Source organism: Carcharodon carcharias, chromosome 4, assembly GCF_017639515.1.
Source record: "Carcharodon carcharias isolate sCarCar2 chromosome 4, sCarCar2.pri, whole genome shotgun sequence".
Lineage (NCBI taxonomy): Eukaryota > Metazoa > Chordata > Chondrichthyes > Lamniformes > Lamnidae > Carcharodon > Carcharodon carcharias.
The window spans coordinates 66320509-66608866 of record NC_054470.1 but is presented as its reverse complement, the minus strand read 5'-3'; the positions used below and the strand labels follow the sequence as shown (position 1 = coordinate 66608866).

Below are 288358 nucleotides of genomic sequence, written 5' to 3'. Positions count from 1 at the left end.
TGAAGGGATTAAATGTAAAATAGCTAAATTTGCCAATGATACCAAGATAGGTAGAAAAGTAAGTTGTAAAGAGGAAGCAGAGAGTCTGCAAAGGGAGATATGCTAGATCCAGTGACACTATTTTTCGAAGGAGATGGGGAATTATGCCTGGTGTCCTGATCAATATTTACCCCTCAATCAACATCCCAATACAGATTATTTGGTCATTATCACATTGCTGTTTGTGGGAGTTTGCTGTGTGTAAATTGGTTGCTGCATATCCTACATTGCAACAGTAACTATACTGCAAATGTACTTAATCAGCTGTAATGCACCTTAGGACATCTGGTGGTCAAAAAGGCACTACATAAACGTAAATCTTTTTTGTTTTGTTGCCCTTGCCCTTACCTATTTCTTCCAGCCCTACAACCTTCCAAGGTATCTGCACTTGTTCACTTATGGCCTCCTGAGGATCCCAAATTTTAATCATTTGGTGGCTATGCTTTCAGCTGCAAAGGACTAGAATTACCTTCTTAAAATTCTCCACCTCTTTCCCTCTTTAAAACACTTCTTAATCAAGTCTTTTGTCATTTTCCTGACTATCCCCTTGTATGACTCAGTGTCAAATTTTGTTTGATAACATTTCTGTGAAGTGCCTTCGGACATTTTGCTACATTCAAAGTACTATATAAAGACAAGTTGTTGGTGTTTTTAGTTTCTGTCAAGCTGGGTCTTTCTCTTGCCAGTAACTTTCCTAGATTGCTCTCTCCTGTTTGACCTAGCTTTACTTATTGCGCCTAAGATTCTCTGGGGTAGAAATTCACTAAGGGCTATTTTCAGGTGCATAACTGACAGTGTATTTGAACCAGGATGCCCAAAGCTTGTGATAAATTTGGTCTCGGGCCTTTTACAATAGGGGGAAAGGTGAAGGCACCTCCAGAGGCAGCTAGCTAATTGCACCAACCAATTTGGGCTTCCTCATCTGCAACACTCCTCGGGTAAATTCCAGAGTGGATGGGAGAGGAGGATAGCAGGTGGGAGATTACGCCTTGGCAGTGGCCCTCAAGAGCATCTTAGGGTTGGGGACCTGGCTTGGGCTTCCATTTAGGTCCTTCCAAGGAATTCTGCAACAAGCATTAGACCCCTCATTTACCTGTGCATGGGGCCTAAAACCTGTTTCAGACAGGCGCCGTGGTTATCAAAGATAACTGCCAATACCAATCCAGCGGTGCCTGTATCCCTGGAGCAGTTTACGGGTGCGACTTTGTGCCCTGAAATTAGCATTCCCAATTTCTACCCCACTGCATTTGAGGTTTTCTCACACTAGTCTTATCACTCTTACTGCTATATGCCATGCACCTCTCAAGATCCTGACTTGCATTTAAATCCTGCTTTTGTAGCTTTTCCTATTTCTGTCCACATTATTTCAAAATAATAAGTTACCCATGATTAGCAGACTCTCCTGAGAAATCCTCTTAATCTAGTCAAACAATTTCACGTTGACTTAATAAAATTTGGAATGCCTTGGTATTAATTTCGTACACTTCCTGTCACTGATTCTGTGTATATTGACTCAGAAAGCTTCCTCCTTGAGGATATATTTGGCCTTTGACGAAGTGTCAGGCTTTTTTAGGACTCCTCCCCAACTTGTTTCATTCACTCTACATTCTATGCACTCTGTTGCCACTCCATAGCAAGTTAGGTAAAACTCATATACCTATTCCCAATTTCCCGATATGCACTTCCAATTTGGGAAGCTATCCTCCTGTGTCTCTGTTCATGGTTTCATTCTGCTATTAGTTTTGAAGCTTATTCCACCTCGGTGACAGATGGATTAAAGTGTAGATAAATACAAGGTAATGCCCATCAAATTAGGAAGCAGTATAGATGTGCACAATGAAGTGCATTTATCAGTAAAGTGCGATTATTAATCATTCACTGAATGCTTTGGGCAATGTGAAGCTGTTATCAATAATGCTAATTAAATATGAGGACGCGCCTTGAAGCATTTGGATTTCAGTTGAAACAGGTTATTCTAATCTTCTATGGATCACTTTTTAGGCCAAGTATACAAAAAATTGGGTGCAGTTTTGGGAACCCTATCTGTCAAGTGACATTGACATATTACAGGGCTCTGAGTTGAAAATAGAGATGATTTTGCAACTCTAAGTTACAAGAAGGGATTCACAGAACTCAACTTGTTTGTACAGGGGTGGAGAAGGCATGATCTAGATTTTAAAATATGCAGAGCCACCGGCTATGTTGATTTGGTTTGTGAGGACTGCACCAGCGCAGATGGCCTCAAGCGAGACCAAGGGTAAAAAGAATAATTTTCCCCATGGGCAAATGGAAATGTGAACCAATTCCCAGCAAAAGCGCTAATGTGTCAAGAGATTAAAGTGGTAGATACATCCTGAGAAAATCAAATGTTTCTTAAGACACAATGAGGGTGAAATTGATCTGAAGTAGTATGAAAATGGCCAATAGTGAGCCCCATAGGTAAAATAAAACTGTGATACACTATTGCTGATTTTATCCTACTGCCAAGGACCAGTTTCGACCTCCTTAGTTCCTGTGTTGTTGGGGCAGGTTGCTTTGGAGCCAGCAAGCCAAATGGAGATGTGCAAATGGAGGGACGGTCTGATAAGTGTCAAGCACTTATGCAGAACTTACCCTGAAGCGATGAAGTAGGTGAGATATAGTTCATGATCAGGTGGAATGCGCAAGACCTATGAATGAATTGAACTTCATGGGTCAAGTAACTATTTCTTTGAACCTTGTTCAAGGGCTTTGGGGGTGAAATTAGTCTTACTGGTCAGTAGCAGAAAACAACAGCCTGTTTTACACCTCATCTGATTTCCATTTGCATTGAGGTCAAAGGAATAGAAGATTGGGTGGGACTTCTACCACAGACTTGACACTAATACCAAAAATATATCTCACCTGCTTAAGTTTTTGGCATTGTAATGAGTACTGTCACCCCTGTAAAGCACACTGGCCTCCGAAAACCATATAGAACTAGCTGTGCATAATAATACAATGCTTCTTTACTGATGCAGGAGGATACGAGAGATTTTCTTCCGAGTATCCTGAGTTTTGCATTAAGGCAAAAAGCCCATCTGGAATCCTGCCACCATCCAACATTGAGTCACCTGGAACAAGTCTGAGTGCCTGCGGGACTCCACTCCATGACCAGGTAGCTATTGGCCTCTCTGTACCAATTGTCTTTCATTTCATTCCTCTCTTTCCAGTTTGCAGTGGTAAAATGGGGGTGAACTCTCATAATATCAGATTTTCTAACTTATTCATATCTTGAAATAAAACAAAAAATGCTGGAAATCTCAGCAGGTCTGGCAGCATATGTGGAGAGAGAAATGATTCAGGTCTGTGAACTTACATCAGAATTTTTTTATCCAGTTTGTGATTTTGCCTCCCTAACTGAGAAGAAGAAATTGCAATTACAGTCAACTCCCGACGTTCACAGGGGTTCCACTCCCACGAAATCTCATGAAGGGTGAAATCACAAACACTGAACTTGTGCATGCGCAGAGATGGCACATGTGCAGTGTGTGCTTTCTATGTGGGATAGACGTGGGAAAGGAGAGAGCTTAACATTCTAAATCACGAATGACCGAAGTTTTGGGGCCATGAATTGGTGTACATACACATATACAGGAGACGAACTGTATATAGCACCTTTCTGAACCTCAGGGCATCCCAAAGTTCCTCATGGCCATCCAAATACTTTAGCATTGTGGTCACTGCTGTGATGTACAGAAACAGCAGAGTCAAAATTGTGCACAGCAAGGCCCCATAAATAACAACATGTAACAATCAAGGATCTGCTTTAGTGATGATGGCTGAGAGATAGACATTGGCCAGGACACCAGGGAAAACTCCCCTGTCCTTCTTTTCAAATAGTGCCATAGGATATTTAATGCCACCCTGAGAGGGTAGAGAGAACTTTGGTTTATAATCAGAATGAAGGCAGCTAGAACAGTGCAGCACTTAAATGTCAACATAGATAAAGTGTTAAAAACAAAAAGATAAAAACAAAAAGATAAAAACAAAAAAACTGCGGATGCTGGAAATCCAAAACAAAAACAGAATTACCTGGAAAAACTCAGCAGGTCTGGCAGCATCGGCGGAGAAGAAAAGAGTTGACGTTTCGAGTCCTCATGACCCTTCAACAGAACTGAGTAAACCCCTATCCTAAGATTTACTCAGTTCTGTTGAAGGGTCATGAGGACTCGAAACGTCAACTTTTTTCTTCTCCGCCGGTGCTGCCAGACCTGCTGAGTTTTTCCAGGTAATTCTGTTTTTGTTTTAGATAAAGTGTTAAAGTCTCCAGAGTGACTTGCACCCACAACCTTCTGATTCAGAAGTGAGTGTGCTATCACTGAGCCTAACCTGATGCCTGGGTTATGGGCTGGGCAGTTTTAATCTAGCTGTAAATGCATTCCAGTATACTATGTAAAAAAGATAACCAAAGGTATTCTTCCCTACTGATTTTGAAAGGCGTTTTGTAGAAATAGTAATGTAAATATGAACAGAGATTCCTGCTAAGTGATAGTGAGGGAAAGGCTTTGCCCTGCTCTCCCTCAATCCTTTGTAGTGGTGGCCCCAGGTGCAGTAAGTGTTCAAATTTTTTTTTGACTTAAGTTCTGATAAACTAATATGATGTAAAGAATGCACAAGCAGCCAGGTGGAATTTAAGAGGTGCTGAGCAGAGCCTTGTCTCAGAGAATGTAGCCAGAATTGTCCATTAATGTGAAGCATTTAATATGATATGAACCGGGGTTAATGTAGGCGTGAGAGGACATGGAGGAATGTGGCTTTACCAGGTCCACTGTTCTCTTCCAGTTTAATGCCTTTACCTGAAACAAACTCCTTTTCCTTAAACCTTTTGACAAACTGTAAGAGCCAACCAGGACCTGAGCTAGATAATATTTCCAAAACTGATGTTGCCATAATCCCTGGTATCATAGGGAAGTGATACTATAGAAATGTAATGCCATCAACTACTGTTATCATAGCCTCATAGAATACCAGTGTCAAAAAGTTTTTGTTGTGCAGTGCCACTACATTTCTTCATATACCTGGCAGGGTAAAGGAACAGGATGAAGGCACAACCTGAAAACCAGTCCCTTTGTTACCTCCTCCCACTTGCTATTTGCTTGCAGTACACAGTCCTCCAGAGATCAGGCAGCCCAAATTCACTCTGTATATATTTCACAGTTTCCAATATAGCACATGACTCAGATTGAATGGTTAACATTGAAGAGCTTCACATCCGCCCCTATCTACCAACTGACCCCTGAGCAAGGTACATATCTGACCAGGTGTGATCAATAATGCCAACGTTCTTAAATTTTCTTTTTAAAAGAAGTGTTAGTTGCGCTCTTCAGTTTTTCATTATACCATCGAGGATCTGGATTCTTTTCTGCAGTCTCCCCTCCCTCTGAGACCTCATCTCATTGATCATCTAGAGGAGTAAGTTACCAAACTGCAATCAAAGGAATATCAGAGAGAGTCAAGAGTCAGATGAGACAAAACCATTTCTATTTTCAGGAAAGCATGGGTAAAGAAACTGAACAGGGTTTCTAAGAGTCTACTGGGACCTGGAATGAAGAGAGCATTAGAACATAGGAAGAGGCATAGGTCATTCAGGTCCTGGAGCTTGTTCCACTATTCAATTAGATTGTGTCCGACTGTACCTCAATTCCACCTTTGCCACATATCCCTTGACAGCCTTACCCAACTAAAATCTGTCAATCCTAGTCTTGAAAGTTTCAAGTCAACACCCAGTATTCTGGGGGACAAGAATTCAAGATAAGATGGTTTAGAAATGATCTAGGTAATGGGGCATAATTTCAGTACTGTAGTTCTATAGACAGGGCCTTATATCGTGTCAGAAGAACATTTGGTGATGAAGTGTCACATACAGAAACATTCTGCTGATCACCTCATTAACTAGGTCTGTTTGAGGCCCATGGATTATGAAGTCAGGCCAATCTGGATCTTTCTTTCTTATACACGGAACGACTGCTGCCCATGTTGTTCCATGGGTGTTATATTAGTGTTATCTATTGTGATAAGATATGGTAACACCTCATTTACATGCTATTTACATTGGGAGCATTGTTTGTTAATAGTGCATAAAAAGGAATTGAGGCCCACAGCAGAAAGTCAATGCTATAGGCAGCTCTGAAGAAGAGTCATACGGATTCGAAACATTGGGCAGAATTTTATGGATGACGTGCGGCTGGTGTGCCCCGTACGTCAGCGCTTAAAATGTCCTGTGCTGACTTCAGGCAAGCATGCCAACGTCACCGCGCGCCATCGTGATATTTAGCTGGGCACGCGCGCGATGAAGCGTGATGCATGCCCGCCATTAATTAAAGGCCTGTAAAGGCCCTTAACTCGGCAGTTGAAGCCAATTTTGAGGAGCCCGTGCGATCTTCGCCTCGGCGCATGGGCCCAAAGGGCAGGCAGTTAACTGATTTTTTTAACAAACCCCATCCAGAGGTGGGATATGTGGACTCAGAGGGGTTCTTAATGTTTTATCTGAAGTATTTAATGCAGAAAGTATTTTAAACTTGCCTGTGTGATTGTTACCAGTTCAGATCGATTTCCAATAGCTTTCTCTGTACTTTGAAGCTTCAGCTCAGCACTCTGCAGACAGTAATCATTATTGGGCCTGCAGCTTTCCGGAGGTTTCCATTTAGCCTGGGTATGGATTCTAACATCTCCACTGGAGGCAGCTCCTCTGAGGAGGAAGGGAGGGATAGAATAAGGAGGAGGCCAGGAGTGGACAATCAGCCTCCAGGGGAGCCACCTTTGGGAGGCCAGGTGCAGGGCCAAGAGGTTGTCCAAGGTGGAAGGGGCCGCAGAAGACGCCACTATCCTGCTCCCAGGGTATACAGGCGGCAAAGCAGCTGCCTCAATATGACTGAGATGCAGTGCCGAAGGAGGCTCCATCTCTCAAGGGAGACAGTCAACTATATCTGTCAGATGGTTGGCCCTGAGATCTCCCCTAACTGTGTGGGTGGACACCCCATGCCAGCGGCTCTGAAGCTCACAGTTGCCCTCGACTTTTACGTATTTGGCTCCTTCCAGGGCTTGGTGGGTGATCTTTGTGGGTGTGTCCCAATCAGCTGTCCACACTTGTGTCAAGCAGGTTATAGATGCTCTGTTCAGATGGGCATTGACCTTCATCCATTTCCGCTGCAACCGGGCAAGTCAGACATAGTGAGCCAGGGGCTTCGCAGCCATTTCTGGCTTCCCCCGCGTCCGGGGTGCAATTGACGGTACACATGTGGCCATCAAGGTGCCAGCAGGTGAGCCCAGTGTCTTTGACAACAGGAAGGGCTTCCACTCCATTGACTTGCAGATAGTGTGTGATCACAGGATGCAAATTCTGCAAGACTGTGCCAGGTACCCAGGCAGCTCCCACGATGCCTACATCCTCAGACACTCCCAGGTGCCAGGGCTCTTCAGTGCTCTGGCTCGCCATGATGGATGGCTGGTGGGTGACAAGGGCTATCCCCTCAGAAGGTGGCTCATGATGCCTCTCTGCCATCCAAGAACAGAAGCTGAGCAGCGCTACAATAGGAGCCACGGCTCCATAAGGGCTGTGGTGGAGAGAGTCATCGGTCTTCTCAAGATGCGCTTCCGATGCCTGGACTGCACTCCAGTACACCCCAGATCACGTCTCTGTGATAGTGGTAGCATGCTGCGCTCTGCACAATCTTGCGCTGGAAAGGGGGGATGCAGTTGATGATGAAGACCTTGACACAGTGGATGAGGCTGCACATGATGTATCCAGCAGTGGCTCAGAGGATGAGGAAGCACAGGGCAATGATGAGGGGCAGCACGCCGACCCACTACTACACCAAGGAGGAAGGGACACCCGGGACACTTTAATCCAGTGAACCTCCAGCTAGCTCCACACACATGGATCTGCAGGACCAGCATTGCCTGGCGCTTCCACATGTGGCATTTAGATGCTACATCCTCCACCTCATCAGCTGCAGCTAAGGGCTTAGTACATAAACATCAATGTCCACTCAAACACTCATGAAACATACAAATGCAGCACAAAGGAAACACCCTCAGCCATGGTCAGAAAAGTGGACTTTATTGCCACCAAAATAAACAACAAACATCGCTCTGACACACATAATGAAATATTCCCTAATCTAGGGGCAACACAAAGTCACCAGTGACAAACCCGTGAAGTGCCTAACGTGCCTTATGTTTATGTTTGCGGGTGTTACATCTAGATGCCACTCCATCGCTTGGAGTGGCTTGTGAGACAGTCTGCTCACTCTGCTGTTCTGTTGGCCTCGATAACCTTGGCAGATGTCCTCTGGCCCGTGGAGCCTGTGTTGACCCCGCCTGGGAGGGAATGGCCAGTTCCAGAACTGGCACCTCCCCAGTTGTTGCAGCCTCAACGGATGCAACGGTCACTGGCAGAGAAGCGGAGGAGCTGCTGCCCTCATCCAGAGTGCCCTGAGAGGAGCCCGCAGAGACGACAGGCAGCTGCTGCACTGACATGAGGTCACATTGGTCCTCCCTGCATACCACAGATGGATGGACATTGAGCTGCGACACTTGGTGTCCATAACATCTCCCACATTGCGAATGACCACCTGTGGCCATTAGCGTTGTGAGGGCTTGCAGGTCAGAGCGTAACCCAGTCAGAGGATTCTCAATCTACTGGAAGCCCCTCTCCATGAGAGTCACCAATCTCTCAGTGGAGGTTCATGCCATCACTGACACTCTGCCTGGACTCCTCCATCACAGAGACCAAGTGAAGCACACCCTCATGCAACGCTGCCAGATGCTCCTGCGCACCCGGCTGTTTGTCCTGCAGGAGCATCTGGCAGCGTTGCATGAGGGTGTGCTTCACTTGGTCTCTGTGATGGAGGAGTCCAGGCAGAGTGTCAGTGATGGCATGAACCTCCACTGAGAGATTGGTGACTCTCATGGAGAGGGGCTTCCAGTAGATTGAGAATCCTCTGACAAACAAGGTATGGGAATACATGAGTAATGGTAGGACCGTGGGAAGTCACGATGATTACAGGGACCTTGCTGGGCAGACCCGTTAAGGTAGCAGAACAGGAACATAAGGCATTTAACAAGGTCAAAGCCAAACTTGCCTTTATTAGCCGAGGAATAAAATGTAGGAAAAGGGAGGTGATGCTGCAAGTGCAGAAAACGCTGTCGAGGCCACAGCTACACTTCTGCATTCACTTGTGACCTGCGCTCCATTGGAGGGATGGCATTGGAATGGGGAGAGTGCAAAGGTTCGTGACCTGGATGCATGCTGACCTGGAGAGTTGGAGTTATAAGGAAACATTGCATACACTGGTGACATTTACCATGGAACACAGGAGATTGACAGGTCACATTATTAACCTTCATATCGTTATGAGGGGCATTGACCGGGTGGACAGAAGGCAACATTTCCCCTTGGCGCAGGGATGACTAACATGGTGCCATTTATTTAAGTTGAGTGCCATGAAGTTGACAGGTGAGGTGCTGAGGACCTTTTGGACAGAGTAATGTAGGACCCACTGGCTGAAAGGGTGCTGGAGGAACAAACCCTCCTAAGATGCAATAAGTCTTTGGATGTGCAGCAGTGATGCCATGGCATGTTAGGCCATGGGGATAGGGTCACAAATGGGATAAGGCGACTTTGGAAGGTGCTAGAGACGCGCATCCTCAAGAGGCCAAGGGTCCTTTGTGTATGACCCACACGTCTGACTATATCAGTCTAGGAATGAGCAGTGTTGCTGCATTAACGATTGCCGCAACCATCAGTGCTTTGGATGATGGGGAGACAGACTGGATGGGACTGTGGCCCTCAAATACCTGGCCACTGTACCCCAGCCTCGCTGACACCTGCCGCCCTGGCCGCCTGCCTCCTCCCCAGCTCCATGGCCTGCTCCTCGTAGGTGGTGAGGTGCTGCAGCATGGCGTGCCCACCTCCAGTCCTCTGATACTCCCGGATATCGCTCTCAGTTTTTGCCTGCTGAACAGAGAAGATCATTTATTGGGGCTGTTCGCTCATGTACTCTGCACACGCACGCCGCACCCCAACCACAGTGGCCCATCTGAGGCCTCCAGTGGCTCCTGTCCTGGTGATCAGTCCCCAGAAGATAGTACGGCTGGTCCCAACCCCCTCCCCCAATGGCCACCTTGGACACATTCGGCGTCCATCACTTTGAATAACACACAGATCTTAGCGCTCATGGCAAGGAGGCGCAACCAGGTGCGGCGCTGAGGCCAGCAGATGGCTCTTGGCCACGACACCTTGAGGCTCCCCTTCCACCATCTCATCATCATCAATATGACAGGTGTTGGAGTTCTGAGTATGTGTCTAGCTGCTTCCCCTGAAGGTTGCCCCAGACTATTCAAATGCAACAAACACCAACATATGCTGCGAGGAGAATCCATCTTCTCCTCAACCACTAAGGCTGATGTAAGCATGGTCACTATCTGTTTACCCACCCAGCGTGCGCCAAATGCCCAATGCAGTAACGACAGTAAACGTGGGGGTGGGGGGGCCTCAAAGGCTAAGGCTACCTGCTGGGTAAAATGGCAAAGGCTGGCATGGTGCTCACCCTTCCAGAGCGCAACAAATCATTGAAGTGCTTGCGGCACTGGGTTCCTGTGCGCCGCACAGCATCTTGAGAGCTTACAGCCTCTGCCGCCTCCTGCCACACCTGCCTGGTCACGTAGGGGGCCATCCTCCTCCCATCCTCCGGAAACAACACCTCCCAATGGTTTGACACCTCTTCCAGGAGGGCAGCAAGGCAGGCATCAGAGAACCGAGGGGCACATTGGCCCCCCCGCTGGCCTACCCTGCAACCTGCGCCCCCTTCCCCTTTCCTCCTCTGCCCTCACCGCTTCTGGAGCCCAGTCACTGGCCATGGTGAACAGCCTAAAGGAGGCTGCCTGGCCTTTCTTTATAGAGACTACTGGTTCCCCATTGGAACCTGCGGTCTGAACACGGCCGCTGCAGATTTGAATTTCCCGCTGAACACGGGAGTCTGAAACGCGCTGGGTGGGCCGTAATTGGTCCGCCCATGCAAAATGGCGGCGCGGCCCATTTTGCCAGCGGCGATCGGCTCCACGCCCGCCGTTGATTGGGTCAGGCCCATCCGCCGGAGAAACGCAAAATTCAGCCCATTAACTGTTTCTCCCTCTACAGATGCTGCCAGACCTGCTGAGTTTTTTTGGCATGTTCTGTTTTTAGTTCCGATTTCCAGCATCCGCAGTATTTTGCTTTTATATTTATGTATAAACAGTGTGCTTGTCACCGCTGCAGTTTTTGTTATGGCAGCTACTGTTATATATCGTAATCTGTGTATTTGATTATAGGGCGGCCCAGTGGAAATTCTCCCTTTTCTCTACCTTGGAAGTGCGTATCATGCATCTAAAAAGGACACACTCGATGCCATGGGGATTACGGCTCTCCTGAACGTCTCCTCCAATTGTCCGAACCACTTTGAGGACCATTATCAATATAAATGTATTCCAGTGGAGGACAATCAGAAAACAGACATCAGTTTCTGGTTCATGGAAGCAATAGAGTACATTGGTAGGACATTTATTTCTAATTTCATATTCCTCACTGTTTATCATCTGGCTTCTTTGTTGCTTTTCCATTTGATTTCACTCAATCGTTAGTGATTAGGTGTTTGGGGGATTATTTCTGTATTAGCCTTTTGTTCCTCTACAATATATGGAAGGTTGCATTTTTAAACATTCTGGATGCAGACCTCTGGCATGCCACCTGGAAAATTAAAGGAAAACCACATGGAGCACATTGTCATCCTCACCCAAATTTATTAACAAGTACTCTCAGTATATAAACTGCTGAGTCATAAGCAGTAATTAATATTTACTGTGGCTCAATCTTCTATGGAATTCCTGGGGGAGGAGCTTTTCCTGTCCTTAATGTTCCATTTACATCTCAAAACAGGGCTGTGTTGGGACTAAAATCATGAGAGACTCAGAACTATTGACTTACCCCCAACCTTAATCCAATGACCTGAGCTTAAGGATATGCTAACTGGGGATCAACTGGATGCCATTTTCATCACTACCTGGCACATTGCTGCCAGTTCTTGGTTCCACCCACCATAAATAGACAGTACAAGTTGGGTGGTGACCATTTTCGACAGTCGTTTTTTAAGTGTCAGCTAAGGCGATCCTCAATGGCAATAAGGAATAGTGGATGCCAATTTGGCATTTTTTATGCCAGTTATATGTAGGCTTTAAGGTTTAAAAGCTTCCACATTTAAAGTTCCCCCTGCTGTGGGTGTTGCAAAAATGTTGGCAACTACTCCAAAGTGCTGCTTCCCTTCAATTGAGGCTTATACATAACCTCCCTCTTAAACTGCTGCCCTTCAAATTCAGAGACACCACTGTTTTTCACACTCACCAGACTGTCGAGCTGCCAACCATCCTTTGGGAGAGGCACAATGCACAATCTGTCCACCGCCCACCTGATATGCACCCCAATTCAAAATCGCACCCCTATTAATCTAGGTTCTACATGTGGATGGCAAGGGTTAAAGATTGAGGCACTCTCTGAATTGAGGAGATTGTATAATTTAAACCAATGTTATATTTCCTGATCACACTATTGGTCACAATAATTATTCTGTGATGTATTTAAAGCTTTGAGAATTTATTTCTTGCCAACAATGAATGTGAAGCATCATGAGGGAATTGGGAGTGAATGGGATCAAACTGCTGCACAATATGTTGGTTGGTTACCCACTGTGGCGGCAGAGGCCCTGTTGATTCTGAGGCTCTGGCTTCATTTAAATCAGACAAGCAAGCTGCAGACTGCTAAACAAGCGACTAGATTGAGACATCGTAATTAGTCTGGAGCAGTGGCTAGAAAAGTGGGCTGGAGAGGGATCATGATCATGGGTGGTGGCAGTCCCCAAGTGACAGCAGCCCAGATCAATTTTATGAGCCTTGGAGGACAATAATTCAACATTATTTTTAGAGAGCACCTTTGGTCCTATTGTCCATGCATTTTGGACACCCATTGTTAGGCCTCTCGCAAAAAGGAGCCAGACATATTACCAAATTACCAGTTTTAGGACAAGTGACCAAAAGCTTGGTCAGAGTCTTTCAGAACTGCTTTAAAGGGGGAGAGGGAGCTAAATAGACAGAGATTTAGGGAGGGAATTTCAGCGTTTATGGCCTTTGGCAGCTGAGGTTACAGAGTTGGAGGTGCTGAGGCTATGGAGGGATTTAAAGACAAGGATAAGAATTTTAAAATTGAGCCATTGCCAGACTGAGTGTCAACATGGGCCAGTGAGCAAGGGTGATGACTGAATGAGATTTAGTGTGGATAAGAGCAATAGTTTTGGATGAACTCAAGTTTACAGAGTATGCAAGATGGGAGGACGGCCATGAGAGCATTTCAATATTTGAGTCTAGATGTAACAAAGGCATGGATGGGATTTTCAGTAGCAGATGAACTGAGGCAGTGGCAGAAACAGGCAACATTGTGGAGATGGAAATAGGCACTCTTGATAATGGATAGGATGTGGGTCAGATGCTTAGGTTAGGGTTAAATAGGATGCCATGGTTGTAAACAGCCTCAGATACTGGCAAGGGAGGGTGAGAGAGTGATGAGTCAGTGGATAGAGAAGAGACCTTGTGGAGAGACCATAGACAAAATGGCTTTGGTCTTCACAGTATTCTGGAGTGATTTGAATTTAAATCCAATCAGCTACTGACTGAGCACATCACTGGCAATATTTTGCAGCAGCTCTCTTATTTATTTCCTCTGGGTTTTCAAGTTGGCCTTTCATATCCATACTGCATTAGTGTTGTGATATCTCACCTGAAAACCATTCAACTACTTCATGTTCCTTTTAATAGGAACAATTTGCTGATCAGTTTTTTTAAAACGTTGGCCAATCAGTGTTTATGTTTAAATTGTGAAACATTAATGTGAAGCAGAAAAATTAGCATTAAGGACAAAAATAGACGATTCAGCCCCTTGGACCTGCTCTGCCATTAAATTCGATCTTGGACCTCCACTCCATTTACTCACATTTGCTCCCTATCCCTTAATACCTTTACCCAACAAAAATCTTATTTCAAAGGTCTACAAACTTCTGGAAAGAGAAATCTCCTTCATGCATAACCTTACATCTATGTTTAAGTAACTTAAGCTCAGAGTTCCTGAAGTTGCTATCACATAGCCTAAAACTACGAAAGTTAACTGCTCTGTGCGATACTCACTCTACAGATAATCATTAACAACATTTCTTATAATTCCCATGTGTGTTTTCTCCATTAGGCTAACTAATTAGTAATCATCAGCTTGTTGCTTTTATTATTATTTGGATAATTGGAATTGTGTACAGTACACTCCTCCATGAATATTTGAATACTATTCCAGTAACCATGAGATCCTAAAATATCTTCCAGACTAATTTCCGTTAACACCTCCCAGAGACTGCTAGATGTAACCCATCTGGCTCAGGCAGTTTGTCAAGCTTTAATCCTTCATGATTTTGCACGACACCAGCCATGGAACAGAAATGATTAAAAGAGGGAAGGATTCCTTGCTGCTACATGCAATATAAAGATTGTGTCATTTCATCACCATCCATTGCAGAGCTTGAGGCCCCGGGAAGAATTATGAAATGAACTGTGTGAAGAAGTGAGGTTTATTATGGTCCTGACTGCAGATCTGACAGACTGTGAAGGATGGGGGTAAAAAGTGACCCCTGTACAAAACTGTGAATGATTGGGAGATATTTTACATCTGACATACTTTTGAAAGTGGATTGCTTAGTTTTTTTTTAGATAAAGAAAGGTAAAATCAAATTGTTGAAGGGACTGATTACTTGAGGTGTGTGTGTGCATGTGTGCGGTGTGTGTGGAGTGGGGGTGGGGGGGGAGTGTGGTTTGGCTGTGGAGAGGGGATACATCTGCTAAGAGTGGAAATGTAGATGATGAGTTCAATTTAGGGTGGAGGTGGGTTTGTTTGGGAGCATGGGTAGGGAATGGGTTTGTGCTGGGAGGTGGGTTTGTGTGGGAGCATGGGCGGGGAGTGGGTTTGTGCTGGGAGGTGGGTTTGTGTGGGAGCGTGGGCGGGGAGTGGGTTTGTGCTGGGTGGTGGGTTTGTGTGGGAGCATGGGCAGGGAGTGGGTTTGTGCTGGGAGCATGAGTAGGGAGTGAGTTTGTGTTGGGATGGTTTTGTGCTGTGGGTGGGAGATTGTTTGTGCTGGAGTAACGTGTGTTGATTACATTAACGTATAATAAATTGGAATGTGAATTCATTAGGCTCCTGGCTCAATTTGCACCACTGCTTGTTTTAAATCTTCTTTTCCTCACCGTCTGCTGTTCTTTCTCTTTTCAGATTCTGTCAAAAAAGTTGATGGCCGAATACTAGTTCATTGCCAAGCTGGCATCTCACGATCCGCCACCATCTGCCTTGCTTATTTAATGATGACTAAACGCGTGCGGCTGGAGGAGGCCTTCGAGTTTGTCAAGCAGAGACGGAGCATAATCTCTCCCAACTTCAGCTTCATGGGACAGTTGTTGCAGTTTGAAACTCAGATCCTGGCGCCTTCATGCTCTGTAAAAGCTGCCAGTCCTTCAGGGGCCCTCAGGGAGCAGAGTAAACCTTCATCGACCCCATCATCTCAGTTTGTCTTCAGCTTCCCCGTGTCTGTTGGTGTTCATTCAACCCCAAAAGGTCTCAGTTACTTACCCAACCCCATCACAACATCACCAACTTACTAATGGATGACAGTTTAAAAACTCAACCAAATGTCCATAACTTCTGTCTAATAGAGCATCCAGTCAAGTAGTTTGTTAAATGGTCTGAACCTCTTATTTTAAAGAGGCAGGAAAAGGTTGGCATTCAATTTTGACAATAATTAACTTAGAAAAAACTGGCTACTTTTACACCTCATTCTTCAGTGTCAAGACTAGGAAATTTCTTTTGCAATAAGTCACTTTTGAATAAACATGAAGTTTTGTTTTGACTTTCTAATTAAATGCATTTGTCTCAGTATTTATATTGCAACCACCAATTCATGCAAGCTTCCTCTCTATGAGCAAGCTTCTGTGTGCACCCCCCTCCCCCCCCAATGTTAAACCTCTAGTAGGCACCAAGTTAATATCTCTGCACCTGTGTGTAAATCACATCTGGACCTTCTTCTGGTGTTACCATCAGTGCCAGACTCTAAAATGGACAAAATGAATAACAATGGTCACACTTGGAGTGAAGAGTGACCTGACTTTCTTCACTGGTGGCAGGCCCATCAATGAAGTGTTCCAATCTCCCTGTCACATAGGTGGCCGGTTGGGCCACTGGATGAGACATTCAGGAAATCTCCATCTTCCTCTTTCTCGCTGCATCTTAACTTGGGACTTTTGGAGATTTTACCCAAAGAAAGAGTTTGGGGCTTGTTTTCGGCTTTCTGAACAGGAGGGGTGAGGGGGTGTGGGGTGGGGAGGGTGTTGGAACGGAGCAGGCATAAATGGGGTAGAAAACATCCAAATACAAATGGCAAAACACTTCAGTACTTGATGATCTGTTTGTGGAAAAAATATTTCCCGACAACATAGTAATATCGTATAAGACTGGAAAACTCTCCTTTCTAGTGCTGAGACAAACAGCCGACACATGCTGTGAAAACTCAAAGTTTAAGAACAGCTCAGATTTCCCACTTACACAGAAAATAAATTCTCATCTGCAAGCCAGGTTATCCTTATTGATGGAAGGCATGGACGGGTCATTTTGGGGTGTGGGACATTTCATGAATGGATCCACAGTGCTGTGGTATCTGCAAATAATCCTGTGCTCTTTGGAGGAGCTAGACTGCTTCCTTGTCATTTGATTGGATTTCACATCCAAAATACTGCAGCTGGAAATAGTAGCAGACAATAGCAACTCACTTGAAAGATGAAATCTAATTGGCTGAGGGGTGTTGCCCAGAGCGAAGCCAGCTCTCTTATAGATTCCCGTGTTGGCATTTGACCTTACACAATCATTCACAGGTAGGGTGAGGTGTCGGGGGCCAGCACAGTACCACATCAGAGAAACACTGTACCTTTTAAAATGCAAAAACAACATAGAGTTGAAAGCAAAATTTAAAAAAAAAAAATGTGTGGTTCAAGAGTATGACTGAAACCTATTGCACTGTACAGCTACGATGAAGGCAGGCTGGACAGTGACTGACTGACCTTCAATTTCCAACACTGTGCTTTGCTATTATTGTTTCATTCTGTACTGACCACAGATCTGTTTTAATCTGTAATCTGCTTTTAATTGAGCTCTCTACCAAAACTCTGGACCTTTTTGGAAACTGTTTCTGGTGGGCTGGCTGGAAGATCAGAAATGAACCTAAACTTCACTGAACAACACCCTGCAGATTCTTTGATGCTCAGTGATCTTATTATCTTTGAAAACCTCTTTTTCGAAGTCAGTTATTCCTGCGGTCCTTACACAGTATAGACTGGCTGGTACAGGATCCTTTAAAAGCACAACCTTGGCCTTATATTTTTGACTACAGTCTTATTTGAATCATCGGGAGGAGTGTTGTGATTAGCTTTTGAGTGTGCAATATTGAAATTTTGATGACTGGCCAGCCATGCTGGGGGGCAAGGCTCCCCAGCTGTGGCACAATGCTCAGAAAACTAACCGAGTGTCTCAGGTGCACCCATTCAAGTTCTGTGTTTTTTTTCCCCACTTGTCAATAGCATGCCCCAGAATCTGATGGGGAAAGTAACAGCAAGTTTAATGTGCCCATCATTATTAATGCAGCAATTTGTGGTGAGGAAGAGACACACCACGAATTGTGAATCACCACAAGTTGCTGGACAATTTGTGCCATTCTGCTGTCAGAGAGCTCGCCCTCAAACTCCTTGTGAGCATTCAGGACTTGTTGGATTAATGCTGTCAATATGAATTAAACTCACCGCAGACGGTTCGGGGTGCTACTTCAAAGTAAAAGGACACTGCTAATAATTTGATTTGTGCTCCTGATAGGCCATTTAACCTTGGAGACCCAGAAAGGGAATAATTGAAACCATGGAAACGCACTCCTCTAGGTTAGTAAATAGTTCTTAGAGGATGCTTCATTTTCCTTTTATCCTTAGTGCCCCTTCCATTCCCTTTTATTTCTCTCTCATCCAATCATTCTTTGTCTCTTTATTTATTTCTGTATTTAATTTCACTCCAGTTTACCCTATTCCCTTCATTTTGTTTGTTCTGTTTATCTCTTTATCCTTAAATTTCACCCCATAGTTCACCAAGGCCCCACATGCCCTTTTGAGCATTATCAATTCATTTGCAAGATGCTCCACTCCAGCAAGTTCTGGGCCAATAAGAATTATTGTTCATTTAGAGTTTTCAGAAACATTGATGATATTGTTTAAGAATTTGGTGGCTGACCGTCCAGGATTGGAGCCTCACCTGAATGGAGATCATGGCACAGAATTGATGTTCTACTGCTAGAGCCCTATCTGTGACCCACAGTCCCACCCAGTGAGGTTTCACACTGATTCAGAGCATCAGAAAAATACCCTTAATGCAACATACCCAAACGAACGTTTTGATATTTGCACATGTTTTGTCCTATCTATTTATGAATAAGGAGCAGTAAATGTATTTCAAAAATTGCTTGAGAAAAATGTACAACAAGCAGCATATGAATGTGTTGTGGTATTTTATACTTTATATATAATTCATTTCATTTGTCACTCTGAAGGTCAGAACCTCTTTCTGATTTATTTATTGCTCAAGCAGCTGTTTGTAAAATAAAAAAAATAAAATGAAACCTTTTCAACTTTTATTTGCTGCTATAGGGTGTGTTAATACTTTTTTCACTGCATTTCCGTCAATATTGTCAGCTCAGAGTAGATCACCATCAGGGACTGCAGGGACTGTTCATTGGTATCCCTGGATCTGGAGTGCAGTTTCTGTTGTTTGCTGCAGCATAGACATGACTCGCATTTATATAGCACTGTTCACAACAAGCAGACATGTCAAAGTGCTTTACAACCAATGAAGTACATTTGAAGTGTAGTCACTGTTGTAATGTGGGAAATATGGCAGCCAATATGTGCACAGCAAACTCCCACAAACAGCACTGCAATAATGACCAGGTAACCTTTTTTTTAGTGTGATGTTGGTTGAGGAATAAATCCTGGTCAGGACACCAGGGCTAATTCTCCTGCTTTTCTTCAAAATAGTGCCATGCATTCTTCTACATCCACCTGAGCAGGCATTTAGGGCCTCAGTTTGACATCTCATCTGAAAGACAGCACTTCTGACAATGCAGCACCCCCTCAGTACTGCACTGGAGTGTCAGCCTTCATTTTTGTGCTCAAGCCCTGGAGAGGTACTTGAACCATTGCTGTAATACTGTAAATTTACTGCTGCGTATATGATTTGACTCACCAGAGGTAAAAGTATTCCACATCTAACTGACACCAAAACAAACCTCAATCTAACTGTTTATTTATCTATTCTTAAATGTGGAATCCATAGTTGCTGTGAGAAGTCATGCAGCCCCCTTCAAATGGCAATAAAAATCAAGAACATGTTGTGGGTCCAGGGTCATGTGTGAGCCAAACCAGGTAAAGTTTGACAAGTTTCTTCCTGCAAAGTACAAAAGTGAACCAATCTGTAGTCATTTTACTTCCAGGCGCTACTCCACAGAGTAGTAGATTTATTGAAATAATCTTCATAGCTTTCACATGATTTGTACTCACAGAATCTGGGTTGCTGATCCTGTACTAAAGCCATTAGACTACTCTGCTGCATTTACCAACTGTTATCCGAAACTTGCTTAAGGTGCAATTAACTTTGTTCTTTACTCCTCAAACCTCTTGTTCTCAGTTATTTATATTTGCCCTACATCCCACAGTGGATTTACAGGTGGTAAATTTCCAGGGAGGGAAGAGGTTTCTTTCCCTCTATATACTGTAGCTACATCAAAATGGCCACTGAAATCCCTAATAATTGACATAAAGCACTGAAGTAAGAGGATGCGAGTGGGAGACCCCCTCTAGAAATGTCCCTCCACAGTGTCCCCTTAGGGTACAAGTACTTCCTTTGTTTTATTTTCGTTTTGCATATTCTAACTTCCTCAAATTCTTTTCTCTAGTTACAGTTGTAATTTCTCTACTTGACTTGTCCTTGCTGGAGCTGTTGTCAACTGGCACCACACAGGGAGATTTGCCTCACTGTCCAGACTCCACTGACTAAATCCTGGACAAGTTAACATTCATCATGGTCAGGCTAATCAGCTGATGCTGAGCACAATGTCTGAAAAGCACCTTATGGCCATCCCTCATTGTGACCCGCAGAAATATCAGTCCACTCAATAACGAAAGTAACTCACCCTAAACAGCCCAATGCTCAGCAGCTGTTCTCCCATCAGTCTGTGCTCACTGACATAACCCAACAATGCCTTGAATTTAAAATTTGCATCCTTCTGTTCAAATCCCTTGATGGTCTAACCCGTCCTTATCTCTTATCTCCTCCAGTCCTACAAACCTTCAAGATATCCATACTCCAATTCTGGCCTCTTGAGGATTCCAAACTTCATCACCCAATGGTGCCTTCAACACCAAGGCACCCCCCCCCCCCACTCCCACCATTTTTCTCCCTTTCTAGATCTCTCCTCCTTTAAGACGTTCCTTAAAACCTACCTCTTGGTCACCTGTTCTAATATCTCCTAGTGTAGTTTGGTGTTAATCTTGGTCAATAATGCTCCAGTGAAATCCCTTGGGACATTTTATTACATTGTTATATAAATCCAATGTGTTGTTTGTTGACTTATGGCAGATAGTCTCACAGTTTTTTTGTGCTGACCTCCCATCAGACATTCACGTCCCATGTACAACACCCTCTTTCTAAGAAAGAACAGCCTAGAAATTCACTCAAACCTGAAAATAGGCACATAATGGATCGGCGCCTGCTGCAAGCACCTGATCACGTCGTCCGAGGCGCCATGTGAAATTGGTGCTGGTACCTCATTATCATGAGCCAGATATGCAACCAGCACTACTCGTGCTATTTATTGGATGCATGCCTGTTTGGGGCAGTTGGCTGTAAACTGGGCATTTTTGATGCCATTTAAACAAGTCAGCATATTTTAAAGGGGGGTTCACTCTAGCAGACAGAAAACCCTCCAGGCAACACTGTTGTCTCCAGTGGGAAAAGGAGATCAATGTCAGCAACTTAGCTTCAAGGACATAGTTGCAATGTAGAAAACAAGTTCAATGATCTTAGAGTTGTCACGGTAAGAGTACTAGTCTTTCAGTCGCTGCTCACACTTCCACCCTCACTTCTCAATCCTCCACTCCCCTGCTTCCCCTCACTCTTCATAATTACTGCACCACATTTAATCCATCTCTTGATCCCCTTGCTCCATGATTGCAACTTTTTCTTCCACGCACCTCACATCTTACACAATACATTCTAACTCATTCTCTAAATGTCTCACAAGACTGCCACTAACAGATTCCCTTTTTTCTTGCTTTAAAGAGTCAGCCACAACTCCCAACTGGAGGACGCTGAAGCCACCTGCTCACCCTCTCCCCCATGGAAGAAGGTTTGAGTGTCATCATGGCCAGGAGCAGAACCATGATCATGGCACGTGGCAATGCTGGAGGAGACATTGTGCAGGATTTCTTTGCTCTGTTTCCTCTCTGTTTCATGCTTCTATCTTGCCCCAAGGCATGCTTCATGACAAACTGCAACTGCTTTCATCTCCTTTGTTCTTTGAAGGCAGATAGAGCCTTGGTTTAATGTCTCATTGGGGAAACAACATTTCTGACAGTTCAGTGCTCCATCAGTATTGCACTGAAGAGTTACCTAGAATATGGGCTATGATTCAGAGATGAGTACGACTGATGCAAGTCTGGTACCATTAAGATAGAAGGTCAGTATCGAGGCTGCAGTATAACTCAGACTCATTACACTTTGTTCAACAATGTTTGCTTTTAAGACATAAATTGAACTTGTATAAGATATTACTTAGGTCTCACCTGGTGTATTGCATCCAGTTCTGGGTGCCACACATGAGGAAGGTTGTGAAGGCATTGGAGAGGGTACAGAGAAGATTCACAAGGATGATTCCAAGGATGAAGAAATGTAGCTATGGTGATAGTTTGGAGAGGTTGGGACTCATTTCCTTGCAGAAAAGAAGGCTGAGAGGAGACTTGATTCAAGATCCTGAGGGGTATGGACAGAGTAAATAGTGATAAACTGTTCCCACTCAAGAGAACATCAAGAACTAGAGGGCACAGATTCAAAATAATTGGCAAAAAGATCAAATGTGATGTGAGGAAAAATGTTTTCATCCAGAGGGTGGTTGGAGTCTGGAACAAACTTCCTGAGAAGGTGGTGAAGGCAGATTCAGTTGAGGTATTCAAAGGGGAATTGGATTGCTACTTGAAAAGAGAGAATGTGCAAGGTTACAGGGATAAGGCAGGGAAGTGGATTTAGGTGGAATGATCTTTCAGAGAGCCAGTGCAGACTCGATGGGCTAAATAGCCTCCTTCTGCACTGTAAGGATACTGAGATACTGTGAAATTTATAATCAGGTAAGACAATCAGTGAGATACTCTTCTTTCTGACGAAAGGATCAGCCTTCAAACAAACCATATTTGGGATCAGTTCTTGGAAACTGAGTGTTAGAGGAAAATTAAAAATGCTAAAAGAGAACACTAAGAATTTAAGGATAAACTGGAGAAGTTGGAATTGTTCTGCTAAGAGGAGAAAAAGCTAAGAGGAGGTTAGGTGGAGGCATTCAAAAGAATGAGGGGTCTAGACAGAATGGATAGAGAGAAACCAGTGACTGAAGGGTTGGTAACTAGGCTGAAAAGATTTGAAGCAATCGCCCAAAGAAATCGTGAGGAGGAAACTTTTTTATGCAACAGGTGATTACAAAAGAGGACAGCCATCCAGTGCCAAAAAAGGATAAATGATCGTCTCCTTTCCACCAGGGAAGTCACTCTTGTCATCATTCTCAACTCACACTCACAAACCCATCACACATCCACAGGGATCTCACTGACTGCCGTCCATGGTACCACTCAACACCCACACATACCAGGCATACTTATCATCTGGCCTGGAAGGTGTCCTATTTACACTCTCTCCATCTCTATTCATGCAGGCCAAGCTTGCACACAACAAAAGGGTTAGGTCACAGACTGGCGGAGGAATACCTGAAATCAAGATCCCCATGGACTTTGAAAACAGAGCCATCCAGCTGTGCTGATGGTGAGGTCAGCAGTGCTCTACCAAGTGAGGATCCAGCGGTGCAACATCCATCAGACACCATGCTGTGAGTGATGTGTCCTGTTTCACAGGTCACTAACATGCACGAATTATCTCTCCTTGCTTTCGCAGGCACATCTGGGAAACAGTTGCTGGAGTCCATGACCCAGGGCCTCCAATCAAGCCCTGAAGAAACCTCTGAAGAGGAATCTGAAGGCACCTTCATTGAAGACCCGTCACAGCGCACACCCACACCCTCCACCAATGCAGAGACACACACCTCGATGGCTTTAGAGTAGCCTCGGTGTCACAATCTGGTGAGCACATTGCATTGTCTGATCCACAGCAGGCAGCGGCAGGGACTTCCCAGGTGTCCGGCACTCAGAGGACTGCTGGAGGCCAGAGATTTATTGAGTCTGAGTTAGATGACAAGTCTCTGGACTTGATCATACTTCAGTTGCTGGAGCTGCAAAGGCAAGCTCGGGAACATCAGGAAGGGGTGTCCGCTGCACTCCTCAGATTGCAAAGCACAATGGATGAGTCTGTCCACCTTCGGTCTGAGGTGATAGCACCAGTATGCCAACATATCGAGATCAACACGGGTAGGATGGCGGCCACCATGGAGACCTTGGTCCAGGACTTCGCTCCTGCACTGCTGCATGGGCTAAACTCCATCACTAAAGCCATGGTTGGCCTCCAACAGTGTGTATGAGAGAGGGGTGGGGGGCGGGGGGCAGCTCGATATCACTCCAGCTACTCCTGCTCCTCAGGGAGTCAGCCAGGGGCCCTCAGGTACCCATAGGGAGGAAGATCAGCAGGTGTAGCCCCCTTGGGCCATTCACCTAGGTGACTCTGGGAGTGTCTGGCCCATCCAAATGCCCTCTTACTGTGACCTCAGCAGCTCCAGCTCCACAGGCCGAGGAGGATGCCACTGCCACACAGCAGGATCCCAAAAGCAGTCCGGGGCCCTCCAGGTCCCAGCCCTCCAGGTCCAAGCCCTCCAGATGATGCCTGCCAAGGTCATCACAGACAGGGCATAGCAGTCAGCAGGCTGCCTCCACCTCCACTGTGGATGCCCGGGAAGCACCAAGAAATAGCGGCAGGATTAGGAACGTTAAGAAGATGTAGTTTCACATTCTGGCCATGGGTGTTGATCACTTGTACATAATGTTCACTATTGTAAATAAACTCCCAAGAATGTTTCCCTGCCTATGGTTCCTTGTTCTGATGAGCAGTGTTCATGTCATTCAGATGTGAAACCTTTCTGCATAAGATAAAGGAAGGTATCTCAGTCCAGGGCTACTTCCCTAAGCTTTGTGCAGCCTTCAGACCAAAGTGATGGTCCAGCCTCCCACTCTATGGACACATTAGTGATGCCTGCACCTCGATGGTGCTTGTCATTACTGCCTCAATGTCGTGGGCAAGCACTTCAGAGTTCCGTCATTCTCTCTGTGTGCTCTCAGCTCCTTTAACGTGTGGCTGGCCCCCATCTCTTCAGCACCTGTGACCAGTGACGCTGTGCTCCTGAAGGGTGCTGAAGGCGGACAAAGGATCAGATGCTTCTTAAGTTTCATGGCTGCGTCTCTATGATATGACCCTGATCACAGAGCACAAGTGAGCTGCCCTCGGCCAGACAGGAGTCAGATATTCTCAGGGGCTATGTGAAGATCTATGGAGTGTCCTCACTGCATGTTGTCATCATCCTCCATGAATCTAGCAGCTATGAGGGCCTCCCGAGCGTGTCTGCCTTGTCTGGCCAGTGTGATGCCTCATCACAGGCATCCTCGCCTTCGAGGACCTCCTCACTCTCATCCCCTTTGACATCCTACTCATCGTAGGAGATGTCTGGCTCCTCCATCTCCTCCTCAGCCAGCTCCTCTCCCCATTGCAGCGCCAGGTTGTAAAGGACGCAGCAGACGATGATAATGTGTGACACCCTTTGTGGACTGTATTGCAGGGCTCTCCCAGACCGGTCCACTCACCGGAACATCATCTTCAGCATCCCAATGGTCTGCTCCACCAAGTTGAGAGCTGCTGCAGGAGCCACATTATGCCGTTGCTCTGTTGCAGTCTGAGGCCGTCGCGCGGGTGTCATCAGCAACATCATCTGCTGGTAGCCCTTGTCCCTGGGGAACCAACCCTGCAGCCTCTGTGGACCCTAGAAGATGTCAGGGACCTGTGACTGACTGAGAATGTAGGAGTTGTGGACATTCCCTGGAAACTGCAGGATGTGTTTGTGGTGGTTGCACACCAGCTGCACATTCCGCAAGTAGAAGCCCTTGCAGTTGACATACTTGATCGCTTGTTGTGATGGAGATCTAAGAAGCACGTGAGTGCAGTAGATGGCACCCTGCACCTGTGGGAAACCTGAGATCTGGGCAAATCCAACTGCTCTTGCATCAAGGCTCTCCTGGCCCCACACAAAGTTGTTTTGCCCTCATGAAGATGGCATCCGTGACCTCATGGATGCATTTGTAGGTGGAGGCTTGTGATATCCCACAGAGGTCACCTGTGGAGCCATGGAAGGAGCCACTAGTGTAAAAATGGAGTGTTGTGGTCACTTTCACAGCCAGTGGATACCCTCCATGTCTCCATGGCACCAAATCCTGCAGCAGCTGGCAGATGTGATTGGCCAGTTCCCCAGACATGCGCAGTCTTCAGCAACACTGGTTCTTGGTCATCTGCAGGAATGAGAGGTGGCATTTATAGACCTTGTGTCTAGCTAGATGCCAAATAGCAACGGCTCGCTCTGACTCTTCAGGGGCATGAGCGGGAGCCCCAACTGTCCCTTCTTCCTGTGGGTGCTGCTCCTCTCTCTGCCCAGCCAGGCACCTTCATTGCTCTCTTCTCCTTCTCCACTCTCTGTATGCCACGAGGTACACAGCTGGGTCACCAGGCTCATGCTCCTGATGTACTTCTCCTGCAGGATAAATGAGAGAGACACATGGGTTTGCATGGGAGTACTAAGAACCACTCTTGGTTAAGTCTTAACACTTCCTGAAGAGCGCTGGCCACCACTTGGATGGCCAGAGTTTAATGCGCTGTATGGCTGCCCGAAACCCCACCCACCTCTGCCTCACTCCACCTGACCGATTGGTGGCAGCTTTGCTCATTGGACTGCATGCTGTACTCTCAGCTCAGGTGCAGGCATTCTCCTAATCTGCACTGACAGGCTGCACTGTTCCCTTGAACCATGGGGGAGACTGGCCCAAACCTGAATGCTGACATTGCAAATGGGCTGTGAGCACCTCCACTAGTGACTGCTCCATGGCCAGCTTTAGCAAGAGATTGTACAACATGCCCAGTCGTCCAACTGTTCTGCAGTCCACTCAAACGCTCATTAGTTTGCAGTCTGTGCCTGAGTGATAAGAGGTTCAGGAGCACTTTCATGCCTCTGCCTTGCTCAAGTGAGCAGATAAGCTAGAGGCCCGACTCCAATCCTGTCACTGTGGCTGTGCCTGAACTGTCTCAGCTGCAGAGGAATGGTCACTTTATACAAAGTGTCCCTAATGCGTGGCTGCTTCCCTCCCCCACCGCCCCGCACTTTGTGCACTACCATTAATTGGACTGCAGTCCTTGCCACCTCCAACTTGCCCCCACCGCAGTGTAGAACCTTGACCCCCTCCCCAAACCCACCTCAACTGCAGTGCAACCCTTGTCCCAGCACCGTACTGTCTGCCAGTTGGGAAAAAGCGACTTGCCTGTGCCCTTGCCTGAATGCGCAGTGCCTCAACTTTGAAGTCCAATAGGCAACCTTGGTGAACGCTGCGCAGTGTTATTGTGCAGTCATCTCCAAGTTCCCATCCAAATGCAGCTCGCCAAGTGCACATCTTATAAATGCTGTTGTGAAAGGCGCCGGCATGCAATCACACCAATGTGCTGGGATGATCCAGCGTGGGCAGGATGATTCCAGCGAGCTGGGCTTATAATGATACGCAGACGTATTACAATGAGTTCCTGACATCTGACAGCGGGAAATGCGGCCCGCCATTGATGGGCAGAATGGATGGTTGCAAAATGGTTCCACCAACGGCGTGAAACCAATTTTTGGCCTTCTCGCCATATTTTCTGCTCACTCCGCCAAACACATCTGATGGCAGCATGCACGGAAAATTCCACCCATTGTGTCCCAGGAGGTATGCACAGGTCATATCATACTTGTCTGTAACTTGTCTTCAAGCGCTCAGTTTAACAGGGCAATGAGTCTAATCACACCCACTCTGGTGCAATGTGATGAAGTAAACATTCCCATATAACAATAGAATAAACAAAAAAGAAATGTCTTACAATTTACTTAGATGAGAGCGAGTGTGTAACTAAGGCAAGTAGAAATGAATAAAACCAATGAGCCATGGTTCTCTGCTAACTTGGGTCACCAACCTTCCTGGATTGCCTTGGAGGCTCCAGGAATGAAGGATTCATCTCCAGGACACAGCTGTGAGTGGCTCAGGAGGAAAATCAAAGACGGAATAAGAGCACTGCATTCTTCATTTTTGTTTGATGTAGAAATACTGGAAAAGGATTAAAGGTTAAAGAAGGAAAGCTTTAAATTGGGGTGGAGGGGTGGGGGCAGCGCAAGGGCGGGCGGGGTTTGGTGATAGCTGGAGATGCCAGTTATTGTGTTAAAACCTCCAGGAATATGAGCAACCAGAGTTGGCATTGCAAGTGCTGACTTGATGCTATTATGCTTCATTTGTTTATATTTAATGTTAGGGAACTGTTAGACTGGCTCAGATTGTTCTGCTGGATTTGCTTTACATGACTGCAATGGTGACAAATGAACCATAATCAAGTTAGATAGATACGGAGGCCAATTATCTCAGAGTATTTTAGCAAGGATTTTTTTCAAAGCTCCCTCCTTGACCATCTCTCTCCCTCCCCCAAATTGTTGAACTCTTGGTACACTGTCCTGTGGGAATGCATCCTCAGTCCCTTGCACAATCATATATCACAACACTTCACCAAACTGCACCATATTTCAAGAGAAATGCAGCAGTCCTACAGGCATTTGAAGGCAACAGTACAGCTTAAAACCCATGACATAAACACAAGAGGTGGGGACTAGAAAGAGTGTGGGAGATCCAAAAGTGCATGGATCCAACAACATGCGCGATTTCTTCAGCGCTGTCAAGATGATCTATGGCCCAAGCACTCAAGGGCCCACCCCACTGAGAACCAAGCATAGTCGGGAGCTCAAAGACAGGGCAGCAGTCAATGCTCACTGGGGAGAGCATTCTGAAGAACTCCTCAACTAAGACTTTGGGCGGAATCATATCAGGTTTGCACTAAGTGCGGTAGCGGGCGAGAGAAGGATGTTTTTTCCTGCTGGCTGCAATGGCTGCTCTCTATGCCGTAATGTCCCAATCCCGCCTCATTAATCATGCATTCCCGGAAAACACGCTGTGGCGGGTGGCCTCCAATTCATCCGCCACGCTGTCACCTCACTGCTTCCTCACACTGGGCGCCATATTTTAAGTGCAGCTGTGTACACACTTCTCAGTGCTTCCAGCCTAGAGCTGCTGCACAGAAGACATGGCCCCAAGAGGCAAGAAGACTGCAGCCCCCTGATTCAGTGATGCATCCCTGGGACACCTTCTGGACACCTTTGGAGCCCGCCGTGATGTCCTCTACGCCCACTCTGGCCACATGGGGCCCATCATCCTCACCACTCCGGCTTGGGAGGCGACGGCAGAGATCGTCAGTGCCAACACTGCACAGAAGAGGTTGGCCATCCAATGCAATCAACGTAGTTCTCTGCCTCACGGATGCACAACAGTGGCTCCAACCACAACTCAAGTTTCTGCAGCTGGTGACACTTCCTGCAGATGTGCTCATCTCAGACACATGGTGCATCCATGACTTCCCACATACCACAGGATGTACACTCCACTCGGCTGAGCTGAGCTGCCAAACTGTAACTTTAAAAACTATTTATTATAATTAAAATAAATAGAATAACATACCAGTTACTCACCAATCAGCTTTTTCCCCGGTACCAAAGTAAGAGCCAACTACTGGAGGCTGAAAAATGTAGAGAAAGAAAGGAGCATCTCCCTCACTGACCAACTTCTCACTTTACACTCTGTACACTCAAAGCATCACTCAGTGAAAACAAAACAGCCCTGAAGAAGGCCTGTTTTTATACTTTCTGATAAACAACTGATTCAAGCTTCTAAAAACCAGTTTAAGATAGCTACCTAGTTAACTAGCTGCAGCTGCCCTCAGAGAGCTTGTATACTACAGTTTTAAAGCTGGAATAAAATTAACTTCCCTTAACTTAAGGGGTAATTTTTTGTTTATTGCTAAATTAAAGAAAAAACTAGACTTTATACAGAAATTAACCCTTAAAACTCCCCCGCTCACCAGAATCAACAGCTCTCAGTGTAGAGTTGGAAAAGCCATTCAACAGCTATAAAGCAACAATGCCACTAGAGTAAATGGAATCCCTGCCAAAATTCTGAAACACGGTTGAGATATAGGCCTAGAACAGCTGCACAGTCTTGTCTCCCTCATCTCGGCAGAGAAGTGCATGCCAGGGGATCTCAGGGATATTGTGATTGTAATTATATTCAAGAAGGGAAAGAAGTTTGATTGCAGCAATGACCGAGGAGTCTCCCTGCTGCCTGTAACAGGGAAGATCAATGCAAGAATCCTTCTCAATTGCCTCCTCTCAGTGGCTGAAGAGCTCCTTCCAGGTTTGCAGTTCAATTTTCGTTCATCAAGACGCACCATAGACACAATCTTCACTGTGTGCCAAGTCCAAGAAAATTGCAAAGAATTGCACCAACTGCTGTACATGGCCTTTCTCGACCTCATGAAAGTCTTTGACTCTGTCAATTGAGAAGGCTTATCAAGTATCCTTCTCAAATTTAGCTGCCCTCGGAAATTTGTCCCCATCCCCTGTCTACTCCATGATGACATGCAAGCCATGATCCTCACCAAGGGAACCACCACAGATGCTATTGCATGAAGACTGGGGTTAAACAAGGCTATGCCATCACACAAACACCCTTCTCCATCTTCCTCGCTGCAACGCTGCACCTCACCTCCAGGAAATTACCCACAGGCATGGACATGTGGGAAACTGTTTGACCTCTAATGCCTTCAATCCAAAACTAAAATCACTCTGACCTCAGTCATAGAGCTTCAGTATGCAGATGACGCTTGTGTGTGTGCTCACTCAGAAACTGAACTCCAGGTCATTGTTGACTGCTTCTCTCAAGCATATGAGCACATGGGCCTTTCACTAAATACCCAGAAAACTAAGGTCCCCATCCAACCATTCCCACGGCAAAACACCTCCCTACATTCGATTAAAATCAATGGCGAAAGCCTGGAAATATGGACCATTTTCTGTATTGTGGGAGCATCCTCTCGATGAAGGACCTCTCAATGAAGGCAGATATAGATGGCAAAATTCATCATTGCCCCTAATGTGCCAACTCAGCCTTCGGCTGACTAAGGAAAAGAATATTTGAGAACCAATAGTCTCCAGCCCGAGTCTAAGTCTAACCGAGTCATGGTTTACTGGGTAGCTGTGATCCCCGCACTCCTGTATGCTTTGGAGACTTGGACAACCTAAAGCAGGCACTTCATAGCATTGGAGAAGTACATCAGCAATGCCTTCACAAGATCTTCCAAATCCCGTGGCAAGAGGGCCACTCCAGCAGCTTTGGCCTCTCCCAAGACAACATGCCCAGCATCGAGGCACTAATCACTCAAAACCAGCTCCACTGGGCAGGACATATTGCTTGTATGCCTGACACCAGACTCCTGAAGCAACGGCTCTACTTGGAACTCCGTCACAGCAGGAGACTTCTGGGAGGATAGTGGAAGCACTTTAGGAATGTCCTCAAAACATCCCTGATCAGATTAAACATCCTTGCCAACTCACAGAAGTAATAAGCAGGCAAGAGGAGAACCCTGAGTTAGGTAGTTGTCAGCAACTGGAGCGGATGAGAGGTGAACCCCAAGACCAGCAGTCAGCATTGTCTGGAGGGGAAAAAGGAGGACCCCAGACAGGCAGTCAGCAACACCCCGAGGAGCCAACAAGAGGAGGATCCTAAGGCAGACAATCAGCAGCACCTAGAGGAGTGGGTAAGCGGAGGATCCTAAGGCAGTCAGCAGCACCTCGAGGAGTGGACAAGAGGAGGACCCCAAGACAGGCAGTCAGTCCAGTCCAGTCTGTGGCTCCAGAGCAGACCACCTGTGTCCTGAGAAACATTTCGTGTGATGTCACGATAAAACAGATGATTGCTTCAAACCTCTTGTGGCCTGAACAAATGAAAGTGGGGACTGGGAGTTGGAGAGGTGATGGGCCTGCATGAACCAGTCTGGAATGGAAGCATATAAATTGGGGCCAAAGTTCAAGGCCTACACTTATTGGGGGCAGAATTTTGCCATCAGTGAGCAGGATGATGAGTGACTTGGAGGGAAACTTCTAGGTGGTGGTGTTCCCATCTATCTGCTGCCCTTGTCCTTCTACATGGTAGTTGTCGTGGGTTTGGAAGGTGCTGTCGAGGGAGTCTTGGTGAATTCCTGTAGATGGTACACACTGCTGCTACTGTGCGTCAATGGTGGAGGGAGTGAATGTTTGTGGATGTGGTGCCAATCAAGCGGGCTGCTTTGTCCTGGACGGTGTCAAGCTTCTTGAGTGTTGTGGGATCTGCACTCATCCAGGCAAGTGGGGAGTATTCCATCATACTCCTGACTTGAGCCTTGCAGATGGTGGACAGGCTTTGGGGAGTCAGGAGGTGGGTTACCCATCACACTATTCCTAGCCTCTGACCTGCTCTTGTAGCCACAGTATTTAAATGGCTAGTCCAGTTCAGTTTCTAGTCAATGGTAACCCCCAGGATGTTGATAGTGGGGGATTCAGTGATGATAATGCCATTAAACATCAAGGGGCAATGGTTGGATTCTCTCTAGTTGGAGATGGTCATTACCTGACACTTGTGTGGTGCAAATGTAACTTGCCATTTGTCAGCCCAAAACTGGATATTATCCAGATTTTGCTGCTTTTGGATATGGACTGCTTCAGTATCTGAGGAGTCGCGAATGGTGCTGAGCATTGTGCAATCATCAGTGAACATCCCCACTTCTGACCTTATGTTGGAAGGAAGGTCATTGATGGAGCAGCTGAGGACACTACCCTGAGGAACTCCTGCAGTGATGTACTGGAGCTGAGATGACTGACCTCCAACAACCACAACCATCTTCCTTTGTGCTAGGTATGGCTCCAACTAGGGGAGAGTTTTCCCCCTGATTCCCATTGACTCTGGTTTTGATCGGGCTCCTTGATGCCACACTTTGTAAATGCTGCCTTGATGTCAAGGGCAAGCACTCTCACTTCACATCTGGAGGTCAGCTGTTTTGTCCATGTTTGAACCAAAACTGTAATGAGGTCAGGAGCTGAGTGGCTCTGGCAGAACCGAAACTGGGCATCATTGCTAAACATGTGCCGCTTGATAGCACTGTTGATGACCCCTTCCATTACTTTACAGATGATGGAGAGTAAACCTATGGGGTGGTAATTGGCCAGGTTGAGCTTGGTCTGCTTTTTGTGTACAGAACATACCTGGGCAATTTTCAACATAGCTGGGTAGATACCAGTGTTGTAGCTGTACTGGGACAGCTTGGCTAGGGGCTTGGCAAGCTCAGGAGCACAAGTCTTTTGATGAGTAAGGGGGAGTAATTCTACTTTCTAATCTCCAGTTTATAGTAAATATTCCAAAAGTAAGCATAAAGTATGGCAGGACAGCTCAGCACTGTGGGAGGTGCATCCTGTGGCATGTGGGGAGCCATGGATGCTTCACGTGGCTTAGGCAAACTCATGTGCAGGAAGTCACTGGCTGCAGAAACTTGAGATCCGGGTTTTGGAACTCAGGCAATGGCTGGAGTCACTTCAGTGTATCGGCTATGCTGAGAACTACATGGATGGCACATCATAGTGGTCACTCTGCAGGTTAGGAGCTTAGGCAGAGAGGGAATGGGTGACTGCCAAGCAGTCTAGGAGTACAAGGCAGCGAGTGCAGGAATCCCCTGAGTCTATTTCATTCACTAACCAGTTTTCTATTTTGGAGACTGGTGAGAGTGATGGTTACTCAGCGGGGGAGGGGGGGGTGGTGGGGGGAGCAACAGTCAAATCCACGGCACCATGGGTAACTCATCAGCACAATTGGGGAGGAAGAAGAGTAGAAAAGCAATACTGGTAGGAGATTCGATAGTTAGGGGAACAGACAGGCATTTCTGCAGCCATAGATGTGATCCTAGAATGGTTTGTTGCCTCCTTGGTGCCAGGGCCAAGGATGTCACAGTGTGGCTGCAGGACATTCTTTTGTGGGAGGATGAGCAACTAGAAGTCATGGTCCACATTGGTGCCATTAATATAGGTAGAAAAAGGGATGAGGTCCTGAAAGCAGATTTTAGGGAGCTAGGAAAAGGATTGAAAGGAAAAATCTCGAAGGCAGCAATCTCAGGATTACTCCCAGTGCACATGCTAGTAGGTATAGAAATAGGAGGATTAAATGAATGAATGCATGGCTGGAGAAAGGGTGTGGGAGGGAGGACTTTAGATTTCTGGGGCATTTGGACCGGTTCTGGGGTAGGTGGGGCCTGTACAAGGAGGATGGGTTACACAATCTGGATGCATGCAGCATTCATAACAAGGTGGATGAACTGATGGTACGAATAGAAGTAAATGGGTATGATCTAATTGCCATTATGGTGATGTGGCTGCTGGGTAACCTAGGCTGGGAGCTGAATATTCATGGATATTTGATATTTAGGAAGTATAGGTAATAAGGAAAAGGAGGTGGTGTTGCACTGACAATAAGGGATGAGATCAGTACATTAGCGAGAGAGGATCTTAGATCAGAAGAACAAGATATAGAACCTGTATGGGTGGAGGTAAGAAACGGCTAGGGAAAGCAAACATTAGTAAGAATTGTTTATAGACCACCAAACAATAGTGGTGATGTAGGGCATGGCATAAATCAGGAAATTAGAGGTCCATGTAACAAGGGTAACGTGGTAATCATGTATGACTTCAATGTACATATAGAGTGGGTAAATCTAATTAGCTCTAATGCTGAGGAGAACACATTCCTAGAATGTGTACAAGATGGTTTTCCAGAGCAATATATTGAGCAAACAACCAGGGACCAGATTATTTTAGATCCAGTATTATGGATCTAGAAAGAACTAATCAATGGTCTTGTAGTAAAAGAATCTTTAAGGAAGAGTAACCATAAAATTTGAAAATTTTGCATTAAGTTTGAAAATGATGTAGTTCAATCTAAAACTAGGATCTTAAATCTAAACAAAAGAAACTATGAAGGTATGAGGAACAAGTTGGCTGTAGTGGATTGGAAAAATACATTGAAAGGTATGATAGTAGACAAGTAGATAGGCAATGGCTAATATTTAAAAAAATGCATGGCTTATAACAAATATACATGCCTTTAAGGCACAAAAACCCCAACAGGAAAATTGAGTCAACCATGGCTAACAAAGGAAGTTAAAGATTGTATTACATCAAAGAATGGGGCTTATAAAGCTGCCAAAAAAAATATTATGCCTGAGGATTGGGAGCATTTTAGAATTCAGCAAAGGAGGGCCAAGAAACTGATAAACAAACAGAGAATAGAAAATGAATGTAAACTAGCAAGAAACATAAAAATGGACTGTAAAAGCTTCTATAGGAATGTAAAAAGGAAAAGATTAGTAAAGGCAAATGTGAGTCCATTACAGTGTAAGATCGTTATCAGAATTAAATCACTTTACAGGCCTGGAATCATGACTGCTCACAACCTACCACAGGTACAAGTATTTCTCTTTAATGATTGTATGATTATCACTTAATAAATTTACTCAGACAGTCAAAATGATTGTGCTTAATGTAGGCAACAGGATCTAAATGGTTCAGTCGAGCCCCAGACTGTAGAAGCCCAGTTACTCTGGCTCTGGTTCTTGAGGTTTTCTTTTCTGTGAGTTGCTTGCCGAGGGTCTCAAGGTTCTCCTTTTTAATGCCCTTTGGCCTTATCCTATATAAGGAGATTGATTACTTTACCCTTGAGTGGGGAAAAAGCCTCATTTTTAGCCATCCTGATTAGACTACTGTAGCTCATTGATCAGTTATGGGCTTGATTAATTTATTATTGTCATAAGGTCTTTGTTCATTGAGCAGGATACATGGTCAACATTATTTATTATATTACACCGCATGTCTGTGACTAAAGGCACATTCCATTCAATCAGCAATTAATACTAAGCACACAGCCTTGCGTCTCATGGCTGAAAATTTAAAGGATTACAAAAGACATTATTAAAAGGAATTAATTCATAGGATACTAATTCTTACAACAGGCAGAGTCAGGAGAATTTATAATGGGGAATGGCAGAGAAGCTAAATAATCATTTTGTGCCTGTCTTCACATAGAAGATACAAAAAACCTTCCAGAACCAAGGGACTAGCAGGAATGAGGAACTGAAAGAAATTAGTATTGGTAAAAAAAGTAATGCTGCAAAAATTAGTGGGACTGAGAGTTGATAAAACCCCAGGATATGATGATCTGCATCCCAAATTGTTGAAAGAAGTGGCTGTAGAAATAGTAGATGCATTAGTGGTCATCTTTCAAAGTCCTGTAGATTCTGGAATGGTGCCTGCAGTTTGGAAGGTTGGGAATGTAACTCCACTGTTTAAGAAACGAGGGAGAGAGAAAATGGTAAACTACAGACTTATGTCCTTATGTCAGTAATAAGGGAAAATACTAGAGTCTATTATAAAGGATGTGATAACTGAACACTTAGGGCAGAATTTTTACCTCAGCATGCGCCCGACCCGCTTGAGCGTAAAATGACGCGTGTTGACATTGGAATACTCGCCTGATGTTAACACGCAGTTGTGCAATATTTTGGTCAGCGGGCACACACGGAAATCAGCAGCATGCCCGCCGACAGTTAAAAGACCTATTAAGGCTATTAAGAAGATTATTAACTTAAGTTTTGCATTGCCCATCCACCCTTATGGTTGGTCGGCAGGCAAAAAGGCCAAGCGGCCTTTGCACTTCTTATGAAACCTCATCCATGGGCGGGATGAGTTTTCCAACAGCAAACAAAAATAAAATAAAACATTTTACATTTCATTTATAACACGCCCCTGCTCATGTGACAGACTCACATGTGGGGACATGCTTTATAACATTTTTAAAATCTTTATTACTATTTTTAAAAACTTTTCATCTCCCTGAGGCAGGCATGTGCCTCAGGGAGGTTTTCAATCCTGCACTCGCGCACATGTGTGAAGTTCGCACTCACCCTCCTCACCCACCCGCACAGGCAGCATTGAGTGCTGTCACTCATGTTTCACAATGGACGAGCCTTAATTGGCCCGCCAGCATGAAATTGCAGTCCGGGGGAGGCAGTCGGCTTCCCAAATGACCCTGCCCGTTCCCTGCCGAGCCCGCCGACCAGGGCAAAACTCTGCCCTTAGAAAATTATGATCTGATTCACTATTTCTCCTGCCAATGCAAGATGGCCACCGTCAGCTGTCGGCACAAGCACACATGTCAGTGCAAGCACAGAATCCAATGACACCATTTTCAGGAGACACAAATCCACCTTCATGAACAGCGACAGCTTCTTTTCAGCAGTCTTCAAACTTATAATAAAGAATCTTATTTCATTGCCCATGTATCCACGGAATGATTTATACCACAGGAAAAAACACAGCCAGGTGACCATCCCTCTGACCTAATTAAATGGCTGGTCTGAAATTTCAAGCATTTCCTCGCTTCCTGAGCCCATGCCAGGTGGGCACTTGGGCGCAGCCATTTCCCCGCCTCTCCAGCTTTCCCTCTCTCACCCAGCCATTTCGTTTGATATTTCATCTTTTAATAAATTTCTAAAAAGGCACTAATGTGATCTGCCGTTTTAATTGGGGGTTGGGGGTGAGGATGGGTGGACAGAGTGGGTCCCATTTGCCAACTTGTGATTTCCAGCCCTGCCTGTGAGGTTTGGGGTGAGCTATGGATGGAGGGGACTGTTACAAGTGCTAACTTGATGCTACCGGCTCTGTAATATTTGCAATTCCAGGGCCACTGATGACCATGCATGCACCCTGCTACACATTGCCCCCTTTAAGAATGGCAGCTGCACACACATCTGTGCATGCGCAGCATTGGCAGCAAACACAGCTGATCTGATTGGACAGAGTCAACATGGATTTATGAATGGGAAACCTGTTGGGAGTTTTTTGAGGGTTTTACCAGCAGAATAGATATTTGGATCTTCAGAAAGCTTTCGCTATGGTCCCACACAGGAAGTTGGTTATCAAAAATAGAGCACATGGTAATGTGGGTAATATACTGGCATGGATTGAAGATTGGCTAAAGAACAAAAAACAGAGAGTGGAATAAACAGGTCATTTTCACGTTGGCAGGCTGTAATTAGTGAGGTAGTACAAGGATCAGTACATGGGCTCCAGCCGTTCAAAATCTATATCAACAACTTGGATGTGGGGACTAAATGTAATATTTCCAATTTTTGCGGAAGACACAAAAATATGTGGGAGTTTGAATTGTAAGGAGGACGCAAGGAGGCTTCAAGGGGATTCAGACAGGCTTAGTGAGTGGGCAAGGCCATGACAGATGAAATATAATGTGGATAATTGTGAGGTTATCAGCTTTGGAGGGAGGAACAGAGGTACAGAGTATTTCTTAAATAGTGAGAGATTCTGAGGTGTTGATGTTCAAAGGGACCACGGTGACCATGTTCACAATTCACTAAAAGCTAAACGCAGGTGCAGCAAGCAAGTAAGAAGGCAAATAGCACGTTGGTCTTTATCTCAAGAGAATTTGAGTGCAGGAGTGAAGATGTCTTGCTGCAATTGTATAAAACCTTCGTGAGACTGCACGTGGAGTATTGTGTACAGCTTTGGTCCTCTTACCTTAGGAAAGATATTCTTGCCATAGATGGAGTGCAGTGGATGTACACCGGACTGATTCCTGTGATGGCAGGACTGCCTTATGAGGAGAGATTGAGCAGACTGGGCCTGAATTCTCTAGAGTTTAGAAGGATATGAGGTGATCTCTTTGAAACTTACAAAATTCTTAAGGGATAGACAAGGTAATTGAAGAAAGGATATTTCCCCTGGCTGGGGGGATTTAGAACCAGGGCACACAGTTTCAGAATAAGAGGCAAGGCAGATGAGCAGGAATTTCTTCACTCAGAGGGTAGTGAATCTTTGGAATTCTCTACCCCAGAGAGCTATGAAAGGTCAGATTTTGAGTATATTTAAGACAGAGAGCAATAGATTTCTAGATACTAATAAGATCAAGGATATGGGGATAGTGTGGGAAAATGGCAGGCTTGAGGAGCTGAATGGCCTACTCCTGCTCCTATATTCCAATGTCCCTGGCTTGTGCCTGGCCAAAACGGAGAAAGTTCAATTGAGAAGGTACCAAACACAAAGAGGCTTCATTTGGAACATGCAGAGGCAAAATCAAGGTGTCGGAGAGAACGCACAAGCCTCCAAACAACTGATTCACCTGGCCCTCTAAGTATCACCTGCTCCACATTTGGCAGCGTTTGCAGACCACACATTGGACATTATCAGCCATCTCAGAGCGCATCAAGCTGGAGTGGAAGCAAGTCATCCTCGATCCTGAGGGACTGCCTAAGAAGAGACTTATCTTGCCAGTGAACCGTGACAGGCCATTCATCTATAAAAAGCTTCATAGCCAAAGCTAATCCTGCCCTCTACTGACGCAATCTTCTTCAGATGCACCCGTACGGATACACAGACATAAATATACCCTTCTACACACACACACTTACACACACACACACACGATAGCAATCAGGAGAGGAATACTTTGTTTCCTTCCTAACATATCTAGTGAAGCAGCCCTAAAAATGAATGCCCCAGCTGCGCCCTGGATAAACTCATTGAGTCATATGAACAACTGAACGTGTAGTTATTAAATTAGTTTAAACATTAATTGTTATTCCCTCTTTTATTAATCCTGTAATTGCCAAACTGCATAAAGCCATCTCCTGACAGCAACCTAATTTCAGCCTGTATCCTCAGGGAATTACCTAGTCACATAATAAAGCTAGGAAGAAGAACAAGCTCTGCTTCTATCACTGCTTGTTTGTCCCTACAACCACACCCCCGCCCCTCCACCTCTCTGTCTCTCTATCTCTCCGCCCCCCACACACACACCTTAAACCAGCTTATATTTCAACTCTTTCTTGGACTCGAACTCAAGTTCTGTCGAAGGGTCATGAGGACTCGAAACGTCAACTCTTTTCTTCTCTGCCGATGCTGCCAGACCTGCTAAGTTTTTCCAGGTAATTCTGTTTTTGTTTTGAGAAGAACAAGCCATTGAGTAATCATCCCCTGACCTCCGCCCCAGATATATCCCTTTGTACCTGGGCTAGAAAGATCATTAGCCTTTAATGTAAATTGGAGTAAATGTGATCTCAAAATAGAGGCACCTGTTTGTCCACTGGGCAATGACAGTCCAGGTAATTATGGGGATGGTGGGGGGAGGGTCAAAAAGAACTGAAGAATCCAGCAAGTCAGGATCCAGATGTTCTGCTGAGCTTAACTGCAGGACCTCATTGTCACTTGTTGTTCAGCTAGCCAATTTGACAGCTTGGGTGGTAACCGGGAGGGAAAACCAGTGGCAGAAGTTGGCTCACGAGGATCCTTGAGGGTAGTCCCTGGCAGTCAGTGCAGTGGGGGGGAAGGAAGATTGATGTTGGGTCTAGGATGGGGGAGACAGGATACAGACAGGAGAAGGTCAGCCATAATGGTAGAGGGAAGGGAGCGGCCATGTTCAATGGGGGGGAGGTCAAATGCCCCCCTGGAAAGGCTGGGGGGAAGCATTCCTATTGAATAAAGGGACTTGCCTTGTGGAGCCAACAGCTCCTGCCTCCCTTTCACTCCCAGGTTTCTCGACCACTGAGAAACAAGCACAGGGCAGTGAATTTTAAATTCGGTTCCCAATTTCATGATAGGAAACTCATTGCCTGAAAGGGTATTCGAAGCAAAAATCCTCAATGCATTTAAAAAACACCTGAATGTGCACTTGAAGTGATATATTCTACTTGGTTACAGATCAAGGACAGGCAAATAATAGTCTAGGCTGGATAGCTCTTCTTGAGACAATGGGCCGAACGGTCTCCTTTTCTGCCTTAAAGTTTATGCTTCTATGTTTAAGTTTCGTGCATCTTTAGTGTGGGACATTCTTGACACCTTGATATCATCCTTAGTACCTTGATATCTGTTGTTGTAAAAAGGGCGATGTGTGCATTCACGTTGGGGATGTACATCCCATATTTAAGCTCCTGACCCTCTCCCGCTTGGCACTGGGGGAGACCATAATATCAAGGCCCATGTGTTTATCGCAGCTGACAAGTAGATGGTGTGGGGTCAAAACTCTAGTGGTGGAACGCTCCTCACAAAAGAGAAGATGAGGTAAAGTCTGGAAGTCTGAAGGCTCACAGTTGAGAGAAAGAATGATCTGAAGCAGGAGGTAGATTGGCATCTTGGGTTCAACCCAATGAATATGTGGAGACGAGGACCACCAATGTAATAATAAGACAAAACAGAAATCAAAGGCTTTGTTAGAAAGGGATTGGAGGCAAGAGATGAAAGGGTAATTATCTATCATATATATACAAAGCACAACAGAACAGTAAGAGAGGTGTACCTGTGTTACAAATAATCGAGAGAGTCTTACATAAGTAATCAGATGGTTTGGCTTCAAAAGTAACTAAATTTTACTGGTCTTGTAGCTGTAATTCAACTTCCTGGAAGCTGACCTGGATGTGACAAACACATGTAGGCTGATGCATTTCTTCACTAAAGAACAACTCATGTTTTCAAATGTTACATCAGAAAATTCTGCAAATACTCAGCAGGTCTAGCCGCATCTGTGGAGAGAGAAAAACCGAGTTAGAATTTCAGGTCACTGATACTTAAATGAGGCAAAAAGCCTTCCTGTCCCTCCTCTCCTCCCTTCTCTAGCTTAAAAACTGTTACATCTCTAAGTACTCTCAGTTCTGACAAAGGGTGGCCAACCTGAAATGTTAACTCTGTTTCTCTCTGTTTATTTCTAGCATTTTCTGATGCATTTTCAGATTTCTAGCTGTGGTACTTTGCTTGTGTAACTCTAGTTTCTTAGATTACCTCAGAACTGGTTTTAAACCTAGGCTGAGCAATTAAGGGGGTGACTAGAATGTGAAGCAGGCACATTGAAATTCTATTCCTTTACTGTGTGAGGTTCTGCAAAATAATAGCAAGTCTACAGCATTGTTGAAAAGACTAAGGGGATTAACTCAATGAGTTCATATCACATTTCCTGTGTTTTGTGTCTCCTTGGTATGTTTGCTTTGTCATATTGTGAAATACTAGAACATTGGGTTCAACTGGTTTTGGCTGTCAAAATCTGCAAAGCAATCCTGTGAAGTCATTTACCTAAGATTCCTCACTACAAATTCTAAATTATATGCTCATAAAGATCTCAGTCTTCCAAAAATAAACTGAATTCTCCTGTCCAGTTGTTCCATGCAGCAGAATGTCCTCTTTCATTGATGGTTTCACCTTTGGTTGCGAGCTCACTGATTGATAGGACTGCAGAATACACTATTTCCTTAGTTACCTTGCTGGATGAAGGGAGTTGCATGCAAGAAAGAGTTAACGAAGAGGAAAAAGAGGAATGTGACGGTAAGAGTAGGCAGTTATGTCTCTTTGTCCTCTGCAGCGTTTAGTGTGATTGTAAATTTCATTTCCTTCAATTCCTGTCCTCCATCATCCAGCTCCTTGGGACTGTCCTTTTTTGGTTCCAACCCCAAGACAGATTGCACTTCCTCGAATGGTTCCTTTTCATTCCCCAACACTGACACTTGCAGGATCCTATAAGAATGCAATCTTTGCGCCTCCCTTCATTCTTATCGACAGGCTGTGCCTTTGTGACTTCATCCAAAGACACAGGGTCAACCTCTACACCTGCACTGCTGATACATGTCTCTAACCCTCCACCACTTCTCATGACCCCTCAACTGTCTCCTTACAGTCAAACTTCTGACCTGATACCAAATCTTGGATGAGTAACAAGCACCTTCAGCTCATCATCAGAAAACCGAATCCATTGCCTTTGGCCCTGTTATAAATTCTGATTCCTTGGCTCTGGCTGCAATCGATCCCGGGAAGAAAGAGACCATTCACAGTCTGTGTCCTGTTCAACTTGGAGCTGACCTTAAATGCAGCATCCTATTCATCTTGAAAACTGCTTACTTCAGCCTGCTCAGCAGTAACTACCTCAGCTAACCCCCTCCAACAACCAAAGCTGCTGAAATCCTTATTCACCTTGAGACTCAACTACTCTATTTTATCGCTCCCACCCTCCACCCTTCTGCACCCTACCTGAGATGCTCAGCCCAATCCTCCTCAAATGCATTCATTCATTCCTTCATTTATGGGGAGGTGGTGGTATAGTGGTATTGTCACTGGACTGGTATTCTAGAGACCTAGGGTAATTCTCTGGGGATCTGGGTTCAAATCCCACCAGGGCAGATGGTGATATTTGAATTCAATAAAAATCTAGGATGACCATGAAGTGATTGTTGTAAAAATCCATCTGGTGCACTAATGTCCTTTAGGGAAGGAAATCTGTTGTCCCTATATGTGACTCCAGACCCACAGCAATGTGGTTGACTCTTAAAAAATGCCCTCTGAACAAAGACAATTAGGGATGAGCAATAACTGCTGGTCCAGCAGTGATACCCACATCCCATGAGTAAAAAATTCAAAATCCTTGTCTAGGAATCACTTTTTGGTCTACCTCACCCTTTCCCTGAATTCCTCTCCAATCCTAAGTTCCTTCATCAATGCTCCATTTATCTTCTTCTGGTCTCTTGGGCTTTCCACCCTTTCTTTACCCCATCATTGGTGGTGGAAAATTCCACCAACTTGTTCCTACTCTTTGGAACTCTCTCCCATCCAGCTCAGCACCTATTGAATTATGTTATATGAGGTTTACATTGGGATATTATTTTAGGTTGTGCTATACAAGTGCAAATTGTTGCTCTTATTGAGTAAAATGGGGGATTTACAGGGTGTAAAAGGGAAGAAATAAACTGGGTGATGACATTCCATTTCTCTCAGGTCACATTGTCCACGAAATTCCTTCAACCTGTTCCCAGTCTCCCGCAGGCTGCTGCTGTACTCTTGGACCAGCACCAGCTCCGAGGAATTTGCTGCCAATGTAGCAGACTTTTCTGTGCCTTTGCCCAGTGTATTAGGGTGACTGGATACAGTGCAAGGAGGAAAATTCAAGCAGGGTCCCTTACCTGAAGTTGGCCCTTTTATGTCCCAGCCAATGATTTTTCACCAAGTTCTGTGCATGTGATCCAATACACCCATGTAACCCAGGTGCAGGTACAGGAAGGCCTGCTCCTTTCAGTTGAGAAGAAACAACCAGAAACAATTTTGGGTTTGGCTTCATTTTCACAACAGGGATCACTGAGCCACATTTTATTTCTGCACTTAAATGTCATCAGTGGGAGTATTGCCACAGACCTCTCCCAGTTATTCTTCTCCTATATCTCTTAGAAGGGGATTAAGGGATTTTTAAAAAAAGGATAGCGTAAATCAAACTGTTACAGAAAGATGGGATCTTGCCCCTGCATGGACATCTGAAGATGTCTGGATTCATAAATCAGGCTCAGGGGCAAGAAACTAATTACTGGCCTGGATTCTGTGGTCTCTAGCGACTAGCCATTCATCGCACCACAAGCTTCGGAGCTTCCTGGCCACCTGTTTCTATTTGCTGTTGAAAGTTTTCCTTGAGGATCTGGCCCCATGAGGAAATATGGCCTCGGTCACCCAGTTGACCTCCATCACTAAGGCCTCCAGCACCATATCCATGAACCTCGGAGCCCTTTCTCTTCACGTACAGCTTCCACTTGTAGCTACTTGCACTATAGGCAGTCAGTGACATCTTCCATCTAGTGACTGCAGCCCACCAAATGAGGTACAAGCTGCCTTTAAGAGCTGCAGGAACATGTGCCTTATAGACCTGTCCTACTGTAAGCCCCGTGTTGAGCGTTCAGCCAGCCAATAGTACAGGATGTGCTTGACTGAACACTAATCATTGAAATGAGGAGACAGCCCAAGGCTTGTATGACCCCAAGCCCGAAAATGGGCGCTAACAAAGTCTAACTCAGGAATTGTAAGTTAGAATGTTTTTAATTCTTTGCCAAATCAAGTACAGGGAATGAAATAAAGAGAGGGAAAGAAATATGGGATCTAGAAATAGAGATGAGATGCAGAAAGAAAAAATGAGAAAATTGTTTTTAGTTTTTAATTTTTTACATCTCCAACAATAATTAAAATCTAAAGGAATGAGAAGCACATTTTCAAAAAAAAATTTCAATGCCAGAGGGGTTGATTAAGACTTATCACACTGTTAAAAAATCTAAAACAAAAACAGAATTACCTGGAAAAACTCAGCAGGTCTGGCAGCATCGGCGGAGAAGAAAAGAGTTGACGTTTCGAGTCCTCATGACCCTTCGACAGAACTTGAGGATAGCTCAAGTTCTGTCGAAGGGTCATGAGGACTCAAAACGTCAACTCTTTTCTTCTCCGCCAATGCTGCCAGACCTGCTGAGTTTTTCCAGGTAATTCTGTTTTTGTTTTGGATTTCCAGCATCCGCAGTTTTTTTGTTTTTATCTCTGTGTTAAAAAATCTATTCTACTTAAATGGATAAGCCCTAATTTTTTGTGGTGAGTTCAGTGCATACCTAATGGATAAGTAGGCAACTTTATGCCCTTCATATATTTTAATGGCAATTATCTTGGTGAGATACTGTTAGAGGAAAGTTGCTGGAAGAGTAGATAACTCGTACAGCAACTTGCTGCTTTCCAAACAGTCGATCACCACTTATCATTGCTTTGTTAAATGTTGTTCAGCTTCAATGTCAAGTCTACAGTTGAACGAATGAAAGCACTGACTGTTGGGACTTTCATCATGAAGTCAGTTGTGCATTGCAGAGATTTGCTTTCCGTGATCTTGGCAGAGGATCATGTGAGAGGAGCCTTGAGGTAAGATCGCTTTTGTTTCTGCAACAGCCTTTTGGGAGAAAAGCACTGCACAGTGCAGTATGTAATTGCTTGCAGTGGGAAAGGTGAATTGTGGTACTCAGCCTAGACTGGTCATTGCTGTACTAAGTCTGCAATCTTCTGTTGATTTTGTTAGCATCAGGTGTGGCTCTTATGAGAATTTGCAGAGTGGAGCCAGAGTTACCATTTTGAAATTGTTTGAGGTCGTTTGAAGCTTTTGATTTAAGTGCGTGAGTAATTTACTGTTTCAATTCTTTAGAACTTAAACTTGAGTCAAAAATCCCGAGTGGTTGATGGTAGTGAGCCTGGTGCTACTAAGAAGAAAAGAAAAATTATGACTTTTAAAAACATATTAGAGGTTTTAAAGCATTTTTAGACCGGAGAACGAACAGTTGATATCGGGAGACTGCTTGGGCTATCTCCCCCCACGATAATAAGAACAATTCATGGTCGTGCAGACTAATGCAAACAAAGTGTGCAAAGTGTTACACCTTTAAGTGCTACCAGAAGCAACATCATGGAAAGTATGGAAAGACTCTTGGCAGCCTGGATGGAAGACCAAAGCCAATGCAATGTGGCTCTTCGTACGATGGCCATCCAAGCAAAAGATAAAAGCTTGCATGACAACTTAAGAATGAGCAGGATGAGAGTTCACAAGTAAGAAAGCTTTAGTCATGGTTGATCTGAGCATTTTAAGAGGCATTGCTATTTGCACAACAAATTAACTGGCAAAGTGACTAGTGCCAGTACAGGGTGGCTGATGAATTCCCTGTCTACTTGAAGAAAATTATCAAACAAGGTCACTACTCGACAAAACAGTGTTTAATGTCAATGAGACTGGGCTTTATTGGAAGTGTATGCCACAAATCACGTACATTTCTAAGGAAGAGAAGACTGCGCCAGGATTTAGGGCTGCCAAAGATCACTTAACTCCTCTGCTTGGTAGAAATGCTGCGGGAGATTTCAAGCTTAAGCCCTTAGTGGTGTACCAGTCAGAGACACCAAGAGCTTTGAAGGGCTATTCCATCTGCATGTCATTTGGCATTCAAATAAGAAAGCCTGGTTGACAGGGGCACTTTTTAAAGAATGGTTCTGTCTCCATGCCATCCCTGCTTGGAAGGAATATTGTGGCATAGAAAATATCGACTTCAAGATATTGCTTCTTCTAGATAATGCCTCAGGTCATGCTATCAACCCTAATGACTTATCAGAAAATGTTAAGGTGGTTTTCCAGCCACCCAACACAATTTCATTGCTACAGCCCATGGATCAGGGGCAAAAGTGAGGTTCAAGGCTTATTATTTGTGTTGTACCTATTCCTAGCTCATCAAGAAAACAGACGCTGAGAATAAGCCAAATCTGGGAATTCTGGCAAGCCTATAATATCCTCAAGGATATCAAAAATATTGCTGATTCATGGGATGAAGTTACGTCACCATGTATGAATGGTATGTGGCGAAACGTATGGCCCGAACATGTCAACAATCTCAGAGGATTTGACAATGTTGTCCCTGAAGTTCAGTGGGAGATCATTACCTTAGCAAAGGAAGTTGGCTTTGAAGTGGTGGAGGAGACTGACGTAGTGGAATTGCTTGAGTCCCTCAGAAAAGAGTTGTCAAATGAGGATTTAATGCAGCTTGAAAAACAACGAGCTGATGAAGAAAATCCCACTGTCGAAACACCATCCCCTTGAATTTTAACAACAAAATGGTTGTCAAGAGCTTTCCAACTTATTGAAGCAGTGGAAATCCTCACCGAGGATGATCCAGACAAAAGACGTAGCACCAAAGTCAACAGGGCAATCAATGATGACATTGACTTCTACAAGGAGATCTACCAAGATGAAAAAAAAGCTGACCAATGAGTTTTTGGATAAATTTTTCAAGGTCATTGATGAACCCTTTGTCTCATTAACTCCACCAGGACCTGGCTGTTCAATCAATGCTGCCTTTAATTCAAAACCAAAAGTTCTCCAACTTCATTAATTCGGCTTCTGTATGCTGAAGATGCTTGTGAAGGTGAAGGAAACAATGGGAACTCACCCAAGATCTCCTGCTCTAGCCATGACCTTGCATCTCTTTCTAGCTTCTCTCCTAATTTCCTGTGTGCTCTCTAAGTTTATCTTGTCGATGAGGCCTACCACCTGCTCCCTTGATCCCATTCCAATCAAACTGCTGACTACCCAAAGATAAACGCAAAATATTGCGGATGCTGGAAATCTGAAATAAAAACAGAAAATGCTGGAAAGACTCAACAGGCCTGGCAGTATCTGTGGAGAGAGAGTGATACGAACTTGAAATGTTACCTCTGTTGCTCTCTTCACAGATACTGCCAGACCTGCTGAGCTTGTCCAGTATTTCCTATTTTTATTGCTGACCACCCAGCTTCATTTCTAGGGCCCCATTCTAGCTAATAATTTAAATGGTTCCCCTCCCTGTCAGAACCAGTGTCATCACTCCTTTCTCAAAACGCCCAGCCTCAACCACTCTGTCTTTGCAAATTATCACCCCATCTCTAACTTCACGTTCTTTTCCAAAGTCTTTAAATGTATTGTTACCTCCAAAATCTGTGCCCATCTTTCCCACAAAATTCTTTTTGAGATATTGAAGGAAATATTTCATAAAAGTCAGCAAAGATACATTCCAGTGAGAAAGAAAGGATGCACCTTTCTAGGAAAAGGACGCACCACCCGTGGCTGATGAAGTTAAAGATAGTATCAAATTGAAAGAAAAACCATACAGTCCTGCAAAAATCAGTGATAGGTCAGAAGATTGGATAGAGTTTAAAAACCAGCAAAGAATGATTTTAAAAAAGGAAGGAGAGATTAGAGTATGAGGAAAAGCTAGCTAGAAATATAAAAACAGGCACAATGCTGACAACCAGCATAACGCTAACGACCAATTTAATATTGTCAGTCGGGCTCATTGTATGGCACATTTGCATGTATTGGAAGCTACATATATTAATACACAGGGCACCGTTCTTTGCATCGTACCTGTTGCAGCTAAACAAAATAAGTGACAGCCATGCGCTGACTCATTCCTCAGGACAATGCCTTGACCAATCAGGGTCAAGCTGCCTGGTTTAAATTTCAAACAATGCTTGGCAGTCACCTTCACTGGGGCATTCTCCATGGCAACAACTCTATCAATCAGAGTCCACCTGCCAACCAATCAGCACTCTCTTTGCATACAGTATAAATTGTTGTTTCCCCCTTATATTGGCATTCTTGCGAAGTCTCTTGATGAGTGCAAGACGAAAAGATTTGACATCTCTTTTTTCAGCAATACTCTTAGAACAAAAGGCTGTGTCAGGAAGATATAATAATGTTATCGGAATTTATTGTAAAATAGTGGTATCCGTGTGTGCGTGTGTGTGCATGTTTGAGATTTAACTGGATTAAAGGCAGCTGGTCTGAAGGCTTTGATGTTTTAGAAGATGAGCTAGGTTTGAAATGTTAAGTAGGTAAACGTGGAGGGAAGTTTAGAATGTAAGGTGTAAAAGGACATTTGCATTTTTAAATAAACTAGACTAGATTGCTTTCAAAGGAGGAGTGAAATGTATCACCTATCCAGATGAAGTTCAGAAACAGTGTGTTTATTTTTCCCAAAGATTACTGGTAAAATTAGTACTGTGAAAGATTTTTATGGTTGGGGAAGTAAAGTTCAAAGACATAGTGAAACAATGGGAATTTGGATTCAAAGGGGAAAAAGGAGTGGGGACTGTGTGTAAGGGTAGGCATTCTAAGATCTAACAAGTGTTAAACGCCTTCAGCATCTAAGCCTCAAGCTGCTTTTTACAAAGAATTGAAGTTGAGGAAACTCACTTTGAATTGGATTGTTCAGGATATCATTTACTTTGCCTGGGTCTTTTAGAATCTGTGTTTTATTGTTGCCTTAACGATAGTGTAATTGGGAAGTGGATTAATTAGAAGATTTAGAAGTTATCATCGTAGTAATTTGTAGATCTATATATGTATTTAAAATAATTTCTTTTATTAATAAAGGTTTAATTTAGTTTGGTAAGAAGTCTATAAGACTTCGTAGTCTTATTACTACTGAACTCAAGTCACGCACCTCGAAATTTATACAAATTGCAAAACAAGTTATGGCAGTTGTCTCAAGTTTCCCTCTGGGATTTGAACAACTCAGCATTTACCATTGGCTGTGCCATAACAGCTGACAAGTCCCCAGAACCTGATGGACATCAGCACACGGTCTTAAAAAAGATGGATACTGAGATAGTAGATGCATTGTTTGTAGTTTTCCAAAATACCCTAGATTCTGGAAAGGTCCCATCAGATTGGGAAATAGTGAATGTAACTCCTCTATCCAAAGAAGGAGGGAGGCAGAGAGCAGTAAACTACAGGCCAGTTAGCTTAACATCTGTCTTAAGGAAAATACTAAAATCTATTGTTAAGGAAATTATAGCGGGGCACTTAGAAAATCTCAATGTAACCAGGCAGAGTCAACATGGTTTCGTGAAAGGGAAATTGTGTTTCAGGAAATAACAAGCAACGTGGATAAAGGGGGACTGGTAGATGTGGTGTACTTGGATTTCCAAAAGGCATTTGATAAGGTGTTACATCAAAGGTTACTATGCAAATCAGAGTTCATGGTATAGGGGGTAATGTACTAACATGGATTGAGGATTTGTTAGCTAACAGGAAGCAAATTAGGGCTAGTTGGGTCATTTAGAGGTTGGCAAGTTGCAACTAATGGAGAGCCACAGGTTTCAGTGTTCGGCCACAACTATTTACAATTTGTATCAATGATTTGGATGAAGGGGCCAAATGTATGGTTACTAAGTTTGCTGATGGCACAAAGATAGGGAGAGTAAGTTGTGAAGAGGACATAACCTACCTATATCCCTTTTTAGATTCCTTAAGTGAGTGGCTAAAATTTGGCATATGGAGTGAAATGTATGAAAATGTGAATGTCTCCGCTTGGGCAGGAACAACAGAAAATCAGTATACTATTTAAATGGAAAGAGATTTCAGAACTCTCCAGTACAGAGGTACCTGGGTGTCCTGGTTACATGAATCACAAAAAATTAGAATGCAGGTACAGCAAGTGATTAGGAAGGCAAATGGAATGTTGTTGTTTATTGCAAGCGGAATGGAATATAAATGTTTTGATACAGTTGTAAAGGGCTTTGGTGGGACCACACTTGGAGTACTGTGTATAGTTTTGGTTTCCTTACTTAAAGATATAATTGCATCAGAAACGGTTCAGAGAAGGTCCACTTGACTAATTCCTGGGGTGAAGGGATTATTTTATGAGGAAAGGTTGAACAGGTTGGGCCTGTATCCATTGGATTTTAGAAGAATGAGGGATGGTCTTGTGGAAATTTAAGATCCTGAGGGGACTTAACAGCTTGGATGCGGAGAGGATGTTTCCCCTAGAACTAGGGGATACAGTTTAAAAATAAGGGGTCTCCCATTTAAGACAGAGACGAGGAGAAACGTTTTCTCTGAGGGTCATAAATCTGTGGAATTCTCTTCCCCAGAGGTCAGTGGATGCAGAGTCACTGAATATTTTGAAGGGTGAGTTAGATAGATTCTTGAATGACAAGGCAGTCAAAGGTTATAGGGAGCTGACAGGAAAATAGAGTTGAAAGTATAGGCCACAATCAGGACAGCCATGATCTTATCAAATGGTGGAGCAGTCTCGAGGGGCCAAATGGCCTACTCCTGCTTCTTATTTGTGTGTTCTAATTATGTTTCTGTCCCTGACACACCACAGAAGTGATTCTAATCAAAGCCACAAATGACTTCCTTTATGCATGTGATAATGGTGCATTTTCTTTCGTAGAAAATATAACAGGCTCAGGGGGCTGAATGACCTATTCCTGTTTCTATCTCCATTAGATCTTTGTTAGGTAAGGGGATCAAGGGATATGGAGAAAAGTTGAGAATCAGCCATGGTCTAATGGAATAGAGGAACTTACTTAAAGAGCTAAATGGTCCTCATCTTATTTTCAGTCTTTGGCACAGTTGACCTCACCATCTTTTTCCAGTGTCTCTTCGTCATTGGCCTGCTCAGGGACTGCCTTGCTTTATTCCACTTTTACTCATCAGGTCATAGTTTGAGCAGCTTCAGCAAAGACTTCTCTTCTTGCTCAAACATTTTTACTTTTGGAGTCTCCAAGGATGTATGCTTCGCGGCTCCTCTGCCTAATCTACCTGTTGTCCTCATGTATAGCCAAGTGGACATATTCCACATATATGCTGACAACACCCTGCTTGACCTTTCTACTGCCTCTGGGTTTATAGGAACATCTTTAGGTTTGCTGTCATTCTTCTCCAAGGATCTGAAAAGCAGTAGAATATGTTGTGCTGTAAGTACCACAAGCTCTAACGAGGGTGAGATCAGTGATAAAACAATTTTCTGCACCTTACTCATTATTCTCTCAAATGCTGCAATGTCCCCTGAATCTGGTCTCTTCTTCCAGTACAGCATCTAATGACACCCCTCAGGCTACCTCACAAACAATGGATTATTGTTGCAGTGCTGCCTATCATTATGCAGGATAAAGCAGCAGTTAATTGTTGTGTTATTATAATGATGTAAAGGCATCAATCACATAAGAAATTGGGCAAACACATTGTGGGTTCATTTATTAAAACTGGGCACATGAGAACAGATAGATGTACATGGACAGAGAGCTTGAAGACATCAACAGCAGAGCTGCATATGCATGCTTAGTTTCACTTTTGCCTTTGAACAAAGACTGGATGACATGACACACTTCCCTTTTAGTGATTTCATGCTGCTATCCCTTAAAGGCATATTACAACAGCCACTATCATTGTGCAAGATAAAGCAGAAGTTAATCTGTTCTTTTGGCAGTGCTGGTTGAGCAAGACACTGGGGGCAGAGGTGCAAGGTGAGGAAACACTGCTGTTCCTCAAATAATGCCATGCAATAATTAATGCCACCAGGCAAAAATAGTTTCCGTTTAATGCCTTGTCAGAGTGATGGCATTTCTAACATTGAGTGCAATCTAGATTCATATTCAAGTCCTGGAATGGGGCTTGAATCCATGATCCATCTGCCTCAGGCTGCCACCAACTAATTCAGTCTGGCATTTCCTGACAATGAGTATTGCAGTTTAAGTGTAGCTGACCCATTTATAATGGTCCTTTTGCCACATCAGCTCGGTAGATGTAGAGATATATCTGCCAAAGGTTGTTGTGGTGGTGCATGTGGTTATGAATCACTTGATTGTATCCAGTCTATTGCAATCCTAGGGTCTCCAGTGTACTAACTTTGTAATCATTAATTATCAATTGCAAATCTTTCTGATCCCAACTCCTCCTTCTACAACTCACGATAGCAGTGTAGACGCGCTCATCTCATCCCATATGTTGTAATGTTACTGTACACTTAGTACATGTAACAATGCCCCTACCAATAGCAGTGCAGAACTCACAGTAATTGCTGCAAATCCAGTTTGTTTTTAACACTGAACTAGATAAAATCAGAATGTGTTGGCAGGCAGTGACCAACTTAATCCTGTAATTCAGGGCAAATCTGACTCAGAAGCCAAATTATATTTTTTGGGGTCATATGTGGGCATAGAAATGATGTATTTGCATTTCTATAACACCTCACATGTACTCACAATGCACTGTACAACCAATGAATGAAGTGTTTCTCCACTCCCCCAAATGCTATTTGCTAGTGTTATGCATATAAACACATAACCGATTTGCAAGCTGTGAGGGCCTGACAAACAGCAAACAAATAAATCATTGGCTAATCTGTTAACGTGCTGTTAGTTGAGAGGAATGTTGGCTAAAACACTGGGAATATGCTGGAATGTTTTATGACCAACTCAATAGGTTAGATGGGGTCTTGGTTTAATATTTCATCCAAAAGGCAGCATGTCTTGATTATTTGAATTACATTTACCCATCCTGTCCTCATATTCCTTCATCTGCCTCCCCAATTTAGTCTTGAATGCTGACATTTCCTGCCCCAATGACTAATCCTGGAAGTGAATTCCATAGCCTCACAACTCTCTGTAAATATGTAAAGAAGTCCCTCTTGCGCTGTTTTAAATCTCTTGCACCTAATCTTTACCTATGGTTCTTCATTCTTGACCCATCAACAACTGAAAACAGTTCCCATCTACCTTCTCCCAATTGTTTCATAATTTATACCTCAAAATCTGTTCTAATTATAACTCAATTTTTAAAGTCTGTCTCCATATTTTTATTGACTAGTGCCAATGTGAAGAAGATTGGGAAGAAAGTGAGAAATAGCAGCAGACCATTTGGCCCCTCGAGCCTACTTCGCCTTTCAATATGATCACTGCTGATCTTCTGCCTCCTCCTGTCTGCTCTCCATATCCTCTGATCCCTTGAGATCAAAAATCTTTCAGTCTTGAATATATTCAATGATGGAGCATCCACAACCCTCTGGAGTAGACAATTTCAAAGATTCACAACAGAGTGAAGAAATTTCTCATGTCAGTCTTAAATGATTGACTGCTGGTTATCCAGATGGCTGTTATGATCCTGTTGGTGACTGTTAATATTTAAAGAGAAATCTGAATACTTGGTTTTAACCAATAGAACTATGCCACAAGATTTCATGTTTAGAAACTAAAACAAGCTTTATTGCATAAAAAATTAAACAAAACAAGCTTTAAAAAATTGTTTATAACTAATTGTGTTGTGCACTCGATTTTACTTCTTACTTCGCACTGCAGCAACTCTCAAAGGCTCCATATACAGCGCCTTCCAAACCTGCGACCTATACCACCTCAAAGGACAAGGACAACAGATACATGGGAATATCATCACCTGCCTTTTCCTCAAGTCACTTCAATCTGAATGTTATTTATATTTGAAGGGACACAAAAGTATTCCACAGTCCTCAGGGAAATATTTTAATTCTTCTCAGTTCCAGCTATTCTCAGAGGCAAGATTTTCATTTACTGCCTTTTGACTATGGATTCCTCAGCCCCTTGTTCTGGTTACTTTCTCAATACTTCCAAGCTAATCTGCTGGGTGTTTTTGCCACAAGACTCTGACGACCACTAGATTTTTCCTTCAGTTTCAAACTAGACAATCTTCCAGCTTCTGTGCCCATCCCTGAATGCACTTGAGGCGATGGTGGTGAACCACCTTTCTTAACTGCTGCTGTCCATGTGGTGTAGGTATACTCACAGTGCTGTTAGGAGTTGTTCCAGGGTTTTGATCCAGTGATAGTGAGGGAACGGCGATATAGTTCCAAGACAGGATGTTGTGTAGCTTGGAGGGGAACTTGCAGGTGATGATATTTCCATGTTTCTGTTGCCCTTGTCCTTCGACAAGGTATAGGTCGCAGGTTTGGAAGGTGCTGTATATGGAGCCTTTGAGAGTTGCTGCAGTGTACCCTGCAGATTGTACACTGTTGCCACTGTGCGTCAGTGGTGGAGGGATTGAATGTTTAAGGTGGTAGTTGAGGCGCTTAATAAGCGGGCTGCGTTGTCCTGGATGGTGTCAAGCTTCTCGAATGGTGTTGGAGCTGCACTCATTCAGGCAAGTGGACGTATTCCGTCAAACTCCTGATTTGAACCTTCTAGTTGGTGGACAGGCTTTTGGGGAGTCAGGTGGTGAGTAACTCATTGCAGATTTCCTAGCCTCTGACCTGCTCTTGTGCCCACAGTATTTATATGGCTACTCCAGTTGTTTCTGGTCAATGGTACCAACATCCTGGACGTTAAGTGGGGGTTTCAGCAATGTCATAGGGAGATAGTTAGGTAATCTCTTGGCCTTCTCCCCATAATTCAGCACATTCTTCCTTCCCCATATTATACTCCACCTTGTTGCCCACTCAGTCTGTCCATATCCCTTTGAGCTCTCCTCACAGCTTACATTCCCACCTTGCTTTGTATAGTCAGCAAACCTGGATATATTACTCTTGGTTTTTTCGTCGAAGTTAATATAGATTGTAAATAGCTGTGGCCCCAGCACTGATCCTTGCAGCACTCCACCAGTCACAGCCTGACAACTTGAAAATGCATTTTTCCTCACTCTCTGTTTCCTGTTCATTAACCAATCCTCCATCCAATATATTAGCCCAAACTCCATGAACTCCTATTTTACGTAGTAATCTTTCATATGGCACCTTATTGCGCGCCTTTTGGAAATTCAAATATATCTAATTTCCCTTCATCTACACTCCTAATTACATCCTCAAAGAACTTAAGATTTGTCGAAACACAATTACATTTTTGTAAAACCATGATGACTTTGATCATATTATAATCCTTATAAGGTGCATTAAGACTTCCTTAATAGATTCCAGCATTTTCCTGACAGCCAATGTCAGGTTAACTGGCCCATGATTCTGTTTTATCTCTCCATTCTGTCTTCAATAGCAGAGTTATATTTGTTAATTTCCAATCTGCTGGGACCATTCTAGAATGTAATGAAATTTTGGAAAATCATAACCAGTGCATCTACTATCTTTGTATTTATCTTTTAGAATCCTAAGATGTAATCAGGCCCCGGGGATTTGTTGGCTTTTATTTCCTCAAGTTTAGCCAATACTTTTTCTCTGCTGACATAAGTTCAGTACTTGAAATAAAAACAGAAAATTATGGAAAAACTCAACAGATCTGGCAGCATCTGTTGAGTGAGAAACAGGGTTAAAGTTTTGAGTCCGTATGAATGGGTGCTTGATCTCATCACAACTGTCAGAAACAAATTTCAGACAGCAACAAGTTTCATTAAGTTGGCATCACTGCAGTTTATTAACAGTTACTTCAGTACCACACACATCACAACTCAGCACATCTTTACAAGTCAAACCTTCCACACAGCTGTACACTTTGAAATTTAGGAATAATCAGAGACTTAAATGAAAGGATAGGGGGAAAAAACAAGATTATAATTAAAATAAAAACAGCTATTTATACCAATCAGGTTTACATCTCTCCCTTCCTTCTTGTTGGTGTAAACATATTCACATTTCCAACATTATTTTCATTGATATTACTACCAATACATTTACAAACTAAAATACATATGTACAATCTCCATTGTTTATACGTACAATTTCAAGCCACTGGAAAAGTAAATGGCATCTATATTAAATTACTCAACACCCATTTCAAGTGTTCTCCTGCAAAAACATTAGCACCTTGTATTGACAAAATGTGCATATTAAAAATACCATAATTACAAAGTAAAATACAAAACAGAAGGTCACTTGATTTATCAAGTACAATACATAATACATTCCAATAACATATACTGTAAATGGTAATCTAGGGTGTAATAAAAGAAAAAAATACAGCTCAATCTGACGGAGGAGGAAGCTTACATAACCTAATGAAGAAGGCAGTTAGTCTGGTGAATTCACTTAAGGACTGAAAAGATTTTCTTTCCTTAAATTCTGCTGCATATATTATTTAAATGACAAATACACCCATTTACCAAAGGGAGCTGATTTGTTAAGAACTGTGGTATGTATTTGGGGTGAATCCTATTCGGATATCATCCGCAGTCTATGCATGGAACTGTCAGCCACATTTTACAGACTGCACAGAAACACATCTATTCAAAGAGTATAAATAACTCTTATGCCAACAGTTTGGGAAGTGTGGTTGCATTTGATAGTAGGCCAGTGGCCAGCATAAGTGTGTCACGGACAAACTACTGAAAAAGCTTAAACTGTCTGCTTTAAGGGGGATTTGTAAAGTGAAAGAAACATTACTTTTCTCCTTCAAAAATTTATTTAGCTCAAAACAGGGGTTTTTTGTTGATGTATACCTGCGTCTCAGCTGGTAGATGGTAAAACTGTATTACCAATAACAATCTGCGCAATCGTCTTGCATATAATACCATCTGCTGTCCACTCATTGCCAGTTCCTTACAGGCAAGACAAAATTGTAGCTCGACTTGCAATCTCAATATCCCAAAGCACTAAAATATGCTAAAATAACTCAAATTGTTCTAAAATGTGATTATCTGTGCAAAATATAAAATTAATGGATACATGAATGCAGCATTAATGTGAATTGTTAAATACAACAGTAAAACAAATGTGCAAACCAGGTCATCATATCAAAGCTTTACTGCAGTGATGTTGGCTGTAAAACAAACCATGAGGCAATTATCATTCTCTGGGGATTTATGTAGACTCTGTTTAAAAAAATAAGCTTATACACACCTTCAGTCATGCAGCAAGCAAGCTTTTCTAAATGATTACACCTTCTGATACGGTTTAGCGATGAGGGTTTGAAATACCATTAGTGTAGGTTGCTGTCCAATAATTAAGCTACACTGTGGAACCAAAGGTGAACGCTTACATAATCTGAGAAAATAAAATATTTAGGAAACCGCTGGAAAAATTCAAGTACAGATTAAAAATGTAGCATTTGTATGGAACTTTGCATTTACTTGCAAGCTATAGTTAAGGTCACAATTTTCAAAATGCTTTTAGTTTTAACCCCAATCAACCGGTGCATTCACAAATTGACCGCTGAATATAGCTACTCAGCTGTGAAATGGGCAGAGGTGCAACTAATTGCATTAAACATCAAGTGTTATGTGAACTTTATTGCAAGGTACATTTAAAAAAAAAGTCCAGGTTAAGGGGTGAAGTTTCTCATAAGTAAAAGAAAAAAATCAAGACCCCCTTTCAGGATTGCATTGCTTCAATGTCACATATGCTTACAGATCATCACATCTATTTTTGCAACACTTTAGTACAATGAAGTTTTAACTTAGTCACTATTCAGAGATGAATCATTCCAAAATATCGACATGACCTTGCAGTGTGATGGTACATTAACACTTACAATTCTAATTCCTGAAGCAAATGCAGACCAACCATATCAGTATAATGTGAAAATTCTCACAGTAAGAATGTTTCCAACTAACATTAGTGATATACCAACACATTAGAGCACTGGTCAGTATATACTACTAGAAAGTTGATTTTCAGAAATCAACTAGCCAACAATTAGTTTTGTGATCATCAGTGTCTTCTAACACTTCATGTGACTCAAAAGATAAATTTGCTACAAGTTTGCATTGAACAATAAATATGCAAGATTCTTGAATTTAACATTTTTCAAATGCATTTCACTTCAGGTCAAACCACTCTATCCCTGTCCACCGGGCCCCCTACAGAAACTCAAGAACAGCTTTTAAACAACATTCCAATTTTACAGAGCCACAGGTCATCAATGATACTACTGTTACTTAGGTATGGATTATATGTTACCAGCACGCACAACTAAACACAAAAGGAGGGTGATGCCATTTACAGATACAAGGAATTGTCAACAGAGTGTGATGAAGACAGTTAATTATTTACTCAAGGTTTTGAATATTAAAGGTAACAGATTTCAAAAGAAAATCCATTTCATCTGCAATATGACACCACTGTGCATCACATCAGATACAAGTAATTCAACCTGATCAACAGTTCACACTAGTTGGAGTCGGCGATGAGTATGAACAGCAAAATACAAGAGACCAGGCGATGATAGTCTCAAGAGCAAAACACACTAAAAGGAGCAGAGGTCGAAAGCCTAAACAGCAAAACATGGTAACAACGTACAAACCACCCAAAACAGTAAAGGGCAAGGTTCCTTATATACTACAAATAGCTAACATGGATAGTTAGACATGTACGTGGACTCACATCAACTCTGGCACATGTGGAAGGGCAGAGCTATGGCTGGATATACAAACCTGACTGAATGGGACCATCACACTCTTCTCTCCCCTCCCAAAAGAAACATCTAATTCATCTTATCTCCTTTTGAACAAAACATCCATCAGACTCTCATTTCCCACAATGCATTGGGATACCAGATCTATTTGAGTGCACAAGCAAGCAGCCAGTCAGGATCAAACATTAAGCACACATGATGACTGGATCAGCTACATAATGCATACTTGACATCAGGGATATTCTGCACACGCCAAAAAAAATCATACTGTAATAATTTTCAGAAAACTATATCCTGCACTTTCAATTACCTTTTAGTTTGGCTTCAGAACTAAAATTCCATTAAGCCTACTGAAAAATTGCATCATTATTCTGCAGTGATGACTTTATAAGAGCCTCAGCTTTAATGTACTCCAGCATTGTTTTAAGACACTAGCATGACTTCATTTTGAGATTATTCTCAAAAATGATAGAATTTGAAGACACACGAAAATGCAATTTAATCTCAGGGCTCTAAAGACATCCATAAAGTACTCTGGTTTCATTCTTGTGGTTTTTGTCATCTGAATCATGCTCCAAGAGTAAATTACAGTCTTGCTGCACACAATCGTCTAAAATTTTATTCACAAAGCTAACAGAATCTCATGGTTCAGAAAGCTTTATAAAGTGAGTTGTGTTTTTTGTTATTTATAGATATCCAACACTGCTCAATCAGGTTGCGCTAGAAAACTTCAAGCTAACTTTTGTTCCACATCACCATTTTGAATAGTATAATCAACCAGTACGCAATGCAACTGTCCATATTTGTTTGAGGCTTATTCCATTTTGTCTATGCTGCACATTAGTCAATGTTGGGATTATTGTTAGCAGTGTCAGGATGGCATCAGTTTTCTGAAGAATCTTAATCCATACTTTACACATATAGCCATTACCCACATTTTTTAAGACTACAGACAAACATTTAAGTTTTCATTCATGTGAACTATACACAAATGTCAAAGATTAAACTTAGGTCATGTGAAAGTGCAAAACTTCAGTGGATACTCAAAACTATCAGAACAGATGGAACAATCTTCAAAGTTGGGAAAACCAAACTGTTATTGTAGATGCCATACCCATGCAAATTACCTGCCCTATAAGAACATGTGATTTAGATGTTCATTTGCATGTTGATTATGAACTTTTGTGAGCTATTGACTTTTGCATCACTGATCTTGGTTGAAGCAGCATCGCTGGTTTACATAATTTTTATTCACTGCCCCACATTAAGCAACTTAAGTCTCTTCACAAACAGACCATCTCTTTGCCTTTTGTGTGGGGGTGTTATGGTTCAAACACCTCAGTTTTTATTAGATAAACTGGCTGGCTAAAAAGAGACAGCTCAATGCCAAAGCTGGTTATAACAGATCACCTCTTCCAGGACTTGAATTTACCATGGACGTAACTATGGTGATCAAGGTTAGAAGCCACGTGAGGTACTTTTTTTAACTGTCCTACAAGGTTCCCAACCAACAGCACTTCAAAAGCTCCAGTACGTTTGAAAAATGAAGTGTGAGGGAGAACAAGTAAAAATAGTAAATCCAATGTAGCTCAAAGCTAATAGTAATAAGCTTTCTTTGAGAGGGAAGGACAATTTACAATACACAGCATTTGGATCTGGCGGTGAAATCAATATTTCTTTCTTGAGGGGGAAGTAAAGAATCATAAACTGAAACACCAGTTTTATTGTTAAAGTTTCTCTCAAATAAATATTGTAACAGTCACATGGAAAGGCATTCATCACACAGAGCCTTAGGTGCAAGTTCACTTTGGTGCAAAGATTTCGCTTGGACTATGACTTCTGTTCACTTGTCGTTATCTGCTGTGACGGACTTTCTGGTTTCAAGATCTGATATGTGATGAGGTATTCTGGATATGCCTGGGTAAAGATGTGCAAGAGTTAAGATGGCTAAAATGCAAAGGACAATGAGACAGAATACTATTCAAACAGCAACTTGAAACCCAACATTTGATTAGTGAAATCTAGAGCTGCATTTTCCAAAGAATGCTTTTAAGTCTGCCAGATAACCATAATAATAATAAATACATGCCTTTTAAGATAAGGAACTTTTTTTGAGACTGAGTTACATTCCTCAAAAGTCATATTATCCCAGGTCACCTATCTACTGCAACAAAGGGAATGGGCAGGTACAATTATCCTGCTTGGCCTAAATAGCCAAGTGGTTATGGTACTGGGTTTGTTAACCCCAAGATCAAGAGTTCAAATCTCACAATGGCAAACTATGAAACAACGTAACTTCATCTGAAACAGATGGAAATGTGTTTGTACTCGAAAGAGTTACAATTATCCTAGCTGTTGATTTGTGCACCTCTGGAGCTGGCCAAATGGTGGCGCCATTTTTCACACTTCAAAGTCCCGCAACAACAATAAGATCAGAGTACCTAGTCTGATTTCTATTAACTGGGGGAAGAGATGTTGGTCAGGCCACCAGAATTCCCAGCTTTTCTTTAATTACTGTATAGCAATGAAGTCTTTAACATCCATCACATCATTTATTTCATCCAGTATTGACAATGCAGTACTGAAATGTCAGCCCTGTGTTTACAAGTCTTAGAGTGAACCTACAATCTTCTGTCACAGAAGTGAGTACTGCTAATGGGGCCATGCTGACATTTAGTATTTGCAGGGTAGGATCAAAGGTTATTAAACTGTGGTATCACACAGGGATTTGTCTTGGTATCCCACAACAGCCAACTAATTTGAGAATTTTTTTTTTAAATAATTGTTTAATTGAATATTTGGCCAAGTTGGCTACTCCATAACATCCAACTCAAAGGGGTAGCATCCCTAGAGAATTCACCCTTCAATTTGTAGGCAGAATATTCATGTGTAATTGTAGGCTTAAATAACCAACTGGATTACTCTTTAGTTCAGCTGAGATACAACTTGATTAATCAGAAAATATTCTGTAATGTACAGCTTTTTTTTTTACAGAAAATCCTCAAAGAAACTGAAGTTTAATTCCAACTTCAGTGTCACTGTACAATAATATCTGGTAGATCGTGTGATAATTTAAACATCAATGTTGATAACAACCGGCTAAGGTCTGTGAACTATGAATATTTCAGTCTACCAAAGCCTGGTTGAATCACAGTTAAAGCACAAAATATTACACTAAAACTCAAGCAACAGGCAGAGTTCACAAAAAACTACCCCATATGGGTTAGTCATATTACACTCATTCACAAGATAGACAATGGTCACTTTAAATTAACCAGGTAAATGATTAATATGAGATTTAACATGAGAAGCTTTCATGTTTACACGATTATACTGACTCAATCTTCATTATCTCCTAGTAACTGACTCTCAACATTGCTCGTTTCTCATTCATTTCTATAGTTAAGGATAAACAATCCCCAGAAAGTTCAGTACCTGTTCTCCTCTATAGATGACATATTCTGCATAAGCAAGTCCATTGACACTAGGTCTCCCAATCACAGAATGATGCCCTGGTGGGGCATGAGCCATCTTCATTGCACTGAACTGTAGGAATGACTTCCCGAGTGTAACTCTACAGAAGAGCATTTGTCTGCAATCAAAATAAACATAGTGCCTTGTGAACCAAATATATGACCTAAGTTTTATATTATCCTTCAGACATAGGAAAACATGAGGCGGAACAAGCTTACTTACTACATCACTTAAGCGTTGATGATCGATTCAGACATTATATTGCATAGATTATATTCATAATGATTAAAAATATACATATCTAGATTTGATGCCGACAGAAGTTTGGGAGTTTATACTATACAGGATAAAATGAACCCATATTAAAAGCACAGTACAATGTAAACCAAAACACTGGAACTGAAGCATTTTCTTCATCCAGGTCTGCAGTTGCGGGGAGGTAGATGGAGTGGATGCAGTGGAGGGAAAGACAGTTAGCAGCAGGAACACAAACTGATGTTTTCCTTTCTCTTTAGATAACACCATGCAGATCAGGGATTGAGCTCTTGATCTTGCTAGTTTGTCACAAGACAGAATGCAGTTATCCATGATGTCAATGGAAGAATTTGCAAAATAAATTTGCAGAATGTGAATTAGAACTTCAAGTCAACTAGAATTTAGCAAATAACAACAGAAATTGTTGGAAATAGGCAACATGTCCTTCAACATCTGAAAAGTGAAAGAATAGGCTAGGGTTTTGGGTATCCACAGGTGAGTTCCTTAAAGGACCCTCAGTGGGTTCAAAGATACTCTCCAAAGCCATGGGCAGAGCACAGAGTACAGATACTGGGACTTCAATTATGTAACAAGGCCAGAGATCCTGGGTTTGTTCACCTTAAAGAAGAGAATGTCAAGAGGAGGTTAACATAATAGTGGTCTTAAAATTATGAGGGATTTTGATAAGATGGTGAGAAACTGTTTCCACTAGCAGGGGAAATTGGTAACCAGAGTGCACAGATTTAAGATTAGCAAAATAACTGGGAAGAGATGGGGAATTTTTGTTTTTGCATTGACTTGTGTTGATCTAGAATGCAGTGCTTTCAAGGGTGGTGGAAAAAAAAGTATTCATAACTTTCAGAAGGGAATTGGATATATACTTGTAAAGGAAAAAGATTGTAGCGCTATAGGGAAAAAGCAGAGACAGAGATTAATTGAATGGGCTCTTTAAAACAGCCAGCACAGGCATTATGAGGACAAGAGGGATTGTTGTGAAAAGAGGCAGTGTGTGTGTGTGAGCGAAAGCACAGTCAGGAGGCTTCGTTGACCAGATGAGGGAAAACCTATGCAGAACCAAAAGAAGAATGTACTAGGAGAGATAAAAAAATACACTGCTCAAAAGTACAAGTGAGATGGTGGAAGTAGTCACAAGCAGCATTTAATTTATCTATATCTTATTCTGCACATGCACACTTTAAAGGAAACCCTAAAACCTAAACCAGCTCAGATATTCCTTTAAAAACTGAAACATGGCAAAGGGTAGGGCCATTGATACAGTATCACATACAATGGTACATTGGCATAGGAGATGAATTGGCTAATCTTGCCTGTATGGTTCTATTCAAAAAAAGCATTAAAAACTACTAGCCTTTAATAAACATAATAAATTGTAGCATACATAGGAATAAAGTAATTAAAGTAAATTAACTAAATAACATAAGTTAGAGTGGCAAAACAGGCATTATGTTGCAGCTGTGAGAAGTGGGAGCTTTTGGACGTCAAGGCGATCCATGTCTGCAGCAAGTGTAAGCAGTTTGAGGAATTCTGGATCAGGATTATTGACCTGGAAGCTGAAATGCAGACACTGCACAACATAAGGGAGGGGGAGAAATACCTGGATACCTTGTTCCAGAAGACAGTCACACTCTTAGAAGAGGGTCATCTGTTTTGGTCAGTGATGAGGGACAGGAGAATGTGACTGTCAGTGAGGCAGATAATGGGACTGAGCAGGTAGTACAGGAGGAGACTCAAGCTTTGCAATTGTCAAACAGGTTTGAGGTGTTCATAACCTGTGCGGTAGAAAGTGAAGTCTGCAAGGTAGATGAGCTGGCTGACCATGGCACTGTGGTACAGGAAGCCATTCAAGCTGGGGGGGGAGCAAAAAGGAATGTAGTGGTAGTAGGGGAAAATATAGTGAAGGGGATTGATGCTGTTCTCTGCAGCAATAAGCGAGAGTCCAGGCGGTTATGTTGCCTGCCTGGTGCCAGGGTTCGAGACATCTGCTCAGGGCTGGGGTGGGGGGGGGCACGGAAACTTGCAGTGGGAGGGGGAGGATCCAGTTGTCATGGAACATGTAGGTACCAATGAGATGGGCAGAACTAGGAAATAGGTTCTGCAAAGTCAGTCAGAGGAGCTTGGCACCAAATTACGAAGCAGAATCTTAAAGGTAATAATACCTGAGCCATGTGTAAATTAGCATAGGGCAAATAGGATTAGAGAGGCAAATGCATGGCTCAAAGACTGGTGTGTGAGAAGTGGTTCCAGTTTGTAGAGCACTGGCATCAGTACTGGGGAAAGTGGGGGCTGTATTGTTGGGACGTTTCACACCTGAACCATGCTGGGACGAGTGTCCTTGCAAATCACATAATTAGGGAGGTAGAGAGGGCTTTATACTAAACAAGAGGGGTGACAGATCAAGCTTGGGTAGAGGTAGCAATTCAAAGTGTAGAGTCATGACAGGAAAGTAAAATAGTAATGTGAGAAATGAGGTACAGAGAATGGCAGGAAGAAAAACCCTAAGAGTACATCAACAGACAAGCCTAGATATTACAAAAGGTAACAAAAAGACAAAACTGAAGCTCTCTATCTGAATGCACACAGTATTCATAAAGCAAATGAATTGATGGCCCACATTGAAGTAAATAAGTATGATCTGATAGCAATTATGGAGATGTGGCTGCGGGATGGTAACGACTGGGTCCTTAATATTGAAGGCTACATAACATATTGCGGGTGAGGGGGCAGGCGGGTCAGGAGTGATTGTCAGGTCAGGGGCTAGTCAGGCGGTGGGGTTGGGTTGGGAAATTGGGTGGTCGGGGTGGGGCAGTCGGGTGTTGAGGGCTACTCATGACTCATGTTGGGACAGGTAGAGTTTGTGCGGGGTGGGGGGGGGGGGGGGGGGGGGGTGGGGGGAAGAGGGCGGGGGGGTGGTAACAGTGGTGGTGTCGTGTGAGGGGCAGTAGTTGGTGGGGGATTGAGGGGGTCAGTGCAAGTGACTGGCGGGTCTGTTCTGGTTACCCTGGAGTTATTATGTCTGTTCTCTGACTACCTGGAGACTGGAAGATCTAGGCCAATATTGTATCTATTTTGATAATGTTGATGGAGGATTAAATATACATAAAGTAACAAGTTTGAATATTTTCTTTTCCCAAATTGAATACTGTACTGAATTATCAGTCACACTTCTCCATTTCATTGCAAAATAAGCCTGAAATATTTTCCACAGAGGAAGCATGACCCTTACCTGTGACATATGTAACATGACCTATCCTTATGGGTTGGGCATCCAGTACCTCCACCTATGCCATAGACATACTGATTACTTTTAGAGGAATTTTCTGCAAAGTAAATCCCTGCACCAAACATCCCACCAATGTATGCATGTCTTTCATCAAACCCTTTGTAAATGATCGCATTGATGAATGGAGAACCTAGAATGAAAGTATACAATTCACATTAGCATAACATACATGGATTAACAGGACAATTCTCCCACTCTTAAATATTGCTTCAGCCATTACAAAGCATAAATCTTTGAAGAATTAAAGTGTAGCTTGCTAAAGTAAATCATTTGTGGCCTGTCCAGTTAAATAATAGAAGCTGCACTGGAAAGCCAAACTGAAAGGTTGGTCACTGAAACTTGATGAATTCAAGCGCTTTAGCAGGGTGCTAAATGAAGTGAAATGCTTTAGGACCATTAGTAAGCAGGAGGAAGAATTAAATGCAAAACTTATCTTCACTTTGTCTTTTTGCCATTGAAGTTAACATGGTCGGCTTTTACATTAGTGTCAATGGGGCCTTAGTGTCACTGGTTCCCAGGTGACAAATTTGCAACCTCATTCTAAACCTGCCAGGTTTATAGACTCCAGCTGGCATTTATAGAGAGAAAATGAACTACTGCCACTAACATTCATGTGCAGGGCTGGTCCAAACAAGGCCCTTCCCTTATGGATTTTGTATATTAGGGGTTCCTATTTGTATAAAATCTTGTTCTGAAACTCAGCTTAACATCCTTGAAAGAAGAAAGTTAGAGTTGGAAGGTGCCAAAATAAAACTGTGATTGTGAGCAGATCAGTGTGGGTGCGTGGGATGGTGACTTTGCTTTATAATGAGCATGCAAGTTATATTTCACTTTGAAGCCTCTAATGACTTACCATGAAAGAGCATCCGTTCGTTATGATGATTATGATTTTCCTCTGCTACCTCCTTTTGTCTGTGAATGAACCTTTCCCGTAGTTTCTTGTTCACAACCTTCTGAATCTGAAAAGAATTTTATACATATTTTTGCCAACACACCAACACCTAATTAAACCAAGTGAGCTTCCTCTATCCCTCAACATACAAAATACAGCCTAATTCTAAGCCACGCTTTCAGTTTTGTTCCTGATGTAACAGCATGTGGGCCAAAACATAATAAAAGGCTCAGAAATAATTGTTATAAAGGAAGCTACCTGCTCAGTCATATGGCTTTTATTTATTCATTCACGAGATATGGGTGTTGCTGGCAAGGCCAGCATTGATTGTGAATTGCTAGTTGCCCTGAGGTGGGGAGGTGCTTTATAGTTTTTGAACCAAATGAATTTGATACAACAAAGTGGCTTGTTAGGCATCTTTAGATGGCAGTTAAGAAACAATGTTGGTGTGGAATTGGGGTCATATATAGGTCAGACCAGACAAGAATGGCAGATTTCCTCCCTTAAAGAACATTATTGAATCAGTAAGGCTTTTACAACAATCTGACAACTTCACTCTCTTTTACTGAAGCCAGTTCCTCAGTTCAAGATTTTATCTTTAAATTGAATTCAAATTTTGAAAGTGCTATGGTATGAAGGAAAGCGAGTCGTTTTAAAAGGGGCTTTGCTTGTGCAGCTTGAGCTTCAGATAACAAGATTAAATAATGTATTGGCCCAACAGTCTCTGGTCAGCAGTGAAGCAAAAGTGCAATTACAGCCTTACCATTCTTCACTGGAGCAGCAGGGACTCTCTGTCCCGGAAGATGCAGCCAACGTTGGAGAGAGTCATGATGGCTAGAGGGCGAAGCGCAGAATGTGGGGCTACACCACCTTTGATGACAGTAGTGGAAGGAATGCACCTGGAGGTCCAGCAGCCTTACAGCATTGAGTGTTTTTAAAGCTCTTAAGCATTCTTTAAAACAACGTTTAATCTTTCAAAGGCTTTTAATTGATTTATGAGTTTGTATACCTTTAATGTAATGTAGGAAACATGGAATAGTTTTGAAAGGAATTCTAAAAGTACTTAAAATGAAGTAAATGGCAATGCGCATTTTACAGTAAGTGCAGTCTAGTAAAATAAGGAAAAATTTAAAACTTTTTAAACACTTTCAATTGCGTTCATCTGTTGTCTTTTAATTGTTTACAAATGGTTTAAAGTGTTTTCAAGTGCATTGAATTGTTTATACTGTGGTTTATGGGCTTTTGGATTCATTCTAGTTTTTAAATGTGTTTATACTACCAAATTCAATGCTGGGGTGCGGGTGGGTTGGTAAGTGGGAGGTTGGAATCGTTCAACAGGTTTGCTTTTAAATACACTGCATAGAAGTGTTTTGTAAGATATTTTGGTTGCTTTATTTCGTCAATGCGCAAGTATCTTTTTTTAATTTAATGTATTAATTGCCTGTTAATTTAATGTTTCCTCAATGTTGATTCTACAGTACAAGTCTTAAGAAGTGAAATCTCGTCCAGCAGTTTATTTCCGTTGGTTGCTTGGGGAATTCATTTCTTTTAAAAAGCTATCAGCTTCTACGTGGATTGTAACACAAGTGCCAGGTAATGACTATCTCCAACAAGAGAGAATCTAACCAACTCCCTTGATACTCAGGGGTTTTGTTGGTGGTGGTGGTTGTCCATTGACCAGAACTTAACTGGGCTAACTATAGAAATACTATGGCTATAAGAGCAGGTCAGAGTCTGGGAATTCTGTGGTGAGTAATTCACTTCCTAATTTCCCAAAGCCTATCTACCATCTATAAAATGTAAGTTAGGAATGTGATGGAATACTCTCCATTTGCTCGGATGAGTCCAGCTCAAACAATACTCAAGAAGCTCGACACCTTACAGGAAAAGGCAGCCCATCTGATTGGCACCCCATCAATCTTAAATATTCACTCCCTTCACCACTGACATAGTGTGGTAGCAGTGTGCACTATTTACACAATATACTGCAGCAACTTGCCAAGGTTCCTTCAAAAGTACCTTCCAAACCTGAGACCTCCATCTAGAAAGGACAAGAGCATAAAAGAGCAGGACCACCAACTGCAAGTTCTTCTCCAAGCCATTCACCATCCTGACTTGGAACTACATCATCTCTCCTTCACTGCTGTTGGGTCAAAAACATAGAAGTTCCTCCATAACAGCACCTTAGGTGTACCTACAACACATGGACTGTAGCAGTTCCAAAAGGTGGCTCAACACCAGTTTTTCAAGGACAATTACGGATGGGCAAGAAATGCTGGTCTTGCCAGCAACACTCATCTGATGAAACGATAAAAAAAGATGTCAGAGGTGATTGTGTGGGAGTGGGAAGAAAAACCATTGCAGGAAATGAATAATGGAAAATAAGGAGATGGCAGATGAATTGAACAGGTATTTTGCATTGATCTACACTATAAGGATACAAGTAACATCCCAGAAATAGCTCTAAATCAGGAAATGGAAGGAAAGGAGGAACCCAAGAATATTACAATCAGCAGGGAAGTGATACTCAGCAAACTGTTGGGCCTGTGGGTTGATAAGTCCCCGGGTCCTCATGGACCCCATCCTAGGGTCTTAAAAGAAGGGGTTAGAGAGATAGTTTGTTTTAATTTTCCAAAATTCCCTAGATTTGGGGAATGTTCCATTAGATTATAAAATAGCAAATGTAACTCTTTTATTCAATAAATGAGGGAGAAAGAAAGCAGGAAACTAAAGCCAGTTAGCTTAATATATGTCATAGGGAAAATGTTAGAAGTTATTACCAAAGACATTATAGCAGGCCACTTAGAAAATTCAGGCAGAGTCAACAAGGTTTTGTGAAAGGGAAATCATCTTTCACCAATTTATTGGAGTTCTTTGAAGTAACATTTGCTGTGGATAAAGGGGAACTGGTGGATGTACTGTACTTCCAGAAGCATTTGATAAGGTGCCACATCAAAGGTTGTTGCGGAAAATAAAATCTCACGGTGTAGGTGATAACATATTGGTATGGATAGAAGATTGGCTAGCTAACAGGAAGCAGAATGGCATAAATGGGTCATTTTCTGGTTGGCAAAATGTAATGGAGTGACACAGGGATAAAAGCAAAATACTGCAGATGTTGGAAATCTGAATTAAAAATGGAAAATGCTGGAAAAACTCAGCAGGTCTGACAGCATCTATGGAGAGAGAAACAGAGTTAACATTTCGAACCCATATGACTTCTTCAGAGCTTCACTTTAGCTCTGAAAAGTCATACAGACTCGAAATGTTAACTCTGTCTCTCCCTCCACAGATGCTGTCAGACCTGCTGAGTTTTTCCTGCATTTTGTTTTATTACGTGTGACACAGAGATCAGTGCTGGGGCCTCAGCTTTCTACAATTTATATAAATGGCTTGGATGAAGGGATCGAAGGTATGGTTGCTAAATTTGCTGATGACACCAAGATAGGTAGGAAAGTAAGTTGTGAAGAGAACATATGGAGGCTACAAAGGTATATAGATAGGCTAAGTGAGTGGGCAAAGACCTAGTAAGTGGAGTATAATGTGGGAAAATGTGCAATTGTCCATTTTAGCAGGAAGAATAAAAAAGCATAGAAAAGATGCAGAGGGTTCTGGGTGTCCTAATGCATGGATTGCAAAAGGCTAATATGCTGGTACAGTAAGTAAGTCGGAAAGCTCATGGAATGTCATTGTTTATTGTGAGGGAAATTGAATACAAAAGTAGGGAGATAAAGGCAAAATACTGCAGATGCTGGAAATCTGAAACAAAAAACCAAAAATGCTAGGAAAGCTCAGCAGGTCTAACAGCATCTGTGGAGAGAAAGACAGAGTTAATGTTTCGAGTCCATAGAGCTCTTTTTCAGAGCTAAAGAGAAGTAAAAAAAAACTTCTCTTTAGCTCTGAAGAAGAGTCATACAGACTCGAGATGTTAACTCTGTCTTTCACGTCACAGATGCTGTTAGACACACAGAAGTGGGGAGGTTATGCTTCAGTTCTACAGGGCATTGTTGAGACCACATCTGCAATACTGGGTCCAGTATTGGTCTCCTTATTTAAGGAAGGATGTAAATGTATTGGAAGCATTGGAAAGGTTGAGCAGGCTAGGGGCTTATATCTGCTGGAATTTAGAAGAGTAAGAGGCGACTTGATTGAAACATATAAGATCCTGAGGGTCTTGACAGGGTGGATGTGGAAAGGATGTTTCCCCTTGTGGGAGAATCCAAAACTGGGAGGGTCACTGCTTAAAAATAAGAGATTATCCATTTAAAACAGAGATGAGGAGGAATTATTTCTTTCAGAGGGTTGTGAGCCTTTGAAACTCTCTTCTTCAAATGGCAGTGGGAGCAGTGTCTTTGAAAATTTTTAAGGCAGAGGTAGATAGATTCTTGATAAGCAAGAGGGGTGAAAGGTTAACGGGAGTAGGTGGGAATGTGGAGTTGAGTTATAATCAGATCAGCCATGATCTTATTGAATGGCGGAGCAAGTTTGAGGGACCAAGTGGCCTACTCTTGCTCCTAATTCGTATGTTCAATGTAGGTGATTCTCTGGTTACAGTTATATAGATAAGATTGGAACCAGGCAAATGCACTCCCACCTAGCTGGATGTTGGTGATGATGTGTTGGAGGAAGATGTAATCAACCGTGTCAAAAGTTGCAGACAGGTGAAGGATGACAGGGAGGGATAGTTTACCTTTGTCATTTAGGGTATCATTTGTGACTTTGATAAGAGCCGTTTCAGTACTTTGGCAGGGGCAGAAACTGGATTGGAGGGATTCAAACATGGAGCTCCTGGAAAGAGACACAAATTTGGGAGGCAGCAAGACATTCAAGGGCTTGCAGGAAAGGGAGATTAGAGATAGGGTTGTAGTTTGCAAGGGGAGAGGGGCGTCAAGCATTAGTTTTTTGCGGAGTGGGCTGATGATGTCTGATTTGAAAGATATGGAGCAGTACCTGAGGAAAGGGAATCGTTAACAACATCAGCTAACATGAAAGCCAGAAAGGGAAGTTTCTGCTGTCCACGTGGTGTAGGTACACCCACAGTGCTGTTAGGAAGGGAGTTCCAGGATTCTGACCCAATGACAGTGAAGGAATGGCGATATAGTTACAAGTCAGGATGGTGAGTGACTTGGAGGGGAACTTGCAGATGGTGGTGTTCCCATGTATCTGCTGTCCATGTCCTTCTAGATGGCAGCAGTTGTGGGTTTGGAAAGTGCTGCCTAAGGAGCTTTGCTGAGTTTCTCCAGTGCATCTTGCAGATGGTACACACTACAGATAGTCTCAATCTTCGTGACAAAGAAATACATGGGGCAGAATTTTACGGCCCCATTTCGGTGGGGACAGGTCCGTAAAATGCGACGGGCCATTATAAATGATGACAGTGGGAACGTAAAATCCCGCTGTTGTAAATTTCTGCCCATGAGCTCTTTGCACTTGATGGAGGTGAGGCTGTGGAAAACAGCGAAGAGGGTTTTAGGAGATGGTTTTCAGTACAGAAAAGCAGCAGGGGTTACCTTTGCATTCCAGAATGATACACACGAACTAGAAGCAGGAGTAGGCCATATGGCCCCTCAAGCCTGCTCCACCATTCAATAAGGTCATGGCTGATCTGATTGTGACCTCAACTCCACATTCCGCCTGTCCCTGATAACCTTTGACTGCCTTATTAGTCAAGAATCTATACACCTCTGCCTTAAAAATATTTATTGACCCTGCCTCCACCAGTCTCTGGGGAAGAGTGTTCAAAAGATTCACGACCATCCGAGAAAAATTTCTTCTCATCTCCATCTTAAATGGGAGACCCCATATTTTTAAACTGTGTGCCCTAGTTCTAGTCTCTCCCACAAGGGGAAACATCCTTTCTGCATCCACCCTGCCAAATCCCCTCAGAATCTTATGTTTCAATAAGATCACTTCTCATTCTTCTAAATTCCAATGGATACAGGCCCAGTCTGTCCAACCTTTCTTCATAAGAAACTCTCCCAACTCAGGTATCAGTTGAGTGAACCTTTTCTGAACTGCTTCTCACGCAGTTATATACTTTTCTAAATAAGAAAATCAAAATTGTCCACAGTACTCCAGATGTGGTCTCACCAATGCCTGGTTTTGCTACAACTGTAGCAAAACATCCCTGCTTTTATATTCCATTCCCCTTGAAATAAACAACAACATTCCATTTGCCTTCCTAATAACTTGCTGTACCTGCATATTAACATTTCTTAATTCATGTAACGGGACACCCAGAGTTCCTGAGTTCTGCAATCTCTCTCCATTTAAATGCTGCTTTTTTGATCCTGGAATAGTGAATCATTTTCACAGACAACAGGAGGACACGATAATGATTTATGTGGTTCAGCCATATCTGGTGGTGAATGGCTAAACCAGTTGTCCACGATATCTGTTCAATTCTGCATCCCCTGGGCTTATGGCAACAAAGATATGGGCAATACCAAGAGGAGCACAACTAGAGAGAGAAGTGGTTTTAATGGGGACAAGAACATCGAAAGTGGAGGTGAGAGTGTAGTTGGGCAGATTGGTGGCTGCAGAAATGTTGTGATAAATGACGGCCAAAAGACTAGACAATTGGAATTTTGGAAATGGGGCTTTAAATGAACTGGCTAAGTGTTGTTTCTGGGGATACAGAAGAAAGTAGGGTTTGGAGAGGGAAGCGGGATGAGGGTGGAGAGAAACACAAGGAAGTAATCAGAGGTGGCCTTATGTATAATTGTTATTGGGAAATTATGCTGATGATGGGATAAAAAGGACAGGCGCTGAACCTCAAAAGTTGGAGAGAGTGTCGTGAAATCTTAAGCAGGCAGCACCTTGAGGTACTTTCCCTATAAAATGCAAACAAAGCTCTTTATGTCTAAAGTCTGAAAAAGTGAGGAACAGCGGGTGTTAACAGAGGTGAGTGTTGACATTTGAACACAGAAGACATTTTGCTTTCTCAAGGGATCATTCCACAAATATTAAACATTAAGCAGGATCCAAAGAAAACTGTTTTACTTATACTAAAATCACAGGAATGTTGGCCAGATCTAAAATCAGGGGAAAAAGGTGGTAGTCAGCAGGAATGAGTTTTTGTGAGGGACAGAGCAACATCCACTGCCACCAACATGATGCACTATTGCATCCAATTTTCTTTCAGTAATTAGTTCAAAAGTAGCAATTATCTTCATTTTCCACAGAAGTTCTGAAAATGACTTGTTTGAATTTCAAATAGGCATTTTTTCTGAACATTTAACAAAAATAACCACTAAATTATTAAGCATTAATAGTATGAAAATACTGTAACTTCTTACCTTAATGATGTTGTATCTATTAAAAACTCCGCCTGCTGTCCCACCATCTCTGTGTTCACGGATTGTGCTTTGCATCTGAATAACAACATCTTTGTCAATGTTTATTCCTCCATAACAGGAAAAGACTTTGAAAGCTGAATACAATGTTTTAGGATGTCTTGAGGACAGGAGAGGGCATATATAAATAAGCTGTTTCTTATAATAGTTAATCAAATATTTGAAGGAGAAGGCTGGGGTTGGCGAGGGCTGGGGGGCACAAGGGCCAGTGGGCATAAGGGCCAGAGTGTAAAGGCTAGAGCAAACTTGCAATTTATAGAGCACATATAGATATATACGCTATATATAGCAAACACAATCATACTTGGAACAATAAGGCAAGGAAAAGGTAGCAATATGTGCATCCATTTTTTTGGCAGAATGAACACATGCATATCTAAGAATACAGAGCTATTTTGAGCTACATTATGTTTACAAAATATACAATTAAAATTATGGTTGCACTCATTTCCTTTCTTATGCTAAGATGATCCTTCAGTCAGAACAGATAAAATGAACCTGTTCACCACTGCTTGTAACAGACAGTGGCAACAGAGAGCAATTACATTTACTGCTGCTTAAACTTTTATCTTTTTTCCAGGGACAAACAATCTTTCAGTGTGAAGCAAACATTTCTTCTATAAGTGCTCAATACAAGACTACGGAATAGAAACACTGGAGCAAACAATTAGTGTTCAGAGAGTTATGTCAAATTAATCTGCATTCACCTTCACCATTTCTGTCAATATCCTTGAATGTTTAATCATTGTTCACCCCTTTGATTACAGTTTGTTCATCAGATAACAAATACAACCCATAGCAGTACTAACCTATTAAAATAACAGCAGCATACAGATAAATTGACGAGTTTACATGTTTCCTCACTCCTATTCACCTCCACCTTATTTCTATTTACATTCCTTTTCTGATGTCTACTAAGCCCAGCATCAATTTTGGAATTGGGTTCCTTATCGGAAAAATTTACCTCAGCTTGACTGAAACTGGCCGTCAAGCTCACTTTTCCAGCTTAATGAAAACTAGAACTACGAAAATTGACATTGTCTGCTTAAGTTTTGATTTAATTTTCCAACACCTAATGCAGGCGTGTAAATATAAAAAACGTGCATGGCACTCAGTGTTAACTATTCAAAGTTATTTGATCAAAGTTGATTTGCAAAGGCAAGCGACTGCAAGGGCATATGCACACTTGGATAGGGGATTATAATACACAGCATTGCACACTAGGTATGAACTTGAAATAGCCTTGTTCAGTTACTGTTTAAAGGGACAAATGCAGTGAACTACAGAACTATAGTAAATCAACTTACAAATATAAAATAACTTGATATAGGCAAAGGCCCAAAAGCACTCAAACATAATGAAAAAATGGACATTCGGCCAAAGGAAATATTAGGGGGGTTGACTAAAAGATTGGTCAAAGAGATTGGTTTTAATCTGAGTCTTAAAAGAGTTGAGTGAGGTAGAGGGGTAAAGTATATAGAGGGAAATCCAGAGCATGAATTATTGAACTTTGAAGAAAACCCAACAGATATCAAGTTAATAGTACCTCCTCTTCCACAGACTGGTACTCTTTGTCATCTGGTGCGAGATCAATAAGAATGGTTCCTTGGCTAGCACAATGGAAAGTCAGATAAGGATTTGCACCTGGGAAGATGGCAATCAATATTAGCTGATTAAAATTCAGCCAGCAATCTTATGGAGCACAGAAACAGGCATCAGAGGCACAGGTGGTCTCACAATAGTGAGCAGACATGTCAGGGAGGTGTTTATAATGACAATCAGGTTTATAATGACAATCAGGACAGATAAAACATGGCATATCCCAGAACCAACCAAGGCTAGACAAACTCTGTAAAGGGTGTCCTGAAAGTCAAATAAGTTCTGGTATATGGAGCAGATTCAATGATCAAAACGGAAAAAAATCATTTAATAAGAGCATAAGATCAAAGGAAACAGGAGTAACAGCACATCATTTGACCCCTCAAGCTTGCTCTGCCATTCAATAAGGGCATGGCTGATCCGACTGTGGTCTTAACTCCACTTTCCTACCTGCCCCCATGACCCTCGTCTCCCTTGTCGATCAAAAATCTATCTAATTCAGCCTTGAATATATTCAATGACCAAGCCTTCACTGCTCACTAGGAAGAGAATTCCGAAGACTAATCACCCTCAGAAGAAATTCCTCCTCTCGTACATCGATGATTACTTCGGTGCTGCTTCATGCTCTTGTCGGGACCTGGAAAAATTTATTAATTTTGCTTCCAATCTCCATCCCTCCATCATTTTCACATGGTCCATCTCTGACACTTCCCTTCCCTTCCTTGACCTCTCTGTCTCAATTTCTGGTGATAGACTGTCCACCAATATCCATTACAAGCCTACCGACTCCCACAGCTACCTCAACTACAGCTCCTCACACCCGCTTCCTGTAAGGACTCCATCCCATTCTCTCAGTTCCTTCGTCTCCGTCGCATCTGTTCTGATGATGCTACCTTCAAAAACAGTTCCTCTGACATGTCCTCCTTCTTCCTTAACCGAGGTTTTCCACCCACGGTCGTTGACAGGGCCCTCAACCGTGTCCAGCGCATCTCCTGCGCATCCGCCCTCATGTCTTCTCCTCCCTCCCAGAAACATGATAGGCTCCCCCTTGTCCTCACTTATCACCCCACCAGCCTCCGCATTCAAAGGATCATCCTCCGCCGTTTCCGCCAACTCCAGCATGATGCCACCACCAAACACATCTTCCCTTCACCCCCCCGGCGGCATTCCGTAGGAATTGTTCCCTCCGTGACACCCTGGTCCACTCCTCCATCACCCCCTACTCCTCAACCCCCACCTACGGCACCTACCCATGCATACGCAAAATATGCAACACCTGCCCCTTCACTTCCTCTCTCCTCACCGTCCAAGGGCCCAAACACTCCTTTCAAGTGAAGCAGCATTTCACTTGCACTTCCCTCAACTTAGTTCCCAATGCGGTTTCCTCTACATTGGAGAGACCAAACGCAGACTGGGCAACCGCTTTGCAGAACACCTTCAGTCTGTCTGCAAGCATGACCCAGACCTCCCTGTCGCTTGCCATTTTAACACTCCACCCTGCTCTCTTGTCCACATGTCTGTCCTTGGCTTGCTGCATTGTTCCAGTGAAGCTCAACGCAAACTGGAGGAACAGCACCTCATCTTCCGACTAGGCACTATACAGCCTTCCGGGCTGAATATTGAGTTCAACAACTTTAGATCTTGAACTCCCTCCTCCATCCCCACCCCCTTTCCGTTTCTTCCCCCTCCCTTTTGTTTTTTCCAAAAATTTATATAGATTTTTCTTTTCCCACCTATTTCCATTATTTTTAAATCTATACCTTTTGTGCCCCTTTACTCTTAGTTCACCCCACCCCCATTAGAACTATCTGTACCTTGTGTGTCTTGCCATCCATTCTTAATTAGCACATTCTTTTAGATAATATCACTACCTTCAACACCTTTGTTCTTTTGTCTGTGACATCTTTTGGTTATCTGCTCCTATCACTGCTTGCTTGTCCCTAAAACCTCCCCCCACCAGCCCCCCCCACCTTAAACCAGCTTATATTTCACCCCTCTCCTATTTTTGCTTAGTTCTGTTGAAGGGTCAAGAGGACCCGAAATGTCAACTTTGTTCTTCTCCGCTGATGCTGCCAGACCTGCTGAGTTTTTCCAGGTATTTGTTTTTGTTTTAGAAATTCCTCCTCATCTGTCTTAAATGGGAGGCCCCTTATTAAGAAACTGTGATCCTTAGTTCTAAATTCCCCATGAGGGGGAAACATCCTTTTAGCATCTACCCAGTCAAGCGCCCTCAGAATCTTATATGTTTCAATAAGATCACTTGTTATTCTTCTAAACTTCAATGAGTATAGGCCCAACCTGTTCAACTATTCCTCACAGGATAATCCCATCATCCCAGGAATCAGCCTGGTGAACCTTTGAACTGTTTCCATCTTCAGCTGTTTCATTAATGACCTTCCTTCCATCATAAGGTCAGAAGTGGGGATGTCCGCTGATGATTGCACAATGTTCAGCACCATTCACGACTTCTCAGATAATAAAGCAGTTCATGTCCAAATGCAGCAAGACCTGGACAATATCCAGGCTTGGGCTGACAAGTGTCAGGCAATGACCATCTCCAACAAGAGAGAATTTAACCATTGCCCCTTGATGTTGAATGGCATTATCATCACCGAATCCCCCACTATCAACATTCTGGGGGTTACCATCGACCAGAAACTGAAATGGACTAGCCATATAAATAGTGTGGCTACAAGAGCAGGTCAGAGGCTAGGAATCTTGCAGCAAGTAACTCACCTACTGACTCTCCAAAGCCTGTCCACCATCCACAGGGCACAAGTCAGGAGTGTGATGGAATACTCCCCAATTGCCTGGATGAGTGCAGCTCCAACAATACTCAAGAAGCTCAACACCATCCAGGACAAAGAAGCCCGCTTGATTGGCACCAAATCCACAAACATTCACTCCCTCCACCACTGATACACAATGGCAGCAGTGTGTACCATCTACAAGATGCACTGCAGGAATTCACCAAGGCTCCTTAGACAGCACCTTCCAAACCCAGACAACTACCATCTAGGAGGACAAGGGGAGTAGATACATGGGAACACCACCACGTGGAAGTTCCCCTCCAAATCACTCAACGTCCTGACTTGGAAATATATCACCGTTCCTTCACTGTCGCTGGGTCAAAATCCTGGAACTCCCTTCCTAGCAGCACTGTGGGAGTACCTACACCACGTGGACTGCAGTGGTTCAACAAGGTAGATCACCACCACCTTCTCAAGGGCAACTAGGGATGAGCAATAAAGGCTGGCCCAGCTAGCGAAGCGCACATCTCGTGAATGAATAAAAGAAATATATGTTTCTCCTTAACTAAGGTGGCCAAAACTGTACACAGGGCTTAGGTCTGGTCTCAACAATGCCTTGTACTACGAATGCAATGTTCTATATGCTGGTAATAGTGAGACCTGATTTTACTTTACACACATGATGCTAAAACGTAACCAACTCTTTGCAAAAAGACAAATCAAAACATAAAAAAAACTTGATAGGAATAGGCTTAACTCATAAGATTAAATTTTGGAAGACTTCAAATTTCTAAAAAGGGTTTAAATAATTCTTACTCACCAAGGCATTCCACAATTAATGAGGCGAAGGCTTTCAGGCCTACACACTTCAGTTTCCTGAGTCATAAAGTTTAGCCATGTAGTGGCTACAGTAGCTACATGAAAATACTGTAGTTTCCAACTTAAAATAAGCCAACATACAATAATTCAGTTTACCTTGCTGTCCCCCGAGAAGCCGTTCAACACCCTTGATTAATTTATGACGGTGCCCGTAGGCATTAATTCCAATTTCTTTCAGCTCCTCATGTCCCATGTCTGCCAGCACATCCAAAGTGATCTAAAAATTTCAGCATAGCATCAAATTCTGGAGCTGAGCAAACAGCTATTCAAATTTTTAAACATCACTCCCAAGCTAAAAAAACTTGTGACATTGTCATTCACCCCTCACTTTCCCCAACAACCCTTCCTCTTCCCACAGAGCCATCCCGTGCAAGTGCAGGAGATAAAACATCTGCGTTTTTTCCTCCTCCTTTCCCACTTTCCAGGGCCCCACACACCATTTCCAGGTGATTTACCTGTACTTCTTTTAATTTGGTATACCAAATACACTGCTTGTGATATAGTCTCCTTTACGTTGAGGAGACCAAAAGCAGATTGAGTGATTGCTTTGCAGAACAACCCGTTCAGTGCATGTGACCCCAAACTTGCCTCTCTTTTGAATTCTCTGCCCCACTCCCACTCTAACCTCTCTGTCCTCAGCCTCCTGCGCAGTTTTAATGAAGCTCAATGTAAGCTTGAAAATCAACACCTCATCTTTCAATTCGGCACTTTGTAGACTCAACAAGGAGTTCAGCAATTTCAGGTTATAAGCTCTGCCCCCATTTTTTTTGGATGGCAGCTGTTGGTGAGGTGTCTGCTATTCCAATTAAACCTCCCCTTCTCTTTCTTTATTTGTCCCAATACCATCTCCTTTTGTGTTGCACCGCCATCCCTTTTGTCATTTAATCTCTCCTGCCTTCCAGCCTATCAGACCTTACCGCTTTTGTTCTACTGCCCCACCAACTTTTCCTGCCTCTGTACTTGCTTAAAACTTGTTACATCTCTTAACTTTTCCCTGTTCTGCTGAAAGATCATCGACCCGAAAAATTATGTTTCTCATGCCGCAGATGCTGCCTGACCTGTTGAGTATTTCCAGCTTGAATTTCACTTACCTGTTCCCTTTCAAAAATATCCCGCAGGTGTTCCAAGCCTAGACTTTTAAGGAATTGGTTTATGTTCATGTCAAGTACAGTAACTGAAAAGAAAATACAACTGTTCATATTTTTCAATATCAAATTAAATACATGAATGTTAAATGCATAAGGAAAATATAATGCGCATTATATTGGCCATAGCATCAGGACTCCCTGCTTCGCTTCCTAATTGTGCCTGGGATCTTCCACAAACACCTCAGTAGATAGCCAGGGCTTCACATTAATGGGCAGATAAGTGGCAGATGGAATTTAACCCTGAAAAGTGTGAGGTGATACACTTTGGAAGGAGTAATTTGACAAGGAAATAATCAATGAACGGCATGACACTAGGAAGTTCTGAGGATCAAAGGGACCTTGGTATGTGTGTCCATAGATCTCTGAAAGCAGAGGGGCATGTTAGTGGGGTGGTGAAAAAGGCATATGGGATACTTACTTACCTTTATCAATCGAGGCATAGATTACAAAAGCAGGGAGGTCATGTTGGAGTTGTATAGAACCTTGGTGAGGCCACAGCTGGAGTAGTGTGTGCAGTTCTGGTCGCCACATTATTGGAAGGATGTGATTGCACTGGAGGGGGTGCAGAGGAGATTCACCAGGATGTTACCTGTTTAAATTATGAAGGGAGGTTGGATAGACTTGGGTTGTTTTTGTTGCAGCAGAGAAGACTGAGAGAAGACCTGATTGAGGTGTACAAGTTTATGAGGGGCATGGGCAGGGTAGATAGGGAGCAGCTGTTCCCCTTAGTTGAAGGGACAGTCATGAGGGGACACAAGTTCAAGGTGAGGGGCAGGAGGTTTAGGGGGATGTGAGGAAAAACTTTCTTACCCAGAGGGTGGTGACGGTGTGGAATGCACTGCCTGGGAGGGCGGTGGAGGCGGGTTGCCTCACATCCTTTAAAAAGTACCTGGATGAGCACTTGGTACATCATAACATTCAAGGCTATGGGCCAAGTGCTCGTAAATGGGATTAGGTAGGTAGGTCAGGTGTTTCTCATGTGTTGGTGCAGACTCGATGGGCCGAAGGGCCTCTTCTGCACTGTGAGATTCTGTGAAAGGTGATAAAGGTGTTAGCTTGGATTAGTTACTAGAAGATGCAATTCAGTTGCTTTAACAACGATTGAATTGCAGACATTTAGCATTTGTAAAATGGTTATAAGAGTAGGGCAGAGGTTGAGTACAATGTGCTCATCTCCAATGTACCCTTTATTTATTTTGCAATGTTTGGCCAATTCAGTTAAGTGTGCAAGCCTTTTAAATTATTTTGCATGGCTGTGCATGCATGATAACTTAATGGGGATTACTTTTGTGTGGCCTGTATGGGAACTTTCAGGTTGCTGCAGGGCTGCGCAGTTTAGAGAGAATATTGTACACCACTTGACCTCTCAAAGTCTCTCCACCATTGACAAGTGCATAAGTATGTGATGTACACTGACCATTTGCCTGGATGTTTGAAATGGCAATAGTCGAAAGATCAACAACATCCAGGGAAGAGCAAGAACAGTCACCAATCTTAATAGCCACCCTCTCCATCACTGGTGGGCTGAGACTGCAGCACATACAAAATGCGCTGCAACAATTCATCGAGGTTACTTCAATAGCAGTGGCCAGCCCCACAACTACTCCCACAGAGAACCAGAGCAGGAATGTCATGGGAACATGACTTCCAAGTTCCCCTCGAAACCACACAGCACTCTGACTTGTATTCCTTCAATGTCATCAGGTGTTAGAATTCCCTAATAAAACCACGTGGAAGCACTAATAGAAATATTAACTGGAGAGGTTCAAGGTCTCTTGCTATCTTCCCATGGCAACTAGGGATGATAAATATGGTCATTCCAACACTGCTAAAATCCTGAGAACAAATTAAAAAAATACACATCTGTAGATAACTTGGTGTGCAATGCCAGGCAGTGAATCATAACACCTCAATTAAATCCATTGTGCTTAATCAAAATCCTGGTGATAAACTTGTGGCTTTCAAGTAATCGCTTGGAATTGTGGTCCTTTACTGGGTAACTCTGAACAAGATGACTAAACTCAGCCTACTGACTCCTACAACCACCTCAACTACAGCTCCTCACACCCCGCTTCCTGTAAGGAACTCCATCCCATTCTCTCAGTTCCTTCGCCTCCATCGCATCTGTTCTGATGATGCCACTTTCCAAAACAGTTCCTCTGACATGTCTGCCTTCTTCCTTAACCGAGGTTTTTCCACCCACAGTAGTTGACAGGACCCTCAACCGTGTCCAGCGCATCTCCCGCGCATCCGGCCTCACACCTTCCTCTCCCTCCCAGAATCACGATAGGGGCCCCCTTGTCCTCAATTATCACCCCATCAGCCTCCGCGTTCAAAGGATCATCCTCCACCATTTTCACCAACTCCAGCATGATGCCACCACCAAACACATCATCCCTTCACCCCGCCGGTGGCATTCCACAGGGAGCGTTCCCTCCAGGACACCCTGGTTCACTCCTCCATCACCCCCTACACCTCAACCCCCTCCCATGGCACCTTCCCATGCAACCGCAGAAGGTGCAACACCTGCCCCTTTACTTTCCTCCTCCTCACCGTCCAAGGGCCCAAACACTCCTTTCAAGTGAAGCAGCATTTCACTTGCACTTCCCTCAATTTAGTCTACTGCATTCACTGCTCCCAATGTGGTCTCCTCTACATTGGAGAGACCAAACGCAGACTGGGTGACCGCTTTGCGGAATACCTTTGGTCTGTCTGCAAGCATGACCCAGACCTCCCTGTCGCTTGCCATATCAACACACCACCCTGCTCTCATGCCCACATATCCGTCCTTGGCCTGCTGCAATGTTCCAGTGAAGCTCAACGCAAACTGGAGGAACAGAACCTCATCTTCCGACTAGGCACTTTACAGTCTTCCGGACTTAATATTGATTTCAACAATTTCAGATCATGAACTCTCTCCTCCATCCCCACCCCCTTTCTGATCCCCTTTTTTCCAATAATTTATAATTATTTTTTATTTTTATATTATTTTATATGTTTTTCTTTTCCCTCCTATTTTTATAATTAATTTCGATCTATTGTTTCATCTCCACCTTTTAGCCCATTTCAATCCCTTCCCCCCACCCCACCTGCACTATGGCCATCTGCCACTAGCTTGCTTCCCTTAATGACCCCATTAGCACATCCTTTAGATAACATCACCACCGTCATTACCCCTTTGTCCTTTTGTTTATGACATCTTTGGCAGTCTCTTCTTGGCCTCCACCTATCACTGGCCCCCTATTGAGCTCTCCTGTCCCACCGCCTCCTACCAGCTTATATTTCATCTCATTTCTATGTGTCTTAGTTCTGATGAAGGGTCATACGGACTTGAAATGTCAACTGTATCCCTCTCCGCAGATGCTGTCAGGCCTGCTAAATTTTTCCAGGTATTTTTGTTTTTGTTCTAGATTTCCAGCATCCGCAGTATTTTGCTTTTAAACTCAGCAATAGTACTGACAGAGACTACAGAAACTTCAGAAATTCTCCTTTCCATTTTTAAAAAGGAAATTGACTTGAAAGCACAGCTCAGAGACTTTCCCCACAACTGACATCGATAGAAGATTTGTTTCAGTCAGCCTACCTTCCCCTTCTTTTCTCTCAGTGCCAGTAGCTCCATCAGCTGCACCTGAGGCACCACTAACAGTTAGCTCTGCAAGAGGGCCAGTCAGGTTATCTATACTGCTAGCAGCAGACAAACAAGACGGAGTTGAGGCTGGAGAGATCACCGCTGCAGTAACAACAGTTGCCTGAGGTTTATAACAACTAGGGAGGGCTTCAGGTGGCATAGCATCAATAAGCAAGGCCCTGATGTCGTCAGCCTGAAATAAGAAAAACAAGAACGTTTATAAATGCATAGCATCAGAAATTTTAACACAAATTTCTAAAATATTAACTATCAATTTATACAGCTCCTGTTATCAACAACATAAACACACACTAGCAAAATGTAAATCAGCAAATACTTGTTTTGGTTTTCAAATTAGAACATACTGTAGCCAAATCTAAAGGAGTCTGGCCTTCCTGGTTCTTCATGGTAGGATCCGCCCCATGAGCCAGTAGCAGAGCACAAAGTTGTGTCCTTCCTTTCTGTGCTGCTTCATGCAATGGAGTGAAGGCCCATTTATCAGTTGCATTGACACAGGTGTTATATTTGATTAAAAGCGCTGCAATATCCACATGCTGAAAGGAAAGCAAAATAGTGCCGTAAAAATGTAGTTTTACCTATATTCAAATACCATAGTTGAAAAAGAAAATTGGAAAAGGGATGGGGCTAATTTATTCCAGCTGAAGCAATGGCAACGGCACAGCTGCAATTGGCCTAACGCTGTTTCTGCATGTAATTTCTGTGATTACACACTGGCATAGACTCAATGGTCTGCTTGTGTTGCAACATTCTACATTGAAAATCAAGAACATCAATTTATGTTTTATCCCTCCGGCTATTGCAAACACTGGGAACATTTGACTTCATAGTTTTTATTATTGATTTTTTTTTTAAGAAAACAGGCTAAAAAAAATCAAGTTTGTTTTCTGGCAAAAACATTCTTAATCTGTTTCTAATTTTTAAAATCTATTTACTGGTACAATTACATTTCAGTTTGATTTCCTTGACTTAAATGGTTAATCAGATCTAAGTTAGACAAATGTTTTAAAAAGGACAGACAAACAACACCATGTCCACCAAGCTTGTTTCATTCTTGTCAGGTGGCAATTTCTGCACACCATCACCCCCATCAATCCTCTCCTTCCATCCCTCGCGGTCATGCAATTTGCTACATAGGCATAGAGAAACATTCTTAGGACACTTTAAGGAAAAACCTGCAGAAATTCCTATTCAACCATGGACTACAATTGAGCCCCAAGAGCTAGAGTGACTGAGTATCAATTGCTGATTACTTATGTGCCTTCTATATGTATAGATGTTGGCTACTCGCAAGAACTCACCCAGCTTCTTATTGAATGTTATGAAAATTAGTGACAGCTGATAATGTAGTGTTTTCTTACCCCATAGGATGCTGCATTATGGAGGGGAATGAGGCCCCCTTTGTCTTGTGCATTAACATCTGCACCATGCTCCAGAAGATAATCAGCAACTTCAAGGTTATTATAGCCAGCTGTCAAATAAAAACAAACTAATTAAAAATGTTACAGCATGCACATTTTTCAGTTATATTTGGGAACTTTAGTATTTGTGCTAAGTTTTATAGAATTAGCTATTTCAGGAACTTCCTGATCATTGCCTGACTATTAAGCTTCAAAGTCTTGATCAGGGGCACATCTGTGGGAAAGGTGAATATAATAATGCATCATTATCAACATACTCTGAAGAGGCAAACACATGAAATGTCTGTTCTTACTGTGAAAATGAGAGGTAACCACAGCAGCTGAATCGGATTTCAGTACCAGATTTTTGCCACATTTGCTTCTTTCAACATCACTGATATCACACCCTTGAACCGACTAAAGAGGAACAATTGTATTTTTCATAAATCATCTGTTGCCGTTAAATATTTTATTTTAGAAAGCAAAGGATTTACATTTATATAGTGCCTTTCACATCAGGGCACCCCAAAGGGCTTTATAAGCATTGAAAAGTAGTCACTATTGTAGGGAAACGTGGCTATCAATCTTCCAGCAACAAGGTCCCACAAACAGCAATGAGGTAACAACGTCACTGCTCATCTTCAAATAACACCATAGGACATTTTATGCCCATCTGAGGGGGCAGATGGGCCTCAGTTACATGAATTAACTGAAAGACGGCACCCCCAACAGTCACAAGTACTGCACTGGAGTGTCGGTCTAGATTATGTGCTCAAGTTTCTGTGGACTTGAACTCATGATCTGGGCATTTTAAGTTTAACTAGGCTAATATTTTATCCAAGACTTCAAATTTTGATTTAGTTTTGTGGCAATCTGAGACTGTTTCACCTTAAAGTTTCTCACTAAATCATCTGAAATAGATGATAAGGGGGGCAAATTTTTAAATTCAAATTGTGTACAAATTGAATACAAGTCATACAGAGCCTTCCACAACTTGAAAGGTCTGTGGACTGAGTATCACACAGTGGTTTAGTAAATCAGTTCCTGAACTGCAGCCCCATCTATCAAGTTTTGGAAATAAAAATAAAGTAACGGAATTAATTAAAGCAACAACTGTCGAAGTATTTTATTTCAGTGCTTTACATTTGATAATATACTTCCTGAAAGACATGTTCTTACACATAACAGGATATTGACTAATTATTCTTACTTTAGCATACGAGTAAGTACACTACTTTAGAATCGCAGGTGATTTATAAAAATTACCAGAGGCGAGGGACCAAGTTAGATGGCTTCATACAAAGCAATCTTGCATTTCTAGCATATCAGCAGGGATTTTAAAAAAATGTATTCTTTGATGGGATGTGAGTGTCACTGATAAGACCGGCATTTGTTGCCCATCCCTAATTGCTCTTGAACTGAATGGCATGGTAGGCGATTTCAGAGGGCAGCTAGGAGTCAAGCACATTGCTGTGAGGCTGGAGTCACATATAGGCCAGATTGGGTAAGGACAGCAGATTTCCTTTCCTGAAGGATATTAGTGAACTAGATGGGTTTTTTACAACAATTGATGATAGTTTCATGGTCACCATTACAGAATCTAGCTTTCAAATTCTAGATTTATTAATTGAGTTGAAATTCCACCAGTTCCCATGGTGGGATTTGAACCTGTGTGCCCAGGGCATTAGCCTGGGCCTCTGGATTACTTTTCTAGTGACAATCGGGGCAATGCAAAGATTGCTTCCCTTCTCTGCCGTATACAGTGTTATCTTCAGTGCAACACTGAGTCTCTATAACCAGGTACTGCTGCATTTTCCCCTCTCCTTTCTTCTTGCCACTGGGCTCAGGTTACAATTCTACAATATGCTATAAAAGTGGCCATTCATTAGATGTTATACAGAATTATACCATGGAAGGGAGGCCATTCATCGGATTGTACCTGTGCTGGATCTGTGGTAGAGAAGCCAACTAATCCCACTCCCTCGCTATTTCCCCATAGACTTATTATTTCCCCTTCAAATATTTAAACAATTTTCTTCTGAATGCTACTACTGCATCTGCTTTCATCTCCCTTTTAGACAGCATATTCCAAATCAACTTGCTGCACAAAATAAATGTTTCATCGCACCCATTTGATTTTCCCTGGATAATCACCACTGAACAGTAGTGCGTGACTGATCGAACTTCAAATGGCTTGACACCATCCGCCACAATTGGATTTAGTTCTGATAAATTAGGTGGGAGAAATAACTGTGAACATTGGTGAAAAATTGAAAAATGGGAAGGATAACATAATTTCAGCATGAAAACAGAATTTGATAACAGTCAAAATAAGAATGCTGGGCTGGAACAGTACAAACTTCAGTGAGATATAGTGATATATAGACGAACTTAGATCAAATTAATTAAACAGAAAGTTCGTAAAAAGAATGGATCAGCAATGGGACATTTAGGCAAGATTTTACCTGCAAGATGAAGTGGTGTTGAGTTCCTTCCTTGAGTGTCTCTGCAATTTATGTTCTCTGGGGTACACAACTTCTGGACCCTTGCTAGGCAGCCTTTCTTGGCAGCGTCGAGCAGAGCAGCATCGCCTCTTAGTAAGTCTTGAATATCCGTGTCCCCTTCTTTCACAAGATCCAGAGGTGTGTTCCCATCTCTGTTCTTCTTCGTTGGGTCAGCTCCATGCTGAGAAAAATGAAGGCGACCTCAATAACATATTTAGACGAGCTTCCTTTTATATAAACTGACCCATTCTTAATGGCACTTAGCAACAGCAACAGGCCATTCAACCCTAGAGCCAGTTCCATTATTCAATTAGATTAGGGCTCATCCAATTCTTAACTCCATTTACCCATGGTTCTATAACCCTTCATACCCTTGCCTAATAAAAAATCAAGCTCAGTTTTGAAACTGTGAATTAATCAAACCTTAACAGCTCTCTGAAGGAGAGTGTTCCAGATTTCCACTACCTTTTGTGTAAAGTGCTTTCTAACATCAACCCAGGCAGTCTAGCTCTAGTAACATTTGCACCATACGAGTGCCAGACGATCACCGACACGAGATCTCCCCATGACATTCAACAGCATTACCATCTTTGAATCTCCCACATCAACATCCTGGGGTAACCACTGACCAGAAACTGAACTGGACCAGCGATTATAAATACTGTGGCTACAAGAGCAGGTCAGAGGCTGAGAATTCTGAGGCGAGTAATCACCTCCTGATTCCCCAAAGCCTGTCCACCATCTACAAAGCATAAATCAGGAGTGTGATGGAATACTCTCCACTTGCCTGGATGAGTGCAGCTCCAACAACACTCAAGAAGCTTGACACCATCCAGGCACCAAAGCAGCCTGCTTCATTTGCATCCCACCCACCAACTTAAACATTCACTCTCTTTACCACCGACACACAGTCGCAGCAGTATGTATATACAAGATGCACTGCAGCAACTCACCAAGGCTCCTTCCACGGCACCTTCCAAACCTGTGACCCCTATCACCTTGAAGGACAAAGGCAGCAGGTTCATGGGAACACCACCATTGCCAAGTTCCTCTCCAAGCCACACATCATCCTGACTTGGATCTATATCGCCATTCCTGCAATGTTGCTGGATAAAAATCCTGCAACTCCTTTTCTAACAGCACCACGGAATGTCTGCACCAGATAGACTGCAGCAGTTCAAGATGGCAGCTCACCAAGGCAATTAAGGATGGAAACAAATGCTGGCCTTGCCAGCAATGCCAAGATCCCATGATCCAACTAAATCCCAAAACATGGTCCAGAGGACATTAATTCTGTTGACCTCAAATTTTAAATACCAACAGTATAAAGTCTGAATCTAATCTGAAATCTGTTTTTTGTATTGGGTGTGCATGTTCAAGTGATCTATAGTAAAACCTCCATAAAAGCTCCCTTTATTATTTTTACCTGGAAGTCAAAACTTTAATTTTCAGTGTTAAAGACCTGCATAAAATTCTAGACATGGGTAGATAGACAAATGATAGGAGTGTTGAGAAGTGATAGAATATCTGATAAATACTATGAGACTGCCCCTCATGAAGAGGTCTGATAAAAATTACTAAGCCTACACACAAGTCTTTCAGATTGAAAACCACATACCTTTAACAGCAGTTTACAAATCTCATATTTGCCTTTGGCTGCTGCTTCATGCAGAGGTGTGAACTTCCATAGGTCAGCCACATTCACTGAAGCACCATGCCTCACCAGCAGTTCTGCTACTTCATAATGTCCATACGAGCAAGCATTGTGCAAGGGCACTAAACCCCTGAAGGGTGAAGAGTTCAAATTTAATAATTACTACATTTGAACAAATTAAGGTATTTGATAAGGTGCCACATCAAAAGTTACTACACAAGAGCTCATGGTGTAGGGAGTAACATATAAATGGATAATGGGTTGGCTAGCTAACAGGAAGCAGGGGGTAGGGGGTCTTTTTCATGTTCACAAGCAGTGTTGGAGCCTCAACTATTCAGTGTGTGCCGTTTTGGTTTCCTTATTTGAAAAAAGATAGAACCACATTAGAAGCAGTACAGAGAAGGTTTGCATGGCTCATGCTTGGGATGAAGGGCTTATTCTGTCAAGAAAGCTGAACAGGTGGGCCTGTACCCAATGGAGTTTAGAAGAATGAGAGGTGATCTTATTGAAACAAATAAAATAAGGGGACTTGATAGGATGGATACTGGGTGGATGTTTTCTCTTTTGGGGGAGACAAGAACAAGGGGTCACCATTTAAAAATAAGTGGTCTCTCTTTTAAGACGGAGATGAGGAAATTGTTTTTCTCTTGGCGGGTTGTTAGTCTGTAAAATTCTCTTCCACAGAAAGCGGTGGAGGCTGAGTCATTGAATTTATTCAAGGCTGAGTCAGATAGATTTTTGATAGACAAGGGAGTCAAGGGTAATGAGGGGAAGACAGGAAGGTGGAGTTGAGACCACAATCAGATGAGCCATGATTTTATTGAAAAGCAGAGCAGGCTCGAAGGACCTACTCCTGTTCCTGAGTCCCATGTAATCTCACTCAAAAATTGTAAATACAAATCTAGATCCATGCTTCTTTGAACTCATTAATAAAGGCAGTTGCACACAGAATTAATTGCACTTCTAAAACTTGCTTGTGGCTCTAGGCAACCTCTGACAAAATAATAGAAAACATTGTTGCCGATTTTCTCCTCTTCATTCCTGAAAGCATCATTGCTTCGTGTAAGGAGGTGGCAGCAAGAGCCAGCTCAAGTGGCCTCTAATCATATGTGAGGCTTTTCAGGTGACATGATGACGGGGAGTATCACAGACAGACCAGAACCTGCCATCACCTGATTTCTACACAGAAGTATTTTCAGGAGGGAAGCAATAATGACAAGGAATCTTGTCTGATTTTCCCCTGCCTAATCCATGGGTGTCGAGGTTAAATGCATCACAAACGTCAACATCTTGGCTGAAATAAGTTAATTCAGTCATCAGGGGAGGGAAAGGAACTTCAGATCTGACTGACCTGTACAGCTCACCTCAACTACTCACCTGTAAACTTGTTAGGGTTTTGGGGAAAGCTGGCTTCAGTGTTCATTTTTAGCTTACTTCACAAATTCTGTCCAAAGTACATGCAAATGGCTTACTGCTGTGTGACTCACTACTTGTGTCAATTCATTAAATTATGAATTTAGCAAATGTGCAGCTTAAAATTAATGTCTAGTCCTTTGATTTTATTTCAGCAATGCGTATATTCCACCAAATAAAATGATTACTCCCAGCTGTTTGTTCAAATTATTTTAAAATATGAAACTTTGAATTGGGTCTAACCTCAATTTTGTTTCCCCTCAAAATGTTCTTCGCCAACTGTTATATTGGTTATTAGGTTCACCTGGCTTGGACAGAGTCTAGAGTTATTACTATCTTGTGGTCAACCTCTGTGTAGCGATTTTCCCTGGACAATTTCTTCCAAAGTGCTTAAAAAAATCATTATAATTTTAAATATATAAATACCAATTCTTGGTATTTATAATTCAATGAGTAATTATTATAGACTTCATTTACATATGACTTAATAGGCAGTTTAATTGTAGTGATAAGAAAGGGTAGGGGACACAGGCCTGGTGGCTGCGGCAGGGGACCCAGGCTGGGCGAGCAGGGAGAGGAGGAGGAAGACACCTTTTTATAGTTTTCTGCTTTGCAACAACACTTACACCAAACCTGCTTTTTCCCCTCCTTTTAAAAACATGGAAGTTTTGTAAGGAGAAACAAACCAAATCCCAAAGTGTACATATACATACCCCTTGTCTTTGGCATGCACATCAGCTCCATGATGAAGCAGGTACTCGACAACAGCTACCCGATTGTAACCTGCTGCAAAATGTAGTGGCGTGGAGTGCCGTCCTTCCAGGTCTCTGCAGTTCACATTCTGGGTTGTGCACAATTGCTTTAAAATAAATTACAGCCTTATCAGTAAACATTATTGGATTTTTGATTTGTTTCTTTTGTAAAAGACTTATTAAAGTCAAACTAGATTCACATAATAAATAGCTCTACTTTCACGAAAGTCTAGTGTAGTGAAAGTAAAGCTACTCATTAAATTCCAACGATTACAAGCCAGAGATTCAATAAACTGGAGCACCATAATTTTGTTTGCTGTTCCATCTACTCCATTTATAAATCAGAAGAACAATAAATGAATAATTTTTGAGGAGCAGAATCTTTTATATTAATATTTAATGCTTCAATGGTAGTGAGAAGAGAAAGCTTTGTGAGTTGACTGAGAAAGTTACCTGGGGTTTGCTGCAAAGGGGTCATCATTTTAACCAATCTGAACTTCAGGTCCTCAAGCTACTGGCCTTAAATTTCATTCTTCTCTTGCCCAAATTAGTTTGAACAAAGCCTTAATCCACAGGGCTTTTCGGCCCCAGATTTGGTAATATTTCTAAATAAACTTACTATTTACATATTTTCACAATATTTGATTCTAATTACTGACAACTGTAAACCACTTTGGTCAAGATTCGCTGTCTACAGCCTTGGCATCAGTAAACTTCTCACTCAGAAGTAATTTAAAATCATGTACTACTGATGTCAAATTACTAATGAGAACCTACATTTATATAGCATCCCTAACATTTCAAAGTGCTTCACAGGAGGTTAATGCACAAAAACTGCCAGATAAGGAGACATTATGATAGGTGACCAAAAACTTGATTAAAGAGGTTGGTTTTAAGCAGTAGTAAAGGAAGAGAGGTGCAGAGGTTTAGGGTGGGAATTCCAGAGCTTAGGGCCGAGACAGCTGAAGGCCTGCAGGTAATGTGAAGGAATTTGGGGATCACAAGAGGTCAGAATTGGAGGAACACAAAGTTCTCAGAGGGTTGTGGGATGGGAGGAAGCTGCAGAGATGAGAAGTCCCAAGGCCATCTGAACATAAGAATGAAAATTTCAACATTGAGAAGTTCTGGGTGGGGAGCCAAGGGGTGATGGTTACTGGGACTTGGCACGATTTAAGATATGGCTAGGAGGATGAGAAGTTTTCTTTTGGGGGGGGGGGGGGAAGGAAAGGAGGATGCCAGGACCCAATTAACTTAGGTGCTTTATTAAGAACCTGTAAAAGGAAACTCTAAAGGACAAGATGAAAAATTAAATGATGAGACGCCTTAGACAAATCAAAGTGTCTTAATTTCCCTTCCCTCATCAAAAAGGCAATAAACTTCTTGCTAATCACTTATCTTAATACAAGTCCATCTGCAGCATTTTAAGAAAAATATCCACGATAAACTGCAATTTGAACATAGAAAAATAGCAGGAGTAGGTCATTCGGCCCTTCGAGCCTGCTCAGTCATTCAATATAATCATGGCTGATCCTCTATCTCAACGTCATACTCTCGCTCTCTCCCCATGATGTCTTTAGAGTCCAGAAATCTATTACCTTCTTAAATATATTCAGTGACTTGGCCTACACAGCCCTCTGTGGTAGAGAATTCCACAGGTTCACTGCCCTCTTACTAAGATTCTAGAAGCTTACTATAAACTTCTCCGCACCTCAGTCCTAAATGGCCTACTTCATAATCTGAGATTGTGACACCTTATTCCAGACACCCCAGCTAGAGGAAACGTCATCCCTGCATCGAGTCTGTCCAGCCCTGTCAGAATTTTATACGTAAAAATGAGGTATCCTCTCATTCTTCTAAACTCCAGTGAACACAGGCCCATTTGGCCCAATCTCTCCTCATACGACAATCCTGCCATCCCAGGAATCAGTCTGGTGAACCTTCGCTGCATTACCTCTATAGCAAGTATATCCTTTCTTAGGTAAGGAGACAAAAACTGCACACAATGCTCCAGGTATGGTCTCACCAAGGCCCTGTATAGCTGCAGTAAGACATCCTTGCTCCTATGCTAAAGCCCTGTCGCAATGAAGGCCAACATACCATTTGCCTTCTTAACTGCTTGCCGCACCTGCATGCTTGCTTTCAGTGATTGATGTACAAGGACACCCAGGTCCCTTTGTACATCAACATTTCCCAATCTATTACCATTTAAATAATACTCTGCCATTCTGTCTTTCCTACCAAAGCGGATAACTTCACACTTATCCATGTTACACTGCATCTGCCATGCATTTGCCCACTCACTCAATTTGTCTAAATCGCCTTGAAGCCTCTTAGCATCCTCCTCACCACTCACATTCCCACCTGGTTTTGCGTCATCAGCAAACTTGGAAATATTTAGTTCCCTCATTCAAATCATTGATATATATTGTGAATAACTGGATCCAAGCACTGATCCCTCCGGTACCCCACTAGTCACTGGTTGCCATTCCGAAAAAGGCCGGTTTATTCTTACATTCTGTTTCCTGTCTGCTAACCAATTCTCAATCCATGCGAAATATTACCTCCAATCCCATGTGCTTTAACTTTGCACACTAACCTCTTCTGTGGGACTTTATTAAAAGCTTTCTGAAAATCCAAATACACCCACGTCCACTGGTTCTCCCTTATCTATTTTGCTAGTTACGTCCTCAAAAAGCTCCAGTAGGTTTGTCAAACATGATTTCCCTTTCATAAATCCAAGTTGACTTTGTCTAATCCCACTGATATTTTCTAAGTGTCCTGTTATCACATTCTTTATAATAGACTCTAGCATTTTCCCTACCACTGATGTTAGGTCTGTAATTCCCTGTTTTTTCCCCTCCCTCCTTTTTTAAATAGTGGGGTTACATTTGCCACCCTCTAATCTGCCGCGACTGTTCCAGAACCTACAGAATTTTGGAAGATGACAACCAACATATCCACTATTTCCATGACCATCTCCTTCAGTACCCTGGGATGTAGATTATCAGGTCCTGGGCATTTATAGCTTTTAATCTCATTAATTTCTCCAACACTGTTTTTTTTATTAATACTAATGTCCTTCAATTCCTCCTTCTCACTAAACCTTTGGTTCCCTAGTACTCCTGGGAAGTTATTTGCACCTTTAGCAAAGTAAAACGTCTGAAGATGCTTCACAGGAGAGTAACCAGACAAAAATTGACAGAGTTAAAGGAGGAGGCATGAAGACAGGTGACCAAAAGCTTAGTCAAAGAGCTAGATTTTAAAGAGCACCTCAAAGGAGGGAAGGGAAGAGGTGAATTGAAGGACAGGGGTTTAGGGAAGGGATTCCTAAAGAGCTGAAGGCCAATGGTGAGGGGGAGGAATTCAGGTGTACACAAGAGGCCAGAATTAGAAATTTCTTGGAGGCCCTTTCATTCACACCCTATCCAATTATGAAATGTTGTCATGTTTAGGATTTGGCACTGTTTATGCTTATTTCTACGTAAGAAATAGGAGAAGAACAACATATGGCTAGCTGAGCCTGCTCCCCAATTCAATATGATCATGACTGATCTTTGGCTTCAGCTCAACTTTTCCGCCTGCTCCCCATATCTCTGATTCCCTGAGACACCAGTGATCAGTCTATCTCAGCCTGGAGTATATTCAACAATGGAGCATTCACAAGCCATTGGGGTAGAGAATTTCAAAGATTCACAATTCACTCAGTGAAGAAATTTCTCGTTTCAGTCCTAAACAATCAGTCCCTTACCCTGAGACTGTGCCTCCATACTTTAGAGTCTCCAGCCAGGGGAAACAACCTTTGTATCTACCCTGTCAACCTCCTTCATAATCTTGTATGTTTTAATGAGATCACCTCTCATTCTTCTAAATTCCAGAGAATACAGACCCAGCTTACTCAGCCTCTGATCATAAGATAACCCCCTCATCCCAGGGACCAATTTAGTGCGCCTTCACTGTACCACCTCTAATGCAAGCATTTCCTTCCTTAAAGAGAGAGCAAAACTGCACACAGTATTCCAGGTGCTGTCTCACCAAACCCCTGTAGAATTGTAGCAAGACTTCTTTATTCTTGTTCTCCAATCCCCTTGCAATACAGGCCAACATGCAACTTGCCCTTCTAATTGCTTGCTGTACCTACATTGTTTACTTGCTTGTTAAAGTACACTTAAGTCCCTCTGGGACATCAACATTTACAAGACTCATACCTTTTAAAAAAATATTCTGCTTTTCTATTTTTACTACCAAAGTGAAAAACCTCACACTTCCCCACATTATACTCAGCCACCTTGTTGCCCACTCACTTAACCTGTATATATCGCTTGCATTCTTGCCTAATTTCTTGCAGAAAGGAAGCAAAAGATAGCTATTAAGCAGAGGGCTATCCTAGCATTCAAACAGCAAGTGAAAAGGTTCTTTAAAAAATTTGGATCGATGGCACTACTGGAGCTTAGCTCATTCAATCTTTCTCCTTCTTCAGAAGTACCTAGCTTCTACTTGGCAACTTCAAGCAACAGTGAAACAAAGGGCTCAAAGTGGGGTGAACTGCAAGCGCAATCCCCAAATGGTATTACTGAGAGGTATGTGGGAGCAATTCCAAGAGTGGTTCTTGACCAATAACATATCAATCGCAAACAGTGATTTAGAACATCTCAAGTTAGATCTTCTGATGCCAACAGCGCCGAATGTTGAGATGTTCACCACTGTTGTACACCAGGACCCTTCAGAAGTCCTGACCTGCGAACATAAAAAGCAATTGCCTGAGAAGTTTAAACCTACAACAGGCAGATTTGCACTGCCCAGGTCTGTCTGAAAATGTCTCCAACATGGACCTCAGTGTCAGAGACTTGGACCAGTTATGCGATACTTATCTGGATACTTACCCTAGTACTGTCCGCTATTAATTTCTGATGTGGACCAGTGATTAACAGCTGAACCTGCCACACCACAGACACCCCAAGCACCACACCCACCACACCAAATATTGATTTCCCCTGAGAGCTGATGACTCACCCACTTTGCTCACAATCTTGCTCACCCGCCCGACAGCACTCACTCTCGCTCGCCTTGTTGCCCACCCATTGCCGCCCACCCATCCACCCACTCTCTGCTGCCCACCCACTCTCACTCACTCGTCCAACCGCTAAACACTTTACGACCTTTTAAAACTTACCTGAACACAGCAGATGTTGTAAAAAGGTGGCGTAGCCTCTTTGCTGCTTCTCTTCGCTGGTGTGCTCCTGGGATGGCTGTGCCAAGGTATCGCTGCTGCAGCCGGGACAGGAAGGCCGCGCTGCAAGTACGGAAAAAGGTACTGGTGTAATTATCTTCGCAGTCAGCGAAGATCACCTCAGCATCGCCGCTGACTGGAAGATCTGGCCCCTTATTTCCTGATTATCCTTTACCTCTTTCACCTAACATACCCTACGGTCGTAATAATTTATATATAATTTAAGGATTTTTTTGGACCCTTCTTATTACCATCCATTGTTTGCTTTTCTGTTGCCCTCTTAACGCTTATTAAGCTAATCTCAATAGACTATATCTTCCATTTCTCACTCAATAGAGTTTATTCTTTTACATGTAATAATTTCTTATTCCTAATATAACTATAGTGCCTTTAGAATAGTAAAATGCCCAAAGGTGCTTCACAGGAATGTAATCCAAAAAAATCTTACACTAAGCCAGACAAGGAAACATTAGGTGATGTAACTAAAAACTTTAGTGAAAGTAGTAAGTTTAATCATATTGATTTCTGACTAATTACAGGTACCTTGTGCTTTGAAATGTTCCCTTTTGCACAGATATGTAATCTATCACAAGGATTTCCATTTTATTTTTGGACTCTAATTTCGAGTTAACCCTCCATATATTTATTCCTTCAGTTATGAGCTTTGCTACTTTGAAACACTGAAAATCTGTTAACTTTGGCAGTAATCTTAATTACAGCATCACAAATGTTATCCTCATTAAAAATTATGGTGGATTATTAATAAACTCAACATTGATGATAGCAGCCTGCTTAACTTATGCTAAGGAACAATCGCTTAACCCTATAAATATCATACCTGATCTTAAGGAATTTTCCATACCTAAGAGATTGTCACAGTTACCAACTGATTTCCATTATATTTGAATACTCAGCTTCTAGCAGATGCCGTAATTGCATAAATTATAGCAAAATTCTAATTTGATTATTTCGTGATCACTTATTTTAAAACTTATAATGATAAAATATCTTACGCAGTGGCCAAATAACATTAAAAATCTAAAGACACGACTGCATGGACATGTGGGGGTAGGGCATTCAATTGTATGAAAATGGAAAAATCACTTTGGTGAACTGTCACATAATCCTTAATGCTATAAATTGGAGAACTGAACAGTTACCAGCTGACTCAGTAACTCTGAGTTAACTCTGATTGAAGCCAGCTTAGAGAAAAAAAATTATATTTCCATGTAAGGTTACGAAGCACCAACAATCTCATGAATGAGGAATGCTGCTGGTAATCTGGTAACTCCATTCATGCTGCTATGAATGGAGTTCAACTCAGCATGTTTATCTCAGACCTGAAGCAGAGAGAAATCATTTGACACCAGCTAGAGGGGACTGAGAAACCACTAAGTGTGCAGATACTTCCCTTTAAAAAACAAACATTCATCTTTTAACTCTGACAAACTGAACAAAAACACAGAAGCTTCATTAATTATTTTCTACTAAAAATTACATAAAAATTAAACACCTTCACAGTTTCCAAGTCTCCAGCCTTTGCTGCCTCCAAAAGCCGATAATCAACATCTGAATTATGTAAGGGGACGTTCTCTAAATAAAAACATTTAAAGAAAGGGTTAGATTCCCTGTGATCACCATCACATGTCAAGTGTCAAAATAGAACATTGCTGTAAGCAGCTTGCTTGTTTTCTCTCGGTATTTTGCTTCTCCTCAATTTGGAAAGATATTTCACAACGTATTTTACACAAATATGTATTTATCCAGTGGCCCTTATCATATCCTCAGGATGTACCAAAGTGCAATTATTGTTATTTTGAAGGCAAGCAGTGGTCTACTTACACAAAGCAAGATCCCACACACAGGTTTGTACATTGCCCTTTCCTCCAAACAGAGTAAGGTGACTTTATCTTGGATAGCACAACTTCCCATTCTCCAACAATTAATTCCCACTATATCCAACATTTTGCAAAGTTCAGTTGCAAAGTGATTTGATTGCCAGTTTGACCACTCATGCTTTGAAATATTATATTCTGCTACTTATTTGATTTAGGTTTTTCAGATTATTTCTTTAACTGAACTTTTCTCAACGCCATCTGTAAGTCAGTGTGTGCACTATCAGCAAACACTGGATACAGAAGAGACAATGCCAGAAAACACCTATGTTAAATCATCTTATTTTTAGTATTAATTTGGTTTCTCCTTCCCACAGCTACATGGGTTGCTGAAGTAGAAGTGCAAAATTCAGTCGGGTTCCCAAGTTACACATCTGCTCTGAATTCAATAAAACTCCTAAAGTACACATTTGATCCATTACACCCCATACACTAAATTAAAATCCAATCAAGTGACCAAGTTTTTTGATGCAACAGTCACACAACTTACAAGCTGTGAAGAACCTTCAGTTTGTATAGCAACTCTTAACTCTTCATATCTGCATGCAAATTAACTATGAATCAATAAAACCTTTTCCTATTTAGTAAAACAATGAATAAAACCATAGGAGTATAACCTAATGTGATCTGCATATTGTATTAAACTTACCATTGAGTATCTGCTGCACAGACTCATTCCCCATTTGTGCAGCTGTAAATCCTTGAAGGGACAAAATGGAAGGGTCGCTGCCATAACTCAGCAAGAGGCGACATGTCTGTAGGTGACCACCATGTGCAGCTCTGTGTAAAGCTGCTTGACCAAGAGTGTCCAAAGCATTGATCTATGGAAAAGAGGGCATTGGTCATGGCAGAAGATTTCCTGTTTACATCTTTGATAGCATATCTGAATATTCAGTGTGTCACACCACAACACGAGGACTCTCTCCTTGTTGAATAATATAGCTGTTTATTATTTTAGAGTAAAAAATCTGAACAGTACCAATATCATTACAGCATGGACAAAACTGTCTGACTTGTTACTTCACTCAACAGGTCACTTTCTGAAGTTTCCATAAAAGAACATGTAGGCACATGGCACATCACACCAATTTCATTCATTCAATTTCAGTCATGAGTTGGAGCTCAGTTGGAGGACACTAATTGAGCTCGGTGCCTCTGGATTAGGAAGGGATATGCAAAATAAAAAAAGTTGGGATTTTTAATCTTGCGAAGTATGTAAAATGATCTGGCTTGGCTATGATATCCCATTCAATCAAACTGTCTGCCAACAATCACTGCCCAGCTAACATGTGAAGAACGGTTATTTGGGGGAAATACCAAATGACTGCTGCTTCCTGTACAGTCAGATCCCAGAAGGAGCCACTGCCAGCAACAAAAGAGCTTGGAAAATGCCCTTGTTCCCGTTAAAACCATTACTCTTTTTCTCACAGTGGTCAATTCTATTGGTCCTCATCTCCACTCCCCTAAGTCCATGGGTGCTGACTTGAACAGTCATGGTAAACTGATTTAGCCATTCATCATCAAATAGTCTTGAACATGAAGCACTGGAGTCCTGCTGTCAAAACTATTCACTGTTCCTGAATGCAAAGATAATCCCCAGCTTCTCGTCTCCAATACAAACCATTTTCTTAAATTCCTCACCACTGCCACCTACACCCTCATCCTCAACAGAAAGTGCGAGGAGCTCATGGATTAAATATGAGACCATCTATTTAACTGTCCCTGCTGCTTCCATCCCTTCCCTTTGCCCCAAGCCAAATTTTCCCATAGGATTCCACCCCCCCGGCTCTGCTCTGAATTTGCATCTTTACATAGTTCCTCTATTATCTGCCCTGTTGTGTTCCCTTCAAGCTCATCTTGCTCCTTTGATCCAATTCAACTAAACTGGTGACTATCCAAATTCTCTTCCATGCTTGTTATCGATCTCTTCTGGTGCTGTCTCATTCCCCTTCAATCAGCCATCTTCACCTTTCTACTTAAAAAGAAACAATTCGTGACCCATCTGTTCTCATAAACTATCGCCCTATCTTCAACACCCCCTTTCCTTTCTACATGTTGTTTGCTCCAAAATTTGTGTCCTTTGCCACAACTCCATCTTTGAATTTCTCCAATCAGATTTCCACCTCTGCCACATGTCTGAACCAGCCCTCAAAGTCACAAATGATATCCAATGCTACTGTGGTAAACTATTCTTTCTCAACCTGCCCGTGGATGGTGTGGTTGACCACACCATTCTCCTCATTGCCTCTTCTCTGTTGCCCAGCTGGATGGGACTGTCCTCGTCAGGTTCTATTTTTATCTATTCAGTTGTGGCCAGAGAATCATCTGCAATCGATCCTCTTTGTGCTCATGCCCTGCGACAATCAACAATTTATCTTTGGGCCCCTCCTATCTGCATACAATTTACTGCACAGAAACAGGCCATTTGGCCCAAGTCAAGGCTGATCTTTATATTCCACAGAAGTCTCCTTCTATCCCACTTCAACTCAGCCTATCGGTGTATCATTTTATTTCTTTTCCTCTCATATACTTATCTGGCATCCCCTTATGCTTTTTCACTCAACTATCCGATGTGATAGCGAGTTTCACATATTCTCCTAAATTTCCTATTGGATTTATTGGTGGCTATTTTAATTTTATGGCTCCTAGTTTTAACCTCCCCCAGAAGTGGAAACATCTTGGACTGAATTATCGCCTGGGTGCAGAGCTGTGTTTTAGTGCGCAAATGGCCACGCTTTGATTTTTATTTTTGGAGGAAATACGATTCTTTTCCGCATTCTCAAGCCCGTGCCATTTTCCTGTCCTTTCTGCAGGTCAGGCATGCCTAGTAGGCTAAATCCACATTGATGTCGAGGTTCCCATTTTAAATGGGGGAAGAAAATTGGATTTCCTCCCATACACCATTTTCATCTGTTGGTTTTAGGGTTTGCGAAGAAATTGGAAAGCCTGTTGAGTGGTTGCAAACATTCTGAAAAGTAAGTGTAAAATGTTTTGGTGTCTTCAAGTGTAACTATTAGGTGCTGTATTGTAATGTAGGTATGCTTTTAATGCAGTGATTTATCATAGAGGTCTGTCCTGCGAAGGCAAATTGACCCTTACATTGACCAGCATTGTGCATTTGTTCACATACATTACAGTACTTTTTCAATGGAGAAAGTACCATTATGTATTTTAAAAATGTAAAACTATGCCCTTTGCTGTCGTTTTTTTGTGTTCTGATTTAATTGGACTGGCAGGTCTGGCTGCTTTAAAGAAACCCTGCTTCCGAAGGCTGAAAATACAGTCTTTATCTGCTAGCCCTACACAACTGACAGGCACTCTGATTTGAAATGGAAATCTGTTGTGTCAACGGAACTGGAAGCTTTTATTATGACAGCTGTTCCATTATGAATGCTTACTTGGGTTTCAAAAGCTTCAGCTCAGCAGATGTTCTTATTAATCTAAGAACTATTGAAACTTTTATGAGTCTATAATAACAGAATATATCTTTGATGTGGTTTCCTGATTGTTTAAAAACCTAATAGGCACTTAAAGGATTACAGCTATTTTTCCATTGGGTTTTTTGGTCCAGTAGCAATGACAGAGTTGGAATTTAGGGTTTTCTTGGGTCATTACAAGTTTAATGTTTTTCCAATTATTTTAAAATCTGAGAACAGTACACACTGCATACTGGGTGAGTGGCTATGGAGAGAATACCCTATGGTGGGCATAGAGGTGACATAGAGATTGTGAGGGGACATCAAGATAGCTTGGGGGCATAGAGGTAACATGGGGGAATGTGATGGGTGAGGTTTAGGGGGCCTTAAACAAAGTTCAGAGCTGGGCTGCTGTGTTGGAGGATGGAGGCTGGCCCTCTAAGTGGCCTGCATCCGTACTCTACTCCACATGCATTCCCTCGCCACTCGCAAAACACACTGCCAACCTGACTTGTGTGATAAAACAAAAATCCCTCTTAAAGACACACATGAATCAGGTGTTTACTTTGAGTCATGAAATTGCACATATTGGTTTTTCCCTGAGTCCAGGTGAAAATTCAGCCCCATCTCTATGTCTATCCTATCAAAGGCCTTCATACTTTTGAAGGCCTCTATCATATCACCCCTCAGATTTCTCTTTTCTAGAGAAAAGAGTCCCCTTCTGTTATCTAGACTTTCCTGATAGTTATAAACTTTCAGTTGTGGTATTATTTTTGTAAATTTTTTTTTGCACCTTCTCCAGTGCCTCTGTCTTCTTACTCTTGCAGCATCAAACCAAACTGAAGCCTGCTCCTGGTTGGTGTCAAGAGATTCCCACATCTTCATACTGCCCCTCAGTGACATCATCAGAAATCAGAATGTCAGGTCCACGTATACACTGACAACATCCAGCTCTACCTTGTCACCATCTTGCACAAACCCCTCAACTGTCTGATTTGTCATAGAACTTGGACAACATCCAGTACTACATGAGCAGAAACATCCTCCAATTGAAAGCTGGGAAGTCCGGAGCCATTGTCTTGATCCCATCAAAAATTCCATTCCAAAGCCACCGACTCCATCCCCCTCCTTGGTAGCTTTCTAAGGCTGAACCATCACCTGCAACCTTGGTGTCATATTGGAACCTGGAATGCATTTCTGACCATATATCCACTCCATCACCAAGACTGCCACACTTACCTACAATAATATCACCCACCTGCACTCCTGCCTCCCCTTATCTGCTGCTGAAATCCTTATCCATGCCTTTCCTACCTCTAGACTAGATTACCCCAATGCCTTTTGGCCAGCCCCATCATCCACCCTCCATAAACATCTCATCCAAAACTCTGCTGCCTGTATCCTAACTCTCACTAAGTTCTATTCAGCCACTTATGTTGGTTTTGGTCCAGTGGTGCCGTGTGTTTCAAATTCTACTTTTTGTTTTACAAATGCCCTCCCATGGCCTCACCCATCGATTCCTCACTCTGTAACCTCCTCCAGCACTACAACCACCAAGATCTCTGTGCTCCTTCAATTCTGGTGTCTTGCGCATCCCCAATTTTAATCACTCCACCATGTCCAGCCATGCCTTCAGCTGCCTAGGGCTTAAGTTTTGGAATTCCTTCCCTAAACCTCTCTGCCTCCCTACCTCTCTTCTCCATGAAGACACTCCTTAAAACCTACATCTGTGACCAATCTCCTGTCCTAACACCTTGTGGTTTGGTGTCAAATGTGGCTTGATAACATTCCCGTGAAGTGCCTTGGAATATTTTACTGTTAAAGGCACTATCTAAATGCAAGGTGCTGTAATAGTGGGGTGGTAGGAGAAACAATAGAGATTTACTGCTCTATTTGGGTGGATGCTTTGGAGAAAAACACATACCTTAGCTCCATGCTTGTGAAGAACCTCTACCACATCGTTGTGTGCTCTTTCTGCAGCCACATGTAGGGGTGTAAGAAAACTGCAAAAAATTTAATACATTACAAAGCTTCAAATTATTGCATTTGTTGGCAATCAGTAGATGTCTACTCCCATTATAAAGGAAGTGTAACAATACTTTACATTTCCTGAAGCTTTTTAGGGATATCAATACAAATTTTAATATCTTATGAGGAAGATGTTACTTCAAGTTACTGGGAGCATTTTATTCTGCAAAACTTAATTACATCAAAGGCAACAACAGGTTAAGGTACAGGTTGTTTCATAAATGGAAATTTACCGAGTTTATTCTCTTATGACAATGAATTTATCTAGTTAGGATAAATATCACTACTGATTACCTCAGGGGCTTACAACCAGTTCTTTCACATGATTAACTTATGGGTCAGCCTTATAACCAGTGACTTATCAAGGTCACTCTCAAGGGTCACAGATTTATAATCAGTTCCTTTACATAGTGACCCTCAAGGAATTTTCCCTTCGCTTTCTATAATGCAGGTATTCTGCTTAATCATCTTCAAACATTTTCAAGTTATGAAATTTGATATGGTCATGAGCATCTAATAAATTTTTACAGCCTAACTTGAAAATAACAATTTCTGAATAATAACACTTACTCTTTATTTTTTTCATTGACATTGGCTCCTTTTCTCAAAAGCAGCTCTGTTACCTGCTTGCGCTTGGGGTGTTGTGAAGCCACAGCACAATGCTGAGAAAGGAATTCAGACAAATACTATTGAGTTCAACTAATGTAGACAATGTGAACTGTCTTCCTCAAATTAGATGCATTTATTGATTTAGTGTGTGCTATAATGAAGGCATTTCTGCTCTCTGCTGTGTTTGTGTGGCCAGACAACTTGTGAAAGCTGAGCATCTCCTCAAAGGAAGAGACAGTGATAATGAAAACAGGATGAAAAATGACAGCCTAAACAACCTTGATTCAAAGCACTGGAAGACCTAACCAAATGGGTAAAACTCATTTAATTAATTTTAAACACTTTCAGCTCCTGATCAGTAAATCAATTAAGGATTTTTTTTCCATTTCAGCAGCTAAGGTTAAATTTCTTGCTCCTGCTGCAGAAACACTTAGAACATGAGATTATTTACTTCTGGTATTTTATTTTTCGACATTGAACATCACTCCAAAATAAATACTATTTTCATCTTATTGACTTGGCATGGGGAAAGTTGAAGAGAAGGATAATCACATTTGGACAACAGCTTTGCACAACATAATCATCTTCACTTTGCAACCTTTGACAATTTGGCCATAGCTTTGTTTTGGATTATTCCCCCACTGAGACAGCACTGAGCATGTCAAACAGATTTGTCAATTGATAGTGAAGGTTAGGAGAACCAATAGTTAAGTTTTCCTGAGCCAATAAGGAGTGCTGCAGATAACTGACGTGATCTCAGGCCGAATCTCAAGAATAACTCATACTGATGTAAAATGGAGTGGACTGGTGGATGGAAGGGATGCAGAGGAAACTAACAGGCCATTCCCATGCCAAAAGGTGTCACAAACCATCTAGAGTCACCAGTCTGTTGTCCCATTACTGCATAATAATTTCAGTAATCTCTTATTCTATGAAATAATGTTATGGTATTTTCCAGTCAGCGACACTAAAGTATGATGAGGTAATCTCCAAATGGAGAATCCACATGAACATATGGATATGCTCTCTACTGAGGGCATCTGCTATGAAGTTGTATATCCTGTGCAAGGTGCTGATCACAAAATGTCTAAGCATCCTTAGATGTTATTCTGCCCCATCTGCAGTAGTGAATGCAAATAACAGGGGTTTTATTACAATGCTCAATGGGAGACTTGTTGATAAAATTAAGGGAATGTGGCAGTGCAGACAGGAAGTTGGTGAAAAGACACAGAGTGCTGGTTAAATGCTTCAGACTGGAGGGGTGCAGGGGTTAGTATCAACAACTCTGGTAGGGAGGAATGCATACAAAAAGATTTGAGTTTTGGTACTGGACATATCAAAATTTACAGGAGACACAAAAGAGAGCATGGTTAGTTGAGAAGGACTGTAAGCTACTTCAGGGGGAATTAGGCACATTAGTAGATTAGCTAGATAGATGTCAAATGAAATTTAATGCAGATAAATGAGAGAAGTGACACCTTCTACAAGAATAAAGAGACAACATACACACCAAATTGTAAAACTTTAAGGGAAGAGTTTACTGACGTCGCAACTGCAGAGGGCACACTTCTAGTGATGGCTTAAAAGATGGCACATATAAGTGGAAAAGAAGAACTACTGACACAAATCTACACCATCGAGCTGTATACAATAAAATGCCTTATTTCAAGTTAGTAACGCTGGAGAAGTTAATGTTTAGTGGAGTTTGAAATCCTTCCAGTTTTCCCAACAATTTGAAGTTCTTTTAGTGGAATGAGGATAATGGTCGAGGCAACTTTCCGATCAACAAACTGAATCCCAGAGAAGAAAGCTGCCATGTTTGGACAAAATAAAAGTTCTACTTCCAATTGGAAAGGAAGAAGAATCATGCAGTGAGGCAGAAGGGTCATCCAGGGGGTTGGAGGGGCCTAAACAGGAGGCAGGCCAGTGGCAGCCAGGATGACTCCCCAAGCTGCAGACATTGAGTGATATCATTTTGTGCAGGCAGAAACCCGTACTGTCACCAGTTCACTGATGTGAGCAGCCATGCATGTGCCGGTGGATGGAGTGCAAGCCAAGCATGCATGCACCCTATTGTTCCTGGGGGAATCGGCGTCAGGAGTTACAGTGAATTTTAAAGGGGGTAGAGAACTGGAGACGCACAAAACTTTGAAAGTGGGAAGAAAGGCCATAAAGTATATGAGATCATGGATTTTATAAATTGGGGCAAAAAGTGAAAAGCAAATCAGTGATGCTAAACCAATATTAATCATTGACTAGGTCGCAGGATACTGTGCACATTTTTGGGTCTCCTCATTTAGGAAGGATGTCAAGGCCATGGAGAGGGTGCAGAAGGGATTCCTAAAATGATACAAGAGCTTTTGTAATGAGGAGAGACCAGAGAAACTGGCTTTTCGCATTTGAGCACCAGTTAGCTCAGAAGAGATTTTATACGAGTTCAAAATTATGTAGGCCAACGATAAGAGAAATGGGGGCTAAGTAACTAGAGGACATAGATTAAAGATTATTAGAACATGGGGAGATTTGTTTTTTTAGAACACAAGACTTTAGTCCATATATTTTCTGCCTTACCTAAAGCAGAATGTGTAAAAGCTTTTAAAGGGAAGTAGATCAATATTGAGAAAGGACATTTTAAAATGGTATATGGGGGAAGGGCAAGGGGATGGTATTAAGTGGATAGCTCTTTGAGAGCACAAGTGCTTTAAAGATTTTGTGTGCGATCTGCATATTTCTTTTTTTCATATTTTCTGAATAAAAATACAAACACTAAAATAAATTTCCTACAATAACTAAGCATAGGAATTCAGATCATTACCAGTGGAGTTTCATGGGTCTGTGGATGCTTGAAATTTATTATCTCTAAAGCAAGGCTCTTTTTCACTTTTGTCAAATCTGCTTCCTTGGCAGCTTGCAGTAATGAATGCCCTTTAAATTCATCTGTTTAAAAGAAAAGGCAGTTTTCAGTATTAATTTTCCACAATTTTCCAAGCTGAAAACTAATAGGTTAATTTTTAAAAATGATTTTTAAGAATATCTAGTGCCCATACAAGGGAGAATGACCAATTTCTGTAGGGCTAGATGGCTGTGTAAAATTTCTAATAGCATAGATTGGAGCTCTTCTCATATGATGGCTATAAATTAATCCATCCACCCAACAAGAGATAATGATGGGTATTCAAATAATGCTAACAGGTTTCGGAACTATAGTGCAAATATACCAGAAATTGAAAACACAAAATTGCCCTTGTAATGAGAAAACATATGTTTGAAAACTTGAAATTTGAGGATCTATTAAGGACTAATAAATAGGAGTAACAAAAACTGAAGGCAATGAGTTATATGTCATTATTGATTGTAAAAGATCAAAGACATAACAGGCAAAATATTCTCAAGGACAATAAGCAACATTTACCAAAACTTGTGTGTGAGTTATGGTATGCAGCTTTGATTACAACATCTAAATCAGTTGTTTTATTTTAATTTCTTGAATGAGTGAGATATATCTTTGTAAATAGTTTAAATGATAATGGTATGATCTGATTATCAAACATCGCAGCTGTGATTTCAGGAGAAGGGTTTAAGGTGGAAAAATAATTGAATTAATTAGCTTAGATGCTCAGTGCGGCAAATTTTAAAATGCAAATGGAAACTCAAATAATACACAAGCTGGGGTTGTGCTTTCTTAAATTTTTCATCCCTTTTTTGGTGGGATAATACACTTGGTAATTCTTTTCCCTTCTTCCAACTCACTCCCTCCTAACTCAAAAGGACAAAGGCACATACCGCAACTTTATACCCAAGTCCACTTATTACGAGGACAAATCCAATTCGGCCAATTATCACCCCATCAGTTTACCCTCAATCATAAGCAAAGTGATGGAAAGTGTCGTGATAGTGCTATCAAGTGGTTCTTGCTCAGCAACAACCTGCTCATGGGTGCTCAGTTTGGGTTTCGCCAGGACCACTTGGCTCCAGAGTTTATTGCAGCCTTGGTTCAAACATGGACAAAAGAGCCGACCTCCAGAGGCGAGGTGAGGTGAGAGTGACTGCACTTAACATCAAGGCAGCATTTGAGTGAGTGTGACATCAAGGAGCCCTAGCAAAACTGAAGTTGTGGTGTCAGAGGCCTATTATCTCAGCTGCAGAACAATGCTGCAGAATTCCACAGGGTAGTGTCCTAGGCCCAACCATCTTCAACTGCTTCATCAATGACCTTCCCTCCATCGTAAGGTCAGAAATGAGAATGTTCGCTGATGATTGCGGTATTCAGTAATATCCATGACTCCGCAGATCCTCAAGCAGTCCATGCCTTTATGTAACAGGACCTGGACAACACTTAGGCTGTTAATTGGCAAGTAACATGTGCACTTTGCAAGTGCCAGGCAATGACCATCTACAACAAGAGACAATTAACCAGCCTCCCTTGACAGACAACGGCATTGCCACTGCTGAATCCCCAACATCTTGGGGGCTACCAGTGATCAGAAACTTAACCGGACCAGCAATATAAATACTGGGCCATAACTTCTGTGGAGTGGTAATCACATTACTTACACTGAAATTAGTGGGGGGTGGGCCATCGGGTGGTCATTGGTGATGGGAGGGGGTCAGGTGATAGGTGATCAGTGGGTGGTAGTGGGGCGGGGGGGGGGGGGTCAGGTGATCAGTTGGGGGGGTGTTGTTGGTCAGTGGGGGTAGTCAGGGGGAGGTGGGAAGGGTGTCAGGTGGTCAGTGGTGGGGTGGGCGAGGAGAATGGTCGGCGTGTTGGAGGGCAGTTGCCAGTGGGGGGTGGGGGGAAATTAGGGGTAGCTGAGAACTGAACCCTGAACCCCGCCACATAGGAAACTCATTGGGACTGAACCCTGCCACAATGGAAACTCCCTCTGGACTTTGATTTCTCAGACTCTTGGAATCACATGAACTAATATTCATTTCTGTGTTCTTGTACTACTTTTTCCTATCCCCTTTTACTGCGTATGTGTGTATGCGTACGGGTGTTTGGAGTGGGAAATTGCGAGCACTCTTCCCCCAGCTTCTTTTTGAATGTGAAATAAACTAACCTTCTGAGTTAATGATAACACAAGTTTGCTGCAGATTATTAGTAAATTGGATCATGCAAACCGAGGGATTGGGAAACCACACCACCACATGCTTTAAAAGTAATTCAATACACCTTTTGCTTACAGACAGGTGGTAAGAAGAAATAGGGACAATTTGCCTGCCTCTCTCCAGTCCGTAACAAATGAACAGAAAAAAAATTACAATTTTAAAGCTGTAACTAGTTTACTATACAAGAATGTTCACTGCAATAAGATCTCTGTACAGTTCTGATACTTACAGGCAAGCCTCTCTTTTAACTCTGGAGTAGGAGCCATATCCATGGCACTCTTACCATGGCAGTTAACTAGAGTGGGGTCCGCACCATGGCTTAAAAGAAGTGAACAGACTTCCACTCTGTTCTTGGATGCAGCTTCATGTAGTGGCGTGAACTGCCAGAGATCCATGGCATTTACACAGGCTCCATGCTAAAAGAAAAAACAGAATTCTAATAACATTTACAACCCTTCACTATTGTAACTAATACAACATCTAAGAGTTTTTTTGTTTAGTGTCTTGTCAGGGCCCAAGACAATAAAATATTATAGTGCTGCTGTTCCCATAATTTACAAAATTCAGTCATGTGACACTAGTTGCCACTGATTCAATTTACCCTGCAAACTTTTCAAGTGTCCAACAATGTGGACTGTCGCAAGCAGCTTTTCTATTAAAACCAGGGCAAATTCAGCTGCGTTTCCTTATGTTCAAATAAATAGTCTTAAGTAGAGAACAGAAAATACACTGACTTCTCTCTAGACCCAGAACAAAAGCACAATATGGAGTTTTAAATATGCATTAACATATTTAAAACTCCATATTGTGCTTTTGTTTAACTTATTAAGCAGTCAGATAGGTTCATCTGCTGTTCTTCAAATATGTCAATGCATAGGCAACTTTATATTTATGATTTGAAGTCAAAAAATGAATGTGATCGATCTTACCTTAAGCAGCAGTTCGGTGACCTCGTAATGGCCATATGAGCAAGCATTATGAAGAGGAACAAGGCCACTAAGGAAAGAAAGCAGAGGTCAGCAAAATGATTTTACATATTAAAAGATATAAACTAATGTACATTAACTAAAAGCAATTTAAAAAAAAATTATCTTATTGATTTGTTCAATTGGCCAAGAGAATTCAGTACAATCACTGAACCCCACATACAACTTTCCCTTTATCCTGGGCATTGATGAGACAGCATCTTGAATATTGTGTGCAGTTTAGGTCTCCTTATCTAAGGAAGGTCATAAATGCGTTGGAGATGGTTCAGAGGAGGTTTACTAGATTGATACCTGTAATGAGCTGGTTGTCTTATGAGGATAGGTTGGGCAGGCTGGACTTATTTCCACTGGAGTTGAGAAGAGTGGGGGGGTGACTTGATTGAAATATATAAGATCCTGAGTGGACTTCACAAGGTGGATATGGAAAGGATGTTTCCTCCTGCGGGCATGTTCAGAACTAGCGGGCACTGTTTTAAAATTAGGGGCCACCCTTATAGGACAGAGATGAGGAGATTTTTTTTTCTTTCAGATGGTTGTGTGAATTTGGAACTCTGCCTCAGAAGACAGCGGAAGTGGGGTCACTATAGTTTTATGGCAGAGGTAGACAGGTCCTTGTTAGGCAAGAGAATCAAAGCTAATCAGGGGTAAATGGGAATGCAGAACTCAAAACACAAACAGATCAGCCATGATCTTATTGAATGGCAGAAGAGGCTCGAGGGGCCAAATGGCCTACTTCTGCTCCTATTCGTATGTTTATATGTTCTACTAAGGCAGGGGCTTATGGGTGCTGATAGCCCTCAGGTATCTCACCCAATCACAGAATCTTTACATTGCAGGAGGCATCCATTCAGCCCAATGAGTCTGCATTGGCTCTCTGAAAGGACATTCTACCTAGTCCCACTCCCCTGCCTTATCCAAGATAAGAGGTCACAACTCATGTGAACCTGGGACAGTCAAGGCTGGTTGGCTAGTCAACCATTTCAGTTGGGGGTGTGACAGCGTGCGGCAGCCAACATATCAAAACATGGCCAAATCTAGTTTCTTAACATTTGCCCCAAATACTTAGACACATTAAAAAATAAAAAAACGTACAGCAGTCAAGAAGTGGGACCTTTCTTTGGCCAAGGAAGTTAGGCCAAAATATACCATTCCCATTTCTGTGTTGTGATGTTTTCAGACAAGTTAAAGTGGTATTGAGCCTCAAAACAGGAATGTGACAAAAAGCTTGTGGAGGACGAGGACAAAAATAAAGATTTTTACAAATATATTAAGAGAAGATGGCTAAGAGTCATGCATGTCCCTAATGAAGGACACAGGTGATATTTTGATTGGAAATCAGGAAATGACACATTTACTAAATAGCTACTTAATATTGATATTTACAGGATAAAATACCAGAGATATAAGGACAACTAAAAATAAATGAAGATGAGGAACTAACTAGCTTCAAGATAAGTAAACACATGGTTAAGTAAGAATAATGATAAACAAATCTGCAGGATCTGATAGCTTCCACGCAGGGTAAAAATAGCTGATATTGAGAAAATTGTTGATGTATTAACCATGTTCTTCTATAGCTCACCTGGTTTAGAAATTATCCCATTGGATTGAAAAATTGCCACGGTCACTCAATTTTTTAAGGAAGGGCAAGAAAGGTAAACTAGGAAATTATAGGCCTATTAGTCAAATGTCAGATGTGGGCAAGCTACTAATATCTGCTAGTAGGGACAGGGTGAGCATTTGGACAAATGAGCTTGGAGAGTCAGCATGGATTTGTAAAGAACACGTTATGTCTAACTAATCTAGTTGAATTTACTGAAGAGATAACTAAAGAGGTAGATAAGGGACTGTCTAGGGATGTTATTTCTCGTAACTTTCAGAAAACATTCAATATGGTTCCATGTAAGAGACTGCAAGACCAAATAATGTTTTATAAATATTTAATGATCAAGAGGGTAACTAAAGGAAGAGTAAGGTCAATTAGAGACCATAGAGGAACCTGTGTATTGAGGCAGAGAACGTGGGCATGAATCTCAATGAAAAAGATGCATCTGGCTTCACAGAAGAGGACGATGCAGACACGGCACTTAAGGAGGAGGAATACTAAGTATAGAATGACATAAACATAGTGAGGGGAAAATACTAAAGGGACTAGGAGCCAATGTACATCAGAAAAGGGCCTGATGCAAGATAGGATATGGCCGACAGAGCTTTGGATGAGTTGTTCGTTTACAAAGGGTGGAGGATGCAAGGCTGGCCAAAAGTACATTGGATTGGAGGAGTCTGGAATGAGTGTGATGTTCAGCAGCAGATGGGTTGAGGTAGGGGTAGAGGTTGGTGATATTGTAGAGGTCGAAATAGGTGATCTTTGTAATGAAGATTATATCATAAAAATCATAGAACAATTACAAAGCAGTAGTAGGTGGTTTGGCCCTTCATGACTATGCCAGCGCTGTGTAGAAGCAACACAGTGAGTGCCACTCCGCTGTCCTTTCCATGTAGCCTGAAGTTTTTTTTTTCGGATAATTATCCAATTACCTTTTAAAGATCATGGTTGAATCCGCCTTCACAGTACATTCCAGATCCTAAACACACGTTACATAAGAAACGTTTTCCTCATGTCACCTTAAATCAGTGTCCTCTGGTCTTCACCCTTTCGACCAACGGGAACAGTTTCTTTCTATCCAGTCTGTCTAGACTCATCATGATTTTGAGGACCTCTATCAACTATCCTTTGAACCTTCTCTCCTCTAAGGAGAACAGCCTCAGCTTCTCTATCCATATAACTGAAGACTTTTATCCCCGGAACCATTCTCGTAAATCTTTTCTGTACTTTCTCTGATGCCTTCACATCCTTCCTGAACTGGAATTGGATACAATACTCCAGTTGAGCCTGAAACAGTGTTATATAAAGGTTTACCACAACTTCCTTGCTTTTCTATTCTATGCCTTTATTTATAAAACCCAGGATCCATAGCCTTATTAACCATTTTTGTAACCTGCCCTGTCATCTTCAATGATTTGTACACATATACCCACAGGTCCCTTTGCTTCAGCACTCACTTTATAATTTAATTCTTTATTTTTATATTACCTCTCCCTGTTCTTCCTTCCAAAATGTATCATGACACACTTCTCTGCATTAAATTTCAACTGCCATATATCTGCAATTTCCACCAGTCTGATTATTTCCTATTAAAGTGTATCACTATCCTTCTCATAGTTCACAACATGTCCAAGTTTTGCAGCATTTGCAAAGTTTGAAATTGTGCCCTATACAACTGAAGTATGACCTCTCTACTTTTACATTCAATTCCCCTCACAATAAATAACATTATTAGCTTTCCTAATTACTTGATGTACCTGCATACTAGCCTTTCGAGATTCATGAACTAGGACACCCAGATCCCACTGAATCTCAGCTCTGCAATTTCTCACCATTTAGATGATATACTTCTTATTCTTCCCGCCAAAATGGACAATTTCACATTTGCCCAGATTATGCTCCATTTGCCATAGCTTTGCCCGCTCACCTAACTTATCTATATCGTTTTGTAGCCTCCTTACGTCCTCTTCACAACTTACTTTCCTATCTATCTTTGAGTCAACAGCACATTTTGCAACCATACCATCCGTCCCTTAATCTAAGTCATTTATATAATTGTAAAAAGTTGAAGCCCAAACACTGATCCTTGTGGCACACACTCATTACATCCCGCCAACCAGAAGACCACCCATTTGAGGCTACCCTCTGTTTCCCGTAAGCTAGCCAATCTTCTATCCATGCCAATATGCTACCCCTGCACTATGAGCTTTTATTTTCTGCAATAGTCTTTGATGTGGCACCTTATCAAATGTCTGTGGAAAGCCAAGTACAGTACATCCACCGGTTCCCCTTTATCCACAGCATATGCGGCTCCTTCAAAGAACTCCAATAAATTGGTTGAACGTGATTTCCCTTTCACAAAACCATGTTGATTCTGCCTGATTGCTTTAAATGTTTCTATGTGCCCTGCTATAACATCTTTAATAATAGCTTCTAACATTTTCCCTATGACAGATGTTAAGCTAACTGGCCTGTAGTTTCCTGCTTTCTGTCTCCCTCCCCTTTTAAATAAAGGCGTTACATTTGCTATTTGCTGATCTAATGGAACCTACTCCGAATCTAGAGAATTTTAGAAAATTAAAACCAGTGCATCAACTATTTCACTAGCCTCTACTTTCAAGACCCTAGGATGAAGTCCATCAGGGCCTGCGGACATGCTTCAACAGTTTGCTCAATACCACTTCTCTGATGATTGTAATTTTCCTTGGTTCCTCCCTCCCTTCCATTTCCTGATTTACAGCTATTTCTGAGATGCTACAGGTATTCTCTAGAGTGAAAATCGATGCAATATACCTGTTCAATTCATCTGCCATCTCCTTACTTTCCTTTATTAATTCCCCAGACTCACTTTCTATATGACCAACGCTCACTTTGTTAACTCTTTTCTTATTTAAATATCTATAGAAACTTACTAACCAACGTTTATATTTCCAGCTAACTTTCTCTCGTAGTCTAATTTTTCCATCCTTAATCTTTTTGTCATTTTTTGCTGTTCATCTGTTCTAACCTCCAAATTCTACACTCATTAGCATGTGGCACCAGGAGTAATCCAGAGATTACTATCTTTGAGGTCTGGCTTGCTGGACTCCTTTCTAGCTCTCTAAAACAGGCCTGCAGGATCCCATCCCTCTTTCTACCAATATTGCTGGCACAGATATGGACCATGACCGCTGGATGCTCACCCTCCGCTCTAGGAGTGCTATGTAGCTGTTCAGTAACATCCTTGACCCTGGCACCAAGGAGCCAACATACCACCCTGGATTCATGTCTGCAGCCACAGAAACGCCTGTCTGTTCTATCCAATCTCATGTCACTATTGCTTTTCCAATCTTCCTCCTGCCCCCCACTGTACAGTTGAGCCAGCAGTGCAGTGGAATAAAAATACAGACTTGAAACATTAACTGTTTCTCTCTCCACAGATGTTGCCAGGCATGCTGAGTTTTTCCAGCATTTTCTGCTTTTATTTCAGATTTCCAGCATGCCAGTATTTTGCTTTTACCATTGTGCCATGGACTTGGCTCTGCCTGCAATCCCCAAATGAACCATCACTCTCATCAACGCTCAGGACTGAATATCGGTTGGACAGCAAGATACACTCACACTCAAGGACTCTTACATTATCAGCTTGGTTTGATTGGCTGATGGTCCCTCTAAAGCACCACAATATTATCCTTAATCTTAATGCCACTCCTCCTCCTTTCTTTCCTTCCCTATCTTTCCTGAACACCTTGTATCCAGGAACATTTAGTATGTAGTTCTGGCCTTTTTTGAGCTAGGTCTCCATTATTGCCACATCATATGTCCCAAGTCTATAAGTGCCTGCAGTTTAACTTTATTAACTCTGTGCTGTCACATACATGTGTTGTAAATCGAATTTACACCTTCTTACATTCCTTTTTACTTTGACCCTACTCATTCTCTCCCTGACTGCACTGCCTTCAATTGTGAACTGACCACATCCAGAAACATATTACTTTAGACAACTCAGCCTTGCAGATGCACCAACATGACTTTGCTGCTGCTCAAGTTCCGAAATCCAGAGCTTGAGTTGCTGCAGCTGATGACATTTCCTGGACATGTGGCTGCCCAAGACACGAGAAGCGTCCTGGAATTCCTACATGGAACAAGATGTGCACTTCATAAGACTGAGATGCTGCCATGCCTCTATTAGACTATTAACTGACTTAACAGAAATAGGCAAGACTTAAATAAATATTCACCAGCTACTCACCAATCAATTGCTTCCTTTGTGCTGACATCAGTTCATTTTACAAAGAGGTTAACTTAAATACTTACTTATCTATACTCCTCACATTTTAATTTACTGAAATATTTGAAACCCTTTAGTGTTAACCTCCCTTGTTATTTAAATTTAACTTTATAGCCAAGATCTGATTAATTAATATAACACTGATTGTAATTACATAAATTATCAAATTGGCTTTAGTTTTATGCTAATTAAGTGACTTAGTTTTACTTTCCAGTTGATTAATTTAAATTAAATTTGAAATTAAACAATTACCAGTATACCCACGATGTAGAGTCCTTGAGCTGTGACATCACTTGACAATATTTATGCCCATTCGGTTCAGACTCTCAGCCAGAGACAGCCCACTCCTTGCCTACTCCTTCGCTCTGCTCCCGGCCTCACCTTTTAGGCTGCTTGGTTCTGCTCCTGCCTCACCATTTACACGGCTCCACTGTTCCTGGCTTTGCCTGTAGGCTGCTCTGCTCCGCGCCTCATCTTTTCGGCTGCTCTGTTCCCAGCATCTTTGTGCTACTTCGTTCACCTTTTACCCTGCTCTGCTCCAATCTTGGCCTCTTCCTTTATGAAATTCAGAAGCTTAACTCAGAATCAAAGATGTCTGGTTCATCATGAAACACTGGCCAGGCAGCATGGATGGACTCAATGGCAACGAGATGGAACAGGTGCTGATGGTGCTGGCTTCAGTCTTACCAATATTTGACTGGAGGAAACTGGCACATTCAAGGCTGGATGCTGGAAAAGCAATCTTTCTGCACAAATTCAACGATAGCACAGACGATGCTAGAGAACAATCGATCTCGTACTGTTGGAATTTTTAAAGTTCTATCATTACACATAGAACTGCCACCAACACAAGAGGAATTGCACATTTACTATTGACTGCCAGGAGTTAAAATCTCAGAGTTCAGAGTTTGACTAGTGACCTAATGCTGTGGAAATTCAGCAAAATCTGAAAATCAGAAATTCCCAGTTTACATATTAAAAATTGGATGTCAATCCAGTCAAAGATTAAGCTTACTAAAACTACTTTAATCAAGCCATTTCACCTCTTGAACCTGTTCACCATTCTATAGATCATATAGCTGCTTTGTACCTCAAATCCATTTACCCGCCTTTGTTCCATATTCCATGGTAGATTATACATTGTGGCTGTGTAAAGCTAAGCCTTAAAAAGTTGAAAATTTCAATTACCCCAGAATCCATTGACAGGAGAATCTGTGACTGTCAACAATTTTGAATTTATGCATTTTTAAACAAAAACTTGCTGAGCATAGCATCACGAAAATGTTAACCAGGCGGCAACTATGTCATACGTAAGTTCCATATTTAAAAGGAAAATGAACAGTTTTCAGGAGGTCCTTATGCTCTGCATGTGATAACTGTTTTTCCGAATAAGCCATATACCATTAATGCAATTAACTGAAAACTGGTTAAAGACAAATTTGCATTTAAATAGCATCTTTTATGACTTCAGGATGCCTCAAAATGCTTTACAGCTAATGAAGTCTTTTTGAAGTGTAGCCATTGTTGTATTATAGGAAATATAGGAGCCAACTTGCGCACAGCAAAGTCTCTCAAATAGCAATGAGTAAATGACCAGATAATCCGTTTTAGTGATGTTGGTTGAGGGATAACTTTTAGCTAGCACACTGAGGGAATTTCAAATAGTATCATGGGATCTTTTACGGCCACCTGAAAGGGCAGACATGGCCTTGGCTTAAAATTCCATCTCTAAGGTGGTACTGTTGACAGTGCAACACTCCCTCAAAATTGCACTGGAGTGTCATTGTTATGTGCTCAAGTTCTCATAGTGGGACTTGAACCTATGGTCTTCTGACTCAGAGACAAGAATGCCATCAGTGAACCAAGGCTGAAACTTAGGCACTTTGACTTTAACATGGCTTATAGTTTATGGAAGACTTCACATGTTTAAGTTTTGTGGTAATCTGAGACTGTTTCACCTTAAGCTTCTTACTAAGTTAACTAAGATTGGTGATAAAAATTGCAAAACGTGAAAATTCAAAAATACAATTTTACAAGTCATACAGTGACTTCCACAAATTGAAACAATTGTATATCAAGTACCCTTCAATGCCTGAACTACAGTCCTTTGGAAATAAAAATTGTCACAAAATTAGCTAAAGCAACAGAACACAGCTGCCAGAATACTTCATTTCAATGCTTTCCCTTTGATTACACATGCCCTTAAAAAAATGTTCTTGCACATAAGAGGACATTGACTAACTATTCATAAAGCAAGAAAAGTTCTACACTGCCTGAAGAGTAGAATTAAATCACCACACCTGTAGAATACTGGTTTGAGACTCTCAGTTGATACCAGAAGTGGCATGAGAAGATTAATCTATTTCTCTATGGCTCACTCTAGACCATAGATATTGTATACAAGAAAATAACAGGTCTGTTCAGACTACTGAGGTGGCTTGTGAGGGTGATTAATGTACAGGCTTTACTTTATAAACATTGTTATACTTTATGCTCTGTAAAATTAGGCTAATCTTCTGTGTTTTATATTCTATTAAAGAGAAATTTAAGTTTTTTGTCTGTGGGCCCCTGCAGACCACATACTAAGTTAAAATCCACTTTCCCCTGAATCTGATTTAAGCTTTACTTCAACGAGAGAGCAAAACACACAAGTGCAAACATCATAATCTGTTTTAAAGTAGCAATTTTGCACCAGATAGAAAATCTATTACAGTATCCTTTACTGTTAAATACTTTCTATGCAAATTATACTTTAAAAATGTGTATCTACTTCTCTCTCAATGCAGCAAACATTGATGTGTCCCTGCAGCAAAGTGTTGACTTCTGCTAGAACAACATGGATTTTCTCATTTTCAGTAGAGCAGCAGAAATTGGGAACTGAAATACCTCTCATGAAGTTTTTAGCTGATGGCCTTTGATAGCTCTGAAATGCAATCAGCGCCAAGATGATGAACTATAATTTTAACACATTGCGTTAAATTCAGCACACAGCTCACCCTTTGTCTTTTGCGTGTACATCAGCTCCATGCTGGAGGAGGAGTTGAACAATCCGGACACGATTGTAACCGGCAGCCAGGTGAAGAGGAGTAGACTGGAAGCAACAACCAACAATTCAGAAAATAATTAGCATAAACTAAAGCAATTTTTGACCAAAACCCTTATCTGAAATAGGTTAAATTAACCCTTATTTCTAGAAATAATTCGCAATAGGCATTAATAGTTTGCATTCACAATCCTGTGGACCAAGCAGTCTTCAATTCATTACTTCCCTTTCTGTACAGCTTTATGGCAACAAGCATTGATAATGGATATTCACAACAATACAAAAATAAGAAACCCTATGTTGACAGTCGTACAAAATCTATAGGGAGAGATTTTCATTTTGACCTGGTTGATAAACTGGTGGAGCAGGCTGTCCACCAATATTGAATGTGCCCAATTTGCACTCAGGCAGGTTCTACAATGGTTGGATGATCCACTGCACCAAATTAACATCAGGCATTGAAGGTGAAAATCTATGATATAGATTGATAAATGCGCAAGATGTTGTTAGTAGCATTTAAGGTTAGAACATTTGGATTTAAAATTAGAAAAAGCTGTTTAAAAAATGATAAATAGCCTAAGGTGTTAAGTAATTTTGATATTTAAACTTGTCTGTTGAATGACTGTATTTATGTTTACACTATCTATAGTTGGTTCCACTGAAGCAAAAAAAATCATGAAATTGACATTTTTTGCCTTGTAATTAACATGAGCTATTATTATATTTGCTAATAAGCAATATATTCCACAATGTTTTATTCCCAGAAGTCATGCTTTAATCAGAAATGTTTCATTCCATTAAGTCCTTTTACAAACCAAGCATGGCTGTGTACACATGAAAACAGTTTGAAATTAGTACTGATCACCTAGACCAAGATCAGCATAATTATAACTCTTTCGAGTACAAACCCGTTTCCATCTGTTTCAGATGAAGTTACATTGTTTCATAGTTTGCCATTGTGAGATTTGAACTCTCGATTTTGGGGTTACAAACCCAGTACCATAACCACTTGGCCATTTAGGCCAAGCATCAGCATAATTATAGCTGCACTGCTAGTTTAACTAGGTTAATAGATCAACACCTGCAGGACAGCTGGTACTGATCTGCAAAGTCTATCTTTGAGAAAAAGACAAGTACCACATGGAAAGAAACTGTTGACAATAACTGTCATCTGGTGATCAGCACCATCCTTGTAGAGTTTAGATTTAAAATGCCAAGTAAATTGATCAACCTTCCTTTGATTGAAATACTCTAACCTTAAAGTCTATCTTTGATGAGAATGGTAATGAAACTCAAATACTTCAATATACTTTGGGGGCAGGTGGGAGGGGTGGGGGGGAAATGAACCCACAACAAAATAAACAACAAAACAAATTATCAGTCTTGATCTGGTGGGCTTTGTTTCAGAAAGCAAAATATGCGCGGTATCTTGCAGGTCAGTCTGCAGAACGAATCATAATTTCCTTTCTTTTCTGTAAATGTAATGATTTTTTTGCTAAAAGTAACCTACTGGTGATTTTAAAAGATAGCCAGTGTCAAGCCTGTATTTTCAGTCAAGAAACTAATTTTGTACAAAGGTATATTTCTAAAAAAATATTGGGTTTGATACAAAAATTATCCAAGAATTAGATGCAGTGGTGATTTGGTTATGAAGTGGGCAGAAAACTAGCTAATACATTTTTATATTTCATTAGAGACAGCAAATAGGTACCCACTGCACAGTACATCTGCAACAGGCTAGCACGAACTATGATTTACATCAACTGACAGGCTTGGTCTCAAATGTCTTTACTGGTTGGCTCATGGATGAGAGATAAAGCTTTAGTCAACAGACAGGTTACGTGTCTCGCCATAAATTCCAAATTCTGATAAAATATTAAAAAACTGCATTTATTTTATTTCTAGCTTTAGTACCAGTTAGCTAGTTGCTGGTACATAATTTTCCAGGGGAAAATGAAAAACTCAGCAGATCAAATGAAATTACAGAGCAGAATAGATTTAAAATATAACTTAGATTGCCAAATTGTTTTATTCTGCCAAGATTTATTTTGCAGAAAGATTTCAAGAGTCATGCATCATTGTTTCTCTATTACAGCTACCCACTCTTGCTGCCTACCCTTTCCCAAAAGGAGCAACAGGCTCGATTGTAGACTGCTCTACATCTGGCTTCATGATCAGTTTACTGAAGACTTCTGCAAAGTCCAGCCACAACCCAGTCAGGAACAGGTAGACCTTGCCAGTGCAGAGTACAAGAACCCATACCACAACTGACCCTTATCAAAAGAAATCTGAACCAAATTCAAATGGAACTTTAAGGTCAGTATCTGTATAAATGAATTAACAGGTTAAATTAGGACCCAGGAACCTTCAAGGATTTGACATGAGTTGAGAATTTTGGACATCAGTTTGCCAGAGCTAAATGAGAAAACATCACAAAAACTCCCCTCATAAATATTTAATTAGGCAGGAACAAATTAGTTGTGTCTAGAGAAATGCTACACATTTAGAATTAATTTAATTGCTAAAGCAACAGAATGCTCATACTGCACAATATATAAATAATTTACCCAAAGTAAATAACAAGCAAATCCACCTGGCACCAGGTAAAAATTGTGGAACACTAAAATTTATAAGTAAAAGAAGCAATTTGAAATGTGCAAAATACATACGAACATGCAAATTTCTAACTGAAAAATTTTCTTCAGCAAAGATTTACATTTTTGCAGAAGTGTGTTTATGAAGTTTTGATAATCAATGGTCTACAATGATGCAAGAACTGGCTTACCACTTCATGAATTTATATCAAGTTGCTGATAACAGGAAGTGTACATGATTTACTAAGGTGCAAATAAGAAAGCCAAGGCTTCACATCGTTTATTAAAAAAAGAGTATTTTGTTCCCGGTTGATTTCCATTATTTTGACAAAATTTCCAACATACAATTTTTTTTTAAATGTACAGTTCAACAGGAAATCACTAGTTACATTTGATAAAAATCCTATAAATGTTGAGGTAGCAAAACAAGTTTTATCCATAGAGTGTTTCCAGAAAAATCAAACCTCAACTTCAACACGAACTTGGAGAAAATTTAATGAAGCGTTACAATGGATAAGTGACCAAAGGATAGACTGATTGGAAGTGTATTTGAAGGCACCGACACCGTTATTTCCTGCTTTGTAAGATGCTTTAAGTGATTCAAGAAAGATACCAATCGAATTAAGCCAAAACTGTCAACAAAAGATTTAGGGCATTGTCTATTTAATATATTTCATATAATGCAGAAAGACATTCAATAATTCTGTTTTCTTACATTTTACTTAGCCCTCGCTCCCACAAACCAAACATTATCTTCTCAGACGAAATGGAGTATGAAAATTCAACTGCATAAGAGAACTCATGAAACAGTGACAGAGCCATGTGTGTGTGTGTGTGGAAGGTACTTCCATCTGAAGAGTTGGATGTTGTACAAGTAACAGTAATACCCTTGAAGAAGAGATGACCTTTCTGATATGCAACAGCACCTATACTTAATACAGAACAATCAAGTTGAAACCCAGAGACAGTCAAATACTAGCTTTAAAGATATTAAACTTTATGTTTATCCTAAGGAGGCTCTACAATGACTTTTGACATGACACAATGATTTCTTTCTGCCAAACTATACATAATACCACCTAGTAACTCAGTTGTTTGTCTAGAAACAGGATGGTCAGACTGACACAAAGCTGCTTTAACAAAGAGGATAGGAGAAATGCAACAAATCAAAACACTGCATTCTGCTGCTGTGCAAGGCAGGAGGTAAAAATCAGAAGTAATTGTAAAAATATTCAGAGAAATTCAAAAGTTATTTATAAAAGAAACTTTGAGAATTGGTTTAGTGCTTTTTGCCTTCCAACTCTCATTCTTTCAGGTGCAAGCATAATATAAAGTTTTCATTACAAGCTGAAAAAGATCAGGTTCCATAAGGGGAGTCAACTCAATGTTTACACTCAGAATGCTATTGCTCATAACCTCAATTTTTGAGTCTTGTTTTATGTCTTAGAGATATATATGATGACATCAAGTGCCCAATCAATTCAAGTACTTAGAAAATTGGAGCTTCCTTGATACAGTTTGTGCAATATTGTGATAGAAATGTCAAAAATTATGAAATGACAGGACACATTAGAAAGAAGCAGACTGCGTTAAGAGGTGTAGAACAAAGTCCTGTAGGTTATAGATTAGATATGAGATTTGGCAGAAAGAGTAAGAGAAACTCTTTCCAGAATTGACAGAGCCCTTATGGCATATATGGAGGGCATTTGGCTCATTAAATCCAAGCCAGTTCATTGTAGGGCAATGCATTTCCCAGCTGGGTCCCCGTGACCTTAAAGGTTATTTTCCTCAAGTGCCCATCCAATTTCCTTTTGAAATCATTTATCTCCGGTTCCGCCACCCTTGAAGGCAGCGAGTTCCAGATCATTACCACTTGCTGTGTAAAAATGTTCTCCCCCACATCACCCCTGGATCTCTTGCTCAAATTCTTAAAAAGTGTCCCCTAGTCCTTGTAACATCAGCTAGTGGGAACAGCTTATTTTTTCTCCTTTATCTAAATCTATCACAATCTCGTACACCTCTATAAAATCTCCCCTCAATCTCCTTTGCACCAAGAACAACCCCAGTTTCTCCAACCTAATCTTGTACCTGGAACCATTCTGGTAAATTTCTATTGCGCCCACTCAAGGACTTTCACATCCTTCCTACGTGTGGTGACCAGAACTGGATAAAATGCTCAAGTTGTAGTCTAACCAGAGCTTCATAAAGGTTTAGCATAACTTTCTTGCTTTTGTTCTCAATACATTTATGAAGTCCAAGATCCCATATGCTTTGCTAATTACTTTCTAAATGTGCCCTGCCACCTTCAAAGATCTATGTACATTAATCCCCAGGTCCCTCTATCTTTGCATAGTCTTTAAATTATGCTAAGTATATACTGTCTCTCCCTATACCTTCTGCCAAAATGAATCACCTCACATTTCTATGTATTTAAATTCCATCTGCCATTTGTACGCCCATTCTGCTCGCCTATTTAATAGGTCTCACCCTCACTGTCTGTTACACCTCCAAGTTTGCTATCTTCAGCAAATTTTGAAATTTTATTCCGTATTCCATTAACCAAGTAATTTACATATATCAAAAAAGCAGCGGTCCGAGCACCTACCCTTTGGGAACATCACTATTCATCATCCTGCGGTGTGAAAAAAAACATTTACCACCACTCGCTGCTTCCTGTCCTTAAGTCAATTTTTTTATCCACACTGATACTGACCCTCTTATTCCACCAGCCTCAATTTTGTTAACCAGCCATTTATGTGGTACTCTGTTAAATGTTCTCTTAAAATCTATATAGACAACATCCACTGCATTCTCATTATCAGCCTTCTCTGTTACTTCACCAAAAAATTCAAATAGATTCATTAAAGACAACTGCCTTTTACAAATGCACGCTGGCTCATGTTAATTAACTCAAATCTTGCCAAGTGGCTGGGAACTTTTCCCCTGATCATTATTTCTAAAACCTTTCCCACCACTGGTGTTAAGCTGACTGGCTGCTGTTACTAGGAAAATCCTTATAACCTTTCTTCAACAAGGGTGTCACGTTTACAATTTTCCAAACTGCTGGCAACTTCTCAGGGAGATTGAAGATTCCACTATGTTCATCCCCAATTTGGCATAGTGGTATTGTCACTGGACTGGTATTCCAGAGATCCAGGGTAATGTCCTTTAGGGAAGGAAATCTGCCATTCTTACCTGATCTGGTCTAAATGTGACTCCAGACCCACAGCAATGTGGTTGATTCTTAAAATGCACTCTGAACAAGGGCAATTAGAGATAGGCAATAGGTGCTGCCTAGCCATGAACAAGGGTTTGTGAAGCCATGCCAGGTCAAAAACAACATCAAGATGGATGAAGGCATATGGAAACAGGGTGAATAAATGCGATTAGGATTTTTGTGAGAAAAGAGAAGGGGGGAAGGCGAGGGTGTTTAAAACCGGCTGAGCCGAATGAGCTATTTCTGTGTTGCAACTTCTACGTATTTCCTTTCATGGAATCAAGGATGGTATTAATTCAGAAGTCGTTTACCTCTCTCAGTCAGTCATCCACAGATTTCAATTTGTATTTGAAACTTCCCTTCTTAGAATCAGTTGAAGGTCTACTTTTTGTTTTTCCATACCCAGATGAAGCTGTCTACAGTTCAAGGTACAGGATTCGTTCAGAAACAACCCATTTAATAAGGCAAGCAGCATTAATTTAGACACCTTTAATTAACCTATAAGATCCAGCAATTAGCTCCAGACACGTGAGATCCAAACCTATCTTTCCACAGCAGTTTTATGGTATATTAAGGTTATAATATGACACAAGGACATATGTCCTACCATTTGACTATACTTTGAACTTTTCATTCACTTCATAACATGGATCCATGAGTATTTTGAGTTTTTTCTTTATTCCATGTTTGGTTTATAAACACCCTTTTTTCAATGACAATATCTTTGAATTTTCCTTTAACTACAAACTGTTAGATAATATTGTCATATTCATATCACTGGGGCCATTTTATTGTTTGCACAAGACCATAAGAGCTGGGCACTTTTGAATAAATTCAACTGCTTCAGTAATTTTCTACAAATCTTCAGAACCAGGGTTCCATGTCCATTCAAGCAGAGTGATAATGGTATATCAACAGGGACACCATTGGAACACTGCAAGTATTCTCTATTGATATGCATCCTCTAAAATATAAAAGGCCATTTTTCACCCTCTGAAAAAAATGATCTCCCTCATAGGGAGATATGCATTCTCCCTACACCCTTAGGAGCAAAACCTAGCTTGGTAGCATTTATATAAAAAAAAGTAGGTAAACAGAGAATACAACCATTTAATTAAATGACACAATGGTGCAAGTCCTGGGATTTCTTTTCAGACATGATGTAGAAGACGGCATGGCATTTTTATGCTGCTACTTTGTGTATGGTTTCCCAAAACCTATCCAGTTAGACTTTACTCCCATTATGTGTGGGAGAGATTTAAATGAAAAAATTTCGCTGCACAACTTAATGAAACATTTTGATTTGGAAAGGCTATTGTAATATGTAAAACAAACAGCAAAAACATGGTTCATTACAAATTATTTGGAAACTACCTTGAATACATCCTCACTCTCAAGAGATGCAAAGGTGAGTTCAGTGAAGAAGTGAAACATAACTTTCCTGTGCACTGAAACAGTCTATCAAAGCAATTGAACTTCCCTGTCAGAGGGTGACTACACCATTATCTTCATTCGTGCAATGTTTACCTTACATATACTCCCAGACGGACCCATGATTGGACAAAGGGGGAAATCACGAAGGAGATGACTGTCAAAAGTTTTCTATTCTGAACCTACAATCCCATAAATGCTTACTCATAGTCCTTGTGTCTTTTCCAATGCAGCGTGTACTATAGGACAAAAAGCTGAAATTAAATAACTAAGTCTAAATATGCCAATGTTCAGTCTAAAACAATTAAGAGGAGCAAGAACAAAGTCCACTACATTTGAAAAGTGAGGAAAACCGTATCAGAAAGACGGTTATCTCCAAGTGCTCTTCTTGGACTATATCACAGTAGTGCCAACAACAGAAGGCAATTTGATACTTACACTACTCGAGGGTAAATGAGTCAACTTTTTGAAAGAAAAGCCCAGAAAACAGTTTTTAATGAAAGAGTAAAGATTATTCCATATGATCACCTTAGTTCAACTATTCACATTTATATTATGTAGGTAAAATAGAAAAACATCCCATAGCACTTCACAATCAGAGAAAAATGGATGCCAAGCCGAAGGAGGAGAAATTAAGAGGGGGTGACAAGTGGGTTTTAAAGCAGGAGGAAGGTGGAGAGGTAGGTTAGGTTTGAGGATTGAATTCCTGAAGCTGAGATGTAGGCAACTGAAGGTATGGCTAACTAATGCTGGAACAAAATACAAGGGACATGTACAAGGGATCAAAGTTGGCAGAAATGGAGAGTTCTGGAACAGAAGATTGGGTAGTAGGACTAGAGGAGGTTACAGAGATGGGGAGGGGCAATGCTTGAAGGGTTTTAATCACAAGTATGAGCATTTTATATTTAAGGCACCAGGGAGGGGGGCCAATGCCAAAGTAGGGTAGAAATAAATGAGTGGGCAGGATTTAGTATAGGTAGAATGTGAGTTCTGGATGAAGTGAACTTTACAGAATGTGGTGAATGGAAGGCCGCACCAAAAATTACTGGAAAAAATCAGGTATGGGGTAGATGAAAATTTTAGCAGCAGATAGGCTGAGACAAAAGTAGAAATGGCAATGTATGGAAGTGAAGTGGAAGCAGGCAGACTTTGTCATGGAGGGGGGTTTGGGATGGAATATCACTGTTATATTCATGTCATTGAGGGGCATTAGTATTTTTGTTATTGTATAATATGAATATGAACGTGCAATAATTCCCTACAAATGTTCAGAGCAGATGTTCACAATTTGTGCAAACTTATAATGTTATGTCAATAGGGACAATATTGAAACAGTGTAAATACATAAAGCTATTTATATGCATCCTCTTAAATACACAGGACCATCTTACAAAAAGCTACAAGGGCACACTGAAGACTTTTACCTTCTGAAAAGATGATCTCCCTTGTAGGGTGATCTTTGTCCTTCAAATAATGTGCATTCTCCACACACCCACAGCAGTAAAATCTAGTTTGGCTGAATGCAAATAAAAATTAAGCAAGCAGAGATTAATTGAGTGGCACCAAGGGTGCAAACATTCTGGTTCAATTAGGGGCAATGGCCGGGGAGGCAGGCTGAATCAATGGCAAGTGTGGGCCCGTCCAGGACTGGAGGTTGGATGAGTAACCTAACAGCACAAAGGTAGTGAAGAAATGGAGGTGGTGGAAAGGTAAAGTTGCTTGTCATCAGAATATATTTAGAAGCTGATTCCATGCCTTTGGATGATGTCACCAAAGTGGGTAGATAAGGAAGACAGGGGTAAGGATAGATCATGAGTCCATCCCAAAGATAACGGTGCGGCAGCAGGAACATTCTAGAACTTCAGTTGTCTAGCAAAAGAAATGAGCACAACTGATGAAGTGATACAGCTAAAGTGAGTGAATGCCCACTTCATTTGGTGCCTAATAGTCATCACTAAGCTATACCAAGATAGTTAATATCCCATCAACAACTAACGTATCATCTTTTATTGGCAAATGAAGTGAAATTGCCCAGACTTGCAATTTTTAAAAATCTTATTTTACAGGATGCCATACTGAAATATATCAATTCAGCAAAATCTTTCTACTCTCAAGAGATCTCTCTGAAGATTGAATTGCAGAACAAATTCAGGCCAGAGGCTTCCAAATGTATCTCATGACTCAATAAGTTTAGTGAGCAACTGAATCCATGGGATTGAAAAGTGGAAATCAGGCTGGGATCCTGCTCCTGATCGCAAATAGAATAGCAACCTGGGCCACAGATAAGTTGGTGTTCATTTTTAAAGTGCACTAAGTTGAGCATTTATGTCTGAAACCATGAAAATGAAATTACTAGAGGGAGGGGAAACAAAAGGGAAATATAGACTGGCAACACTGCAAGCTGTAATACTTAAACTGCACATATAAACTGCCATTTACTTAGAAATCCCACATCCATTAAATTATGGCTATAAAATTTTTGAACAAGTCACAGACAGTAGATATGTGGACTTTAGATGTCGCCCCCAAAATTAAACTAATCTCATATGGTTCCCATTCAAATAGCATACCTACACGCAGTGGCAAAGGCTCACAGATAGATAAAGACCACTAGGGCAAGACATCAGAGGCCTAGAAATATACACCAAGCAATGGTGGCCATGGAACAATACACACTTTCCAAAGAGGTTGCAAAGAGAGGAAGAACACCCTGAGAGGGTAAACAGGATAATTATCAGAATAGTTCCAGGGATGGGAGATTTTAGCTGCGAGGTTAGGTTGGAGAAACTGGGGTTCTCCTTGAAGCAAAGGAGCTTGAGGGAAGATTTGATAGAGGTGTACAGGTTATGACAAGTTTGGATAAGGGAGGCAAGGAAAAATAGTTCCCATTAGCTGATGGTGTAAGGAATAGGGGACATAGATTTAAGGTTTTGGGAAAAACCCAAAGGGGGGATGTGAAGAACTTTTTTACACAGTGAATGATAATGACCTGAGACTCGCTACACATGAGAGTACTGGAAGCAGAAACAACCAACGCCTTCAAAAGGAAATCAGATGGGCACTTGAAGGAAATAAATTTGCAGGGCTATTGCGGTAGAGCATGGGGTTGCGACTGACTGGTTTGCTCTACAGAGAGTCGGCATGGACTCCTAGGGTTGAATGGCCTCCTTCTGTGCCATAAATGAGACTGGGATAAGGAAGAAAATGAACTTCCCACAGTAGCTGGGCCCAATAGTTGAAATATGATGGATTTATGAAAGTAAAGACAGAACTTATAATTATCTAGCTGAAGAAAATTAAAGCTAGAAGAGCACATGGAAGATCATCACTGAGATTCTCCACCAGTGTCAATCATTCGGTGAAGAGCATGACCTGTAGTCACAATGTTAATCTCAGCAATATTGAGAATACAGCTATGGATGTTCCACCTTCAAAGGATGAAAGCTGCAAACTTGCTGGGTGAATAGACCTGCAAATCAAATGTACTGATGCATTTTTCAATTAAGGGCCAGTTTCTGGAAAAAAGTGAATCTATATTTGTCATCTCGGTTTAGCAAGGTGTTGAATACAAAACACTCTATCCGTGGGGAGGGCGAGGTGAATGAAAGGTAAAAGAACTGAGGTGGAAAGGGGAGAACTTAAAAAATACAGAAACCCACTAAAAGGGCATACAAAGACAACAGGCAAAAAAGTAAAAGAAAAATAGAATAACCATATTTCAAAGGCCATAAAAGAAATGTAAAATGTTCAATCACGTACATACTCAAGAAACAATCAACCATCATCATAGCAAGTGGTCAAAACTTTGGCCTCCATAAAGCTTCCATCTTGAATCTGAATGTCCAGACCTGAAGCATATATTTTTTCAGTTGAATGTGGTGTGTTTATGGGTTAATAACTTGCTAAATATCTACTGGTGCACAGATTCCTACATACCATTGAAATAAGTTCATCAGAAATCAAAAGTGAAAACATTTTTATATCAAGGAAAAGATCTGTATTTACAATTTTAGCATGATAACTGTATATGTATTTTCATTGAAGTTCATCAAGATGGCATATCACTGCTGTAGTTCTGTTGGTCTACAAAATAACCTTCAACGATATCCCCGTGGCAGGGCTGGACATTCAACCATGATCTTGATGCAGGAATTTTTTTCCTGTTCAATTTATTAAAAAATAATAGTCTATTCAAATATAAAGTTAGACCTTTCTATATCATTGCACTGCTCCTACCACCTTGAAAGAAAATGACAGTATTTGAATTATTGTAACTTGCGCTATTCTATTGCATAGCTGTTTGTAAAGTTCCGCACGCAATGTGCAAAAAACAGCATCAGCGATCCGTTAGCAGCATTATCCCTTCGTCCCGCCATGCGGCACAAGAAATTATTTCACAAAGGCCCAATTTATTCAGTCTCCAACCTTGCTCCAAAATTAGTGAAAGGAGAGAAATTTATGTCCTTTTGATAAATGTACATCCAGGTCCCAATTGTCCACTTTCACGCTGATCTTCATCTGGAAAAATGGTGTGTGAATCACAGACTAGAGTCTTCACCAACCAACATGATGCAAAATAATCATAAGAATTAAGTTTTCTCTCCCTTCCAATTCCGACTTGCAATCCATCCAGCAATTCAAGAGTAACTGTCAATATTTGGCCATGTCAACAACAAAGCAAGCATCAGGCATGCTTGGGGTTTCAAGCCGAAATGTCTGAATGGCATTCCAATATCACATCAACTGACTGCAGGTAATAAGTGTGTCTATCTTATAGCTACTTTTACGAAGAGGAGATTTATAGCCTGAAAATAACCTGAAAAGGCGCATTATGTAACTCTTCTATTTGAGTGTTTGCATCTTTTTCAAGTATTCATTTAAGAGTTGCTATCTAAATGCTCAATTGCGAGTCATCTTAGCTCGAGCTTCTATGTAATGTTTCTCCAGGTTATGGAAAAACTTACAATGAAATTTGCCCAAATGTCTATTGAGGGTTTTCATCAATTAGAAAATCTTGCAAACAATAAATTCAAAGTCCTCGCCTGTAGTGTAATATCTGACCTGCCATGACCACAGATCAAAAAACTGCAGGTGCATTGCCTATCATTCTCTGCCTATTGAAATTAATTAAAAAATCATTGGCACTATTTTATGATCCATGGTCATAGAGGGCCAGGACTTAGAATAAACATTTGTTAAAATCATTGCTATCTCAGCTTTGGTCACAAGCATCTTGAAACCTAATATGTTGTACATTTCATACTACAGTCATTTTAGCCAGCAAATCATGCTACTTCAGCAAGATATCAGCAACATAATTGCAAATAAAATAGCAACCTGATCCACACACAAGTTGATATTCATTTCCAAAATGCACTGTAAATCGAGCATTTCTATCAGAAATCATGGAGGTGAAATTAGGACAGAGGGAGGGGAAACAAAAGGGAGGTAATACATGGACTGGCAACACTGCAAGCTGCAATACTTAAATCGTACATATAATCAGCCATTTACTTATATATCCCACATCCATTAAATTTTGGATATAAAATTTTTGAACAAGTCACAGACCGTAGATTTGACACTGCAGTACCAGTAAATAACCATAGTGCATAAGAAGTGTACCATATTTCCATTTCTACATCGTAGACTGATGGGGTGAGGTTCTGCAGTCTGCAATGTCAAAAATGAAAAAAAATTCTTATTTAGTAAAAGTAATCACTATATACCACTCTGAGCTTGTGTTTTGCCCAAACATTAGTGATAGTAAACTTATGTATAACATTCTTAACACTCAAGTATTTCATTAATGAAACATTGTTATCTGAGTCATTGTAGCTATTCTCTGCAACTCATGCAAATACCTTGTGACCACACATTGGTGCAAAACTGAACATATTTACTTAGTATCACATTTAATCCAGAGAAACCTGAGTAAGTACCATCAAAATTAAAAATAATAGTGCAAAAGCTAATTTGTTTTTCTATTGCTTATTTTATTAATTTTTACTGTATAATTTATGAACTACTTTTCCCATTTTGACTGAAAATTTGGACAGTGCAATTTCTGATGTGTTCACAATATACAGGTGAAAGCTACAGTTCTGTACTCTTAGGATTATACAGTAAATGCAGCAGACACTTAAAACATTAATCAAGTAAGACAATCAGCTAGCCAGCTGACCAATGAAAAAATTTGATTTGATAGAGTGGTCAATTTTCTTTAAGTAGCACATCTTGATTTTGTACAAAATTAGGACAAAATCAAGTACTTTAAATATCAATGAAAGATACACCATTGAAGCTATGAGAATTTATGATTTAAAAAACCTCACAGATATCATGTTTTTAAAATTATTTCATGGGAGGTGGGCATCACTGGCTAGGCCATCATTTATATTGCCCTAAGACAAAAGCAAAATACCTGCTGAGTTTTTCCAGCTATTTTTGTTTTTGTTTCAGATTTATATTGCCCATCCCTAATTGTGCTTGAGAAGGTGTGAAAATATTTCAGGCTTTGTTACAGCAGAGATTTTAGCATTAGTTCTTGAAGTTTATAAAAGTGTTGCTTGCATCTAGTCAGTTTGGTAACATCAACTTATTTGATAAATTTAGCGCACGCCACCATCTCTATTTGAGGGATGCCACTGGAATTTCACAAAAAGTATCCCCAACTGTGTTTCTTTTGATTTTATCTCCAGTCTTCCTGGCCCACACTGCACTTCAACAGGTAAAAACATTGGGCCATGGATTTCACAACTAATGTGAATGCCACTATTATGGAAAACAGGACAATAATAAAGATGGGGTAAGTTGACCTGAAGATTGCTCTTCTTCAACTCTTGCTCTCACAAATGAAAATCACTTCTACTGAAATGCACTCCATCATTCAGGCTTTACAAATTATGACAGATATACCAATACACTAAATAAATGAAGTATGTTCAAATCAAGCCGAGCTTTTCCCAATGACAGTAATAACAAAGACAAGAACAGACCCTGCACGCCACTGGAGCAACATACTTTCCAAAAGCAAGTAGCTCGTACATTATACCAAGCTCAATATTGGTTTAATGCAGGGATGTCAGAGGTTCGGCTTGCTGAACAATTTAAACCGGCTCACAGGGTGCTATAGTTAGGATTGCTAAATTTCCTGGCCATTACTTCTCAAATCCTGCTAGAACCGAATCTTATTAATTCTGGGCCGCAGCAGGTCCCCACATCATCATCCTTTGCCAACACAGAGAGCCAGCGCCTGATCAGGGGTGACTAGAAACAGGGCCAGCTAATGGAAGGGGTGAGTGATGGAGAGCAGAGGCTAGGGAGGCAGGAGACCAGGATTCGTGCAGTGAGAAGACAGGAATTTTCAGGGCAAGTAGCAAGATTGGTTGAGAGAGAAAGAGTTGTAGTTGGGGAGAGGGTGACGAGACTAGGGAGATGGGAAAAATCGGGATTGGGGAATGTTCCTGTGGTCAGGAATCAGGTCTCAGAGGAGCAGGAGAGTAGGGAATGGGGATCATGATGGGTTTTGGAGGAAGCAAGAGAGAACTGGGGAATGGGGTGGGGTGGTATTAGGACTCAGCATTTCCTGCAGAGCTGGGCATAGCAGCAACAATATGGTGAGAGGGGGTGTTGCAGAGAGAGAAGGGCAAGCAGAATTGAGGTGAGTGAAACTTGGGGATCTTTTAGTAGGTAAACATTAAAAGATTATTTCTACTCGTGGACAAATGGGGAACAAGAGGATGAAGTCTGAAGATTCCCACTGCATAAAGGGAGCTGCAGCCTTGAATTTACATCACAATACATGGAGGAGTGAGGTGTAGGAGGAATGAGTATCGGTTGGCAGCAGACGGCTCCTGCTCCACCACGCTCCTCAGAAGGGGAAGTAAACATATTTTCCCCACCATTTCTTCAGCAGCTTCCAGTGGTCATTTAAGAACTGTTGCTGAACTTGAAAGACTAGATGGACATTGCATGACACATGCTCCACTTAGTCTTTCTTATATTTTACAAAAATGTTGTCTCGAAACAGGTGCGAGACCTTTCTTTGCAAATTTAAGTTGAACCAATGGGTATAAAATGGCACAATATACATCAATTTCTACCCTGTGTCCATTGATGAATGTGACTTATGCCAAATGTTAGGATTTCGGATCAGGCCCATCATATAAATTAAGTTTGACATCCCTAGTTTAGCAGACAAACAAAAATATCACTGTTGATGTTGTCACCAGCCTATTTAATACCTTTGATACTGCTACCCTATAGCAAAAATGAGAACGTTTATACCATACATGTTAAATATTGCACGATAAATGTCTTGAGATCCCATTGATTCAACACCTCAAAATGCATCAACCATTGCCACATTTGGCGACAGGCTTGTAAGCACCAGTATTTCACTTGTGTTTATGCACCACAAGATGCTCTCTCAAGGCAAACTGCAGCTTGTTTCCCCACAATTCAAGTGAACATAATACTTGCACGCTTTAGGTGAAATCCTAGTGACAAAGTTTAACTTAAATATCCAACTTCCAATTTTTGTGTGTAGGGTTGGGCGATGGTGATGTGGTGGCAATAAAGATCTTAAGTAATCTGACAATTCATTGGGTACATGCTGTTACAAGTCTGAACACTAAGTAAACAGAACCAAAATCTTCCCAGTCAACTAGGGTTTGGCTCTTTGTTCAGTTCCTGTACACCTCTGCTTAGGTAATTAAGATGCAAAGCCATGCACATATTCTTACCTTTCTTCCATCACTTGCATGACAGTTTACATTTAATGGAGTAAGCAATGCCATGAGCTTCTCTTCATTACCGCTCCTGGAAAGGAAAACATTTACATTTAGAAGAGAAAAAATTCTCAATGCATTAGTGCTTCAGCAACTGAAGAAATTAAGTTTTGAACAATGCAAGATCTCACAATAAAGCAGTGAAAAGTGAATTAAATTTAGAAGTTTATCTCTGAACTTGGTCCTCAGAGCTATACTGATGCATGATAGAGAAAAAGTTATTACTTATTAAAAAATTATAAGTTTGTCTTTGTGCTTCCATTTTAAAGCACTGTACATAAAGTTACACAACACACTCAAATACAAGCAGAATGTGAAAAACATCCCGAAGTGACCAACCCATGCCCTGATGTGCACCCGCCCTCAAATTTGGCCCCACAAGAGCCTCCGTGTTAATTACTGCTGCTCACCCCGGTATTGAATTATTATTACAGGGTCCCTTGAGGAACAGGGCTAATCTCACCTGCAATCTGAATCTGGTTTATTTTCCTAGTGTATGTATGTCCAAATGTAGTATACAACAGGTATTTAGAGGCACAGGGGGCAGGACACACCAGAGGTGAGCATGGGAAGAGGGCTAGGGATCAGGGTGAAGAAATAACGTCACTGATCCAGTAACTAGATGGCCAAAATTCAAGCACAACTTCGATGAAAACAAACAAAAAAACTCTTATAATACAAAGCCACATTGGAGTCCTGAGTTTTAATTGGGAGCATTTAACAGTATAGACTCATTTAATGTTTTTTTAGTTTATTAAGCAAATGGGTGCCAATGTTGCAACATGAAACATTTTTCTACACCTTAAATAGCTAGGATTCAGCATTTCCAACACAGGAACAGGATAAGCTTGATACATAGTAAAGCTTCTGCTATTCCATTCCAACAAAGTGCCTCAACTCCCAACTCTAAAGCAACACACCCTCCTACACCAGTGTGAATATTTTATTGCAATATACTATCTTTACTGCTTAGAGTAAAGTGGTCAATTTAGTGCCAAATTATAGCAAGTCAGGTTTTCACTCCCAACAACTTCAGCTGGGTTCAAATTCCCCAAGCTTCTTTTACATAAATCTCTTACAGTCACCAGGGAGAAGAATTCTTCATTAGAATTCAAATCCAAGTTCCCAGACTGAAAGGACAATGTGTGAATCCCATCATCCCATTATCTACTCAATACTCTAGGAAGACACGACAAAGACAACCCTTAAGAAAATTGAGATCTATTTAGGACTCATTAAATTAAACATGATCCCAGCAAAGTTACAACTTGCCAGAATGATCCTTATGAAAAAAATAAGTACTATAGCTCCAAAAATCAATTTCATTTGTAATGCACATTAAACTTGAAACCAAAATACAAGCATTGCCCGCAGGCTCTAGATTTCTGATAATTTGCTTTCGGATTACTAAATAAAATGCAGTTTGTTTTTATGACGTAACTTATAAATAAAGTTTGACAATAAAAATCCTTGACTTTAGAGCAGTTTTATCTTTCTGTCATAAGTGCCCAAGCTAAAAGTTGAAGGCAACAAGCCCTGGAAGATGGCTGTCAGCAGGCATCCAAGGGTTTGATGTAATTATAAATAAAACATACATCGAAATTGGGATTAATTAGATGCCTTTGCTGACTGAAACAATAATTGTGGACAACATGGAGCAAGATCAGTTGATGCAATGACTTCTCACTCAGCCTGTTTGGGCCCAAACAGAAGAATTTTTAATCATAATAGATTTACAAATGCCTCTCTCGACTCCACCCCACCATTTTCCTCTGAATTTGTCACATTGCTTGTCAGACCTTCAGTGGGTGAACAGAAATTTCTTCTAATTAACTATTGGAAAGTCAAAGCTTTCCGACCCCACCACAAACTCCTTTCCCCAAGTCACTGGCTCAATTTCCCTCCTTTGTCCCTACCCGAGGCTGAAACAGACTGTTCACATCCTTTTTATCCTATCTGATCTGGCGTTCAGTTTCTGATACAAATGCTCTCCTTCACCAAAATCACCTACTTTTATTTCTGTATCCCTGTCTCAGTCCATCTATTGCTGAGGCCTTCATCCATACTTCCAGACAAATATTCTAATGGTCTCCAGGTTTTCCCACTTTCCACCCTCCATAATCATAAGCTCATCCAAAACTCTTCAAAGATAGATGGTTTAGTAAGTTGTGAAGAGGACATGGATAGGTTAAGCGAGTGGGCAAAAATTTGACAGATGGAGTGGGAAAATGTGAACTTGTCCACTTTGGCAGGAAGAATAGAAAAGCAGCATATTATTTAAATGGAGAGAGATTGCAGGACTCTGAGGAAGAGAGGGATCTGGGTGTCCTGGTACATAAACCAGGGAAAGTTAGTTTGCCGGTACAGCAAGTTATGAGGAAGGCAAATGGAATGTTGTAGTTTATTGCAAGGGAATGGAATTTAAAAGCAGGGATGTTTTGCTACAGTTGAGACCACATTATAGAGTACTGTGTACAGTTTTAATCTCCTTATTTAAGAAAGCATATAATTACATTAGAAACGGATTAGAGACGATTCACTGGATACCAGGGATTGGTGAGGGGGTGGGGGATGGTGCGGGTTATCTTAAGAGCAAAGGTTGGACTGGCTGGGTCTGTATCCACTGGAGTTTAGAAGAATGAGAGGTGATCTTATTGAAACATATAAGATCCTGAGGGTGGAACCTGAGACAGGGTGGAAGCTGGAAGGATGTTTCCCCTTAAGGGAGAGACTAGAACTAGAGGGCATAGTTTAAAAATAAAGGGTCTCCTATTTAAGATGGAGATGAGAAGAAATGTTTTCGCATAGAGGGTTGTGAATCTTTGGAATTCTCTTTCCCACGGAGCGGTGGAGGCAGGGTCAATGAACAAGGGAGTCAAAGGTTATTGAGGATAGGCGGAATGTGGAGTTGAGGCCACAATCAGATCAGCCAGGATTTTACTGAATGGTGCAGCAGGCTCGAGGACTGAATGGCCTACTCCTGCTCCTAATTTGTTTGTTCTTCTGCCTGTATCCTAACTTGCACCAAATCCCCACCATCACTCCTGTGGCCGCTGTTCTACATTGGCGTTGGGTCCAGCAATGCCTTGATTTTGAAATTCCCATGCTTGTATTCATATTCCACCAATGGTTCCCCAAGAAAGTAGACAAAAGAGGAACGGAAAGAAAGAACAATAGGATGGTTTGGACACTAGATTGCTTGAGATCTGGGTATAAGTAAAGGGATTTAACAAGTAGTTGGGATGCATAAAGTTAGACATGAAATGTTCAGATTAATGAATGCACATTAGCCAGTCCAATGTGCAAACTGTTCAATAATGGGTAGTTTCATTCAACATTTACAAACCTGAAATGGCAACGTCTAGTGCTGCTCTGGTGTAATAAGGGGTATAATGTAAACAATCCTCAAGGGAACTATATTTCTCTAATTGTGGGTTTGAGTAGAGAAAGCTACCTCATTGTTATAAGGACCTGTATGTATCAGCCTAAATTTGAAAGAAAGATTGGCAACTTCCTCTTCATGCACCCTAAAACAACTTTGTTGCAATTCTATGATCAAACTATTTAGACCTGTGTTCTTTCCTTTTTTTTGCAAAAGGCTTCACTATCAAAACTTGAAATTTTCTGCCTTTAGGCAGGCCTCAGAAGACTGCAACCATCACTTTAGTGCATTTCTAGGCTTGCATTCCAGTGCAGTATAAAGGAAATGTTGCATTGTGAGAAGTGTCGACCTTTGGACGAGATTATATCCAGAGGTCACATTAGCTTGCTCTGTTGATCCCATGACTATTCAAATCAGTGTAGGAAGTACTGACCAAAATTCTCCTCTCAGCCAATGCCATGAAAAAATGATTGTCACCAATCTCATTGGTATTTGTAGCATATTGCTGTTTCAAAGTAGATGTTATGTTTCCTTGCTTAATGATTACCAAATGTCAAAAGCAATTATATGAAATGTTTCAAGACATTTGAATGAAGTACAAGGAACTCATCAATGTCTTATTGACTAAGATTGTGACCAATCAGCTCTCTTCCCCCACTTCCCACCCGGCCAATTTTCCTCTAAAGCTCCTCCCAGCCCCAGTCCTGAACTTGCTCTGTTTTCTTGTTTTTCTCCCATCTACCCTCATGCTCTTGACGAGGTCATATTGTCCACAAGATCCAATGCTCCTTTGACACTGTTCTCATGAAACTGCTGACCACATTACTACCTTATCTAGTTCCCATGTTAGATAATATTGTCAATGGTTCTCTTTCTTCCAGTACTATCCCTCTTTCAAATCTGCATGTCATCACTCCCTCAAAAAACCAACCTTTGAGCCAACTGTTAATGCAAACTATTGCCCCATCTCCAATCTCCCTTTTTTACTCAAACCCCTGAATGCATTGTTGTCCCTAATCTATACCTATCCTTATTGGAACTCCATATTTCAATCCCTTCAAACATGTTCCTGCCCCTGTCACTACAGTTATCAAAGTCACAAATTACATTGTGAGACTGTGACAAAGGTAAACTAACCCTCCTTATTCTTCCTGAGCTCATTGCAGTCTTTGATACGACTGACTACACAACCTCCTTCAATGTTTCTATCGCCAAGTTTGCAGATGACACAAAAATAGGCGGGAAGGCAAGTGATGAAGGTGACACAAGGAGTCTACAGGGGGAGATAGACAGGTTAAGTGAGTGGGCAAAAACTTGGCAGATGGAATAGAATATGGGAAAATGTGAGGTTAAGCACTTTGGCAAGAAGAATAGAGCAGCTGAATATTATTTAAATGGAGAAAGACTGCAGAAGGCTGTAGCACAGAGGGATTTAGGAGTCCTTGTGCATGAATCCCAAAAAACTAACATACAGGTTCAACAGGTAATAGAGAAGGCAAATAGAATGTTGGCCTTTATTTCAAAGGAAATGGAGTATAAAAATAGGGAAGTCTTGCGGCAACTACACAAGGCGCTAGTTGGGCTAGTTAATTGAACAGTTTTGGTCCCCTTATCTAAGGAAAGATATACTGGCATTGGAGGCAGTCCAGAGAAGGTTCACCAGGTTGATCCTGGGTATGGTGGGATTTTCTTATGAGGAGTGGTTGAGTAGATTGGGCCTGTACTCATTGGAGTTTAGAAGAATGAGAGGCGACCTTATTGAAACATATAAGATTCTTAGGGGGCTTGACAGGGTAGATGCTGACAGGTTGTTTCCCCTTGTGGGAGAGCCTAGGCCCAGGGAGCACAATCTCAGAGTAAAGGGACGCTCCATTTAAAAAAAAAATGAGGAGGAATTTCTTCTCTCAGAGGGTAGTCAATCTGTGGAATTCTTTACCACAGGGGGCTATAGAGGCTGTGTCATTAAGTATATTCAAGGCTGATATAGACAGATTTTTAATCAGTAAGGGAATCAAGGGTTATGGGGAAAGGGCAAGAAAGTGGAGTTGAGGATTATCAGATCAGCCATGATCTCATGGAATGCTGGAGTAGACTCAATGGGCCAAGTGGCCTACTTCTGCTCCTACGTCTTATGGTCTCTCTCTACCATTGTCCAGAATGGAACTACACTCACCTGGTTCCATTCTTATCTATCTAATCATAGCCAGAGTACCATCTGCAATGGCTTTTCTTCCCACTCTCACAATGCCGTACAAGGTGCACCCCACCACCCCCAAGGATCTATCTTTGGTCCCCTCCTATTTCTCACCCACATGCTGCCTTTTGGCTGCATTCATTCGAAGGCACAGCATCAGTTTCCAGATGTATGTGGATGATAACAAGCTCTATCCCACCATCACTTCTCTCAGCCCCTCCACCCAAGTCTAAATTGTGGCACTGCTTATCTGGCATCAAGTTCTGGATGAACAGAAATTTTCTTCAGTTAGATGCCGAGAAAACCGAAGTCATTGTCTTTGTCCCCCGCTATAAAGTCTGTTCCCTAGCTACCAACTCCATTCATTTCCCTGATAACTGTCTAAGGCCAAACCAGATTGTTCATAAGCTTGACAGCAGATTTAACCCGAAGATGAGCTTCTGAACACATATCCACATACCACTAAAACTGCCTAATTCTACTTCTATAACATCGTTCAACTCTGCCCCGCCTCTGTTCATCTGCTGCTGAAACCCTCGCCCATGTCTTTGTTAATTCTAGACTTGATCACCCCAATACACACTATTTATCCTCTGTAAACTTGAGGTCATCCAAAACTCTGCTGCCCGTGTCCAGGCTCACGTGAAGTCCCCATTCACCCATCACCCGTGCTCGCTGACCGACAGTGGCTACTGGTTCAGCAATTAAGCAACATTCCAATTTTAAAATTCTTATCCTTATTTTCAAATCCCTTCATGGCCTCGCCTCTACCCTCCCTATCTCTGTAATCTCTTCCATCCCCACAATCCTCCAAGGTAGCTGCCCTCCTCTAATTCTGGCTTTTTAAGTATCCCTGATTTTAATTGCTCCAATGACAGCCTTCAGCTGTTGAGGCCCTAAGCTCCAGAATTTCCTTCCTAAATCTCTTTGTCTCTCTAACTCTCTTTCCTTCTTTAAGACAGTCCATAAAACCTACCTTTTCGACCAAGCTTTTGGCTATGTAGCCTATTAACTCCTATTGTGGTCTGGTGTCAAATTAAGCACTGTAAGGCTCCTGTGAAGTACTTTCCAATGTTTTATTATGCTAAAGGAATACAAGTATAATTCATTGATGTTGATGTGATTAGGACATACCAAAATGCAAGTAATTTATTTTAACCAATAAAACTGTAAAATTTAGAAAGTAGCTATAGCAATATATGCAATCTTTTTCAGTTGTGATATCAATTTTGTCATACTCCGCTGCAATTTTGCTTCAAGTCAACAATCAGACAATAAATGGGAAGAAATGAAAGTGATAAATGCTTCCTTTTTATAGGTAAAACACTATTTCTCCAAACAGCATGTCACAATGGAAATTGAACACTAGGGTGCAGGGATTATACTGAACAGAACAATAGGGAACTTCAATTAAATTTTACTGGCAACCAGAAGGGAAGTAAGCAAATCTAAATAGCACTGTAGTTTCATTAGTCAGTCAGCAATAATTTGAGAATAGCTTGCATTGCAAGCTTTATCTTGACAGCATTGGTAGCATACTACAAGGCTATAGGTACAGCTATAAGGCGATAGGTACAGAAGAGATGAAATGTGAAATTACAAAATTTGTATCCTACCCAGAACTACCTTACTTTTGCTAGTTTTAAAATAAGTCTTCAGGCTTCAAGGCATCCAGATCACTAGTCCAGTAACATAATCAACTATACCCAGGCAAGAAGACAAATATATTAGTTCCTACTATTCAAGCTAAAATAGAGAACATCTGTAAAAATAACTTTTTAAAACTGTCACCACATTTACAATCTCCAGCTCAAGCTGCTGAGAAATTTATGTCCACCTGTAGGGATTCTGTTTACACAGTGTGAAGGGAAAATTCACTCCCTCACAGCGATCAATTTCACAATAGGGAGTGGGAATGTGCGAGGGTGTAGCTTTACCAGTTAAAGCCGAGCAATGCACAACAGTAGATCACTGGTCATATATCTGTTCCTGCAGATGGGATACATCATCCATTAGGATTTTTAAAAATCTGCAGCCAAGTGGAAATCACACTCCCTGTTGACACAACTACTCCTAATTCCATTAATGAGTCAATCAACATCAGTGCATTGGATACCTACAAAGTTACCCATCTCAGCAATCAATGAGATAAACATCCTCATTTACTTAAGAAATGTTGGCTGTCTTCTCAATGTTTTGAGTAGTATCGCTCATTCGGCTCCAGTGTTACAAGATTAATTAAGAGGGCGGAAAAAATAGTTGGACGGTCAACTTGAGCATAGAATTTGACGACTTGCTGCTGCTTCTGCAGTCACATCTGGCTACTTTGGCAATTTCAGACAAGTACCCAATGTACAAACAGGGCGCCACTTAAATAAGCTCAACAATGAAAAACGCAAGCAAGTTTAGAACAATAGTCTGTGACAGACCAGTTGGCTCAAACAATAGCAGCTTCCAATATACTTCAAATGTCCATCTCATGCAACGAAGAACAATCTTCCACAGTTCTGACCCCCTCCTTCAATTGGGAGATATTGAGATCTGCAGTGAACTACTAAAGTCATCTTGCAGCCAGGAGAAGAATCAGTAAAAGGATGATCATATCCAGGTGATGGTCTGTATTTGGAGAAAGCTTGCTGTGTGACTCAGCATTCACAAGTTTACAAAGGACATAAAACCAGTAAAGGGTCTGACATCTAATTGTTATCCAATTGTGGAAACTGAATGAAGATTGGGTGAGGATTGTCTGTGGTGCTTTAATAGCTGTCACTGTCAGTACTTACATATATGGAAGAACAGCTAACAGGCAAGCAGCACCTATGGCCCTGTTCAGTAGCTAAGGGTCAAGCCCTTCTGAATGGAGAAGAAAACTGGCAGAAAGAAATGTTCATAGAGATTCATCTCAAAGAAAACGGCTCTAAATTAGGCCTCAGCTGCTCGAATAAAACATCAAATCAATGAGCTGAAAGGGACGTGATCCTTCACTGAAAATATGCAGGATATGTAAACATTTCAAATAGATGTTTAAAAACTGGGGGGGAGGAGAGGGAGGGAGGAAAAACAGCTCCTCCAGTAGCCTGAAAAACATCACATTTTATTCATTATAATTTTAAGACTGAAGCACATTCTCAGAGTCTTTACCAACATATTGAGCAGATACCACTTACCTTGCTGCTTCAAGAAGTTCATCCTTCTTGTATTCACCTGTGTGATTGTAAAAAATCATATTATTAGTGGTATAAACAGAAAAAATATACTGAAAGTCCACACCCTACTGGGTAATGAAGCAATGCCGCTAAGAGCTGAAGACAGAAGCATCAATATTGCCTTGGAGACTGGTTACAAATCATACAGAGCCATTCAAATAGCCAATCACTGCACACGTACTGCCTTTAAATGCAATTATTCTGATGACAGCATCAAGTGCCAGGTTTCCCTATTTCATGGCTACCATCTGCTTTTGACTGCAAACGTTTGAGATTGCAGACTCTTTAATAATGCCAATAACTTTCACCATTTACCGCACAAATTGTATGTGGCATGTCTCTGCTCTGAAATAAATCCCTATGATTTACACTTCAGATTTAATTCAAGTTGCTAAAGCTATCCACTCAAAAGTATGTCTGTTAAAATTATATTGCAGCTAAGGAAACAATGCCTCTATTTACTAAATCATATAATTCAAAGGGGCAAAATGTAAATATACATTATTAGTAAAATCTACACATCAGTTTTCATGCCTTATGCTACGAGCACTAGTTAAAGTGGTGTCTAAATCCTCTTGGGGTGAACAGGCAGCTTTTTAAGATTGTTCCCCCCCCCATCACCACCACAGAGAACCAGTAGTTCAGCCAAGTGTAGCGCTGGGTTATTAAATAGGTATGAGCTCAGGCTTAAATAAAGACAAATGTTTCTATGGCAATAAAGACACTTGGCACAATAAATCCACTAAAATTTGCCGAGTTTATTTTAGGCATCCAGTACAATAGGAAGAGAGAGCAAGTTTCCATGCTCAATTCAAGCATCACCACCAAGTTTGTGATGAGTGCAATAAAAGGCTTAAAATGGGGATTGATAGCTATCTCCGCATAGCACGTGTGCTTACACGTTTACATAAACTCATGCAGGGGCTGATTTTCTAGCAGACATGGTGCTCCTTTCTTTGCACAAAATACTAGAATTAAGATGGTAACCATGGTGATACTGGCTCAATTCCCTGAGCGTTGGCTTTGTCAAAAACCATCATGGAAACTACCTTAGATGTAGAAGAAATATATTGAGGATAGATTTTAAAAATTTAGCAAGCCTATTCAAAAGAAAAGAAAAGAAAAATCAAAATATGCTTTCAAGTGGAATTTACACAATGCCAATGCTACTGGATCAAAATGTAGCTGATTCCCTATTCTTACAATTTAGAATAGCAAAATATTTTGTTAAAATTAATTTGTTTAATGTATAAGATAGCACATTTCTTATTTTGGTGTTATCCTATTGAAGTTCAATTAATTCTCCTACTCTTTAGTAAAGCCATAAATTTTGCATTGTTATTCAGATTCTGAACTCAACAATGTTAAATGATCTAGATTTTAACACGAGCCTATTTTAACATCGAATTGCTTTGGCATTAAATCAAATGTTCATAAAAAGTATAATCTTAAAACAGGCAAACAATTTCTCAACTACAGCTTCTTGCACTTTCAGAGCCCTCCAAAAATAATGTCATGTAAAAAGATACAGCACTACGATCAACCATCAACACTGACACTGAAGTTCTTTCTCGACTTGAACCAAATAGTCAACCCAACAGCAGCCTGTCTCAATCATCACACACACAGATCAGAGGTGTAAAAGTATCAAAATTGCTGTGGTCCAACTGCAAAAAATGCATAAAAATATACAATTGCAGCCTTAACACTGTGGCTATTTTTGTGCCCGTTAACTTTGTATACACAAATAAAAGAAAGACATTCATTTATAACACCATTCACAACCTCAGGATGTTTCAAAGCGCTTTACAGCCAATAAGTAATTTTGAAGTATAGTCAGTATTGCGATGTAGGAACCATGGCTGTCAATTTTTGCACAGCCAACTCCCAAAACAGCAATGTGATAATGACAGGATAATCTGTTTTTGTGATGTTGATTGAGGTATAAATATTGGCCGGCACAGCAGGGATTACTCCCCTGTGATAAATTGTGTCGCAAGACATTTTATGTCCATTTGACAGAGCAGATGGGACCTTTGTCCAATGTTTAATCTGTTCAAGGCTTTAGAGTGGGTAAGCCTGCCAACCCTGGTTGCACATATTCCTGGAGGTATTTCTAAAAGTCTTGTAACCACCCAGTCAAACAGCCTTTTTCTTTCCTCTCTCCAACATTGTTAACCAATAAAAGTTCCAGGCAAATGAATAAAAATATTTTTTAAGCCTTCAGGACTTTTTTCTGGATTTGCTTACTGCAGGGCCTAGGAGGATAATGTTTAACTCCTGGAGACTCCAGGACAATCCTGAAGGGATGGCAACCCTAGAATGGGGCATTCAATTGATTCAAAGTTTTAAGAGTACAACCAACTGAACCATGGCTGACACAACTGAATGTAATTGACTATTCTTGTGAACTGGCTGAATAATTTGATGCATGAGCATGCAAAAAAGAAAAGAGTGACAAGCCCATCAACCCACTCAATGTCTCCCAACTCTCACACCACTTCCTAAAGGAAAAATCTCTTCCCTGGTTAACAGCCATCAATTTGATAGTGAAGGACAAAAGAAGCTGAATGAGAATGAAGGTCTTCAGAAACCTAGTGAAACCATAAACAGAAGACAAAAAACATCCAGGACAGAAGAGCATCTGAAATATTATCAAAGGCAATAACCTTGCTCACATCAACTTTTGCAACAATACTGGCCTTTCCCCAAATCAACCCCTCTGGCCTTATACATGCCTTGGCCATCATCAGATCAAGAACTCTTAATTCAGTTCTGGCTGACATGCCTGATGTATGCTCCCTGATACAAAGACAAAGTAGTTCTAAAGGGAAATTTTAATTTTCATGAGCTCCTTTGCTTCTTCAGTCTACAAGTGGCAAAGGTAGTGAATTTCAAGAATATATTTGTGACAATTTTCTAGAACAATATGTTTTAGAACCAACAAGGCAACAGAATGTCCTGGATTCAGTGAAGGGTAACAAACCAGAATGAGTTAGCAATCTGTCCTGAAAGATCAGCTAGCAAATAGTGACCATATGATTGAATTGGATACTAGAGTAAACAGGAAATAGTCACAAACCTAGGTTTTAAATTTAATTAAGCTGCACTTCAATAAGAGGAGAAATGAATTGACCATAGTAATAGGAATGAATTGTTAATGAATGTACCTACAGGTAATCAATGGGAAATGCTAAAAGTATTTGGTATGATACAAAACCTGTGTGTACCTAACTTGTATAGTTATAGAATCATAAAATGGTTACAGAACAGGAAGAGGCCATTCAGTCCACCATGTCCATGCTGGCTCTCTGCAAAAACAATACAGCTACTCTCACTTCCTTCCTATATTTTCCTGTAGCCCTGAAAATATTTTCTCTTCAGATAATTATCCAATTTCCTTTTGAAAGCCAGGATCACATCTGCCTCCACCAAACTCTCAGGCAGTACATTCCAGACTTTTAACCGCTCACTGCATAAAAGAGTGTTTCCTCATGTCATCTTGGTTCTTTTGCCATTCACTTTTTTTTAATTCATTTATGGGATGTGGGCATCACTGGCTAGGCCAGCATTTATTGTGCATCCCTAACTGCCCTTGTTAGAGGACATTTAAGAGTCAACCACATTGGTGTGGGTCTAGAGTCACATGTAGGCTAGACTAGGTAAGGGCAGCAGATTTCCTTCCCTAAAGAACATTAGCGACCCAGGTAGGCTTTTACAACAATCAACAATGATTTCATGGTCATCATTAGACTTTTAATTCCAGATTTTTTTTATTGAATTCAAATTCCACCATCTGTTGTGGTGGGATTCAAAACTGGATCCCCAGAGCATTACCAACAGGTGTGACAGCATCTGTGGAGAGAAAGACAGAGTTAACGTTTTGAGTCCGTACGACTCTTCTTCAGCTAAGGGGAAGTAGAAATGTGGTGAAATATATACTGTTCAAGGTGGGGGGTGGTGGAACAGGTGAAGCTGGATAGAAGGCCAGCGATAGGTGGAGGCAAAGGAGAGATTGCAAAAGATGTCATAAACAAAAGGGTTGTTAATAGCAGTGGTACTGACTAAAAGAGGTGCTAATGGTGACATTAAGAATGGAAAGCAGAATGTGATAATGGCCGGACCAGGCAGCATCTATTTCCTTAGTAAAGACAGATGCAAAGTTCTCATTCAGTACCTCAGCCATGCCCATCTGCCTCCTTGTGTAAATCCTTTTTTTCATCCCAAATTGGCCAAACTTCTCCTTTTATTGTTTACATGGCTATAGAATGTGATTCCCTTACATGTTAGCTGCCAGTCTTTTCTCATACACTCTCCAGACTTGTTTTTTGACTTTTCCTCTGAACTTTCTACATTCAGCTTGGTTTCATTTGAATTATCAACCTGACATTTGTCACATGTCTGAGAAGCAGCCACGAACAACAAATGAGGTAGGAGATCTATTCAAACTAAAAGAAAGGGCTTTCACAGGATCAAAGAGGCAGGTTTGATAGGTGCTGCTGATGAAGCTTTGTCGAGTTGCTGCAGTGCATCCAGAAGATAGCACACAGCTGCCATGGTATGCTGACAATGGAACAGGGTTGGCAGGGGTTGGGGAGTGTTGTCCAGATGTTTGGTGAAGTGCTGATCAAGTAGTGACACTTTGCTGATAAACTAATCAAATCACTCGATGCTTGCTTAAATTTTGTTTACCATTTTTTCTTCTCAGCAAAAGTTTCAAATAAGCTTTTAAAGCACATTTTAAAAATTACTAATGATTTAGGTTATCAACTGTATTGTATTATGTCCTTTAGTATTTAGTAGTTTATTGATTTTTTTTACTTGAAAGTCTTAGCTCTCTCAATTCTGGATTTGAAATTTTTGTCCAGAGAGGTGCCTGTTAGCTTAAAACAAGGTTTGCAGTCTTCACATCTGCAGGACGCTTAATTTTCAAGATTCATCATTAGCATTTAAACTAGCTAAGTGATGGGAATGCTTCACTGTACAACATGATCCATTTAGTTATTTCTCAATTATTTGAAAAGCAAATATCAGAACTTTATTCAAGTAAAATTTGTTTGTTTAAAATATTCGAATGATTGGTTGAGGCAGAGAAAGAAAAAACATGGCAGAGTTAATTACACGTGTTCTAATTTGAATTGCTTTTGAATACTCTACAAGATGAGCGTACTGAGAAGACAAAGATAAACAGCATCTTCATTTTAATTATGTTCTTTAAAAAAAAACAACTGAATTTGGACAGTAAACAGCCTCTTCTCACCTGTTTTTTCTTTAAAAAAAACATTCTAATTAAAGCCACCTGAAAAATAGGTATACAGGGATAGATGAGTGGAGGGATAGAAAGACAGATATACATTTCAAGAATCAACGGAAACAAACAACAAATTTAATACTTGATGCTAGAAAGTTCCATACCAGTGCTGCCAGATCAGGCCCACCCCTTCTCAGTGCCTTCAGGCCCACCCCTTCTCAGTGCCTTCAGGCCCATGATGTTTGCTCGTGAGCAGACATACTCAGAATCCACCACTGAGTCATATCCCAAATTCCACTTGGTTTACCAGTCCCAGGTTTCCTCTCCACAATTCTGGAAAACCTAGTTTCTTCCATTGTTATGCCAGATATAAGAATCTCTCTATGCTGGCAAACACCCACAGACCCATTGTAGTGCACTCAAACTCCAACTTGACTTCAGTTCTACCAATGCCTCAGCCTACTAAACGTCACACATCTAACTCTAGCTGTGTTCCATCTCTTAAGGTAATGATTTATGCCTTAAGTAAAAACAAAAAACTGCAGATGCTGGAAATCCAAAACAAAAAACAGAATTACCTGGAAAAACTCAGCAGGTCTGGCAGCATCGGCGGAGAAGAAAAGAGTTGACGTTTCGAGTCCTCGTGACCCTTCCACAGAACTGAAACGTCAACTCTTTTCTTCTCCGCTGATGCTGCCAGACCTGCTGAGTTTTTCCAGGTAATTAGCTTTATGCCTTGATGGCCAACTCTATATTAAGCATTGCCTGGTGTGACGTCAGCGCTGGATTGGCCATGTTCAATGGATGGATGACGGCCATATACCCAAAGACCTTCCATACAGTAAAGTGGCCAATGCGTCACAACCTCCTGGATATCCATAATTCTGTTACAAAAAATACCTGCAAGCAACATATGAAGATGGTAGACACTGACAACTGGGAGACAGTTGCTGACGACCGTGACCTCTGGCGGTTGACTGTTGGGAAGGGCATTAGAAGAGCTGAACAGAAATGAAAAGCTCAGCTGGCCAAGAAGGGAGCCCAGAGAAAAGAGAGGCCAGTGAATCCTGCACCTTCTCAGTCCACTGTCTTCCTCTGCAGCTGTTGTGGCAGAGACTGCCACACCAGAATGAGGTTCCTGAGCCACACCAGGCAATGCTTAATATAGAATTGGCCATCAAGGCATAAATCATTCTCTTACAAGATGGAACACTGCCACTAATTTTGGATGATACATTCTGAATACTATCCCGTTGTGCTTCTCAACTTTAAAACTAGTATGAATAAAAATTGCATGGTTTTCATAGAATGTTGGGCAGAGCTGCAGAACGAAATCCAAAACACCACTAAAAAACCAAGAATACAATTTAATTAATAGAAAGTATCTTAACCAGTCACTGAAATGGGGGCCTGAATATTAACTCCGACATGGTCCGAACATAATGCCACAAGAACTCTGCTAGCAATATATTAGAAGATTTGCACATGATGCACACTTCCCGTAAGTACCAAACTACATCCTACAACACATCATGAGAAAACTCCAGGAAAGGCCTGCATATAAGCTTTAAAGCAACCTCAAATAGTGGATACACAGGTCCATTAATAGTTTATATATTAAGAAATCAAGCCGTTTTGCAGTGATGCCATTTTAAGGGGCAGGAACAAAAAATGTAAAGGAACATGCATTCCTACTTTTTTTAAAAAGAAACTACTCTTTGTTCTTAAAGCCTTTGATAGAATTATACAAAATAATACCTTTCAACCAATATCCCAGGCTCCTCCATCATTAATCCTGGGGTATATGTCCTGTCCTACCAGCAGGAGAGACCCCCACCTTAGGTGAGGGCATAGTGATATTGTCGGGAAGGAGTGGCTCGTTTCTCAACATTGACTCCAGACTCCATAAAGTCTCATGGCATCAAGTCAAACATGAGCAAGGAACTTCCTGCTGATTATCATCTGCTACCCTCCCTCAGCAGTTCACCACTTGGAAGAAACACCGGAAGTAGCAAGGGCACAGAATGTACTCTCGTCGGGACTTCAATGTCCAACACAAGGAGTGGCTAAGCAGCATCAATAGCGACCAGCTGGCCATGACCTGAAGGACATTTGTTTCTAGACTGGGCCTGCAGCAGGTAGTGAATCAACAAGAGGGGTAAAAGCAAAAAAACTGCGGATGCTGGAAATCCAAAACAAAAATAATACCTGGAAAAACTCAGCAGGTCGGAGAGCATCTGCGGAGAGGAATACAGTTAACACTTCGAGTCCGTATGACTCTTCAACAGAACTAAGGAAAAATAGAAAAGAAGTGAAATATAAGGCGGTTGAGGGTGGGTGGGACAAGTAGAGCTGGAAAGAAGGCCAGTGATAGGTGGAGATAGCCAAAAGATGTCATAGACAAAAGGACAAAGAGGTGTTGAAGGTGGTGATATTATCTAAGGAATGTGCTAATAGGTGACATTAAGGGTAGAAAGCAGGACGAGCAAGGTACACATAGCCCTAGTGGGGGTGGGGTGGGGGGGAAAGGATCAAAATAGGCTAAGAGGTAGAGATAAAACAATGGATAGAAATACATTTAAAAATATTGGAAATAAGTGGGAAAAGAAAAATCTATATAAATTATTAGAAAAAAGGGGGATTGGAAAAGGGGTGGGGATGGAGGAGGGAGTTCATGATCTAAAATTGAACTCAATATTCAGTCCGGAAGACTGTAAAGTGCCACGTCGGAAGATGAGGTGCTGTTCTTCCAGTTTGCGTTGAGCTTCAGTGGAACATTGCAGCAGGCCAAGGACCGACATGTGGGCATGAGAGCAGGGTGGAGTATTGAAATAGCAAGCAACAGGGTCATGCTTGCGGACAGACCGAAGGTGTTCCGCAAAGCGGTCACCCAGTCTGCGTTTGATCTCTCCAATGTAGAGGAAGCCGCATTGGGAGAAGCAAATGCAATAGGCTAAATTGAGGGAAGTACATGCGAAATGCTGCTTCACTTGAAAGGAGTGTTTGGGCCCTTGGACAGTGAGGAGAGGGGAAGTAAAGGGGCAGGTGTTGCACCTTCAGCGGTTGCATGGGAAGGTGCCGTGGGAGGGGGTTGAGGTGTAGGGGGTGATGGAGGAGTGGAGCAGGGTGTCCCGGAGGGAACGATCCCTGCGGAATGCCGCCGGGGGCTGAAGGGAAGATGCGTTTGGTGGTGGCATCATGCTGGAGTTGGCGGAAATGGCGGAGGATGATCCTTTGAATGCAGAGGCTAGTGGGGTGATAAGTGAGGACAAGGGGGACCCTATCATGGTTCTGGGAAGGAGAGGAAGGTGTGAGGGCGGATGCACGGGAGATGGGCCAGCCACGGTTGAGTGCCCTGTCAACCACCTGTAATATAAGGGGTTAACATGGTGTCCCAATACATGCAAGATTGGATCCAGGCACCAGTCGACCTAGAACACAAGACGTTGCTAAGAGACTTCCTGTTATCTACTGAAGGGAGTCGGAGCCGAAACCGCATGGGAACAATGCCCAGTACTAAACAATGTGTTGGACGAGTGCCCAACGCGGACTCAGTGAACTCGGCAAGTAGCGCATATATAAGCCTGGAAAGTCCCCAGTTCGGGGAGTCTGCTCCGGGTTAAGCTAATCGTCGAGCGTGGGTCACAGGCGGCACCTCCGCAGAACTGACGGCTCCCAGTTCCAGTAATTCGTGGAGTAAGTATATAGCCAATTATGCCAGACCCGTTGTGAGTATCGGACCTGGTTTCTATTCTATGTAGGCTAGGTAGGAAACAAGCAAAATAAAATAATATTATCCTAGCAAGCTAGTCTCCTGTTCTTTGTTTCCGCATCAAACTACCCGCCTGCGAACCTGATCCTCATAATTTCTTAGAACACCACCGTGGGTGGAAAACCTCGGAGGGATAAACTTGTTTTGCCAATCTCTCTGTTAAAGGCGCATCTGTCAACACAGTATTAGTAGCAATGGTCACTGCACAGTCTTTGTGGAGACAAATTCTTGTCTTCACAGTGACAGCATATTCATGTTATATGGCACTACCAATATGTTAAATGGGATAGATTCAGAACAGATCTAGCAACTCAAAGCTTGGCATTCTTGAGGCACTGTTGTGCACAGCTAGCACTGGAAGTGCATTTCCCACAATCGACATCTTGTGGCATATCCCTCACACAACCTTTACCACCAAGCTAGGGAATCAATTCTGGTTCAATGAGTGGCACAGAACAGCATGCTAGGTGCAACACCAGTTGCACCAACCTGACAAAGCTACAGCACAAGGCTATCCACCCATCAAACAGCAGAAGCAGCATGCTATAGCAATCCCGAAACCAACACAACAGATCAAGCTCTGCAGTCTTACCACATCCAATTGTGAATGATGGTGGATAATTAAATAAGGAAGGAAGCCCCATGAACATCCCTATGCTCGATGGTGGCAGAGTCCAGCACATCAGTGCAAATGACAAGGCTGAAGTGTTTGCGGCCATCTACAGGCAGGAGTGTTGAGTGAATGATCCATCTTGGCTTCCTCCTGAGGTTGCCAGAATGACAGAAGCCAAACTTCAGCCAATTCAATACAAATAGTGTGATATCAAGAAACTGCTGAAGCACTTTGTACAGCAAAGGGCCGGTTGTAGTACTGAAGAATTGTGCTCCATCAAAAAAAATATAACTGGTTCATTGATGCTCACTTTGGGTTTCACCAGGATCACCTGCCTGGGACAAAACAGCAGAATTCCAGAGATGAAGTGAAAGTGATTGTCCTTGACATCAAGAAAGTATTTGACATCATGGAGCCCTAGCAAAGTTGAAGTCAATGGGAATCATGGGGAAAACTCTCCAATAGTTGGAGTGATAACTGATGCGATGAGCTTGGTACTTGGCAGAGAATTTGTATTTGTGAGATGTCTATTTAAATACAAAGTAAAACTAAAGAGCTTTCTGGAAAGGGGGATATTTGGACTTCTTGGATATGAGATAACTTCTGAAAAGTTGAACTCTGGCTAAGGTTGCAGTGGGGATAAAAGCTTAAAGAAAGGCTAATCAAACAGAATTGGGACATCGAGTTACACACAGCTTGTGTTTAGCAGCAGTACACACAGAGACAGGGCTCTTAGTGTAGGTTCAGTTCTGCAGCTAGGGGGACCAGAGAAGGTACATTTACAAGGAGCTGTGTGTATGCAATACAGCTAAAAAGGTCAGAAAGCTGAAGACTGGAAGAGCTGGGATTGTAAATTGAACAAGTCTACGGCTGCTGCTTAAGTTTTGTCAGAGCTTACCAGGCCGTTTAATGGGATTTATTAAAGAGATTGGATAAAGAAGTCTTTGAGGAATCTGTACCATCAAGACTGTTGTGAACCTAGCTAAGGTGGTTCTGGAGGAGTGTGCCTTTTGGATGTTAACTGTATCTGAGAACTTTGGATGGAATACGGCTGGCAGTGAATGTGACTGGAAGGCGGAATTGATAGGACTGGAAAAATGAGAGATCTTACATATAGGCAGCCTAGTCGGAAAAACTGCCACATATGTATGGGGAGTGATCAGAGTGCTTGTAGTTTTGTAAGATGCGTCTTTAATGCATCGACCATTTAACTACTATTGGTCTGTTAATGCATGCTTAATATTATGTTGATTTTGGGTTTGACAGTTATAGCAAGTTTTAACAAGTGAAATCTTGCCCATCAATTCCATCTGTCAGGGGTTGTCTGGGGATTCCTTTTCCAGTTATTGGTCCAAAGGGATTGTATAACACTAGTACAAAAGGAACATGTTCATGGTTGTTGGAGGCCAAACATCTCAGCCCCATGACATTGTTGCAGGAGCTCCTCAGGGTAGAGTCTTCAGCCCAATCATCTGCAGCTGCTCCAACAATGACCTTCCTTCCATCATAAGGTCAGAAGTGGGTAAACTTGATGAGCTGCAAATGGAACTGAATACTGTATTCAAGGTAATAAATCAGCCCATGCCCACGTGCATAATATCGGGACATCATTCAGGCTAGGGGTGATAAGAGGCAAGTAATATTTGCACCACACAAGCAGTAGGGAATGATTATCTCCAACAAAAAAGGTGTCTAAATGCTCTTTGACATTCAACTGTACTACTGTTGTGGAATCCCCCACCATCAATATATTGGGATTTATCACTGGCCAGAAAGTTAATTGGAACAGCCACATAAATACTGTGGTTACAAAAGGTAAGAGGCTAGATGGTCTGCAGGAAGTGACTATCCTCCTGACTCCTAAATCCTTTCCACCATCTACAAGGTACAAGCCAGGAGTGTGATGGAATACTCTCCACCTGCTTGGACGAGTGCAGCTCCAACAGTTCCTAAGAGGCACAACACACTTCAGGAAAAAGCAGCCCAGTAGATTGGTGCCCCAAACACTACCGTGAACATGTACTCTCTTCACCACCAGCACACCATTGCTGCATGACAAGATGCACTGCAGCAATTCGCCAAGACTTCTTCAACAGCACCTTCAACCTCTAGCCATCTAGAAGAACAAGGGGCAGTAGGGAACACCACCACCACCTCCACCCCGCAGTCCATTCTGAAATATAGTGTCACTTCATCTTTGCAAGGTCAGAATCTTAGAACTCCCTACATAATCCCACTGTGGGAGTACTTTCATTACACAGACTGTCACAGTTCAAGATGTCAACTCACTACCACCTTTACAAGGCAATAAATTCAGGCCATGATAGCAACTACAAGGGGGTCAAGATTTTGGGGGCAGGCAGGAAAGTGTTGTTAAGGCCACAATCAGAGCAGCTTTGATCTTACTGAATGGTACAGCAGGATTGAAGGGTCAAATGACCTACCCCGTTCCTATTTGTTATGATCTTATCTGATGAATAAATTAAAAATTACCTTTAGTTTGCACCTGATACAGAGTTATCCATCCATACAATTAATTGCATGAAGTTATGAACTGAGCCCAGTTCTGACATTGGTGTGTTTAATTGGAAGGCATTCTACAATGAGAGTGGACATCTTGTCACACAAGGAGAGAAAGCATAGCAATTATGGAAATTACTAGGGAGTGGCAGGCTGGAGAGAGAAGCTTACAGGATGATTTTCTTGCATGATGGTGATTAGTGACTTGAAGGAAGTCATCGAGGTTGGTGGTCCTTTAGGAAAGTTACATAGGAAGCTCTATTGCTGTTCAGATTGGCAGATATACAATAAATGCTTAGTCCACAGCTACAGAAAGGATTAGGGGGGTTAGTGATGCACGTTCTCATTAATGGAAAAACTACACAGGGTCCTGTGTCTTCTGGTAACAGACTTGAACGGCTACAGGGCTAAATCTGATGGGCTGTAGGGCCTGTTGTAAATGTAGTAGCTTCTAGGCTAATGGAAGGAGCAAAATAAGAATGACTGCCCTTAAGCGCAGAAACTTGTGTCCATTATAAAAGTAACGCTGCGTCTGATAAAGAACCGGAAGCTACTGCTTAGCCTATAATAGTATACATCAGTATCATACATACTTTGATAAGGCACAGATGTCCAATGTTCACACTTTCTTGCTCTTTCTATAAAGCCCTGTAAAAAATTCCTTTCAAAGTATTTATCCAATTCTCTTTTGAAAGTTACAATTGAATCTGCTTCGGCTCATGAGGATCCGAATACATTCTCATATCATCTCTGGCTCTTTTTCCAAGTACCTTAAATCTGAATTCTTTGATTGCCAGCCCTCTGCTACTGGTGAAAGCAAAATACTGCAGATGCTGGAAATCTGAAGTAAAAACAAAAACTGCTGGAAAAACTCAGATCTAGCAGCATCTGTGGAGAGAGAAAGAGAGTTAACGTTTTGAGTCCGCTCCAAAGAAGTCATGCAGACTTGAAACGCTAACTCTGTTTTCCTCTGCTTCTGGTTACAGTTTCTCATTTACCACCAAAACAGTTTATAATTTTGAACATCTGTCAAATTTCCACTTAAACTTCTCTGCTCATAACAGAACAAATCCAACTTTTCTAGTCTCCCCACATAACTGAAGCTCTTCATCCCTGGTACTACTCTAGTAAATCTCTTCTGCATCCTCTCCAAGGCCTTGAGAACCTTTGAACACACTACTCCAGTCAAAGTCTGATCAGTGTTTGTTAAAGGTTTAGCATACCTTCTTTGCTCTTGTAGTCTATGCCTCTATAAATAAAGCCAGGCTCCTATACAATTTTTTTAAAAAACAGCTTTCTCAACTTGTCCTGCCACCAATAAAGGTTTGTGTACATACACCCCCAGGTCTCTTCGCTCCTGCAACCCTTTTACTGTTTAAAAACAAAAAAACTGCGGATGCTGGAAATCCAAAACAAAACAGAATTACCTGGAAAAACTCAGCAGGTCTAGCAGCATCGGTGGAGAAGAAAAGAGTTGACGTTTCGAGTCCTCATGACCCTTCATCAGAACTTATGTTTAGTTTATATTGTCTCTCCTTTGCTTCCTATCAAAGTATATCCATTCACACTTCTCTGCTTTAAATTTCTCTCCCATATACCCATTTCACAAGTCTTTGTCCTTCTGAAGACTGTTATTATCCTCCACATTAGGTCATGCAATAAACAGTTTTGTGTCATTGGCAAACTTGGAAATCAAACCTTGTATACCCAAATCCAGGCCATTAACATATCTCAAAAAGGGCAGTAGTCTTAATTCCAACCCTGGGGTACACCAAAGCTCTGTCTGTAAAACAACCATTCATCGTTACTCTGTGTAATTTAGTCAATTTCATATTGACACTGCCACTTTTTCTTTAATCCCTTCGGTTTTAATGTTGCTAGGAAGTATATTCTGTGGCACTTTATTAAATACTATTGAAAACCCATACTCAACATGAACCGTATGATCCTAATTAACCTTATCCATTGCGAAGAATGTAATCAATTTAGTCAAACATGATTTGTGTTTAACATATCCATGTTGGCTTTCTTTAATATTTTTCCAAGTGCTAACTGATTTTGCCCCAGATTATTGTCTCTAGAAGTTGCCCCACCATCCATATTAGGCTAACTGGGTTTTAATTGTTGGGTTCACTAGTCTCTTTTTTTACAGCAGGGTGCAACACTTGGAATCCTCCCAATCCTCTGGCATCACATCCATAAATAAGGAGCACTGGAAGATTGTGGGCAGAGCTTCTACAATTTCCATCTTTACTTCCCTCAGGAATATAGAAAGCATTCTATCTGAACCAAGTGATATTTCTACATCGAGTACTGCCAATCTTCCAAGTAGCTTTTGTTTATCTAGTTTTATCCTATCCAATATTGCAGTATCTGCTTTGGTGAAGACCAATGTAAAGTATTCATTCAGTAACTCAGCCAGACACAAGATGATCTCCTTCATATTTATGTGCAATTATATTAATGCATGCATTATTTTAAGAAACCCACCAAGTTAATTTTCACATAGTTGAAAACATGAAATGCTAATTTAGAAATTGACATTATAATGATGCTTGCTCAGACAAGTATCAGCTTTAAACCCAATAAAGTAGACATGTCCAACAGGGTTCAAAATAAACAATGTTCTTCTAGACCAAGATCAGCATGATTACAGAGTAACTGAAATCATGGACAGTGAATAGCTCAATCGATACATGCTGCACATTGCAATGAGCTCCACTTCCAAGTCATCTGTAGTCTAAATTGTGCATCTGGTGTGTTTTTGAAAATGCTCCATTTTGAAGACCGAGTTGGTTTCTAAAAGTGGTTCAGATGCCAATAATGGTAGGTCTGTACAGGTGGTGTCAGAAGAAGCCTCCAAACCCACAAATCAGGAGCAAAGTGCTTCACCAGTTATCAAATAACCATCGGTACATTTTTCACACAATCCAGACTGGCAAGATCTAACCATTCAAACAAGCTTCTGACCATCTTTAGACATGCAGCTGTTTATTATGCTTGAGTAGGGCATATGCTTGAAAGGATCTGTCTTTATTTGTAAATTGAGGGCTGGTTTGTGGGATTAATGTTAATATTTAATGCTGAATGTTAAGAAAAAGCTCCAAAGGGTCCCTTTGTGTGATGGGACAGTGGCCCCAATACCCTATTGGGTCACAGGTCAAGCAGTGAGGTGTGGTTGAAAGCTACAGCATCAAATGCGCAATGTAAAGTAATGCTGGAGCAATCCATGGTGGCCCCCTCAGCAATTATTTTGCAGTTTATTATTTTGAAATACAGCCTTGGTTCAAACATGGACAACAGAGGTGAAGTGAGAGTGACTGCCCTTGACCTCAAGGGAGCATTTGGCCAAGTGTGGCATCAAGGAGCCCTAGCAAAACTGGAGTCAGTGGGAATCGGGGGAAACTCTCCACTGGTTGGAGTCATACCTGGCACAAAGAAAGATGGTTGTGGTTTTTGGAGGTCAATCATCTCAGTTCCAGGACATCACTCCAGGAGTTCCTCAGGGTAGTGTCTTAGGCCAAACCATCCTCAGCTGCTTCATCAACGGCCTTCCTTCCATCATAAGGTCAGAAGTGGGGATGCTCACTGAAGATTGCACAATGTTCAGCACCATTCACAACTCCTCAGAAACTGAAGCAGTCCGTATCCAAATTCAGCAAGCCCTGGACAATATCCAGGCTTGGGCTGACAAATGGCAAGTAACATTCATACCACATGAATGCCAGGCAATGACCACCTCCAACAAGAGAGAATCTAATGATCACCCCTTGAAATTCAATGGCATTACCATTGATGAATCCCTCACTATCTGGGGGTTACCACTGACCAGAAACTGAACTGGGCTAAGCCACATAAATACTGTGGCTACAAGAGCAGGTCAGAGGCCAGGAAGCCTGTAGAGAGTAACTCACCTCCTGACTCCCCAAAGCCTGCCACCATCTACAAGATACAAGTCAGGAGTCTGAAGGAATAATCCCCACTTGCCTGGATGAGTGCAGCTCTCACAACATTCAAGAAGCTTGACATCATCCAGGACAAAGCAGCCCACTTGATTGGCACCCCGTCCACAAACATTCACTCCCTCCACCACTGACGAACCGTGGTGGCAGTGTGCACCATCTACAAGATGCACTGCAGAAACTCATCAAGGCTTCTTAGGCAGCACCTTCCAAACCCATGGTCACTGCCATCTAGAAGGACAAGGGCAGCAAATACATGGGAACACCACCACCTGGAAGTTCCCCTCCAAGTCATTCACCATTGTGACTTGGAAATCTATCGCCGTTTCTTCACTGTTGCTGGTTCAAAATTTTGGATCTCACTCCCTAACAGCACTGTGGATGTATCTACATCACAGGGACTGCAGTGGTTCAAGAAGGCAGCTCACCAGCACCTTCTCAAGGGCAATCAGGGATGGGCAATAAATGCTAGCCTAGCCAGCAATGTCCACATACCGTAAAGAATAAAATATGGAAGCAGTAGAGCTGCTTGTCAAGAAAATCCAGCTTAAGATCCAAGATGAGGATCGTCTTTCTGGTCAGATCTTCAAAGATTAATAATGACTTGTGGAAGAGGAGACCAATTCTGATCTACCCAAATTACACCTGTGCTCTCCTCCATGCAGAAAGCATTCTGCAAGATTAGAAACACACAAAAGCTGAATTATTTTAAAAAGAATGAAGTTTGCAGGGCTTATGTTCCTGCGAAATCTCACAAATGGCAAAATCACAAATGGCAAACATACTTTATAATAGGAGTGCATTAAATAGGTTCCAATCATCCCAAAATTTTACACTTCTAAAGGAACAGAGGCAATAAAAACGATGGGCGAATTTTCTGTGCCTGCTAGCACGGGTGTGTTTGGCTGCATCAGTGGACAATATGGTGAGAAGGCCAAAAATCAGTTTCACAGCGTTGTAAAACCAGTTTTCAATTGCTCATTCTGCCCGTCAATGGTGGGACATGTTTCCCGCCATCAGATGTCAGGAAACTCACTGTAATATATCGGCATATAATTATAAACCCAGCCCATCGGAATCATCCCCCCACGCTGAATCATTTGAGCACGTTGGTGTGATTGTACACCAAAGTGTTTCACAACAGCATATATAAGGCGTGCACTTGGCGGGTTGAACATCGAGGTGAACTCGGGAGGTGAGTGCACAGTTACGCTGTGCAACGCTCGCCAAAGTCACCCCTTGGACTTCAAGGTTGAGGCGCTGCCATTTAGGCGAGGGCACAGGCAAGTCGCTTTTCCCCAGCCAGCTGACAATGCGGTGCCAGGGCAAGGGCTGCACTGCAGTTGAGGTGGCTTGGTGGGTGAGGGGAAGCGAGGGTTGCACTGCTGTTGATGTGACTTGGGGAGGGGGGCAACAGCTGCGCTGTGGTTGAGGTGGCTTGGGGGGGGGGGGGGGGGTGTTGGCAAGGGCTGCGATGCGGTGGAGACAACTTGGGATGAGCAGGTGCTACGCTGCAGTTGATGGTAGTGCACAAACATGTGCGAGGTGGTGGGGAGGGAAGTGGCCATGCATTAAGGGAACCTTGTATAAAGTGGCCATTCTTCCGCAGCTAAGACAGTTCTGACACAGCCAAGTTGGCTTGCTTGGATCTCAATCTCTGGTGATAGACTGTCCACCAATATCCATTACAAACCCACCGACTCCCACAGCTATCTCGACTACAGCTCCTCACACCCCGCTTCCTGTAAGGACTCCATCCCATTCTCTCAGTTCCTTCGCCTCCGTCGCATCTGTTCCGATGATGCTACCTTCAAAAACAGTTCCTCTGACATGTCTTCCTGCTTCCTTAACCGAGGTTTTCCACCCACGGTCGTTGACAGGGCCCTCAACCGTGTCCGGCCCATCTCCCGCGCATCCGCCCTCACGCCTTCTCCTCCCTCCCAGAAACATGATAGGGTCCCCCTTGTCCTCACTTATCACCCCACCAGCCTCCGCATTCAAAGGATCATCCTTCGCCATTTCCGCCAACCCAGCATGATGCCACCACCAAACACATCTTCCCTTCACCCCCCACTATCGGCATTCCGTAGGGATCGCTCCCTCCGGGACACCCTGGTCCACTCCTCCATCACCCCCTACTCCTCAACCCCCTCCTATGGCACCACCCCATGCCCACGCAAAAGATGCAACACCTGCCCCTTCACTTCCTCTCTCCTCACTGTCCAAGGACCCAAACACTCCTTTCAAGTGAAGCAGCATTTCACTTGCATTTCCCCCAACTTAATCTACTGCATTCGTTGCTCCCAATGTGGTCTCCTCTACATTGGAGAGACCAAACGTAAACTGGGCGACCGCTTTGCAGAACACCTGCGGTCTGTCCGCAAGAATGACCCAAACCTCCCTGTCGCTTGCCATTTTAACACTCCACCCTGCTCTCTTGCCCACATGTCTGTCCTTGGCTTGCTGCATTGTTCCAGTGAAGCCCAACGCAAACTGGAGGAACAACACCTCATCTTCCGACTAGGGACTTTACAGCCTTCCGGACTGAATATTGAATTCAACAACTTTAGGTCGTGAGCTCCCTCCCCCATCCCCACCCCCTTTCTGTTTCCCCCTTCCTTTTTTTTTCCAATAAATTATAAAGATTTTCCTTTTCCCACCTATTTCCATTATTTTTAAAAAAAATTTAAAAAAAGAAAAAAACACCCCCACTAGAGCTATACCTTGAGTGCCCTACCATCCATTCTTAATTAGCACATTCGTTTAGATAATATCACCAACTTTAACTTTAACACCTATGTGTTCTTTTGTACTATTGTTGTTGACATCTTTTGATGATCTGCTTCTATCACTGCTTGTTTGTCCCTACAACCACACCCCCTCCACTTCTCTCTCTCTCTCTCTCCGCCCCCCCACACACACACACACCTTAAACCAGCTTATATTTCAACTCTTTCTTGGACTCGAACTCAAGTTCTGTCGAAGGGCCATGAGGACTCGAAACGTCAACTCTTTTCTTCTCCGCCGATGCTTCCAGACCTGCTGAGTTTTTCCAGGTAGTTCTGTTTTTGTTTTTGTTTTGGCTTGCTTGGAGTTGGGTCTCTAACTTATCTGTCCACTCAAGCAACACAGAGGCATGAAATTGCCACCAAATGCCCCTGAACCTTTCACTCCCTCAGGCAGAGGCTGCAAAATAATGAGTATTTTAGTGGACTGCAGAACAGTTGCATGATTAGGCCATAAGACATAGGAGTAGAAGGAGGTCATTTGGCGCATCGAGTCTGCTCAGCCATTCAATGCAATCATGGCTGATCTGATAATCCTCAGCTCCACTTTCCTGCCTTTTCCCCATAACCCTTGATTCCCTTACTGATTAAAGATCTGTCTATCTCAGCCTTCAATATACTTAATGACACAGCCTCAGCAGCCCTCTGCAGTAAAGAATTCCACAGATTGACTACGCTCTGACAGAAGAAATTCCTCCTCATCTCTGTCTTAAATGGGCGATCCCTTACTCTGAAATTATTCCCTCTGGTCCGAGGCTCTCCCACAACGGGAAACAACGTCTCAGCATCTACCCTGTCAAGCCCCCTAAGAGCCGTATATGTTTCAGTAAGGTCGCCTCTCATTCTTCTAAATTCCAATGAGTAAGGCCCAACCTACTCAACCTCTCCTCATAAAAAAAATCCCTCCATACCCAGAGCAACCTAGTGAACCTTTTCTGAACTGTCTCCAATGCCAATATATCTTTCCTTAGATAAGGCAACCAAAACCGTTCACAGTATTCTAGGTGTGGTCTTGTATAGTTTTAACAAGACTTCCCTATTTTTGTACTCCATTCCCTTTGAAATAAAAGCCAACATTCCATTTGCCTTCCCTATTACCAGCTGAACTTGTATGCTAGCTTTTTGGGACTCATGCATGAGGACACCCAAATCCCTCTTTGCTGCAGCTTTCTGCAGTCTTTCTCCGTTTAAATAATATTCAGTTCCTCTATTCTTCCTGCCAAAGTGCATAACCTCACATTATATTCCATCTGCCAAATTTTTGCCCACTGACTTAGCCTGTCTTTACCCCTCTGTAGACTTTTTGTGTCATCCTCACCACTTGCCTTCCCACCTATTTTTGTGTCATCCGCAAACTTGGCGATAGTATATTCACTTCCCTCATCTAAGTCACTAAAATATATTGCCAACAATTGTGGCCTCAGCATTGATCCTGTGGTACTCCACGAGTTATAGGTTGTTATCCTGAAAATGCCCCCCCCATCCCAATTCCTTCTTCTATTAGTTAGCCAATCCTCTATACATGCTAATATACTATCCCCAACAACATGGGCTCTTACCTTATCAAATGCCTTTTGGAAATCTAAATACATTATATCTACTGGCTCCCCTTTATCTATCCTGCTCTTTACCTCCTCAAAGAATTCTAATAAATTTGTCAGGCATGATTTCCCCTTCACGAAACCATGCTGGCTCTGCTTGGTTATATTATGCATTTCTCAACACTCTGTTATTACATCCTTTACAAAAGGCTCCTTAACATTTTTCCAATGACGGATGTTAAGCTAACTGGCCTTTCGTTACCTGTTTTTTTTATCTCCCTCCCTTTTTGAATAAGGGCATTACATTGGCAGTTTTCCAATCATCTGGACCTTTTCCAGAATCTAATGATTCTTGGAAGATTACTACCAGTGCATCCACTATTTCTGTAGCTACTTCCTTTAATATCCTAGGATGCAACCTATCAGGTCCAGGAGACTTATCGGCCCTTTAGCCCCATTAGTTTCCTTAGTGCTTTATCGCTAGTGATAGTTATTGTATTTATTTCCACACCCCCCCACCCTTTTTGCCTTTGATTATTTAGTATTTGTGGAATGCTATTAGTGATTTCTACCGTGAAGACTGATGCAAAGCATTTATTCAACTCCTCTGCCATTTCCTGGTTCCCCACTATTATTTACCCAGCCTCATTCCCCAAGGGGTCTATGTGCAATTTGGCCTCTTTCTTCCTTTTATATATTTAAAGAAGCTCTTACTGTCCGTCTTTATATTACTTGCTAGTTTACCCTCAAAGTTTACTTTCTCCCTCTTTATATTTTTTTGGTCATCTTTTGTTGGTTTTTAAAACTTTCTCAATCCTCTGGCTTACCACTAATCTTTGTCATGCTGTATGTTTTTTCTTGTATTTTGATACTATCCTTAACTTCCTTGGTTAACCATAATTGGTTTATCCCCTTCCTAGAATCCTTCTTCCCCACTGGGTTATATCTTTGTTGCGAGTCAGGAACTATTTTCTTAAACGTCTGCCATTGTTCATCAACCGATTTTTCTGCTAAATTCATTTCCCAATCCACTTCAGCCATCTCTGCCCTCATTCCTTTGTAATTACCCTTGTTTAAGTTTAGCACAGTTGTATCCGACTCAAGTTTCTCACTCTCAAACTGAATGCTAAATTTTATCATGTTGTGGTCACTGTTTCCTAGCGGGTCTTTTGCTCAGATCACTTATTAAACCTGCCTCATTACACATTACCAGATCCAAAATAGCCTGATCCCTTGTTAGATCCACAACATATTGTTTTAGGAAACTGTCCTGAATACACGCTATGAATTCTTGCTCTAGGCTACCTCTGCCAATTTGATTTTTCCAATCTACATGAAGATTGAAGACATTCATGATTAATATATTGCCTTTTTTACATGCCCTCATTATCTCCTGATTTATTCTCTGTCCTATAGTATAGGAACTGTTAGGGGGCCGATAGACTACTTTCACCATTGTCTTCTTCCTCTTTTTATTTCTTACCTCCACCCATATGGATTCTATATCTTCTGATACAAAATCATTTCTTGCTATCGTACTTATTCCATCTCATGCTAACAAAGCTACACCTCCACTCTTTTCTTCCTGCCTGTTCTTTCAAAAAGTCATGTACCCCTGAATATTTAGTTCCCAGCTTTAATCCCCTTGTAACCATGTCTCCGTAATGTCTATAAGACCATATCCGTTAACCTCTATTTGTTCTGTTAACTCATTTATTTTGTTCTGAATACTACATGCATTTAAGAGCCATTAGTTTTGCCTTTTTACCAATTTTCTCCCCTTTGACCCTATTTGCTGCTTCATTTTTTTAATGTTTGTACACTCAGTCCATTCCTGTCATATTCTGGGTATCACTACCTAAATACCTGCCCTGCAATGCTGCCATATCCTTTTGCTTTGTAAGCCTATGTAGCTCCTCTCCAGAACCTTTGCCCCCTCTATTTAGTTTAAAGCCCTCTCTACAGTCTTATTCGATTTGCCAGGACAATGATCCTAGCATGGTTCAAGTGAAGCCTGTCCCATCGAAACAGCTCCCTTCTCTCCCAGTACGGGTCCCAGTGCCCCATGAACTGAAACCCATTCTTTTCACACCAATCTTTGAGCCACACATTTAACTCCCTAACTTTATTTACTCTATGCCAGTTTGCCCATGGCTGAGGTAATAATCCCAAGATTATTACCTTGCAAGTTCTGCTTTTTAATTTAGCTCCTAACTGTTCAAATTCTTTCAGCAGAACCTCCTTTCTAGTCCTATCAATGTTGTTGGTACTAATGTGGACAATGACAACTGGATCCCTCCCCTCCCACTCCAAGTTCCTCTCCAGCCCTGAGGAGAAGTTCTTAACCCTGGCACCGGGCAGGCAACACAGCCTTCTGGACTCATGCTCACGGCTGCAGAGAACAGTATCTATCGTCCTAATTATACTGTCCCCTACCACAACTACATTCCTATTTCCTTCCCCCACTTGAATGCCTCCCTATGCCACAATGCCATGGTCAGTTTGCTCATCCTCCCTGCTCTTGCCCTCACAGCTTGGAAGAACCTCACAGCTGTTAGACAATTGCAGGAGCCGAGGCTCCTCAAACGCTATCCCCGGGTCCCCATACCTGCCTCACATGCAATCATACCCTTCTGTCCCTGAAAACAGATAAAACTGGAACTACCTAATCTGAGGAGTATGACCATCTCCTGAAGTAGTGTCCAGGTAACTTTTCGTCTCCCTGATGTGGTGCAACGTCTGCAGCTCAGACCCCAGCTCCTCAACTCAGATCTGAAGTTCCTCGAACTGCAAACACTTAATACAGATGTGTTCGCTCTGGATCAACTTTGTGTTCTGTGGCGCCCGCATGCTGCAGCAGCAACGCATCACCCGCCCTGCCATCACTATTGTATGTTATTTAATTTATTAGTTAGTTACTCTAGTATCGTTGCTCTTTACACTTTATTGTAATTATTTTTATACACCAGTATCGATCTTATATTTAACAAGCTAATTTTAAGAGAGAAAAAGACTAGAGGCCCATACACAAACTAAAGACCTTGCTTTTACTTTAAAGACTGTAAATGCTCACCAATCCTACTCACCAATCAGCTGCTTATCCGGCACTTGCGCCATGTTGTGGTTCGTGACTCTGCCCGCTCCCTTTTAAAAGGAAAATCTGCCCGTTCCCTTTTAAAAGGAAAGTCTGCCCGCTCTCTTTAAGGGAAAGTCTCATTTGTTTCAATGTATTCAATGGGGCCTCTCTCTCTGTGCTCAGTGGGGCCCCTCTTTCTCTCTACTTGCTAAAGCTGGCCATGGAGCAGTCACTGGTGGAGGTGCACTCAGCCCTTGCAATGTCATAATTCAGGTTTGGATCAGTCTGCCCCCTGGTTCAAGCTAACAGAGCAGTCCTGCAGTGCAGGTTAGGAGAATGTCTGTGCCTGAGCTAAGAGGACAGCATGCAGTCCAGTGGGCAAAGCTACCGCCAATCGGTCAGGTGGAGGTGGGTGGGGTCTTGGGCAGCACTAAACTCTGACCATCCAAACGGTGGCCAGCACACTCTGGGATGCATTAGGGGACACGTCTAGGGAACTGATTGCTCAGATCTGCCAGCTGTTGCAGGATTTGGTGCCACGGGGACATGGATGGCATCCACTGCCTGTGGCTGTGAAAGTGACTGTAGAACGCAATTTTGATGCTGGTGGCTCCTTTCAAGGTTCCACAGGTGACCTCTGTGGGATATCACAAGCCTCCACCCACAAATGCATCCATGAGGTCACGGACACCATCTTTGCGAAGGGACACAACTTTGTACATTTCGTCCAGGACCAGGAAAGCCAGGATGCAAGAGCGTTGGGATTTGCCCAGGTCTCAGGCTTTCCACAGGTGCAAGGTGCCATCGACTGCACTGACGTGGTGCTCAGATCCCCATCACAACAGGTTGTCAACAATGTTCAGCTGCAGTGCGACCGCCAAAAACAAATCCTGCAGGTCCACACTCAGTTCCCAGGCAGTGTCTATGACTCCAACATTCTCAGTCGGTCTCAGATCCCTGACGTCTTCCACTGTCCAGAGGCTGCAGGGGTGACTCTTCGGGGACAAGGCCTACCCACACAGGACATGGCTGATGACACCAGTGTGGCGGCCTCAGAATGCAGCAGAGCAAAGGTACAACAAGGCTCATGCTGTAACTCGCACCTCGGTAGAGCAAGCCATCAGGATGCTGAAAATGAAGATCTGGTGCCTGGGCTGGTCCGACAAGAGTCCTGCTATGCAGTCCACAGAGGGTGTCACACATCGTCGTTGCCTGCTACGCCGTTTACAACCTGGTGCTGCAACGGAGAGAGGAGCTGGCTGAGGAGGAGATCGAGCAGCTGGACATCTCCTCCGATGAGGAGGATGTCGGCAGGGATGAGGGCGAGGAGATCCTCGAAGGCTAGCATGACAGCAATGAGGCCATTACACTGGTCAGCCAAGACAGGCATATTCAGGAGGTACTCTCAGCTGCTAGGTTTGTGGAGGATGATGACGACATCTAGTGAGGAAACACCATTGATCCTCATATTGCATTCGCAAATGTTTGACTCCAGTCTAGCTGATGGCAGTGCACATACCCTTTGTGATCAGGCTCCTATCATGGGGATGCAGTGGAGGCCCCAATAGTTGCTAGATTCCAGAAGGATGACAACATGCAGTGAGGACACTCCATAGATCTTCACATAGCCTATGAATGCCTGACTCGTCTGGCTGAGGGCAGCTCCCTTGCAGTCTGTGATGACAGTCACATCATGGAGACTCGGCTGTGAAACTTTAAAAGCACCTGATCCTTGTCCATCTTCGGTACCAGACCCCTTCAGGAACACAGAGTCACTGGTCACAGATGCTGATGAGATGGGGGCCAGCCCCACCTTAAAGGTGCTGAGAGCACTCAGAGAATGACAGAACTCTAATGCTTGCCCACGTCATTCTGGCAGCAATGACGAGCACCATCGAGGTGCAGGTGTCAGTAATGTGTCCAGTGAATGTGAGGCTGGACATCACTTTGGTCTGAAGGCTGCACAAAGCACAGGGAAGAAGCCTTGGGTTGGCTTTATCTTGTGCAAGAACCAAGGTTGCACATCTGAGTGACATGATCACTGCTTATCAGAACAAGGAGCCATAGGCAGGGAGACATTTTTGGGAGTTCATTTACAATGGTGAACATTACAAATGATTAACAGCCGTGTCAAGGCTGTGCAACTTCAGCTTCTTAACCCTCCTGCTATGTCTTAGTGCTCTCAGGACATCTACAGCAGAAGTGGAAGCAGCTTACTGACTGTTACACAGCCTGTGATGACCTTGGCAGGTGTCATTTGCAGGGTGCCAGCCTGCTTTTGGGGTCCTACTGTGTGGCTGTGGCACCCTCCTCAGCCTGTGATGTAGGGGCTACTGGGGTCACAGGAAGAGAAGATTCAGGTGGGCCGGACACTGCCGGAGAGGCCCCATGGTGTGCACCTGCTGATCCTCCTTCATATGGGTGCCCGAGGGCCCCTGGTTGATTCCTCGTGGAGAAGAGCTAGCTGGATGGAGATCAAGCTGCCCCACACCTCTCTGGCGTACGTACTGTTGGAGGCCAACTATGGCATCAGCAATGGAGTTCAACCTGTGCAGCAATGCAGCCGATGTCCTGGACCAAGGTCTCCATGACGGCTGCCATCCTACCAGTGTTGGCCTCGGTGTATTGGTATCCGGTGCTATCACCTCAGCCTGAAGGTAGACTGTCTCTTCCATTATGCCTGCAATCTGAGGAATGCAGCAGACACTCCTTCCTCATGTTCTCGAGCTTATCTCTGCAACTCCAGCAACTGAGACATGACTGAGTCCAGAGGCTCCTCATCTGACTCGGGCTCAGCAGATTTCTGGCCTGCAGCTGTCCTCCGAATGCCAGATACCTGTAAGTCCATGCCACAGCCTGCTGTGGATCAGACAGTGCGATGTGCTCACCAGATTGTGATCACGTGGCTACTCTGCGGTGGTGCAGAGCTGGGTGAGCATTGTGACTAGTCTTCAGTGAAAGTGCCTTCAGATTCCTCTGCAGAGGTTTCTTCGGGGCTTAATTGATGGCCCTGGGTCGTGGACTCCATCAGTGGTTTCCCAGACATGTCTGCAAAAGCAAGGAGAGATAATTAGTGCATGGCAGGGGACTGCGGAACAGGACACACCTTTCACAGCATGGTTGCCTGATGGATGTTGCACTGCTGGATTTTCACTTGGTAGAGCACCGCTGACCTCACCATCAGCACAGGGCCAGTCCAGATTCTGGCCAGCCAGCTGGGTGGCTCAGTTTTCAAAGTCTGTGAGGACCTTGATACAGGCATTCCTCCACCAGTCTGTGACCTCTCCCTCTTGTTGTGTGCCATGAATGTCCTGCATGAATAGAGACGGTGTGTAAGCAGGACACTTGACAGGCAGGATGATAAGTGTGCCTGGCATGTGTGGGTGGTGAGTGGTCCCATGGACAGGTTGAGGACGATGACATGTGAGAGAGTGAATGGTGATGTCTCTTGAACTGGCAGTGAGTGAGATTCCTGTGAATGTGTGATGGTTTTGAGAGTGTGAGAGTTGAGAGTGATGACAAGAATGATTTACCCTGGTGGAACGGAGGAGATCATTCATCCTTTATCGGCACTGGATGGCTGTCCTCTTTTCTAGTCACTGCCTCCCATGCTGAATTGGTGATGTTGCTGCTCCTCCTGTGGCCAGAGCTGGGGTAGAGGACATCACAGCAGGCCTCCACTACGTCAAAAAGGTGGTCAAGGGGGACTGCCGTCTTCTTGACTTTCAGGGCCATTTCTTCTTTGCAGAAGTCCTTGATTGGAAGCACTGAGAGGTGTTCGCGCGGCTGCACTTTAAATATGGCACCCGGCATGATGAAGCGGTGAGGTGATGGCGTGGTGGGCGAATGAGAACCCGGCCACCATCGAAACTGTGTGCTTCCCACGAATGCATTATTGATGAGGCGGAATTAGGACGATACAGTTTAAAAACATCCTTTTTCCCACCCGTTACCGCACTTAGTGCAAATCTGGGATGATTCTGCCCAATGCTTTTGAATAACTTCAAAATTTGTTTGACAATGCAAGAAAACAAGAACGTAAAATTTGTCAATTACTGTATAATACAAATTACAATATAGCATAGTACTTGAGTGTGGAGGTAGGAGTGGGTAAAGTGGCTGATGTAGACGTTGATGTGGATGAACAAAACGAAGTTATAGTTGACTGCTTCGCCTTTTGCTTTCCAATTTTGTAAAGTTCTCGGTCAGGAGCAATAGCAGTGTCAATCACTCTACAAAAAATAATTCTTCTTTCTATGCTTGTATCTTGGTCTATTCCCTGTTTTTTCAACTCTTCAGTTCAGCTATGAGATCTGCCATCACCTTGGTTGTGACTTGGTCCTTCTTAGGCTCTTCTTCCTGCTCCTGTGTAGTTTCATTTAATTTCATCAGTTCAACCAATTCTTCTGTAGAGAGTTCCTCTTGATGAGATTGAAGCAACTCACCCACTTCATCTGTGGTCAGGTCTTCAAATCCCTACCCTGCATCTTGTTTTGGCAAGTCAACAATCCTGGCCACTTCAGCATCCACATTGGGGAACCCTGTGAAATCGTTCCCAGCCTCAGGCCAAACTTTTTTTCAGCCGTGCATTTATGGTTGAAGCTTTAACTTCATCCCATGCATGACTATGCCTAGTGATATGAGGATGTTGAATTCCATACAGCAATCACGAACTGTGGTTGAAGGATCTGCTTCCACAAGTTGAAGGATGTGGCTGAAACTTCGTCAGGTGTAGTAAGCTTTGAATAAGGCAATGACCTCTGGCCCACTGGTTGGATAATCGAAGTCATATTTGGGGGTAAAAGCAAAATGTCAACATCTGGATGGACCTCTGCGAGAGTGTGTGTGGATGCCCAGGTGCTTATTGGGATTAGCAGAACCTTGAGATACAGGTTATTTTCCTTCAGTTAAGTCCTGACCTCTGGCAGAAAGCAAATGTCTGTCTGTCCTTTGCAGCTTTAAAATTAGGCGCTGTCCTTTGATCTTTTGATAAGGAGGTCATAATTTGTATGTTAGAAACTCTCAGAGAGTAGTGAATCTTTGGAACTCTCTTCCTCAAAAGGTGGTGCAAACAGAGTCTTTGAATATTTTTAAGGCAGTGCTAGATATATTCTTGATTAACAAGGGAGTGAAAGGTTATTGTGGGCAGGCAGGAATGTGGGGTTGAAGTTACAATCAGTTCAGTAATGATCTTATTGAATGGTGGAGTAGACTCGAGGGGTCAAGTAGCCTACTCCTGCTCCTAATTCTATGTTTGTATGTAGGTCCTATTTGGCATTTTCTTCCAGAACAGTCCAGTTTCGTTTACATTGAAGACCTGCCCTCCTGGTAGCCTCTTTCCTCAATGTACTCCTGCACCGCCTTGGGAAACTCTCCTGTAGCTGCATGGTCAGCTGAAGCAGCCTAGCCATCAACTGCACATTATGCAGCCCAAAACACTTCGTAAAGCGATCAAACTGTCCTGAGCTGGCTAAGAATCCTTTGGAAGTCAAAGGAGAGGCACCTTCTGTACCAATTTCAGAGTCACCAGTCACACCAGCACTATCCTCTTTACTACTATTAATGTGCTGGTACAATTCAAGTGCCTTATTTTGAATGGTTGAACCATTAACTGGGGTGCTCCTTTGATGCTGCTCTATCCACACTTGGAGAAAATGGAGAAGTTCCTCAACAAGTGTGGATCTCTCCTACTTATAAAAGTTAACCTGGCAGTATGACTACCAAAACGCTAACAGAAGCCCTTATCTTTTTTTCAGACTGCCTAATATATCTGATTGTGGATTCATTGACAGAGCATTCCCTGGCCAACATGGTAGCACTTGCAGTCATGACTTTTTCAGTCTAAGACTGTGACTTATTGGTCAAGTGATCATTTTCTTGAAAATTTTCTGCTTGGTTCTCACTCAACTCATTCCTTGTGAAGTCCTGTATTGTACTTGTACTGAAAAATATTTGTCAGGAGTTGCTGACTCCTGTAAATCACAGTAAACCACATGCAGTTAGAGGCAGCATATGTGCAGTGTGCACTTTCTACAGGGAAAAGGCAACATGGAAACCTTGCTTTTTATGGCCTCTAAATTATTTTATTTATTTCAGGACTACTATATCTTTTAGGTGAGAAGTTTTAAATGTTAAATCATAGATAAGCAAAGATTTGGGGCCATGACCAGGTGTACATTTTCGCACAGGTAAACAAATTTGTGATAGAGGGTGTCACGAACAGTGGGAGTTGACTGTATACTAAAAAATACACATAAATAGAAGTCCTCAAAGTCACCTTCTAGGGGGAAGGCAAGGAACACCGCACACAACTTTCAGGGAAAGGTCATTGCATTGCACACACAGCTGTACCAAAAACAAAATCGAAGTATTCCAATTATGGGCAGGGAGGCGGAACTGGTGTTAAAGTTCAGCCGTGATCTTACTGATTGGTGGAGCAGGCTTGAGGGACCATATGGCTTATTCCTGCAACTATTTTGATGTTCTCATTAACTTTTCACATAAATCAAAGTTTTAAAAAAGAAATGAACAGTTTCAAGTCAGAGGCAACGAGGCTAGTGCAGGGTGTAGTAAACACTAAGCGTGATCAATGCCCAAATCCTCAATTATTTACATGATAAGGCTTACTTTCAACTAGGTTTATTTCTCCTAAGTTGGCCAAGTAAAAATGTTTATGATCGAGCACATTTTAAACTAGGGGCATTTTTGAAATAGTTAAAAATGTGAAACGAGGCTATCACTCAGAAATCCACACCCCCCCCACCCCCCGCAATACCTCACACCCCTCCCTTTTCCACTGACTCTTACATCGTTCATGTAATGACATTACTATCCGAAAAATGTATTTCCAGCACAAGTGTTTTTTTAAAGTTTTTTGTCACAAGAAACATTTGTGCTTGCATTTTTTTTTGGAGTGTGCAAATCTGATACAACATTTGGAGGTTTAATAGAAATTACATATGCACGAATATAAGTTTCAACTTTACAAAAAACAATCACAGTATCCCACTTGCTGTTGCACCATGGCAGCTAGCTTCCTACATCAGAGTGAAGTTGACACTTGAAAAGTAATTTTGTTCTTCTGGAGACAAATTCACAAAGAACTAGGTTGAAACTGATAAAGTTGCAGTCACTTGGGGCCCTTGTAGCTACTAAGACTTTCATATGCAGAGATTGAGCTCTTTTTAAATAAACAAGATGATATTATTTATCATATTTACAGGTTGAGGTGTTGTCCGTGGGGGATTTGGGCACTGAGTGCCAAGCAGAGGGATTAGACTTTCACTTCTTGCTGATGGTCTTTCCCTGGCACTTGTGCGGCATAGTTGTTACTCGAACTCAAGTTCTGTCGAAGGGTCATGAGGATTCGAAACGTCAACTCTTTTCTTCTCCGCCGATGCTGCCAGACCTGCTGAGTTTTTCCAGGTAATTGTTTTTGTTTTTGTTTTGGATTTCCAGCATCCGCAGTTTTTTTGTTTTTATATCTATATAGTTGTTACTTGCCACTTATCAGCCCATGCCTGGATGTTACCCAGGTACTGGTGCATGCAGGCATTGACTACTCCATTATCTGAGGAACTGCAAATGGAAGTAAATATTGCAATCATCTGCACACATTTTACGTAACGAAGCTACACTTTATATTCTAATATTTTGCCACATTTGAATATTAAGGGTGCCACAAGAACAATAAATTATAAGTGCTAAAAAACTGCCAAAAACAGACTGTTAAACATTGAAAACACTAAACCTAAATAGGGATTTGGACAGCATGACTAATGAATGAGTTATCCAGACGATCTCATCTTGCATTTATATGGCACCTTTAACATAGTGAAACATGCCAAGGTACTTCAGAGGAGCGTTATCAAATAAAATTTGACACCAAGCCATGGAAGGAGTTTTAGGCCAAAACCTTGGTCAAAGTGGTAGGTTTAAAGAACTGTCTTAAAGGAGGAAATGGCATAGTGGTATTGTCACTGGACTAGTAATCCAGAGACCCAGGGTAAAGCTCTAGGGATTTGGGTTTGAATCGCGCCACGGCAGATGGTGGAATTTGAATTCAATAAAAAAAAAATATCTGAAATTAAAAGTCTAATGATGACCATGAAACCATTGTCGATTGTTGTAAAAACCCATCTAGTTCACTTATGCTCGAGGGAAGGAAATCTATTGTCCTTACCTGGTCTGGCCTACATGTGACTCCAGACCCACAACAACGTGATTGACACTTAAATGCCCTCTGAACAAGGGCAGTTAGGGACGGGCAATAAACACTAGCAAACCAACGATGCCCATATCCCATGAATGAATAAAAAAGAGATAAACAGGTAGAGGGGTTTATTGGGGGGGGGGGGGGGGGGGGGTTCCAGAAATTAGGGCCTCAGCAACTGAAAGGATGGCTGCCAATGGCAGAGTGATTAAAATCAGGGATGTTCAAGAGGCCAGAATTAGTGGAGCATAGATATCTCCGAAAGATGTAAGACTGGAGGAGAGTACAGATTTAGGAAAGGGCTAGACCATGAAGTCACTTGAAAACAAGGGAGATAATTTTAAAAATCGAGGTGTTACTTAGCCAGGAGCCAATGTAGGTCAAAAAGCACAGGCGTGACAGGTGGCCAAGACTTGGTGCAAGGACATAGGAACATAAGACTAAGAGCAGCAGCAGGCTATTCAGCCCTTTAAGCCTGCTCCACCATTCAATAAGATCATGGCTGATGTGGTTGTGGTCCCAATTGCACCTTCCTGTCTGCTCTCATAACCCTTGACTCTCTTGTCTATCAAAAATCTGTCTAACTCTGCCTTGAATAAATTAAATGACCCAGCATCATCTGGTCTCTGGGGAAGAGAATTCTACATACTCATGACCCTCAGAGAAAAAATTCTGCTTATCTCAGTCTTAAACGGGAGACCTTTTATTCTTAAACTGTGTCCCCTATTTCTAGTTCCCCCCCCCCCCCCCACCCCACCGCCCCCCAACCCTCAGACAAGCAGAAACATCTTCCCAGTATCTGTCCTATCAAGTCCCCTTAGGATCTTATGTTTCAATAAGATCATCTCTCATTCTTCTGAACTCCAGCTCTATGGGAAGGTGGTGGCATAGTGGTACTGTCACTAGACTGGTATTCCAGAGACCCAAGGTAATGCATTTGAATTCAATTTAAAAAATTCTGGAATTAAAAGTCTGATGATGACCATGAAACCATTGTCGATTGTTGTAAAAACCCATCTGGTTCACTAGTGTCCTTTAGGGAAGGATATCTGCTGTCCTTACCTAGTCTGGCCTACATGTGACTCATGTGGTTGACTCTTAAATGCCCTCTAAACAAGGGCAATAAATGCTGGCCTAGCCACATCCCTTCCAAATACAAAATGGGTATAGGTTCAACCTGTTCAACTTTTCTTCATAGGGTAAACCTACCTCCTCTTGGCAACTTACTTTCTTACTTATCTTGGCATCGTCGTCAAATTTAGCTACCATGCATTCAGTCCCTTCATCAAAATCATTGATGTAGACTGTAAATTGTTCAGGCCCCAGCACTGATCCCTGTGGCAATACAGCTTGCCAACCCAAAAAAGACTTATTTATCCCTACTCTCTACTTCCTGTTATCTTAGCTATCCTTTATCTATGTGAATATGTTACCCCTACATCATGTTCTCTTACCTTGTGTAGCAATCTTTGAGGGGCACCTTATCAAATGCCTTTCAGAAATCCAAGTACACCATATCTATAGGTTCCCCCTTATCCACCTTGCTTGTTACTTCCTCAAAAATCTAACAAATTAGTTAAACATGATTTCCCTTTCACAGAGCCATGTTGGCTCTGCTTGATCACATGGTGATTTTCTAAGTGTCTTGCTATAACCTCCTTAATAATGGATCCTAGAAATTTCCCTATGACAGATGTTGGGCTAACTAGCCTGTATCTTCCTGCCCCTCACTTTCTAGAACAAAAGTGTTACGTTAGCTATTTTTCAATCCATTGGGATCCTTCCAGAACCTAAGGAATTTTGGAAGATAGTAACTCACACATTATCTATCTCTGCAACCACTTCTTTTAAGGCCCTAGGATGCAGGCCATCTGGTCCTGGGGACTTGTCAGCCTTCAGGTCTAATAGTTTTCCCAGCACCTTAGTGATGATGATCGTTTTAATTTCCTCCCTTCCATTCACCTTTTGATTTTCAAGTACCTTTGGGAAGTACCCCCATTGTCCTACCTTTTAACCTAGTTTCGCAGTTCACTTTAGCTAGCTTTGCTTTCTAACCTTTATTCAAGTTTAGAACACTCGTCTTAAGCCCACACTTCACCACTTCAAACTGACCATGAAATTCCATCATGTTATGATCTCTGTCACCGAAAGGCTCCTTTGCAATGAAGTTATTGATCAATCTTGTCTCATTGCTCATTACCAAGTCTAGAATAGCCTGCTCCTTTGTTGGTTCTAGAACATACTACTCTAAGAAACTGTCCTGTATTCATTCTATGAACTACATGGGTGGGGTTTTGGATTACCTCAAGTTTAGGAGGTTGGCTTGGATGCGTTGAATTGTCACATCTGGATGTAACAATGGCATGAATTCAGGTTTCAGCAGATGACAGGGGCAACAGAGGAATCGATTGATATTAAGGAAATGGAAATAAGCGGCCTTAGTAATGGTGCGGATATGTGGTCAAAAGCGTGCCTTGGGGTCAAATATGACACCAAGTTTGCAAGCAGTACGATTCAGCCTTGGATAGCTTCCAAGGAGAGGGATGCAGTTGGCGGCTAGAGAACAAAGTTTGTCATGAAGTTTGTAATGACGACTGAAGGCAATGGCTTTGATTTTCTTAACTCTTCCAATAAATGTTATGTAGTTAGCTTCCACTACAGTGAAAGTTATGAACAGTCAGATAATCAGTGACTAATCTAATTCCGCCTGGCTAATTCTTAAGTATCATAACAGAACAGCAAGTCACTGAGCAGCACAAGAGCAGCAGGAGGCACTGGGAGATCAAAGCTGAGACAGGTACCTGACGTGGTAGCTTGTTTTATCCCAGAAATGCCTGGACACGCAAACACTGGAACTCATGATATAAAAACACAAAATGCTGGAAATCCTCAGCAGATCTGACAGCATCTGTGGAGAGAGAAAGAATTAACGTTTTAGTTTGATGACCTTTCATCAGAATTGCTGTTCTGAACACAGGTCCGATGAAAGGTCATAGACCTGAAACGTTAACTCTGCTTCTTTCCACAGATGTTTCCTGACCAGCTGAGCATTTCCAGCTTTTTAAATTTTTATTTCAGAATTCCAACATCTACAGTATTTTATTTTGGTACTAAATTTGATTTTTACAGAACCACTGGTTCCAGGCAATTATTTTTGGAAGGGGGGAGTGGAGGAAGGGCAAGAAGAGGGGAGCGAGAATTTGAAAAGAAGGAAGCAGAGAGCAATGTTCCCTCTAATTCTTTCCATAATGTGCACAAATCTCAAGGTAACCTGTGGATCTTTGTCACCAGTAGAAACAAAAAAAATATTTTTTTTCCAAAAAACTACCATAGGTATAGAAGAAGAATGAATTCTGCCAGCAGCCAGTAATACAGTAATATGCTAGTTCACAAATTACCAGATTTACTGAATTAAATTTTAGCATTTGAACACATGACTTCTAGATTTTAACCACTACACAAGAAAGGTACTTGTTAGTTTTTATGCTGCAGCTTGTATTTTAGTAATAAGAAGGTAAGTTAAATTGGTAGTGGTGGTTCAAAACGAGGATCTTGTTTCAATTTGACAAACTCAAAATAGAAAAAGGCTTGCCTTTTGAATTAATAGAAAATGTGGAAAAGGCAACTTTCATTTTTTTCAGCTTATTCAGTGTTTCCTTTACTTACAACTGCTATGTACAGTGAGGAAAATAGCTTAGTAATTTCTTCACATCAATAAACAATCAGGCAGAGGTAGAATGCTTCTGAACGTGGAGAGTTTGGCTCTTCTGAAGGTCAGAGACACATAGTGCCCCTGAAAATTAAATTAATATTGAAAGGGGGAACTACATCTGGAAAATGGGGGAGAACACATTATAAAGTGAGAATTGGATCCCAGGAGGAAGAATGACTGTTGAGATAGGTGGGGAAGTAATGGCATTTATTCCACGTAGTTTTTTTTTAGATTAAAAATCTATGAATTCATAAGATCAAAAAAATCATAAGAAATAAGAGGGCTAGGCTATTCGGCCCATCGAGCCTGCTCTGCCATTCAATAAGACAGTGGCTAATCTGATTATGACTTTAACAGCACTTTCTTGTCTGTCTCCCAAAGCCCTTTGACTCCCTTGTCAATCAAAAGTTTGCCTAACTCAGCCTTGAATATATTCAATGGTCCACCTCCACAACTCTATGTAAGAAAATTCCAAAGATTAATGATCCTTTGAGTGAAGAAGTTCCTTCTCAACTGTCTTAAATGGGAGACCCTTTACCCCTATTTCTAGATACCCAGAGGAAATATCCTCTCGGCATCTACCTTGTCAAGCCCCCTCAGAATCTGATATGTTTCAATAAAGATCACCTCTCAATCTTCTAAACTCCAATGGGTAAAGACCCAACCTGCTTAATATTTTCCCATAAGACAACCCCTTCACCACAGGAATCAACCTAGTGAACCTTTTCTGAACTGGTTCCAATGCAAGTATATCCATCCTCAGAGGCCAAAACTGTACACAATACTCCAGCTGTGGTCTCACCAATGTCGTAGCAATACTTCCCTATCTTTATTCTCCATCCCCCTTGCAATAAAGGCCAACGTTGCATTTGCCCAATTACCTGAATGCTAACATTTTGTGATTCATGTACAAGGAACTCAGGTCACTCTGTACTGCAGTATCTATCTAAATAATATTCTTTTTTTTATTCTTCCCGCCAAAGTGAACATCACACTTTCTCACGATACTCCAGCTGTCAATTTTTTGCCTACTCATTTAACCTATCCAGACCCCTTTGCAGGCTCTCTGTATCCTCCTCACAACTCACTTTCCTACCTATCTTTGCATCATTTGTAAATTTGGCTGCAATGTACTCTTCATCTAAGTCATTACTATAGATCATAAATAGTTACGGTCCCAGCATGGATCCCTGCGGTACTCCACAAGTTTTAGTTTGTTAAACTGAAAATGAGTAATTTATCCGGACTCTGCTTCCCATTAGTTAGCCAATTATCCATCTATGGGTGATATGTCACCCCCAACACCACGAGCTTTTACCTTGCACAGTAACCTTTTATGTGGTATCTTATCAAATGCTCTTTGGAAACCCAAATACACTATACCTACTGGTTCCCCTTTAATCCATCTTGTTCATTACTCTAATAAATTTATCAAATTATTTCACTTTCACAAAACCATGTTGACTCTGCATGATTGCATGACGATTTTCTACATGTTCTGCTATCACCTGCTTAATGATGGATTCTAGCATTCTCCCAATGACAGATGTTAGGCTAACTGGCCTATGGTTTCCTGCTTTCTGTTTCTCCCCTTTCTTTAGCAGTGGTGTTGCATTTGATGAATTCGCTAGGAACTTCCTTTAAGACGCCAAGATGCAAGCCATCAAGTCCAGTGAACTTGTCAGACTCTAGTCTCATTAGCTTTCCTGGTACTTTTTCCTCTAGTGATCGTGATTGCTTTAAGGCCCCTCCTCCCTTTCGTCCCCGGCTTACCTGCTATTCTTCAGTTGTTTTTGTTTTGTCTTCTACTGTGAAGAACTACTTGTTCAAAGCCTCTACCATTTCCTTGTTTTTCATTATTAATTCCTCAGTATCCCAGTATCCTCTAAAGGACCAATGCTCATGGTGGCTACTCTTTTCCTTTTCATACACTTGTAGAAACTTTTAATGTCCGTTTTTATATTTCTTGCTAGTTTTTGCCCATACTCCAATTACTCCCTCTTACTTTATTAGTCATCCTTTGCTGATTTCTGAAATTTTTCCAATCTTCTCATCTGCCACTTATCTGTTCGGCATTGCACATCTTTTCTTTCAATTTGATACCATCCTTAACTTCCTTAGTTAGCCACGGATGGTGCAACCTTCTCTTAGAGGCTTCCTTTCTCAATGAAACATATCTTTGTTGACAGTTATGAAATATCTCCTTAAACGTCTGCCATTGCTATTCTACCGCCTTACCTTTTAACCTGCTTTCCCAGTCCACTTTGGCCAAGTCTGTCTTTGTATCCTTATAATTATCTTTATTTAAGCTTAAGACGCTAGTTTCAGACCCAAATTTCTCATCTTCAAACTGAATGTGAAATTCTATCACGTTACAATCACTCTTACCTAGAGGATCCTTTACTATGAGGTCATTTATTAATCCTGCCTCATTACATATTATCAGGTCCCTGGTTGGTTCCAGAATACATTGTTCTAAGAAACTGTCCGGAGTACACTCTTGACAGCTTCCCAAACTTTTTCCTGGTGTGACCCCATTTTAATACCTCAAACTTAGTGACCCCAGAGTTAAAATCTGGGGTGTACAATTGTTGAGTGAGGGGAGGAGAAGCTTCAGCTATTCAGCAGGGTGGAGGGAGAGGCTTCAGCTGTTGGGGGGAGTGTGGGTGGAATTGATGAAAAGGCAGTCTTTCTACAAAAAATAAACACCTACCTTCTTACAGGCTTTTTCACAGCAGCAGTCAGGCCTACGAGAGAAGCCCACCAACAAAAAAAAGCTAAGATCTACAAGGGCCTAGCAGCTGTTAGCATTCAGTCCAAGCTCCACTGCAGTCATTGCTGCCTCGGAACGCATGACCCCAAAATCTCCTATCTCGCGACCCCACTTGTGGTCATGACCCACAGTTTGGGAAGCCCTGCTCTATGAACTCATGTTCCAGGGTGCCTTTGCCAATTTGATATGCCCAATCTATATGAAGATTAAAATCTCCCACAATTATTGCAGTGCCTTTTTTACAAGTTCCCATTATTTATTGATTCATGCCCTGTCCTACAGTGTAGCAGCTGTCAGGGGGCCTATAAATCAATTCCACCAGTGAGTTATTTCCTTTGTTATTTATCTCCAACCAAATTGATTCTACATTTTAATCCTCTGAACTAAGATCATTTCTCACTCAAAAACAGAAAATGCTGGAAAAACTCAGCAGGTCTAACAGCATCTGTGGAGAGAAAAACAGAGTTGCATTTCGGGTCCGTATGACCCTTCTTCGCAGCTGAGCTAATGGCTGTACTGATAGCATTCTTGACTAACAAAATTACCACACCACCTTTTCCTGTCTTGCTATCCTTCCAAACTGTCAAATACCCGCAAATATTCAGGTCCCAGTCGTGGTCACTTCGCAACCATGACTCTGTAATGGCAATCAAATCATACTTATTTATTTCTATTTGTGCTATCAATTCATTAACCTTGCTATAAATGCTGCGTGCATTTAGATAAAGAGCCTTTAATTCTATTATTTTCACCATTTATAATCTATTCTGATCTTTATTTACTGGTGCACTCTTATGTTTGTTCACTCTGACCCTTCCTATTACACTCGTTATTACCCACATCCTTTCTCTTTAACTTTCCAAACCTGTCATCACGTGCACCCTCCCTCGTGACTACTGAGTTTAAAGCCCTCGCTACGGCTCTCGTTATACGATTTGCCAATACACTGGTCCCAGCGCAGTTCAGGTAAAGGCCATCGCAACAGTACAGCTCTCTCTTTCCCCAGTACTGGTGCCGTGATCCATGAATCAAAACCCACTTTCCTCACACCAGTCTTTGAGCCACGCATTCAACTCTCTGATCTTTTTTACCCTATCTCAATTTGCTCAGGGCTTAGATAGTAACCCAGAGTTTATTACCTTTATGGTTCGGCAATTTAATTTAGCCCCTTGCTGCTCATACTCTCTCAGCAGAATCTCTTTCTTAGTCCCACTTATGTCATTGGTACCCATGTGGGCCACGACAACTGGATCCTTCCCCTCCCACTCAAAGTTCCTCTCAAGCCCCAAGATAAACTTAACCTTGGAAAATTGGCAAGCACAGACTTTGGGACTCTCACTCTCGGCTGCAGAGAACTGTGTTCATCCCCCTAACTATACCGTCTACTACTACTCCTACTCCATTCCTTTTTACTACTCTCACTTGAATGATTCCCTGCACCATGATGCCATGATTAGTTCGCTCATCTTTCCTGCAGTCACTGCTCTTGGCCAGAACAGCTGCAACAACCTCAAAACTGTTGGACAATTGCAAGGGCTGAGGCCCCTCCGTTGCTACCTTTTGGATCCTTATGCCTGCCTCTCTTACAGTCACACCCTCCTATCCTTGACCGCAAACAAAACCTGAAGTACCAATCCTAAGGGGTGTGACTGCCTCCTGGAACAAATTGCCCAAGTAACTTTAACCCCTCCCCAATGCATCGCTATGTGTGAAGCTTGGACTCCATCCCATCAACTCAGAGCTGAAATTCCTCCAGCTGCAGACACTTACTACATATATGGTTGCCCTGGATCACAAAGGTATCCACCAATGCCCAAATGTTACAGCTGCAACACGTCACCTGCCCTGCAATCCTTATTTTATTTGCATTTAAGGAATTATGCGAGGGGGTGCTGGGACTGGGAGGCAGTGAGGAGTGGGAGGGTGTTGGGCAAGGAGGCTACAAGGGGTGGAGGCTGGTGGGACAGGGGGGCTGCAAGTGTTGGGGGCATGCTGGAACAGGGAAGCTGTGAAGTTTGGTGTGGGGGCGGGGGGGGTTAGTGGGACGGGGAGGCTGCGGAACCTCTGTGAACAAAGGAATACTTAGCTAACTGGGAGCCAGGAAAACAAAGTCACTGAGGTAATAAGTTCCTGGCAAATGAATGCGGAGTCTTTAGCTTAAGGCTGCATAAGTTCAGTAGCTACTATAAGGGGAAAAGATGTATCTGAAAGTGTTTCGTTTATTGTAAATACTTGAGGTGCAGTGACTGTGTTAGGGACAAATATGCAACCTTTTTGAATTCACTAAGATGGCAAATAGTAATGAACAACTTGCATTTTAATAATGCTTTCTATGACTTTGGGACATCCCAAAGTGTTTTTCAGTCAATGCAATACTTTTCAAGTATAAGCATTGTTGTAATGAAGGGAATGCTGAGTTTGTAATGAGATAAAGTATTTTAGGGGTGTCTAGGACTAGGGAGTATAACCAACAAGTTAGAACTAAATCTTTCAGGAGTGAAATTTAGAAACGCTTCTACACACAAAGGGTGGTAGAAGGTTGGAACTCTGTTCCGCAAATAGCAACTGATACTAGATCAGTATCAATGCTAGATCAATTATGAAAGTTAAAACTGAGATTGTGATCTGAGATACAATGAAGAGGGTTAAAACCTTAAAGCTTGGTTAAAACCTTCCAGCTTTGTGCATATGCAATGAAAATCCATTATCTTTGACTTCAGTCCACAGGAGGCGTGGTTAAGGTGATGGAACACAAGAGCAGGAGTAGACCATTCAGCCCATCGAGCTCTGAGCTCTGTCATTCAGTACGATCATGGCTGATCATCCACTTCAATGCCTTTTTCCCCACACTAGCCCCACACTCCTTTATGTCACTGAGATTTCTAAATATCAATCGCTGTTTTAAACATACTTAAATGACTTAGCTTCTACAGCCCTCTGGGGAAGAGAATTCCAAAGATTCACAATTGAGTAAAATGAATTCTCCTCATCTCAGTCCCAAGTGGCTTCTCCTTTATTTTGAAATTGTGTACCCTAGTTCTAGAATCAACCAGGGAAAACATCTTACCTGCATGTACCCTGTCTATTTTTAAAGTATTTTGTAGGTTTTAATGAAATCACCTCTCATTCTTTGAAACTCTAGAGAATACAAGCCCAGTTTCCCCAATCTAACCATAGGACAGTCTCGCTATCCTGGGAACAAGTCAGGTGAACCTTTGTTGTGTTCCCTCTATGGCAATAATATCCTTCCTAAGCTAAGGGGACTAAAACTGCACACACTACTCCAGGTACAGTCTAACCAAGGATCTCATAGTCATAAAAACAAAAAAACTGCGGATGCTGGAAATCCAAAACAAAAACAAAAACAGAATTACCTGGAAAAACTCAGCAGGTCTGGCAGCATCGGCGGAGAAGAAAAGAGTTGACGTTTCGAGTCCTCATGACCCTTCGACAGAACTTGAGTTCGAGTCCAAGAAAGAGTTGAAATATAAGCTGGTTTAAGGTCCGCCCCCCACACACACACCTTAAACCAGCTTATATTTCAACTCTTTCTTGGACTCGAACTCAAGTTCTGTTGAAGGGTCATGAGGACTCGAAACGTCAACTCTTTTCTTCTCCGCCGATGCTGCCAGACCTGCTGAGTTTTTCCAGGTAATTCTGTTTTTGTTTTTGTCTCATAGTCATAGATGTCTACAGCACAGAAAAATCCCTTTGGTCCATCGATTCTGCGCCTGTCAAACAAGTACCTAACTATTGTAATCTCATTTTCCAGCACTAGGCCCATAGCCTTGTATGCCATGGCATTGCAAGTGCACATCCAAATACTTCTGAAATGTTATGAGAGTTTCTGCCTCTACCACCCTTTCAGGCAGTGAGTTCCAGATACCCACCACGCTCTGAGTGAAAAAATTCTTCCTCACATCCCCTCTAAACCTCCTGCCCCTTACCTTAAATCTATGCCCCCTGGTTATTGATCCCGCCACCAAGTTCCTTCTTGTCTACCCTATCTATGCCCCTCAATTTTATACACCTCAATCATGCCCCCCCTCAATCTCCTCTGCTCCAGGGGAAATAATCCCAGTCTATCCAATCTCTCCTCATAACTAAAACTCTCCAGCCCAGGAAACATCCTGGTAAGTCTCCTCTGCACTCTCTCTAGCGCAATCACATCCTTCCTATAAAGCGGACTCCAGAACTACACGCAATACTCTTGCTGTGGCCTAACCAGTGTTTTATACAGTTCCAGCATAACCTCCCTGCTCTTATATTCTATGCCTCGGCTAATAAAGGCAAATATCTATACAATTGAAGCAAAGCTTTCCCACTCCTGTGCTCAAATCCTCTTGCGATAAAGGCTAACATATCATTAGCTTCCTTATTGATTGCTGCACCTGCACGTTAGCTTTCAGTGACTTATTGACGGGCCACCCAGGTCCCTTTGAATCTATACATTCTAATCTCTCACCATTTAAGAAATACTCTGTACATCTGTTCCTCCTATCAAGTGGATAACCTTACATTTTTCTACATTTTATACCATCTGCCATTTCCTTGCCCACTCACTAAATGTCTAGATCCCCTTGAAGCCACTTTGCACCTTCTTCACAACACACATTCACACTCAGCTTTGTGTTATCCGCGAACTTGGAAATATTACATTTGGTCTCCACATCCAAATCATTGATATATATTGTGAACAGCTGGGGCCCAAAACCAAGCGTCGCGGTACCCCACTAGCCACAGCCTGCTGTGAGAAAGACCCATTTATTCCTACTCTCTGTTTCCTGCCTGTTAACCACTCCTTGAATCCATGTCAACATATTATCTCCTATCCCATATGCTTTAATTTTGCGAACCAACCTCCTGTGGGGGAATTCATCAAAAGTCTTCTGAAAATTCCAAGTGCTCTACATCCACAGACTCCCCTTTATCAATTATGCCAATAACACCCTCAAAAAAATCCAACAGGTTCGTCAAACATGATTTCCCATTCATAAATCCATGTTGACTATGCCCAATCAAATCATTATCCAAATGTCCATTTATCATATCTTTTATAATAAATTCTAGCATTTTCCCTACTACTGATCTAAGGTTAACAGATCTGTAGCTCCCCACTTTCTGTTTGCAGGCCTTTTCTTCTAATCTTATACAATCCTTAACTTTGTTAGCCACGGTTGACTGACTTTTTTGGGGGCATTTTGTGCCTTGAAAGAATGTACAATTGCTATAAGCTATGTTATAATTCTTTAAAGACTATCCATTGCCTGTGTACCATAATACCTGTTAATGTATTTTCCCAATTCACCTCAGTCAATTTGCCCCTCATACCTTTATAACCTTCTTTGTTCAAATTTAAGGCCCAGGCTTCAGATTGAACTACCAAACTTTCAAACATAATGCAAAATTCCATCATATTATGGTCACTCATCCCTAACAAGATTAATTAGCCCTTTCTTCTTTGTGTACCCTCTTGTTGTGTGTCAGTTGTTTTGAAAAAAAATGTTGTTGCTACTTATGCCTGTTGTTTCCATGTGCCAATTCAAATACTGTAGTGTCTAGGAAAGTAATGCTTTCTCTGTGTGTTGTGGTTTTAAGTTTAATGGAGGAGTGATGATTGAGGATATTGATGAATTCTTCTAATTCTGCTTGTGAGAGTCCAAATGCCTCATTTGTCTACCCAGATACAGAAGGTAATATAAGAGTACGACTGCATCACCTAATAAAGAAGTTAATAATAATGAGAAAGGAGTTACTGAAAACCAAAAAGAAGCCCTCAAAAATCAAAAAGTAGCGCTTGAGAAAATCTCAAGGAGAGGCTTAAGAGGAGAATTATTTTGACCCCAGGATCAGAGTGTGAAGAGAGGGGGTTAGAGAGTGAAAAAGATGGAGAGGAGAGCATGAGATGAGGTCATTTTTAGACACAGGACCTCAGTAAAGATATGCTGCCCTTGTAACAGGTACAGCATGGGATCTCCCAAAATACCAGGCCTTAAAGGGATAAATTATAAGAGCATAAACTTCATAGAATAAAGGTTGCAAAATGGGCATATAATTGGCAAATGATTTTCACCACAAGTGAAAGATACAAAACAAGACAATTACATATTACTCGGAAAGAAGGAATTTAAATAGTGTAGAGGAACAGAGACATTTAGGTTACAAATACACAAATCATTAAAGAGACACAGATTAACAAGGCCATAAAGAAAGCACACTAAGTGCTAGGGTTTGTTTCTAGAGGGACAGAATTGAAAAATAGAAAAGTTATGCTAAACTGGTATCAAACTTTAATTGGATCACATTTAGAATACTGTGTACATTTCTGGATCCCATATTATAAAAATGATAGACACTGAAGATGGTACAAAAATTTTACAGGTATAGTACCAGAAATAAAAGATTATGTCTATCAGGAAAGGACGAACAGGCTAGTCCTCTTTTCTCGTGAACAAAAGTCATTCAGCCTACTCTGCTTGTATTGACTTTTTGAAAGAGCTATCCAATTGGTCCCATTCCCTTGCCCTTTTCCTATAGCCCTGCAATCTTTTCCCCTTCAAGTGTTTATCCAATTCCCTGTTGAGAATTATTATTGAATCTGCTTTCACCATCTCATGTTACCTCTGGTTCTTTTATCAATTACCACAAATAAATTTGGCTTGCATTCCTTTGAGCGTAGTAGGTTGAGGGGTAAGCAAGTCAAGGTGATAAAATGATAAAGAACTTTGATAGCCTGGATACAGAGAAACTATTTCCTCATCCAGAACAAGGGGGTCTAATCTTAAAATAAGAGTTAAGCCATTTAGAAGTGAAATCAGAAATCTTTCCATACAAAGCGTAATGGAAATCAGGAAACCTCTTCACCAAAAGCTATGATGTTGACGTTATCAAGACAGAAATTGAAAAAATTTTATTAGATAAGAGTATCAAGGGATACAGATCAAAGGTATATAAATATAGTTCAGGTACAAATCGGCCATGATCTATGAGAATGGAGGACCAGACTTGAAAGAGCCTAGCCTGTTTCTGTATTGTTGATTAGCTTTACACTACTAGCTCAAAAGCAAAGGTCTTAGACAACTGGCATTAAAAGGAATGAATATAAAATGCATTGAATAATGAATGGCATTTCTTACTAATGCTAAACTGTTCAAACAAGAAACAACCCATTCCAATTAGACCACAGCAATTAATATTTGCTGTTGACTGTAATGGTTATTAGGAATAGGATAGTAGCTTACAAGTTGTTGACACTGATTTAATTAAAACAACAAGATCTCTCTTTGGAGGGGGTGTGATGGGAGAAAAGATAATACAGGAACACAGCAAAGACACATTGGCAAGATCAAACTCATCTTACCTGTCAGTACAGCTTTTGCCGAAGGATCCGCCAAATCTTGAGCTGTCTTTCCATCAGTGTTCCGAATGTTGGGATCAGCTCCATGCTGCAGAAGAACTGTACATGGAAAACAGAAGCAATATCTCATCTCAGGAACACAAACACTGCTAACTGTAAACACTGCTAACTGTTGAGGATCTTCTAGGCATTGTGCATGAATAGTAATACATTGCACAAACTTGCACTGCAGCAAACACTTACTGTTGTCAGAGAAACAAATCAAAGAATGATCAATTGGGATATGACCTTGATAATATAAATCATTCATGGACACACTGCATTGTCCGAGTTTTCAGAGACAGCATGTCCTGCAGTAAATGCACCTGCTAGCACCCATGAAACATTCTCAGTTTTACTACGTTCAGTCTTGAGCTCAACAACCCAATATATAACAGTTATCCTAGGTTTATGCAATAATATGGACAGGCTAAAATCCTTCCATAGGTTAGTACTTATATTAAAGCAAACCTGGCAAATATTGGAAGTATTCCAACAAAATATAATGGGTGGGCTAAAATCCTTATTGCCTGCAGTCATCTAGTTAAATGGTAATTGGCATGAACAATACTATTATAATAAAGCAGTGAATGGATCCTTGAATACAAATTTCTGTTCAAAAATACTAAACTTAGGATTTATTCTCATTCACAGTCCACGTAGGACTATTTATTATTGTATAGGTGGTGTTTTTTGAATGCAGTTCAGTTTTGAAGATAGAAATTGTTCACAATTTTTATTAAATTCTGGAAAATTACAAATCAAGTTGACAATAATTTATTTTGGTATTATACATACCTTGTTTGGCTTTCCCCTACTTGCATTCTACACTATAAAAATACAAACGTGTACAAATTTTTGTAGTCAACCAGTTATCATAAGGTCACATGTCATGAAGCATACCCAGTCTCAATATCTTTTACAATCTTGGAATCTTCATTGAGATCACCGAGAAATTTCATTTTGTCCAAAGAGAAAAAAAACTTAGGCTTTCATCATTTGGGCCTTTCAAGGGGAATGCCCTTCCAATTATTAACACAGGGCTCCAGCTGGAATCTGACATGTTATACGTGATTGAATCTCTTGGTTTGTACTGTATCCCTCTGCTAATGCAATCCACTATCTTAACTGATTTTCTAAAAAATCCACACCTAAATACCAAAGTGCAGAAATACAAAATATGTCAGCCTTCAAGGAGGTTTTTCTTTACAGGCAAGCTAAGTAAGTTCAATATTATCAATGGATGAGATATCAGATAGATTTCCAAATAGACGAGCACACTTTAAAACTGACTGTTGTTGAGGTAGTACTAACTTTGCAGCTATATTGCAGAACCACTTTGCATGTCTATCTCCATTTAATCTGCATAAATACTCAGTTTTCATTTATGGTCAATGTCTAAAGCATTCTAACTTTTAAGCATTACATGCACAACTTTGCAGTTGTTTCATGCCTCCTTTATAGTTATGATTCAATGCTGAATTTGTTTACATTTTGTTTTATTACACTGTAGTCGGTAACAGATGGAACTGCCAAGAGACTTGTTTTTCAAAAGCCATGCTTACACTAATGACGTTTCTGATAACCAGTTCTGATGAAAGGTCCATAAGACATAGGAGCAGAAATTAGGCCATTCAGCCCATCGAGTCAGCTCCGCCATTCAATCATGGCTGATAAGTTTCTCAACCCCATCCTCCCCGCTTCTCCCCGTAACCTTTGATCCCCTTACCAATCAAGAACCTATCTATCTCAGTCTTAAATACACTCAATGACCTGGCCTCCACAGCCTTCTGTGGCAATGAATTCCATAGATTCACCACTCTCTAGCTAAAGAAGTTTCTCCTCATCTCTGTTCTAAAAAGTCTTCCCTTTACTCTGAGGCTGTGTCCTCAGGTCCTAGTCTCTCCTACTAATGGAAACATCTTCCCCACGTCCACTCTATCCAGGCCTTTCAGTATTCTGTAAGATTCAATTAGATCCCATCTCATCCTTCCAAACTCCACTGAGTATAGACCTAGAGTCCTCAAACGTTCCTCATATGTTAAGCCTTTCATTCCTGGGATCGTTTTCATGAACCCTCTCCAGGGCCAGCACATCCTTCCCGAGATACGGGGCCCAAAACTGCTCACAATATTCTAAAAGTGGTCTGACCAGAGCCTTATAAAGCCTATAAAGCTTGTCCTGTCCACAAAAAGCAATTGCTTCTGCTTTCTTAGAACCTGTAAACGATTTTGGGAATTAATTTCAAAATGTACTGCTGTGGTTTTCATACGAACATACAAAATAGGAGCGATAGTAGGCCATTCAGTCCCTTGAGCCTACTCCACCATTCAATAAAATCATGACTGATCTTTTTGTGCTTTGAGCTCCACATTCCCAGCTAACCCTGATAAATCTTTGATTCCCTTGCCTAACAAGAAACTATCTACCTCAAAAGTGTTCAATGGCCCTGCTTCCACTGCCTTCTGAGGCAGAGTTCCAAAGTCACACAACCCTCAGAAAAAAATTTCTCCTCCTCTGTCCTAAAAGGGCAACCCCCAATGGGCAACACCCAATCTTAAAACAGTGCCCCCTAGTTCTGGACTCACCCACAAGAGGAAATATCCTCTCCATGTCTACCTTGTCAATACCGTTCAAGATCTTATTTACTTAAATAAAGTCAACTCTCACTCTCTAAACTTCAGTGGAAACAAACCTGTCCAACCTTTCCTCATAAGACAACCTGTTCATTCCAGGTATCAATCCAGTAAACCTCCTTTGAGACGTCTTCAATGCATTTACATCCTTCATTAAATAAGGAAGCCAAAACTGCACACAATATACGAGATGTGTCCTGTATGACTAAAGCACAACATCCTTACTTTTATGTTCAGCTCCTTTTGTAATAAAGGATAGCATTTCATTAGCTTTCTTAATTACTTGCTCTACCTGCATACTAACTTTTTGTGACTCACGCTCTAGAACAGCTAAATCCCTCTGCAGCTCAGAGTTCTGCAGCTGTTTGCTATTTAAGTAATACTCTGCTTTTTTATTCTTCCTGCCAAAGTGAACAAATTCACATTTTCCTACATTATACATCTGCCAGATTTTTGCCCATTCACTCAAATCTATCTATATCTGTCTGCAACCTCCTTACGTCCTCTTCACAACATATTTTCCTAACTATCTTTGTCTCATTTGCAAATTTAGTTACCATACCTTTGCTCCCCTCATCTAAGTCATTGATATAAACTGTAAAAAGTGGAGGTCCCAGCAGAGAACCCTGCTGGACTCCACTCGTCACATCCTACCATTCAGGAAAAAACCCACTGTGCATACTCTGTTTTATGCCAGCAGCCAATCTTCTCTCCATGCTAATATGTTATACCCTACACCATGAGCATTTATTTTCTGCAATAACGTTTGATGTGGCATCTTATCAAATGCCTTCTGCAGATCCAAGTGCAGCAGGTCTACAGGCTCCCCTTTATCCACTGCACATGTTACTCTTTCAAATAGCTCCAATAAATTGGTTAAACATGATTTCCCTTTCATAAAACCATGCTGACTCTTCCCGATTACCTTGAGTTTTTCTAAGTGCCCAGGTTTAACTTCCTGAATGATCGATTCTAACACCTTTCCCATGACAGGCATCAAGCTAGCTGGCCTACAGTTTCCAGTTTTCTGCCTCCTTCCCTTCTTGAATAGAGGGATTATATTTGCTACTTTCCAGTCTGATGGAACCTTTTCAGAATCTAGTGAGTTTTGGAAAATTAATACCAATGCATCTGCGACCTCATTAGCCACCTCTTTCAAGGCCCTAGGGTGAAGTCCATCTGGACCCAGGGGCTTGGCAGCCCGCAGCTCTGTCAGTTTGCCCAGCACCACTTCCCTAGTGATTGTAATTTCACCAAGTTCCCCTCTCCCTTCCACCTCTTAATTTACAGCTATTACTGGAATGTTTGCTCATTTCATCCGCCATTCCATTATCTATTGGTTCCCCATTGTCACACTCTATGGGGACCAACACTCACCTTACTTACTCTTTCCCTGTTTAAATACCTGTAGAAACTCTTGCTCTCAGTTTTTATATTTCTAGCTAGCTTCCTCTCACACTCTAATTTTTTTCTCCTGATTAACCTTTTAGTCATTCTCTGCATTTCTTTATATTCTGACCAATCATCTGATCTTTGCACAGTTATATGCTTTTTCCTTAAGTTTGATGCTTTCCTTAACTTCTTTAGTTAACCATGATGGTGGGTCCTCTCCTTAGAATTTTTCTTTATAGTAGCAATACGCTTATTCTGAGTTTTCTGAAATATCCCCTTAAATGTCTGCCACTACTTTTCTATTGATCTATCCTCTAGCCTAGTAGCCCAGTTCACTTCAGCTAGCTCAGCTTTCATGCCCACATAGTTGCCCTTATTTAAGTTTAAGATACTAGTCTTAGACCCACTCTTTGCTCTTTCAAACTAGATGTAAAATTCAATCAAATTCTCATCAGCAACTTCATCCACTTTATAGATTAATTTCAGTTTTAGGTATGCCTGTCTGCTTAGTAGAGAGCATTCTGGATTTTGAATGCAAGAGAGGTTTGAGAATTTCTTGGTCTTCATATTTCAGCTTTGCCATGAGCTGGCCTTTCACTTTAAGTTGTCCCACCAGGGCCATGAAATTTAATAGATGAGGATTGCAATGTAATCTATTTGACCCATTTGACTTCATCTTATAAAACTGAAATGTCTGCTCCGGAGTCCAGTTTAAACTCCGTGGGCTGCCCATCCACCTTGAGTTTTAAGCTCCAATACTTGTTTTCAATATCATTTACCTCCCCCAGTAAGGTTAATTCCTTTGCTTGTGATTCGTTCACTTCTTGTATGTGGTTCTGCTTTAAAACTTTCTCCCTCTTTTTACAGGTTGTCAGTGTTTGAATGACAAACTGTTTTGAAATGGTCTGTTTTTCCATAGCTGTGGCACTCTTCCCCACCTGCTGGGCATTCTTCTCACTTGTGCTGTTTGCTCCTGCCACCTGAGACATTTCTTAGGTCAGTTGGCACGCTTAGGCTTTGGCATGCATTCTCATTTATGACATTCAAACTGAATGATCTCACTCGATCTTCTCCACGGGGCCTTTCCTTCCCCGCGAACAAACGCCTGATTAGGTTTCCTGAGTTCCATTTATCTTGCAATCTGCAGTGCTTTTACTGGTGTTAAATCCTCTCTTGTCTGAAAGAGATTTTTTTTCTTTAATTCTTTCATAGGATATGAGTGACGTTGGCAAGGCCAGCATTTGTTGCACTTAAACTCAGTGACTTGCAGTGAAATGCCATTTCAGAGGGCATTTAAAAGTCAAACATTAGTGTGGGTCTGTAGACCAATCCAAGTAATGATGACAGATTTTGTTCCTTAAAGGACAGTAGTGAACCAGATGGGTTTTTATGACAATCGATGATAGTTGTCATGGTCACCATCATTCAGACTAGCCTTCTAATTCCAGATTTATTTATTGAGTTTAAATTTCACCAACTGCTGAGGTGGGATTTGAACCCATGATCCCTTAGCATTATCCTGGGCTTCTGGATTACTAGTCAAGTGACATTACCACTACGCCACCATCTCCCCATCTGTCATTTAGGACCCTGACTACAATTCTGTCGTGAATCAGCTCATCCCTTAAGATTCCATAATCAGAGTTCCCTGCCAGCCCACAGAGATTGTTGAAGAAGGAATCCATGCGCTCGCCTGGCCTTTGCTTTCTTTTATTATATCAAGATCATGTATTCTTCTGATGTTAACCCTTTAATCTACGGGAATCAGAGGAAATTCTCGCCTGTTAGGGTGATATTTGGCACAAAGTATCAGGAAGATATAATTCTCAATGTTATTGGAATTTATTGTAAAATAGAGTAATAGTGGGATGTGAGTGAGTGAGACTTAATTGGATTAAAGGCAGCTGGTCTGAAGGCTTTGATGTAAACATGGGGGAAGTTTAGAATGTAAGGTATAAATACATTTGCATTTTTAAATAAACCAGGCTAGATTATTTTCAAAGGAGGGGTGAAATGTGTCACCTAGCCAGGTGAAGTTTAGTAGACATATTAAGATCTTAGAAGTGTGAAAAGCCTTCAGCATCTATGCGTCAAGCTACTGTCTTCAAAGAACTGAAGTTAAGAAAACACACTTTGAATTCGGTTTGTTCAAGGTATCATGTTTCTTTGCCTTGGTCTTTTAAAATCTGTGTGTCTTACTGTTGCCTTAATGAAAGTGTAACTGGGGGTTAGATTGATTAGGGGAATTAAAAGTTATCATAGTAGTTATTTGCAGATCTATATACGTATTTAAAAATCATTTACCTTATTAATAAATGTTTGATCTCGTTAATTCTATCAATAAAGGTTTAATTTAGTTTGATAAGAAACCTGTTAAGACTTGGTGGTCTTATTACTACTGAATTCAAGGCATGCATCTCGGAATTTATACAAACTGCAAAACAAGTTGTGGCACCTGTTTCAAGTTTCCCTTTGGGATTTGAACAACTTAGCATTTACCATCAGCTGTGCCATAACAAAAGAAAGATGGTTGGCGGAGGCCAATCATCTCAGCCCACATCACCAGTGCAGGACTATCCTAGGTCAACCATTTTCAACTGCTTCATCAACACAAGAACCTTATGGCCTGTCGAGCCTGCTCCACCATTCAATACGATCATGGTTGATCTTGGGTTTCAACTCCATTGTCCTGCCTGTTCCCTATATCACTTAATGACCTTCCCTCCATCATAAGATCAAAAGAGGCAATGTTCACTGATGACTGCAAAGTATTCAGTACTCTTCATGACTCCTCAGATATGGAAACAGTTCCAGCCCACAGGCAGAAAGATCTAAACCACATTGAGGCTTGGGTTGATAAGTGGCAAGTACAATCGTGCCACACAAATGCAGGTGATGACCATCTCTAACAAAAGAGAACCTAACCATCTCCCCCTAACATTCGGTGGCATTACCAACACTGAGTCTCCTACCATTAACATCCTGAGGGTGACCATTGACCAGAAAGTTAACTGGATCAGCCATATAAACACTGTGGCTCAAGAGCAGCTCAGAGGCTGGAAATTCTGCAGCAGGTAACTATCTCTGACCAGGGTGTGCGGCCGGGGGCCTGGGCCAGGGCGCGGCCGGTGGGAGGCCCAGGCTGGGGCACGGCGAAGAGGAAGCCCGGGTAAGGGACGCAGCGGGGTCAGGGGGGAGAAGCAGCAAGCGGGAGGTCCCGGGGGTGGAAGGGAAGCAGCAAACCAGGAGGGTCAGCAAGTGAAGCCACGAGTTGGGAGAGGTGGTGATCGGGAGGAAAGTGGCAAGTCGAGAGAGCCGGCGAGGTGAAGTGTTTGGAAGTGCAGTGAGCTGGAGGCAGGAAGTGATGAGCAGGAGTTAAGTTGAAAGAGTTTGTACTGTAAGTTATTAAGAGTTACTAAGTTATTATGAGTTAAGAGATAGAAAAAGGATTTTTGGATCAGTTAGATTCAAGGTAGTTTATAGCTTTTTAATATAAAAATTACTGATCAGGAACTTAACCCACCTTCTAATTTTTTTTATGATAATGTGGTGTTTGTTCAGCACACCGTTATTTGGGAACACATTAGGAGTGCTAAATGAGGGATAGCTGTATCTGGTCCCACACTATATGAACTGCAGCAGTTCAAGGAGGCAGCTCACCACCACCTTCTGAATGGCAATTAGGAATGGGAACAAATGCTGGCCTTGCCAGTGACGCTCAATTCCCGTAACTGAATAAAATCTATACTCTATGGCTAATACAATCAAGCTTTGCTATTTTTTCCTTCAAACTTGATGCATCAGAAAGCCTCTTTCATTAGATTTTCAGTACATTCAGCACCTACACAATCAAATCCTGCTTGCTATTCATCACCTTAGCACAGGACTGAGGAAGGAAAGGGCTTTTCTAACTCAAATATTTCACTATTAGGGCATTTGGTAAGGCTATCACATTCTAATAAAATTATATGCTTGATATTTTCAAATTTAAAATGTAAGTTGGCTACTATCTCAATCTAACAAGGTACAGACTCTTCAATCCTGTGAAACAGCAAGTTTTTGTTCAGCTATTTAAATCTACATGTATCATTCACTTTGAACGCAAACCTGAGTGACAGATCAGGCATCGACAGGCCTTCTCATCCGCATAGGATTCTTCTTCATGAGCTCTAAATTGAATACCTCTGCATTGCTAAATGTTCACAAAAGCCCTGGATTCTTTTTTTAAGGAATGTACTCAGCCCTTTTGGGGACCTTAAAACAAAAACATGATAAAATCATTCAAATCATTCTGATTTCAATCTGTTGTAAGATCTCCTACAGCATCTTTAGTATTCTTCATTCCTTAGGGTAATTCAAAACCACATACACAAATATGCAGTTCTCCAATCTAATGGGAAGACACAGCGTGGAAGGAATTATCCGTAAGATCCTGCACTTCTTTAAGATCTTGAACGAGTAATCAATATTCTGTATGTACCACCTTCGTTATATGCAATATGGATTTTGATCATATCACACAGGAATTCAAACAAGTTGTATATCTGGCAAGTCTGTGTGAAAGTAATCAAAGTTGATCTGCATCTCTCAACGTTTGAGACAGTCCAACACGGGCAGTGGGAGAGCGGAAACCAGGAAACTTTAATTATAGCTAAATCAGCTAGGTCTAGCACAAAAGTGTTTCACAGTCATATAACAGAAATGGGCCAACCGTTGCAAGAATTGCATATTTTTCTTCATAGGCCACTTAGTATAATTGCACTCTTGTTCATTCCCTAAAACTTTCAATAGTCTTCTTTTTCAAGCAGCGACTTAACCCGTTGAAAAGAATGGGATCTGCTTCAACAATTGTGTAGCACAAAATACAACATAACCATCCTCTGCATGAAGAATGTTTTTGTAACCTCACCTTTAATTCATTGTGATTATGTTAAATTTTTGTCTATCATTACTTTGTCGCCAGTTAATGGAAACAATTCATCAATACCTGTCTCATCATCATCTTGACAACCTTGAAAACCTATCAAATTACCCTTGGCACTCCACTAGTTACAATTAGTCAAAATGAAAATCACCCCTTTATCCTGACTCTGTTTTTTGTTGGTCAGCCAATCCTCTATCCATGCTCATATATTACCCTCAACATCATGAGCTCTTATCTTACGTAGTAACCTTTTATGTGGCCCCTTATTGAATGCCTTTTGAAATTCAAATAAGCTACATTTGCTGGTTTCTCCTTTATCCACCCTACTTACTACACCTTCAAAGAATTCTAATAAATTTGTCAAGCACCATGTCCCGTTCATAAAGCCATGTTGACTCTGCTCAATTGTATTATGATTTTCTAAATGACCTGCTGTTACCTCCTTAATAATGGATACCAAGATTTCCCCAAAGACAGATGTTAGGCTAACTGGCCTATGATTTTGTGCTTTGTCTCCCTCCTTTCCTAAATAGTGGTGTTAAATTTGTGGTCTTCCAATTTGCTGGGACATTTACAGAATCTAGGGAATTTTGGAAGATTACAATCAATGCATCCACTACCTCTGCAGCCACTTCTCTTAAGAACACAGGATGCAGGCTACAGGCCATCGGGTCCAAGGTGCTTGTCAATCTTTAGCCCCATTTGTTTTCCTAGTACTTTTTCTCTAGTGATAGTGATCATTTTAATTTCCTCCTTCCCTTTTGCTCCTTGATTTTCTCCTATCATCGAGATGTTTTTCATGTCCTCTACTGCGAAGGCAGATACAAAATACTTATTCATAGTCTCTGCAATTTCCTAAGGGACCCATACTCACTTTAGCAACTCTTTTCCTTGCAGAAGCTTTTAATGTCTGTTTTTTAGATTTCTTGCCAGTTTATTCTCATTCTAATTACTCTTTTTTTAGGCATCCTTTTCTGGTTTCTAAAAATTTCCCAATTTGTGGCCTACCACTAATCTTTGCAGCATTGCATGTCTTTTCTTTCAATTTACTTCCATCCTTAACTTCATTAGTTGGCCATGGATGGTGTATCCTTCTCAGAGAGTCTTTCTTTCTCAGTAGAATCTATTTTATGTTTAGATTTAGAAAATATCTCCTTAAATATCTGCCACTGCTTTTTTACAGTCTTATCTTTTAGTTTATTTTCCTGGTCAACTGTAGAGAATCCTTTCTTCATACCTTTGTAACTGCTTTTATTTACATTTAAGATACTAGTTATGGGCCCACATTTCTCACATTCAAACTGAGTATGAAATGAAACCATGTTATGATCACTGATGCGTAGGGGATCATTTACTTTGAGACTATCCTGTCTAATTACCCATTAACTGGTATAAAAAAGCCTGCTCCCTAGCTAGTTCCAGAACATACTGTTCTAAGAAACTGTCCTGAACATTCTATGAACTTGTGTTCAATGCTACCTTTGTCAATTTGATTTGTCCAATCTGTATGAAGATTAAGATTGCCCAATCTATATGAAGATTAAAACTGTCCACTATTATTGTTGTATCTTTCTTACAAGCCCCCATTATTTCTTGATTTCTCTGTCCTACAGTGTGGCTACTGTTAGGGGGCTTATAAACTACTCCCACCAGTGACTTCTTCCTTTTGCTATTTCTTATTTCCACCCAAACTGATTCTACATCCTGACCTTGCAAGCCCAGATCATTTCTCACTACAGTAGTTATCCCATCCTGTCTCACTACTGGACTGATCTCATCCTTGTCTTAATGTCAAGACTAAGAATCTAAAGGACAACCTCTTAAAAGTTGAACTAAATTTGTGATGCAACTTCTGGTAAATCAGTCTTGTTCACTTTTACTAATAAAACTGGTAATGTAATTTTCAAGAGCCAGTTTCAGAGAACCAACAATGTTGAGGCTTCATGAGCACAATACAAAGCACTGGCTAATATCTGGAACAGACAACCTGTTTGAATGAGGCATAGGCCTTGAAACAAAGCTGTTTATTTAGAAATAAGTTTTAGAGCACAAAAACCTATCACATTTTTGACCTATATGTTTTTAAACTATCAATTGGGACAATGGTTCACTACTTGGGATGCAGAGATGAGTGGCAGGTATTTGACATGGATGGTATCAACATTGCCCATGCACAGTCTTAGGATGGTGTCCACCCAATTTCTTCATAAATATAGGGCAATTTCTCATTGTTAAATAAACAATGTGAATGAAGAACACATGCCACTGCTAACACTTCATCTAGTGCTTAATACTGCAAATTGTTGCAATTATGAAGAACTTCCTTCTCCAGCACTGGTATCTCGAATAGCTGTAAGTACACCAGGTGCACTGATTCAAACTTAAAAGGAGGATAGGATGGGGAAGGAGATCAGTGGCTAAACAAAGCATCTGGGAGACAATAAATAACCTAGAAAGGCTCTCTCTTCTGTGTCGAGGTCATTGATCTTTGTCAGGACAGCACTGGCAATCCTACAAATGGCCTTAGTTTATTAGTTAGCAGTGGCTGTGCAAAGATTCAAGTTCAACTGCTGACTTTTTATAGTTAAAAAGCTTGACAACCCTGGACAGCAAGTCACCAGACTTTCACTAGGTGCAAGAAATAGAGGCCTCTAGTGGGAGTGAAAATTAATAAATGCAATTTCTCTTAGAAGGTTGGAATTTAAAGGCATAAAGATGAGAGCATACCACTACTCACATTTTAAGTATTTTTATTAGTCATATTAAAGATTTTAAATGACTAAGCCAATTACTTGATTTCTGAAAGTTCCAGTACAATGAGCCACGCCTATAAGAGGGTGAAGCATAGACATCAATTCATTATTGGATCAAATAGTCGGTTTCTGATGACAGAAAAGCTCAAAAACAAAATTTAGGAATTAGAATTTGGTCCCTTCCTCTTGCCAAAGTATGGCACAACATTTACAAAACAGCGATTGTACTGCATGCGTCTCTTTGCACGGCCAGTCTTCTTTTTCCTCTTCTCTTGCTTTGCAACCTTTGGAGCCTGACCTTTTACTTTTCCGGCTCGAGCAAGGGATCCATGGACCTTGCCACCCAATAATCGAGCAACTACTTCTAGAATGCAGTGCTCACTGATACCACATTGGCCTATGATGGCATCATCATCCAAGGGAGTGCCAGCCAAAAGGATCACTTGGTCAATAGCAGAGACTCCTTCCAGGGATTCAACATGGGCCTTAATTTCCCCAACAGTCTCTTCCCCAGTCACATCAAGGGTGTGGGTGTTTTGAGCATGTAGAAACAGTTGCATGATGGTTCCGGAAAAGGCAGCCCTGGTTCAGGTGAAAACGACGACAACCCACCCGTCACCTCTCAACAGGGGCGAAAAGGGAGAGCTGCTGCGCGAACAGAATTATAACTGCGAACAACCACTACCGCGCATGTGCGCATGCCGACTGGCACTATTCACATTTTATGTGGACAATCAACCTCTTAGACCTGGAGTCAACATCATCAGGTTAAAATTAGTGTATATTTAAACATCCTGTGCTACATGCAAATTGACTCACAAGGGAGTAGAACTCAACTGTCATGCACATGTAATAAAAACAGAAAATGTTGGAAAAACTCAGCAGGTCTGACACCATTGGTGGAGAGAGAAACAGAGTTAACATTTCGAATCCATATGACTTCTTCTGAGCACATGTGCTCTACTAGCTCTTCACCATTAGGGTTCAAATCATCAGGTAGAGCTAATGAAGTATGAAAATATTAATTACAGTCCAAATTCAGACCAATATGAATTCACAGTAGCAACTTTCTTCCAGTTTAAGAATGAGTACTTTACAGGCAGTGGAAAATAGAAATAGAAATGCGCACTGGAGAGATGGTGTACTTAGATGAGGGCTCACACTTTATAAGTGTTGCACAGTCTCCTCATTCACAGTAAGTATAGATCTTGTCAATATGCTGTAAACTACCAGCAAACAAATGCTTAACACATTTAACCTTGGTGTCTGACATTAGCTAATAGCGTAAACCAGTTAGTACTGTGTTTCTGTACATTGGCATCCCAAAGCTTAATCTGAACTCAAGAATTTCAATAAAATGAAAACAGGCATGTATTTACAAAGCTCATCACATCTCTCAGAAATGACCAAAACATTTCAGATACAGTGAATTACTTTTAAATGGGCTGATTGTTCTACAGACAAATGCAGCAAATCAATCTGAATCAGTAAAATCCCATGAATAATGACACGTCAGTCTGTTTCTGGTAATGTTGGGCAATGGAGGATTGATGTCCAGAATTCCATTCTCTTCTTGAAATAATGTCATGTGCAAAGGAGAACACCTCCAGCAATCCAACACTCCCTTCAGCACTGCTCTGGAGTGCTAGAACCCAGGTCCAAATCCAGTCATCTGAATCCATTGCCTTGTGACTCAGAGTTGAGACTGGTACTGAGTCAAACAGACAGAACACACATGACAATTCCTACCAGGTAGCTATTGGTTTTAAAATCTTATTGTTTTGATCACATTTAAACAAAATTATGTAATCACAAATACATGACACCAACAGAAAAGGAGGTTTCATGCAGACATAGAAACTGTTATTCTCTGGGAAGAGGATGAATAAAGGCTATGAACTGCAAACTGTATTAATGCTTCAGATGCAGATTATTGTGTCCATTCACTGTATCTTTCACTTTTTCTCATTCAGATTACTTATCACATTATGCCACATAAAGTTCCTGTGAAAAGGGGAGTTCAAACCGTTTACTCTAACCATTGGCAGTTAGTCTGATGAACCAAGTGACATTTGCCCGTTGAAATTGGTGCAGATTCCACATTCTGTGCTGTAAAGGTTGCCCATGAGTCACCAAGACCTTTGGGGTTTGTTGGAACAGATTACTATTATTGGTGGATGGGATGTGGTTAGCAGGGGGATTCAAATGAACTCTAACTGCTGTCTAGCCAAAGAGATTGTGAAGCAAAGCAATTCATAGAAGTATAGCTAAATTGGTAGGTGTAATGTGGTTAAAATCAATCATTCACTAGTGTGATTAATATGTCAATTACAATCATGAGAGGTGGAATGTGAACATTAATTCTGACAGGGCTAAAATCAATGATTTCACTGCAGTGAAATCACTGACTGTAGTAAAAGCAAAACACTAAGTCAAATGAAAGTTTGCCTCACAGCAGCAAGCTAAGTAGTCAAAGACCAGCAAAATTCCTTACCAAGCTCTTTATCCAAGGACCATTAAGTAACCTGTCCCTCAAACCATGAGTCATACGATTCAACAGTGAATAGGAAGAAAAATCAAGCCACACATTGACTTAGCGACAAACAATGGAGCAAGTGTGAGAAATTTAAATTTGTGTAGACTTTTTTGGCAAAACTGTAAAAGCAGGCAATGGATCAGAAATGTTAAATGTCAGCATGCAACACAAACAACTGCCACGCAAACACGCAAGGGTCAAATTCCTAATAAAAGGAACTGGATGCTGTCAAGCTGTATCAAGGTCTACAAATATTTTCATGTTTAAAGTATTTGTATTATTTCCAAGATAATTATTGCTGACTTTAATAGCAGACTTAGAGTGAACTCCAAAATGATAGAAGACTCATCAAAAATCTAAATTTCCTGATAGCATATTCTCCCTGCTCCCTTAGCAAATAAATCCATTGTCTTCAGTATTTCTATCCTCCTCCAAAGATTTGAGACACTACAAAAACATACTTTCATTTTTTCCCCTCTTTAATATGCTAGCAACTTAATTCGTGTCAAGTTAAGTGCATGCTTTTATATATATTATACCTATAACCAGCGTTGGTTTGGAGTCTTTAGCATTTTTTTTTGTAAGTTTCTGGTTAGCTATTGCTCAAAATCCAAAATAGCATAAGTATTTTGAACTGAGAGAGTTTGAAAGAGCTCCACTGAGTTTCCTTTTCTTTTTCAAATCTATATTTGAAATGTTAACCAAATGCCTTGCACCTTCCTGCTATTCAGTCACTTTCAAAACATCTTAATGAAAACATTTTCTGTCTCTATGTGCTGCTCATCTTGGATAATTTTCCAAATATTGTAAATTACTTACCAATGCAGACATCAATCTTTCCTTTGATCGCTGCCTCATGCAAGGGAGTATAATTCCAGTTGTCTCGAGCATTTGAGTCTGCTCCATGACACAGCAGCAAACTGACCACTTCTGCATGTCCAAACGAACAGGCATTGTGTAGCGGGATCAGACCGCCATCATCACGTGCGTGAACATTTGCACCATTTTGTAAGAGATGCTCTACAACATCCTTCCTGCCAAATCCTGAAACAAGATGCAAAATTCCGTGGTTAAATCATCCACAAACTGCAATTACACAACTGCCCAATACTGCAAGAATATTAAGTCAAAAGGAATTCAATTAGCAACGCTGCAGTGTTTAACTCTTGGGTCACAAGCATTACAACCCTTCGAGAATCAGCAATATTCTTTTCAATGCAAGAACTACGTTCAGCTTATTTATGCAGATTATAAACAATACAATTCAAGATTGGTATAAAAGCAAAACGCTCGCATATAACAATCCTAAATAACAGTGCTGACCTGTTTGAAACTCTGTAGAAAAACAATGCTATATTTTACCCACCCAAAAGGAAGTCAGGTTTCAAATTTGAGGGCCAACTTGAATTTTGAACAATCAGGATATAATACATTACATTTCCCTGACAATCAATATTCATAGGGAATTACAGAACAAAACTGGACAGCATTGTGACCCTATACACATCATAGCATCTTTGAAACAGAAGATTACAAAGGTCACAAAAAATTCCTTAGAGGTTATTAAGGCCACTATAAAAGCAGTTCAAAAAAGCAGCTGGGATCATAAGCTATATTGCTCTCTTCCCAATCACCAAAAGTTACCACAAGTTCTAGACATAAATCTATTTTATATTAAAAGCAAATAGTCATGCTTCAACTTTAAACACTGACCACAAACTAAGAAACAATGCATGGGCATTTGTGTGTGACACAACCACTGAAAAATGCAATATGGACCTAAATCTACAAGTTCTTAACGCTTACTGCCACTGGTTGGAAAAAAAATATATTTTCTCAAAGAAGGAAATCTGATTTAGAATGAACTCATGAAACGTGCACTTGTGGAACACAGAAACGGGAAGGACGCAGCAAATAGGTAGCTTCTTTAGTGGCAAAAAATGTCTACTTATTGTAGATATAATTTCCTTTTAATAATCAATACTTTTAAGCAATTTCCCTCACTAGATTCTTACCTTATACTACTGTTTCACTTCACTTTGCTTATCAAACTCTCTTAGCTTTCATTCTCTTTCGCAAAAGGTTGCATGTAAATAAATAGCAGTAATGATTTCAACTTCTGCCTTTAGGTCATATTACAGCAGCGCCTATGACAAAATGCATTTATTATGCTCATCAAATGTGTTCCTAATAAATAACTACAGCTGGTCAAGATTCCAACTTATCCAATTTGAAACAAACTCAAAGGCTTGTTTTCTAAATTTTGCATTTTTGGCCAATTTGCCAATTAAAACACTGGCCAATATTTGCGATACTGTGAGTATTCTTTTTGAAGAGGTCAGCCTCTCAAAGTTCTACAGACTGATAGTAGATCCAACAATATTTGACTGTTGTGCAAATAAACATTGAGTACATTTTTAATGGGGGGAAAAAAGTGTGAAGACTCAATCTATTTTACATGTACAGCTGCTTCAGCTCATGGTTAGTATGAATATTTTGAGGACATTCTACAAAAGCGTGCCTTTTTAAAACAGGGTGATTAGTTACTTGAATAAAATGTGAATTCAGTATATATTTGATGTTAATGCCTTTTAGATTGAATTTTAATGGAAGTTAGCAGTAAAACTAATTTCAAATAAGCTGTCTGAAATAACATAAGAAATAGGTGGTGTAGGTCATTTGGACTATTGAGCCTGCTTTGTCATTCATTAAGGTCATGGCTGATATGATTGTGTCCTTAACTTCACTTTCCTGCCTGCCATCCATTGCCCTCCCCTGTCAATCAAAGATCTTCTAATTCGGCCTTAAATATATCCAATGACCCAGGTTCTACTGTTCTCTGGTTAATGACCCTGTGAGAGAAGAATTTTTTTTAAACCGGTCTTAAATGGGAGACTCCTTCTTCTGAAACTGTATCTCTTATTTCTATCAATTCCAACGAGGGGGAACATCTTCTCAGCATCTACCCTGTCAAGGTCCCTCAACATCTTATGTGTGTCAATATCATTTCTCATTCCTCTAAACTCCAATGATTATAGGTCCAAACCTGTTTAATACTTCTTCATAAGACAACTCTGTCAGTCCAGGAATCAGCCTACTGAACCTTCTTTGAACTGCTTCCAATGCAGTGGCATAGTGGCATTGTCACTGGAGTAGTATTCCAGAGACCCAGGGTAATGCTCTGGGGACCTGGATTCAAATCCCACCAGTGAAGCTGGTGAAATATGAATTCTGTAGAAATCTGGAATTAAAAGTCTTATGATGATTACAAAACCATTGTCAATTGTTGTAAAAACCCAGTTGGTTCACTAATGGTCTTAAGCAAAGGAAATATGTCCTTATTTGGTCTGGTCTATATTTTCTATACAGGTTCACAGTAAGGTGGTGGACTCTTAAATGCCCTTCAAACAAGGGCAATTAGGGATTAAGGGCCATAAATGCTGGCCTAGCCAGTGACGCCCACATCCCACGAACAAATAAAGAAAATCAAATCAACATTTTGACAATATTTATATTGTACGTAGATGAGCTATCTACAAACTGGTGACTTTTTAAAAATAATTTATGCAACTTGTCAAAACAGTAGTATGAAAGCAGGGGCTGTTATTTTTTCACATCCTGCACAATTAATGCAGCTAGAAATACTGGAACAATGGCAGATAGGAAGTTACGCTTCATTAAAGACATGTTTAAGTGTAATAATTAAAAGACATGGACATTCCTGCTGCAGTTATCAGTGACAAAAATTCTCACCAACTTGAGGCACATCAGTCATGGTTTTGCTTGGGTGCTGCTCACTTCCTGTACAATAAAACATCTTCTAAGAATTGCAATTTTTCTCAGCATTGTAAAGGTAGCTGGATTATCCAACATGTAGAATGTATTTTATCTTACACTGCAAACACTCATGACACACACAAAGGAGCAAGCCAAGATTGGCAATAGAGGAGGAAGAATTGTCCTTTTAAGATGGCAAGACTCATCATATAAAGGCATCTGTCCCCTTGGTTGACAGTTCGACAGATGGAAGGACTAACATGGTATATCATGAAGCTGAACAATTCATGTTATTTCTCTGAGAAGCTGATCTGTGAGGCATTGATAATTGAAGGACGTTTGCATTGGAGAATGAAAACCATTTTCTGCCTGGGTCAAGATTCAAGGAGGGGGCTTCTCAGCCGAGCTTGCACACCTGCAGAAAGATGGACCTGAAAAACAGCTGACCCAAGGAAGCTTACAAATATAGTCTGTCTGTTGTGCAAAGGAACAGCCATACACATGGCTTCAAAAGTGGCAGCTCGGGATAGTTAATGAAGCGATTATAAATTCAATGGAATGGTCTTTAACCATACCTGTACCACACTTTAGGAAAGATGAGAAGGTTCTTGAGGGGATGCAGAGGAGATTTATCCAGGAATGAGGGAAATTAGCTATAAGGTTAAGTTGGAGAAGCTGGGGTTGGTCTTGAAGCAAAGGGTGTTGATGGGAGGACTAATAGATGACAGTTAGACAAAGAAAAGTTGTTCCCATTAGCTGATAGTACAAGATCTAGAAGAAACAGATTTAGGGGTCTGGGCAAGAGGTGCAGTGGTATGAGGAAGAACATTTTTTTCTGCAACAAAAGCATAATGATCTGGAACTCTCTGCCTAGGAGGGTGGTAGAAGCAGAGACAATCAATCAATGGGTTCAAAAGGAAATTGTTCAGACACTTGAGGGGAATAAATTTGCTGGGCTACAGAGATAAAACAGGAGGAAATGGGCCCCTAGGGCTGGATGGGCTGAACAGCTTCCTTCTGTACCATAAATGACTCGATGGGCTGAATGGCTTCCTTCTGTGCCATAAATTATCCTATTACTCTGTCTCCAATAGACTATATCTCATTAATTCATTTTATGTCCATTTTGGGCATCAGTCTCCTGCTTTATTTACCACATCCTTAATCACACTGAATTCAACACAATGTTTTTCTCATCCTGTGGCTGGCTGATCCGCCGTATTTCACTTGCATTTTCTCTTCATTTCTTACTTGATGCATCTTTCTTCCCTCTTCATCACAGTGTGTACAGAGACCTCTCATATCTATTCATCTACTTCTCCACTACTTCCAAATTTCTTTGTCCTTTGTATCTGCATACAGTACCGTATTGATATTTTACATTAGCTGTTTCCGACTAGACATTACCACATGAACACCTTGATGGAAACTAGTCAATCAGTTCAGTCGGCCACATTTTTTTTCCAAATCTTACTAAATCGCTTGCTTCCGTCTCCTGATGCACAACCAAATATTATAGCCTACCTACCTTTTTATTTCAGTTACAGATTGACCTTTATGTTTCTAGCATTTGTTTTTTTAAGATTTACAGCACTTGCAGTTTCTCCTTTTTACTTTATCGGTACTTGTCAAGGTTTCTACATAGCATAGCCGTAGATTGTTTTTACAGCCTCTAGTAACTTTTATTTTCTTTTGCAGGCATTCAAATCTTTTGAACTTTTTCTTTTTAAATTAAACCCCAATTTTAAGCTTTTTCAATGTATGTTTACACTGGATAAACTTCAAAAAGAGATCACACCCCAGATTAGTCTTCAATCGGTTTCTGCACTTAGCTGCACTGCTGGTCCCTATTTCTATTAACAACCAACTAGTTGAAACAAGTGTGGCAACCTTTGTACAGCCCATGGAATTTCCTGTTCCCACCTAACATCCTAAAACATGGAGCTTATTTTACCTCTCAGAGGATGACATGTTAGGTGAATCCTGCTGGGATTCAAACCCAACACTAACTAGCCGCATGGTTCAACCAAGTTGTGCCACATGCTAGCGAGCTCAGAAATAGGAGAATAGCGCAGATGAATACGTGGCTTAGAGTTGGTGCGGAGGGAGGGTTTTAGATTCCTGGATCACTGGGATCTTTTCTGGGGAAGGTGGAACCTGTACAAGCGGGACAACCTACATCTGAACCAGAGTGGGACTAACATCCTTGCGGGCGAGTTTGCTCATGCTGTTGGGAGGAGTTTAAACTAATTCGGCAGGGGGAGGGGAAACAGAATGTTAGCAGAATAAGCACACATCATAATACAGTAAAACAATCAAGTCAGAGGGAGCATTAAGTTTCAAGGGAATAAGGCAAGGCTGGATGGCCTCTACTTTAATGCAAAGAGTATTACAGGTAAAATGGATGAGTTAAGGGTGAGGATTGACACGTGGAATTTTGATATAGTAGCTACCACTGAGATGTGGTTGAGGGAGGGGCAGGATTGGCAGCTCAACATTCCGGGATATAGAATCTTCAGGCGAGACAGGGGAGGGGGTAAAAGAGGAGGAGATGTTGCATTATTAGTTAAGGAGTCAGTTACTGCGGTAAGGAGAGATGATATCTTGGGGAGGGCACCAAATGAAGCTTTGTGGGTAGAGTTTAGGATTAAAAAAGGGGCAGCCACATTGTTATGTGTTTATTGTAGACCCCGAGATAGTCAGCAGGAAGTTGAGGAGCAAATATGTGCACAATTTGTGGAGGTGTGTATAAACAATAACAATAGGGTAATTATATTAGCTGATTTCAACTTTCCCAATTGGGATAGACATAGCGTTAAGGGCTTGGATGGAGTGGATTTCTTGAAATGTGTACAGGAGAACCTTTTAGGTCAACATGTAGAGGGTCCAACAAGGGACGGCGCAGTGCTGGATCTAATTCTGAGGAATGAAGCCAGACAGGTGGCTGAGGTGGTGGTGGGCGAGCATTTTAGTGATAGCGACTACAACATGGGACAGTTTAAGTTTGTTATGGGCAAAGAAATCGATAAGCTGCAAAAAAATGTTTTGGATTGGGGGAAGAGTGGATTTTAGTAAAATACAGCAGGATCTGGCCAAGGTAGACTGGGAACAGCTACTTGTGGGGAAGAGGAGCAATGGGGGGCATTCAAACAGAAAATGGGGAGGGTACAGACTCAACATGTTCCCTCTAGGGTGATAGGAAGGAGTAACAAGCCCAAAGAACCATGGATGACCAGAGATATTCTGGTTACGGTGAGAAGGAAAAGAGAGGTTTTTAGCAGGTACAAGGGAAGCAAATCATCAGAGGCATTCGTGGAGAACAGAAAGTGCAGGGTGGAGCTTGAGAAAGCAATTAGGAGAGCAAAGAGAGCAATATAAGAAAGTTCTGGCTCATAAAAGTAGGGAAAATCCCAAGATATTCTATAAGTATATCAATGGGAAGGGTATAACCAGGGAAAGAGTAGGGCCCATAAGGGACCTAGGGGGAAATCTATGGGTGGAGCCAGAGGACATGGTTAGAGTGTTGAATGAATATTTCACATCCATCTTCACCCAAGGGGATGAGGATGAAGGTATCGAACTCGGGGAGAGAGACTGAGAGATTCTTAAGCAAATTGATATAGGGAGTGACAAGGTATTGGCAGGTTTAGAAGTGGACAAATCTCCAGGTCTGGTTGATTTGTGTCCCAGACTGCTGAGGGAGGCAAGGGAGAAGATCGCAGGGGCTCTGACCCAAATTTTTAATTCCTCTCTGGCCACAGGGGAGGTGTCAGAGGACTGGAGAACAGCTAACGTGGTGCCGCTATTTAAGAAGGGTTGCACAGATAAGCAAGGGAACTACAGGCCAGTGAGTCTCACGTCAGTGGTAGGGAAACTATTGGAGAAATATCTGAAGGAGAGTATCTACCTCCACTTGGAGAGGCAAGGTTTGATCAGGGATAGTCAGCATGGCTTTGTCAGAGGGAGGTCATGCCTAACAAATTTGATTGAATTTTTTGAGGAGGTGACCAGGTGTGTAGATGAGGGTAGTGCAGTTGATGTAGTTTATATGGATTTCAGCAAAGCCTTTGACAAGGTCCCACATGGGAGACTTATAAAGGAGGCAAATGCACATGGGATACAGGCTAATTTGATAAGGTGGATTCAAAATTGGCTTAGTTGTAGAAGACAGAGGGTAATGACTGAAGGATCCTTTAGTGACTAGAAGCCAGTGCCCAGTGGTGTACCATAGGGAATGTGCTCAGTCCCCTATTATTTGTCATTTATATAAACGACATAGATGACTGTGTGGGGGGTAAGATTAGTAAGTTTGCAAATGACACAAAGATTGGCCAAGTGGTTAACAGTGAGGTTGAGTGTCTTGGGCTACAGAAAGATATAGACGGGATGGTCAAATGGGCAGATAAATGGCAGATGGAATTTAACCCTGAAAAGTGTGAGGTGATATACTTTGGAAGGAGTAATTTGACAAGGAAGTATTCAATGAGCGGCATGACACTAGGAAGTTCTGAGGAACAAAGGGACCTTGGCGTGTGTGTCCATAGATCTCTGAAGGCAGAGGGGCATGTTAGTGGGGTGGTGAAAAAGGCATATGGGACACTTGCCTTTATCAATCGAGGCATAGATTACAAAAGCAGGGAGGTCATGTTGGAGTTATATAGAACCACGGTGAGACCACAGCCGGAGTACGGTGTGCAGTTCTGGTTGGCACATTATAGGAAGGATGTGATTGTACTGGAGGGGGTGCAGAGAAGATTCACCAGGATGTTGCCTGGGATGAAACATTTCAGTTATGGAGAGAGGTTGGATAGACTTGGGTTGTTTTCGTTGGAACAGAGAAGACTGAGGGGTGACATGATCAAGGTATACAAAATTATGAGGGGCATGGACAGGGTAGATAGGGACCAGCTGTTCCCCTTAGTTGAAGGGTCAGTCACGGGAGGACATAAGTTCAAGGTGAGGGGCAGGAGGTTTAGAGGGGGATGTGAGGAAAAACTTTTTTTACCCAGAGGGTGGTGACGTTCTGGAATGCACTGTCTGGGAGGGTGGTGGAGGTGGGTTGCCTCACATCCTTTAAAAAGTACCTGGATGAGCACTTGGCACGTCATAACATTCAAGGCTTTGGGCCAAGTGCTGGTAAAGAGGATTAAGTAGGTAGGTCAGGTGTTTCTCATGTGTCGGTACAGACTCAATGGGCTGAAGGGCCTCTTCTGCAGTGATTCTGTGATTACGACTTTAAATGGTCTCAGAGAATGTAACCATTCTTTTGATTTTATTTTTTCTATTTTGTTTTTAAACTGCTTAATTCCAAGGTTTTTAGGAAATATTCTATAATACACCACACCAGTTATCGGCCCATTCTAAACAACCAAGGAAAGCTTTCCCAGTTCAGATGAAGGATGTGCTGCAATAACTTGAAACATCCCTGCTGCATGACAGATGTACTAAATGCTGACCATGTGAACTGTGAGAGAAGTTAAAGCCAACAAAATGATCACTTGATTCCAGTGATTAAAGAACTTGTAAACCTATGTATCAGAAGTATGAAATTTAAGTTATTTACTGACATTCGGAATCACAATCCAAAATTCAGTCAGGTTTGCCAATAAAAACAGTAGCCTTGTCTGTAATATGCAAAAGAGCTGCTATCCCTGATAATTAGGACAACGGACTAATGGTTACTAAATCCACAATTCACTTATATGAAAGTCAAAAAATCTAATGATCTTGGCTATGTTCTCTGCCCTTTGAAATAATTTTGATTTTGGGAATCAGAGGAAAGAGGGAAGACAGAAATATTTATTCCCATGGGAACAAATCATCCAGTTTTCACAACTTCTTGAGCAACAGCAGCTAGTTGTTTGCACTTACAAACAGATTTATTTTTAGTAACACAATAACATTTGAGTCACTAGCAAGTGAATCATCAACTCCTGTGGGACTGTACCAGTGCCAGGGTCAGCTGCTGCATTGCCTTTGCTGGATAAGCATTAAATTAAGAAGGTGATTCTGCTGAGTTGGTCAAGGAGTAAAACCCTGCTTACTGATAAAAATGAGATCATAATAGCGGTAATCCAAAAAAGTCAAAATGACATGTAAGCTTTGGACAAAGGCTAAAAGTAATATCTGTGCTTTTCAAAGTGTAAGCTTGTGGACTTCCCTATCAAGACCTCAGGTTAGCGGATATTGTTAATGGTCCTCTCTCCTCAGGTGCTTCTCCTTCAAATTTGCCATCATGACCTCTCTCCTCGAAAAATCCCCTTCATCCCTCCACCCTTACAAACTACCATTTCATCTCCAAACTCCCTTTTCTTTCCGAAGTTTGTGGACATGTTGTCACTTTCCAAATCCAGATGCAATTTTCCCAGAAGTCTGTGTTTGAATCCCTCCAACCTGGTTTCCATCCCTGCCGTAGTCCCAAAATAAATCTCAAAATTACAAATTACACTCCATGTAACTTTGAGAAAGGCAAATCATTCATAACATCGAATAGCCACCTGATGTGGCGAGCATGCTGACTTTCCAGTTACCTCATGATAAAGGAACAGAATATGAACCCTACCAAAGTATCAGAAATGTCAGTGTGATGACAGTGGGCTGTGCCTCCTTCGCTCAACAGCCAACATGAACAGACGCTCATGTCAGGCCAGAACATGGCTTTGGGGCTAAGGAACGTCACCATTACTGGGGCTCTTTTCCCATTCAGCGGTTTTGTGTTCAGGGTGGGCTGAAACCCTTTATTCAAATCCACTCATTTGTGCTCTGGGTCTGAAGAAAGTGCCTGTCGCAAGCTCCGTCTCTATAACAACAAAATCCACCATGAACACTCAACAAACAGATCTCTCCTCATATGAGGAGTCTTGCGCATTATTACTCAGTCAATATTGGCTGATGCTCTGGCAGTCTCCAAAGCAGCCAGTCAGTGGTGGCAATGGATAGGATCAGATATGAGAACAAAAGATGCACTGATTATCTACACCCAGAGTGAAGCAGAAGGACGATGGAGAGGGGGAAGCGTAGGTCAGAAAAACATTTAGAAGGGCAGAATTCAATAATCAAAAGGATGGAATTCCTTGAAACCTACCTCTTGACCATACTTATAGTCATCTTCCCTGAATCCCATCATCTGGCTTAATGTCAAATTTTGTTTGATAATGCTCCTGTGAAGCACCTTGGGATGTTTTACTATGTTAAAAAATTATACAAGTTGCTGCTGTTGATGATGAGATGCTTTGGCTTCACTATTATCAAGAGTCTCTCATATGGTACAAAATAGTGGCCGCAAATATTGGACTTAAAACATATACAGAGTTCAATTGATATATTTGAAATATCTTGATAGCAGGACACCACACACTCTCCAATACTCATTCTTCTACGGAAGAATTCGCAAAAACGTTTCAACAAAGCTCTAACCAGCCAACTGCAGAAACTTAAGATACAAGAATATGGATGGTTTTGAGAAGATAAATAGGGAAGAAAAGTTATCTCCAGATTTTGTGTGAATATCCTGCGGACATACGTGAAGCCAAACAGGAGGATCTGGTATTAGCTGTTATCCCCAGGAACCAATGGTACAAATAAATTGCTAGATGAAAGTGAGCACCCTTGACCATGACCAAACTGAACAAATTAGGAGGTAAAAATTGAACTTCTGAAAAATTCATGCAGCAGGCTTAAATCCAGGATAGATTAAAGTTCTGAATTATTTTATAAAATCACGAAACAAACAAAATGCATTAAATAAGAACAGAAAATGTTGGAAATACACATATCAGGCAGCATCTGTGGACTGAGAAACAGGGTTAATGTTTCAGATTGATGGAACAGCCAATGCCCATGGAGCTGATATTTACAGGGCAAGAGAAAGGGTAATACATGATTTTTAAGATGTAATTAACTTTATGCACAGCAGATACTAGTTGGGAGTTGGTGGAGGGGGGCATACACAGCATGCACTAGTTGGGAGTTGGTGGGGGGGGGCATACACAGCATGCACTAGTTGGGAGTTGGAGGAGGGGGCATACACAGCATGCACTAATTGGGAGTTGGTGAAGGGGGGCATACACAGCATGCACTAATTGGGAGTTGGTGGAGGGGGGCATCTAATTTCCCATCAATATTTGTGTTTTCATTCATGTTAATAAGAAAAACTACAGCAAACCTGATAAAGCAGGCCTGGAACACACACAACTCTAAATTAATCCTTCAGTGATTAAAAACCGGATTTCATGTTTCCAGTATTCTCACCAGTACCTGAACATAATGTACTAAGTGACTGAATAAAATAAAACAATGGGACTACAGCAAGTCCTTGCTTTAAGCTCCCTGCTCAACATTGTTTCGTTTAAAAGTCATTTATTCTTTAGGGCCTGTTTTTCCGATTAGTGTCACCATTTCCTTTGTATGTCATTTGCATACGTAGTTTGTGTTATTGTTGCATATCACCATCACCGTCAGCAGGGCAATGAAACAGTGCTGTTGGGAGGTTTGTCTACAATCAGCAGTTGGCTTGGGAAATTCCCAGATCAGCCCTGCTTCTGCCCTGTTCACCGCCTCGCCAATGCCCTGCTTGTTGCCTCGCTCCAAATGACCAAAAGTACTATCGCTTCACTGTTTTCACATCCGGGTAACTGAGATTGGGGAAGGACAATTGGGGCTCATGGAAAGACTCGCCGCGGAACCTAATTTATACATTAACTCTTAAGGGAAAATTTAATTTGCTTGAAGTTGTATCGCTTAAATCCACATTTTTAAAAATACAACTGGGATGATAAGTGAGGGATTACCGTATCAGCCCACCTTCCTCTTTTTATCTTCCATATATCACAGGAGAATAAACTAGCAGATGGATATCCAAAATGTGGCATGCATTCTGATGGACCTGTCTTGTGACCTACCCAGCCCTTAAAGTCTCAGACTTGTTTTTGTGTTTTTTATGCTTTTATCACTGGCTGTTTGAGTTTCTTAGAGTTGAAAGACAGAAAAAGACAGCTCATTCATCAGTGAATTAAAAACAATTGGGCCTAAACCCACTCATCACAGAACTGCCTTTCCTAATCCTCTAGACCTGAGAAGTTTCAAACATGCAAACAGCAGAAGCAGCAAACACAACACGGACTGTTCCCTCATTATGAATTCTGATAGACAAACACATAAAGAAGTCAGTCCGATACATCTGCAACTGCACAGTCTATGGGCCTGCAGTAGGTGGCAGAGCCTGACAATACATGATCATCAACAGATTCTACTGCATGGCGTCAACTGTTCCAAGGGCACTGAAATCCACATACATCAAAGTAAATTGCTGCACATTCTAAAGTATCAGACAGAACAAAAACTGCGAACGGGATAGCCAAGCCTGGACCTTAATGCTGATGCTGTGCCTCTGTATATGCGGTCAGCAGAAAGGGGACAAATTTGAACAGAATTGTGGGATCCAGTGGTTGACTAGAAGGAGCCTCAAACTCTTGGAATGCACAAAAATGGATTTTCCACTCATAACGGCGATGTCAAAACACCCGTTGTTATATTGCCCATCTCAGTTAAAAGCTAAGGCAAGAGAATAATCTTATGACCCTGATATACCCAACTGGGTTGCAATTTATGAAAATTGTCTTTCCCCTGCCATGCCCCACCCCACCATAATTTGATATGCACCAACCCAGCGTTGCTCAATCACATCCTTGCTTTTCTTGTAACTATGATTAGGTGGTGTTCCAGGGCCAAGCTTACTGCTCTCAAGTGATGAACAAGGTACACAATTATATCAACTTTGAGCCTGATTCCATTGCAGTTCAATGCCCCATTGTTAGCAGGGCATCTGTTACCACAATCAACTATCGTGCAATCTCAAAGCAATATCTTCATCAAGCTTTTAGTCAACCTCTTCTAATCTGCAACTCCCTGCCTCACCAGGCATGTTTGCAAAGTGCAGTGGGATAACTTTTACATAAAAAGCACTATATTAAATTTAAATTGTTCTTTCCAATGTCTTCAGGGAGACTTACACTGTTTGTTATCGCTAAGAAAATGCAGTCAGGAGGGTACCAGAATTGACTGATACTGACTTTGTTTCAACAGGAATGTTTGCCCCAGGCAGTGCCTGATCTCCAAGTCCTGTTTGAAGGAAGTCAAATCGTATGAAATCATCTCTTAATTTACTGATGAATTCTCAGCAAAAATAATACAAAGGTGCTTGCCATTGTTTTCTTAATACTAATCAGTTCCATTACATATTCAGTGGTGTCCAGCAGGATAAAGGTGACTTTCCTATACTTACTGCACTGGTTTATCTGGCTTTGATATGGAAAGACTTAAAAGAGGTTGTATTTAAGCAATACCTACTTTACACAACAAGTATGAACATTAGCCATCTTGAATGCGCTGCAGTATTATGTAAGATATTTAATGCTTTTAGCAGATGTTGGTGGAAAGGGGATGCCCTTTAACTTAGAGAGCATGGGTCTGGTCATTACCTAACTACCTTAGCAATAAATGATTGTTCTGAAAATAACTTACTGGTGACACCTTAGTCTCTTAAAAAGCCTGAGAAAGAACAAAAAAGCCTGAGAAGCTGGAACAGAATATTTAAACAGAAAATGATGAAAATAGTTAGCAGATCTGGCAGCATCTGTAGAGAAGGAAATAAATTTTAGGTTTGTAACCTTCCATCAGAATGTTTGATCCTTTGACTTAATTTAACAGCCCATTTTGAGAGGCTCAGAACAAAGCCTCAAATCTTTAGCAATGGCAGTTCGCTAAGAGGAACAAAGTCTTAGAAGTAGAAAATGAAATTAGACTTTATACAATGAGAATTAGTGACATTTTAGTTTCTGTTCATCATGCAACTTCCTCAGAAATAATTCAGCTGGACTGTATTCATACAATGTATGGAGTGAAAAACAAATTTGTTTCTTGTCTTTTTCAAAGGTACTTAAAGCCTCAATGTTTACACAGTACCAACATTCTATATTTCAGATTTTGTCACCATATTAGCTTTTTATTCTATGAATTTCAATCTCTCCCACATGATGAATATGTCCATAGACCAATTTTAAGCATTAATTCTGACATAATGCACTTAATACAACTTCTCACTTAAAAATGAAAAAAATGCAACATCAGAATCATATTGGCCGGTTCTTTCTATGAGGAGCAACCTGAACTGTTCCACCATCCTCTCTTGCTGATCTTTTGCCAATGGAAAACAGCCCCTGCTCCTCATTTCATTGCAGAATATCTATGCCCTCAATAACAAGGCTCCAGCCATCCACAACCTTATTACAAATGACCGGATTAACATCCTATCCTTGGCTGAAAAACAGGTGCCGACACTGTGCAAAGCCTCCCTGCATGGCTTTAGTTTACGCTCAGAGATAAAAACAAAAAAACTGCAGATGCTGGAAATCCAAAACAAAACAGAATTACCTGGAAAAACTCAGCAGGTCTGGCAGCATCGGCGGAGAAGAAAAAAGTTGCCGTTTCGAGTCCTCATGACCCTTCCACAGAACCGAGCGAATATAAGGAGAGGAATGAAATATAAGTTGGTTTTAAGGTTTGGGGGGGGGGGGGGGGGTTGGAGGAGAGAAGTTGGGGGGAGTGGCGTGGTTGTAGGGACAAGCAAGCAGTGATAGGAGCAGATAATCAAAAGATGTCACAGACAAAAGAACACAGGTGCAGAAGGTAGTGATATTATCTAAATGAATGTGCTAATTAAGAATGGATGGTAGGGCACTCAAGTTACAGTTCTAGTGGGCTTGGCCTAAATAGCCAAGTGGTTATGGTACTGGGTTTGTAACCCCAAGATCAAGAGTTCAAATCTCACAATGGCAAACTATGAAACAATGTAACTTCATCTGAAACAGATGGAAACATGTTTGTACTCGAAAGAGTTACATCTTCTTGCTTGGCCTAAACAGCCAAGTGGTTATGGTACTGGGTTTGTAACCCCAAGATCAAGAGTTCAAATCTCACAATGGCAAACTATGAAGCAATGTAACTTCATCTGAAACAGATGGAAACGGGTTTGTACTCGAAAGAGTTACAGCTCTAGTGGGCTTGGCCTAAATAGCCAAGTGGTTATGGTACTGGGTTTGTAACCCCAAAATCAAGAGTTCAAATCTCACAATGGGAAACAATGTGACTTCATCTGAAACAGATGGGAACGGGTTTGTACTCGAAAGAGTTACAGCTCTAGTGGGCTTGGCCTAAATAGCCAAGTGGTTATGGTACTGGGTTTGTAACCCCAAGATCAAGAGTTCAAATCTCACAATGGCAAATTATGAAACAATGTAACTTCATCTGAAACAGATGGAAACAGGTTTACTCAAAAGAGTATCAAGAGTTCAAATCTCACAATGGCAAACTATGAAACAATATAACTTCATCTGAAACAGATGGAAACAGCTTTGTACTTGAAAGAGTTACCTGTAAGCCAGACCGAGGCTTCTTACCTTTTATCAGCTTGGCCTAAATAGCCAAGTGGTTATGGTACTGGGCTTGTAATCCCAAAATCAAGAGTTCAAATCTCACAATGGCAAACTATGAAACAATGTAACTTCATCTGAATAGGAACAGATGGAAATGTGTTTGTACTCAAAAGAGTTACCGCTCTAGTGGCCTAAGTAGCCAAGTGGTTATGGTACTGGGTTTGTAACCCCAAGATCAAGAGTTCAAATCTCACAATGGCAAACAATGTAACTTCATCTGAAACAGATGGAAACGGGTTTGTACTCGAAAGAGTTACAGCTCTAGTGGCCTAAGTAGCCAAGTGGTTATGGTACTGGGTTTGTAACCCCAAGATCAAGAGTTCAAATCTCACAATAGCGAAACAATGTAACTTCATCTGAATAGGAACAGATGGAAACGTGTTTGTACTCGAAAGAGTTACAAGAGAAACCTACTTTCTCGAAAGAGTTACAGCTCTAGTGGGCTAAATAGCCAAGTGGTTATGGTACAGGGCTTGTAACCCCAAGATCAAGAATTCAAATCTCACAATGGCAAACTATGAAACAATGTAACTTCATCTGAATAGGAACAGATGGAAACGTGTTTGTACTCAAAAGAGTTACAGCTCTAGTGGGGGTGGGGTGGAAAAACTAGCAGGGCATAAAAGATTTTAAAATAATGGAAATAGGTGGGAAAAGAAAAATCTATATTAATTATTGGAAAAAACAAAAGGAAGGGGGAAGAAACAGAAAGGGGGTGAGGATGGAGGAGGGAATTCAAGATCTAAAGTTGTTGAACCCAACATCCAGTCCGGAAGGCTGCAAAGTGCCTAGCCGGAAGACGAGGCGCTGCGCCCCCAGCCCGCGCCGGGCCCCACCGGAACAACGCAGCAAGCCAAGGACAGACACGTGGGCAAGAGAGCAGGGCGGAGCGCCTAAACGCAAGCGACAGGGAGGCCTGAGCCACTCCCGCGGACAGACCGCAGGTGCCCCGCAAAGCGGCCGCCCAGCCCACGCCCGATCCCTCCAATGCAGAGGAGACCGCACTGGGAGCAACGAATGCAGTAGACTAAGTTGGGGGAAATGCAAGTGAAATGCTGCTTCACTTGAAAGGAGTGTTTGGGCCCTTGGACGGTGAGGACGCCTTCTCCTCCCTCCTAGAAACATGATAGGGTCCCCCTTGTCCTCACTTATCACCCCACCAGCATCTGCATTCAAAGGATCATCCTCCGCCATTTCCGCGAACTCCAGTATGATGCCACCACCAAACACATCTTCCCTTCATCTACACACCTACACACACACACACCTACACACACACACACACACCTACACACACACACACCTACACACACACACACACACACACACACACACACAACCGCCCCCTCCCCCTGAGGCATTCCGTGGGGATCGTTCCCTCCAGGACACCCTGGTCCACTCCTCCATCACCCCCTACTCCTCAACCCCCACCTATGGCACCTCCCCATGCCCATGCAAAAGATACAACACCTGCCCCTTCACTTCCTCTTTCCTCACCATCCAAGGGCCCAAACACTCCTTTCAAGTGAAGCAGCATTTCACTTGCATTTCCCCCAACTTAGTCTACTGCATTCGTTGCTCCCGGTGCGGTCTCCTCTGCATTGGAGGGACCAGGCGTGGGCTGGGTGGCCGCTTTGCGGGGCACCTGCGGTCTGTCCGCGGGAGTGGCTCAGGCCTCCCTGTCGCTTGCTATTTTGGCTCTCCATCCTGCTCTCTTGCCCACGTGTCTGTCCTTGGCTTGCTGTGCTGTTCCAGTGGGGCCCGGCGCGGGCTGGGGGGGCAGCGCCTCGTCTTCCGGCTGGGCGCTTTGCAGCCTTCCGGACTGGATGTTGGGTTCAACAACTTTAGATCTTGAATTCCCTCCTCTATCCCCACCCCCTTTCTGTTTCTTCCCCCCTTCCTTTTGTTTTTTCCAATAATTAATATAGATTTTTCTTTTCCCACCTATTTCCATTATTTTAAAATCTTTTATGCCCTGCTAGTCTTTCCACCCCACCCCCACTACAGCTGTAACTCTTTCGAGTACAAACCTGTTTCCATCTGTTTCAGATGAAGTTACATTGTTTCATAGTTTGCCATTGTGAGATATGAACTCTTGATCTTGGGGTTACAAACCCAGTACCATAACCACTTGGCTATTTAGGCCAAGCCCACTAGAACTGTACCTCTTTCGAGTACAAACACATTTCCATGTGTTTCAGATGAAGTTACATTGTTTCATAGTTTGCTATGGTGAGATTTGAACTCTTGATCTTGGGGTTACAAACCCAGTACCAAAACCACTTGGCTATTTAGGCCAAGCCCACTAGAACTGTAACTCTTTCGAGTACAAACCTGTTTCCATCTGTTTCAGATGAAGTTACATTGTTTCATAGTTTGCCATTGTGAGATTTGAACTCTTGATCTTGGGGTTACAAACCCAGTACCATAACCACTTGGCTATTTAGGCCAAGCCCACTAGAACTGTAACTCTTTCAAGTACAAACATGTTTCCATCTGTTACCTATTCAGATGAAGTTACATTGTTCAATAGTTTGCCATTGTGAGATTTGAACTCTTGATTTGGGGTTACAAACCCAGTACCATAACCACTTGGCTATTTAGGCCAAGCAAACTAGAACTGTAACTCTTTCGAGTACAAACCTGTTTCCATCTGTTTCAGATGAAGTTACATTGTTTCATAGTTTGCCATTGTGAGATTTGAACTCTTGATCTTGGGGTTACAAACCCAGTACCATAACCACTTGGCTATTTAGGCCAAGCCCACTAGAACTGTAACTCTTTCAAGTACAAACATGTTTCCATCTGTTACCTATTCAGATGAAGTTACATTGTTCAATAGTTTGCCATTGTGAGATTTGAACTCTTGATTTGGGGTTACAAACCCAGTACCATAACCACTTGGCTATTTAGGCCAAGCCCACTAGAACTGTAACTCTTTCGAGTACAAACCCGTTTCCATCTGTTTCAGATGAAGTTACATTGTTTCATAGTTTGCCATTGTGAGATTTGAACTCTTGATTTGGGGTTACAAACCCAGTACCATAACCACTTGGCTATTTAGGCCAAGCCCACTAGAACTGTAACTCTTTCGAGTATAAGCCCATTTCCATCTGTTTCAGATGAAGTTACATTGTTTCATAGTTTGCCATTGTGAGAATTGAACTCTTGATACTCTTTTGAGTAAACCTGTTTCCATCTGTTTCAGATGAAGTTACATTGTTTCATAGTTTGCCATTGTGAGATTTGAACTCTTGATCTTGGGGTTACAAACCCAGTACCATAACCACTTGGCTATTTAGGCCAAGCTAAATACTAATTCTCAAATCCTGATTCTCATTATAGTTTTGCCATTGTGAGATTTGAACTCTTGATTTTGGGGTTACAAACCCAGTACCATAACCACTTGGCTATTTAGGCCAAGCTAGTAACATTGTTTCATAGTTTGCCATTGTGAGATTTGAACTCTTGATCTTGGGGTTACAAACCCAGTACCATAACCACTTGGCTATTTAGGCCAAGCCCAAAATGTAACTCTTTCGAGTACAAACCCGTTTCCATCTTGTTCAGATGAAGTTACATTGTTTCATCGTTTGCCATTGTGAGATTTGAACTCTTGATTTTAGGGTTACAAACCCAGTACCATAACCACTTGGCTATTTAGGCCAATATAGGAAGGATGTAACTCTTTTGAGTACAAACCCATTTCCATCTGTTTCAGATGAAGTTACATTGTTTCATAGTTTGCTATTGTGAGATTTGAACTCTTGATCTTGGGGTTACAAACCCAGTACCATAACCACTTGGCTATTTAGGCCAAGCTAAATACTAATTCTCAAATCCTGATTCTCATTATAGTTTTGCCATTGTGAGATTTGAACTCTTGATTTTGGGGTTACAAACCCAGTACCATAACCACTTGGCTATTTAGGCCAAGCTAGTAACATTGTTTCATAGTTTGCCATTGTGAGATTTGAACTCTTGATCTTGGGGTTACAAACCCAGTACCATAACCACTTGGCTATTTAGGCCAAGCCCACTAGAACTGTAACTCTTTCAAGTACAAACATGTTTCCATCTGTTACCTATTCAGATGAAGTTACATTGTTCAATAGTTTGCCATTGTGAGATTTGAACTCTTGATTTGGGGTTACAAACCCAGTACCATAACCACTTGGCTATTTAGGCCAAGCCCACTAGAACTGTAACTCTTTCGAGTACAAACCCGTTTCCATCTGTTTCAGATGAAGTTACATTGTTTCATAGTTTGCCATTGTGAGATTTGAACTCTTGATTTGGGGTTACAAACCCAGTACCATAACCACTTGGCTATTTAGGCCAAGCCCACTAGAACTGTAACTCTTTTGAGTACAAACCCATTTCCATCTGTTTCAGATGAAGTTACATTGTTTCATAGTTTGCCATTGTGAGATTTGAACTCTTGATCTTGGGGTACAAACCCAGTACCATAACCACTTGGCTATTTAGGCCAAGCTAAAAATCCACTTCCATCTGTTTCAGATGAAGTTACATTGTTTCATAGTTTTGCCATTGTGAGATTTGAACTCTTGATCTTAGGGTTACAAACCCAGTACCATAACCACTTGGCTATTTAGGCCAAGCCCACTAGAACTGTAACTCTTTCGAGTACAAACCTGTTTCCATCTGTTTCAGATGAAGTTACATTGTTTCATAGTTTGCCATTGTGAGATTTGAACTCTTGATTTGGGGTTACAAACCCAGTACCATAACCACTTGGCTATTTAGGCCAAGCCCACTAGAACTGTAACTCTTTCGAGTATAAGCCCATTTCCATCTGTTTCAGATGAAGTTACATTGTTTCATAGTTTGCCATTGTGAGAATTGAACTCTTGATCTTGGGGTTACAAACCCAGTACCATAACCACTTGGCTATTTAGGCCAAGCTAAATACTAATTCTCAAATCCTGATTCTCATTATAGTTTTGCCATTGTGAGATTTGAACTCTTGATTTTGGGGTTACAAACCCAGTACCATAACCACTTGGCTATTTAGGCCAAGCTAGTAACATTGTTTCATAGTTTGCCATTGTGAGATTTGAACTCTTGATCTTGGGGTTACAAACCCAGTACCATAACCACTTGGCTATTTAGGCCAAGCCCACTAGAACTGTAACTCTTTCAAGTACAAACATGTTTCCATCTGTTACCTATTCAGATGAAGTTACATTGTTCAATAGTTTGCCATTGTGAGATTTGAACTCTTGATTTGGGGTTACAAACCCAGTACCATAACCACTTGGCTATTTAGGCCAAGCCCACTAGAACTGTAACTCTTTCGAGTACAAACCCGTTTCCATCTGTTTCAGATGAAGTTACATTGTTTCATAGTTTGCCATTGTGAGATTTGAACTCTTGATTTGGGGTTACAAACCCAGTACCATAACCACTTGGCTATTTAGGCCAAGCCCACTAGAACTGTAACTCTTTCGAGTACAAACCCGTTTCCATCTGTTTCAGATGAAGTTACATAGTTTGCCATTGTGAGATTTGAACTCTTGATTTGGGGTTACAAACCCAGTACCATAACCACTTGGCTATTTAGGCCAAGCCCACTAGAACTGTAACTCTTTCGAGTACAAACCCATTTCCATCTGTTTCAGATGAAGTTATATTGTTTCATAGTTTGCCATTGTGAGATTTGAACTCTTGAGCTTGGGGTTATAATCCCAGTACCATAGCCACTTGGCTATTTAGGTCAAGCCCACTAGAACTGTAACTCTTTCGAGTACAAACCCGTTTCCATCTGTTTCAGATGAAGTTACATAGTTTGCCATTGTGAGATTTGAACTCTTGATTTGGGGTTACAAACCCAGTACCATAACCACTTGGCTATTTAGGCCAAGCCCACTAGAACTGTAACTTGAGTGCCCTACCATCCATTCTTAATTAGCACATTCATTTAGATAATATCACTACCTTCTGCACCTGTGTTCTTTTGTCTGTGACATCTTTTGATTATCTGCTCCTATCACTGCTTGCTTGTCCCTACAACCACACCACTCCCCCCAACTTCTCTCCTCCAACACCCCCCCCCCCACCCCACACACACACACACACACACACACACACACACACACACACACACACACACACACACACACACAACCTTAAACCAACTTATATTTCATTCCTCTCCTTATATTCGCTCGGTTCTGTGGAAGGGTCATGAGGACTCGAAACGGCAAGTCTTTTCTTCTCCGCCGATGCTGCCAGACCTGCTGAGTTTTTCCAGGTAATTCTGTTTTTGTTTTAGTTTACGCTATCTGCCCTGGCTAAACTGCCACAGAAGTGGTGTGACCACCTTTGAATACTCTTCTCACCTTTTCAGTCATCTAGGCCATACACTTGTGAATTCGTTCCTTAAGCCCCTCTGCCTCTATAGTTCTCTGCCTCCTTCTAAGATACTCCTTCAGTCCTTATACTATCTCTTCCTTTTCCTTTATCTTGGTGTCCATTTTTGTCTGATTATACTCTGAAGCAACCTGCAGTGTCCTGCTATACTAAAAAGTACTATATATAAATAGTTGTAGTTTTAAATTCACTAAAGCTTCACTGCATTCTATTCTGCCCTATGCAAAAGCATATCATAAAATTCTTTCCATAATGCAATTGTAATGCTATAGGCAGACTTGAATCATCTGTTGACTTATGGTTTCGGCTGTCTTCCCTCTTAAAATGCAACCTGTTCATTCAAGTGCCATCACCCAACAACATTCTTGCAATCAACCAAACATAACCTCATACTGCCTTAATATTTATTATGGCAATAGCTTTTGGATCAAATATAATCTCCCAAAAAAATGCATTAAATGTTAGCACTTCAGTATGAACACCGAACAGTTATAGAGCAAACAAACTCTGCCACGACTGAAAATGAGCAGAACCACCAAAAAAAAAATCAATATAAATCCCAAACATTCAGGTTGGCTTAACCTCAGGGTTCAAGTGGCCTTTATAATCAGTGCAAAGTTCAACATTTTCGCATCACAAGCAATCCTTGATTCAAAAGCTATCCTTTAATCATGACCAGGTATCCTTACTCACTAATGCCCTTGTTCAATGAAGAGTGTGAGCAATGTCAAGTCATGCCAGCAGGGCTAACCATGCTGCCAACAGTCAGTATTTGCAGCAATGGATGGATATTCTGATTCTCCAGGAGCCAGTGCCAGCTTTATACACATCAATAGCCACAAAGCATGATGGTACTTAAATTCTATAAATTCAGACAAAAATCAGAGGAGAGAGGTTTGTTAACTGTGAGTCAGATAAAAAAAAACTGAAACTGGCATTAGCCGTGTGCTGCAACATGTTAAAATAAAGCTTGATGTTAATTTTTTTCCCCTTTTTTTCAATGTCCTTGCACAGAAGCTCTCAGGACCATGCAGGCCAGGGTCACCTCAAGACCCTCCCATAGACCTTGCCATACAGATGCTTTGCCTGCTGCAGATGATGATCATTAACTATAAAGGAATTCAGAAATGCTCATTACTCAGGACAAGAGGGTACATATCCTAACGAAATGCAACACTCCCACCCCACCACAAACTGGAACTTCAGGGTGAAAGTAGTAGTAATGTGTATTAAGATTAGGCAATGATAAAACGGTCATGGCAGATAAATTGTCAAACCCACCAAAGCTTTAAGCACACATATGAAACCAGGCCACTTTGTGTTTCTGCCTGGTAAACTGAGATAATTAAGATATGGAGAATGCTCCACAGAGTGAGGAAACACAGCTGTGTAATGAGAGATACAAAAATTGCATGGTAGAAAAGCACTGTGACCACAGTGCAAACTGTGGCCACTGTGAGCACAGGAAATCTACTAGGATTTTTTAAACTAGAAGTCTGGCAGAATATAAAATGGTTCAAATACAAAAAGCGGTCATGTAAACAGCATGACTTAAATTAACAAATCTCTTACTGTTAAGTAAAGAGATCAGAACTCACAAGACGCAGCACATACGAGTCACAACATGCCTCCTGCTACATCTTTGAAGCCTTTCTTCTTACTTAATTTCCCCCACCTAGATTCATATGCAATTCCAGATGTCCAGCATACTGACAAGAGGTGGTCAAGTGCCTACACATTGAGCTCAAGAATATTACTGCAATACGGATATTTCAGCGTGATACAAGCAAAAATGATTATTCTGCTACATCAATTTTTAAAGAGGGTAAGCAAATCAGAGCACGAGTATCCAAAGAATTATAATTAAGTGCAAGGAAATTGAACAAAAGGGAGTAAAAAAAAAATCAAGCTTTATTTTAACATGGTACAGCACACAGCTAATGCCAAATTCAGATTTTTTTGTCTGAATCACAGTTAACAAAGTCCCCAATAACTCAAAAAAGTTAATGTACTGCAGAGTGTTACACCAGAAAGGCCCCAGAATTACATGCTCAATTTGTCAATTTCAGCGAGGGCAAGGAAACACCTTGCTTTGTATCTACAGGCTAAGGAGATGGAAAGGAAAATAAAAGAGCTAGGGCAAAAAGATGCAGCGAAGTTTTCTGTCTCAAGGTACTAGAGACACAATTAAATACTATGGACTACTACAGAACAAACCGTGGGAAATGTATAGTATTAAAGGCAGTGAAAACGATTGCCAAGTTACAAGTTCCTCATCATATCAGATGTTTCAACCTGCCAAGTATTAGTGAAATATGTCACTATATTCTATTGTTCATCAAGTCTCAAAGTAATGTAGTGAGCAGAATTGCAATTTGTTCCAAAAAGGCCAAATTGCAGTATAATCTGTGGATGACATGAGTGTATGGGACATATTGAGAGGGTAGCACCTCTGATGGAGAAAATGCTTATGTCCTTGCATTTGGTTTACTGGTGAATAGCTCTCAAATTTTGTTCTCACTCTGATTATAAGTAGCCAACTACACCCAGCAGTGATTGTACCTTGTTTTTGGGATAAACCAAGAAAACTGATTATAGCTGCTACCAACGCCTCACCTTCCATTTTCCACACAAAGACTTTCCTGATGAATCCCAGAGGGGTGGGGGCGCAATAGGGAGACACTCAGCTACAGTAGTTCAATGCTCTCCAACTGTATGAAGTGTCAGATGGTTATGACCAACCCTTTGCTGGTCAATCAGCGGAGTACAAAATCATAACTGGACATTGCTATCCAACATCAGATATCAAAGACATCAGACAATGTTTGATGAAGCTATTAAATCGCTATCTATATAGCTTAAAGCTATCACTCAACATTTGGTCACACAAACGTATACAATACCTTGATATTAAATGGTTGAAAGACCCCAGTGTCCATTTCTCTACATCAGAGAGCCAAACTGCAATGCCCAAAAATACCAACTCTTAGTCGAAGACCTTTGAAGAAGCCAAACAGCAGCACCAGATATGATTTAATAAGCATCACTTGAAAATCAAAGCGTCTCTGCTGCAAACCTTTACAATCTAGTTGGCAGACAGAAAACGCATTATTGTGCCTTGTATCATAGGGTGTAAATAAAATTGAGGCAGCTGCAAAACAAATGGGATAATTTCTGGTTGCTGCAGGAGTTAGGAAAAATATTACTAGTATCACATATATTTACAATGCAAGAGAAGGCCAATCGACTCAACAGATTCAATGTCGGTGTTCAGCTGTCAAACAAGCCTTTAAAAATAAGCGGTCTCCCATTTAAGACAGGGATGAGAAGAAGTTTCTCTCTCAAGAGGACTGTGAATCTATGGAACTTTCTTCCCCAGAGAACGGTGGAGGCAGAGTCAAGGAATATTTTCAAGGCAGAGGTAGACAGATCCTTGACTAACAAAGGAGTCAAAGGTCATTGGAGGCATGCGGAATGTGGAGTTGAGGCCACAATCAGATCGGCCATGATCTTATTGAATGGCGGGGCAGACTTGAGGGGCCATACGGCCTCTTCTTGCTCCTAATTCATATGTTCGTACATCCTCCCACCTTACTTCATGTCACCCTATCAGCATATGCTTTTATGCCATTCTCTCCCATGTACTTGTATAGCTTCCCCTTAAATACAATTATGCTAATCATCTCAACTGCTTTTACTATCAAGATCTGCATTCTCACCACTCTGAGTAAAAAAGGTTCTTCTGAATTCCTTTTTGAATTTATTGGTGACTATTTCACATTTATCATTTTTTGTTTTAGACAACCCAACAGTCGAAACACCCTCTCTTTATCTACCCTATCAAACCCCTTCATAATTTTAAGATCTCTATCAGGTTGCCTCTCAGCCTTCTCTTACCTAGTGAAAAGAGCCTAACCTGTTTAGTTTTCCGTGATAATTACACAGAGTTTTAGTAACATCCTTGGAAATCATTTTTGCACCTTTGCAACTGCATATCCTTTTTGCAAAACTTTGTAATAATTGAGCATGTTGCTCAAACATTTTACATGTACATCAGATACAAAAAAAAATCAAACAAATGCAGACTTCAGGTAGCAGAACCAAATCTGGTTCCAACAGTTAATTCTACTAGCTTAGGTCATCCTACATGCAACAAATATGTATGTACTAGCCTGACAAATTCCCAAGCATTTTAAATCTCTTTCTAAAATTCATTCTTGGGATGTGGGTACTGCTCGGAAGGCTAGTATTTATTGTCCATTCCTAAATGCCTTGGCCTTGAGAAGGTGGTGGTGAGCCATCTGAGCTAGACCATTTCAGAAGACAGTTAAAAGTCAACACATTACTGCGGTCTGAAGTCAAATTTAGGTCAGACTCCATAAGGACAGCATATACTTTTCCCTAAAAGGACAGTAGTGAACCAAATGGGTTCTTACAACATATTAAAACAGAAAATGCTAGAGAAATTCAACAGGTCTGGTGGCATCTGCGGAGAGAGAAACAGAGTTAACATTTCAAGTCTGTAGGACTTGAGCTAAAGAGAAGTAGAAATGTGATGGATTTTATACTGTTTAAGAGGGGTGGAGCAGGTGGAACAAAATAGGTCAGGGATCAGTGGGAGTTAAGGAGAGTTTGACAAAGATGTCATGGACACAAGACAAAGGGAGTGTTAATGGTAGTGTTACAAACTAACGGTGGTGCTGATAGTGGTATAAAGGTAAGAAAGCAGAATGTGTTAAAAGCAGAACAAGGATCAGTGCTCTGTGAAAACACAACACAGAAACAATAGATGACCCTGTGGAAGAGGTGGGGTGGGGGAAAGGGAGGGGTTGGGAAAAAAGGATAAAAAAATGGCTAAAGTATAAAAAAAAATTAAAAATAACAAAATAAACAAGTAAACTTAAATAAAATAAAAACATTGAATTAAAAAGAAGAGGTAAAGATGGAGGAAAGTGCTCATGGTCTGAAGCTGTTGAACTCAAAGCCTGGAAGGCTGTAAAGTGCCTAACCGGAAGATGAGGTGCTGTTCTTCCAGTTTGCATTGGACTTCACTGGAACATTGCAGCAGGCCAAGGACGCACATGTGGGCATAAGTGCGAGATGGTGTGTTGAAATGGCAAGCGACAGGAAGGTCTGGTTCATGCTTGCGGGCTCAGCGAAGGTGTTTGGCAAAGCGATTGCCCAGTCTGCATTTAGTCGCCCCAACATAGAGGAGACTGCATTGGGAGCAGTGAATACAGTAGACCAAATTGAAGCAAGTGCAAGTGAAATGCTGCTTCCCCTGAAGGGAGTATTTGGGCCCTTTGGAGGTGGTAAAATGGCAGGTGCAGCACCTTCTGTGATTGCATGGGAAGAGTGTTGTGGGAGGCGATAAGGAGTGGACCAGGGTGCCACGGAGGGAATGGTCCCTATGGAATGCTGTCAGGGGGAGGGGGAGATGATGTGTTTGGTGGTGGCATCATGGTGGAGATGATGGAAATGGTAGAGGATGATCCTTTGAATGCAGAGGCTGGTGGGGTGAAAAATGAGGGCAAGGTGGGCCCTATTATGGCTCTGGGAGGGAAGGGAAGGAGTGAGGGCAGAGATGGGGGAGATGTGTCAGACAAGGTTGAGGGCCCTGTCAACCATGGTTGTTGTGGGAGGGGGGGCACAACACTTGGTTAAGAAAAAAGGAAGACATGACAGATGCAATGGAGTCAGAGGAACTGGAAGAATGGGAAGGAGTCCTTACAGGAAGCAGGGTGTGAGGAGGTGTAATCAAGGTAGCTGTGGGAATCGGTGGGTTTGTAATGAATATTGGTAGACTCTACCATCAAAAAATGGAAATTGGAAGCAAAATTGATAAACTTTTCCAAGTCCAGACGAGATCATGAAGTGGCATCGATACAGTCATCAGTGTACCAAAAAAAGTTGTTGGAGAGGGCCTAAGCAGGACAGGAACAAGGAATGCTCCACATACTTCACAAAAAGGCAGGCATAACTGGGCGCCCATGCAGGTACCCAAAGTCACATCTTTTATTTGGAGAAAGTGAGACAAGTTAAAGGAAAAATTATTCAGTGAGAGAACAAGTTTGGCTTAGACGGAGGAGTGTGGTGGTGGATGGGAGTTGTGTGGGCCTCTGTTCAAGGAAGAAGTGGAGGGCCCTCAGACCATCCTGGTAGGGGATGGAGGTGTAGAGGGACTGGATGTCCATGGTGAAGAGGAAGCAGTTAGGGCCAGGAAACTAGGGCATCAGAGGAATTGCGAATGTAGGTGGGAAGAGACTGGACAACAGAACAAATCCAATAGGTAGTAGCTATTAACTTTTGTGACTTAGATGTCATGCTATCATGAAAAACGTTTAATGGAAAATAATTGCAGTCATGACTACCACAGGTGCTTTTTAGGTAATGGCAAAATTAAATGTCGCAATATAACTTAAAAATTGAATTCGGCCAACAGCTTTGCTCTAATAGACGCCATTAAAATAGTTTTATCATAAGGGCTCCGCTGCTGTGTTGCAGCAATGCAGACTGCGGATTAGCATTTGTAAATTAGCAAATACAATAAGTTACTGGTCCTACGCACGGCAGAGGGAACTGGGCTGAAGCTAAACGATTCCCTGCTGGTAGAATATATTTCTTTTTAAGCCAAACATCTCCGCTGGCCAATTTCACACCATCCCAATAGAACAACATTGGCAAAATTCCTGAACAACAGAACACAGCACAGGATAAAGACAAAAACTAGCTCTATTAACTTCCAAGTTTACACACTTAGTCTTTAATGTGCAGGATGAAGATTTCCTTATTCAATCAATATATTTTGGCATCACAAATAGTCTATTAACAATAATGAAAACAGAATTTCCTACTTTTATAGGCAAGTGGTGAGGGTGACACAAGGAGTCTACAGAGGGATATAGATGGGTTAAGTGAGCGGGCATAATCTCAGTAAGGGGTAGCTCATTTAAAACAGAGATGAGGAATTTCTTCTCTCAGAGGGTGTATTCAAGGCAGAGACAGATTTTTAATCAGTAAGGGGATCAAGGGCTTTGGGGAAAAGGCAGGAAAGTGGAGTTGAGGATTATCAGATTAGCCATGATCGCATTGAATGGCGGAGCAGACTTGATGGGCCGAATGGGCTGTTTCTGCTCCTACGTCTTATGCATCACAAGCCAAATAATCTATTCCAGTCAAAAAAGTTCTTTGAAATTATATCTCCCAACTATATCCTTTGGTTGAACTCAAGGGAAAATTTCTGACCAAATAAGCCATTAGTATCAAACTTGATTAACCAGAAGCCTATCTTAAAAACAATTTAAAAGTAACCTGAAGAGGAAAATTTGCAGGGTTATTTTAATTTTTTTTTTTTTACTAATAATATTTCTCCGACCCAATGACACAAAGAGTTGGATTCGGGGATATTTTACATTTATCGATTTAAAAACAAACGTTGTTTTAAAATCGATTTTTTTCAAAGAAATTTGCACCGTCCAATCTTATCCTCGTTGTACTCAGTCGATATACATAACATAATTCCCCTTGCTGTACAGTCTGTAACACAGGTTGTTTCAGAAAGAGGAACAGGATCTCCACAGCATTGCGAAGCCTCGGTTGGGCCACACCTGGAAGGCTGTGTATAGGTCTGGGAACAGTGAGTTATCAAGGATCAATAGTGGCCTTGCACGTTCCAGAGGAGCCACATTGATTAGACTGGGGGGTTTGGAGTTTGAAAGCTGTACATCCGCAGCTTGTGGCACTAGTCACCCTCACTGTTGTTAGGAAGTGGCAGCTCTTTGCAGGGTTATGGGGAAGGAGCAAAGGAATAGGACCAATTGGATAGTTCTTTCAAAGAGCTGGTCTCCTCCTATAAATTTGCAGAGCTTCAGAAGTCTGTAGGAGACTGTTTAACATTCTAGCATCCCCACTTTAGAAAAAGAAACAAATTGAGACATATGGATGTCTCCAAAGTGTGAACAGCTCTTCTCACAAACAAGAGGAGGCCAGGAGCTTGCATCTAGATGTGATGAGGTGTTTGAGAACAGCTGTCAATATACGCCCCTCGTGGTTGTGAGGGAACATTCAATCCCCAACTCCCTCTTACCTCACAATTTCCATTTAAAACTCATTATCCATTTTAAAACCATTCTAGGCCTGCAGCAACAGGGGTTGCATAATTCACCCAACATGAAGCTGATGTTAACTTCAAAGTATACAAGGTACAAAAAAAATCAATACAATTTCTAATTTTCAATCTCAAAGTAAACCCTTGTAAATTCACATCAGGCTTATGTTTTAGCTGTTACAATTACACAGAAACAGGAAAAGCCCATTCAGCCCTTTGAACCTTTTCTTCTGTTCTACTAGATCATGGCTGATCTGTGCCTTAAGTTAAGAAACATTCAGCAGGTTATAGTCATGTTTAAAAGGTGCCAAAATTAATTTCACTCCAGTTGAGCCGGTATTAATGTATTCCTTGTTAAATTAATACTTTATATAGTAGCATCAAAATTTGTTAAGAAACCTGAGGAGATTGAAAAATAAGAACGCACTTCAAAGATACAACTGTTTTCCAGGCTATATAACAGCTTCAACCAGGGGCAAAGGTGCTCTACAACTATATTCGCTAATCAGACATCTATTCTATCTGTAAAATAACTGTCACAAGACTTCTTAGTCCTTTAGTGAATGTGGGAATGCTTCAAGTCATAGGCCCATCAGATTCTAAACACACTTAAGCTAAGAGTAAATGTACAATTGCAAATTTGTATCAGCACAGTAAAAATGGGGGCAAAGGAATTTGCAGTGAAGTGTAACCTTCAAGCATCCAACTTCATCTCAAAGTAACGTCTTCCAAACAAAAAAGTTAATTTGAATTCAAGACTCAATTCTAAATATTTCAGTTAATTGTTGCCAGCAGCAAATATCAGAAAATAACCTCACATTCAACCAAATCTTAAGTCGGATTCAATGGCAAAACCATTGCAACAAACAATACAAGCACAAAAAGTTAATTCCAATCAAATATAAAACTAGGCCTAAAAAATAAAATTACTGACGTGATGTGGTCTGTGTATACTCTAAGTATCCATAAAATAGCTTACTGCATAAAAACACATTTAATAACACTTCACTACCATACTGATAATTGGATAATTGCTTTCAACAAAAAGATAAAATATAATGGTTTAAATTATTATTACTTTCTGACTTGAGACAAAATTTAAATGAAAAATGTCATGTGAATTGGCTTGGATGTACAGTGTAATAATGAACATTCCAGAACTAAGTTACATATCAAATTTAAAAGCAAAAAAGCGCCGAAGAATCATACAGACTCAAAACGTTAACTCTTGTCTTTCTCTCCACAGATGCTGTTAGACCTGCTGAATTTTTCCAGCATTTTTGATTTCTGTTTTACATGTCAAGTTAGTTCATTTCTTACTTGGGATCAGACGCTGAACAGCATTTTAACAGAAACAAAGTTCTGGAAAGGCTCAGCAGGTCTGGCAGATCTGTGGAGAGAAATGGAGTGAACTTCAAAAGAGTCATATTGGACTCAAAACATTAACTCTTTCTCTCTCCACAGATGCTGCCAGACCTGCTGAGCCTTTCCAGAACTTTGTTTTTATTTCAGATCTCCAGCATCCACAGTATTTTGCTTTTATTTTATCATTTTAATAATGCCGCTTTTTCAGGGCAAAATTGATGACCTTCACTGTATTTTTTTAAAAACTCCTTCTTTGAATCAACTGAACTGAAGCACCCAGGGGAGCACTTTGACTATATCAATTATAACCTAATCTATTTATCAAGCTTCCAGAGAGGTACCCTACGTTTATTGAACTTCTCATATTAATCCAAAATAAATTACACACTGCAAAGGAGCTAGAAAAAGCCAGTTATACATCAACATAGTTTTTTCAACCCTACTATAGGCAGCAATCTATTGTCCACTTACTTTGAGAATAAATATGCCCAAATTCCTTTCCCTCCCTACCCCAAAGAAAACAAACATAACTGCAGAATGTTTATCCGTCCCACATGTACCCTTTTAACCCATGGCCAGCTGTCTACAAATTCTTGAACCACCCCAAAGAAACCCTAGAAATCTGGGCAAACTAAGCGACCGCTCGGTCCACTGTGCCTTTGTGCCTCATGAAGCACTTGATCATTTCCTTCTGTAGTCAAAACCATTTCATGCAGTTCTTCTATTTTTGAATTTAACACATCAATAGATACTGATGAAAGTCTGTCAGAAAGTACAATACAATTTAATACCTCAGCGTTACCTATTTTTATTGGATTTCATGCACAATCTACATAACCTGTTCAAAACCCCCACACTTCAATCCATCCAAAAAGCAACTTTAAATGAGATCTGCTGAATTGCAGGAACAGTATAACAAAGTACTACATATCTCATTGTTTTTCAAAACCCAGTTTAATTTTTTTTGCATTTGAATGTGTTTTTTTTAAACAACTGTACAATATTAACCACATCCTGCCCAACTTCTTTCAGTTCAGTAGGTAGTGGGAACTGAACTATATCCAATTTTGTAATCACCCAGAAATTTCTTTCTAGAACTCAACATTTGAGAAACTCAAGGACCACAGCTCACTGCAGCATGGTTAAGAAGAGTATGAACGAAAATAAATTGGATCAGGTAAATAGGAAGGAAGGAATGTAATTCCAATATTTCTGGGGGGATCCTGAGAACTGAAAAACTGCAACAGCAACTCACGGAGCAGTCAGCATGAAAGAAAAAATGCATTTGGCTGTTGGCTGGGCAGGGATCGCATCATATAGAAAGCAAGTGGTTTTAAACATGACCCGAAAGATCATCTCGACTGTTTTTGGTCACCTAAGGGGGTCAGAGAATAAATTTCAAGTGTAAATCTTCCCCTATTGGACCCAGAGTCATAGTTGTTGACAAACAACTTTCACTTGAGAAAAGAGAATTGCGTGCAACACAATTTCAGCACAACCGCCCTCTCCCTTTACAAATGACCCAATAACGAAACTATTGTTTACATCATCACAACAGAAAAAACGGGTTATTCTCCTCGTACCATTCTTCCCAACATTTTCTTTAGCTCTCGATCTTTATAAGATAGTGTCCATTTAAGTAAAATGAATCCCTACCACACTATACATGGTAGAGATTACATGGGGTTATTAGTTTTTAATATTCGCACAGTAGCAATAGGGCCCAGCGTTCCCGGTCGCTGATTCCAGTGATCCCTATTATTGCTCTTCTCCATACACACGGGAACATTTACATTCTTACATTCACCGCCGCCCCCACGCCACATCGCACAGTGGCTGCGTTGTTTTGACGGCGGCGAGTCCCAAGGCCCCGAAACTAAGGCTCCATCTCAGTACCGGGCTCCCGGCAGCATCAGGAGGCAGCCGCCCACCCCCACCTCCCATAGGCCCCGCTCTGATCGCCCGGGAAACGGGGTTACACACCTGCGGCGAAGTGCAGCGGCGTTGATTTCCTGCCAGCCATGTCCTTGGCGTTCACATTGCCTGAATCCACCAGTCGTTTCACCCGCAAAACGTCGCCGTTCCTGCAGGCCTCGAACAGCTCGCGGCCCGAGTCACTCACCGCCCCTCCTCCACCTCCTGTTAGCGGCGCCGTCGCCCCAGGACCCGGGGGGGTGACAGTACCGCCAGTGAATCCTGGTGAATCGGGCCTGTCGGAGGTCGGGGCCGTGGTCGAGCTCGGCCCGGGATCCGAGGCACTGGGAGAAAGCTGACTCCGCCGCGCCGCCATCTTCCACCGTCACTGCAGCAACGCCGAGCGACGTCACTGAGACGCAGGTAACGCGCACGAAGGGCACGCCGACCCGGGCGAGATCGCGCGTTCACGACATTGTGGGCGCGCACGTACAACACACCGCCTGACGGGGGGAGGGGCGCGCACGTATGGAACCCCTCCAGGGTGGCGAATTCCCCCCACCCAAAACAAAAATAGAATTACCTGGAAAAATTCAGCAGGTCTGGCAGCATCGGCGGAGAAGAAAAGAGTTGACGTTTCGAGTCCTCATGACCCTTCGACAGAACTTGAGTTCGAGTCCAAGAAAGAGTTGAAATATAAGCTGGTTTAAGGTGTGGTTGTAGGGACAAACAAGCAGTGATAGAAGCAGATCATCAAAAGATGTCAACGACAACAGTACAATAGAACACATAGGTGTTAAAGTTAAAGTTGGTGATATTATCTAAACGAATGTGCTAATTAAGAATGGATGGTAGGGCACTCAAGGTATAGCTCTAGTGGGTTTTTTTTATAATGGAAATAGGTGGGAAAAGGAAAATCTTTATAATTTATTGGAAAAAAAAAAGAAGGGGGAAACAGAAAGGGGGTGGGGATGGGGGAGGGAGCTCACGACCTAAAGTTGTTGAATTCAATATTCAGTCCGGAAGGCTGTAAAGTCCCTAGTCGGAAGATGAGGTGTTGTTCCTCCAGTTTGCGTTGGGCTTCACTGCAACAATGCAGCAAGCCAAGGACAGACATGTGGGCAAGAGAGCAGGGTGGAGTGTTAAAATGGCAAGCGACAGGGAGGTTTGGGTCATTCTTGCGGACAGACCGCAGGTGTTCTGCAAAGCAGTCGCCCAGTTTACGTTTGGTCTCTCCAATGTAGAGGAGACCACATTGGGAGCAACGAATGCAGTAGACTAAGTTGGGGGAAATGCAAGTGAAATGCTGCTTCGCTTGAAAGGAGTGTTTGGGTCCTTGGACGGTGAGGAGAGAGGAAGTGAAGGGGCAGGTGTTGCATCTTTTGCGTGGGCATGGGGTGGTGCCATAGGAGGGGGTTGAGGAGTAGGGGGTGATGGAGGAGTGGACCAGGGTGTCTCGGAGGGAGCGATCCCTACGGAATGCCGATAAGGGGGGTGAAGGGAAGATGTGTTTGGTGGTGGCATCATGCTGGAGTTGGCGGAAATGGCGGAGGAAAACCTTTTTCGCCACCCTGATTGGTCGTTCGTTCAGTACGTAGACTGATGGTTCCATTAAGCGCTCCGATTGGTAATCAGAATCACAGACTCGTTACAGAGACAAAGGAGGCCATCGTGCCCACTTCGACTCTCCAAAGGAGCAATTCACATAGTGCCATTCTCTCCTCCCGTAATCCTACGCTTTCCTCCTTTTCAAGTGACAGTCTAATTCTCTTTTGAATGCCTCAATTGAACTGCCTCCACCACACTCTCAGGCAGTGCATTCCAGACCTTAACAACTCGCTGCATGAAAAAGTTTCTCATGTCCCCATTGCTTCTTTTACTAATTACTTTAAACCTATTCCCTCTCATTCTCAACCCTTTCACAAGTGGGAACATTTTCTCTTATCTACTCTGTTCAGACCCCTTATGATTTTGACTACCTCTATCAAATCCCCTCCCAACCCTCTTTTATCCAAGGAAAACAACCCTAAACTCTCCAATCTATCTTCATAACTGAAGTTCCTCATCCCTGGAACCATTCTCGTGAATCTTATCTGCACCCTTTCCAATGCCTTCACATCCTTCCTAAAGTGTGATCCCTGGAGCCGGATGCAATGCTCCAGCTGAGACCAAACTATACAAGTTCAACATAACCTCATTGCTCTTGTACGCTATACCCCTATTAGTAAAGCTGAAGATACTGTATACATTATTAACCACTCTCTCAAACTGTCCTGCCACATATTGAAGTAGTTTTTGTGAGGAACTGGGGGTAATTTATAGGAGGAGTGGGGTAATTTAGGAGGAAATTGGTAATTTATAGGTGGTAATGGGATAATGTACTTGGGTAACTTATAGAAGGAACTGGGGTAATTTAGAAAAGGAATTGATGGTCATTTGTAGACGGTACTTAGGGTAATTTATAGGAGGAACTGGGGCAATTTCTAGATGGCGAAGGTCACTTAGTTTGCCTATACCGTCCTGGTGGTCATATGATAAATTGTTGACAAAATATGACAATCAGACTATCAATTAGTTTACAACAGATTCTAACATGAGATAAGGATAACCCAAGTGCTGGACAGCTTCAGGAACCATAGGTTCCAAGCATGCTACACTTACAACATGTCATGCCTTGAATTAGTAATGGGTTAGCTCTGTGGAGCACTTGGAAATATGTGTCTGCTTCTGTAGACAGTCATTGGCAGCAACTTGTGTTTTCTATCATAGACCAGAAAACTTCTCAAAAGTCCTTTAACTCGAGGAAGAAATAAAAACATCTGGGGGAAGATGGCATAGCAGGGGAAACTTAAGAGTCCCAGACAGCTGGACCTTAATTGACTAGGCACCAATTGTGTGGGGAAGCAAGGAGTGGCCCAATGGTAAAGGGTTACAGTGTGCATGATGAGGTCATAACTCTGGATAAGGTCACTTTAGTAGTTTGGGTTTGAATTAGGATGACAATATATCCCCGTTTTCCAGGACAGTCATCAGATGAGGTACTATGGCCTGAATTTTCATGGGGATGGAAAGGGTCTCCGGCTTAGCCAAAATGGTACCTAAACCCCGATTCTGCAAGTCCCGCCCTCGAACTCAGCACCCACCATTTACTCTGGGGGTACCCACCATTTGCTCTGGGGGTGGGGGTGGGTGGTGGGGGGAAACAGGAGCAGATTATAGTTTGCACACCTGTGGCTCATAGTGGGAGCTGCACATATAAAAGTGCAGCTGCCTTCATTCAGATGCAATTTTCATCACCCAGGTTTCTGTAATACAACTTGTGGGATTCATGCTTTTTGGACCTTCTCCTGAACTTACCAGTAGGGTATCCTTTTGGAGGGATAAGGGATCCTTTTGGATAAGACCAAGGACCCCTTTGGGTGAGGTCAATTGGCCATCGGGATTGTTAAAATTAAACATCAACGTGTGTAAAAAATGGATAACCTCATTGGAACTGTCAAGCTGTCAACACATTTAAATTTCCTGACCTTTAAATTAAAAAATAACCTGCAGTTTAAAAAAAAGTGCTTGTTATTTCACTCTGTTGACCTAAGCCTGAGGGCTATCAATATAGGATTTGTGCTGCAGGACTGATTTCACAACCTATCATTATCACAGTTGGGTGCCTGTCTGATCACAGTTTGACAGATCTAAGTTGTTATAAAGTATTTAATATGGGGCTATAAATACAAATGCTTGTTTTATAAGGGATTAAGTACTTGAATGAAAGCTTTGCTTTTATAAGGGATTAATTAGTTGAAGGAAATTAAATTAAGTGAATGAGCTTCTATCAATTAGTGTTTTTTTAAAAAGCAAAGTCATTAACAGACGCTTAGAACTTCTATTTTATTTCATCTCAGCATGTTGAATACTGAGGGTGAAAGGGAATAACATGGTAGGTGATGAGTAGAGGGCATAGGTTGGCATAATTTTGCACTAGGTTCACACAGGGGCTATAAAGGAGCCATGGTGGTGGGAAGAGGAGCATAAGTTGGCATAGGGACCATGGTAGGTCTCATGGACAAGATGATCTCAGAGAGGCCGTGAGGGGAATAGGAGAAAAACTAGAGACAGATGTGAGTCCAGGACTAGGGAAAAGGGGGTTCTTTAGAGGAAGTTTAGCCCAGTGGGCTATGGGAAGGGAGGGAACCAGCAAAGGTAACTAATTGAATCTCAGTGACAAACAAGTCCATGAGCTCTTCACACTTATTGGTGGAGGAGACAGGGGAGAGGGGCTTAAGAAGATGGTTTACAGTAGAGAAAATAAGCCGGGGGTTATCTTTGCATTCCAGGGTGACCCTAGGTAGTGAGCAGTTTTAGCAAACAAGAACAGGACCCAATAGTGCTTCACATGGTCCAGCCATGTCTGCCATTGAATGGCTAAGCCAGTTGTCCACTATGTCCATTCAAGTGTGCATCCTTTAGACATAAGGGAGGACCATACCAGGAGAATAGTCAGAGAAATAGAGATTAATGGTTTTATTGGAGACTAAAGCAAGGTGGAGGTGAGGGTACAGTTGAGCAAATCAGCAGCTACAAAAATGTTGTGACAAACCGGGCCAAAGGCGAAACAGTTGGAAGCAACTCTTCTACTTGGAACTAATAGTAAACAGAAACTGGATAGGAGGCAATAGGAGAGAGTCCACAATTAAAAGACAGAGGTAAGACAGAGTCAACATAGGTAGGGTGGATGCAGCATGGAGCATCAACAAAACTGTTGTCCAGGTATGGAGACAAGTGTAGCAAGTGAAATCCAGATACTATTTAGGGTAGAGTATCAGAAGATGCCCTGATGGAGGTATTTCCATAGGAATTGTTAGGAAATATATATAGCTTAAGTAAGTTATATTTGGATTTGTGGGTGTTAGAAATGAGTATTAGCTTTAATTTTTAAGTCTGATTTGTATTTCTGTATCTGTGTTAAGAAAAGGTCAAGTTGAGTTTTAGTTTCAGTATAAAAGTTACCTGCATTTCTAATGAGAGTTTATGACTGTAAGTGAAGTTAAGCTAACACAAGAGTAGAAAAACAGGGCTGTTGCCTAGCAACAGGGATCCAGAGAGGCAGGCTCCTCTCACAGACACACACAGAAGAAACTAGAAACATTAGTTTGTTTTGAAGCTCTTTGAGATCAGTTGGTTTTGAAGATAGCTACCAAGCAGAAGCAACCTAGAAGAGGAAGATAGCCAGTTCCAAGCTAAAGTTGGATGAAAGTAGCTGCCAAGAGACACTGGAACAAAGGGAACAGCTAGCCAGCCCCAAGCTAAAGAGGAAAGTCCCCAAGAATCCAGGGGAGTAGAACAGGAGAAAGCCCCAAGCAGACCTTCTAGTCAAAGGAAGAACAGGAACCTGGAGAAGGCCCTGTTAAGTGAAGTTAGAATGAGGGGCAGAAAAAGGCTCCAAGCTTCAAGCTTGAAGCTTCAAACAGCAGGAAGCAGAGTGAAAGTGATGTGAGAAGCCAGAAGGTCCAAAGACAAAGTCTGCAACTCTTTGCTTGGCATGTGAAGCCAAGATGTACTGCTTTTGGCTGAGTTGGTGAGAGGCAGTGCATGGAAGACAGCTTGAATGCATATGGTGAACTAGGGAAGAGGAACACCAGAAGGAGAGTTCAAAACCCTGGAGAGAGATCCTTGTGGAAGGCTTCTGAGAGAAAGTGTCAGTTTAGGAGAAAATTCCAAAACAAATTCTTGGAGAGTGGAGATTGGAAACCTCATGTGAAGGACGGAGTTCAGTGAGACCAGTTGGCTCACGGTGTGACAAGCGTCTGGGGGGTAGTTGATGAGAGATCCATAGTATCTGGTTGAGGTGGCATCTGTCACTTGGTTTCAGAGTGTGGTGTGTCTGACCACAGGTTGCCTGTTGGTTTACATGGACTGTGCACTTACTGTGAACATTAGAGTGTAAGATAGCTTTTGTAACTTGTGTTATCTTTACAAATCTGTATGTATCTGTAAAGGTATAGTTGTGGGTGAAGGAGTATTATAATATAGTTTATCTTTCCTTGTTTAATAAATGTTTAATGCTTTTGCTAAAAGTTCATTAGCTGACTGCCGTGATTCAGTCCACTAGTCCCTCTGCACGTACCTAAACAAACAAATAAAAGTTAGGATCTATCAAGCTGGGTTCCACTCTAGGATCAGGTCTGTCCGGTGGTAACCTCAGATGGGGATCATACAGGGCAGGTCTGGAAGGTGTACAAAATCAGTCACAGGGCAGAAAGATGATGTCGAGGTTGGAGATCAGAATAAAGTTCAGAAGCAGCAGAGATTTGTACTTTGGCCTAGGCAAGTGAGTCTTTGGCCAGGAACAAACTATAGCTGAAGCTGAAAACCAGTGTCACTGGTGGCCAATCACACGCTGTCACTCAGATCAGCTCTGTAGGAAGGGCTGCAAACTGATCAAAGCCACTTTAAAATATAGCAATAGAGCAGCAGGTTAGCGATAGATGCTGAATCTTGAGGTCTAACCAATATAATCTAGTGCAGAAGTGTAGTATTGATATGCAGGCCAGAACACTACTGCTTTAACAATCAGCTTCTAAACAATCATATTTTAAACAACCATCCAGGCTATACAAATATCCGCTTCCTCAGTGATGGGAGAGCTCAGCACATCAGTACAAAAGACAATGCTGAAGCATTTGCAAACATCTTCAGCCAGAAGTGCCATGTGGATGATCCATTTTGACCTCCTCCTTAGGTCTTTAGCATCACAGGTTCCAATCTCCAGCCAATTCGACTCACTCCATGTGATATCAAGAAACAGCCAAAGGCATTGGATCCTGCAAAGGCTATGGGTCCTGACAACATTCTGGCAATAGTACTGAAGACTTGTGCTCCACGCCCCTAGCCAAGCTGTTCCAGTACAGCTACAACACCAGCATCTACCCAACAATGCAGAAAATGATGCAGGTGTGTCCTGTCCACAAAAAGCAATATAAATCCAACCAGGCCAATTACCACCCCATTAGTCTACTCTTGGTCATCAGCAAAGAGGTGGAAGGTGTTGTCAACAGTGCTATCAAGTGGCACATACACAGCAACTGCTCACTGATGCTCAGTTTGGGTCTTGCTGGGGCCACTCAGCTCCTGGCTTCATTACAACTTTGGTCTAAATATGGACAAAGGAGCTGAACTTAAGAGGTGAGGTGAAAGTGACTGCCCTTAACATCAAAGCCGCATTTGACTGAGATTGAGAATAAGGAGCACGAGCAAAGCTGGACTCAATGGGAATAAGGAGGGTGGGGAATCTCTCCATTGGCTGGAATCCCTACCGGGCACAAAGGAAGATGGTTGTGGTTGTGGCACAGGCTGCAGAATGTGGGAAGTTTTAGACGCTCCTGGCAGTCTGGATGATCACCCCTGCAGGAAGTGCCACCAGTTTGACCGGCTTGAGCGCCGGGTTTTGGAGCTTGAGCATCAGCTGGAGGCACAGCAGTGCATCCACGAGGCTAAGTGTTACGTGGATAGCACGTTTTTTGGTGTGGGCACTCCGCAGTTTAAGGAAGTGCAGTCATGGAAAGAATGGATGACCATCAGTCAGAAGAAAGGAGGCAGGAGTCAGGAAAGCCCCAGAGTGCATCTCACTCAAGAGTTTTTCTGTGTTGGAAAATGGTGAGGATGACGGTTCATCTGGGGAGTGAAGCCAGAGCCCCGCTGCACAAGGGGGGGAGGAAAAAGAGAGAAAGAGCAATAGTGGTAGGAGACTCATTGTGAGGGGTACAGACAGGTGTTTCTGTGGTCACTGCTGCGACGCCAGGATGGTGTGTTGCCTCCCTGGGGCCAGGGTCAAGGATGTCACTGAACGGCTGCAGGGCATTCTAAAGGGGAAGAATGAACAGTCAGAGATTATGGTTGACATTGGTACTAGTGACATAGGTAGAAAGAGGAATGAGGTCCTGCAACAAGAATTTAGGGAGCTAGGTAGCAGATTAAAAAGCAGGACCTCAAAGGTTGTAATCCCTGGATTACTCCCAGTGCCTTGTGCTAGTGAGAATAGGAATAGGCGGATAGAGCAGATGAATGTGTGGCTGAAGAGTTGGTGCGGGAGGGAGGGCTTTAGATTCCTGGATTGCTGGATCCATTTCTGGGGATGTTGGGACCTGTACAAGTCTGACAGGTTGCACTTGAACCAGAATGGGACCAACATCCTTCTGGGGTTGGCGGGGGGCGGGGGTGGAGGGGGGGGTGTGTGTGGTTTGCTAGTTCTGTTGGTGGGGGTTTAAACTAATTTGGCAGGGGTATGGGATACAGAGTGGAGATATAGTAGAGGGTGATGTACAGACAAGTGTAGGAGAAAAACCAAGTCAATCTGGAAGGCAGAAATTATATAGTCAAGTTAAGGCACAAGGGACCATGGCAAGGGTGGATGACATTTATTTTAATGCAAGGAGTCTTGCAATTAAGGCAGATCAGTTGAGGGTGTTGATTAACACATGGGGATATGATATCACTGCTATCACAGAGACATGGTTGTGGGAGGGGCAGGACTGGCAGCTCAATATTCCGGTGTATAGAATCTTCAGGTGAGACAGGGGTGGGGGCATTTAAAAGAGGAAGCGATGTTGCAATATTGATCAAGGAGTCAATTACTGAAATAAGGAGGGATGATATCTTAGAAAGTTCCTCCAATGAGACCATATGGGCAGAACTTAAAAACTAAGAAGGGGCAATCACATTATTTGGAGTGTACTATCGATCCCCAAACAGCCAGAGAGAGGTAGAAGAGCAGATATGTAGGCAAATCCCAGAGAAGCGTAAAAATAATAGGGTAATAAAAGCAGGGGATTTCAATTTCCCTAATATTAACTGGAATAGACAATGTTTGAAAGCTTAGAGGGGGCAGAATGCTTAAAATGTATGCAAGAGAGCTTTTTAGGCCAGCGCTTAGAAAGTCCTATAAGAGATGCTGGACCTAGTTTTACGGAACAAAGTCGGGCACGTGGTGGAAGTGTCAGTGGGGGAGTATTTCGATGATAGTGACCAAAACCCAGTAAGATTTAAGGTAGTTATGGAAAAGGACAAAGATGGACCGGAAATAAAGGTTCTGAATTGGGGGAAGACCGATTTTAATGATAAGACAAGATCTGGCCAAAGTGGACTGGGAGCAGCTACTTGTAGGAAAATCTACATCAGATCAGTGGCAGTCATTCAAAAAGGAAATAGTGAGAGTGCAGGGCAAACATGTTCCTGTAAAGGTGAAGGGGGGCAGGACCAACAAGTCCAGAGAACCCTGTATGCTGAAGAATGTACAGGTTTGGTTAAAGAAAAAAAAGGAAGCTTATGGTAAATACCGAGGGCTCAAAACAGTAGAAGCCGCAGAGGATGATATGACACAGCAGTTGGTAAAGGCTGAGTTGTTTCAATCCCAGAGGGAAACTTGAACAACTGTCATAACCTATATTTTCAATTGGTATGTTTGAGTTGCAGCTCTGAATTCAGGAATAGAACCACCAAGCCTCAAGAGGTTTCTTGTACATAAAACTAAATTAAACATTTATCAATTTAACAAGAAATTAAACACATACACATGTCTACAAATTACTACCCTAATAACTTTTAAAGAAACCCCAAATTAATCACTCCCAGGTAAATCTTCACCAGGGCAACAATAACCCATAGACCTTAAACAGATACCAGGCAAAACACATTTGACCTTACAAATTCAAAATGAGGTTCCTTTCAATTGGGTTCCTTTTCAGACACAGTTGTAGGCTTACAGGCTGGTTAGATGTTACATGCCTCTGACCCACACACAAAACTCCTTTCCGTTTATACCTAGCTTTCCCTTTGAATGTAAATTTTCCATTGTATTACTAGTTTTTTAAATTTTACCTCTCCTAACAATAATCCTTTCATTCCACCAATTTTATTAGTAATATAAACATATTGCTTGGTGTCTCCCAACTAGGTGCAAAATTTTACCCATTCTTTTGAATGGTCTATTCAACAAATGCAAATTGTACTTTATCTTTTACTCCTTACATTTATCTAATTAACATCTCAAACTATTATACATCTATACACCCAGACTAGCTGGTTTTAATCCAATTAAGACACACCCAGATACACACATAGTCACAGACCCTACTACAAGTCCAATTTAAAAATAATTTCCAATAACATTATACACATTAATATCTCTTCACAACAGTGGAGTATAGAAAGTGCAGGAGGTTACTTAAAAAAAAATTAGGAGAGCAAAGTGAGGGCATGGAAAAATATTGGCGGGTAAAATAAAAGAAAATTCAAAGGCATTTTATAGGCATATTAGGGGCAAGGGGATAACCAGGGAAAGAGTGGGGCCTATTGCCACCAAAGTGGCAATCTGTGTGAGGAGCTGGAAAACATAGGTGGGGTTTTAAATGAGCACTTTGTATCTGTATTCACTATAGAGAAGGGCGATGTAGGTATAGAAGTCAGGGAGGGGGATGATATACTTGAACAAATTAGCATTGAGAGGGAGGAGGTATTAGCAGTTTTAGCAGACTTAAAAGTGGATAAATCTCTAGGCCCAGATGAGATGTATCCCAGGCTGCTGTGGGAGACAAGGGAGGAGCTTGCAGGGGTCCTGACATTAATTTGCAAATCCTCTCTGGCCACAGAGAGGTGCCAGAGAACTGGAAGACAGCTAATGTGGTACCATTATGCAAGAAAGGTGGTAGGGATAAATAGGCCAGTGAATCTAACATCAGTGGTAGGGAAACTTTTGGAAAAATTTCTGAGGGACAGAATTAATCTCCATTTGGAGAGGCAAAGATTAATCAAGGATAGTCAGCATGGCTTTGTCATGGTAGATCATGTCTAACAAATTTGACTGAATTTTTCGAGGAGGTGACTAGGTGTGTAGATGAGGGTGGTGCAGTTGATATAGCCTATATGGACCTCAGTAAGGTTTTCAACAAGGTCTTGCATGGGAGACTGGTCACGAGGTTAAGAACCCACGGGGTCCAGGGCAATTTGATAAATTGGATCCAAAATTGGCTTAGTGGCAAGAGGCAGAGGGTGATGGTCGAAAGTTGTTTCTGTGTAGAGAGAGTACAGAGGAGATTCACTAGGATGTTTCCCAGGCTGGAGCATTTCAGCTATGAATAGAGACTGGGTAGGCTAGGGTTGCTTTCCTTAGAGCAGAGAAGGCTGAGGGGGGACCTGATTAAGGTGTACAAAATTATGAAGAGCATAGATAGGGAAGATAGGAAGAAACTTTTTCCCTTAGTTGAGTGATCAATAACCAAGGGACATAGATTTAAGGTAAGGGGCAGGAGGTTTAGAGGGAATTTGAGTAAAATTTTTTTCACCCAGAGGTTGGAGGGTATCTGGAACTCATTGCCTGAAAGTGTGGTAGAGGCAGGAACCCTCACAATATTTAAGAAGTGTTTAGATGAACATTTGAAATGCCAAAGCATTCAAGGCTACAGGCCAAGTGCTTAGAAAGTGGGATTAGCATAGATAGGAGCTTGATGACTGGTATAGACATGATAGGCTGAAGGGCCTCTTTCCATGCTGTAAAACTCTATGACTCTATGACTCAAACACCTCAGTCCTGGGACATCGCTACAGGAGTTCCTCAGGGTAGTGTCCAAGGCCCAACCATCTTCAGCTGCTCCATTAATGACCATCCCTCCCTCAAAAATTTTGGCACCATTCATGACTTGTCAAATACTGAAGCAGTCTGTGCCCATATGCAGCAAGACCTGGACAGTATTCAGGCTTGGGCTGATAAGTGGCAAGTAACGTTCACACCACACAAGCATCAGACAATGACCATCTCCAACAAGAGAGAATCTAACCATCTCCCCTTGACATTCAATGGCATTACCATTGGTGAATCCTCCACTAACAACATCCTGGGCCCTTGACCAGAAACTGAACTGGACTAGCCATATAAATACTTTGGCTACAACAGCAGGTTAGAGACTGGGACTTCTGAGGCAAGTAACTCACTTCCTGAATCCCTAAGGCCTGTACATCATCTAAAAGGCACAAAGCAGGAGTGTGATGGAATACTCTCCAGTTGCCTTTATAAGTGCAGCTCCAACAATCCAGGATAAATCAGTTCACTTGATTGGCACTCCATCCACCAACTTAAACGTTCACTCCCTTCACCACCAACACACAGTGGCAGCAGTGTGTATCATCTACAAGATGCACTGTAGCAACTCACCAAGGATCCTTCGATAGCACCTTCCAAACCCATAACTTCTATCAACTAGAAGGACAAGGGCAGCAGATGGATGGAAACACCACCATCTGCAAGTACCCCTCCAAGCCACACACTATCCTAATTTGGAATTATATCATTGTTCCTTGGTCAAAGTCCTGGAAATCCTTTTCTCACAGCTCTGTGAGTGTATCTATACCACATGGACTGTAGCAGTTCAAGAAGATGGTTCAACACCACCTTCTCAAATGCATTGAGGGATGGGTGATAAATACTGGCCTAGCCAGCAATGCCTATACCCTGTGAAAAATTGAAAAAGTTACCAGAAAAAAAAATCTGTATTACATTCAATTTGTAGTCTGCATTTCCATTTTGATCAGAGGCAGAGCATCTATAAAAGAACACAGAGGTACATAAATATAAAGCTGCTCCTACAGCTTTACAATTCTGGTAATCAATCTTTTCCCCACAAAGTTGAGCCGAAGTACTAAAGACCTGTTGCTGAACAGTGCTATTGTATTATTTATAAATTGAATGCACTTTAATATTGTGACACCACATTTCAATAATTATATGCATGTTTGTTTGCATTCTCATGTATATGTGAAACTATTTAAATATAGGTTGCTAAAAAATTTCTCTTGCTATATGCAGAATCTACATTTTCTGTGCTAGCTACTTTGCTGTGCACCCACCCTATGAGTCTCCAGATTTGGTTTAGAAAATAGGGTCATCCTAGTTTAAAGTCACATAGGAATTTCAAAGTAAGGATGGGAATTCTGTCGAAGGGTCATGAGGACTCGAAACGTCAACTCTTTTCTTCTCCGCCGATGCTGCCAGACCAGCTGAGTTTTTCCAGGTAATTCTGTTTTTGTTTTTGTTTGGGAATTTTGAAAACCGTTCATTGGGGCAGGGTTTCAGAGAGTGAAGGACCTAATGCAGGCGAGGACTAGATGGTGAGACTGCAGATTTTGGATAGGTGAAAACATGGCCACAGAATTTTGAATGAGTTGTAACCAATGTTCCCTCTAATTTCTCTTTGCTGCTTCTTGCACTGCATGATTCCTTGAAGATTATTGCACAGCCACGCATGCATATATCTTAAAGGGGCAACTGTCTGAACACAATCTGTTTGTCCCCTATGCAGCACATTCCCTATTGCTGCGTGGCTGCACATCTGCACATTGCATGTAACCTATAAGGGTTGAGGTTGCCTAGGAGAGTATTATGGAAGTCAAACCTGAATGGATGAAACCGTTGGCTAGAGTTTCAATGGTATCCTATCACACAGTATGTCTCATCAACCCATCACCCCTATGCTTGCTGATTTACATTGGCTCCTGGTACCTGAACATTTCCACCTAATCCTCATGTTCAAATCCCTCTTTGGGCTTGCTACTTTCTATTTCTGTATCCTTCTCCAGCCCCACAATTCTTTAAGAACTCTGTACTCCTCCAACACTAGCCTCTTGACTTTCCCCTATTCGTGTTGCCCTATAATTGGCAACCATGCCTTCAGCTGTTGAGGCCCTAAGATTTGGGATTACAACATAAAGCCCCCCAGCCTCTCCATCTTTCAGACCTTCCTTAAGGATTACCTTTTATATTAGCTGCCAGCCTCTTTTCATACTCTCTCCTTGCTTCCCTTATATGATTTTTCACTTCCCCTCTGAACCTTCTATATTCAGTCTGGCCCTTGGTTGTATTGTCCATCTGACATCTGTCATAAGTGCACTTTTTCTTCTTCGTCTCTCATTTGTTCTCCAAGGAATTCTGGATTTGTTTGCCCTGCCTTTCCACTTCATGGGAATATACCTCGTCTGTGCCCAAACTATCTCTTCCCTAAAGGCAGCCCATTGTTCAGATACTGCTTTGCCTTCTAGCCTTTGATTCCAATTTATCTTGGCCAGACCACTCTCACCTGATTGACGTTGTTGTTGCTTGTCCTCTTGCATAGCCAACCTAAAACGTATGACCACTGTCCCCTAATGTTTGCCTACTGACACAGAAATGTTACAGCACAGAAGGAGGCCATTTGAAACTTGATCCACTTGGCCTCATTCCCAAGAACCAGGTCTAGCAGTACCTCCTTTCTTGTTTGACTTGAAATATATTCTGTAGAACATTTTCTTGAACACACTCAAAGAACTCTTGCCCAGCTCTGCCTTTTACACTACTACTACCCCAGTCTATATTCAGATAATTAAAACCTCCCATAATAACTACTCTATAATTCTTGCACCTTTCTGTAATTTCCTTGCAAATTTGTTCCTCTATATCTTCCTCACTGGCCGGTGGCCTATAGAGTAGAGCGAGGAATGCATTTGCACTTTTTTCTTTCTTAGCTCTTGTCAGATAGATTCTGTCCTTGACCCCTCTGGGTTTCCAGAACTGCAATGTTATCCTTGATTCAATACTGCCAACCCTCCCCCTTTCCTTTCTTTCCAATCTTACCTGAACACCTTGTAGCCAGGAATATTTAATACCCAGTCCTGCCCTTCTTTGAGCTAGGTCTCTGTTGTGGCAACAACATCATATTTCCACAAAGCATCTGGGCCTGTAACGCACCAATTTTTTTCCCATACTCTGCACATTCATATAAATGCACAGTAATGCTAATATATAGACTTTATTACTTTTTTGTACTCTGAACCTAGTTAACAACTTACTATTTCCTCTTAGTCTACTCCTATCTAATATGGACCTATTCCTGCTTAAGCACTGCTTAGTATTCTAAATTTACACACATGATTCTTCTCTTCTACTTCCATATGCTGGTGTCTTCTTTTTATTCAATGATGGGATGTGGGCATCGCTGGCTAGGCCAGCATTTATTGCCCATCCCTAATTGCCCTTGAGAAGGTGGTGGTGAGCTGCCTTCTTGAACTGCTGCAGTCCCTGTGGTGTAGGTAAACCCACAGTGCTGTTAGGGTGGGAGTTCCAGGATTTTGACCCAGTGACAGTGAGGGAACAGTGATATATTTCCAAATCAGGTTGGTGAGTGACTTGGAAGGGAACTTCCAGGTGGTGGTGTTCCTATCTATCTGTTGCCCTTGTCCTTCTAGATGATAGTGGTCGTGGATTTGGAAGATGCTGTCAAAGGAGCCTTAGTGAATTCAATGTCCATCACCAACATTGCTTTGGTAGCACCACGACAGACCATGCTGGCTGAGCCTTAAAGGACATAGCTGCTAGACTGGGTCTGTGACAGGTGGTGAGGGAACCAACAACAGGAAAACACATACTTGACATCATTCTTACCAGCCTGCCTGCCGCAGATGCATCTGTCCAGGACAGTATTGGTAGGAGTGAGCACTGCACAGTCCTTGTGGAGACAAAGTCCCGTCTTCACATTGAGGATGCCCCCCATCATGTTGTGTGGCACTGCCACCTTGCTAAATGGGATAGATTTCAAACAGATTTAGCAATCCAGCCAGCGAAGCCCATATCCCATGCATGAATTTAAAAAAAGTCCCCCACCCAGAGTACCTTCTGCACCCTTGCCACCCTCAGCGCTTCCTCCAAGTGATGTTCAACATGGAGGAGCACTGATTCATCAGCCAAGGTGGGGGTGGTACGTGGTATTCAGCAGACTTCATGGGATCTGGAGTCGATGTTGAGGACTCCCAGGGCAACTCCCTCCCAACTGTATACCACTGTCCTGCCTCCTCTGCTAGGTCTGTCCTGCCGGTGGGATGGGACAAACCCAGGGATGGTGATGGTGGTGTCCGGGACATGGTCTGTAATGTACGATTCCGTTAGTATGACTATGTCAGGCTGTTGCTTGACTAGTCTGTGAGACAGCTCTCCTAATTTTAGCACAAGCCCCCAGACGTTAGCAAGGAGGACTTTGCATGGTCGACAGGGCTGAGTTTGCAGTTGAAGTTTCTGGTGCCAGGGTCGATGCCGGGTAGTCCATCCAGTTTCATTCCTTTTTATTGACTTTGTAGCAGTTTGATACAACTGAGTGGCCTGCTAGGCCACTTTAGAGGGCATTTAAGAGTCGACCATATCTGTGCTGTAAATGTCTATAGGTGGGATTTTCCGGCCCCGCCCACCGCCGGGATCGTCCGATCCTGCCGAAAATCAATGGACTTTTGGCTGGGCCGCCGAATTCCCCACGGCTGCTCCCGCCATGACAAGGCCTGAAAATCCCGGCCCATGACTCTAGAAGGCTGAATTCTTTTTTATGTTCTTTATCAATTAATGTTAGGTTTCATGCTGCAAAAAAAAACCTGGTGTATGCCCAGAAGGTAGTAATTTACAGAATTATAGTTTTAAGACACATTGCAAAAGAATGTAAGCATCGAAAGTACTATCAGTGGTACAAAGAACATCACAGAAATAAAACAGTGCACTCATTTCAAAAAGCTGCATTCACACCTTAGACTCTCCAATCTGCCTGTGGGTTAGAGTCAATTAATCTTGGGATAGCACAAGGTTTTCACCTGTTTCTTGTTTGTTGGAGGGACTGGAATGCACTAAGTATGTTAGGCTAGTTAAACTAGTTATTGTTGGCATAACGGATATTGAAGTCCAAAAGTTAGCATGTGTCAAGATATTGTAGAAGTGTACATTGCTAGTCCTGGTAAGAAACTGGCACTGTTCAAAGGCTATAAACTGGTTTTGGGTGTACTCAAGTGAATTGAGTTCTTATGAACTGGAGTCAAAAAACCTACAAAAAGCTCCAATGTCCTCCAGTTGATTTCAAAGTTCACAAGCTGCTATGAACAGCTATACTGTTCCACAAGCAAATAGCCCATCTTCTCCTAACACAGAAACATAGAAAATAGGAGCAGGAGTAGGTCATTTGGCTCTTTGAGTCTGCTCTGCCGTTCAATATGATCATGGTTAATCCTCTATCTCAACACCGTACTCTCGTGTTCTCCCCATACCCCCTGATGCCGTTAGGGCAGAACGTTTAGGTCAGCGTGCGGGTGCGCACCTGACACATCCGACCGAGAAATGAAGCGCGTTGATGTCGGCCGAGCATGCTGACGTCAACGTGCACCCTCGCGATGTTTCGCTGGGTGCGCGTGGAGGTGCGCCCGCCATTAATTAATTGGTCAGTTAAGGCCCTTGAGACGCCAATTGTACAGGAGTTTACATGGCCCATGCTATTTTCAGGGCATCACACGGGTGCAACAGGCAGGTGGGCAGGCTACATTTTCAAAAACCTCATCCATGGGTGGGATAAGAGGGGTTGAGTAGGCTTGTTAATGCGAATAATTTGAACTTTAGCTTATAACTTGCTACTGCTTGCTTGTGTGAGCAGGATATCTTCATTTCACTTCAGAGCTGCTTTGACAGAAATAAAAGGCTTCGGTTCAGGACTCTGTGTTGTTTTCCAGGCTCCCGGAGGCTTCACACCACTTGGGGCTTTCCAGGTATCAGACAGCCTTCCCTTACCCTAGGAATGGGGATTGTGGCCTCCGCTGGAGGCACCTCCTCTGAGGAGGAAGGGAGGGCCAGAGGTGGGAGGAGGCCAGGAGTCCCTATTCAGCCTCCGGGGGAGTGACCTGTAGGAGGAGAGGCACAGGCACAAGGGGCACAGAGCTAGCAGGTAGTCCAAGGCGGAAAGGGCCACAGAAACCGCCACTATCCTGCTGCCAGGGTTTACAGGCGGCGATGCAGCTACCTCAATATGTCTGAGGTGCAATGTCGAAGGAGGCTCTGTCTCTCAAGGGAGACAGTGACCTCCATCTGTCAGAGGATTGGGCCTGAGATCAGCTCCAACTGTGTGGGTGGACACCCCATGTCAGAGGCGCTGAAGGTCACGGTGGCTCTCAACTTCTATGCTTCCGGCTCTTTCTAGGGATCACTGAGGGAACTTTGTGGAGTCTCCCAATCAGCTGTCCACAGTTGTGTCAAGCTGGTGACAGACGCTCTGTTCAGGCATGCATTGACTTTCATTCACGACTTTAAGGATGAGGCCAGCCAGGCAGAGTGAGTCAGAGGCTTTGCAGTGATTGCTGGCTTCCCCCATGTCCAGGGTGCCATCGACTGCACGCATGTGGCCATCAAGGCGCCAGTGGGTCAGCAGGGTGCCTTCATCAACAGGAAGGGATTCCACTTCGTGAACGTGCAGATAGTATGTAACTACAGGATGCAGATTCTACAAGTCTGTGCAAGGTACCCAGGCAGCCCCATGATGCTTACATCCTGAGACACTCCCAGGTGTCGAGGCTCTTCAATGCTCCAGCCTGACTGGATGGATGGCTGCTGGGTGACAAGGTCTATCCCCTCAAAAGATGGCTCGTGACACCTCTCCGCCACTCAAGAACAGAGGCTGACCAGCAGTACAACAGGAGCCATGGTCCATAAGGGCAGTGGCAGAGAAAGCCATAGGCCTTCTCAAGATGCACTTCCAATGCCTGGACCATTCAGGGGCGCACTGCAATACCCTCCAGATCGTGTGTCACTAATAGTGGTTGTGTGCTGCACTCTCCACAATCTGGTGCTGGAAAGGGGCGATGCAGTGGAGGAAGAAAATCTTAATGCAGCTGCTCAGGCAACAGACAATGAGTCTCGTAGTGAGTCTGAGGACGAGCACAGTGAAGAGAACGCTGAGGGCATAGAAGCTGACCTGGGTAACCTCCAGGTAGGCAGGGACTCTCGGGATGCTTTGATCCAACGCTACTTCAGCTAGACTACCAAATAAGAACAACCACCACATGCCAGGGCTGCAGGCTCCATACTCAATCCATGACAGGAACATTTGTTTGGTCAACAACATTCGCTATGTGCCATTTCAATAAAGTTTAATGAGAAACAAGTCAATCATAACATCATGGGTTGCCCTGCACCTGCAGAACAAATGAAGCACCCAGAACCTTGTTGTACAAAAACACATTTAATGAAATGGTACCTGCCATAAAGTTAACAAATGAAATTCAGAGATGTTCTCCATTATACCAATTAAGAATTAAATTAAATTAAAAGTGGAGAAAACAAATATCACCCGTGCTCAGGCCATGTTGTGATTAAAGTGTTTTAAGTCTGCTTTTGTGGGTGTTACATCTAGGTGCTCCCCCATCGCTGGCACCAGCATTGGAGACAGCCGGCTCACTCTGCTGTCCTGTTGGCCTTGATGACTTTGGTGGACGTCCTCTGGCCCGTGGAGCCTGTGCTGGCTCCACCTGGGACAGAGTGGCCAGTCCCACAGCTGGCTTCTCCCCAGTCGCTATAGCCTCATCAGATTCCATGATCACTGGCAGAGGGGCGGAAGAGCTGCTGTCCTCATCTGGAGCACCCTGAGAGGAGCCCGCAGAGACGACAGGCAGCTCGTGTGCCAACGAGAGGTCGCTGTGGACTTCCCTGCTCACCAGTGATGGGCGGGCAGCCAGCTGGGATACTGGGTGCCCAATCCATCTCCCACACTAACACTGACCACCTGAGGTCATTGCCGGTGTGAGGGCTTGCAAGTCTGAGTGCATCCCCAGAAACCCCTGATTCAGTTCCTGGAGGAACCTCTCCATGAGAGTTGCCACTCTCCCCATGGAGGAGGCAGTGCACTCGGCTATGAGGGACATAGCATTGCTCATGCTCCACATGGACTCCTCCACAACGGAGACCATGGCATGCATTCCCTCATGTATCTCCACCAGATCCTCCCACACACCCTGCTGGATGTCCAGCATCTGCTGCCTCAGAGATGACTCCAGAGGCCCATCATCAGTCATCGACTGAGCATATGCCTGGTCCCAGCAATCCTCTGACTGCCGGTGCCCTGGGCACTCTCTGCCTCCATTTGCAACTCAAGTGAGTGTGAAGTATCCTCATCAATATACTGTGAGACAGTAGTTGCTGATGTATTGCCCACCAAGGTGCTGGTATCAGCACTGGTGCCTGCTTGGCAGAGAGTATGATGTAGGTGCGTTCTGTTGGGTGCTGCCCTCTTGGGGTCAGCGGTGGGCCTTCAGGCTCCTGACCCCGACGGGCTTCTGGTGAGCCTGAAAGGAAGAACAAGGACATGTCATTAGTTGAAGTCATTACATTGGTAATGTGCAAGCCTGGCACCTGGATCAGGATGCCCTCGTCTTTCCATTATCAATGGGGATTACAGGTTCGAGGCTTACGTCAATATAGAGACTACAGTGGAATGGTTGCTGTGACAGACATTCTGACCTCAGTGCACTGCGCTCTTGCCTCCCTGTGGCACCCCAATCTCAACACAGCCAGTTGACCTAGGCACATGGCACCTCCCCAACTCCATGGCCTCCTGCTCAAAACGGGTCAAGATGAATAGTTGGGGCAGACCCCTGCCTGTCTGTAACCTCTCGGCATTGTTATGGGATGTTTTCTTCTGAAAGGATAGAGGAGCATTGATTAGTCCACCCTATACTTGTATTGCCATTGCAGCCTGGTCCACACCACCTGAGGAACACCCCACAGGGCTCAGTTGATTCGTGACCCTGGAGCTGCAAGACATTCATTCCAAGCAGCCAGGGCTCACCCCTTGGCCAGATGCTTCCTCTTTGACATTTGCCACTCATGCTGTAAAATCTGTGAGGTCCAAGAGGGGGATAGGCAGCTCTTAACTGCTGTGCTAGGTGACCCATGCCAACATGGTACTCACCCTTCCCAATCACAGGAGATCATTGAAGCACTTCCGGCACTGTACCCATGTTGTTTATCCTTTCTTAGGTAAGGAGACCAAAAATGCACACCAGGTGTGGTCTCACCAAGGCCCTGTACAGCTGCAGTAAGACATTCTTGCTCATGTACTTTTGCAACGAAGGCCAACATACCATTTGTCTTCTTAACTGCTTGTTGCACCTGCATCCTTGCTTCAGTGATTGGTGTACAAGGACACCCAGGTCTCTTTGTACATCAACATTTCCCAATCTATCACTATTTAAATAATACTCTGCCATTCTGTTTTTCCTACCAAAGCGGATAACTTCACACTTCTCCACGTTATACTGCATCTGCCATGTATTTGCCCAGTCACTCAACTTGTCTAAATCGTCTTGAAGTCTCTTAACACCCTCCTCGTTGCTCATATTCCCACCAAGTTTTGTGTTGTCAGCAAATTTGGAATTTACATTTGGTTCCCTCATCCAAATCATTGACCTTAAAACAACATTGGAAAGCAAATTTATCAAGTTCCAATACATCTCCTATAACTTTTAAGACACAACTTTGTAGGGCAGCTGTTGTACTCCACCTGGTGCAAAATCCAGTTGACATGAGATAACCCTGCAGGGGTAGAATCTTATATTTTGATTTACATGCATTTGGGAGCCAGATAATCCATATAACTCCCAAATTCAATGTCTTCTGGATACCAACCCTTGTACCATGGGAAACAGTTTCTCTTTATTTACTCTATCAAAACCCTTCATGATTTTGAACCTTTCTGTCAAATTGTGACTTAACCTTCTCTGCTCAAAGGAGAATAACTCTAGCTTCTCTAATCTCTCCATATAACTGAACTCCCTCATCCTTGATGCCATTCTAATAAATCTCTTCTGCATCCTCTCCAAGGCCTTGACATGCTTCCTAAAATCTGGTGCCCAAAATCGAACACAATGCTCCAGCTGAGGCCGAATCAGTATTTTATAAAGGCTGAGCATAATTCCCTTACTTTTGTACTCTATTCCTCTATTAATAAAGCCAAGGACCCCAAATGTATTTTTAACAGACTTTTGCTACCTACAAAGATTTGTGTATATGCACCCTGGAGACTCTATTCCTGCATGCTATTTAAAATTATTGCATTTAGTTCATATCATCCTTCCTCACTCCTCGATCCAAGATGCATCATTTCACAATTCCTTCCTTAAATTGCATCTACCATGTGCTGCCCCTTTCACCAGTCTGTCTTTATCCTGTTAGCATCTGCCTCATTGTTTAATACATTTCCAAGTTTTGTATCATCTGCAGCATTCAAAATTATTAACACTCAAAGAGCCAAAACAGTATAATAGGCTGGATTTTCTCTTTCTGTGCTGTAAACATTTATGATTCTAGAAGATTGAATTCTTTCTTATGTTTTTTATCAATTAATGTTAGGTTTCATGCTTAAAAAGAGAACCTAGCGTATGCCCGGAAGTTGGTGATTTACAGAATTACAGTTTTAAGACACATTGCAGAAGAGTGTAAACATCAAAATTACTATCAGTGCCACAAAGAAGGTGGGGTTTTGGGTTGGCACTAAGTTGGCCCATAGGGGCTATAAAGGGCCATGGGATGTGGGGGCCATTTAGGTATGAGGGTCCAAGGGCTGTGGGTAGAGGGACATGGGTTGACATAGGGAGTATCAGGGGCCATGGGTGTGGGTGGGTGGCATGAGGTGGCATAAGTTGGAATGGATGGACGCCCGGGGGTAAATTATGTCATGTTTGGGGGTAGATATATACCAAACACATTCTTTCATGAGAAATTTATCACCAGGATGTGCTGAGCAGTTGTCAAGCAACAACAATATCTTACACTTTTCATCAAGTGCAACTGACTTACAATGAGCACGATCCTCAGGAACATAGTATTTCTCAAACCAGTCCAAATAAATTTGCCTAGTTACCCACACTCTCTTGTTAGCATATAGTGAACTGGAAAGACTCTTATGCCCCTTGAAACATGTTGGATGCTGGCTTTTTCTGATACACATCAGCTTACATGCGTCCTAGCCACATTACCACAACCAAGCATAGTAAGCCTGTCTTTTGCATCTTTTACACCTGTTGGTGTCTTCTCATCAACTGTTGCTAAGGTTTTCCCTGGAATGTAATGCCAGCATAGGGTAATTTCATCAGCATTATAGATTTGTTCAGCAAAAAAGTTTTCATCAGCAATTAACTTGGCCAACTTGTTTATGTAATTTTCAGCTGCCTCATGATCTGCTGAGGCTTTATCACCGCACACTTATAATTGCCTTATTTCACGATGCCATAATAAATTAAGGTAACCAACCTGAAGTGTAGTTGCATATTCAGTTCATCACAGAAAACCTTGGCTTGCTTAATCAACATCTACACAGTCAATGGCATCCTCTCACTCCTCCTCAGTTGCATCCACTCCACCACCACTTTGTTTAAATCATCACTTTTAGATGTGTGCATAGTTTTTTATTCATTCATTTCTTTCTGAACATCATCTTAAGCAAAACATTCATGATCTGGTCTTTCTGTTTCTTTAAATTATAAATGGTGGAGGTACACGACCCATACTCCTCACTTAGCTTTCCTACTGACGCACCTCTATTCAATTTCTGCAGTAATTCCGCTTTCTTGGCTATAAGCAACAAAATATGCTTCATTTTTGCAGTGCTGGCCTTTTTGATATGATGCAATAGCAAAAAATGCAGGAAATCACAGTAAATGCTACGGATACAACAACAGCACTAATCTGCATGCGCAGAAGTCAGGCAGTTTGGGCTGAGCTGGATTGGGTGGGGTCAAGGGTTGCTCAGGTCGACTTGGAGCGTGGGAACTAGACCAGTGCCCCACTGTAAACAAGTAGTGAAGCCAATTAACTTGTCTGGTGCAGATTGTCCTGGTGGTTGGACAAGAAGTCCGAATTTCATTTAACTGAACATCAAAAGAAATATTTTCAAAAATGTCTGGATTTTGGACAATTCTGGTCTTTGACAGCCAGATTTAAATATGTCCTGGTGTGAATTGTCGCTGTTTTACGAATACAACATTTCAGCCAATCAGGTGAAAGTATGTCAGCAATTGGAATGAGCTACACAGCATGACGCTGAAGTGAGGCACAAGAAGTATGACTGGCAAAATGCACATTAGATGCCAGACTTTTATGTAAGATTATTAAACTCCTGTGGCATAGCTCATAGTAAGTCAGACAATTCACTGTTTTATGACAATAGCATTGTGTATACTATGTAAAGAATAACATTAGGGTCTTTACCATAACTAAATCAATTAAATTCCATTCTTATTAAATGCTATTCTGGAATTTTTTTCCATGCTTTGGGGATTGATTTAACTTGGAACATCAGAACTATTCAGCCCCTCAAACCTTTTGTACTGATCATGATTGATTCCTTAACTCCATTGTCTATGCTAAAGTTTCTATATAATTGCAAGTTGCTTTTCACCCACCCTGATACACTTACCTAACAAAAATCAATCTATCTCTTTCTTGAAAATTTTAATTGATCCAGCATCCTGGCCTATTGCAGGAGAGAGTATTAAATCCCCTATGGCATTGCTCATGGTGAATCAGATGATTTGCTATTTTATAACAACAGGAATGCTCCCAGCTTCTAGTTCTGCTCTACCCATTTCAATCCCCTCGGGGCTGAACCCTCATCTACTAGCATCCCTTTGTGTCTAACTCCACAATCTTACCTCTTCCCACTCTACATTTTCCCTCTGGCCCCTTGACCGCTGTCAACACTTGAATTTGGTCCTATTATTCTTCACCTTCTGATGCCTAAGGACAGTTCATGTGCAACATCATGGAAAAATACTTAATTTCTTATCAAAAATCTTATCATCTGCCTACAATTCCATTATAAATTCCTTGGGGGAGAAATTTGTTTGTATAGTTGTGTGGCCTGCGTGATGTTCTCCATGGATATCATTGAAGAAAGCTGCGCAGGTAGGGACCCAGCTGCAATGCTGTCTTCCCCTGGGGAATCAAAGCTTCCACAAGTGAGTTTCTCTTATCTCCACTGCTCATGTAAACTTGTCACATTGCAATTACACCTTTTTTGCGGTGATTCCTGGGAATTTGGGCATTGCATACAAGCCGGTCATTTATTGACCATCCCTAATTGCCCTAAGAAGGTGATGACTGACATCTCCCAGCTCCTCAGCCTGTATTCCTAAGCTTCAAGTAACTCTACCTCTTTGTATCCTTTTCTTTCACCATTGATTTTCCCTGCCTGGATATTTTTTTGGCACCAGAAGGTTTGAAAAGGTCTGCTCTCAGCATTGCCAGTTTGTTGGTCAGTGAATACAAAAACAGAACACCAATATCTGGTAGCAGCAGTAATCCGAGATATTTGAGTTAATGTGAATGCTGATTCAAGCCTTGTATCGTGGCCTATGGGGCTCGAACCCACCTAGATGCACCTATCAAAGAAAAGTTTTATTCAACTCACCAAATTGCACTGGTAGTCATTACGCAACATGCTTTGGATCTAAATATATGTGCCAAATATCTAGCTGATAGTTAATTTTTAAGACACTTGTGGGAATCTTTTACAATCACTTGTACCATGGACTAATAGTAACTACTCTTCAAGTAAATGGAAGTGGTCTCAAGGCAGCTTAACCACAAACTGTAGACAGAATTCTCCACAATAGTACTGACCCCTCTTCCAGATAACCCAAATAAAATTACAGTTAATGTTTTACCTCCTGAAAGAAACAGTTGTTCTTGGCTGAGCAATAAACAATACAACGTTGGAGTGGAGAGGAAGATTGAGAGGAGAATGATGCAGCTCACAGTGGGGCTGTGGGTGGAATTTGGTTTCTTAAGGTCATATGGATATCTTAAACATTGCTGCCATTTCTACCAACCAGTGAAACCTAGCTGAATATCCAGTGGACGTCCCAAAAAGTGAGTACAAAGCTTTTCTTTGTGGGACAGGAAGGAATAGAAACCTTAGACAGCTATCCCCTTCCAGCCTACAAAACCAAACCTCCCACATGACTTAGCAGAGTCCTGGTGGCAGCCTTTAAGCTACCTGATTTTCACCTGCTGGCAGCTAGTTGCCTGCATCTGAATGCCCATTTCAAGCAGATAGCTAGCCAGCAGGATATTGATAATAGTCAACCATTAAAATCAGCCAGGCATCCCGTGAAGACTCCTGAGTAGGAGGTTCATCAGCCCTCTCCAGCTTAACCTGGGAAGTAAAATCCACAGTATAAAGTAAGGTAATGTACAAAACATTAATTAGATCACAGTCAGAGTTTTGTGTAAAATTATACACATTCCATTATGGTGTAAGTGGGTGAACCCACACCATCCCTCTTAAAGTCTTAACTCTAAAGCCTGACCTGAAACTGTCGAGGTGCAGAACATGGCCCAGGCTCACAACTCAGTATGCCTCGGTATTCTTTTAACAGCTTATTGTACCCTCCCAAAACAACAGTACTCTGCTCTCAGGGGAGGTGGTGATGTAATGATAACGTCACTAAGCGAGTAATCCAGAGACCCAGGCTATTGGTCTAGGGACACGGGTTCAAATCGCACTATGACAGTTGGCAGACTTTAAACTCAGTTAATAAAAATGCAATATAAATCTAGTTTCAGTAATGTTGACCATGAAGCTATTATAAAAACCCATCTGGTTCACTAATGTCTTTTAGGGAAGGAAACCTGCCATTCTTACCTGGTCAGGCCTACATATGACTCCAGACTCAGAGTCATGCGGTTGACTCTTAAATGCCCTCTGAAATTGCCTAGCAAGCCACTCAGTTCAAGGGCAACTAGGGATGTGTAACAAATGCTAGCCTTGCCAGTGACACCTACATCCCATGAAAGATTAAAAAAGTCACTAACCCTAATGAAACAAACAAATTGCTTCCTAATGAAGTAAGCCTATGACACAATGGTAACATTCCCTTCTCTAAACCAAAAAGGGTCGGCTTTGAAAGCTGCTCCAGATAGCGCAGGTCAGGGAAGACCAGAGCTCTGGTTTTGAATTTTGGGTTGACATCCGCAGGCTCTGATGAAGAGTCGTACAGACTCAAAATGTTAATTCTGTTTCTCTTTCCACAGATGCTGCCAGACCTGCTGGGTTTTTCCAGCATTTTCTGTTTTTATTTCAGATCTCCAGTATCCGCAGTATTTTGCTTTTATCCACAAGTATGGTTGTGGTTGGCTCCCCTCCTATGGAGCCTATAAAACCCACCCATCCTATAGGACTAACCACCCTATCAACAGGTATAAAGATGGAAGGACCTGTGAGATCATTAATTGGCCTACAAATCCTTCCAATACTTCACACTATTCTCCAAGATAAACTTTCTAATGATCCAATGTCAATTGCACCTAGCCTACCAAAGAACACTTGTGCAGTTTATAAAACGTTTGCAGGTGACCATGGGTGAAAATCAATTCTACGTTATTTTACTTAGAGAGTTGTCAGGATGTGGAGTGTTGTATCCGAAAAGATATTGGAAAATTATGCCATAAATAATTTTAAAGAATTTTGAAAGGGAGCTGTGAAGATACTTGAGGATGAGGAACGTACAGGGTTACAGACAAAAACCAGGGTTGTGAGGTTGAGCACGATGCTTCTTTCTGTGCTGTAAGTTTTTATGATTTAAATGGCCTCATTAGCAGCATTCATTGCAAGAAGGGCAGCATTAGGCTTGTAAGCGCATGCATCATTCAAAGTGGTGAATTATAAATATACCCTATGGTTCAGCAGCATTTCACAGCATGTCTTCATTTTCAACCATAATTTTGTGCAAGTAAAGAGTCAGACTTTAAAAAAAAATCTATCTACCTAATGCTGTGAAAATGCTTATGTTATGCAAATAGGGAACAAGTAGTAATAGAAATCAGTGTCTGGGCTGTAGTTCCAAGAACATGGATGCGGTGCAGAAAGAAGATTCATGATCTGAAACATGTTGTCAAGGTGACAGAGTTCAAATGGCACATCCTACCAACTGCACCTCTAGCCTCATCCACTGTTCCATTCATTACATCCCCATTACTCACCTACCATCTCCATCAATCAGTATCCAATCTTTCAATTAATATGTTTTTCTTTACCCACACTTAGTATTGATGCAAGTGTTACATCCACAACTCACATACACTGACAGCTCCTCAAACATGACATCACACAAAAATATTGCAGAACATTGCAGCACAATGAACAGACACAGATTAATCACACACTGGGATCCCAAAGCCCATTTTTGGGTCTTATCCAATTTTATACAGAAAGAGTGCCAGAATCATTGGAAAACTGTGGGCAATGGAAAGTCAGGCAGGCTACATTTCAGATGCACTGCTCTGCAGGACCAAATTCGCAATATAAGTTCCAGCATGTACCAGGAGAGCAAATTCATGAAACCAAGTAATTTGAAGCATATTGAAAAGTATAATTAACTTTTCCATATCTGTCAAGCTAATAGCTCTCTTCAAAACTTTCCATTCATTTTTTCTTCAAACAGCCTTTCAATGTTCTTGACAAGAGCCCTGTGATATCGACAAATTTGTCTTCTGGTACAAATTCTATAGTTTATTAGCAGTCCTCTTCCTCTCTTTGGTGATGTCTTGTCACAATAGCCTTACCGATGTTTGTATGGTTGGTAGGAGTTGCTTTGTTATGGCAGCAGCATAATAGATGCGGAACCTTATCAGGTTCATAATAAACAATAATTTTTATTCAGTTTGCCACATCTCACATGCTTAATAAAAGGATTAAACCTAAGATTACTTATGCATTTTTCAATAATATTGAACAATTTTTTGAGCAGTGGAGAAACTAGCTCTTCCAGTTCATTTCAGCAACCTTATGTTGATGTGAAGTCCCAGCCCCAAATATTTCAGTAGATCATGTTTCAGTTTGGACTGATCTGCTATTACTGGGGTCGTAGAATCAAAGAATACTACGGTGCGGAAGGAAGCCATTTAACCCAATGTACATGTGCCAGTTTCTTCAAAGTAAAATACAATTAGTGCCAATCTTCATGTGGCAATCAATGCCAGGAGGCTTCCCATGAGGAGTCTTCCATGTCCAAATGCAGCAAGATCTGGACAACATCCAGGCTTGGGCTGACAAGTGGCAAGTAACCTTCATGCCACACAAATGCCAGGCTATGACCACCTCCAACAAGAAAAAATCTAACCATTGCCCCATGACAGTCAATGACATTACAATCGCTGAATCCCCCACTATCAACACCCTGGGGGTTACCATTGACCAGAAACTGAACTGGACTAGCCATAAAGTAGCTACAAGAGCAGGTCAGAGGCTAGGTATCCTGTGGCAAATAACTCACCTCCTGATTCCCCAAAGCTGGTCTGCCAGCTACAAGGCACAAGTCAGGACTTGCCTGGATGAATGAAGCTCCAACAGCATTCAAGAAACTTGACACCATCCAGGACAAAGCAGCCCACTTGATTGGCACCCCTTCCACAAACATTCACTCCCTCCACCACTAAAGAACAGTGGCAGCAGTGTTCACCATCTACAAGATGCCCTACAGAAACTCACCAAGGCTCCTTAGGCAGCACCTTCCAAACCCACAACCGCCACCATCTAGAAGGACAAGGGCAACAGATACATGGGAACACCACCACCTGAAAGTTTCCCTCCAAGCCACTCACCATCCTGACTTGGAAATATCTCACTGTTCCTTCACTGTCGCTGGGTTAAAATCTCAGAACACCCTCCCTAACAGCACTGTGGGTGTACCTACACCACATGGACTACAGCGATTCAAGAAGGCAGCTCACCACCACCTTCTCAAGGGCATTTAGGGGTGGACAATAAATGCTGGGCCAGCCAGTGACACCCGAATACTGTGAATGAATAAACAAATAATATGTGAGGTGGATTATTTGACTGAACAGGTGCAGGTTGACATATGAGTTTTGTTTTGACAACATTCAAGGACCGGCCGAGTCTCTTGTATGGAGAATTGAAGAGATTGAGAGTAGCTTGCAAGGCTGGTGCAGAGTGGTCAATGACACTGCAGTCATCTGCAAACTGTAGATCCTGCGTGTCTATGGTGGTCAGTTTAGTTTTGGCACAGAGGTGCCTGAGGTTAGAGTTTTCCACCTAGCCAGTAGCTAATACTCACACCAGAGGGCACTTGTTCTTTGAAGAGGTGAATAGCTCCCAGCCTCTGACCTGGTCTTGTATCCATTATATTTATATGGCTGGTCCAGTTCAGTTTCTGGTCAATGGCAATGCCCAGGATGTTGATAGTGAGGGATTCAATGATGGTAATGCCATTGAATGTTAAGGGGAGATGGTTAGATTCTTTCTTGTTGGAGATGGTCATTGCTTGGCACATGTGTGGCATGAATGTTACTTGTCACTTGTCAGCCCAAGTCTGGATATTGTCCAGGTCTTGTTGCATTTGAACATGGACTGCTTCAGTATCTGAGGAATAGGAAATGGTGCTGAACATCCTACGATCATAAGAACATAAGGACATAAGAAATAGGAGCCGGAGTAGGCCATTTGGCCCCTCAAGCCTGCCCTGTCATTCACTAAGATCATGGATGATCTGTCCCAGGCTTCGACTCCTCTTTTGTGCCAGCTCCTCATAGCCCTCAACTCTTCGATATTTCAAAAATCCATCTACCTCCTCTTGAAATTCTTTCAGTGATCTAGCCTTCAGAACTCTTTGGGGTGGAGAGTTTTAGACTACCCTCTGAGAGAAGAAATTCCTTCGCATCTCAGTTTTAAATGAGTGTCCCCTTATTCTGTAACTATGTCCCCCAGTTCGAGATTCCCCCACTAGTGGAAACATCTTCTCAACACCTACCCCTCAGAATCTTGTACGTTTCAAAAAGATCACCCCTCATTCTTCTAAACTCTAATGAATAAAGGCCTAACCTGTTTAGCTGTTCTTGATAAGGCAATCCCTTCATTCCAGGAATCAGCCTAATGAATCTCTTTTGAACTGCCTCCAATGCCAATATATCCTTTTTTAAATATGGGGACCAAAACTGTATATAGTATTCCAGGTGCAGCCTCACCAACACCCTGTATAGTTGTAACAAGACTTCCCCATTTTTAAACTCCAACCCCCCAGCAATTTAGGCCAAAATTCCATTTGCCTTCCTAATTACTGGCTGCATCTGCATGCTAACATTTTGTGTTTCATGCACAAGAACACCCAGATCCCTCTGTGCTGCACTTTTTTGGAGTCTCTCTCAATTTAAATAATGATCTGCCTTTTGATTCTTCCTACCAAAGTGCATGACCTCACACCTTCCTACATTAAACTCCAACTGCCAAGTTTTTGTCCACTCACTCAACCTGTCTATATCCCCTTGCATGTTCCTTATGTCCTCACCACAACATGCCCTCCCACCTATTTTTGTCAGCAAATTTGGATGCATTACACTCTGCCCCCTCATCCATGTCATCAACATAGATAATTGAGGCCCTAGGACTGATCCTTATGGCACTCCACTAGTTACGTCTTTCCAACCTGAAAAATACCCATTAATCCCGACTCTCTGTCTTCTGTGTGTTAACCAATCCTCAATCCATGCTAATACATTACCCCCAGTACCATGAGCTCCTATCTTGTGCAATAACCTTTTATGTGGCATCTTATTGAATGCCTTCTGGAAATCCAAATACACTACATCTACCGGTCCCCCTTTATCAACTCTGCTTGTTGTATCCTCAAAAAACTCCAGCAAATTTGTCAAACATGATTTCCCTTTAACAAAACCACATTGATTCTGTTTGATTGTGTTAAGCTTTTCTAAATGTCCTGCTATTTCTTCCTTCATAATGGACTCTAGCATTTTCCCAATGACAAATGTTAGGCTGACTGGCTCATAGTTTCCTGCTTTTCTGTCTCTCTCCCTTCTTGAACAGGGCCGTCACATTAGTGGTTTTCCAATCCGCTGGGACCCTCCCGGAATCCAGTGAGTTCTGGAATATTTCGACCAATGCCTCAGCTGTATCTCCACTTTCTTTAAAACCCTTACTTGCAGGCCATCAGGTCCTGGAGACTTGTTTGCCTTTAGTCCCATTAGTTTGTCAAATACTTTGTTCTTCATGATAACGACTGTTACAAGATCTTTCCTCCCATTAGCTCCTTGCTTATCTGATATCTTTGGGATGTTTATAGTATCCTCCACTGTGAAGACCGATGCAAAATATTGGATTAAATTACCTGCCATTTCCCTGTTCCCCATTATCAATTCTCCAGTCGCATCCTCCAAGGGTCCTATGCTCACTTTAGCTACCCTTTTTCTTTTTATATACCCTTGGAAGCTCTTGGTGAGGATGATGTCAAGTATGTTTTTCCCTCTTGTTGGTTCCCTCACCTCCTGCTGCAGACCTAGTCTCGTAGCTATATCCTTTAGGACTCGGCCAGCTCAATCAATAGTGGTGCTACCGAGCCACACTTGGTGATGGACATTGAAGTCACACACCAGAATACTCTGTTGCCCTTCCACCCTCAGTGCTTCTTCCAACTGGTGTTCAACATGAAGGAGTACTAGTTCATCAACTGATTGTGGCGAGATAGCATGGTAGGTGGTAATCAGCAGGAGATTTCCTTACCCATGTTTGACCTGATGGCATGAGAATTCATGGTGTCTGGAGTCAATGTTGAGGACTCTCAGGGCAATTCCCTCCTGCCTGTATAATACTGTGCTGCCACCTCTGGTAATTCTATTCTGCTATTGGGACAGGACATAGCCAGGGATGGTGATGGTGGATTCTGAGACATTAGGCAGGATTTTCCGCCCCTGCCCGCCACTGGGATCGCCCAGTTCCACCGAAAGTCAATGGGCTTTTGATTGGGCATTGAATCTCCTGCAGCGCGTCCCATTACGATGGGGCTGGCAAATCCCGGCCATTGTCTGCAAGGCATGATTCCATGAGTATGTCTATGTCAGGCAGATGCTTGACTAGTCTGTGGGACAGTTCTCCCAGTTTTGGTATAAGCCCCCAAATGTTTGTAAGGAGGACTTTGCAGGGTCGATAGAGTTGTGTTTGTTGTTGTCAATTCTACTTTCTAGTTCAATATCAGGTGGTCCATCCGGTTTCATTCCTTTTTTTAGACTTTGTAGTGGTTTTGTGCAACTGAATGGCTTGCTAGGCCATTTCAGAGGGCATTTAAGAGTCACCCACATGGATATATGTTGAAGGAGAGACAGGAATATGTTGAACACCTCCCATACCTTGGCAGCCACCTCTCTCAAAAGATTACCATTGACGAAGAGATCCAACACCGGATCAGCAGCGCCAGCTCAGCCTTCTACAAACTACGGCAACTAGTGTTTGACAATGAAGACCTCCACAAGTCAACAATAGCCCAATGTGCAGAGCAGTTGTCGTCACCACACTCCTGTTCTGCAGTGAGACCTGGACTATGTATTAGGGACACACAAGAGCGCAAGAGAAATCCCATCAGCAATGCTTCTGCCACACTCTCCGGGTTCAATGGGAGGACCATCAAATAAATGCTAGTGTCCTCCTTGGAGCTAGCTCCACAAGCACTCAGGCAAAATTTCTGCAAAATCAACTATGATGGACTGGACACTATGTCCAAACGGCTGAAAAATATATCCCCTGCCATGTTCTGATTTGTCAACTCTCAAATGGCCAGTGTTCCAGGGAAGGACAAAGAAAATGCTTCAAAGACACTCAGCTCTCCTTGAAGTGCAGCAACATTGACATGTATGACTTGGAGGACCTTGTTAACAATCGTTCTAAATGGAAACAATTTGTCCATCAAGCTGTACCATTCTTTGAGTCCAAATGCTTTAATGATGAGGCAGAGTCGTGGCAGAGAAGGAACAAAAGGGAAGCAAATCCTACACTACGATCCTGCCCAAAGACATGGGGGTAAAGAATCGGCCAGTTCAGTTACATGAAGATTCATGGCAGAGACTTACAACTCTGAGTAGATGCCATCCTCAAATTGAGAGACAGATGATAGCAGTAGTATAGTGACTGCCAATAGAGAAGGGAATTTCATTCAATAGCAGCAACCATGTCTTTTACAGATAAACACCGAGACTTCTGACACAAAGAAAAATAATGTAAAATTTTGAAGTACACAGCAGGTCAGTCTGTCAGTAAAGAGGAGGACCGTTTAACATTTAGGGTGTATTCCATCATCAGACCATGAATTCTGAATCAGAGAAACAGTCACAGTTATAAAATGCTGCAGAAAAATGGTTCTGTTTCTTGGTTATAGGATCAGGAGCATAGGAACAGGAGCAGGCCTATCAAGCCCTCAAGCCTGATCTGGCGTTCAGTTAGATCTGGTCTGTATCTTAACTCCATTTACACAACTTGGTTACATATCTCTTAATATCCTTGCCTAACAAAAATCTATCATCTCAGCTTTGAAATTTTCAGTTGATGCAACCTCAACATCCATTTTGTGGGATCAAATTCCAGGTTTCCACTATGCTTTGTGTGAAGAAACAATTCGTGACATCACCCCTGAATGGCCTAGATCTGATTATATTGCTGTTACGGTGTACCTTTTTCTACTTTCTGCCTTCCTTAGCATTAGACACATTTCTTTTTGTTGATAACTTATAGGCTGGGTCAAAGGTTCATGACATTTAAATGACTCCAAACTATCTTGCACAATAAGTCCTCACTTAAAGTTGTGGTTGCATTCTTGAAATTGCAACTTTAAGTGAAGCAACTTTAAGTGAATCATGGGTTGCCATAGGAATCAATGTTAAAGCCAGAGGTGGGTTCCTTCGGACATTTCTACCTGGAAAAAAAAATGTACATGTTGAAATACTGTACCATAGATGCGCAGCACTGTTCATTCCTTGCTGAAGTAACTTGCAAAATAAAATAAATCACTAAATATAAAAGGAATACTGTAAAATTGAAATGAAATAATATTCACCAGTCTCTCTCTCTACTTAGGCAGTCCCTTGGATTCAGGGATGACTTGCTTCCACTCCACTTTGATGGGTTCTGAAATGGTTGATAAGTCCAATGTACAATCTTCAGAGTCTGCCGCATCTGGGCAGGTTTTGTTTGGAGGGTCAGTTAGAGGAGTGGCCTGGAGTGTTTTACACTCATTCCGTCACCTTGACTTAGCCTCCGCATGTTCCCGAGCAAGCTTCTGGGCAGGATTTTTCCTTCCGCGGACTAAGTGCGGTGGCGGGCGGGAAAAAGAGCTTTTTTCCCTCCAGCTGCGACGGCAAATTTTTGCACCTGATTTCTGCTTCTCACCTCACTAAATATGCTTCAGCTGGAAACACACAGTTTCGCCGGCGGGCAGCCTGTGATTCACCCGACACGCTTTGACATCAGTGGATCCTTGCTTTGTGCACTATCTTTAAACCGCACCCACACACAGATCTTTCAATGTCTGCAGCCCTGGACTGTTCCAGGCGAGGGATGGCCCCCAAAAGCAGGAACAGTGCAGCCTCCAAGTTTAATGACGGTTTGCTGGGTCACCTCCTGGATGCTGTCAAGGCCCACTGTGACCTTCACTACTCCTGGGATGGCTGGCGGAAGTCCAACAAGGTCACCAACCCGGTTTGGGAGGAGGTGTCTGTGGTGGTGAGTGCTGACTCAGTCCACAGGAGAACAGCAATATAGTGCCACAAACAGATGAATGATCTCATCCCTACAGACAGAGTAAGTCAGCCTTCTCATCCCTCTCAGCTCACAGTCTCAAAAGGCTCCTCACACATTCACAGGATGACAATCCACAGCGATCTTACACACGACCAACACAAGGGACATTAGCACTCACTCTCCCGCACACACCCTGACATCTCCATCTGGGCTCACATCCTGTGCAGCTTGTGTCCTCATCCTGGTACGGGCCCCACTCAGCACCCACACAAGGCAAGCAGCCTTATCATCTGCCTCGGCATGCTTCCTGCTCACACTCTCTCCACTTATCTTCATGCAGGTCAAGCTCGCCCACAATAAGAGGGAAAGATCCCAGGCTGGTGGTGGAATGCCAGAGTTGAGAGCCCTCACCCAGCATGAGGAACTTGCAGTACACCTGGCTGGAGAGAACTGGGACTGTGCCTGAGGTGACAGTGAGGTCAGTGGCACACACCCAAGTGAGGACCCTGCACCAGCTGATCCTTCAGACAGTGAGACTGTGGGCGCAATGTTATGTCTTTGAATCTATTGCCATGCATTAATTACCTCTACTCTTTCAAAGACACCACAGCCAAGTACCCTAGGAACACTGGGAGCCAACCTTCATCTCGACGCCTCGGATGTGTATCTTGAGGACCTGCTTGTGGAAGGCCCACCACAGCACTCACCCACAGCCTCCACCAGCATAGACACACACCACAGCAGGACCTAGATCTGCAGCAGGCTCGGTGTCACACTCTAGTGAGCACAGCACAGATCCTGGTACACAGCAGATGGAGGAAGTGACACCCAAGGCCGCTGGCACTTTGAGGATTGCTGGAGGCCAGGATTCTGCTGAGTGCCAGTCAGATGACAAGCCTGCAGACTCGGCCTTAATGCACATGTTGTAGCAGCAGCAACAGACATGGGACTATCAAGCAGGGCTGTCAGCTGCATACCACAGAATGCAACGTACAATGGAGGAGTCCATCTGCATTCAATCTGAAGAGATAGCGCTGGCATGCCAGCACACCAAAGTCAACACCGGTGGGATGGTGGCTGCCATGGAGATCTTGGTCCAGGACATTGTGCTTGTGTTGCTATGGGAGTTGCACTACGTTGCTGTAGGCATTGGTGGCATCCACCAATGGCAATGTGAGAGGGGGCCAGGGCATCTAGATCTCACTCCAGGTACCTGTTCCCCTCAAGGAGTCAGCCAGGTGCCCTCAGGCACCCTTAGGGATGAGGAGCAGCAGCTGGATACCCTGGGGCCATCTACCCAGGTGACTCCGGGAGTGTTCAGCTAATCCCGACCCCTTCTGCCTGTGATCCCAAAGCAGGGCTTTGCAAGCCTTGCAAGTCCCAGCACTCTAGTGGATTCCCACCAAAGTCATCACAGACAACAGGCTGCCTTCACCTCCACTGTGGATGTCTGGGATGCACTTAGACATAACAATAGGATTAGGAAGATCAAGAAGTATTAGGAGTATGATGGTGGCCTGGGTGTTCACCACATGTATATGCTTTCCACCAATGTAAATAGAATTGCACCCATTCCACATCTCCTCTTGTGGATGCCTCCTCTGTGCTGAGTTGTGTTGTGCTCGATCAGATGTCACACCATTTTCCCTCCCCCCACTTATCACAGATTTCGCATCATGAGCCTCTGGTTAATGTTGTGTGCAGCCATCTCATCACAGTGTGTGTCCCTTCTCAGTTCATTTCCGACATCAGTAATGCCTCACCCTCAATGTAAAGTGTGCTTGGGCAAGGCATCTTGTTGACATACTTTGCAGGTTCAAGTGACGTTCATTCTTGCTTCTGTAAGATGGAGGCTCATGTAGTCTCCTGACTCATCTGCATTGTGGAAAGGTGAAGGTGTAGTGTGCAATGAGAGATGTAGATGCACATGGAGAAGGGTAATCTTTCCTTGAACTTCATGCTCCCTGTCATCCATGAGGGTTTGCAATCTATAAGGGATGCATTCACTCTGCTTAGCCTCCCCTCCCCTAAACAGTCACCGAGCTCAGCGATGCTACATCCATATGGAGGTGTCTTGCAGTTAATGGAACCATTGGGCATGGTCTCAATGCTCATATGTGAGCCTGATGGGAAGACAATGCTCAGGACAGAAGTGGGTTGGAGCTAGGATGTAATGCAGCTGATGCGTGCCCTTTATTTTCAACAAAGTGGAAACTTAAGGGTTCCATAGTGCGTCTGCATTTTTGGGGTCGCAAGGTCCAGGGCTGACGATTATGGGAAACTGATAGTGTCAAAAAGGAGACTTTTTCATCCACGCTAGGCAATTGGTCATCGTGAGTTGATCAATGTCCATTGAAAGGCCAGGCTAACTGGAGTCTCATATCCCTAACTGAGAGGGGAGGGTCTCAATGTAATGGGGATTAAGGTAACAATGAGGATTGAGTGCTTTGAACAAGCATTAACACCTGTTGAACATCCTCGCCTGCCTTAGCCCATGTCTAGCCTCACAGAATCACTATCAAAGTGACGCATAAGGCATTTATCCATTGCTGAGAATGGATCTTCTTGAGGCACTTTGTCAGGCTGAAGGTACACTGCCATGAGTCCACTGAGGACTGCAGTGCAACTCCTGCCTCTTGTTGGCTGCCTTAGCAACTGGGATGCTGGAGAGATGCTTGAAGAGGCAGCACCTTCTGTTTTGTGATACTGGAATAACCTCCAGCAGTTGGTACCTCATCTCAGCAAGGGCATGTGCCCCAGAGGCTTCATCATCCTTCAAAGGATGAGGACATGGTGAGCAGAATGTCTAAATGCTCAATTTCAGATTGAAGAAGATGGTTGAGGAGATTAGCCATGCTGGTGGTGATGTGGGCCTATCATGGAGGGCATTGTTCCGACAGGATAAGCATTGCTACTCATCACCATCCTCTTGGAACCTGGTGGCTATGAGCACCTCATGTGCTTGTCTGTCTCTATTGACCTAGGCCAAGGCTTCTTCCCCTGCAGCCTCAGCTTCCTCAGCCTCATCGCCCTCATCAGTCTTGATGTCCTCCACATCGGAGGAGACGTGCAGCTCCTCCATCTCGGCATCTGGCAAGTTCACAGAATCACTGTGCAGAAGAGGCCCTTTGGCCCATTGAGTCTGCACCGACATGTGAGAAACACCTGACCTAACTACCTAATCCCATTTACCCACTTTGCAGCTCCAGGTTGTGCAGTGTGCAGCAAACCATGATGATCCATGAGACTCCCTGGGGAGTGTACTGGAGTGCTCTGCCAGATCTGTCCAGGCATCAGAATCGCATTTTCAAGGTACCAATGGCCTGCTCTATCAATGTCCGTGTGGTGCAATGTGCACCATTGTACCTTCCCTCAGCTGGATCTTGTAGCCATCGGACGGGCATTATCAGTCACGTCCTTTGCCGGTAGCCTTTGTCACCGAGGAGCCAGCCCTGGATGTTGTGTGGTCCCTCAAAGGTGTCCAGATCCTACAATCTACTCAAGATGTAGGAGTTGTGGCAGCTTCCTGGGTATCACGAACAAACTTGCATGATGTGTTTTTGGTGCTTGCAGATCAACTGCACATTGAGTGAGTGAAAGCCTTTCCTGTTGATGTATTGCATTTCCTGTTGCCAGGAAGGCTTTTATGACCACATGAGTGCAGTCGATGGCACAGTGGGAATCTGGAAATAGCAGCAAAGCCCAGTACTCTGGCTGCCTGTCTAGCTTGATTTCTAGCGAAGTGTATGAAATTGTGGGCATTGGCAAACAGGGCATTCATCACTGCCCTATATACTCTTGTGGGTGGAAATTTGAGAGATCCTACAGAGGTCCCCTGTGGAGCTCTGGAAAGAGCCCCTTGCGTAGAAGTTAAGAGTTGCAGGGACTTTCAGAGCCACTGGCAGAGGATGTCCTCCCAATCCCTGCAGCATCAACTCATGAAGAATGTGGCAGGTGTGAGCCACCAGCTCCCTAGACATGCAGAGGCATCAACGACACTGTCCTTCGCTCATCTGCAGAAATGACACGCATCTTCTGTATAGCATTTCTGTGAGCCTCATCTGCTGGGTCTGGAGGCGGTCCTGCTGTCCTTTGCTCATCAGGGTGAAGCTCCTCCATTTGGTGAGCCTGGCGCTGCCATAGCACTCTTCTCCGCATTTCCTCCTGCCTCCATGCGATGATGCAGGCAACATTAAATGCACCCTCCAGCTTCCTGAAGATTTCCTCTCTGCAGGACCCTTAAAAAAAAGACGTGACTGAACAACAGCCTCCAAAGATTTTCTTTCTGTCACTGAATCGTGAGTGACTCTGGGATCAAGGGCTTGGTTACAGTCCAGGCACATATTAGCCAACACAATCCTGACCATCGCAATGACCGCTCTCAGTGTCACAGTATGCTTCTCCCACCCCCCTCCACGCCCTCCCCTCACCCAGCCCCATTTCAGTAGGCCTACTGCTATGCAATGGATTTGGCCAGGCACTTAGATGTCCTGCATTTATTCAAGGCAATAAATTACTCATTCATTGGACTCTATGACTACATCCTTTGCAATACACATGAAGGCACGTGCTCTGTGAGGGAATGAGATTCTTTTAGGGGGCGCCTGGGAGTTCCCATCTCTGAACCTGGTAGCTTCAGTGTTCTGAGGTGGGGTTTCCAAGAGGCTTCTCCTGTTTGTCCAGGTGCCCACTTGTTTTTAGAATCATTATCACAGTGGGGAATTACCTCAGTTGGTACAATGAGCTATTGCAGGGAGATCAATAATTGGAACGCATTGGAATTAGTCTCACATGAATGCACTTTTACATTGAAAGCTCCATATTGTCTCTATAGTTACTGAGATGCTCCAAAGATGTCTCAGCTGTGCATTCCTCCTCATGTGACAATACAGATTCTAGATGGATCCACTGTTAAACAACCCTCCGGTGCTGTTGTCCACTCCTCCCAGAAGCCTAACAGCTCTTCCCAACAGCACTTTTCCTTAGTTTCACTTCTTGCGCACCAACCTGCTTGAGGTTCCAAGATGGTGGCCCTCAGGTTTTATTACCAGGCCAGCTTCGACCCTTCCTGTCCAACTGTGGAAATCCCTCCCATTGTTCTGGATGGGTATAACGTTCAGGTTTCCCTCCCTCCTATTACTCTCAGTCTCCCGTGGTAATCCTTGATCCCTTTATAATTGAGGTTGATATTCCTGTGTTACCCCTTGGGTTGTTTGAAATGGATGTGCCTATGTCCTATGTAGACCGCACCCTTCCCCATCTTGAGGCCTACTGTAATGTCACATATAGGGACCCCCCTTGAGACCATCCAGTGCCCGCCCCTACACTAGCTGTTTCCCCATCTCCAAGCTGTAGGTGCCTCCCCTGACTATTACTGTACCATCTGCGGCCCAGTACTATGCCAGAAACCTCCTCCCCCCCAGACTGCCGTGCGTGAGGTGATGACTATGCCCTGCCCACATAATGTTGGGCACTACTGACAAAGGACTGACATGCCCTCCCCCTCTCTTGTCTGGGACAAGGACTGTCTTTAGAAGCTCAACAATGTAAGCTGAAGCACTTCATCACTCCACAATCCCACTCTGGCCCCAACTTACTTCTATCTTTCTGTAAGGGACTCTCTCCCAATTGTGGCCCAGAGGATGCTTCCCTCCATCCCACTCCAGTCATGTGTCTGAGTACAGCCTTCCCCAGTCTTGTTCCTCCCCCCAGTCAAGCCGTTGTCCTTCAGGCCCTTCCCTTGCCTCTGTCTTTTCATCCCCCCTCCACTCCCCACCCTGGTTGAGCCCTTGCTCTATAGCCCCTTCCCTTGCTTTTGTCTTGTCTCCCCCACACCAACCCCAGTTGAGCCTTTGCCCTGCAGCACGTTACAACCCACCCCTGCCACTAGTCTGGAATATAGAGCCTTGCCTCTCTAGCCCCCGTTGAAAGTGAAGTGTTGCTTCGTGCGAAGCCGGTAAGGAGTCCGAGGTGCCATGAGCGCAGTGTGAGTCAAGCGTGAAGTGCAGGTTGCCAGGTGCATTGTTTATATGTGGTTGTGAATGATGCCGGTCTACTTAGACACTGGTGTGGCCTTTTGATCCAGCATGGGGTCATGATTCTGGCAAGCTGCCTTGATAATGAACATTCATGATATTCAAATGTATTCAGATGGAATTCCCAACATGGCACGGTAGGAAAAGAGCGTCGCCATTGAGGGCAGGAGCAGATGATTGCAACCTTTTTTGATCCTGATGGGAAATGGACTTTTTCCCTTCCCACCCGCCATTACGCCTGCCACGGGCGGGACCAGAACATCCCAGCCTCTGTGCTTGATGCCTTCCCAAGTGAACCTTTTCCCATTTTGGTTGGTCACCATGAGTTGCTGGAGATGTTTGACCTTTTCAGGAATGCTTTGAGGGTATCCCAAAAGTGTTTCAGCGGAGGTGGCTTTGAGTGATTTAGAACCTTATGCTGATCCTCAGATGCTGCAAATGGCTCTCTCACTGATGTTAAAATGGCTCCTCTGCCTGCTGCAAACTTGAACAAGGGCCTGACTTGGGAGAGTTGCAGACGACTGCAGAGTCAGCCTCCTGAAGGGTACGACTTGTATTTTTCATCCAAGCAACTCAGAGACGAGGAAAACAATTTTACTACACCTGCATAAGCTAGAAAATACCTCTCTCACACAAAACCTTAATGGCTTCTGCGCCTCATCCACAGCAGGTGCTCCTGAAGCTCCAAAATTGAAATCAGCTCGCAGAGTCAAGGAATGGGTCTTTCTCACAGAGATGAGCAGGCCAGGCTTTAGCTTTTTGCTTGCAAAAAAAAAAAAACCTCTTGCTTTGGATATTCTTTCTTTAGAACTTTGCCTCTGGGGTTTTTTTCCCCAAAAAATCAAAGTTCTCTCGAGTATAAACACCTTTCTTCACAATGGTGCTGATTGGGTCACTGAACCAGATGTCAAGATGAACATTAAACGAGCCAACCTGCGATGACACATAACGAGCAATATGAGGATGCCAATGGCGATGGCGATGCCAATGGCGATGGCTTGTAATGATGTAAAAACGGAGTTAGAGTACCTGTTACTCTTCTATATTCAAGGGAATGCAAGCCTAATCTATGCAAACTGTCCTCATTATTTAACCCTTTTAGTCACTTGGAGGGGACATGTTTACCTTAATTTTAAAATCTTTATTTTGAATGTTAGAAGCCTTCAGCTCCCTGAAGCAGGTATGTGCCTTCAGGGAGCATCCACTGAGCACACCCACATGCATGTGCTGACTTCCATGCTTGCCCTCCTCGCCCCCATCCCCCACCCAGGCATCGCTGAGCGTTTCAGCATGCGATTCACACTGGCTGGCCGTTAATTGGATAGCGGTTGGTCTCGCGGCTGCTCTCAGGCCTGCCTGCCATGCTCACCTAACAAGGTAAAAATCCTGCCCTTGGAGAAGTTTGTTACTTTAGAAACCCCAAACAGCAGCGTTCAGATAAAACATTAACAGGATTCTATCGTTTCCCATCACTCTGCGAATAACTTGTATTTATATGGCACCGTCCTCATTCTTGGGACATCCCAAAGCACTTCACAGCCAATCAGTATTTTTGAAGTTTAGAAACTGTAGTTTAACAGGCAAATGGCAGACAATTTGCACACAGCAAGACTTCACAAACCTCAATGAGATAAATGCTTTGCATATAAACAGTTTGGAAATTACCCAAATCTGATTTCATCCCTCCTTTCAGTGCTACCTGTGTGGCAGGCTGGGTTAAAATTGCACTTATGTGCTCAAATTCTGACCTAGAGGTGAATCTTCTGGTCTGGATGTGAAAGTGCTACTGAGTCAGACAGGGTTAACATGCAAGAAATGGGGCACAGGAGCCATACCTGCTTCAAGGTTTACATGTTGGCAAGAGTTATATAAGCCTCCACATAACAGCTTCAACAAAAATGAGAGCACATGAAATTGGAGGCAACCCATTGACATTGGCAGGGAATTGGTTGGGAAATAGGAGACAGAGAGTCAGGATAATGAGTAGGTAAAAACAAAAAAAACTGCCAGACCTGCTGAGTTTTTCCAGGTAATTCTATTTTTGTAATGAGTAGGTACTCAAGTTGGCAAGATGTGGTTCGTGGAGCAGGATGTTTCGGATGGCAGGGTTTCCTGCTATGCCACCTGAAGAGTTGACATGGGAAGTATCGCCACCAATTACAGCAGCCCCACAGCCATTTAACATTCCGAGGAGCATTAATCAGCTGGAGACAGGGCTTCTACCCCTCGCTCGGGAGGAAGTCCTGCTTTAGAGAGCTGCTGGCCAATCTGATTGCAGCAGCAGTGGCAAGGACTGGGATTACAAGGAGTCCCTAGATTCTAAGTCTCAGAGTCCAGGTAAGTGTGGGGGTTTCATGACAGAGAGGGAAGTGTTTCATGTATAAGGACAGCAGCCTTCATCAGTGTCTGTCAGTGATAGTCTTTATTGAATGCTGTCAGATGTCTGTTTCCAGAGGCAGCCTCTTGGCACAGTCACGTGACTACAGAAAGCCAGGTCTGACATGAGCAGAGACATGTTAAAAATGAGTTTAAAAAAAACGTATTTTATTTTTAATTAACATCGGAAACCTCATCCTGCCCATGGATGAGTTTTCCTTAAAAATCTAAAGGCCGCTTGGCCTTGTCACTCATCCGCCAACCGTAAGGTTGGACAGGGCAGGGAAAAATTCAGTTTAATTAGTTTACTAATGGGCTTAACAGCCCTCTTAATTGTCGGCGGGTGCGGTGCTGACTCCTGTGCATGCCTGCTGACCAAAATATCACGCGAGTGCACAATGACGTCAGGATGCTCACCTGATGTCATCATGCACTATTTCACGCTTGTGCGCATTGGGTGCGCACCTGGATGCCAAGCTGAAAATCCAGCCCAATAAGAGAAGCCAAGTATAATGATTATTGCTCCCTAATTGATCTATAACTCCCTGAACTTATAGAATGTTGTTTTCTAAATATAAAATAAAAGAATTGGCTCACAGTCTGGTCAGGCCTAGATCTACTTTTCATTATGCCACGTTTTTCATGAGGAGATGTTAGAGTTGCTGATATTCTTCCAGATTACATTAGTTCAACGCACTCCAAAAACTCCTTTTTTTAAGACAAATGTGTTTACTGATAGAACAATGCTATGTCATTGACCAGCACCAGCCTTCCCTGCATCACCTCATTGAAATGGGTGTTCTTCACCCATGAGTCCAGGCAGTGAGTGTCAGTTGGCTATTTGACCATGAGGACATTGTAGCCAAGCCTCGCAATTATGTCCATGTCTACAAGTGTTCCAACTGCAGTCACTACATTATTGGTTGGCAAAAGAAAGAACTTGTATTTATAAAGCACCTTTCACATCCTCAAGATATTCCAAAGCACTTCACAGTGATTGAAATACTTTTGTATTGTAATCACTTGTTAGTGGAGGAAGCATGGAGCCAATGTGAGGATAGCGAGGTCCCACAAATTATATTGGATGAAAGATGAATATTGACCAGGAAATCGGGAAGTAATCACCTGCTCTTCTTCAAATCATTGCATAGAATATTTTATGTCCACCACAGACAGATAGGGCCTCAGTTTAACATCTCATCTAAAACTATACAGTTTAATAATGGTACCCGATTCAATTTTGTTTTAAAACACGCAAATATGCAAGAGAATCAGGTATTGATGCAGCTTTTAATCATACACTTCTGAAAAAGTTGCACAAAGTCAATGAATGTGGCATATTCTGATTACATTTCCTTATCATAAGCTGGTTTGGCCCACTTTTATCTCTTATTTTGTTAAATCTGCAATGAGTTTTTTGTGAGACTGAATGAACAAAAGGAAACAGTATAAGGAAGTTTGCAGTGATTCATATCGCCGGGAGACTTTGGCTTGATTCAGAGTGGATCAGATCGGGATTTACTGCATTTAATGAGCTTGGACAGCAGAGGGTGCCAGATGCTGTCAAGCAAGAAACCTTGCTAAAACCCTGCAGGGTTGAATTTCCACAGTAACCAGAGGAAAATCAGCAGAAACCTTCTCCAGGGTTTTGGTGAAACTTCTCTCAAGGTCACTGAAGATGCTCGGGTGAAGCCTCAGTGCAAGTTTCAGCTCACTGCAGCCAAAGCACAACAGACTGCTGCAGCTTGTTTTAAAAAGCCAATTCCTCAGCAAAACATAAGAGCTGCAAAAATATTCTTCCCCTTCATCGTTAGCCTCAGATAAGCTGGCCGCCCTCACTTTCAGACATGCCAACTCTCACAATTCATGCCCACGAAAAAGACAAAGCTTTTCCCAAAGTTTGCTGGGACGATGACTGGGGCAGTCATGAAGCAGTCAGCTGACACTGGGCTGTGGCTGACGATGATGATTGTCCACTGTAACTGACCAATCTACTGATGATTCGCACAGACTCGCAGAGGCACCAAGAGACTTTTCATTGGGTCTGCATAATAATTTCTCCAGCAAGTAAGGGAAGGAGAAAAATACAAAGGGGAGAAACAGTCTATAAAAGAAAGACAAGCTGCCCGCTTTATATAAATTAATGGCTTTATGTAATTTAATAGCGTTTAGTATCGGTCCTGCATAAATAGCTGAAGCTCCCAAATATTCATCCTTTTTTATGGTGATGGGCACCTCTGCTGCCGTGGTTTTCAGCAGTTAGCATTTACTCTTGGTGGAGGTGAGGTGGGAGGCCAATTGCTGCTCTGATACTAGAGTGTGTTCAATTTGGCCTCTTGCAGTGAGCATGTGCATTACAATGCTGCCTGTGGCCTGCTTAATGTTTCTAGCACTTCCTGTTTATATTAATTTCTTGTTAGTTTTGTTGTGATTGTGGAAAAGCTGCCAGTTTGACTTACTTAAATCTTAAGCTATGTTGCAGTAATGTAAATTCCTTGGATAATTGGTGTAATAAATGAGCCTCCAAGATGAACTTCTGACAACATATTCTTGCCATCACTAAGACCTCCTATTTCCACCTCCCTGACATTGCCCTACTTCACCCCTGCCTCTGTTTATCTACTGCTGAAACCCTCACCCATGCCTTTGTCACCCTCTTGTCTCAACTATTCCAATGCATTCCTGACTAGCCTCGCACATTCTAACATGTGTAACCTTGAAGTCTTGAGACATCCAAAAGTCTGCTCCCCTTGACTGTATACTTGCAGCAAGTCTCTTTGACTAATCACCCCCATGCTCGCTGACCTGCATTGGCAACCGGGCAAGCAACACTTCGATTTTAAAATTCTCATCCATGTTTTCAAATTCCTGCATGATTTCACCCCATCCTATCTCCGCAATCTCCTCCAGCCCCACAACCCACAGATATCTGTGTTCATCTAATTCTGGTTTCTTGAGCACCCCTGATTTTAATTGTTCCATCATTGGTAGTCAATACCTCCAGTTGCTGAGATCCTTGCCTCCGCAATACTCTCCACCTCTCTTTCCCACTTTAAAATACTCCTTATAACATACTTATTTGACCAAACCTTTCTGCCATCTTCTCACGTGTCGACTTGTGTGTATTGGTGTCCAATTATACTTCATAAAGTGCCTGTGAAGCATCTTGGAATGGTTTATTACATTAAAGTTATTACATAAATACAAGTTGTTGTTGATTAAATCACACTAAGGGGCTGAATTGGGTTTGCACATGTCTGTAAAATATTCTGAGAATGTGCAAATGACCACTCTGTAATTGAATTGGAATAAAGGAAATTCGTATGTTTATGGGAAGTTACTTTTTAAGTCAACATAATAACTTGCTTTGAGCTTGTGAAACATCCGAATGGGGTGAGGCTGCTGTTAATACTAATTTGGCCAATAGCTGTTTGTACTGGATGTGATCTGTGAACTGACTTTTTGTGTATGCCATTAACAGGCAAACTTTAACTATATTGAGAGCAAAATGCGATTGATCCTTTATCTCTGGTGTGTCTGGTCTGTCTCATCGTTGTCTACATCAGTGAATAGTCCTCAAATTGCTACTCTAAGTAAATACCTGTTTCTTTAAAAGCACTCTTAAAACACTGTTTATATGCAGTACTTTCATATTATGAGTATTATATAGTGCTATAATTTAGATGGGGGTTGATGATTACTAATCTATGTGAAAAGGGGTCCTACAAGCAAAAGACTTTGAGAACAACTGTGCTAGTAAATAGGTCCCCATGGCTTCTAAACATTGTGAAACTTCAGTTAGGTTTTATTCACTGTCTCTGAATTGTTTACATTTTACAGTGGAAGGTTGATGAAAGACTCATAAGGCATGTGGCACGCCCATTTACAAGATTATTTAGGACTAAAATTTTATTGATTGAGAACTAGCCCATACAGGAGAAGCTATTATTTGTGCAAATATCTGCATTTACATTTAGCAGGCTTTCCAGTTCAGTGTAATCTTCACTGGGTCACTGAACCCAGACATTTGGTAAGATTTCCTTGTTGAGCATTTTAATTTGTTAAGCATGACCTACATTTACCTATTGCTGTAGTACTTTTCTCCTTGAGGGAAAATGAGGTCACTAGTTCCTATGTTGTTAATACTTAACAGGAGATTACAAGAAGATATTTGGCAGGATTTTCCATTTGGGATTGGGACCCCGACACGGAACCATTTCCGGGTCCTGACCCCGCCCTAAGGGTGAAGCAGTCACAGGATTTGATTTTCCCCGACATTGTCCCTAATTGGCTGGAGGTCTGGTTTGTTGGCCAATTAGTGACAGCGGGCACAGGAAGGAGGTGGGAGTCTGAAATTGTGGGCCCAATTTCATGGCACGACGTCAACCATTACTATGGCAGCCATTTTGCAACTCGATAGAAGGCAGAAGTCAACAGGAGAAGAAGCTGAGGCCAGGCAGAACTGCCTAAAGATTTAGCAATGCCACCCTTGAGGTCATGTTTTGGCTGTGTATGAGGCTGTTCCCAGAGGGTGACAGGAGAAGGCCACCCAGCCAAAATAAGCAGGCCTCCAGCCTCCAACAGACACAGCTGAGTATCTCGAGGCCAGCTGGTTCTTCTGAATGTGGGAGACATGTGTTCCCAGAGTAGTCACTGACCTGTCAGCAAGGCTCAAAGCTATTGAGGACCTGGCAGCACTGATGAATTCAGCATCTTATTTGGAGGAGCTGCTGGAGGGCAACATTGCCTCAGTTCTCTCTCTCTTTGTCCTTGCAGGAGAAGATGGCACACAATGTGAAGGAAAGGACGTGCCGTGGACAAGGAACGCCTCAGCTCACCATCCTGACTACAATGGAAGAGGCAGCAATTGAGATTGCGAGGGTCATGAGGACATTGGCAATGAAGAGATGGGAATGTCTGTTGCAGAAGGTGAAAAGGTATAGAATTCAGTAAGTGAAGAAGGTGGAGTCTCCTCTTCCCCATGCAACAGCATGCTGAACTTCAGCTGTATTGGGAAAGTAAAATAGCCAAAAATACTGACAAACAATGATATAGTATAGCAACGGGAAACATTTTAAAAGGTGTTCAATAGTGTTCAGGGCCAGAATTTTCCGGTTGGCATGCAGGGGTGGGCCCCGCATGCCCGCGCGTAAAATGATGAGTGGTGACATCAGGTAAGCGCCCCAACGTCACTGCGCGCCATTGCGATATTTCGTTGGGCTGGCGCACCTGATCTTTGATACGTGCCCGCCATTAATTAACGAGTCACGTAAGTCCCTTGAGACGCCAATCGACGGCGATTTTTCAGGGCCAGTGCAATCTTTGGGTTGGCACACGGGCATAACAGGCAGGCGGGTAGGACACATTTGTATAATCTATAATTTGTATCATCCACGGGCGAGATGAGAGGGCTCAGTGGGGTTGTGAATGTGCTCTGTGAAATATTGATTCTTCAAAGTTACTGATACTTCCCTGTGTGATCAGCAATACTTCAAAACACATACCAGCTGCTTGGTCTGGACTCAC

At 42.1% G+C, this 288358-nt stretch overlaps 3 protein-coding genes across 7 annotated transcripts in view; 1 reads left to right on the top strand and 2 right to left on the bottom strand.

The window, feature by feature from the left end:
- The window catches only part of dusp4 (dual specificity phosphatase 4), a 19960-nt gene extending 4071 nt beyond the window's left edge, over positions 1-15889 (top strand). Inside the window, exons 2-4 of the mRNA XM_041186545.1 lie at positions 3039-3175; positions 11371-11590; positions 15392-15889. Of these exons, the coding sequence (XP_041042479.1) occupies positions 3039-3175; positions 11371-11590; positions 15392-15777 (743 nt within the window). The 3' untranslated portion in view covers positions 15778-15889. The remainder of the gene's footprint in view (positions 1-3038; positions 3176-11370; positions 11591-15391) is intronic.
- Positions 15890-56135: 40246 nt separating this feature from the next.
- tnksa (tankyrase, TRF1-interacting ankyrin-related ADP-ribose polymerase a) lies at positions 56136-239415 on the bottom strand. 5 transcript variants are annotated; one of them, XM_041185621.1, is made up of 29 exons: positions 239092-239415; positions 205795-206019; positions 190699-190794; positions 145082-145118; positions 136294-136369; positions 133172-133219; positions 120258-120352; positions 111329-111395; positions 110629-110815; positions 108106-108227; positions 105252-105343; positions 104578-104656; positions 99887-100058; positions 98856-98935; positions 97286-97405; positions 92077-92222; positions 89915-90080; positions 88258-88477; positions 85754-85863; positions 84740-84928; positions 84330-84567; positions 80690-80772; positions 79695-79815; positions 75917-76014; positions 74314-74388; positions 66977-67082; positions 66067-66253; positions 62529-62685; positions 56136-61010 (listed from the first exon to the last, which is right to left on the bottom strand). In XM_041185621.1, exons 1-29 carry the CDS (start codon positions 239396-239398, stop codon positions 60924-60926), a joined length of 3786 nt encoding a protein of 1261 aa, XP_041041555.1. In that variant the 5' UTR covers positions 239399-239415; the 3' UTR covers positions 56136-60923. The 5 variants fall into 5 exon arrangements, 4 of the variants coding, with proteins under 4 accessions (XP_041041555.1, XP_041041557.1, XP_041041556.1 ...); XM_041185623.1 differs by lacking the exon at positions 97286-97405; XM_041185622.1 differs by lacking the exon at positions 133172-133219.
- Positions 202428-203028, bottom strand: LOC121276934 (ubiquitin-like protein FUBI). The gene has a single exon (XM_041185625.1). It carries the CDS (start codon positions 202997-202999, stop codon positions 202598-202600), a length of 402 nt encoding a protein of 133 aa, XP_041041559.1. The 5' UTR covers positions 203000-203028; the 3' UTR covers positions 202428-202597.
- Positions 239416-288358: the final 48943 nt, after the last annotated feature.

Excerpts from the sequence above, each read along its gene's own strand:
- LOC121276934 (XM_041185625.1), bottom strand. The coding sequence starts at position 202,999 with ATGCAACTGTTTCTACATGCTCAAAACACCCACACCCTTGATGTGACT.
- tnksa (XM_041185621.1), bottom strand. The coding sequence starts at position 239,398 with ATGGCGGCGCGGCGGAGTCAGCTTTCTCCCAGTGCCTCGGATCCCGGG. Across the intron at positions 136,370-145,081 it reads GAACTTCTTGAAGCAGCAAG|GAGCGGTAATGAAGAGAAGC; the intron begins GTAAGTGGTATC and ends TTTCCTTTCCAG. Across the intron at positions 80,773-84,329 it reads TGAGAGAAAAGAAGGGGAAG|TTACTGTACTTGACATGAAC; the intron begins GTAGGCTGACTG and ends TTTTCTTTTCAG.